This window comes from Lycorma delicatula, chromosome 9, assembly GCF_047948215.1.
Source record: "Lycorma delicatula isolate Av1 chromosome 9, ASM4794821v1, whole genome shotgun sequence".
NCBI lineage: Eukaryota > Metazoa > Arthropoda > Insecta > Hemiptera > Fulgoridae > Lycorma > Lycorma delicatula.
The window spans coordinates 68,637,615-68,925,972 of NC_134463.1; the positions used below are offsets into that span (position 1 = coordinate 68,637,615).

The 288,358-nt window shown below is 29.6% G+C and overlaps 1 protein-coding gene across 1 annotated transcript; it reads right to left on the reverse strand.

The window, feature by feature from the left end:
* Positions 1-1,237: 1,237 nt before the first annotated feature.
* Positions 1,238-179,842, reverse strand: LOC142329803 (acetylcholine receptor subunit alpha-like). Its single transcript, XM_075374621.1, has 8 exons — positions 179,742-179,842; positions 174,285-174,453; positions 118,393-118,529; positions 22,839-22,985; positions 21,580-21,629; positions 11,831-11,948; positions 10,550-10,784; positions 1,238-1,432 (listed from the first exon to the last, which is right to left on the reverse strand). Exons 1-8 carry the CDS (start codon positions 179,840-179,842, stop codon positions 1,238-1,240), a joined length of 1,152 nt encoding a protein of 383 aa, XP_075230736.1.
* Between the last annotated feature and the right edge of the window lie 108,516 nt (positions 179,843-288,358).

Consider the following 288,358-nt stretch of genomic DNA (forward strand, 5'->3'; position numbering starts at 1 on the left):
TAAAGAATTTCCTTTTTGTTTCACCTTCAATCAAATTATTTTGGTTATTTCTATATTTTGCAGTCATTTTTCAATGTTTAAAATTATTTATTAGTTACTTAATCAGATTAATAATTTTTGGTGTTAGCTCTATTTTTAGTTCTTTGTATATTTTTATCTTATATAATTTGTAAATCAATTGTGTTCACTTTGTTGCATCTATCTTATGAATATAGTTGATGCTCAAATGATTTTGTTGTACATTCAATTATTTTGTGTCTTGCATTTTGGTCAACCAAATTAACAAAATTATTCCTTAAATGAAAGTTTATATTAAACAGTTTTTTGGAATTTGTTTATAATTTATTTTATACGTATGTAATGTTTCTCAAAATGCTCTATTATATTGTTTCTTTTTTTACATCCATCTTGTCTTGTTAGGTGGGTGGGATTTAACTAATTTTTATGGCTGGATGTTCTTGATTATCAGCTTGTTAGATGAATATGGTTTGAAAATTTGCAGTAAATGAAAAATGTCACACCTGATGACAATTTCAAATTGGAGCCCCCTCAGAATGAAAAACAGGAATGGAATGGTAGTAAAATTGAAATATATGTTTCAATATTGTTTTCTATATTGCTATTTATACACAATTTTCAGTAGATGATCAGTAACATTAGAGATCATGAAATGTGTTTATCTGTAAATACTTTTACTCACAAAATGATGGGTAACCAGCTATCTCCTTTTTCTTTTTCTGTTTAGCCTACAGAACCACCATAAGGTATTATTTCAGAGGATGAATGAGGATGATATAAGTGAATGTAGATGAAGTGTAGCCTTGTACAGTCACAGGTTGACCATTTCTAAGACATGTGGTTAATTGAAACTTAACCGCCAAAGAACACCAAAGACTAAAGTTTTGAATCCTGATCTGACCGAATTGTTGTTCTGAAGAAATAAATAAAATTATAGAAATGATAATTTTATGAACTGAAAGAGCTTTAATTGTGATTAATCAATATTATTCTCACAAGAATGAGGGGATGTAGAGATCTAGGGGATTCCAACTGCTAGCAAGGTGGAAAAAAGAGAATATTTCTCATTCTTTTTTGAAAAACATAATTCTAAGTAGTTGTTTAACATTCTTTTTTGTTGAAACTAGCATTACTTTTGGAAGTAAAACAAATTATTTCCAAATTTTAGCATTTACTTATTATGTAAATAGATAAGGGTGTAATGAAAATTTATTGTTTGTTACTGAGGGGGAGGGCAACGAACGACGGTCGTGGTTGCAAATTCCGAAAATTTTTTGTCAATTGGTATCCGGTCGTCGTATAATGTAGGAGCTTGTAGTATGATACCAGCTGTTCCGACAAGAACTGCCAATGTAAATATCCATAGGAACAATCGGTCAAGAACCATCGCAACATATTTCCAATCTTCTTTAACCTGAAATAGAAAAGCATAATAAGTTACAAAATTCTTTATTAATATTTTAGTTTCATTTTATTAATTTATTTTTTAACTGAAGATCATTTATTATATAATTTGTTAATGTAAGCTATTGGTTATATTATTAGTTAATGTTATTTGTGTACATAGGGCCAGGGTCCTTCAAAAGAGAGATGTGTCTTCATCAAATTTATTTCATAATTAGTTAGTTAAAATTATACCAAGATTATAGTTTTCAACAAGTTTCATGAAAATCAGATAATCAGATATACCTTTCATCCATGAACTAAGTGTGAGAAGGACAAATAGACAAAATGACTGATAAAAAATGGGAAAAATATTTATTAGGTTCAAGATTGAATGAAACATAAACCATGCATTTATTAATTAACTAAATAACTTAAGTTTGGATTTTATATATATATATATATATATATATATATATATATATATATATATATATATATAAAATCATAATATTGTCTATAAATATATATATATATATATATATATATATACATATTGTCTGCCTTTGAGGTTGTTGGATAACTGCCACCTGTAACCCTAGGCAGGGACACTATTATTGGATGCTTACATCGTCGATCCATTGGGCCAGATGGACCCAGGTATCTTCACCAACTTTGAAGTACAACACTCTTTTTTTTACTTATACACTGTTATTCTCAATGAAACAAATAAAAACTAAAGAGTAATTAAATCAATTGATTAAAATCAACTACAAAACTAAAATTCCTAACTTGTAATGGAATTTAAATCTGTATGCAGAAGAAACTGACTACCCTCATATAGTTACATTTATTTATATTTTATTTTATTATAGATATAATTTTACACATAAAAAAATGATCTACCAGTCATATCTTTGACTTGATCAGGAAGTCTGTTATAAATATTTCCAATTATTAAATTGCTATCTAATTTCATCCGGTTGCTTGAATTCAAATTGTACTACTTGGAATAAGTTATTTTATAACTACATACTTCTGCATTTAATCTAAATTAATGAGTTCTTAATAAATATTTATGATGTTGCTTTGTATGTATGGAGTCGATGAAGAGTTAATAATTTGTGCATATGGTTAAATTAAAATATGGTTATACATGAATTGTGTAACGATAATATAATTCGGTTAAGAAGAATGTATTATCCAGTTTATTATTAGAAAGGGACATTTCCCTTTCAGATCACACTGAATCTGATTTGAAATCCTACACACCGCTGTAGGTGGATGGAATAAAGAATGCTTTGAAATCTTTTTGAGATAAGAATCAGAAGGTTAAAATATTGTAACAAGACCGGTATAACGAACCTGAGTAATGGATTCCTACCAATAAGACAAAAGTAGTAGAAAATATAATAATGGAAGAAATCCAGAAGTGGACTAAAAGGAATACTTTTTCTAAGGTTAACAGATCTGTTTATCAATCGTTCTTTGTAATACTGCCTGCTGACACACCTACAACAAATTTTGTTGTAGGTGACAAGTTTTGATTAATTATTAGACCACAGTAGGACTTCATGGGAAAATGTAAGGTCTTGGAGAATCTTTCTCACGCTTCAACTTGGACTAGCAAATCCTAAAAAATAAATCAACCAAACAAAATGCTTGCGCAACTCAGGTTTTACGCTTTTTCCTAAAGTGTCTACTATAGTATAGTTCTTGAATTAAGTTCTTCCAAAAATGAACTTTGCTCTTCTATAACAGTAAATAGACAATAGCAGTAAGGTTTACAATGTGCAGAAATTTCTGTATAAAAATGTTGATTACTTTGAAGGACATTGTATTAAAAAAATCTATATAAAGAAATGTAAACTAAAACTGTTGTTTAAGCTGATTACAAATTATCTTAATTTTTTAGATTGTTTTAGAATACAAATTTGAAGTAACTATAATCTAAAAATTTTAACAGTATTGTATATCGAAGTACCTCTATATTTTTCCATAAGATGGAGATAAAAATGCAATTTTTAATGGTACTAAGTAAAAATGTATTTAAAATATCACAATACCAAATATAGTTAAATTAATTTAATTAAGACTATTAATTTACGACTATTAATTTTAGAGTGTAAAACTATTAATTTTTGAATGTGAAAGTGAATTAAATTTTAATAACTTTTTGCAATACTTTCAGTTGTTTTTGTGGCTATTGGCATTGGTGATATATTTACTTTAGCATCATTTATCATGCTAAATAGCATAACTGATGCTAAGATATGGCAATAAACTGATACTGATGATTTTTTTTTTCTGAATTTTTACGGGCTTCGACTGCTAGGGTCATTAGCCCTCGTCACATTCTTTAAAAGAAATTAGTATCACCATCAGGATCGTCATATGTAAGGGTGTAAAGGGCCCTTACATTTTATTTAAAAACACAACCAACATAAAAAACATTAAGACACAACAACAAGACAAAGCAACACTTACGGGATGTAAAAGGGATATTAAAATTTGAGATGAGATTCTCAAAAAGACCATGAAATTAAGAATACAACTTATCATACCGTTTCTTTCTTCTACCTGTCTCGTTTATAGTTTGTTTAAGCACCCTCGGGGCGACAAGAACCGCTGTGAAGCAGTATATTAGTCGCGCCAGAATGCTGTGGCAGTTGACTCCTTATAAACAGGCTACAGGCATCCATTACGCTTACCCATAGCCTTGCGCCCTCAGTTTACCCTTGAGGGTCCCCCATGCCATCATTGGCCACACCCCGACTCACTGGATTTATCCTATACTAGTCCTAAAAATCTCACGTTGTCTTTATATTGTATTGGATCATTGCCAATTCTCAACATAGGACTTTGATGAGGAATTCTCTTGAATACAGACGAGCCAGGATGGCCTAGGCAAGAGGGCTACCTCCCATCACTACACGTGCCACGCTTCGAGACTCCCTATACATAAAGAATTCCACTTAGAGATTCTTTAACACACACAGCTTTAAAAATTTTTCAACTTTTACAGATGTCTAAGAAGTCCACTGGCGTGTAAAAATGCAACTATCTTTTCTTCATTTCCATTATCCAGATCAGCAGTAATGTCACTTCTCAGACGGAACCTCTTTCTGAGCTCCTCATATATTGTATACTTTTCTATTAGATGCTTAATTGTAAGTGTTTTATTGCAAACACTGTACATTGGTCTCTCTTCGCCGGTTAACAAATATGAATTTTTCAATTGCGTGTGACCGATTCTAAGTCTGGTCACAGATACTTGTTCACGACGAGTCAACTTAAAGTCGCTTTTCCATTTATATGGAGAAGTTTTTATGAGTTTAATTTTGTATTTAAACTCCTCCAATCAGTATTCCACTTGTTTCTTACTATGTTCGTTAGACAGTTTTTAACATCTACCACTCTTACAGGAAATGCATCCAAATCATCGCATACTTTTGCCTTTCTGGCAGCTTCGTCTGCGCTTTCATTACCTGTAATACCAGCATGCCCTGGAGTCCATATAAATACACATCGCTGTCCTCATTGCTTTAAAATGTATAAAATGGACAGGATGTTTGAAATTAGGAGATCCTTAATGTTTTTGTTCCTAATTGGAACAAGTGCACTTAGAGAATCGGAACATATTAGCACTCTCTCTTCGCAATAGTGTTCTGTGTACCAAAGAGCTTGCTGAATGGCAGTAAGTTCTGCCATATATACACTGGCCATATCTGGCAGTTTCCAATAGTGGGCCTCTCCATTTACATATATGAAGCATCCAACACCATGTTCGGTTTTAGAAACGTCAGTATAAATACTGATATGTTCTTCATAGTTACTGACGGTGGCAAAAAATTCCTTTTGGATGATCACTGCTGGCTTCTTTTTTATTTCTTCCTGAGAGAGATCCAACCTTGTATTTACCGCTGGCAAAAGCCATGGCGGTATTTCTTTTGTGGAAATTGCTAGTGTCTCAGGAATAGCAATTTCGTATTTTCTTCTTAATTCGTGGTACCTAATTCCGGCTGGTCTGGAATAGGTAGCACGACGTTCGTATACTGCAGCCATAGGATGATTCATGAAAAGTTTATTATTTCTATGGTCAGGAAAAGCCCATATATTTGCTACGTATCTTAGCAAAAGGATCTCTCTTCTATAATGTAGCGGCAGTATTCCGGCTTCAGACATTAGACTAGTCGCCGGACTTGTGCGGAAAGCGCCTGTTGCATATCTTATTCGGTTATTGTGAATAACGTCTAACTTTCTTAAATGGGACTTCCTAGCGGATGAATATACAATACATCCGTAGTCTAGTTTTGATTGAACCAATGCCTTATGCAATCTCAATAATGTCTCTTTGTCTGAGCCCCAATTTAAGTTCGATAAACATTTTATAATGTTTAGGGCTCTTTTGCCTCTATCACTCAAGTCCTGTATATGTAATCCCCACGTAAGGGATTTATCCAATACTAGTCCTAAAAATCTCACGTTGTCTTTATATTGTATTGGATCATTGTCAATTCTCAACATAGGACTTTGATGAGGAATTCTCTTCCTACAGAAGTGTACACAACACGTTTTTTCTGGTGAAAATTGGAATCCATTATTCCTCGCAACTTCATTTAGAGCGTTAATCGCCCGTTGCAATTTGTACTTCACCATAGCAGTCTTGTTGCTGGCATACACAATTGCCAAATCATCAACATAGACGCTTTTGCTGATTTCTACTGGAATGGCTAATATCAATTTATTAATGGCGATGGTAAACAAGGTATCGCTCAACGGCGAACCTTGTGGTACGCCATTTTCCAACATTCTTTCAGATGAATATTCATTGTTGACACGTACTTGGAAGGTACGGTCATTCATATAGTTGCTGAGCAATACTGGCAGATTGCCGCGAATGCCCCATTCATGTATCTGGAGCATTATACCATGTCGCCAGGTCACATCGAAAGCCTTCTGTAGATCGAAGAAGACTCCAACACAATGTTTCCTTATAATAAAGCTGTTATATATAATGTTCTCTAAGTTGATCATTTGTTTAGTGGTAGAATGGTATTGCCGAAAACCTGCTTGATATGGTGATATCAGGTTTTCTTTTTCCAAAACCCAGACGAGTCGATTATTAATCATTTTTTCGAGCATTTTTCCCATAGCGCACGTCAAGGAGATAGGACGATAGCTATTGGGATCTGTTAAATTTTTATTTTTCTTTGGTACTGGAATAACATGAGCTTTTTTCCACTGCTGTGGGTACATTCCATCCCGCCATATTTGATTATATAGTTCTAACAGTCTGCGTTTTGCAGTGGTATTCAGCTGCCTGATCATATTATAATGGATTTCATCCGGACCAGAAGCTGTGTTGCCTGCTTTCTCCAAAGCTTTCATGAATTCTTCTATTTTAAATGGTACATTATATGAGTAATTATATTCAGTACGGAAATTTAGTAGACCCTGAAGTTCTTCTTTTTTCGCTCAAAAATCTTCTTCGTAGTTAGCCGTTTTGCTGGCTTTCTCGAAGTGATTGGATAATAACTCTGCGATTTCGTTTGGAGTGTCCTTAATTTCGTCTTCATCTTGAAGGCTAGTTATGGGAGCAAAATTTTTCGCCCACAAATCGCCTTCACTTTCCTCCAAACATCTGATGCAGTAGTGGTTCTGTCGATGGATGACACGTATTGCTGCCAGGATCGTTTCTTCGAGTCTATCATGAGACGTTTTGCATACGCCGTATGCCGACGTATTTTTTAAAGGCAATAAGATTCTCTGTGGTAGGACGTTTCTTAAAGGTGTTATACGCCCTTTTCTTTCTTTTAATAGCTTCACTTATTTCATCGTTCCACCATGAAACGGGTCGTTTCGTAAGTTTCCCAGATGTTTTGGGAATGAATCTCGATGCCGACTCAAGTCGACATCGTCCCCGATAACTCCAGTTGTTTCAGGGAGTATCGTTCTAGCTGTGAAGCTCGTCCAATCTCCCTTTTCAAACAACCATCTTTTAGAGATGGGATATATTTTTCTTGTAACATCAGTTACAATTTGCACCGAGAAATGATCGCTTCCATGCAAATCGTCTAAAACATGGAAGCTGTACCTTGGTGCTATCGATCCGCTTATCAGTGCAAGATCTATACAGGACGTCGATCCATCTCTGGCATTGAAAAAGGTTCCTGACCCATCGTTTAAAAGCATAAGTTCAGAATTCATCAGGAACCTTTCCAATTCTCTTCCACGGGGATCTACTCGGTCCGATCCCCAAAGAGAATTATGAGCATTAAAATCACCCACCAGTAAAATAGGTGGGGGAAGCTCAGAAATTAGTCGCGCTATGTCATCCTCCTTCCAATCAAAATTCGGCAAGTACATGCTGCAAACAGTGACCTGAAGCGGACGCTTCATTCTAATGGCGACCGCTTGCAGGTTTCTATTTAGATCAACAGCTTCGGTGGTAGCTCTGGTCGATGTTAGTATGGCTACTCCACCTCTAACTCTTATATTTGGCGGTTGATCTCGCCGAAATGTATCATATTCTTTTAATTTAAAATTTTCATTTCGGCTGAGATGCGTTTCTTGCAGACATTTACAAATCGGGTCTACATCATGTACCAAGCGTTGGAGCTCATGGATGTTTGAAAAACATCCATTGATGTTCCATTGTACAATCGACTCGCTGATGTTAAATTAAATTATAGCCTAGGTTTCCCTTTCGGCCAGCCGTTTTTTCTTTTCTTCTCCATGCTGCGAACAGTCTCGTGTTCGCGGAGAGCGTCGTCGCCCGTATAGCTTCCAGTCTCCAAATCGGAGACCACCGAAGCCGCCGACGACGACGGACATGGATCGGCGCCGGCTTCAGGCGCCGATTGAGAGGCGGCAACCTGGCCGACCCCTGACACGGGAGCAGCACCGGTCACCGCCTGTGGAAGGGGGGGACACTCGCCTCCCTTGTGTGGATATTTGTGGCCTCTGTGGTTTAGAGGCCACCTCAGTTGCAGGAGGCTTGGCAGCCTCCATAACACACTCTTTCTTCTTATCCTGAAGAATCTCGCTGAGACGGACTTGACATTCTGGTTTGGCGTCCGTTTTCTTCTCTACAGGAGCAACTTTCATTTTTATAGATTTATCTTCAGCAGGCTGTACTACTATCTTTGGCTTAACAAATTCTTTGCTGCTGAAAGGCTTCATCTTGTTTTCGATGATCCTCTCAATCATGTTAGCCAAAGTAGGCGCAAGTTTGTTTATAATTTGTGTCTCATCTACAGCAATTGGAGCAGGAGCAGGAACAGTCGCAGCCTGAGCATAGGTTGTTGTCGCTCTAGGTCTGCGGGCATTTACAATCTTCTTTGCTTCGAAGTAGCTGACCTTTTGCACAGCTACCTTCCTGCAAGTAACTTCCTGCACAGCTACCTCGTCTTTGTAGACAGGACAGTTCCTGGATCTACAAGAATGTGTTCCTTTACAATTGATGCATGTGGGAGGCTCTTTACATGGCTCTCCCCCATGTAACTCATCGCCGCACACGCATATTTGCGGTCTCTCACATCTTACAGAGGTATGGCCAAAACGTTGGCACTTGTGGCATCTCAGTGGCTGCGGTACAAATGCCCGCACATCCAATCGATGTATTCCCGCTCTAACTTTCTCCGGCAAAGTAGGCCGGTTAAATGTGAGAACATGAGATGCCGAAGAAAGGACTTCGCCATTCCTTCTCATGTTCAATCGGCGACACTCTATTACTCCTTGTGCTGCTAGTTCTTCAACAATTTCTTGCTCTGAACAGTTTAATAGATCCCAACAGACCACAACACCCTTGAGGTGTTGAGTGTGCCATGGAGATCAACACGTACAACCAATTCTCCTTGCTCTTGAAAAAGGTTTTTGCAAGCTTTTTCTGGCCTCAACTTCTATTCTTCGAGATTCTGCACTCTTACGACGTTTCGCCTCGGGCGAAACAGCCGGTTCTAAACGAGGGTGTTTTTGTGAACCCTCTGCCACGTTTGATTGTTGTTCAAGATTACTTATGTTGTTTATCCCTTCAGTAGCAAGGTTAGCCGCCGGGGTAACCCCCACTCCAGGGCTACCAACCTTGGAGGTCCAATCCGGTACTCCGGTGGAACCGGCATATGTCCTGCCAGAGAGCGGATGCGCAATCTCTGCACTGACTCCAGGCTCCTACTCACCGAAGCTTTCAGAGCTCCCATGCACCGACATACATGGGCACCATTGCTACATGCTTGCCATCGCAAGGGGCATGTGGACAACGGAAGGATCTCTGTTACACCTGCAATAACATTGACCCCGGCCGCCAGATCGCCTGCTCTAAATATGGTGTGAGTCCATTTCCAAATCATTAGTAGTACATATCCTGCAGGTGGCCGTAAATTCCAATCCAGATGGTGACCTGAAGGTGGAAACAGGTCAAAAGAAAAGCATATCCAAGGAAATTACTTGGAGCTCCGTTAGCCAGCTATATGTATTGTACATAAGTACAGCTGTTGCCGCCCTGGACGTGGAACGTAGATGTTGTGTTCCGGACGTGGGGATTATCTACCTCAGGGCACTGATGATGATAATGTTATGTTTATAACATTAGCATCAGAGTTAATGTTATTGCTCTGATTTTTTTTTTTGAAAGAAAATATGTGTTTAGAAAGTGATAAAAAAGTGTGTTAGAATATCAACTTAGAAAAAATCTTGAAAATTCCTTTTTTTCAATTAATATATTTAATTATCGTCATTATGTAAATGCTTATATGAATGAGATATAAAAATGTTCCTATATTCAAACTTAAACCAGAATGTAACTGCTTTTCTTTTCCAGAGTGATGCTTCTTGGGTACATGAATAAATTTTATAAAAATGAGGTACTATCAAGAGTAATGTAGTTTATGTTTAACATGAATGTTAATAAAATATTTTAGTACTTGTAAAATTGAGTGCCATATTATTCAATTAAAATAGATCTTTAAGAAAAGCCAATGTGTTTTACATTTCTTGTTACTATACTTTCTTGTTAATAAACTCATAACTACTTCTATCAACATAAAAGCTATTAATAAGATTGGCCATGGGATATAAAATACAAGCATCTTTCTACTTAATCTACTTAAAATATTAATCGAACATTTAAATAATTATAATAACTTACTTTAGTAGAATCCTCTTGCATTTTGGTATGCTCTGCAATAAATCGAACACAGAAGCATGATTTGTGCATTACAGGTGGACAAGCGCTATGCGAAAAGGCAGGATTGTGAAGGACAGGGCTTTTGCTGTCCTCTGTTGTTAATGCAGATAATGTGATTTCTTCTGATTCACCTGAGAGTAGACTTACTGGTCCGTGTATCTGACAACTACCACCAAATGGTCCTCCATCTGTTAAACTTTAACACAGTATAACAGAATTAATAAAATATGTTATATCAAAAATTTTATGACAGTAAATTTTGTAATTCAATAAGTAAAATGCAACAAATGATGATTAAAATATCGGAATAAACGTTTAAAATATTAAAATTTTCTTTCAATTATATGGAAATTATTCTTCCAGTAGAGCTTTACATAGCTGCTAATCTAGCTCCTTCATTAGTGGGGTTAATGTTGCCCTGGTGGTGCCCATCTTAAAACGTCTTTTAACAGGTTTTATGAGTTTTGAATATATTCGTAAATCTTTTAAGTTTTTTTATAGCCAAATTTTCTATTTTGTATTCTGTTAAAAAAATATTCACACACTTACTCAGCTCATAAAACTACATTTCAATCGAATATAACGCACTGTCTTTCTCCTTCAGTAGTTTTAAAATAACAGAATGGTAATTTTTTTGTTTTATGCAAAATTATATGAGTAATTAGGCTTCACTTGGTTTTCCATATATACTTTAGTGTATGTTAGTAATGTTCATGAATTCCGCAGTTTATAATTTTCCCATTTCATCTATCACTCTGAAAGTAAAAAAAAAACTATGCAAGGATTCCACTATAATAAACAACTGGCTACTGTTTAAAAAAAAATCTTGAACAAAATCTAAATATAGATACTAACAGTTATTTATTTATTCATTAAATATAAGGCACTGCATTATATATAAAAAAGTATTTAATTCTTGGCATTATCAAGTAAACAGTTTTGAAAAATAAAATACAATTTAAAAAGATAACTTACTGTTGATAATGATATTGTAGCAATGTTTCCAAAGATGTTAAAAAAAAAATAGTAAATAAATAAATTTTATCAGTATTCAGTGAAAAATAATGGTGTTGATACGAATTTATTGAGGAGTGATCAGGATTTAAAAGAAAATGAATATTTAATTAATAAAAGTGCATGATGCTACCAAAATTTAATTATAAATAATCTACTAATAGTAATGTTTAAAAAAATACAAATATTAAACAAGTACTGAATTATTTAAATATTATAAAATATTACCTTCCAGGAGAAAGATCTTCTTTTGAAATAGTTCTAGAACGTGGTAAGTCATGTTTACTATGGACAAGCTCATCATCGCTTTGAGTTGTCTGAAATGGGTAGAAACAACTTTGTAGTTCTTTGCCACGTACAGATCGCATCATCATACCTCCAGAATTGAATCTGAAATTAAAAAATTTATATAACATTATTTATGCTATTTATTGTGATTGATTGACTATATTCTTAAGAAATTATTTTTAAAATGTATCATCAAATTTTTGAGAAATGTGTGATATTTTTAAATAAAATTTTACTGAGTATACCTACTGCATTTTACTGTTTACATACTGCATGTGAGCCACTAAAAGTAAAAGATAAAGTCGCCTGTTCAGCCATTACAGCTTCATTTATTTTCTGATTAATTGTAGACAATGAAGGAGAACCATAAGAGTAGACAGATAACTAAGATAAGAAAATAATAATGGATTATGGAAAAGAGTAACATAATTTTGATAAGAAAAGAGTTACGAAAAGGTAATAATATAGATGTCCAAGGTCACCTTTTGGCAGAACGTACTAAATTGCTTAAATAATAAAATATTCAAAAATGGTAGTTAACCAAGAAATTAGGTCGCCTAAATTACAAATCAGATCTTACAAATAAAATGAACATGGAAGATGAAATTGCCAATGTCTGTGATAGAGTAGTAGCATATTTTTCTTTCATCCAGAAGTTTGAATTCTGGTTAGGCTTGGCATATTTCTTACATTATAAATATTTCATATCATATTTCCTTGAACAAGCCTTAAGCCTATGTGATGAATTTACTAACCAAAAAAAAAAAAAATTGAAGCATCATCTTATTAAAATATGAAAGATGGAGTAAAACATTATGATATAAGATGGAGTTACGGAGTCTGTAAAAAAGGATAAAACAAAAGACTTAACTGGTTTGGACTTTTGAATAGAATGCAGGAATTTAAAGTGTTATATTGGAAGTGTTAAACTAATGACTAAGGAAAATATACACTGATTAGTGGAAGGATGTTGTAGTTAGGAATAGAGAAGGATGAAAGAAGGAGAAGGATGCCCATAAAAATAAATACCTCTGGAAATAGGTAACTGGAGAGTAGGGCACATGGATGTTTCAATCTCCAGTTAGGCAATTTTAGCAGCTCCATAAGTATATGGAATACTCATATAAAATTAATTTGATCTAAAACTTCACTTCTGATACACAAAAGTTATGCTAAATATAATAAAAAGGAGACTTGTTTTGGTAGTTGGTAAGTTCAAACAGTGGCTCTAACTGTAGCCAGATGGATATAATTTTATTTCTTGACAAAATTTATTTGAAAAATAAAAAAAGTTTATCAGATAATATAACTTCTAACAAAAAAATAAACAGTTGGCTAATAGGTAGGTAAAATTCTTTTATGCCTTACTAATAAGTAAGACATCTGACATTCATTTTATAACTTATTAGAGAGCCAAGATTCATTAGTTAATTTTTATTACTCTTTTTGAACAAACTATGTAAAAATAATTTGATAAATTTTGTTAGTTTAAATAAAAAAACAAAAATTGTTTGAAATATTTGTTCAGAAAGAGATTTTTTATAAAATAATTTGTTAAAGTTAGTGGCTAAAAGCAGATGGTTGCTAGGATCAATATATTTCTCTAAGTGTGTTTTATTCTAGAGTGAGAAATTGCATTGCATGTGTATGGCTAATCTTTGGATAATAGTAACGGTTTTTCTAAGTGAAATGTATTAAGGGAAATGAATAAAACTGCAATTAACAAGCTATTTTTCAGACAATAGTTGGCTGGTATGTTACTGATTCAGTTAATAAGAGACAGTGGGCTATATTTCCTTTAACAAAAGCAAAGCAATTATCACTAATGTATCCTGAACAATATCTTCTTGAACTTTAAGTATTATTACGGAATGTAAAATCTGTTTTGATTTATCTTAGCTGTTACATGCTCCTGAAAAACTAAATTGTATTCTATCTAGCAGAGGAAATTTTAATACAATTCAAAACAAAAGAAAAGTTTTATTAAACATTTTTTTAGGTGTTTCAGTATTCCAATTCATTTTAGTATATTAATATTTCATCTCTGTTTTCTTGTTTTTTTTGTTGAGAATACGAAATCTTAAATTTTCCTGACAACAGTTTTTTCTTTTGACTTTTCCAGCCAATAAATACAGTTAACTTTAGTAACACTACATTTAGTTTTTCTTTTTTCATTTCAATATTTTTACATTTCTTGTTTTATCTTCTTTTATGATTTATTTGAAAAGCAAACTTTGTTTTTAAATTTTCATTCAAAAAGTCCTCTTTATAGTTGTAACATTTTTAAAATACATAAAAACAAATTTCGAATATATTCTTTTGTTTTCCTTAACAATTTATTTTGCCAACAAGTAAATTATTATTTATTTTGTTTGTCTGTATGTTCATATTCAGTTATAATCATGTCAGTCATTTATTTTTTTATGATGGATAAAGTGAATATTTTAATATACCATATCTGACCAGGATTCACACAAGAAACTAACAAATGCTATAACATAAAAATGTTTAATCTTGAGAAAATTAGTGAAATTCTAGCAAATTTGAAAAATATTATAGAATTTTTCTCAAATATCCGAATAATTATAAAATTTAATTTGAGGTAGATTAAAAAATATCTCGCAAATTTGAGAAGAATTAAAGAATTTCTTGCAAATTTATAAAAAAAATAATGAATTTCTCGCAAATTTATAAAAAAAATAATGAATTTCTCGCAAATTTATAAAAAAAATAATGAATTTCTCGCAAATCTGAGAAAAAGTAAAAAATTTCTCGCAAATTAGATAAAAGTGAAAGAATTTCTTGCAAATTTTAGAAAAATTTAAGAATTTTTCGCACATTTGAGAAAAACAGTAAAAAATTTCTCGCAAATTAGATAAAAATGAAAGAATCTTGCAAATTTTAGAAAAATTAAGAATTTTTCGCACTTTTAAAAAAAAATGAAGAATTTCTCAGAAATGTGAGATTAATTAAAGAATTTCTCTCAAATCTGAGTAAAAGTAGAAAATTTCTCCCAAGTTAGAGAAGAATTAAAGAGTTTGTCGTAAATTTTATAAAAATTTAAGAATTTCTTGCACATTTGAGAAAAATTGAACAATTTCTTCAATGTGTACGTTCGAATGGCCGTCATTTTATGGACATTTTTTTAGAAATTAAAAGTTTTGCGTTGGGACACTTAATGGCATGTAATTTACTTTTTTTTTCAATAACAAAACTTGTAAATTCATTTTTTTTTTTACTTTTATAAGCGTTACTTCAAAATTTTTCGTTTCCTTGTGCCACAATGTATGTAAAGAAACGAGGTTGTGGCACGCTAGAAATGTATTTGTATGTTGGTTCCTATTTAGCACGATGCCCTTCTGAAATTTAGTAAACAGTTTGTTGTACCAACTTGTGACAGAAAGACACCGTAGAGATGCAGAATTCGGTTGCGCTCTACTCGTCATCTATGCCATTTGACACCAATTTATTTCTTATTTGTCAGTATCATGTATACTAGTGTGTTGTATACCGGTATTCTCTCTTTCTTTTTCTGTTTAGTTTTAGTAATTACCTTTCAGATAATACTTCAGAGGATGAATGAGGATGGCATGTATAAATGTAAATGAAGTGTACAGTTTCAGGTCGACCATTTCTGAGACGTGAGGTTAATTGAAACTCAACCACCAAAGAACACTGTTATCCACTATCTAGTATTCAAATCCTTATAAAAGTAATTACTGCCTTTACTAGGATTTGAACCTTAGAACTCTCAACTTCGAAATCAGTTGATTTGCGATGACGAGTTTAACCACTAGACCAACCCGGTGGGTTGTACACCGGTGTCCTATCTATTGTTAACTTCACAAGGTGACATGTCCTGGAGAAGGAAACCTTTTTACCATCGCCTTCCCTTTTTTTAAGTGATAAGAAATGAATTTTGTAAATGCGAAAAAAAATTCCAGAATTTTAATCTAGAACCTCCCGGATGAAAGGAAGAGATGGTGGTACTGCTCCACCACGGACATTGTAAGAGTATTTTGTAAAATTTAGTGAAATAACATACTTTATTTTCAACTCGATAAAAAAATTTCCAATTTCTTTCGTTGTATTTTCTTAAATTCCTACAATTTCTGTTCTTAAATAATTTTGTTTTTAAAGTAAATTTTATAATTGAATATATGGTGAAAAAAAGTTTTTCAAAGTGGAATATCGTTTTACGATTCCAAACTTTAGTGTGGCTAGCTAGCGTAGTCACACATAAATTATTAAATTTCATGCAGCGTTTGCCTGCTCCTTTGGAGGAGAAAAGAATATTCTGGAAAACAAATTCTAGTGGAATTTCCGTCACCGAACTCGATTTGAATGATATGTTTTCTCATATTATGTGACATTAAGAATTATAAATTTTATTGGATGGTAAAATTTTATCATATGCATCATTTTTCAAAAAAATACAAAAAACAAAGAGGCTTATGTTTCGTTGTTGAAAACGGATTGAAATAGTGATGATCAGTCTACGCGGCGGCATGTAATTTCGATGTAGTTAAGTAATACTTGTAGTTTCACTGAAAAAGTATAAAACAGATTTTGTGATTCTCTGAATTCAACAAATATTTGTACTAAATTACATTTTAGCACAATTTTCAAATTAAAATGTACAATAATATGGATATAGCTCCATTTGAGAAATACAGTATTGATTCTGACTCCCGATGACCGGTTAACGTAAATTCAAACTACGTGTGACATGTAAACATGATCTAGCGTAATGTATTATGTCATATTATAATGTAACAAGTAATGCTTAATTAATTTTATTATAAACTGACATATTATAATACCAATTTTATCAAGTAAATATTGCAAAATCTCTACGTCAACAGAAACTGTTTAATTTATCGGAATATAATGATATTCATATGCAGTAGAGGATTATGCAACATAATGTTTATATCAAAATAATCTTTTTTCTTTTAAAACAAAGGAAATTTGCAGATTTTTATAAAGTTATGTAAATTAACCATTTTTGTTTCAATATAATGACCGACAAAATTCAAATTGAGATACCTTGCTTTCAATTCCGAATTGGCTAGAAAGGGTTATCTCAACAACTTCATATTTAAGAAGAACTTCTTAAAATTCTATTGGTGGATAGGATCTTATTAAACATTTTTCATTTTATTTTCTAAAAAGTTTAAGAAAAATTTTATGTTGTTACTGAAAACGGGTATAGATATAAAAATGTGCTTTGTCGTCAATTGATCACAGTTTTATATGTACAGTAAATTCTTCTTAGTCCGAGTTAATGTATATCGCAAGCTTCTCGGATTACAAAAAAAAACTCAGATTACTGAAATTTAAACTGATATTTTTAATACGTTTGGTGGAAATAGAATATATTAAATTATTTAAATAAAATTTAAACTTAAGATTACCTAAGTTTCTTTTAAAATAGTCCACCTACATTTGTTTGTTTTTTTTGTTGAAGGAATAATATTTCCCTTGGTTGATCTTTGACCCATACCTGCACTTTTTTGACGAGAATAAGGAGCCAAAAATCCTTGAAGAGCATGTTTTTGAAAGTCTTGGGCCTTTTAGATTTCCGTATAATAACAAGAAACTGTAATTCGTTCTTTACTTAGTTAGAACCAGTGGCGGCTCGCGAATAGGTACTGTGGAATTGCAGCACCCCCTATTTCCACTTGATATTATCGATAACATTTAATATAATGAGTCCTTTTTTCTTTAATTCTTTCTTTATAATTGTACAATATATAATCCTTAAGCTTAATGTCAGTAGCCATCCTCCAATTTATGAAAAATATACAAAAATCTTTGTATGGAACTGTGGGCTTCACAGTTCCAGCGGCGTGGTATTTGGCTGTTGTGCGTATGCGCACTTAGGAAGCTGCAAGCGAGGCTGCGAGGGACAGAGAATGCAGTTGCTCTTGCAGTGTCGATCCTGGTGTGCTGGTGGAAGGTAGTTTTTTTACACTGCGTGTACCATATTCTTGAATGTGATAAAGTAAAGAATTATGTTATTATCCTGCTTCCAGCTATTCTATTTGATTCATTATTTCGGGTTCTTTTATTTTTACAGAAAACTTTAACCGTGGCCTTGAAAAGGCCCAGAAAAAAATTTTCTGGAGCAGCAACCCTACTAATTTTAACTACGAGCCGCCACTGCTCAGAACTCTAGTTTCTTTAGTGTGGGCTAAGCTTTTGTTGGAAGTATTCTAAAATTGTGATATGTCTCGTTAATATCGTAAATTTGGTCTAGAGATTACTTTTTCACCAACTAATTTTCTAAATTTTATTACAAACGAATCAGCACTTTTACAGCATAAGAAAGTTTTTTGCCAATAATAAGTAACTGCCTAATATCATATTTTTTGCCAGTTGTCTAATTAATTAATGCTGGAAGAAAAACTTCCATCTTCCAAGAGTGTTGAAAATATAACTGTAATGATAGTTCAAAATTCGCCAGCCATTTCCATTTTCGCTCTATTTTCAAACTCATTTCTTTCATATGTGATTGGATAAAACGATGCTTTTTAAAAACTGTTTCTTTAATTCCATTATTTTAATTTTCTTAGATTACGTCTCCAGTCCTCTCACAGTTACGTGATTTATTCAGAGATTTTGAGCAATAGTTTTAATATTTTGTCTTTTATATGCGTTTTGTGAGCGGTTAATTTTAGTAGCAACTAAACATGATTTCCTTTGAACTTATTTTATATTATAGAAAATTGCAACGTAGATAAAAAAAATGTTGACTTTAAATTTACTAAATTGTAATTTAATACAAAATACTCGCAAAATAAATTGAGTGTGCAACTAAACATATGTTCACGGAACGACAGTTCAGTTTTTATTAATTTTTACTAGCTATTTTAAAGTTGACAGTAAAATCAGAACTGTATTTACGACAAATTCGTATTTCTTTTATAATTATATTATTTTATATTATATTTATTTTTTTTGTACTTATTTTGTACATACTAAGTTATTGTAGACTAAATAAATTGCATCTGCAGGAATGTGTGCTGTGTCTCAATTTTCTTATCGAATCGATAACACGTGACACTTTATACATAGTGATTTACCAGGTTATGCATTTACTTTGGCAGCTCATTCCACATGTAAAAATAAAGAAAAAAATACATATAAACATAAGTCCAGAAACGCTTCGTTAACGAGTTACGGCTGGCGAAAAATTTCGCCCAGATTGAAGCCATACAGAAATTCTTGGGACGCAAAAATTTAAGTTAATTTGTTGGTTTCATATGAAATTCAATCTGACAAATTGAGAAAAATGAGTAACACGACAGAAATTCAAAATGACAAATTGAAAAAAACGAGAACTGTACCTTATGTATTTTTTTTAGAAAAGCGGTGAAACATACACGTTTTTACGTTTGACTTGTAGTAATAACTTTGTTAAATAGCCAATAAACAGAAAAAAAGTCTTTAATAAAATTCTAGGAGATTTAATTCTAAATAAAACTATATAAATAAAGAAAACATAAATTGAATAACAGCTGTTAAATAAAATGGACCTTTATTTAGAGCAATACAAAGCTAAATTTAACTGGAAAAAATTGATAAAATTTACAATAAATTTTCGAAACCACTTACTTTAATGCACTAGGCTGCACGTTTGTGATTTATTGCTGTTTTTAGTTCATCGGGGCTGTTCTTTAACAGCGCAAAAGCATCAGTAATATGAGCAAGTAACTCCTCTCATTTATTTACTTTCAATTTATAAACATTTCACTTCATCCAACCCCATATATAAAAATCCGTATATAAGATCTGGTGATCTGGGTGGCTAGGATTGTGAACCACCTTGACCAATCCATTTATCTGAAAATTGCTGATTTAAGTAGGCAGAAACAATATGAGAGAAATGTGGAGACATGCCATCATGCTGGAAATACATCCGGCGTCGTGTTGCAAGAGGAACATCTTCAAGTAATGGCTGTAATTGTTCTTGAAGGAACTGCATGCACGTCTCACCTGCATCTCACTTTAACAAAGTACTGATGTACTTTGGTGGTTGGGGTTCAATTAATCACACGTCTCAGGAATGGTTGGCCTGAGTCTATATAAGACAACATCTCATAAATATCCTCATCACATCGAGCCGTAGGGGGGGTTTATTGTTTGCTAGTTCACAACATTGCAATGTACACATAAGGGAAATAAAATAAATAAATAAAAGACTTAACATTTTATTTAATAAAAAATAATTAAATAAAATTATTAATTACAGAGCTATTAATGATTAAAAAATTTAAATCACTGCCATTTTTGAATTTTCAAATTTTAGTTTTTCAAAGTTTTTATTTTGTAAAAGATGTAGTTGTGTAGTACACTAACTTTCATTTAAATGGGTTAGTTTGTTCTTATGATATAAATTTCTATTGAAAAAACTTAAAATGAGGGCAGATAAAAGATGAAGCAAGGTAGCGTATATGTCCAGATGAACGTTTTTGTTTATTTGATGAAACAGACCATTAAGTTTGACCTCCCAAATATTCTATATGTATGATGGGGTAAATGGTTTGTTTTTTAAATTGGAAAAGGTGTGAATCTGATAGCTGCGCAGTAGTTTATTTCAAGAGATAATTTTTCATTTATCACCTAAATTAAAGAAATCAAAAACAGCCTTTTTGTAATTATTGTTATTTGTTAGAAAATAACATTTTCAAGCTGACTTTTCATTGAAATAAAAAATAAAGAAGAAAAATTCAGATATCATGAACGTTTTAATTCCTATTACCATTTTACTGGTTGGTGTAATACAAAGTACTCCATAAAGGAAATTTCATCTGAGGACCATTTTTTACGTATTCTGTGTATGTATGTATGGTATTCATATGAAGGTGAGGTTTTTATTGAACTTCCATAGACAAAAAGAGAAAAACATTCATTTGAAGTGAAGCTAAAACTTGAAAATTCACAGAAAATTAGACATTTATATTTGATAGAATATGGGAATTTGTATTTATTTGTTTTCTTCTATTTTTATTTTTTTTTAGGATTTTCTTACAATTTTATTTTTTTTTCTATTGTATTTATTCTACCTAATTTTAAATTGAAGATGCATACTGATTTGTGCCTTAGGTAGGCCTTCTGGACAACCATGGTACTGTATTACTCTACTAATTACTACATTTTAATGTCTGATAATGTCTTATGTTGAGATATATTCCTTTTGTTAGTTGTGGGCTAGTCCCATTTTTCTTATTCTTGTTTGATTAACTTCTTTGTCAAACCATTGATTTGGTTTCTTCTTGAAAATATTTAAAGTTACTGACTTTGTTGATTTTTTCACATTTTGTATTTAGGGATTTGGGGAAATCTTTGATGTTGGTTATGAAATACATCTTGCAATATGTTTTTTAAAGTATATTCTTTTGTATAAAATATATTGTATTAAAAATAATGATGCAGAAATTCTACTGGGAAAGAGTTATTGTTTTAAACATCTACACACAGTTATTTCAAAAAGAAATTACTTGAAAACTTTACCGTAATAATAGATATGGTGGAAAAATATTAAAAAAAGTTGTTATATTATCCAAAAACCATGAAAAGTTTAACAAAAAAGTAATGGGAGAGTATGAATATCATTGTATTTGAATATCTACAGGTTAATATTATGAGTTGTAAAATTTTTAAGTTAAAATTGTTAATAGCACTATGCTTTGATTTTTCTACCAAAATGAAATGATTTGTTGACAAATATTTGCTACAAATTAATTTAATTCTTTGCAAACAACTGGTTAGTTAACTAACCAGTTATGACTGATTTGATCTCATTGGTTGTTTAAGAAACACAACTATTTACAAAAAAATTATTAAGTATACTAATCAGTTTTTAAAGAACCAATACAAAAGAAAAATGATTTTTGCTCAGAGAAAAATTATATTTTTATATTCAGAGGCTGCATTCTTTCTGGTTTTATTTTAGGTATAATACTATATATATTGGATGGTTATGAAGTTTTGTGTAAAAGGAATGGAATGTATAGTTGTGGAATTACAAGTATGTAAAAAAGTAGGTCAGCTTTTATTAATGTACACAATATTCTAATAAAATCCACTACACAAAAAGGGATGAAGTAATTTTTTTTTTTTAAACAACTGTAGGATAATCTGCCTTTTTCCTTTGATCCTAAATATTATAAACTAATATAAAAATTAATTCCTTTTATTCACATGAAATAAACTTTTGATGACAACTAAATCTGTAAGAATGAGAATACTTTAACCTAGAAAAAGAACAGGTATCAATCATTTATCGTTGCAATCAAAACTAGCATTCGAGCATTTGTATTAATCGGTTAATTCTAAATAATTAAATTTTTTTTATTTAGATTTCATCCCACAACTAAGTAATTAATTTAACCAGTTGGAAAGGACGGAATGTTCTTATTATGATAAAAGTGCCATTTTATTATTTTTAATAGTGTTTATCCTATTTCTGTGAAAAGTTAACTTAGTACTCATACACATTTTCTTGCTATATTCAAGTTCTATTTCATAGGTTCTATTAGCATACATCAGTTGCAGTGCAACAACATTATAAAAGTATTTTTCCTGTATTATATTCTATTGTGGTTGGAAAGGTTCAAAAATATATTTTTTTAAATTATATGCTGTATGCTAGTTTGAGTTATACAGCATACAACTTTTCTCTTTTTTCTGGTTTCACTATAATTGGTTGTATTGTGTTTTCACATCTATATCTCTGTTCTCAGGACTAAGCTAATCTTAGTGGAATAAACGTATTATGTCTTTGGTGTTATATATTTAAATGTAATAAGAATTCCATTATTCTTATTGTACATATGCTATGTGTATTTTATGAAAGTTTAAAATAGTAATTAATAGTAAATAAAATAATTTACTGAAAATAAATACTAATCACAAAATTATTAACATTTGAATCATTTACCTTGTGGTTTCAAACTGGTACTGAGGCCTTCGCATGACCAGCAGGCGAGGCAAAATATGAATAAACACTCTTTTGACCCATGGTGCCATCCTATGAGTCTGAGGTGAACGGAAATGAACATTCAGCACGACAACTGTCACACATATACTGTAATAAAAATAAAAAAAATTAATTATAATACAGGATAAATAAATTTTTATTACCTCTGTTTTTAAATGAAATTGATTAGATGTAATTCTAACTTTACAATTGTGTTTACAATCAATTTGTTTTTCTTACCATTTTATTTTTAATTTCATGCAAAATTATGAAGAAAATTGTTCAGAAAATTTTATTTAAAAAAAAAATTAGTTAAGAAAAACTGAAGTATAGTAATAAAATACTACATTTGTAGAGTGGAAAGAAGTTTTTCAAAATTATTATTCTCTTTTGAGAAAACAAGAGTAACAATTTATTGCAATTCTTAAAAAAATCTATCAAAACCATGATTACTTTGAATGATTACATATAATATTATATATAAACAGACCTGGATTTACATGTTTTGCGCCCATAGGCTTAGGCAAAATTGCCACCACTACCACCCCATTCATCTCATCCCTCCCTCTTGGCTGTCCTCCTTTTTGATCCAATTTTTAACCATCATTATTCTAACTATCCTACTAAATTACCTTCATAAATTATCAAGGTTTGTAATAATTTTCTTTCAAATTTTGAAACAACATAGATAAGTTATATACCAATACATCCTACTGTATACTTACTACATTAACTTTTTATACTTTGCTACCATAATTACAAAGATAAAATCAACCGTTAAAAACATGGTGTAAAAGGTATAAGAGATAACAATTTTCTAGTACAATAAAGAGTTATATTACTAAAAAGCTAACTTGCTTGTGTGAAATTTGTAAAACAAGTGAAACTGTAGTACATCAAAACTGCTTATATCTTGTTTTGATATGAGCAAAATCATTAATAACATCATGTCAAGTTTCATAATCAGGTCTTTTTCGTTTGCTACAACAGTTAGATGAACCAATCTCTTCTGAGTAAGAGTAGATTTCAAATAATTTTTGATTTTTGACAGTGTGGAAAATGATCTTTCAGCTACGCAGTTTGTTGCTGGTGTACATAAATACACATTAAGGCAAATACTTATGATATAAGTCCTGAAGATTTCTTATTATTAGAATCTGTTAAGCTGTGATAGTAATTAGCACTGGCATTGTCTAATTTGTCTTGAGTTAAAAGTCCTTTTAAATGAAGACGCTCAACAATAAATGAAGATTCTTTAATGCCAGTTGCATAAATTTTCTGCAAAGAGGCTGTTGTGGTGATTTCCCCAGCATTCAAGCTGCATAAATTTGATAAGCAGGAGAATCTGCTGAGAAACTCCAGACGTGATTATCTTGCGCAAGTCATAAAAAAGCTTATTAATGATCATATCAACACGTTTTTGAATACTATGTTTGGTGTTTTCTTCCTCCTTCTCTCCTGGTTCATATGAGTCAGATTCATTAAAGAATTTCTTCATTTTTCTTGATCTTTTAGGCCTAAATTCTACACATTCACCATCAAATTCAGTTTCATGAATAGCTTGGACAGTCTTTAGTTTTTTTTTACCAGCCATCTTGTAGAATTTAAACAGACTTTCAGTTCATCCACAAATGCAATCAGAGAATTGTACATCATCACAACTGTAGCTACAATCATTTGGCACAATTGAGTCTTTTCATTAAAAGAGTTATTGTTGTGAATATCAGTCACTCCCATAAGGCTGCCAAAAATGAAGTATCAGTGCAAAGAAATCTTTTTAAAAGCCCTTTGGCTTTGTTCTTTGTTTTTTCATTTTCATCTTGGGTGTTAGTCAAACTTTTGAGAGCCTTTGCAATTGCCTCAAAATCTCTGTTAAGCCTTTTGCATGCTTCTTCCCTTTCCTACCATCTTGTTTTGCTCAGTGATTTTATGAAGAAGTTCTTATCATCAGGCTTGAAAAATTATTCTAGCATCGATTCCACTAATGGGTCAATCATAAAAAAAATAGTGGAGGCCTTGTAACATTTCAAAGAATAATCTAAAAATATTATAGCATTCTGCCACACCAGATTCCATCAAATTAAGGGAATGGGCAGAGTATGGCAGATAAAATATCAATGAATTTGTTTCTTTTAATCTAGTTTGTAATCCATAGTAGACTTCAGACATAATGAAGTTTTATTGAACGGTTGTCTGTGGTGATTCTGAATGTATAAGCCATGAGCCTTAAGGGATTCAAAATCTGAATCAACAAGTTCTTTTCCTGTATGGTCTTGGTTTTAAAAATCTACAAAATGTTCTTCAGAATATCCAGATTCATTCACATACCTTAGGATGAATTAAATCAAAGATTATTGAAAATTATTTTTAAGGTTTTCACTTCTTTTAAGGTACTCTATAACACTTCTACCCACTATCTCAATCCACTTGTCACATAATGTAAGTGAAAGGTAAGATGATGATTTACCTTGACCAGGGTTTCCATGCTTATCAATGTGGGCTTTTGAAAAAGTGTCAAACTCTACAATCAGTTCTAAGCACATCATGTAGTTTTCATTACTAGTGGAACCAAACAGTTCATTTTTTCTTCTAAAGGCAAGGTCATGTGATGGCTTGTCACTATCATTCTTTGAAGCACAGCCCTCCAGTATTTTACTTCTTTTTCAATTTGAATTTGTAACTAATTATAAATCTTCCCCATTTCAGCAACTATCTCTAGATTAAAACACTATCAAGGTGAGCATCTGAGTTCTCATGTTCTTTAACCCGCTGATAATCATGATTTCAATCACTAAATCCATTGTCACTGAATTGACTTCAAGTTAGGCAAAACAGTTAGCAGGGGCCCCAAAACAAAAATTCCCCTGACTGGGGGAATAAACTAGTAATTCCAATTCACTAAATCTCCATTAGCAAGTTTTCTGTTAAACACTTTGTTAAAAAAATCGGTTTCTGTCAGGACACACTCTTTTGGATTGTTTAAAGTCACCATCTTTAATTTGATTGAAAGCATTTTTAATAAAGCAGTCTCACGTAGTAGTAGTAGTAAATAATTGACAGATGGATCTCTGTTGCAACCTTGACTTTTGACCCCTGTTCAATGCAACTCTACAACTTCAAATACACAACTAATGGCTCCTTAGTGTAATAATAAATCATACCCATCTTTGGGGTGGACAATCTGAGGCAGATTTAACCTTTACCCCTGCAAAGGTGATAAAGTTTAATATACCAAATGCAACTAACAAGTCCATAGTGCACCTAAGAAAGGTGCAAGAAAACTAAACTTGTCCTACATCATGTTGTTCGATGCAAATTACTAACCTTGTCCTATGTCATGTTGTTTAGTGCAACTAAAACAAACCATGTTGTTTAGTGCAAGTCCAAGCTTGCCTCAGAACTGCAGTGCAATTGCCAAGTATACAAATTCCTAACTTGTTACAGAACCATAGTGCAACTAACAAAGGTACCTTGCTACGTCAACTGTTTAGAGCGACTAACAAAGGTATAAAATCCAAACTTGTTCTAGAATTGCTGTGCAACTGACAGAAGTACAAACATTTTTAAATAATGGCTGTAGGTTTTACAAAAAAAACAAAAACGAATATATATGTATTTTCTAATTCACTGTTTTCACATCTCTGATCAGCAGTGTGTATTTTACCACTGTCTTGTAAATAACCATGCAATATGCAATAGTGTTCTTGTTGGTCACAAAGTGCACTTTCAAGTCCACCGGGCTGGATTTCACTGACTCATTGTGATGCAAACAATCTATCACAAAAAGCAAAACTTCTGTCAAGAACTCAGAGAAAGTGTATGCTGGCTGTTGGTGATGTTTACCATAATAAGACTTTTAAAGTCCTTACACATTCTGTACATTTTGCTGCCGTTACCTCTCAACTCGTCATATAGTAATCGGAATTAAGGAACAGTTTGAGATTCTTCAAATTGCAGTGATCGGACGAACTTGGCTATAACCTGTGGCATAATTTTCATACCTGTATGGAACGCTAGTATCACCCACGCGGCTTTTTTTGTGATATTGTTTTTACGGTTCAAGTGTTATTATCTGTCTGCATCATGGCCATTCTGTTCGACCATTCGAACATGTCCCAGTTGCCGAAACCTATAGGAAATTTCATATTCGATTTAAATATATTGTTTAATTACACAGTTTCTCTAAGTGCCGAGCGTATGAATAGTACGTCTCAAGTGATTTATGGTCAATTTGGATCCATGATTTGCTTCATTCGCTACTATTGAGTTAGCATCGTTACTTGCCCTGATCAATACCAGTTCTTGTTTCTCACGTCCAATGACACTCTTGAAAGATTATGCAAATCCCATCAATATGTACTCAGGGGGACATCAATATAAGACCCTCAGTTTTCATTTTGCGGGATCGTATCTGTACCCTACCTGCATTTCCTACCGCAGTCTTTTCGCTAGCTTATAATGATAAGATGTTCTTTATTGTGCTCGTTAGGCCCAGGTTTTTCACTTGCGTGATCTGTTTTCCATTCATTTCATACCTGATCTCCTCAAACACGAATGCAAACAACGCAATAGCGTTGCTTACCAAACGGGCTTTTGTAGTCTTTTTATCCTTTACGATGCCTGGTGTATTTACCATCGAACCTTCTACATGAAGAAAACTCTCATACGATAAAATGTACATGTCCATTTGATTGATAGGTATCCTGATCTCTTCGCTATTTGTATAAGTAGCAGTTACGAATGGTGAATGACTGGTATTGTTTGTAATTCAACGACTCATCACGATGGTTTATTTGTTCAATCGAAAGCGGATCCTTAAGGTTAATTATTTAATTTTGTCTTTGGGTGGTTATGCCATATCATATTTCTCTAAATCATATATAGCCCTCTACCGACTTCATTTTATAACCCAAAGGTTGTAACACAGCTATTCTATCATCAGTCAGAAGCCAGTATCTTCTTTAAAATTTAAGCAGTGTTGGTTTTCATGCAATTTTGTAGTGATTGAATATCACATATCATACACTTTATTACGTATGAAAATATAAAAATAACAAAACTTTATTCATGACCGCAGTCTCCTAAACTCCACTCGCAGGCTCACGGGTTCGCTGCGTAGATTTAATAAGCGGTCCTTCTAGTCCGTCAGTTGTATTTCGATCTCATCAATCGAACCGCTCAATGACTGGCAGGTAGATTGGGTTCCAAGACATATCTTCAATCATATCGCCAGGATCTGCTGCCAGAAGAAATTCGTGGAGTATCCGAGCTTGTTGGCAATTAGGATAACTACCAGGTATTACACGTATTGCACTTAACACGAATTTCATTCACAGACGCTATACTCCAATGGTTTTCAGATGTGTGCGCTATGTTTGGGGTCATCAGTTTTGGACTGAAGCCCAGCAGAGATTCTATATTGTGTTTATCAGTTGTATCCACCCAATTGGTAGATTTTAGTTAGGACTGAATCGTGTTCTTGTTTGCTTTTAACCGAATGTGTTGGCTTTAACAGCCGAATTTTTATTGCCAATACTAGATAATAATGCTACTGTTTAATATTTGTGTTCTGTTTTTATATTTCATCTATTAACATCCCACACAAGAACTCCAAACTCAAGTGATCACATACCACATTGTCGTTGGCTTGATGTCGATTATAAGTGGATTTTATATCACTATTGGCACCAACTTATTGTATAAACTCGCTAAATGGAGGTATGTTTCCAATGCTATCAAAATAATCAACGTTATCATCACGTTTCTTATATCAGACCCATTGAGTACCGGATCCTTTTGAATAGACTAGGTTTATTATAGCCACTTCGTTTTTCACGACTTTTTCAACAATGCGTCTCGCATAAAAACGTGTCTCGGACGTGTTGGTATGGAATCTAATTTTTTTTTATTCGTGCAGCCGCTACCGCCTGTTTTTAGATGTAGTCGTCCACCTGTTTTCTTTGTAGTAGCTTTCTTCTTCTTTTTGATAACTCGACCTTCCAACTTTGACTTGAATTTCATCGCGTTAGATACCGCCTACGCAGCTGCTTTTACTATATTACCTTTGCGCTTTGAGTCTGAAGCAATAACACGCTTCCAAGCCCTTTCAGCTGATTCTTTATCTGCTTGAGATCTTGTTCTATTAACTTGTATTTTGTGTACACGATATCGTGTTGCTTACAGGTTTCATCTAACTTATTAATGCCGGGATCACCTCTTTTCAATCTTTGTTCAAGCTTCGTTCCGGGGCCGCAGTACTGGAAGTCGGGCAAATAGGCCTCGACCGGTAAGCAATCGATAGTCACGGTCGCGTTAGCCAATGAAGATACAATATCATGACCTGCTTTTCTATATTCACTTTTCCCATTTCTATTAATACACAACCGAACAAAAACATCCATAGTTTATACAGCCATTTAGTTCGTCTTCAATGTTAAAAGTTCGTTGAAGTTTTAACGCTCTAATTTCTGCCAACAGGTTTTTATCATATTCACGAATTATTTGTGATGTGTACATTTTATTCTCTTCCATGAAATCCTTTATTTTATTTTTTACGTATGTTGTAAGAGTAGCTTGCATGAGTTCTTGGGTGACGAAATTATCGCTTAGGCATTCAATATTTTCCCTATTTTCTTCAGTTACTCGTTTTCTTTCAGCCTTGTCTATGAAACTTTCGATTATTGGTAAATGGGTCTTATTCAGAAACTCGCTATATTCTTCCCTTATATAGTTAACGCTAGATTCATTCTTTACAAGTCGATCAAATCCGCGGATCGTACACTTACTGACTTCATATACTTGCTGGTAAATGACAGCATTGTCTTACAACTGATCTGCAGCAATTATCGTGTTTTAGAGTACTTTAAGAAGAACATGTTTTCCATATTTTATTTTGTTAGTAGTAAATATGGGTAAAATTTTTTTGTTGAAAAAATTCACTTTTTTATCCAAATTGACACCCCTTTCATAGGTTGTCAAATTTGGGTAAATTTGACACCCTGTGCCCAGGCCCATGTGGCTCATGTCTAAATCTGGCCATGAGTATAACAGTAATATATCAGGAATTGTAATAAATAACAGATATTAATAAATGGGATAAAATTCTGTTTTATATGTGCTGTATACTGTTACGTAATAGATGCAAGTGACTTCAAGTGAAACAAAAGTTGTTGAAAAAATTGAAACAGCCACCCCAAGAAAAATAAAATCCAATGCTAGGCTTTGAAAGAAGAGTGAAGAATAAAGCAGTTATCCATTACATTATTCACAGAGCAAAACTTTTCTGCAAATCAGCATATCAGCATGCCAAGCACTCTGAAGTCCACGTGAGATTCAACTCTATAAGTAACACATTCACTCTATTTACTACTGCAGCTACATTATAACCTTTATTACTCTTAGAGAAATGTATATTAAGTATTATCATTTTTACCACAGCATTATTACATACATCACAACCATAAGATGTTTACACTATACACATTATAGTGTAAACATGATGTGTTTAGTGTAATTAACCAGGAATGGTTAATTACACAAATGGAGGAACAATTGGTGTAAAATATTATAGTGGTCAGTTAAAAGTTTAAATTATGCCATTAGACATTTATTACTAAAGATGTAATCCATAATGGTTTAATCTAGGAAGACTTATTATAGTTATCTACAACAATAAGAACGAAACAAATTATTTATTATTATTTTTTTAAGTGATTAAGTTCCTCAAAATTCAAAGAGTGAGAGAGAAAGGAAGAGAGGAGAGATAACTTAACTTGGCCAACAAGAACTCGTAAAATACAACAGTGTATTTTTTATGCAGTATAAAAAGATATGAATGAAATGTGTGAAGAAACAAAGCTGTAAGAATAAAATAAAACAAACACAAAGCAGAATGAAGGATAATATAAGAGAATGAAATAGAAAAAATTAAACTGGTACGTAAACTTTTCTACCACACGATCAGGAAATATATATTTATATAATTTTATTGGAATATAAAAACTAGAAGTTGGGAGTAATCTCACAGTTTTATCAAAACTTTTTGTAATTTTGTTTATAAATATGATGAAACATAATACTATTTATTATACCCGTACAAAGTACAGAACAAGTTTATGCGAGTACTTGTGACAAAGAATCATTTTGTAAATCCTAGATAAAAACAAATGAAAAATATAAAGAAATGAAGAGGAATTTAAAAATACAAGTTTTAGAATTTTATTTTATTTTGATAGCAAACAGTAACATGATTTGTTATCTTTACTGAGAATTGTGTATATATTACTGAGTAAAAAATAACTTAGAAAAGATATGAAAAAAAGCTGTTAGTAGTATACATAAAGATATAAAAATGAAACACTTTTAAAACAGAAAATATGATTTTGTAAGATTCTAACATAGTAGTATTCAAAAATCTTACTGTTACAGTTAAATGGATGCTTTATCTGGTTATCATAATGGGAATGACTTATAAGAATGAAAGCAAAACAAGTTTCTTATGTGGAAAAGGAAAAGTTAACTGGGTGGTTCTTAGTAAAAGTTAGTATGTATATATATATAGACTTTTTTATACTGACTATATATATATATATACTATATATATATATAGTGTATGTGTGTGTTTTCATATGTGATATTATCACAAGGGGAAGATTAAACGAAAAACAGGGAGAAAAAAGTGTTTCTAACTGTCATAAAGAATGATCTATGACTTTAGATCACTTAACTTAAGTTGAAAATGTCATTTCTTGTGTATGGTTAGTTATAACATTTTGCTTTCTGTATTCTCTGTCTATGAATGATAGTGTCATAAAGAATCAAGAAGTCCTATGAGAATTTTCACCATTTACTTAAAACATTTATACTTGTGTACAATGATATATATATATATATATATATATATATATATGTATAAAAAACAAAATCCCCCCCCACAACACACACACACACTTCTTTCATCCTGGTAAGGGAACAGAAGATGCTATTTTATGAGTTCTAAGCATTATCAAGAATAGTAGTTCTGGGTATGTCTTGGGGATTTTCCTTGATATATCTGAGGCATTTAACAATCTGTGGGTGTACAGATGTGTACACCCACATCACAAGGTACACAAGGTGTAGAGATGTGGGTGTACCAAAAATGAAATGCAGGTAATGCATAGCTACTTTGGGCATTGAGACAGTGGCCTCGAAGTGAAGAAGACACTGTCTAAAGGTTGTCCCTAAGGCAGTGTGCTGGGGTCCTTATTGTGGGTTGTGAAGTTTGATTCCTTTAATGTGGCTGAGGTTGCCCAGCAGTTGTTGCATCATCGCTTATGCTGATGATGGCCTGCTGTTGGTTGAAGGATGTTCGCAGAATGAGGTTGAATTCGCGCCTCTTGAGCTTGCAGGATACTTGAGCTGTGGGGATGTCAACATAAGATGGCATTCAGCTCGGATTAAACCAAGATGATGCTGCTGAAGGGCTGTTTGGCTGTAACGTGGCAGGTCCGTGTTTTAATGTCAGGCTATCGAATTCTATATGTTCAGGTTCAGAAGTACCTTGGGGTGCTCCTTGATGAAAATTTTTGTTTTAAGGAGCATTTACAATATGTCGCAAAAAAGGCCAGTAGTGCCCTCTTTGGTATTTGATGTGTGGTTAATCTGGAGTGGAGTCTGAATTTTAAGGCTATGAGTATCCTCTAAAATTTAAAACTTATAGGGGCATTTTGTTGAGTGCCGAGCAACGTTTGTTGTTAACGGTGACAGGTGGTTACCGTATAATTTCTCATGAGGCTGTTCTGGTGATTGTTGGTGTAAAGCCTATTGAAGTTCTTGTGCTTGAGCGTCAACAACACTATTTTGAAAAGACATTGGATCAACTAACTTCTGCTAGAATTAGAGAGGTTGAGAATGATAGATTTCAATTGTGGCAGACTAAATAGGATGAGACAGCTGATGGGCGTTACACGCATGGTTTTTTACCTAATGCAAGGAGTCTGCGGGTCTCTTGGGTGTCTGTTAACAGGTATATTACTCAGTTTCTTTTGAGCCATGGTGCTTTTAAGGATAGGTTGGCTTGTTTCAGCTTGGCTGATTCGGGTCTGTGTCTACGGTCTATGGTGTGGCATATTAGATGATGCCTTTCATCTTTTATATGTCTGTCATTGGTGTGATGAAAGATCATTAGAGGTAGTGAGACAGCTCGAGGATATTGGGTCTACTTAAGAATTAAATTTTAACTGGAAAAGTGGGGCCAAATGGTCAGTTGGAGAACTTCATGAAATATTTGGTTCTTCAGCAAGTTGTGGAGGGCGTGTAGGATGGGAAGTTCGAGTTTCCTGGATGGTTAGGGACTGCTTGGGCATTCTCTTATTTCCAAGATAGGGGCTCTGTAGTTTTAATTTTGTTTTTGTCCGGTTATTTTTTGTTGTTGGTTCTATCTCGTTGGTAGGACTATAGTCAAAATTTAAATATATTATTTCTACTCAGTTCTGTTCATTTGAGTAGTTTATTTTTTGTTTTGTTTCGTGTTTATTGATAGTACGTTCTTACACCGATTGAAATGTCATTCATAGCATTTACATCAGTGGCGATCCTGATGGAGCAGAGGCCAAGCTGTTAACTGTTATTTCAGTCTGTGGGTTCAGAAGATGACCTTTGATGAAGTCCATCAGGGCTAGGTACAGAAGGGGTGGCGTGGTGACCAAAATCGTCACATGGCATGATCTTCCCCTATGGAATTTGGTTCTAATATATAAGCTTAACCAAAGTTACATTGGACATTAAGCTATAAGGCTGTCTGAAGATAGAACCCCATAATTAATTATTCTAATCAATCTGTACAATATTGTGACAACATTTATTGTTAACTGCCTATGATTAATCAAAGCGATTTATTATTGATAGTATAACAAAGTACTTATGGATGTTGACTAATAATTTGGGATCTTTCATTTTTAATATTAAATACAATTAAGAATCATTAGAAAGAATGAATAAATCCTATTCATGTTAATACCTGAATAGGATTTATTCAATTATTCATGTAATCCTTTGTGATTTAAATGAAATGATTTAAATAATTTTTGAAATGATGTGTTACTTAATCAGAGATGATCAAGTAGTAGTAATAGTGAGTTACTAATTGATCATACAGTAATTGATAAAATAAGCTCAAACATAGACTTACAGACAACACTATTAATTTGCCTGAAATGAGAGTGAGTGCCAGAGAGCAGGCAGAGATAGTGAGTCATTTCTGAAAGATGAGGTATATAATGAAATCTTGCAATTGCAATCTTATGAATTGAATATTACAGTTGATATGGCAAAGTCATGTGATACTTGTTCAATTATACTAAGTGATTTAATTATTTTAGTAATGTCATTGTTAGAAATTGAACTAAAATTTATGATATTTGTTATACAATCACCACAGGCTGAGCCTACAGATATATAATTATTTTTGTGCCATGTTGATTAATTATTTTGTAGTATCATGCATTATAGTTTTATATTAAATCTCAAAATAGATTAATGAATAAGACTACAAACTAAACATATGCATCAAAATAAAAAGCAATGGGTGAAAATTTTGGTTGTACATTTTTGGAGGATACCACTAAATTTATCTTTCATAATAAAGTAACCAAATTAATACTTATTTTATAGGGTTGAATCTCTTGTATTTACATTTTGGGAAATTTTATTAACTGATTGATAAATTAATTATAACTGATGTTTTCTGATATTTTTGATCAATGATTTACTATTATTATGCGTTACTTAATTCATATTTGGTCAAAATCTGACAATATATAATCTTTGTGTGTGTAAATTATTAGTTTACATAATAGGGTAAGTATTTTTGTTTATCAGTTTTTATATTTCCATAAGTTTTTTTAGTCTTTTTCATAAGTAGATGTCTTAACTATAATTTTTATAGATGTTCTGATATGAAACATGAAATCCTCTCTAGAAATCCTTTGCCAACTTGAGACAATGTATACTTTTGCTATGTTTTTGACTTTGATATTTATGATAATATTTTGAAATTTAACCTTTTTTATAACAATACTCAGAACTAAACTCTATAATAAAATATTTCTAAAGATTTAGATCAAAATATTTTTAGTTGTTGCTTCTGAAAATGTACGCTGGTATTCAGCTGATGTTACTGTGAAGAGTTTATTTGAATTAGATATATTTTAAGAATGTGGTCAAAGTTGTTGTGATTTGAATTGTGTATCATTGTGTTTTTGTATTTCATAATGCTCAAGAGTGGACCTTTTTTTTGTGTATGTGTAGAGTATCAAGTTGTGTCAATTTTTATTATTATGAGATAATTAGCAAATGTTAATTCTATGTTTCTGTGAATGGGTTTTATGTCTAAAATTGCATCCTATTTGTTCAGTTTAAAAAATTACGTTATTGAAAAAGTTTAGTTTATATAATTGAGGGGTATTGGGTCCGGTGGCTAATTTCTTTGTTTTTACTTTTGCTTTTTTGTGTTGGAATGTATAAATGTATAATTATTGCAATTGAGTATGTTGTTATATCCATTTCTGGGTGCTTGATGTTGTATAGTGATTTTATGATGTTTAGTTATTCTATAAATCTTCAAATGACAAGATTATGTTGAGCAGTCTGTGGATCACATTTCTAAAAGTAGATAATTTATGTGTTTGGGTGGTTTAAGGTAGTGAAAATAAAAGTAGTATTAAGTGTAATAGTAAAGATATTATAAAATTAAATTATGACAATGTATTTAATTTCATGTCACAGGGAAGCGTCTATTCGTTTTTTCATTTACACTACTGATCTCAGTCTTTATTTTTGTTGTGATGCACCTTTTTTGGGGTGAAACACCTAAGATACAAAATAGACAGACAGTCATAGCTACTTTCAACAAGAGTATGATGTACTATTTGAATTTTGTGCTTTTTGAAGGGCCTTGCGTGTTACTGCAATGGAATGCTGTCTATTATTGAAAATAGTGTGTCATTTTGAGAGTGATTTGTGATTCATGACAATGCTTACAACCATTACAGTTGTGGCTCTTAACAATACATAAAAATTACACAGATTAATTAACAAAGAAAAATATGCCCATTCAAAGTTTTAACTATGATATATACAGTGGGTTAAAAGTCAGTTTTTCTTGTATGCAGAGTATGATTTTGTGACAGGGGAAAATTTTGCTTTTGCTGTTGGTAATAATCAACTAATATAATTGGTACTTAATTGGTGCAGTTTATTTTTACTTCCTTGTACAAAGTAAACAAAGTATTGCGATTGTGAAAAATTTTAGTTTTCAGATTTCAACAGAAATATACATTTTGACTAGTTTCAGCATGATGTCTGTATATACGTACATATGTATATATGTACATAACTCAAAAATGATTAGCCGTAGGATGTTGAAATTTTGAATTTAGGACTGTTATAACATCTAGTTGCGCACCTCCCCTTTTGATTGCAATCGACTGAACCAAAAGGGTCCAAAGAAGCCTAATAACCAAAAAATCTGGATTTTGGACCTTTTCTTAGCTGCAGTAATAACCCCTGATTGAAAGCTTTTCAACGATATATCATAAGTGGTACTTATTGTCATTGGTTCCAGAGTTTAGCCAAATAAAATTTTAATTAATTAAATATTTGGATCTTACAAGGGGAAGGCACATTGGTTTCGAATCCGACTTCATATATATATTTTTTAACTTTTTTTGTTTTAATTTAAATATATTGATTTATTAATAATAATTAACTTGTGTAAAAAAAAAACATACAATAAATAATAATTCAATAATAACAATAAAACAAATCAGAAGTTATTAGTGAAATAAACTTTTATGTATTTTTCATTTTATTCAAAGATTTTTTCAGAGGTTAATAAATTATTAATAAATAAATCAGTGTATTTAAATTAAAAAAAAAAAAAAAAAGTTAAAAAAAATAAACGTATATGAAGTCGGATTTGAATCGATATGTCCATGTTTATGGATCCGCATGTTCTCACTTACACCACGTAAGTACTTGAGCAATGTGAAACAAAATTAATACATCAACTAATATAAAATGTTGATACAAACACCACAAAAAAATGTGATGCTATATGATGTCCATCACAATGCAATTGTGTAACTGTCCATTTTATTAAAGAACTGGAGGACTCACTTTCAAATGAAATAAGTTTAAATGAAGTGCAGCAAAAAATGTGTATATGTAATTTAATAGGCGTACAAGGAAGTCATGTGATGTTCACATCAGATTTTTGTATTTGTATTGAGAATAATGGTGTTTGAGAACTGAAAATGGAAGTGAGATTTTACACTTCAGTGTTGATGAAAAAGTAATAAATAAACTGCTACCATACATGCATCCATGAAGAATTCCATATGAAATTTCCTGATTCTCTACTACTGTTCCATCAACAATTGAGTAAAATGAATGTAAAGTTTGAAAATACTGGAAGCATTGGGCTGCACCATGCACAGGTAGCTCTAAAACTTATTGCATTTAAGAAAACAAACAACTTGTTGCATAGACATTAGTAAAGAGCCTTCAAATGTCAACCAGAAAGGATTCTATTGGACTGGAAATATCTAGAAAATATTTACATATGAGTTTAAGGGAATTTAAGTAATTTATTGGTCACATTGAATTATTTGTTCATGATTTTCATGAAAATGATTTTGAGAGAAGGATAACATTTTCTTTGAAATCTATTATTCATTATGAAGCAGATTTTAAATTATTTGGCTCAATGATATGATCTGTCTAAAGATATTTTAAGTCAAATGACTTAGTAAACTATCATAATTGTGTTTCTTGATCTGATGAGAATATCCTCTCATAATTATGGAGGCGTGTTCAGTTATTATGCTACAATGTACCTAGAGTTAATGTTTGGTTGGGGAAAACAAAAAAAAATTGCTGAGAGTACCTTATTTTGTAATAAGTGCCTATTATAAGATACTGTTGCGCCTGAGCTATTAAAAAATTCTGCCTTAGACACTGGGTTATCTCTATCCTTGGCAGCAAAAAGAGGTAGCTCCTAGAATCTCTTCAAGTTAGAGAATATCTATGTCAAACTTTACTTGAATAGATAAGGTTCTTAGAAACAACTGAACAGCCATTCATGTGATGACTGGTTAATGATTTTTCATTTAGGGGAATTGTCAAAGATTTGGTATTTTCATTGAATCCAAACCACCTGAACTATCCCAAGTTGCTGATTGAAAACTCACTGTTGATCTTATACATCAGGAAAAAATTTACTGGCAAAATGCCTTAATTCAGTTGGTAAACTGCAGCATGATTTCATACAGGCAGAAGCATACTTCACACCTTTCCATTGGTATATATTAAACATGTAATGAAAAGACTACTGTTTAATTTTTTTATTAACTCTTTTGTTGTCAGTAATTGGGGAATATGATGTTTAATCCCTCTGGTGTCTAAAATAATTAAATATATTATACTTTTTTATAATTTATGCATCTCCGATATAACATTTTCATATCATTTATGATAAAACAATTGAATTAATTATGTTACATCAGTTAAATCTGATAAGAAAACTTCATGTTAATTTAAATGAACAATATGAATTTCATAGTTTTTAAATGAGCAATTTGATTAAACATTTACAGAAATAAATTTCAAATAATTTGACTTTTTTTAATTAAAAATAGGTAAAATATAGTTACATTTAATAAAATTTTGTTAAAATATTAAGGACAGATGCTGTACATTTTTATTGAATAAACCTTAACTACCAGCTATCTAGGGAATACCTGGGTGCAGTCTAGTTAATCACTAAAATGATCATAATTATAATATAATCAAGTTATACATATCGCTATGTAGTAATAATTTGATAAAAAACACAATATAATGACATTTTATAAAGGTATGGATATTTAAAATAGAAGCTGTAAATTTGTTTCAAATAACCATTGCTACTGAGTACCTTTTAACTACCTGTGTGTAATGTTATTGTAACCATTGTTAGTATAATGTTATTACTATTGTTAGTATTATGTATTATTGTAAGCTATATACAACATAGCTTACAATAACTGTCACTTTATTTAATAAAATAGAAATTATGTTATATATTTTTATTGATTTATTCAAAATTACATAAAATCTGATTATATATTTAACCATAAATAGTAGATATTTAGAAAAATTAAAATGTAGATTAATCAACAACTGCCATGAAATCTGGAATGGATAACTTGAGCCTAGGTAACTACTACTGTATTTACGTCATTTTTATCATTAAAATTGAAATAAATGGTACATTATGATTATTAAGTAATTAAGATTAAATAAAAAGTAACAATAAATAATTATATTTTTTTAATTAGTATCCATATCAGAAGCTGTGTTTATGTTATGAACATTATGAACATATGTCTCAGAATAACCTGGATGCAATTTCATTTAACAGGTATATTGTTTTAATAATTAAAATCTAAACAAATGATATATTTATGATAATTTTAGTTACAAAAAGATAAAATTTAATTAATATATAGTGAAATTAATGTATATGCAGAGAACAAATCTTATATATCAGTCATTCTTATGATAACCTGATTGCAATGACAATTATGAATATTGTTTATTTAAATATAATTCTACATATTTTGGACTATTTAGTTAAAATTAAATAAATGTTATTTCATATTTTGTTGGAATATCTTAATCAGAAGCTACATATATAAAGTTCCTAATAAACCTCACCCAACATGTATCTCTTAATGACTTTACTGCAATATTTTACATTAGAATGAAAGCACGCTTTACAAATTAAAGTATGATGAAAATATAAAACTATCATTATTGAACATGAAATGCAACATTTTTTAAATTATTTTTAATACTACTTTAGTGTATCTTATCAACTTAACTAATTTATTTTTCAGTCAAAAAAAAAGTAGAATTAAAAATTCAAGTTTTTAAATAAAATACTAATAATCTTTTTAAAGACCTATTTGTGTTTTTAAAAATGAATATTCAAAGAACTGTAGAAATCTAGGAAGCTCATAGTAACTGATGGATATTATACTTAGCCTGTGCTTTATAGAATTTTTCATTCAACTGTTTGCAGTGTAATGTACGTTGAGATTACTTCAGCTGAATTAAATATTGACTTCCTGCTACCAAACTATCTTGAATCCTGTTTAGTGAAATCAGAGTTGACCGATTAAATCTGAGTTGAGTGATTAACACAACTTTACATTTAATTCAAGTGTATCTATACTTGATTCACTTTAAGAGCTGTCCTGTTGTAAACAAACTGTGTGGCATTGTAATAGAGTGTTTCAAAAGGTACATCTAAAAATAAGTAAGTAACAATAAATAATGTAAGAACCATTCATTTATTATTTGATGTTTTCATTTGACACTGACTAAATCAAGTTATTTACAAATTGATTACATTGAAGCTATATTTATAAAGTTATGTCACTCTTGATAAAAACACAATAGACGGATAAATACTTGTGACAACTATCAAATGAGTCACCCAGTACATTACTGTACACAGTCACACATGCTGCAGTAAAATCTGTCTATTATAAACAACAGCTAGGATAGCTCTTACGCTGAACACAGTATATTTAGGCAGTAAGTAGATAACTACTTGTTAAATGCAGACTCATTTATTTCTACAGTGGTTATAACAACTTAAACAACATTTTGACACATTTTGTACCTCATCTTACATGGAAAGACATATAAAGTTATCTAGTTCCAGAAACTGTAATGGATAGAGAAGCTTCTTATAATAGAAAGTGTAGTACAGGCAATTTGTCATCAAAATAGGCTGTATTTGAAAAACCTTACCTACTGATTGATCTTTTGTCCATGCGTTAGAGGCAATGAGGGTGATGAGGGTAGCTTATCTCCAGATTTGTAACATCCCCCTCCCATAGATTTTTGAAAAACTCAAAGTTTTTGAAATGCGTTTTTCTCTGAATCTCTGCAATTTAGAGAAAAGTTTTTCAAACAAAAAATGTAGAGGACATTCTCCTCTACAATTAATGTCTTTGAAGTTATGCCGTCTAATTTGAAATTGAAATACTAGGTGGCCCTGAATTTGTAAAAAACGTGTTTTTTTGGTTTTTTCACCGGAAAAAATTGTTTTTCGTCTGTATTGCATTTGAAAAAGTTTTTAATCTCAAAAAAACAGACAACTTTTATTTATACAATTTTCTTGTACGACTTAGCATTACAGAGTTATAGTGGTAGAATGCAAGTTATAGTGGTTATACTGGCAACGCAGCGGTCCTATTGTTACTGTAGCCGGGGAGATCGGATTGTTCAGCGACTAATCCGGTTTAGAACACGTGCCCAATTCACAGATCAATAATCTTAATAGTAACATTTTCACACTTTCACAAGCTACAGCTCCAAAACGGTTAGTCGTACAAGAAAATTGTTTAATTGATAAGGATTTTCAAATAAAAATACAAATTGACTGTATTAGTGTGAAGGAGAAGAAGGAGAGAGAAAATCTCAAATCCAGAAACAACAAAGAGGAACAGTTTAAATATTTTCTAGAGATATAGAAGTTTCAGATAATAAAAACCAATATAAATGAATAACCAAAGGATGGATGGCTCTTATAACAGGTGAGCCTTAGGCCAAGAGATATAAATATTTCTGAGGGCCAGTAAACATTTGGACAGTGAGTGATAAATGCAATAAATTCATTATGCATTATTGAGATGCATACTGGCCCTCAGTATGCATCTCAATAATGCACTGCAATAAATTCATGGACAGTGTGAGATAACATTTGAAATGAGTTGTGATAATGTGTAATAACAATACAAGTGAAGAGTGTATCTCAAGAATACTATGTTTTGGTAAAGTGTTTTTTTGTGTGGTTGGATGAGGGGTTGTTTTGTGAGTTCATTGTGAAAATGGCATTAGGCATGTTCACAATGAACTCAAACTATGAACTATGGCATTATTCATTTAAAAATTAATTATTAATTACTGTGTAAGGTGGTTTTGTAAATAATAATTTTATAAAGTTAATTATTGATTTAGTTGTTTTATCTCACTGTCGTAATCAATTTTTATTAGTTATTGTAAAGTTCAAAGCAAAATCAGAATTATATTGAAACACATAATTTATTTATTCTGTAAATAATAAGTTACTTATGAGTAAATAAATTGCATTTGTAAGAAATTTTAACAAGTCCAGTTTTTCAATATCATTTATTGAACCGATAATATGTGACAATATCTATGAAAGATCTAGTAATAATTTTATTTGCTAGAAATTAAAAGACTTTTATAGGATTTTTTGCATCTCAACCACTTTTGGCAAAGTTTGTCATAATATAAACCACAGTTGTGCAGATAAAACATTTCCTATGCACTTACTTACATTAATAACTAATGGGTGGAATTATATAATCACGATATGGTATTTGCCTGTTGGCAAGTCCCTGGCACCATTGTTTTCTCCATCTGTTTCTGTCCTGTGCTTTTCTCTTCATATCATCATAACCTCCACCACCCTTTATGTCATTTATTAACTTCAGCCTCTTCCTTCCTCTTCTTTTTTCACCTTTAACGGAGGTTTCAAGAACTGTATTTATTATTACTTTTCCCCTAATTACATGTCTGATCCAGTTTCCTTTCTGACTTCTGATAATTGCCAGTATCATTCGATCTTCATTTATTCTTCTTAATGTTTCTACATTACTTACTCTGTTCCTTTTTTTTACCTTCTCCATCCTCCTCCAGACCCACATATCAAAAGCCTCAAAACTGTTTTTTTTCTTTCACCCAGTGTCTATGCTTCACTACCATAAAAATATATTCTAAACATAGCATTTTACCAATCACTTTTTCAGGTACAGATCCATGTTGCTGCAGAGTAGACTTTTCTTTCTAAAAAAGGCTTCCTTTGCCACTGCAATTCTTGTTTTAATCTCTTTTTTACTCCTCAAGTGTTCAGTTAGTATTGTACCTACCAAGATTTGTATGCTTTTACTTTTTCCTTCTGCTATTACAAGATCCATATATTCCCTCTCATTCACCTTTATAACTTTTATTTTTCTCACATTTATTTTTTTCCCATATTCTTCAACTTTACTTTCAATGTTTTTATTTTTTCCTGCTTTAATATAAACATAGCTCCAAGAAAGAATCAGAGAATCAGGGAGAATTATTCACCTGTGCACTTCTTCTATCACCTTTGTACACATAATCTTTACCAACATTGCAAACATTATGTGGCAAGTTTGTTCAGTCCACAGCATAGTTCCCATGATGTTATTTGGGGAAAACATACCGAATTCACTTGAGCATGCTTTCCTGTTTCAGGAAGTGATTGCACATGAACACTGTCTGTTCTATGGTGTTCTCCTCCCTGCAATTTTGAATAGACTTGAAATAAAATTGGAAAAAAATGAAGAGAATTCATCATTGCACAATACAATTTGAGAAAATGAGATAAACATTATATATAGATATAGTCTATAGTTTTTTACAGTGTATGATATTTAATAAATTGAGTCTTTTGGAAACGTAATTAATGGATTTTGATATCAGGGCTTACTGCAGTTAAGAAAAAGTTCAAAATCCAGATGTTTTGGATTTTGGGCTTTTTTTGATACTTTCGGTCCAGTGGATTGCAATCAAACAAGTTGGTGCACGACTAGATATTATAACAGTCCTAAATCCAAAATTTTCAACATCCTACGGTTAATCGTTTTTTAATTATGCGAGATACATACGTACATACGAGTAACGCCGAAATTAGTCAAAATGGATTCAGGGATGGTCAAAATGGATAATTCCGTTGAAATCTGAAAATTTCTCGCAGTCACAATACTTCCTTTACTTCGTACAAGAAAGTAAAAAGATATAATGTTAACATTTTCATTAAAAATAAAATAAATGGTTTAAAGAACTACAAACAGTATATGATATATATTTTTTTGACTTATTTTATTGATGTCTAGTAAAAATTTCAGCCAAATCACCTCGTATAGACTAGTTACTGCCGATCAAAATCTCCGTGAAAGAAAAAAATAAATATATAGAGATGTAGACTACTTCTCTTTCTCTGTCTTATTTTCTCACTCCCTCTCTTCTCAATCTCTCTCTCACTCTCTCTCTGTGTATATGTATGTTTTGTGTGTGTGTGTGTGTGTGTGTATACTAGCTGGCCCGTCCGTGTGTATATACTAGCCGGAATCTGGACCATCAGGGTCCAGGTCGGCCCAGGCAAACCCGGGAGCCAACTCAGGGGCTCCTCGGGGCCTCATGGAGCCACAGGGTCTATTCCAGGGTCAGAGCTCGCTCGCTATTCCCGTATTGCAAGGGAATGACGCCTTGGACATCCGCAGTGCTCGCTTCGGTCGCCTACCCAGAGGGCTCCGTTCCCTGAACCACCTCATTGCTCGTTATCTTCATGATTTTGAGAATAATACTGATAAATAATAATTATTCAGACTTTATAGAAACCTGAAAAAGAAACTAAATTATAGAAGATAGAATAATAGTAACTATGGAACACCTTTGACGACGAAAAATTCATAACTTATTTCTTTGCTATGGTGACAGAAATATAATAATTAAGTAAAAGGATTAATCTTCTTTTCATTAATATATATCCTTAATTTACAAATACACCCTCATTTGGGAGTGAAGAAATAATGAATATTTTTAATATTTTAACCTTCAACGGAGCTAGAGCTTCAATCTTTGGCTTAAAACCTTTCATAGTACAATATGAATGTATTCTGCAAATTTGAAAGCAATCGATCGGTTGGTTCTTCGAGATTTTTTGAGATGAAATATACCTAAAAACCTTCTCAGTTATATCAAGAAACATGAGTAAAAATTTGGTTGCGATTGATGGAGAAATTTTTTTGTTTATTCCGAATAAACAAAAACCCTCTTCGGCTTTATATAATAGTAATCACACACACACACACACACACACACACACACACACACACACACACACGCGCGCGCGCGCGCGCGCGCACGGGTACGCGTACGTGCAAACGTATGTTTCCTTAAGCGCTTAATGAAATATTTTTACTAAATACCTAACAACAGTATAAGTGTAAATACCAAATAAATTTCGTAACAAAGAATTCATATAATATAAATTCTCGGAATATGAACGTACACAAACAAGTGAAAGACTAAGACAAGAGTATGTTATATATTTAAAATTTTTGTCTCACACAATGGATTATACATATTATTTGTAATTTTGAACGCAGCATATCTGCTTTTCTCCTTTATTCAGGTACATAGGTCGGTAGGTAGTTTGGTAAGGTAGCTTGCATTCTAGGCCAGTAATTAGAGGCATTTTTCCGCTTGTTTTAACACGTTTGCAATTACGTCGTGTAATTGTTTGAAAGGAATTTATATGAGAAATTTCTGTAGTCATCTTAACAACAACAGGACCTAAAAAGAGAAATATAGAGTGAGAGAGAAAGAGGGAGAGAGAGAGTAAAGGCAAAGCTAAACAGTTAACTGTACGTGTGGCTTTTAAATTTGCACGTTTGAGTAATAAACAATTAAACTAGCAACGTCCCCATTGTTTGCATACAGATACTGCTTAATGTTATTACTTCACGGCTTGTGTCGTATTACGTATAATAAAAAAAAGGATATGATTGTAAGTATTTATTACATTACAGAAAACAGCTATAGTATGCATCACAAAACATGATGATTGTATTTAAACAATAATACTTTTTACAAATAATTGTGACAAAAATGGAAGTATTATTAAAATCTGCAATTATTTATCCACAAGTGCACAAAAACTTTTTTTTTTTAAATTGCTACACTCATAAAAAGAGCTAAAGAAGCGGCGACTGACTAGCAATTTTTTTTTGTTGAGATTTTAAACATCTAACAAACAGGAATAATTGTTTTAACGCTTTTTATGAATTATCTTTAAAATTTTCCAAGTATTGATTTTTTTAAAGCAAACAGAGGGCATTTTACGACGAGACTGACGGATTTTTGTATATATAACAGAAAAAACTTATTTCTATATCAAACTTACGCATTAAAAAGATTTAGAATAATTGTTTTTTGTAAATCATTACAAAAACTGTTAGAGAGAATAAGAATTCTGCGTATTTTATATCCTCACTGATGCTTGGGTATTCACAATTATGTAATATATTAAGACAGGGTCTTCACAAAAGAATGGTGGGGTGTTGAACACGGATTAAATGAAAACAAGAAGTTCATGTTATTTAATTATTGAATTTGTCATCTCAAACAGTTTTTTTACATAACTAATAAATATATGTGCACCATTAGTGGCCGGCAAATGTCAAATCGATACTCAGTTTCTGCCTATACCAGAATTAATATATCTTCTATTATGGTTACAATTGTTTCATAATCCTTTACTTTAAGTGACATAGGTCGTGTATTTTTCAATCTTTTGTGTATAATTTTGTGAATTGTTGTTTTCGGAAATCTAACTCCAGGATTCGACGAGAGATGGATTTGTTAGATTGTCTAATTCATTCTACAGTTTCCTCTGATACTCGTGGTCTTCCGGTTGACTTTTCCTTGAGAACAGATCCAGTTTCTTCTAACTGTTTGAACCAACGTCGTGTATTATATTCATGCTGTGGCTCTTTTCCATATTCAAGTCGAAATGCACGTTGAACTAAAATTACTGACTTTAATTCAGCCTGCCATAAAACACACTGATTTTTTACTTCCTTGTACGAAATAAAGGAAGTATTGTGATCGCGAAAAATTTTAGTTTTCTGATTTCAACGGAAATATTCATTTTGACCAGTCCTGAATCCATTTTGACTAGTTTCGGCATAACGTCGCATTGCTCCCTCCGAACAATTAGTGCCCCATTGTAGCGTATTCCTGCTAGACTATGAAGCGTTAGCATCGAAAGGACTTCAGCGGACGGTCTGAAGGGGAATTATGTCGGGAGGACAGGTTTTAAAAGCCTAGCCTCCCGCGGTCGGACCCAGAGATGGGTTTTAGAACGCTGGTACAAACGGATATGGAATGCTAATAAATCCGTCCGTAAAATATAATAAAACCTTAAAACTTAGATCCGTCATTAAAAAATAAATCCTTAAATACGCCCGATTACAGAATCATACAGCAGCAAGGGACACTGTCCAGGCTCTGCGATTCGAAGGGAGAATTTGTGAAACTCCCGCCACCTTTGCATTCCATTCCATTCCATGTATCTTGCATAACTCAAAAACGATTAGCCGTAGGATGTTGAAATTTTGGATTTAGGACTGTTGTAACATTTAGTTGTGCACCTGCCTTTCTGATTGCAATCGACAACCAAAAGTGTCCAAAAAAGTCCAAAATCACAAAAAATTTGGATTTTGGTCTCTTTCTTAATTACAGTAAGAAGCCCTCATTGAGAGCTTTTAACGTATCATAATAGGTACTTGTTTTCATTGGTTCCAGAGTTACAGCCAAATAAGATTTTAATTTGATGAAATATTTGGATGTTAGGAGAAGGCACATCAGTTCGAATCAGACATCTTTGTTTTTAACTTTTTTTTTGAATTTAAATATATTAATTTTGTAACAAAAATTATGATAAATAAAAAAAAATTCTATTTATTTACCTATATTAGGTTTTGAACCTGAGGACTTCGACTTCGTAATCAGCTAATTTACGACGAGTTTACCACTAGACCCATCCAGTGGGTTGTTTATAGAAATTTGGTTTAGTTTGTCATTATAAAGTTTAAAATTAAATTATTATAATTAAAATACTGTAACAAACGAATGGATTTTAATAAAATCTTACACAGCCATATTTTATTAAAATTTGTAAAAAGTAGATAACGTTATGGGGTTGATAAATTATTCTCCGTAATTTTCTAAAAAGTCACCTTTTAAATATTGAACCAAATATTTAAACATCGGCGATTATTTTCTTGAGATTTTTATTTTGTTCTTACATCATTAATCTTGGAAAGCATGAAAATATTTTTTAAACTAATTTCATTCATTTTTCTTCCATTTTGTTTTTAAATGTGTAAATAATTTTGAGTTATTTTATACTAAAAGTGTTTGGAGAGTCCTTGTGGTTCTTTTTTAGGTACTACTTTTAAGTTAATAATACTCCATATAGTATACAACAGCTCTATTGGACCGATTTTTCTTCTGGAATAATCAAATCATAATTCTTTGAAGACAATGATGTGAATTCCGATACCGTCACATTAAAAGGATACGTCTGAATGATTGAAGAATTTTTGTCTCTTTAAATTGTGGAGATGTCTGAAATAAATCCAAAATGTTATTTTAACTGAATCGCGCAAATAGTCAATTAGTAAAAAGATGCAGTCAAATATTTTTTTTCATATCATTTTTTTCTTCAGATACAACGATGATGTTTTTTGTCCTATAAGATCACTAGAATTCACAGTATGCGAATTTTATTGTAAGGCTGTTAAAAAAAATAAGATGATCCATTCCAGAAAATAAATGAAAACTCAAAAAAAAACCTTTTTGTTAAGTTCTCGAAATTGTATAGATGTATTACATTGTATAGTAGAAAAATTCAACTTAATTGAAAAAATGTGTGATTAAAAAGGGTGGCTACATAAAGGACAAAGTGTTTATAACTTAGAATTCTTTAAGATACAGTTAAGCAATTTGTTTAAGCAATAATTTTTTTAAGCATTAATAATTTGTTTAAGCAGTTTAAGAAATTTGAATGCTATATTTGTAATAAAAGTTCTCTTTTAAATATATAAATAAAAGATAATTGCCTGTATTGTTGGCAGGTGATCCAACTATTTTTCCAGTACTTAAAGAAAACCCCACCGGGTTGGTCTAGTGGTGAACGCGTCACCCAAATCAGTTGATTTGTAAGTCGAGGAAGTCGAGAGTTCCAGCGTTCAAGTCCTAGTAAAGCCAGCTATTTTTACACGGACTTGAATACTAGATCGTGGATACCGGTGTTCTTTGGTGGTTGGGTTTCAATTAACCACACATCTCAGTATAGTCGAACTGAGAATGTACAAGACTACACTTCATTCACACTCATACATATCATCCTCATTCATCCTCTGAAGTATTATCTAAACGGTAGTTACCGGAGGCTAAACAGGAAAAAGAAAGAAAGTACTTAAAGAAAGGTGAACTGCTCATCAGAGTCTGAATTCTTGAAACAGTTAAAGAGCGTTAGAGGACAAATACCCAAAAAAATATTTTCGGGTTTGATATTATTACTATTAATTATTTTATGTACAATGCTAAGAAATATCTTGAAACAGCGTACATAATAAAATGGATTAGTAGTTAGCGGGAATATTTCATTAATAAGCAAAGCCGCTGAACTTCACTCTTATGAAATACTCATGGAACCATTTAAAAGGATTTCTATATAACGTAGAAATGTAATTATGTAAGCAATTACAATATGCCATTGTTGTATAAATATATTAGATAAACATTAAATCTACAGCAATTATCTAAAAAGAGGATCGATATTTTTTATTGCTCTATAATTATGCGTGAACAATTTTATATAGTTAAAAAAATAATAATTATATTGAAAGAAGAAAGTTACAAAACTAGCATTTATTAAAAAAAATCAAGATTACATAAACGCTTTTTTTATTTGATGTTATCTTTTATTACATTCATAATATGTAAATAGTTTCCCGGGTTGTTAAAACTTCAGAAAGTAAACAAAAAAGGAAAGTTTGTATACGAATAACTTTCTTGTCCTAGTTTCATTATCTGTGTTTAATTTTATGAGGATTTTTTCATAATAAAATTTCATTTGTAAGAAACATGCTCGGGATATGTTGATTATACGAGTATACAGTAAAAGTATTTACAAAAATTTTCTTCAAAAAAAAAAAGTTGACTACATCGTTATAATACTTTCCTGTCATTGGTTATTTATTCTTATGTAGTGGAAAAATAATGAATGATACATGAAAGAAGTTACCTAAGATTTCATTTTGGGACGGCGTAATTTATAATGAAGTTCTATTATTAAATGATCATTGTATGTTTAAATAAACCAAAAAAAGCTGATGTGGACACCACATGAATTCCTTGTATGCCTATTAAATTACATATACATATTTTTTAAAATGAAAAGTACATAAAATTTTATTTCATTAATAACTTCTGATATATTTTCATATGTTTTTTTATTGTTATTATTAAATTATTATTTATTGTAATTTTTTTTTACAATCAGGGTTATTAATAAATCAATATATTTAAATAAAAAAAAAAAAAAAGTTAAAAAAGAGATGACGTTGGATTCGACCGTCCCTTCCCCTTGTAAGATCCAAATATTTAATTAATTAAAATTTTATTTGGTTATAACTGTGGAACCAATGAAACTAAGTACCACTTATGATATATCGTTGAAAAGCCCTCAGTGAAGCTTTATTACTGCAGTTAAGAAAAAGTCCAAAATCAAAATGTTTTGGATTTTGGGCTTTTTTGGACACTTTTGGTCCAGTCGATTGCAATAAAAAGGGGAGGTGCACAACTAGTTGTTATAACAGTCCTAAATCCAAAATTTCAATATCCTACGGCTAATCGTTTTTGAATTATGCGAAATACATACGTACATACGAGTAACGCCGAAACTAGTCAAAATGGATTCAAGGATGGTAAAAATGGATATTTCCGTCGAAATCTGAAAACCGAAATTTTTCTCGATCACAATGCTTCCTTTTTACTTCGTACAAAGAAGTAAAAACAAACAAACACAGTTGTTTCTGATTTACGGCTTACAAACGCATACATACATACATACACAACTTAATTAAAAATATTTATCATTTTATTTAAATGTATTTTTTCGTTTATTTAATTCAACGATTCTAACTAAAACGCGCACGTATACCGTATTTAATTCCGCGGGTGTGACGATACTAGCGATGATGGTCGGCGCCAAACTAAACTAATGTAATTTCACAACTTACATAGAACAAATTTCGCTTGTACGGTCGGCAGACTGGTGTAGCAGGGGGCTTAAACACCAGGTACCGAGATAACCGGACAATCGAGTTTGGTATCCTGCCAGACCGAGCTAATTTTTTACACTTTAAATATTATACATTTCCTTTTAAATTTATCGCTCACCTGTAACGTCACAACATAGAAAACGACTACAACAGCTGTACGTCAGTGTAACCTACCTTTGAAATATTAACTAAATAAAACAAAATAGATAATATTTAAATTGTAAAAAATAATTTTCTTGGCAACCTTGTGAAATTTAAAATTCCCCGGTCAAAGAGGACGAGAAAAAGGAAATTTACCACAGGGAAAAAGGGAAATTCCAAGCTGGCGGACCGCGACACTAGCGCTCCTTGTTGTGACAAGAAGTACTGTTGACGCAGTATGCCCACTCAGCCACTAGTTAGAACATTTTTTGGAGTGGGAGTGCGATTTTACAAAAAATCTTTTTGAAAATATTGTTATTTTTTAATTGTTAACAAATGTGCGTAAGAAAAATATAACCTTTAGGCGAAATCTCGTGGTATTGCGGGTTACCTTGATCTACAACTTCACTCCCTTGATGTCTCATATACAAAAGTAATCTGATCAAGTTTGATCAAACTTGGAAGTATGTGATTTAGTTCTGGAGCATGTAAGGTGATTTAGAGGCCAACACCAAACACACGTATATACGTAAAATCTGGATAATTTCCATTTGGTTTTTTTGATTCCTTAGGTGTCGAAACGTCAAGATCCGGTGAAAACCGCATGTGCCCAAATTAGAATGATTACAGTACTTTACCTTATAGAGCTCTATACAACGCTATCTAGACGGGAAAGTATAAAAATATGATCAATGCTCCACAGAGATAGAAATATTTGAACCAAATTTGAAGAATATCGTTTTGGTCAATCCTAAGATATAAGGGACACATAAGATTGTGCATACGTATGCACATACATATATTTTTTTGGTATAGATGAACTAGTTGGATACTAAAACGTAAAAATTTGTAAAATCCCGATAACCCCATTTTTAACATGATACAGTGCTTTCCACTTTTAATATAGCTATACTAGCTGCATTCGGGTTTAAGGTAGGAGGAGGCTTTTAATGTGAATTATATAAATTTAAAAAAATATATTTTAATAGCCTTACTTTTCTTCACCACATAGACCGATGCGATAATTATTGGTTAATTATTATTTTTTTATTTATTTTAATATCATTCTGATAATACGAGGGTTATTTTTTTTCAAGGTCCGATCGGTCACGAAATTAAAACCACAGTGGAAATAAAAACTTTTTATTTGTAACAAGTACTTACACATTTACGCTATTTCTCTACATAGTCGCCACTCCGATTTAGACATTTGTCGTAGCGTGGTACCAACTTTCCAATACCCTCGTCATAGAACGGAGCCGCCTGTGTTTTCAGCCATGTTTCTACGTTGGTCTGCAACTCGATGTCTGTGCCAAAATGTTGTCCTCCTAGCCAGTATTTCAAAAAAAAAAAAAAATAATGTTTGTAATAAGCCAGTGAAACGCTGGCTAGGAGACAACTTTGTGAAAAAGCCTCAATTCAGAATAAGGGGAGAGGAATGTTGTCATCAGGAATTGTCTTTCTCCATGACAATCGTCTACCGCACACCGCAGCTGTAACAAAGAAGCTCCTGCAGCGTTTTCGTTGGGAAGTGTTTGATCACTCCCCATACAGCCCGGACTTGGTTCCATCCGATTTTTACCTCTTTGCTCACATGAAACGCTGGATAGAAGGACAACATTTCGGTACAGACATCGAGCTGCAGACCAGCGTAGAAACATGGCTGAAAACACAGGTGGCTCCGTTCTATGACGAGGGTATTGGAAAAATGGTACCACGCTATGACAAATGTCTAAATCGGAGTGGCGTCTATGTAGATAAATAGCGTAACTATGTAAGTACTTGTTACAAATAAAAAACATTTTATTTTCACTGTGGTTTTAACTTCGTCACCGATCGGACCTTAAAAAAAAATAACCCTCGTAATAATAGTTAAACGTCAAAATGTAAGAGAATCAGAAGGCCAAGTAAGTTTAAAAAATAATATATTTTTAACACTCCCGACAATCTTAGCTCAAGTTCGGTATAAACATTTTTTACATCGTTTTTCTGAATTCTTTTTCAAGTTCCTATAAAATAAGTTGGTTTATATTTTTTTGCTTCTTGGAAAATTCTTTATTTCATACAGATTAGTGTTAATTGTAGGTCTATCCAATATTAAATAAAAAAAAATAAAAATGTAAAATTATTAAAATAAAAATGAAAATACTGCAGTAAATAGTAAAAGATTCTTGCGGAGTTCTGCGCAAGGAGACCGACTTTTCGTTATTTTATTTTGTATAATTTTTTGAGCAAAAATATACAAAACCTAAATTAAAAGTAATGTAAATTTTTTTATTTATTTGATATTAAAATACGTATCTTTTATGTTTTTGTAAGAAAATTAAATTATTATAAACGAAAATTAATGAAATTATATAAAATAATTAAAAATAAAGAGTAGCGCTACAAATAAGCATCAAGTTTAAACTCATTCACCACTGCGACTCACCACATGTACGCGTATAAAAAATACACCAAAACAAAGTTAACGTTACCTCAAATTGAGATTATTCTATCTGTTGTCGACCTTAAATTGAGCGTAACTGAAGAACGAGTAAACCAATCTTCATTAAATATTTACATGCACAACTTCAGATACACTACTACAGCAAAACTAAATTTCAGTGAAATTGATTTAATAATTTCTGAGATTCTAAATTTCAATGAAATTAATTTAGTAATTTCTGAGATTCTCGAGTTACAAATTTTATACTTAAGCATGTACTTTATATATACAAAAGGAAATTATATTTTAAGTGAATAGTATTTTTGTATTCCTAATATCTCAAAAGGTAATTTCCCACCGTACCTTTCTTCGAAAAGTCATAAAAAAACAAATATCTCTTTCAGTGCTTTAAATTTCGAATTTTACAGTCGATCAGAAGTTAATGATACGTAAGCAGTCGGTTCTTTTAGGTTAGAAGAGATATAAAGAATTTAAAATTTATTAAAAATATTGAAAAATATTATTTTTTACATTTTAGTGAATTTTTTTTTAAATCTTGTTTTCTATTTGTATTATTACAGTTTTATGATTATTTCATTATCTAAAATTGATTACTATTATAAGTACCCCGATAATAATAAATATAAACACGTATAGTTAAATTATTTTTTAAATTTAAAGTATTTTAATGACCAACTCACGGTTAAATGTCAGGTGAAATAATGGAAAAGGAAGGTGAAAGTGATGAGTTTGCTGAATAGGGAAGAGAGGTAGTTTGTTGTAGAAACTCAAGATAAGCTTTACGACAAAGATAATACCAGTCATTCTCACTATCTCTCTTTCTCACTCATCTCTCTCCATCACTATCTTTTCCAAGGGTACGTAATTAATGAATAATTTTTCATTAGCTAAGTTCCCAGAAGATTACTTATAAAGGATTGTGTAATTACAAAGCGGTGTAATAAAGGGGAAATATAGTTTGTTTTACCAAAAATGGAGATAAAAATATATTTGTATCTAGACAATACAGCAAAATATTTAATTCGCAATTTGTAAATTATGAATCGATTTTGACACGATGAAAATATTTTATTTTATCCTACTCGTATTTTAAGATTATTTAAAAGGCCTCGTTTTATTTTTTCCCTCAAAATTTAAATTATTGAAAAATATTTGTTGATTTAATTTAGGATAGGTTTTATTTGCCGCAGTGTTTAATTTACAATCTGTTTCAATTTACTAGAGCCATAAGTAAATTTGAATATAAAACAAATGACATGCAGAGAGGGGTTTCCATTAAAATCCCTCAAAGAACTGTTTATGTATACATATCTTATGCAGTGTACACAAATACAGGGTGTCCCTATAAAACGCAACCCAACCTTATATTGGTAGGTGAAATAATAAAAAGGCATGTGTAAATGTAAATGTAATTTTTATTATTACCATCCATTACCTTAGATTTAGAGTAAATGTTGGAAGTGGCCGCCATCTTCTTGAATACAAGCTTCAATTCTTTTTACAGCGTTTCTTGCAACTTTTTTCAAAATTTGTGGCTGGATATTTAATACAGCTTGTTCAATATTGACTTTCAATAGTTGAAGTGTTCGTGGTTTGTTGCTGTAGGCTTTTTCTTTGAGGTAACCCCGTAGAAAAAAATCCGCCGCAGTCAAATCTGGAGATCTTGGTGGCCACAAGCCTCGATCGATAACACGATTACCAAAGAATTCCTCAACGAAATCAGAAGTTGAACCTGCGTAGTGCGATGTCGCACCGCCATGTTGTAGCCGGCAGTGTCTGTCTTCCTCTTCCAAGAGTGCAATGAACTGAAATAAAATATCCTGATATCGTTCTGCATTAATGGTGTACTCGAAAAAAATAGGACCGATTATTTTCTTCCGCGATATCGCGCACCACACGCCCAACTTCTGCTGGTGTAATTGTTTTTTGTGATAAACGTGGGGATTTTCAGCACTCCAAATTCTACTGTTTTGGCTGTTTACGTAGCCATCCAAATGAAACCGTGCTTCATCTGTGAAAAATAACGAATCCATAACATTAATTTCCTCGCGCAGAAATCGACGGAACCGTTGACAATATTGTAGCCGTTTTTCTTTGTCGGGCTCAAGAAGTCGATGAACCGTTTGAATACGATAAGGTCGTAATTGTAATTGTTCGGTCGATTAACAGTTGATTTAGAAAAATTAATTTCAGCAGACAAACGTCTGATCGATTTATTTCGCGAGGCGAGTAATCGGTCTTTGATTTCAGTGACTGTATCTGTATTCAACACTGACGCAGATCTTTTATGTTCCTTGTTATTAACAGAACCGGTCTCTCTAAATTTTGGAACTAACCTTAATACTGATGTTTTGTTAGGAGCTGGTTTACCTGGGTACTTATGGCGAAACAAATCTTGCACTGCAACCACTGATTCCGTACTGAAGTACGACTCAATAATGAAAACACGTTCATCTAGCGAAAACACCATCTTGTCTGTAGTAATACACTGAACGTTATGATTGCACTGTTGTTACTATCGGTAGTGTTCTACTGCATTGCCGCAGTGTTCAGATGTTGGACGAGTCCATTTCAGTAACGATTAAGGGAGTAAGCTTGACTTTTGAAATTTCATGGATGAGTGATTGATGGGTTGCGTTTTATATGGGACACTCTGTATATACTAACCATAAATAAGTACGTACAAAAATGAGTCCCAGGAATATTGATCAAAGTCCAAAGTTCAGAAAATAAAAAGCAAAGAAAACACGAAAAGATAGTCTTATCAATCACACAAAGGATAACTAATAAAAAAAAAAAAAAGTGTGAACAAAGATAAACAAAATAAGTGGCGAAACGAAACGAAAATTTTGACAATACAAAACACCCTAGAGTAGATGATTCACCTCAAATCTTGGAGAAATGTATTATCAAATATATGTAGTCGCTTTAGGCAGCTAACGTCCTCGCTGTTATTCTGGAGGTTAACCGTTGACCATTTCACATATTTGTTCAGTCTTGTTTGTAACTGAATCGCCGTATCTTCTCTCGAACGTTTGGCAATCCCAGATGATCGTGTATTCTAGTGTTTTTCGCAAACCACGGCGCTTCTGTTATATTTATCAATAGTTCGTTCCGGAATCGCTGTACGATTTCAATGCTACTCTCGCTTGTTGTATCCCACAGTTGGATCCCGTAGATCCAAATCGGTTTCAGGACCGCTGAGTACAGCAATTGCTTGTTAAATAATGATAATTGCGACCCTTGCTCAGCAACCAATCTCCCTGAACTTAATGTTAAGCTGCACCCTTTTATCCTTGACATGACTTCACATCTGACGGCAATCTAGATGCAGTTCTAGGTATGGTACGCTGTTAGCAAGCAGGAGAAAACATCATTAAATTTTTAGAATTAAAAAAAGGAAAAACTGGCAAAAAGTGGTATAACTTTCCTGGCGTTACTCTTAGTATAATATTATTTCATATACACCGGAGTATACTTAATTCTTATTTAATTCTCCTGTTCACCTATAACGTCAAAACACAGCAGACGACCACCACAGCATTTTTTTGGGGGTGGGGATGCGATTTTGCAAAAACATTTTTTTTTGCAAATATTGATAATTTTTAATTGTTAACAAATGTGCTTAAGAAAAATATTATCTTAATTAGGCGAAATCTCGAGATACTGAGGTGATATTGCTCTACAGTCTCACCCCGTTAATCTTTTAAGTTGAAAATTTAATGACATCGATGCCTCATATGTAGAAGTAATCTGACCAAGTTTTGTCAAAATTCATCCAGTAGTTCTGGAGATATAAGGTGATTTAGAGCCCAAAACCGAACACACATAACATCAGGAAAATTTCAATCCGGTTTTTGGTTCCTTAGGCGTCAAAACTCAACTGGTGAAAACCGCATACGCCCAAATTGGATGTATTATAATACTTTCCCTTCTTGGGCTATAGTTCTGCTATAGCGCTATCTAGACGGGAAAGTAAAGTATTTTATTGATACCAGTTAAAAATAAGTACTAAATATTCAATAACTTATAAAAAATATTCAGGATGTTAGTAGATATTTATTTAAAAATTTTTTTTAATACATTATTTCTTACCCCCTCCCCGAACCGGACACACAACTAAGTCTTAACACAGTTCCAGGGGATATCTCAGCCTCAAACTGTCTCGTCGAAAACTAATGTTCCCCCAGGCAGCCGGGACTAGTCTTTTACCTCTAATGAGGGGACCCTCATTAGAGCTACTGAGAGGATCCCAAGGGGGTCCCTCCACCGGGACTCCGGATTTTACGCCTTGTCTCTATGAGAAATCCACGGAGGGATCCCTCACCGGGACTACGGTCTTAGTTTACCCCCCCAAAATCCGAAGTCACGTGGGAGTCCCCGCCCAATCATCGAGGGTGGAACACCTAAGCGGCCCACCTCTTCTGAACGGGGTCGTCTTAACCCTAAAATATCCCAAGAGTGAAGAAAGGATTCATTTTCAGACGTCGGCTTGGAAACTTGTAAAATTAATAATATATAAACCATACATAACCGTATATTTATATTCACAACTGAAATATTTAGATGAAAATAAAAATATTAAGGGAAATATGTAATCTTTGTGATGTGGTGAACTGGGAAACTAAATTTTCTCAAATGAGGTATTCTATATCGTACAGTAATTTAAATAAGACAGATTAGATAATTAGCTATAACTTTGAGTCAAAAGATAAAAATGCAAGTTTTACCTTTAAATTTAGAAAAAAGAGTAGCTTAATAATATGAGATTAAAATATTGTACGTATTTCATACGTTATCATTTAAGGGATTAATCTGTATACAAATAAATCAGTTGACACAAAAATTCATTAGTAGTAATCTAAGCAGTATTAGTATTACAGAAAAATGAAGGAAAAATAGAGGGGAAAATACAAGTGAATGAGATATTACATGAGTTTTAGCTGATCTCATTCTGGCTGCTTTAATTAACAGAAGTAGGGAAAAATAATTACTGTATACTGATAGAAGGGAAAGTAAAGAGGGTTAGGTAAATGGTACGTTGAAATAGACGGAATGGAAGCGGAAATAAAGCCTGTTGGGGCGGCAACAGAGGTTTTGCGGGATTATGCGAGAAAGGCCGATAAATCACGAGACGAATAGGAATACAGAGCGAGCTGTCGACACTATTTCGATAATGTTACTTCTGCACGACACTCGGTAATTCATATATTCTTTCTCTGAATTTCTGAATTCATTCTTCAAATTAGGACGAATAAATACTAGAAATTTAATTATTAAACATTTACACAAAATAAATACTCGAGTTAGATTAAATTTACAAAAGAAAAACAAAATATAATGAAAAATTTAACCTATAAAAAAAATAACCTAAAAGATACTACTAAATAAATCTGTGAAAAAACAAGTAATTTATTTAAATGTACAAAAGAAGACGATCAAATTAACTAAAATTATAGTCATTAACATAAGTACAGGAATTTAACATAGATAAAGGCTATTGTACTAAATATAAATTAATTGTAATTAAAATTCAATCTTATTTTTATTCTTTAAAGACAAAAGAATATTTTAGAACAAATTTGTTTTTTCTGCTTTTTCTTAACGATTAATAAAAATTAAAGTGGTCTGTCTTAACTGAAATTTATGAAGTTATGAAACGTTTTACAGTCTTTCGAATAAATATAATTTTTATTGTCTACTAATCTATGAAAACACATTTATTGTAACTTATTTGAACTTGAAAATGAAACATCGTCTCCCTCTTCATCAGTTACTAACTGTTGATTTCTGTGAAAGAAACGTCGAAAAAGAATTACGAGTATTATCAAATTTCTTTGAAAAGAAGAAATCAAATGTTTTATAAATTTCAAGTAAAATTTGAAAAACAAATTTTATCCAAGGCTTTATTTCGGTAATTTTTTAGGAAAGCAAATAGCACATAGAAAATGAAGCATGCTGAAATGACCGATAATTCTGACTAACATAGAAAATTTACAGGGTTGTTAGGATTAATCGGCGAGTAACCGGATTACACAAGCATCATAGAAGTTAGGAATGAGAATTTTAAGTGGTACTGCACATTCTCGCACGCCTGAGCGAAAAAGACCGAGTCCCGGCGGGGATGCCCCACTCGGGGTGTCCCCGTTAGAGGTATTGGTATAAAGACCGAGTCCCGGATCCCGGAATAGGGACGCAGGGATGGCATAGCCGGGCCTGGTGTATCCTACTCTGGCGGTTTAAGGTGGGCGCAAAGTGATATCCGACCGGCGGACAGAGACGTGAGGTCCGTCAGAGTAAAGGACACTCCCCCGGGCTGTGCAATACTTAACTGCAGGATCCGGCCCGGGGGAGAAGAAAAAATAAGTGTTACTGCACATAAAAGAATGCTTTTATATAAAAAAAATCTAATGTGAACATCACATGACTTCCTTTACGCCTATTAAATTACATATACATATTTTTTTTAAATCGAAAAGTACATAAAATTTTCTTTCACTAATAACTTCTGATATTTTTTCATATTTTTTTTATTGTTATTATTGAATTATTATTTATTGTAAATATTTTTTTTGGAATCAGGGGTTAATAATTATTAATAAATCAATATATTTAAATTAAAAAAAGTTACAAAAAAGGAGTGAAGTCGGATTCCAACCAATTTGCCTTCCCCTTGTGAGATCGAAATATTTCATTAATTAAAGTGATAACTCTGTACCAATGAAAATAAGAACAACTGATGATATACCATTGAAAAGCTCTCAATGAAAGCTTACTGTAGTTAAGAAAAAGTCCAAAATCCAAATATGTTTGGATTTTGGGATTTTTTTTTATACTATAAAAAAAGCCCAACGATTAATATAAAACTTTAAACCGTTACTTTATATCATAATTTTAACCGTTATTTAATATTATATAACTCGATTGCAATCAAAAAGAGAGGTGCATAATTAGATTTTATAACATTCCTAAATCCAAAATTTCAACATCCTACGGCTAATTGTTTTTGAATTATGCGAGATACATACACACATACGTACATACATACATACGTACAGACGTCACGCCGAAACTAGTAAAAATGGATTCTGGAATGATCAAAATGGATATTTCCGTTGTAATCTGAAAACCTAAATTTTCGCGATCACAATACTTCCTTTACGGAACGGAACGCAAAAGTGGCGGGAGTTTCACAAATTTCTCCCTTCGAATCGCAGAGCCTGGACAGTGTCCCTTGCTGCTGTATGATTCTGTTAATCGGGCGTGTTTAAGGGTTTATTTTAATGCCGGGTATGAGTTTAAAGTTTTATTTTAGTTTTATGGACGGATTTTTGTATAGCATTCCGTAGCCGTTCGAATCCAGCCTTCTCAAACCCATTTCTGGGTCCGACCGCGGGAGACTAGGCTTTTATAACCCATGCTCCCGACGTAATTCCCCTTCAGACCGACCACTGAAGTCCCTTCGGTGCTAACGCTTCATAAGATAGCAGGAATACGCCACAACGGGGCACTAACTGTTTGGAGGGAGCAATGCGCCCGCTTCTCCGGAGGGAGTCGCAATTGCTGATTTAATTTACTTCTTTTACTTCGTACAAAAAAGTAAACACAGAACAATTTTTTTTTTACATATAAAATGCTATTACACGATTGCCCAAAAAGGGGTGTAATGTGTTTAGGGTGTATGTATGAATTTTGGCCACCAAAGCATCTCAACCTGAACCGATTTAGATGTGTCCCCCGCGTTGTAATCCTTATTTCACTCGAACGTTCTTTAATTGTCCTATATTAGTAATTATTACATATTAAAGAGCAATGTTTTTTTCTTTCTTGGGAGTTGTGTTTTTTAATATTTATCTCTTGTATTTGAATATCAATCTTGTACAAATCGTAAATACGAATTTTTTCTTTTAAGAATTAAGGAATTTTTTCCCCAAACAACGATACCATGGAAAGAAAATCTATTATTACTAAATGTGTAAACAATAAAGATTTCCAGTAATCCATTTTGGGTTATAGGTTTTTTCTTTAATTTTAGAATATTTAATTAGATCTAAGAAGTCATTTTTGCTACACTATAATTCCAAATCTAGTTATATCATTAAATTTAATTATTTCGATAAATTTTATAAATAAAAATCATCATTCGTTAAAAAATATCCACTCTTGTTCGTGCTGACACCGCTATGGAATATTATTAGATTTTGAACAACTTTACTAATTTAACCTAATATATGTATGGAGATGATTATACATGAACATCGCAAACACAGTATTGAACATAGATAGCTGCGGTATTAATCAGACTAATTTAATAACAATCATGTGTGGGTTTACATGAAGCATACAGAATACCATTGAAGAATTTGTTGGTTGCATTGTACAAGTAATCAAGCTTTGTTGTTGGTACATTTAGCGGCCTTTGGCAATTACTAGCAGAGTTTTCTGTGAAACGTGTATAATATAATACAAGCGATTGTAACATCTTATTAAGGATGACATAAAGTTTCAAGTAATAAGTTCCATTATCGTAAATTTATCTTAAAATTTTTAACGGTTTCACAACATTTAATCATTTTAGAATATAAATTAATTATATAAAAAACAATCATTATAAGATAAAGTTGTTTAGTTATGGAAACAATGTTTTAATGTTTTCAACAAGGATTATTCAACATATATACTTTGAGCAAATGGTGTAAACTTAAAAAAAAAACTAAATATAAAAAGGAATTCAAACTGTTTCTAAACTTTGTTGGAATTTATTTTCATACGGTTAAAAACTCTTAATTTTTTTGATTTTACTAATTTATTTGTGATTTTATTAATTAAAAAAAAAAAAAGAAGTAAAGAGAATTCATGAATGTTTTTTTTTTTTTGTTATGAAACATCGGGCATAAACAGCTATGATCATTAGGCCGATAAAGATTGGTAGAATATGAAAAGATGCCATGCCTTACACGGATTCGAACCTGGGACCTCCGCATAATATGCCGAGATGCTAACTACTCAGAGGTTGGCAATAAAAGAATTATTAAACCACCATATTGAGTAAATCTGTCATGTTAATCAAACTTAATATTTCATTAAAAAAAAAAAAAATAATAATAATAAATGAATATATCTGAGCTAATCGAAGAAGTGATTAATTTTTTAACAAATTTAAAGTTTATGTTTTATTTCTGTGAAAGATATAAATGTATCAGAAAGGTTAAAAACTATTTCCTCCCTGATAAAAAAAAAAATTCATAATTAAAATAATAAATCAGTTTTAAAAAAGAAAATAATTTTTTTAAAACTCTTTTACATTTCGAATTGTACAAATCGTCGCTGAATTATTGGCTATTACTAATAATTTACTAATTCTAAATTTGGTGCCAACTTCAACATAAAAATAAAAAATAAATAAAAATTACTAATTTCTAATATTGACTATTTACTTCTGTATTATGAAGAATATTTTATTATAAAGGAGGAAAAAAGTACATCTTTTACTTTTTTATTTTGTTTTTGATTTAAAATATAGATAGACCTAAAAACCAGTACCCGTATAAAAACAAAAAGTTGGTCACAAGTAAGTCAAAGAAAATAAATATATATATAGAAAAAATATACAAATGACATGAAAGACGTTTACCGAACGTGAGCTAAGGCTCTCTGGAATGCGAAAATGTGGACATTAGACTGTTTAACTATTTTCCTGAATTTTCATGTGAGAATACTTTTAATATCATAAATATATCAAGTTGTATATCATTACGGTATACAAATTTAATACTAAACAATACCGATGAAAAAAATTCCTTTTAGCACGCCGGAAGGTGGAGGTAGATTTCACCGTTGGGGATAAAAAAGATTTCCATCTTAAAGTTAGGAAAAAATTCAAATTTACTTCATACGACAATGGTTGCATGTGAAAAAAGTTTCACATGTTTAGCATACCGACAAGCTCCATTTTCTTTCAATTCCAGCAACATTTTGATCATCACCTGCCGTAAGGGTTGGTCGTATCAAAAATTGTTACAGACGAACGTTTTAGGTAATGTTTAGAAAACTAACGACCACTTTAAACTGGTTCGATACCGTGCCTATTAAAGGAGGTATGATTTTTTTGTCTTCGAAACTCCGTTTTTTCCACCCCCTGGGCCGATGGTTGATGATATCAAAAAACTTTACTTAGGTAAGTTTTAGGTTCTTATACAAAGAATAGTAGTAACCTTAAACGAATTCGATAAGAAGGATATAGCGATATTTCATTTTTTCAAAAAAGCCACCCCTTTTCCACTCCCATAGACCGATTTTGCCCATTAACGAACTCGACTGAGATTTTGGGTCATTATATTTTATGTATCAATTTAAAAGTGATTGGCTTAAAATTACGGCAGTTATCATGTTCATGTTCCCAAGAAAGTGAAATATATATATATATATATATATATATATATATATATATATAAACTTTGAATTCACGGTGGTTTTTGGGTCTGGGGGATGTGAAACGCGAAGATATTTCGAAATTTTCCGGAATTCGAATCATGGTACAGATTACAATAGGTAGCTTTCTTATGAAATCTACCTAAAAATGTAACGGATACACAGAATGCGGTAGTGAAATGTATCATTTTTCAATATGATTTCGTATTATATCAAAGAAAAAAAAACTGTAATATAAAATACAACAGTGTTTTGCAATTTATAAAATTTCCCTTTCTTTTTAAAAATTAAATTTTTTTTTAACGACCTTGACATCGTATAGATTCGTCTAGTGGTGTCCAAAAATTGTCCATGAATCTAAAACGAATAAGCAAATAAATATTTTTCTCCCTGATAAAGCATGATTTAGAAAAACAAAAATAAATTCATTATTAAAAACATGCTATGCATTACCCGGATTCGAACCCTGGTCCTACAAAAAAAAAAAAAACAGAATTTTTCTTTTACTTTTGATTTTACTTTTTTTTTGATTTTATTTGTCCGGGTTCGAATACTTACTTATTTTTAATTTTTTTTTTTTTTTTTTTTTTACTTCCTTAAACGAAGTAAAGGAAGTATTGTGATCGCAAAAAATTTCGGTTATCAGATTTCAACGGAAATATCCATTTTGATCATCCCTGAATCCATTTTGACTAGTTCCGGCGTGACGTCTGTACGTACGTACGTATCTCGCATTACTCAAAAATGATTAGCCGTAGTATATTGAAATTTTAGATTTAGAACTGATGTAATATCTAGCAGTAACTTTAGAATTGCACAATCTTGTGCACTTCCTTTGGATTTTCGTATATATTAACACTAAAATAAAACTGTTTGTTATTTGACACAATTAATCTACAGGACGTCCCACGAAGAAACGGAGTAACTTCCAGTAAAATTTCCTTCTACTGGTGAAAATGATGAAAAATGTTCATATACATATGTCTGGAAACGCTTTTTTACGAGTTGCGTCTACTGAATGATTTCGCTCTTCTAATACAAAAAAAGTCCTACTGTAATTTTTGGGACCCAAATTATGGAGTAAAGTTGGTGATTTTTTAAGTAATTTTAGTTAGGAAATAGGATAAAATAGGTCTCAGAACTGTAACTCCTGTAGTTTTTAAGATTTCCGACGTAAAACACAAAATTCGGTGTCCAAAAACAAGCTTTTTTTTAAGGTTTGTACTAAAATAGTTCTGTTAAATGACTAATAAATGCGGAAGGCAAAACTTGTAGAGAATTTAATTCTGAGAAAGTTAATCTAAATATAAAACTTATTAAGTAAATAAAAACTTTTAAAAATTGGGTTTTATTAAAGCAAAACCGACGAAAAATAGACAGTAAATCGTATTATTCTTTCTGGACCTAATAAACATTATTTTTAAATATTCGTATATATTAATCAAGTGGAATTAGGTCAGGTGATTGTTATGACCAATCGACTGGTCCACCACGTCCAATCCAGTTTAAGAAATTAACATTCAAGTGATTTTCTAGCTACTAAAGAAAAATGTGTTGTACCATCGTCTTGGAAAAATATTTGCAATCTAGTTTGTCAAGGAATATCCTTCAAAAGAGCCGGGTAATTATTTTTCAAGAAATGAACGTATGCATCTCCCTTAAGGTTTTCATTGAAAACAAGTGGTCCCAGAATTTTGTCATAAATAATGGCACATGAAATATTAATATGAAATCTATGTTGGAAACTATTTTCCACAGTTATCATTTGGATTGTCTTCTCTCCATAAATGACTGATTTTAGAACTAAAGATTCGTTTTCCGTAAAAGTGGCTTCACCAGTAAATAAAATTGAATCATCGTTGATTTGCTTATCAGCGTTGTGTATGACACAAGTCATAGAAAAATTTGCGGCTGGAGGTAATCTGTTGGCCGCAAATTTTAAACCTTCTGCAGGCGGAAGGATAACGATTTTTTCCGTAGGATGCGCCAAACTACACTGAATAAGCTGAACACGATATTTATCATTAACACGATGGTTTTTCTTGGCGTTCAACAAAAAAAGAACACGTTGAACATTACCCTTTCGTTCACAAATGCTGATATACCGACGTATATTTAAGAAGACTGCTTTAAAAAAAAATTTTATTAGGTACAGAAAGAACAATACAATTTTCTGTCAATATTTCATATGTTTTGCTTTAATAAAAACCAATTTTTAAAAGTTTTTATTAACTTAATAAGTTTTATATTTATATTAATTTTCTCAGAATTAAATTATCTACAAGTTTTGTTACTAAATCTTCCGTATTTATTAGGCATTTAACAAAGATATTTTACTACAAACCTAAAAAAGCTTGTATTTCGACACCGAATTTTGTTTTTAGGTTGTAAATCTTAAAAAATACTGGAGTTACAGTTCTGGGACCTATTTTATCCTATTTCGCAGGTCAAATTATATAAAAAAATTATATAATTTTTTATTATATTTTTAAATTATATTTAATTTTTATTTATATTATAATAAAATTATAAAAAAAACCATCAACTTTACTCTTTTGGGTCTCAAAAATTACAGTAAGGTTTCTTTATATTAGAAGGGCTGAGATCCAGGCAAGCCTTAACTTGAAAACAAAACGTTGCCAGACCTATTTTCATTATATATATGAACCTTTATCATTATTTTAACCAGTAGAACATGTCCTGAAAGTTTATCAGTTTCTTCATGGAAAACTCTGTATTTAAAATATCAGGATTTTGTATTCAAAATTTCATTAAACCACAAACAGAACTTGATCAGAATTCTTCATCAGTATTGATAAGTTTATGAATAAATAGAATTCTAAATGACAAAAATTTGAGGTCAATGTAGAATACAGCGAACATTTCTGTTCCGATATGTTTAAGAAACGGATTGACGCCTAAAACGAATTGGATTCTGATTAGGAGCTGCCTTTACTATTTCGATATACTCAAAGTGTACTACCAAAGAACATCAAGGTTCGCGTTTTTAACAAACTTCAAAATAGCATTTTTGTATAAATTCTTCCGTGCCTAATGCTGAAATCTTCTTCACACTTAGATTTCTGATTTGAATTTAGTAAATACAATCACTGCAAATACGAGTTCTCGTGACTAACTTATTGTCCATGTTCTTTATCGTACAGTACTGAGCACAGACTGTATGACTGGGAGGTTCCATCAAGAAACAGATTTATTCTATTACTTTTTACGGCTAACTCCTGTTTATCATTGAGAACTTTCATTGCTACGCCCGCTACTAATTATACAAGAACTGACAGGTCTGCAGTTTTAAATTTAAAAAACGAACAATTTAATTAAAAAATTTTTTTTTTTAAGAATATTAATTTAAACGCGAAGACCAAATTTTACTAAAATAATTTTTATCCGTTGTTGAGATGTATGAATTTCTATTGAAATATACCAAAATGCACAAAAAGACAAAACGAATTTCGGGTAAAAAGTTCCGAATGTTATGTTTGTTGGAAAATGTTTACTTATTTTTCCGTAAATATTTTTTTCAAAATATTTCCGTGTTATTAATACTTATTTTTGTGTTTTAGATAAAATGATTACAATTTAATAAAATTTCCTTTAAAATAACAATGAAAAAAGAAGAGATTGAATAATGTAACTTTTTTAATTATTAAAACAATATTGCACTGTATAATTTATTTATTATTAGAATGAAAAGAATGAAATCTTAGTGTACGTTAAATAAAAAAAATTAACTCCTTTAAAAAGTAATGCATTATTACTGTAAGAAAGACTACAGAAAAAAACAACAGAATGAATAAAAAACTTTATCTTCAAGAGCGGCAGGTACTGACAGTTATAATGTGCCATCATCTCACTTTTTCTTCTAATAACAAAAATAATGGTAGTAACGATAAAAGAATAAAAAACAGCGATAACTCAATAAAAAAAAAATAATAATAATAAAAAAGTAATAGCTTTTTTTTAAAAAAATTATGTACTAAGTACAGAGAAAATAAAAAAGTGAAAAATATTTCTACGTACCTATTATTTTTAATAGGAAGATATCTGTAAAGTTCAGTTTACAGAAAAATTACATCTTTAACGATAGTATTCCTTCACATTCATTGTAACTGAATCGTTTAAAAAAAATACAAAAGTACATAATATGCAAAAAAATAATTTCAATTAAAAAATAAAATCTAAAGTAGACACTAGATGATTTCCTTGTTCGCCTATTAAATTACATATACACATTTTATTTTTTTATTATTTTTATTTCATTAATAACTTCTGATTATATATATATATATATATATATATATATATATATATATATATATTTTTTATTGTTATTGAATTATTATTTATCGTAAAATTTTTTTAGAGGTTAATAATTATTAATAAGTCAATATATTTAAATTAAAAAGAAAAAAGTTAAATAAAACAAAGGAGATGAAATCGAATTTGAACCTACATGCCTTCCTCTTGTAAGACACAAATATTTCATTAATTACACATATATTTGGGTATAACTCTAGAACCAATGAAAATAAGTACCACTTATAAGATATTGTGACACCTATAAAGCTGTCAATGAGGGCTTATTACTGCAGTTAAGAAAAAGGCCAAAATCTAAATTTTTTTGATTTTTGATTTTTTGGATAATCGTTTTTGAATTATGCGAGGCAAATCGGTACGGACGTAAAGACGTCATGCCGAAACTAGTCAAAATAGATTCAGGTATGGTCAAAACGGATATTTCCGTTGAAATATGAAAACCGAAATTTTTCGAGATCATAATACTTCCTTTACTTAGTATAAGGAAGTAATTAAAGATGGCAGTATGAAATTCTGTGTATTATTAAAATATAGCTTATTTATTACATAAATCAGAATTTCCTTATATTAGTATCTATTTATATTTATAAAAGTATGATATTCATAATATTATTTATGTAAGATGATCGCTTAAAATTCAAAAATCACGGAACCGATTTGAATCATTCCATTATATTTACTGATCTTGAGGATGAGTTTAAGCGTAAAATATATCTAGTCATCATTTATGTGAACAGTAAAGTTAAAAAAAATGTTTATAGTTTTTTATAGAGTTGTTTTTCATATAGTATTATTTGGAGACACTAACTTAATCAGATACTATCATAAATAGCTATATAGTTCCAGGGAAAGATATTTAAAAAAAAATTCATTTTATTTTATCGTAATCGAAATATCAGTTATTTAAGAAAAATAAATACAAAAGCTAATTATCATCTACGTACTCTTTAATGTTATTATTGTTTTCTTTCTTTTCTCATGAAAAGATCACTGCTTTCAGAAGGTATGAAATTATATATATATATATATATATATATATATTAATTAATCACACGTCTCAGGAATGGTCGGCCTGAGTTTTTTCAAAATTCACCAATAAGTCGGTAATGACTTTAATTATTGATGCGCCTATAAATAAAATAGAAGTATTATTAATTATAAAGCAATTATTCCTGACTGATTCATCAACGTCCAGTAAAAACTACTGAAGATAAATTGATGAAAACTATTATACATGTTCTTCTTACGGGAGGAGGGAGTGGGTATTAAGAAAAGGTTTTTTTAAAATTCCGAGTTTAAAGGGTTAAAATGGATTTTGAATTTTTTTTTTTAATCCTTTTATTTTTTTTTAATTTCTAGGTAAAAAATGAAAATATCAACTTGATTTTTGATGTGTGTAATTTTCATGTAAATATCTAAAAAAACATTTCTAAATTTTTCGAAATTCGAACCTTAAAAGGGGTGAAGAAAAGTAAAAAAAAATTTGAACAATCATTGCAATTTTTCTCCATTTCCGTTTATTCCAAACGAGATATTCATTAGAGTGAGGCTTACAAGTACTCTTGATAGAAGTATCTAAAAACGATTCGGGTTTTTTGAGTTTCAATTTTCTAAGGGTTTTTTCAATTTTAACACTTTAACCTCGGAATTTAAAAAAAAATCCTTTCTTAGTGTGCACTTACATCGTAAAAAGAACGTGTGTACGAATCTTCATCAGTTTATCTTCAGATGTTTTTGCTGGGCATTGAATATGAATCACTCAAGACATATTTTTTATACCTTAAAAACTAGCATCCCCGTCGCGGCTTTGTCCCTGTTATACGGTTACTTGCATTTCTCGTCGCGGTCATGGCTCTCGCTTCGCTCGCCCTTTTCATCTACTCAGTTGGACTCCGCTGTGTTCATTAAACTCATGCTTCGGAGAATAATATTGATAAATAAAAATTAAAGCTTGTTCAATTTATAAAAAAATCAATGTAATTTCTTTATAGCAAGTTTGGTCAGTACAACCCCAAACTTTAACTGAACTAAGAATGTGGACTAAGAAAACAGTCTACCTCCATCTTAAAAATATTAGTTATAACTAGTTTTGCCTAGTTCTTAGCATTATCCAACAGACACCACTAGGAGGTGACCCTACTTTGTTTCTCATTTTTTTTTAATTTTCTAATTACTTTTATTTATGTTTTTTGGTCAAGTAACCGGAGACAGATGCAGTCTGCCGCGTCGCACAAACAGTAAAAATGTCTGTATTGGTTTAGCCGCCGCACCGTACACCTTCGCACCTCTTAGAAAATTGAAATTCAAAAAAACCCGAAAATGATTTTTAAATATTTATTTGAAGCGTTTTTGTAAGTCCCAGTCTAGTGAATATCTTTTGCAGTATAGTCGGAAATGGGGAAAATTCGCAATCATGGTTCAAATTTCTTTTTTACCTATCTCTACCCCTTTCGAGGTCGAATTTCGTAAAATCTAGAAATTTGTTTTTAGATATTGAAATGAAGATTAGACACACCAAAAATCAAATTGATATCTTCATTTTTTACTGAGAAATAAAAAAAAAAGTAAATTTCATTATTACTTCATTTCAATCCTTTAAATTAGAAATTTCAAAAAATCTTTTCTTAGTGTGCACATCGTAAGAGGAGCATTTGTACAAATTTTCATCAATTTATCTTAGCAGTTTTTGCGTTGTTGAACCGGTCAGTGAAGACAAGTTGCTTTATAGGCACAGTTATATATATATATATATATATATATATATATATATATATATATAAAATTTAAAATATGTTTTTAACCAGAAATATTTAATTTGACGTTCTGACAAACCATAAATCTTTGTAAAAGGGCTTAATCTGAACAATAGATAAAGTAATAAAAATATTAAGCAGTAAATAGGTAACGATTCGTTTCTGTAAATAATTACCATCCTGCTGCTAGGATACAGTTTACCAGATTATTTATTAATATTTAAAAAAAAATTATCAAGAATTTTCCTTTTACAAAAGTAGACAATTATTTATCATAATGAGTGCTTTTATGAGATGTGTCTTTGAATAATAGAAGTTTTTCCTTAAATAATTGTACAAATAATACGGGTTTTATTTTCATTTATCGTTAATTTTTATCTTAAACTAAAGTAAACAGGCTTTTGGTTCAATAGCCTTTACTTTGATTATTTCATAATTTATGTCAAATACCTGGATTTCTGTATATTTTACTGTTTATAAGAGATTAAGCATGAATGATACAACCTTTTCAATGTTATCTGAAAAATGAATTTTTTTTTATAGAGTAGTAATTAATAGGATTAACATTTTACCAATGTTGCTATTTCATTACCGTCTTTAAGTAATGAGTAATGTAAATTTGGTATAATATTTTTATTGATAATACGAACATTACAAAATAGAACTTATAAGGCAACTCTAAAAGCATTTAAAGGGAGGGTTCTCTTCTGTATTAAATACGATATGTTACTAGTATGAACACCGTTTAGTTTAACTTGTGCATATATAATTTGTTAAACCAACCTGAACTGATAAAAATTTTGGAATACAAGTAGGAAAAACTTTTAGTGATTATTTTTTTAGAATTTATCTAAAAAACCTGCTTAAAAATAAGTTATAGTTTTTTGACTTCTTTAAATTTAGAATTCAGCGCAAAGTTTAAAAAACCTGCACTAATTTATTTACTAACCTTTCTTTATGAATTTAAAAAAATCGATTTATAATGCTCAAATCCTCCTTCTAGACAAACAGTGTATGACATACGAGATAAATTTGAAAAACACGGATCTTTTATAGATATACCAAGATCTGGTCGTCCAATAACAGTCGCAACAGAAGAAAATGAATTGCGCCTATGTTTAGCAGCGATGCAAAGTCCACAAAAAAATAAATAAGACTAGTCTCTGAGCTAGAGTTATTACGAAGGTCCGTACAAAGAATGTTACACAAACATGAATTTAAAGTCTACATTCCACGTTTTATTTCATGGGCTACTTGAAGATAACCCAGATCGATGTCTCCAGCTTTGTGAATTAATGCTTAACGAACAGAAACAAGATCCGGAATTATTCATTAAAATTGTGTGGTCTGATGAGGCCAATTTTAAGTTGTGGATAAGTTAATAGACATAACTGCACTCACATACTGTGAGCATCTGAAAACCAACATCTTTTGTTAGAACAATAACTTAATCGACCAGGTGTGTGTTGGGGGCAATATCATCTTTTGGTATACTGAGACCGTACTTTTTTGAAGGAACAGTGATAGGAAATAAAAATAGTTGGACATGCTTAAAAATTACGTGGTACCAGGATTCATGATGTGTGCTGAAAACATGCAAGAAATTTACTTCCAACATGATGGCGCTCCTGCACATTACTCCACTGCAGTCAGTGATTACATGAATGAAAGGTTTGGCAGAAGAGTGATTAGACGACTAGCTACTGACATGCCTCCATGTTCACCAGATATTACGTCAATGTATTGTTTGATGGGTTGTCGTCAAATAGTTTGTTTATTCTAGAAAGCCTTATACTATTGAGGAACTGAAAGATTACATTTACGACACATTCAATGATTTGGACAGTGATAGAGAAGTTACACACTTTACGACAAAGTGTGTAACAGTGTTCCTAAAAGACTGCAAAAATGTATTAATGAAGATGAAAAACATTTTGAACATAAAATATAATTGTAAGTATTGTCTGTAATAAATAAAATTAACTTGTAGTACTTTTATTAACAAGTGTCAAGTGAGTTTTTCACCACCTTTTTAAAATAAATTGCATATAATTTTTTTGTGTTTGCTACAGAATTAAAACAACTTACTTGTTTAAATACTTATACAACTAAAAACAAAATTTAATTTAAAAAAAAATTCTACTCAAAAAAAAAATTCGTACTGAAACATAAAAATAATTCTATTTTCAAGAAAATTACTTTAAAAAAATTTCTAAAAAGAAAAGCTTGGGGTGCGCTCTCATATGCAATGAATTTATAATTAGAGCGCGCCACACGCTTTTCTTTTTAGTTATACATAAATAGAATTTTTTTTTTTTAAATAATTTTCTTGAAAACAAAATTATTTATACTTTTTAGTACGAATTATTTATTTCTTTTTTAATTAATTTATTCTAAGCATGTTTTTAAAAATTATAAAATATTTTTTATAAAAATAAAAAAGAACCGAGAAATGTCGTTAATAAAGTACTGCTACTACTACTATGCGTGATCTAAAAGCGTCTGGATTTTGTAAATGAATATTGAATTTTTATCGTAATTTGTACATCTCAATTTGTATCAAATAAAAAGTTATTAATTAATTTTTTTTTACATTTTTGATATTTGATATTTAAATAAAAATGTTTCACCATTTTTTTTATTTTAAACTAGCAGACCCGGCAATGCTAGTGCTATATATGAATATATATATATATAATGAACACAATTGAAAGTTTGATAACACATTAAAATAAATAATGAACATTACGGAACTTCACAAAATTTAACCTTTCCCTTTATAAAAGTCACAATGTAATAAACCTAACAAGCCCAGTCGGCAAAACAACAGCACTATCTATCGGATTTAATTCCTACTACTTTTTAAACACAGTAGTAGTGGTAAATAAATTTTTAACAAAAAGAGATATGGCTGCAAAATCATCATAATTAATACTGAACATTAAGAAACTTACAAAACATTACGGAATTTCTAAAAAAATTAACCTTTCATTTATGTGAAATTGTCAAAACAGTACTACCTATCGGATTTAATTTAAACTACTCTCTAAACGCAGTAGTCGGCTCAAATACCCCTAACTTTCTTTCTATTGGTCAGATCGATGGTTTCAATGGTTTTAAATCTTTTCCGGACAACGTGACCATTTAGCAACAACCCGCGCGTAAATCGGTGCAGTAGTTTTTTAGTCTATAGCGGACACACGTATGAACATTGCCTATATATATATATATATATATATATATATATATATAATAGAAGAAGAAAGTCTGTTTGTATATTTGTTTGTTTCGTAAATATCTCGACACGAGCGCCACGTAGCGGGTATAGTTTTTGCAAAAAATATTTCTTTTCACGTAACTAATATAATTGTATTTATATTATTATATTAAAATACAATTTTTCGAAATATTTCGACCCCGGCGGGTCCAAACTAATTCAGAAATCTTCGCGGTCGTGCGCACAACCCACCAAAGTTTCATCGCAATCGGATGAATGGTATAGGAACGCATACGGGACAAAGAAACACTAATTTTTTAATGTATATAGAAGATTTAAAATAAATACTTTGAGTAACAGAATGAGTAACTATGTATCACTCCAATAAAAAGAAAAAAAGTGATGGAAAAAGATTAAATTTGCACTTGTAGATCACGTACTGTTTCGTTAATAAAAGTCAATTTAAGCTTTGTAGTAGGTCTTACTATGAAACCATCTTGAAGCTTCCATAACAAAATTAAAAAAAAAAAATAATATAAATACATTTAGCAGACAATAGAGCTTGAATATATATACATATAAAACAGTTCGAATAGAAAATCTTTTTTTTGGAACAAGTTAAAAATAGGAAGGGAATGCGTCAAAGTAACAATCGATTTTTAAATTACAGCACACGTTTCAATCTGAACTCAATCACCAACAATTAGTTGTAATCGGCTGTATTCAACTTTTCCCGGACTCTATTCAGTATCCCAGTGGGACCTCCTGAGATAGATTCAGTAAATATCTCATGTGACAAAAATGTTACACTCAATTTTCAACTGAAAATACAGTTTTGATTATTGTAATGATTGAGAATTAAATTTTAAAACTATAGAATAAGATTTGAAAAAAAAAAGTTTCAAATTTTAACTGTTTTTATTATTATTTCCTAAACATTTTAAAATAAAATCCTTTTAAACAAAATTGAAGAAAATTATAATAAAGCTCTTTTGACAGGAAATGTAAAGACCAGATTTTAATATTAATAATAAAATAATTTTTTTAAAGTTGTAGAAAATACAAAATGTATAAAATTATATGGACTTGCATTATTTTTATTTTCTATTTTTAAAATGAAATCGTAATATTTTTATTTATTCATCATTATTAGGTAAAGATTATGAACCATACAGATTCCAAACAGAAGCTCAACCGTGTCTTGGTTAAGATGCGCTTTTACTTGAACTAAGTCGGTTGGAAATAGTAGTAGTCACGATTTAGACAAAATTAAATTAACAAGGAACAGAAAGTTACATTGTTTCTCTTAAACATTGTATAATACAAAAAATGTATCGGCTATTAAAATGAAAATAACAAATCTGAGGCGGGCAAATATTTTCCGGTCTCCGTGACGCGAGTGGTAGTGTCTCAGCCTTTCACTCCGAGGTCCTGGCTTCGAATCTCTATCAGGCAAGGAATTTTTCATACGCTACAAATTTTCATTCGGGTTAAATGATTATAGCAGTCGATGCCCGCGTATCTCATTGGAAAACAACAAAAAACATAAATGAGTGTGATCAGAAACGTTCACAAAAGAGTAACAGTATCATTCTTTGATCACGATTCTTGAATGAACTATGTTATCAGCTAGAGCGTGACGCTTTTTCGTGACGCTCGTTTTTTCCTAGTGAACGCTCCATCCCAAAGACTGTTTTAAAAAGCTGCGTTTCAAAAAACAAAAAAAAATCGCAAATAAATAAATGATCTATCGTGTTCCAAGGTGGAACTATTCGCAGAAAAAAATATGTTATTTTTCCATATTCTAAATCTGAAAATTTGTTTGTTAACCCAACCACATAAAAACTTCAGTTCCGATTTCAATTAATCTTTTTTTCTTTTATTTTTTTTCTTAGAAAAGCACATACGCTACAAAAACCCGATATCATGCATTACTTTTTCAAAAAATAAGAAGATAATGGAGTTTTGAAAAAATTTCCAATTTGTGAAACTTGTTAATTTATTCAATTCGCGAGTACTACTGCACCGATTTCGATAAATCCTGTTTTCTTTTTACAACTACATTATTACAAGTACGCGTCCGAATCCGCGGGATAAGCCGCTAATCCTGTGTAATTAAAGAAACGTCATATTGTTTGTCGATTTTTATCTTTTATATAGTATAGTACATTCGTTACTGAAAATACAACGCCATTGAATTATAATGGTAATAATTCTATTATTTTTTTCCACTTGCCAAAAAAAGTTTAATTTTATTATCGGAGAAGGAAGCCTTTTGCACAACCTATCGGAATTAGGTAAGTTTTATCTGCGATATTAGTTTTGAGTTTTATTTACCTTTTTTGACGTTTGTTTTAATAAATTTTTATTATATGCTTTATATTAATTTTAAACCATATACGTTTTATTATTTTAGATTTATTTTACCTTTTTATTAAATAAAATTCCGGGCGATAATAACGCACAGGCGTTTTTCGCCCCCAAACAAGAAAAAAAAAGAAGTTTAAATTTAAATTCATCAACAAACATAATTTCTAATTTTAATACAGATTTATTGTTTCTATTTTTTTGTTTTTAAAAAGTTTTCTAAAATTTGTTCTAAAACATTTATTTTAGGTATATTTCGAAATTATGTGCAGATTGTATTATTAAACTAACGATACATTACTTTTATAGGCTTAATTAGAGAAAATAAAACATAGAATTATATTTGTTTTATTTATTGATGCCTTATTCTAGTCAATTTTATTAATTAAACTTGTCTTTTGTTAATAATTATTAATTACTCATTTTAATTGGTCTAAACTAAATGTAAAAAAAAACAATAGTTTTTAGATTTGTGGATAGCACGGACAATTTAAATATTAATTAAATTTTTCCTTTATATAAAAAACAGTTCTATGAATATCATTATTTTCCATTGTACGAAATACAATATTTATTAGCATAATATATATAAATTTCTATGAAATAAGAGTAAATTTCTTACTTTTATGAAGGAAGTTAACGCATGAAAGAATTCAAGTAATTTATATCATGAATAAAACAAATTAGTTGAAAGAAGAAGAATAAGGAAGAAAGACAGTAAGACAAGAAAAGGAGTTTATGGTAACAAAAGATGGTACAAAACAGGGTCGTTAGAAGAGTAAAATGAGAGAAGAAGATTTGACTTGGGGTCAAAAGGGGTGAATAAGCAGGTTTAAAAGGAAGTCAGTAGACTACAATTTCCTGACTTAAAATGGCTAATGAAAACTTGGCTTCACTTAAAACTTACAAACCACAGTTAAGGCAGTGGCATTTATGGTTGAAGATTGAACGAGGGAGTGAAGTTATAACCGCTAGTCGAGTTCATCTCGGTATGTCTGGATTAATCATAAGGTAACCAGATTTTGAAGCTATAAAGAAGTGAGATACAAGGAAAAGAAAGCTTAGCTTGGGTTTATCCGAGATGAAGGATTTTTTATCTCCCACTTTATTTCTTTTCTTTATAGACAGACACTCGTACATAATTCGTAAACACACACACACACACACACACAACACACTTACATACATACACATTTAAAAGTATTTGTAAGTACACACATACGCATTTGTAAGTGTACAGATACACTTACAAATGCACATTGAAACTATCAAAATTCTTCTCTTATTTACACAACAGAAAAATTTCTTAATTGTACTACGATAACCTAGTAACTACGTTATATAATTACTTGTTCTAAATAAGATAAGTTTTCAAGAGCAATTTGTTTGAGATCAAAATAAAAGGTTTCATTTGCATTTAAAAGTCGTAGTATAAGGAGTAAAAACTTAATTAAATCTTGATTCTCTGAATCTAACCTATAAAACTATATGAAAAATTTCATATAATCGTACTATTAATTTTCTTAATATAAATAAATTTTTTAATTAAAAAATACTAAAAGTACAGAAATCTATATTTTATTTTAACATTATACTGCCTCAAATCATACTGTAAGTAGAATTACACTGATAACTATGGTCTTGTCCAGTTTCAGACGAAAAATTTCCGAATAATACCGTTAATTAAATCCTCCTCAAAAAAGCTGGAATTTAAATTCAAATCAAATTAAAAATTTTTCTTTTTTTTAACTGGATTTGAAAATAAAAAAACCTGAGTCCTGCGCTATCAGAATCCTAATTTAACACAATTAACATTAATCCAACTACAAAAATTTTAATCTAACATAAAAACCCAACGGTAAATTCTATCTATATATCTCTAATATATCCTTGATGTTTAGTGCATAAAGAAAAGTACAGGTCAACGTTGGCATGGAAGAGGTTGACAATGACGGCTCAATCTGCGGGTTGTCGTAGGGTACCGGACGATAGGTACAGAGGCGGCGTCAGTCATAGCTGGTATTGATCTGCAGCCCAGGATGAGATATTCTATTGCTTCGGGGAGTGAGAGAAAGCTGGTTGTCGACGAGATGTTCAGAGCTTGGAACGACAGGTGGAAAGCGGCGGAGACTGGACGGTGGACACACCGGCTCATCAGTGACGTTAGAGCTGGGTAGAGCGGAAGCACGGTGATAGAAATTATGAGCTCACCCAGTTTCTATCAGGACACGGATGCTTTCAAGATTATCTTACCCTATGAATAGGAGTGTCACGAGATGCTGCTATGATTATGGGGAGCAGGATACGGCGGAACACGTAGTGTTTTTTTGCCCGAGGTGCAGAAACTTGAGAACCACCATGATGATGATGCGCCGTAAATATGGGTAGTGTCATAAGCGTGATGTTGGGTGACAGAGATGCTCGGACGAGAGTAACGACTGCGGTGTCAGCCATAATTTGAAACAAAACAGCAGAGGAGAGGGCAGGCAGGCTGGAAGACTGGAGTTGACCAGAGGCGAAGCGACCGATGCCGGACGGCTGTGGGCGACCAGCCTTAGTGGATGGGTGGTGGGGACTCCTCGGTGTCGTCGTTCGCTGATGTTCCCCTGGAGACGTCGCTCTGGCTCTTCTAATTTGGTGACAAGAGCGCTCGGGTGATTGCGCAGGGGCTGTGTACATACCATGTGGATTAGGTCTGTCCCCTGCGTGACTAGACGGGGAGATTTTTAGCGGGTAAGAGCCTCGCACTTGCCGTCAGAGCGGGCCTGCCGCTTTTTCCTCCCCCTACGGATAACAAAAACAAAAAAGTCAACGTTGAAGTTCCACGAACTTCCATTTTGAATTCAAGGAAGCACTTACTGACAGCAGTTTTATATACTGATTTCACTGAAATAAATTTTAATAAGGAAATTACAAAAAAAATATTATTTTTAAATGCTGCACTTATTAAAAATAGAAATTTCACGAAATGTTTGTACAATACTAAAAATTAAATTAAACTCTTAAATGTTTATAAAACGAAGAAATTTAACAACATAGACGAAACACGACTTGTTTTAATAAATGTACCACAATAAAACTGAATTATTTTAATAAAGTTGTCAATTTCAGAAAGTAAGTAACAGTATTAAACAACACAGCAAAACTATGTTTTTTGGTACTCTTTTATTAAACGGATGTTTTTGTACAATGTTTGCTGTTGAAAGTGTTACACCATCTCATTGTTTTATCACATCTCCACTAAATTGCATCACGGACATAAAACACTAAATCAATTATCCGAAAAAAATCAATAAAATAAATATTAGATTTTTATAAACATATTTATCAATTTTAATCTTAGAATTTCAACGTACAAAAAATTTATTTAACTCTTTGATAATTTTTAAAAGCAATGAAAATAACGTCATGCATAAAATGCTACATTATCCTTTTTTGAGTGAAGTGAATCCTTGACTATATATAACTGTTTTAATTACGCAAGGTTGCTTAACTAGAATATAGTATTGCAGTCTAGCTGAAGTACAAAAGTCCCTCCTATTGCTGCCTAACAACTAATCTATTTGAACTGATCCAGCTGTTATTTCCAAATTTTTAACTTACAAAACACGCTGAACCTTGACTTTTTACGAGCCTTTCAAGGTTGGAAGATTTCCTTTACATTTTTCATGTTCTCTACGTATTTAAATATAATGATTTTTTATTAATCCGGCCCTATCTATAATGTATGTGGGCTTCTACTACGATCGTTTAATAATTAAAAAGATAAATAACATCAGCGGAAAATTTATTATATACTTATGTATATTAGATACCCACGTATAGAAAATATCAGCTGTTGTAAAAGAATTTCCATTATTTATAACCTTTGTTATTTATTTCAAAATGTCGGCTCCGTTGAAACGTGTACATTTCAACGATAACGATATCCTATAATAAAATTTTCGTAAGTTGTAAAATAGGTCGAAATTCGCTCGTGGATGTTAAAACAGTATTGTAAGAAGAATATTAACCGTTCGAAATTTTATAATTAGATCGAAGAGTTTAAATCGGGCAGAACAAGCGTCCACTACGGATATTCATCGTAGCAAAATCAGGTGGAAGTTTCGTCTGCTGTTTTGAAAAATTGTGTTAATGATCTTATTTGCAAGGAAAAACGCTGAAATTTGTATTGCAAGTATGAACACTGTTCATTCCATTATCCACGATAAGCTGAATTATCTCATAACGTATTAAAGGTTGGTTCCGAGAAATTCGATTCAAGATTACAAGAAGATTCGAATTCATATTTGTATAGAACTTATACAACAGCTTTTCTTAAAATTAATAGTAACTTGTAATGAAACTTGAATTCATCATTTTGAGCCGGAATTCAAACAGGTATGAAGTGGAAATATCCGGGTCGACCACCAGGAAAAAATTCAAAATGTACAAGTCTACAAGTAAAGTGGTGCAAATGGTATTTTGGGACCCAATTTATTGTGATTATTTGGAAGAAGAACGTACAATTAACGACGGGTATTTTTGTAATATGCTAGAAAATACAGTAAAACCAGCAATAAGGAGGAAAAATCTTTCTTAAAAGGCATTTTTCTTCCACTTGATAATGCAACCTAATAACGCTCAAAAGACGTGAAAGTCTTCAAAATTTGGGTCGGGGTTGCCTCATTTACCATACAGTCTCCAATCCCGCACCATCAGATTTTTATCTGTTTGATCCTTTCACAGAATTTTTACATGGTGGACTAAGTTTGGTAACAAGATTCTTTTTACTTCGTTGTACGAAGTAAAGGAAGTATTGCGAAAAATTTCGGTTTTCAGATTTCAACGGAAATATCCATTTTGACCATCCCTGAATCCATTTTGACTTGTTTCGGCGTGACGTCTGTACATACATACGTATCTCGCATAACTCAAAAAAGATTACCCGTAGTATGTTGAACTTTTTGATTTAGGACTGTTTTAATATCTAGTGTTGCACCTTTCCATTTGATTGCAATCGACTGGACCAAAAGTGCCCAAAATGAAAAATATTTGGATTTTGAACTTTTCTTAACTGCAGTAATAAGCCCTCGTTTAAAGCTTTTCAACGATATATCATAAGTGGTAGGCTACTTATTTTCATTGGTTCCAGATTTATAGCCAAATGTAATTTTAATTAATAAAATATTTGGATCGTACAAGTGGAAGGTACACTGGTTCGAATCCGATTTCATTTCCTTTTTTTTTAACTTTTTTTTAATTTAAATATATTGATTTATTAATAATTATTATTAACTTGTGATAAAAAAAAAATGTACATGTAATTTAACAGGCGTACAAGGAAGTCATGTGGTGTTCATATCAGATTTTTATCTTCCTATTCTTGTTTTTTTTTTTTTTTTTATTTAAGCGTTGGGCAACAATTTGTTTATCGCATCTTCTTTCGATATTTTTAGTAGAAATTTCTATTTACCTTTTTATCAGGATTTAAAGAAAATCTATAAACAATATTTTTTTATAAAATAAGTTTTATTTATAAATAAATAAGAATATTATGGGTAAAGCCGCATTGATATCGCGGGCGATAAATTTCACGAGTGCTTAGTAATACAAGTTTTTTTTTAGACGTTGACATTCTATGTTTAATGATCATGAAATTCAGTCGGGAATAAGGGTACCTTGGTTATTAATTATAAAGGTTTTAGGAAAGGATCATTAGAAAATTTTAGGCTTAGAGATCGGTTTTATATAAGAAATTAAAAAAAATTAAAACTTGATTATCTAAAAGCTTCCACAAGTTTGCATATATAAAATATACAGAAATCCAATGAAATTAAGATCAAATTTCCGCTTTAAATTATGCTTCAGCGACAATTTCCAAACACCTAATAATACAGATTATTCTTCTTGCTATTTATTAATTAATATTATTTTAGACAATTATCTAACATTCACACATTGCACTATATATGATATTCATATATGTGTAGAAGAAGATGAAGGATTCAGTATCGGAGAAAGGATAATAAATTGTACAAGGTTTCTAGAGGACATGTTTTTACTTCCTTATACGAAGTAAAGGAAATATTATGATCGCAAAAAATTTCGTTTTTTTTCAGATTTCAACGGAAATATCCATTTTGACCATCCCTGAATCCATTTTGACTAGTTTCGGCGTGAAGTCTGTACATACGTACGTATGTATCTCGCATAACTCAACAACGATAAGCCGTAAGATTTTGAAATTTTTGATTTAGGACTATTGTAACATCTGGTTATGCACTTCCCCTTTTGATTGCAATTGAACAAATTAAAAAAAAAATTGAATTTTTTAATTTTTCTTAACTGCAATAATAAGCCCTCATTGTGAGCTTTTCAACGATATTTCATAAGTAGTACTTATATTCATTAGTTCCAGAGTTGCAGCCCAATAAGATTTTAATTAATTAAATATTTGGATCTTACAACGGGAAGACACATCGGTTCGAATGCGATTTCATTTCTTTTTTTAAAAGTCTTTTCTTAATTTAAATATATTGATTTATTAATAATTATTAACCTCTGATTGTAAAAAAAAAAATACAATAAATAATCAAAAAAATATGAAAAAAATAATGTAATAAAAAATATATGTAAATTAATAGGCGTATAAGGAAGTCACGTGGTGTCCACATCAGATTTTTTGGAGAAATAAAACAGGATATTCATTAAATAATTTCAAAATTAGTAGAAATTATAACAGAGTGTGGAATGAGAATGAATATTAAGTAAACTTGGCTATTGAGGATAAAAGATAATCAACCAGTCAAAATGTTTGAGAAAAAGAAAAAAAAGAATGAACAAATAAAAATATATACTTCCTAAAAACGTTTGGATAAAAAAATTACACAAGTAACATCATAGTTAAGTTATATACATTGCATATGTAAAAAAAGTTACGTATTAACAAAAGACTACAAAAATGTAAACGATGTAAAAAAAGAATAAGTGGATAAGTAAGTTAAAAACTTCCTTATCCTGTACGGAATGTTTATCCATACCGGTAAAAAACCTGAATGGAATGTTTCTATATATGTGTGTTAAAGATGTATCTTATGAAAAAGAGGAAAAAAGACAAAACATTTGAAACATTGGCATGGAGAAGGCTGGAGAGGTTTAAATTGTTAAATGGGGTTAATGAGAATAGAAGCTTTATCAGAGCGATTCAGAATAGGAACGTTGACTGGCTGGGACATTTCATGGGAGAAGCAGGATTAGTTGAAACCGTGCCTAGAAGGTGTAAAAAAAGACATACTATAAATGAGAAAATTTATGTACGATCTAAAAGGAAGTGGGAAATATTAGGATCTAAAACGTTTAGTGGAAAATAAAGGAAAGCGAAATACTGTTAGGGACCTGCCGTGGCTGTTATAATTATAATATATATATATATATATATAAAAGGGAAAGTCAAACGTAAAGGGATATTTTACCCGATTTGGATTTCCCTGTTAATGTTGAACACTGAGTCAATGTATGGTGGAAGTGTTTATTAATTAGATTTGCCTTACTATATTATGATTTATGTACCAAGTCATTTATTATAACTGCTGCTACACTGTCTATTTTACGAAATGAAAAATGTAACAGCAATGATATGTTTTATTCATTCATCAGGTAAAATTAAGGACATCATTCATAAAATGATGGAACGGATAGTACAATCGACAACAAAAAAGTTTGAATCGAATTAATATATTTGAATAGATAGATATTTTAAATGATTGTTGGATTATTCTCTGCAATAAATAGCTTTCAGGTAAGCTTTGAGTTTCATAGATAAAATACGAGTACGTTGACTAAATATTTCATGCTGATCGGTGAAGTTGATTGAATTAAAAAAATCATTTCTATATGAGAAGAAGGCTTTACATTTTTAGTCATAGCAGTCGAATCCATGAGAACACCCACAAGTTGAATCTCTTGGAAATTTCAAAAAAGTATTGAAGAGTTATGAAAAAATATTATTTTTTTCTGATATGAATAATTCTCATAGAAAGGTATGACGTCATAACTTTTCAACAGTGAATAAGTGGCAATGTTTTTACAATGAAATAACCGTTACCTTTTTACAAAAATATTTATGATTTACATTTCTGCAGGAAAGTTGATGACAGTGTTCTGAGATACGGAAGATCCATTTCAACTTCTAGGATTGATATGTATATATACAGATTAATTCAGGAGGAAAGGAAAGTAGTCTGGGAACTGATTCTAGAAATTGAGATTGAAATAAGAAAAAAGGTTCACAAAAACGTATGTCCGAAAACGCTTTGTTATTGAGTTACGGCTAGCGAAAAATTTCGCCCGGATTTAAGTTACACCGGCTATAAAAAAATCATACTAAAAGTGTTAATATGTTATATAAGGAGTAAATTTGATAGTTTCTTATGGGTTTGACCTGAAAAATCGATTAAAACTGGCCCAGAACTGTATCTCCTGACGTTTTCATAATATCCAACGTAAAACAGAAAAATTCGGTGAGGAAGTTTTTTATAAGTTTGAAGTACAATTTCTTCGTTAAATGACTAAGAAATGCGTAAATTATTTTATAAAAATTTGTAGAGAATGTAATTCTGAGAAAACTGATGTAATAAAGTCTATGAAAAACCAAAAAGAAACCTTAACTTCTATTATTAAAAACAAAACAGAAAAACTTAACAAAAAAATCTTATGAATTTGAAAAAAATTCAGTTGTGTTGCCCTTTCTTACTACAGCAATGTATAACGGGAAATAAATTTAGAATTTAAAAAAAATGAATTTCTTACAGAGCTTGAGAATTTCTCATTGGCGGAATGAAGTGAAATGTATTATCAACTTGATGGAACACATATACATTTCACGTTGAAGAAAGACCATTCCTAGATGAAAAATTTACTGGTAAATGAAATGAACGTGGATGGCTGATAAATTGGTCACCTAAATCCCAGGAACTTATCTGATTAGATTACTGTTTATGGGGATGGATGAAATGCGAAGTAGACAAGCAAAACTTAGACACACGCAATGAAATTGATCGTTTGCATTGTTAATAATGCTGAATTTATCAAAGAACGCGAAGATATCATTAAATTGGTGATAGAAATTGTAAGGAAACGGGTTGTAAAGTGCATAGATATCAATGATGGAATTTTCGAACATTTATTGTAAATTAATACAGTATAAACTACAGTGAGTATTTTTTTTCAAGTAAACTGAAAGTATTTTAATATTTTCAAAGATCTAAATTTACTATACTAAAAACAGTTGTAAATAACATACAATTTACAACTTATTCGAAAATTCCACCGTTAATATCGATGAACTTTTCAACTCATTTTCTTACATTTCTTCCTGTATTTTACAGCTAAATATGAATCTTTAAATAGAAACAGTATATTACAAGAAACGAAGCTAAATATTAAATCCAGAAGACCCGATTTTCTTTAGGATAATGTCCAATTTTAAAAGAGCAAGCAAAGAATACTTTTGCTTCGGAGATTTTAGTTTCATATGGATCAACTATACAGTCTTGACCTGCTTCATGGGAATTTCCACCTTTTATTTGCGTTAAAAAGAAGTTTGACAGATTAAAGTGTAAATTAAATGAATAGTTCTTTAAAGCGGTAGATATGAGATCTAAAAGATTATTCGGGTCAACTTAAAAAGTTCATTAGGATGAGCTTATGGAGAAATTTCATAGATACAGAGTGATTATATACTAAAATAAATGCTTGTGAGTACGGGCAAAAGAATTGCTATCATCCAGAACCCCATATGGGAAGATGAACCCGGTCGCCACATCACCACCCTCCGTTCCTAGCCCTGATAGGCTTTCCGCAGGTCATCTTTTAGACTCTTTAAATCTGATTAAATATCACAATCATCAGTTTGGCTTTTGTCAGGATTCCACCGTTGCAAATGCCTCGGCAGACATTTTCATCAGTGTATTTACACAACCTACTATGGCTTTCGTCTGGCTTCTTCCAACCACGACCACCTACCATAAATTACAATCCTCAACTATCAAAATAACCGATTCACATAAACATGTTAGAGGAAGGCGCGCGCTTCCTCTAACACCGAAGGTTTCACAAAAAAAAATCTTCCTATATTTAACTGCAATTAGACTATGCACTCAGATCAATACTTGATTGAAGCTTTAAACACCAAAAATACTACCCTCATACCAACAAAACAAAGTGTTGATTGCAACAATGACAATTTTGTCCTGCAATTCAATTTACTCAAAGTCCTCTTGATTTGGTATCCTTAATGTCCCTTGTACATCATATGTAATAAAATTTATATAAAAACACGTGACTTTTTTATTATTTCTAAATGCCACAAAGGATTAGCCATTTAATCATTATCCTTAAATAAAAGGAAAAAATATGGAAGTAACGTACTCTAGATGTACTGTTATGGAATAAATAATATCTTCCCGTGAATAAAATAAAATATGTTACGCATGTTATAAAAAATTTATGTTTCATGCAAAAAGAAATAAATCATAGAATATATGTGTACTTTCCACTCTCTCACATATATATACATAACAACATACACACTCACACACATTTGCTTTTTCTACTAAATTGTAAATAAGTATAAAATTGAATGAATAGGGAAACAAGCAAATGTCAACGTAGTAAAAGGGTTTATATATATTCTACAGTAAAAATGTCCGAACCTAGAAAGCATAATGTGTGGAATGGGGTAAACGATATCTGGTCTGGTACGTATATTTATGATACTAAAGTAGTGTGTTGTTACTAAGGGAAGAAAAGTAGTGTCTTCTTCCATTTGACAAATGAATATCAGCGTTACTAACGGATGGGCCTTGGTGGTGCATGATGGGCTTTTTCCTTTAGTACTGTGTTACAGTTCATTTTTTATGCGTCACGTATAGGAAAAGACCACCAGTATATATATATATAAAGTTGAATATTGCAATTTAAAAGATCTAGGTCAAAGGCTATTGAGATGTCCATTTTTATAGTAAAATAATTGTTATAAATCACCTAAGTCTTTTCTTCAATGTAATTTTATGGATCTATTAGGGATATTAATCAAATCTATAGAAAAAAGTTACATTGATATATTACGTTTCCAAATTCAGAATAAAACGTGTAAAAAGAGTATGAAATTTAAAAAACGAGGAAAAAATATTTCAGTTTAATATTTTGAAAAATCATTTAATAAATTTTACTATGAAAAATGAGTTAGATAAAGAATCATTTGACTTTTGGTTACGTTAAAAGACAATCATCAAAACAGTAAGAAAAAAACTACCAAATTGTAACTAGCCTCATCCGATTTAAGTTTCTACATGATCAAAATAAAAGTAATGAAAAAATTAACATAATTTTTTTTTAATGTTTATATTTTCCGGAAGAAAACTTTTGAACAGCTTTAATATTTTCAATTAATTTTGGTTAAGTTGTCTTTTTAAGTTAAATAAGTTTGGAAAATAAACTTTTAATTTCATTAAAGAACCGTTATTTCACTTTAAAGTATATGATTCCTATAACCTCCCTTGTAGTGGAAAAGATATACAGGAATTACCAAAAAAAAAAAAAAAAAAAAGAATAGGTTTAATTATATTTTCAGTTTATTAATTTTTATTTTTTTAAAATTATTTTTGTGTTAGCTACTAACTTTTATTGTATTTTTGTCTAACTTCGAATAACCGTAATTTTTTTATCATTTTTAGTTTTTAGTAATTACGAATTTAATCATAATTTATAGCTAATTAGGAACTTTTTTGTATTTATTATATTTTAACAATTACGTATTTCTTAAGACTTTTTATCTTTATTTTTTAATTTTTTTAATCTATTAATAAATACGTAATACGTATTTAGTAATAAAAATATTGTTAATAATAAATATATATATATTTATAATTAATAATCTATATAATATATTATTTTATTAATTAAATATATATATTTTTTATAACAATATAATATATATTTTTTTATTTAATAATAATATTTTAATAATAATATATTTATTTTTTTAGGTAATTTCAGGATGTTGTTACATTTTATTATTCCTATATTTTTAGGCAGAAGAATATTTTTTTTATTCATAAGAAAGCTAGCTATATTTTCGCGTTTCACATCCCCTAAACCACAAAACCAACGTCAGTTCAAAAGTTTATATATACATATTTCACTTTCTTGTGGGAACGATAACTGCCGTAATTTAGCACTAATTACTTTCAAATTGTTCCTTTAAAATAACTCGTCCCAAAATCTCGGTCGAGTTCATTAATAGCCAAAATCGGACCACGATGATGGAAATGGGGGCTTTTTCGAAAAAAAATCGCTATAACTTTCTTATTAAGTAAAATATCGAGTTCGTTTACAGTTCTTACTATTCTTTGGATAAGGGCATAAAACTTATCTGAGTAAATTTTCTGATATCACCAACCATTGGTCCAGGGGTTGGAAAAATGGGGTTTCAAAGACGAAAAAGAATCATTCCCCTTAATAGGCACAGCATCGAATCGGTTTAAAGAGGTCGTTAGTCCTCTAAACATTACCTAAAACTTTTGTCTGAAATAATTTTTGATATGACCAACCCTTACGGCAAGAGATGATCAAAATGTTGCTGGAATTGTAAGAAGATGGGGTTTGTCGTATGCTAAACATTGGAAACTTTTTTCATATGCAACCATTGTCGTATTGAGTAAATTTGAAGTTTTTCTTAATTTTAAGGTAGAAATCTTTTTTACCCCCTATTTAGCATCGGTGAAATCTACCTCCTCCTTCCGGCGTGCCAAAAGGGATTTTTTTTTGTTAATTACAACTTTTTCTTTGTTTTTAACTGATATATATTTATTATTTTTGTATTTATTATTATATTTTTGCTAATTCCGAAGTTATTTAACTTTTTATCTTCTTTATTATTTTTTATTATTTACGAACTTACTGTTACTTTATTAATTATTATTTTTACCGACTTTTCGAAGAAAATTTCGAATTACTTTCGGTCTCACGATGAGATTGGGGGTGAAATCGAATTTTTTTTACATTTTAAGGTAATTTCGGTATTATTTTCAGTTGCACGATGGGATTGGGGGGGGGGGAGGATGAAATAAAATCTACACATAGACCTATGTATAAAATTTGTGGCTCGAAAATCTCCAAAACTATAAAATCAATTTCATTGAAATTTAGGTGTGTTGTAACAGTGTATCTGAAATTATGCATGTGAAAATTTGATGAAGATTGGTTGAGTTATTCTTCGTTACGTTCGATTTAAGGTCGATAATATTACTTCAATTTGAGGTTATGTTGACTGTATTGGTGTGTTTATTTGTATACGCGCTTATGCAGTGAGTTATCATGGCGAGTGAATATAAACTTTATGCTTGCTTAAACTTAATACTCGCTATTTTAATTGTATCATCAAATTACGGTTATAATAATTTAATTTTCTTACAAACAGGAAATATATTTAATATTAAATAAATTAAAAAAATTACACATCTTCTTCTCCTTATCATCTAGTTTTTGAGATGATGGTCATCGACTGCTTTGGTAATTTTTCCCTATGAGAATGGAAATTGTAGCGTATGGAATTGTAGTGTATGAGATGTCTGACCGAAATTCGAACCCGGGACATCCAGATTAAAGGATGAGACGCTACTACTCCGCCACGGAGATCAATGTTTTTTTAATATAATCTATGTTTGTTTATCTATTATATATATTTCTTGTGCAAAAAATTATAAAAAATAAAATACAACGAGCCGCTAAAATATAATTATATTAAATATATTAATATAATTTGTGCTTATTTATGCACAAAACTGCGCAAGAATTTTTTTATTAATTGTCAAGTTATTTTTATTTTTCTATCTCTTATGACTCCTTTTTTAATTACGGACTGATTATCTTTGTTTGTATTTCTTATTATTTTTTGTTAATTAAGAAAATATTGCAGGTCTACATCTTCTCTGACGGTTGTGATGTCAGGAGATATATAAATATATAATATATTTTTTTCTTTGTAAGTTATGCTGCAAATATTACGTTAGTAAAATGTATTATTATTATATTTTCTTATATATATAAAATAATAATAATATTCTTATTATTATTATATTAAGGAAATTATTTTGTCAGAAAATTAATTCGTTAAAATATCATGTTGATATTAATGACTACGCTAAACCATAATTTTACTTTGCAGTATTATTACTAATAGGAAAGGTACTCAAATTTAAGAAGGAAGGAGAATGAGCGAAAGAGGGAGAAGAATAAGAAGAAGGAGAAGAAGAAGTGAATAATCTTTTAAGCAGTTTTTGAAAATTTGTTTTTTTTTTTTAATAATTTTAAATATAAAAGAAGAATTAAAATTTTGATCTAGAGACGTATAACTTTAGTGTAATTTTGAACGTCATTCTCTTGGTACCTCGTAAAAAACTGATTGAAATTTATTCATTAATTTATCTTGTAGAATATACAAACTTTGTAAACAGATACAAATAGAGATTATCAATAAAAAAAAACTATTTTCAACTTCTAAATCTCAAACTGCCAATCCATATCAATATTAGAATAAAAAATTAATGGTGAAAACGAGAAATAAAAAAACATTTTTCCGTATTATATAAATCAGATAATATGATCAAAAAATATGTGTTGATAAACAATAATAATTATAAAAAAACATGTTAAAAGAAACCAAAAAAAAACCATTGTATTTTCAGAATCATATGTGGGAGTACAACAAAAAGTGAATTCATATAGGTCTACTTGTGAATATGAGACCTATATATAAATTTACGTACGTTTGTGTGGGATAGAACCCTTGAACTTTCTGTTCTCCAAATATCGATTTTGTTTTCACCCAGCTATCAGAACAGATTTCATACAAACTTTTCATTAAAGTGAACAAAGTTTTCTGCGATAACTCTCATTGTCATCATCATCGTCATCGGTTCCTCCCATTTCTATTAACACCCACTTTCATCTTTCAACAAATTTTATTTTCACTTTCTCTCTTGTTTATTAAATGAATTTCATTGAAATAGATAACTAAGGATATGATTAAGATTATTTTAATATATTATCTTATTTGAAAATTTGTATCTAATTATTTAGAAAATACAGCATTTATTATTTTTTACAAAAACAATCACGGAGAATTATTTAATTAAAAAATAAAAGTCCTTTTGAAAGAATTAAATATATACCCTATTTACAGAAATGAATTACTTCTAATTAGTTTTATAAAGGAATTACTTTACTTAGTTTTATAATCTGGGGTTCATAAAAAAAAAGTTATGAAAGTCTGATTACGAGAAAATTGTTTCTTATAAATACAATAAACTTTGAATCCAATTCCATAAGTACAGAACTAGGATTATTGTTCTATGCTATAAGGCTCTAAAAAGCTCTACTAAAAAATTAAAAATAATATTTTTCAATTTTCAAATCTCGAAGAAACTCAGAAGTGGTGACGAAAAAAAACTATTAATTTAGTTAACATTAATTTGGACTTTTATAACTTATTTATATACACCTAATTACGAAGGTAGGTAAAGATTGATTAGAAATAATTCATTTTTATAATTAGAGTGTTCGGAAATAAAAAAAAATTAAAAGAATTGAAAAAAGTTTCGGTTTATTTATTTTTTTAATGCAGTTTGTAATAGTTTATATTATTTCACCTATTTTGTTTGTTCTGTAGAGAAGCCTACAAAACTGTTATCTGTATTAAAAAAAAGTTAACATGACCAAGTGAAAATACGAGGCTGATAAATTTTGCACACTAGCGTGCTACACATAGACAAAAGGTACTATCGAGTAGCGTGGCAGCACATGATAACTAAAACTCTCCTCTACAAACCTGAGATAATGCTTTGATAATGTTTTCATTAACAGTTAAAATGGAACCCACCGGGTTGACCTAGTGGTGAACGCGTCTTCCCAAATCGGCTGATTTGGAAGTCGAGAGTTCCAGCGTTCATGTCGTAATGAAGACAGTTATTTTTTACACGGTTTTGAAAATTAGATCGTGGATACCGGTGTTCTTTGGTGGTTGGGTTTCAATTAACTATACATCTCAGGAATAGTCCAACTGAAACTGTACAAGACTACACTTCATTTACAATCGTAAATATCATCCTCATTCATCCTCCGTTCAATTATTATCTGAACGGTAATTACCGGAGGCTAAACAGGAAAAAAGCAGTTAAAATGGAGTTGAGTACGGCCAATACGAGGTGGGTGAGAAAAGTAATGAGACTGACTTTTTACTTACCAAAGTTTTTATTTTTTTCAAACAACAATATTATCAAAGTAGTTCAGTTGGGCAGCTATACACCGGCGGAGTCGTTGTTCCCACTCCTGGTAGCAGCGCTGGAAGGCTTCAACTGGTAGGGCTTTTAACTGGTCGGTCACAGTCTTTCGAATGTTCTCCAGAGTTCCAAAATGACGTTCTTTTAAGACATGTTTCAAATTCGGAAACGGAAAAAGTCACAAGGACTCAAATCAGGTGAATAAGGGGGTTGAGGAACCGTAGGAATGCGTTTTGAGGTCAAAAATTTCCTGACGGAAATGGCCGTGGGACACGGGGCATTGTCATGATGAAGCATCCAGTGTGCCACAGAAGTGTGCTACACTTCTCTTCTCCGCTTTGTTTCTGGATCGTACTCAAATATCCAGGAATCATCACCAGCGATCACACGATTGAAGAATTCTTGATCATTGTCAATCCTCTCAAGAAGATCAACGCACACGTTTCTTCGATTGTCCTTCTGTTCCGTTGTGAGGTTTTTCGGCACCAATTTCGCACAAAAACAATTTCGCATGGCCAAATCGTCTGTCAAAATTTGATGAACGGTGAAAGTGTTAAAATTTAACTGTTCACTCACCATTCTTATTGTTAAACGACGGTCTGATCTCACAAGAACCCTCACATGCTCAACGTTTTCGTCAGACTTTGAAGTTGAAGGTCTCCCTAAGCGAGGTTGATCTTCAACGTGTTCTCGGGCTTCCAAAAATGATTTGTGCCGGCGGAAAACTTGTGATCTTGATAAAGCAATGTTCAACTTTTAAAAGGTCATACTCGCGGATTCCCCAAGTTTAACACAAAACTTGGTTACAAAACGTTGCTCTAAATTCCGATGCTCCATTTTCGTAACACACAACAAAAACACAACTTCACTGATGGCGCTGTCAAAAATAATGTGTTGGCTGAATGGAGTAGAAACTCGTACTGAGCATGTAGAAGGGATGAACAAACCGGTCTAGCACAGACCGGTAGACACAGCGTTGCCAGATCGCTCGCAGTGTTACCAATCTCATTACTTTTCTCACACACCTCATATGTCAACACAGTTAAAACAGCGCGCAGTGATCGAATTTTTAACAACAGAAAATTGAATCCTACGAATATTTTTCATCCTTTAAGAGCGATTTATATTGAAACTGTTGACAGGAGTACTGTGAATAGGTGGGAGTTGAAATTTCGCAAATGTGAAGCTGGAAAGCGACAATTAAGGACGCACCTCGCAGCGAATGACCAGTTAATGTGACTGACGAGAAACATCGAAAGGAGGTGGACGATTTGATTCAAAGTCACCGGTGAATCACCCAGCAACGCATCGCTATTCAGTTAGGTATATCTAAAGAACGAGTAGACCATATAATCGAGCAGTTCGGTTACCGTAAAATCTGTGCACGATGGGTACCGCGCAAACTCTCTGATGGCTCTCCGCAAGCTGAAGTTTGAGACTACTCCGCATCCGCTATACTCACCGGATTTGGCTCCGTGCGACTTCCATTTCTTCCCTCATTACAAGACGGATCTCAAAGGTAATCATTACACAACCGACGATGAGGTGAGGGAAGCAGTGGCTACTTGGATTCGAGAAAGACCGCCAGAACCTTTTAGTGACGAAATGAAAAAACTTGTCACACGTTGGAAAAAGTGTATCAGTGTAGATGGGAATTATATTGCAAAATAAATACTGCATTTCGTAGTTAAGGTATTGTACTTTTATTCATTTTTTATTTCATTCCAATATCTCTTCTCATTCCCATGCTACGCATATATGTGCACAATTTGTCAGCCGAGCCTCGTAATTACATATTACATAAGCGAGAATTACAATATAAACATCAGCGGGAAATACAAATCAGGCTATAAATTTTCCACATCATATTTCCCACTAATAACATTGAACTAACGTGGTGAATTATTTATTTAAAAACATACATAAAAATTTCTTAAAATAATCTACGAAGTTTATCGAAGTCGATTTAATAAATGTTATGTATGAGCGATTTGAATATGATTTAATTTTGTTTTATTAAACGTTATAGGCTATGTAAAATTGTTACTAGCAGGGGTTTTTCTATTTGAGTTTGAAGCAATTCAAATTTAGTTTTTTTTTAATTAAAAAAAATCGGTATGAAAAAAAATTGATGAAATGAAACAATAATTTTTCCTAAATTATTTCTCTTTTCATTCCTGAATGTAATAAAAATTATTAAAATGTTTATTTTATATCTGTAAGTTATAATTTAAAAAAAACAAAAGCAAACTATGTATCAAATACCTTTTTCTTTTTCCTGTTTAGCCTCCGGTAACTACCGTTTAGATAATACTTCAGTGGATGAATGAGGATGATAGATATGAGTGTGAATGAAGTGTAGTCTTGTACATTCTCAGTTCGACCATACCTGAGATGTGTGGTTAATTGAAACCCAACCACCAAAGAACACCGGTATCCACGATCTAGTATTCAAGTCCATGTAAAAATAGCTGGCTTTACTAGGACTTGAACGCTGGAACTCTTGACTTCCAAATCAGCTGATTTGGGAAAACGCGTTCACCACTACACCAACCCGGTGGGTATGTATCAAATACCTCTAAGTTATCACTGATAAGAGTATTTTCTGAAGTAAAGCTTTATCTTTCGTTTTACGAAGTTTATTTTAAAATATTTCTTTATGTTTCTTTGTACAATATAATTATATATTTTTAAAGATGTGTAGTTTAAAATTTTATTTATTTTTCATCAGAATAAAAAAAAAGAAAAATAATACAAACTTTAAAAGTTTTATAGAGATTCGTTGAAACTGTAGTATGGTAATGTTTATGAATCTCATCTAAATATGTTTTTTCTTGAGATAAATTGTTACCCAACCGCTTAACCTAAAAAACTTTTAACTTACAAGTAAGGCCATTTAAGAACGAACAAGAGTAATATTTTGGTATGAAGAGTTTTACATTAAAAATACATGCTGATTTTTTTTGTCAGAGTTTTCATTTTTTCCCTAGTAAATAAAACAAAAACATTATATATTTATTTGCTGTTTCTAAGCTACAATGGTTAGAAATAACTAAACTCTGTATTCTCCATTTTATTCATCAACACTTAAATTTTCGAAAAAAATTCGCAAAACAAAATTGCTAAGTTAAATATTTATTTACTGATGAAAATTGGTAATTTTCATTCCTAATATTTTTTTTTGTATGAGTAAGTTATTCCATATATATGTTTAGAAGTATCCAAGAATTTACATTCAAAATTAAAAAAAATGACAATCGGTGCTGTCGATAATGATGATCCAACTCAAGTCTCGACTATGTTGCAATCTGAATTTCTTGTCGAATGGAAGAAGAAATTGAGAATAAAGGTCAATCAAGCGAAATCGATTCACATGACATTCGCGATGAGAAGAGGTGACTGCCCAGAAATACAGTTAGATGGAGGTTAGATCATGCGAGTTGAAAGTATACAGTATTTAGGTATTCATCTAGACCGTTCTCTAACATCGAAAGTTCACATTAAGAAAAAAAGGAAACAGCCAGATATCAAATTTAAGGAGCTACACTACTAGGCTTCTAACCGTCCCTATCTAACAAACTACTTTTGGAAAAGGTGATTCTAAATCCAGTTTGGACATACGGAATCCAACTCTGGGGTACGGAATGTACCAACAATGCAGAGATTATTTAGTGTTTCCAAGATAGATTTGTGAGACAACACAGGCCATGGTTCATATGGAACAACGAAATTCACGAGTACTTAGGGTTACTGTGTGATCGAGAGGAAGTTCATCGATTTGCAACTATGTACAAGATATGACTTAACGACCACGTAAATTATCTAGCTGTTAACCTCTTAGACAGTGAGGAAGATGTAAGACGATTAAAGGAGGTACATGTATTGGACCTAGGAACTTAATAGTGATACTCAGGACAAGGCCTCTCTTCTTAAGTTGTGTGTCATCAAAGTGTTTATGATCATTTATGTTTTTAATGTTATTTCTTCCTATGTTACTATTTTTTTCTTATTACGTTGCCATTTTATTCGTAGTACTGGACATTATTATGATTTATTACTGGGTGGACTTTAATAATGCTTAAATATTTAAATCCGTTCATTTACTGTTGATGTCTAGAATGTATTTAAAATTAAGATGTTTTGAGGGAAATTCCTTTATGACTTGATTATTATCATGAAATTGATTTATAGTTTCTAATCTACGAAACCAGTTGTAAATGCAATTTGAGATACAAAAAAAAAAAGAAAAAATAGATGTTTTATTATTATTATTGTTTAAATTATTTTCACTTTAAAAATACAATGTCCATAAAGTGTTTCCATGATTACAAAAAAAACTATTACAGTTACAGCTATGCGGTTTGTGGCAAAAGAAAGAAAAGATTATCAAGTTTTTTTATATTAGTTTGTTGCACGTAGAGGCAGAGTAGGGGGCACTGTAACCTATTTTTTTATGAAATGGCGTCAATCCAGGAGAAAGCGCAATCACCGATTACTTGCAGCGAAATTTTATAAGGGAATACGGACGACCAGCACTGATAGTAAGAGCATCGTTGCGTTATATGCAAAGTTTAAGAAAAGGAGGCGTAGTCGACATTCTGTGATCAGCGCGACCATCCGTTAGTGAAGAGAGAGTTGAGGTTGTGCAGCAAGCATTTCTACATAGATCTTCCAAATCTATATCGTGCATCTCGTGAACTAAGGATTACCCGGCCAACAGTTCGCAAACTTTTACACAAGAAACTAAGGTTGCACGCGTATAAAGTTCAGATATTACAACATTTAAAGACAGATGACGACCCTCGTCGTGGTGCCTTTGCGATCGAGATTTTGCAACAGATTGATAACAACAATAAAAGTACCTGCAGCGTGTGTGTTTTTCAGACGAAAGTAAACAGGCATAATGTGAGAATATGGAACTTAGAAAATCCGTACTTTACCAAGGAAAAAATGAGTGATTCCCCTAACGTGAATGTGCGGTACGGTTTTATACACAACAAAATCACTGGTCCTTTCTTTTTTACTGAGCAATCAGTGACAGTTACAGTTATCTGGATATGCTGAAACACTTTATTATACCTCAATTAAATGACTTACAACCTAGGGTGGTTTAATAGGAGGATGGCGGACCACCACAACGGAGATTACTGGGTAGAGATTTTCTGAATGAATCATTTCATGGCAGATGGATTGGGCGCGACAGTCCCACTCCCTGGCCACCATGATCGTCAGACATAACAACCTTAGACCTTTTCCTCTGGAGTTTGTTAAGAAAATGCAACACACTGAGACGTAGAATAACTGAAGCTGTTGCTAGTGTTACCGAAGAAATGTGTTGACCAACACATGACGTGAAATTGATTATCGATTTGACATTCTACGAGCGACAAAACATGCACATGTTGAAGTTTATTGACATGGTAAAAAAACTTGATAGTTTTTTCTTTCTTATGCCACAAACCGCACAGATGTAATTGTAATACGTAAATTTTTTTAATCATGGAAAGTGTTTACGGGCACCCTGTACTATTTCATTAAGAATTAAAACAAGTTATTATTTATTTAAATAAATACTTTCCATTTTTAAAAATTTCTATTGCATATTTAAACTCTGATTTTTTAAAGTATCTTATCTTAAAAGGTAAATTAAAAACTGAAATCAAAGATTGCTTATTAAATCTAAAACATATTACAATGTTATATGCCCCATCATAATTTTTTTTCAGTTTTCAACAATTTTTTTGGAACAGTATCTTATTTACCAATGAATTGTTAAAATAAACTAAAAAATTATCCAACATATGAAGAAATATTTGGATTGTGAAAAAGATTGATATTAATAGTTTAAAATTATTTTATATTTATTTTGAAGTTTTCAGTTTTTATTCTTTATTCAGCGTCATATCAGATCACAGAATACAAAATACGTTTTACCAATCAGTACCTTTTGGATAAATAACCTTTTAGTTTTTAGTTAAAAAAAAAATGTACATAAGTCAAATTTTATATTTCTAAATCTATACAGTACTTAACATAATTTATTTCAACGTCAAGAGGAAGTTTTTATAATGGAAAAATGTATATATGTCATCTGTTTCAGATGCATAAAATATCCATCTTTATTCTGATTGGGGATCTTATACATTTCACTGGATTAGAGTCCGTACGTTTCTAGATGATTCCTAATTAAATCTTATTTTATCCAACATTAACATTAAATCAATTTTAATCAACATTAGGCATTACACTATCAGGAAAACTGTTTTAAACTAAAAGGAAAACATTTTAAAATACTAAGTTACGAGTATAATAAAATTCAATTAAGGCCGATTTTTTTTCTTTGTTTCACTTAAGTATCGTTAAAGTAATGATTCTGAAGAAACTTTCGTTACGCTCATCAATTTAATAGCCAATAAATGATGGGCTCTAACCGTCAGTAATACGAGCTAATATTTTATCAACTGGAGTAACTAATCCTTTGGAGCGTCTAATACGGTTGGTTATTTCTCTACAGTTATTTATAAAAATAATATTTTCTCGGTTAAATTCAATAAATTATATACAAAATAATATGCATAATTATAATATAATAATAAAAAAAAAACTTAAATCATATGAAAGTATTAAAATAATAATTTAAATACATAAAATATATCCAACTAAGTAAAAAATAAATAATCAAAAACATGATGTGTTTTTTTTATAATTCCTCATAGATATCTTTTTCTGTGAAGTAGAACAAGTAAACAAATAAGATCAGTAGAGAAGAATATAAGAATTCTGGGGTTTCTTAAGTAAACTATTCTGCTGTTGATTCATTTTGTCTGTTTTCTTAACTTGACTTCTAAGGTCTACTATTTCTTACTGATTTTTCTAAGCAAATACATCTACTATAAGAAAAAAACAAGAAATGTTCTTACCCAAGGAAATATTTATCAAACATTATTACATAATTCTTTACCCATTTCATATTAGAAATGCTTTTATTAAACGACTTCAAAATAGGAGGTTATGTATTCGACTCGTATACAGGTTTTTTTATGTTTGTTCGGGCATATCGTTTTTCCTATTAATCCGATTGAAATAATTCTTGTTGCAATCGATGCAGCTGCTTTTCGCGGTCGTATCATGATGAACAATTTTTTAGGCATAAAACGTCGATCTGAAAATTGCCAAAAATGTTTTTTCGCCGTCTGGCAGGTAGGCAGGGTTCAGTAGAAATCCTGATATTCTATATGTATTTATCACTTAGATGGTTTACATCATATAGATTTTTTAGGGCAGGTAATTTGAATTTCTGTAAAAGATATGTAGCACCGTTAATAAAATCATCAAAACTCGAGATATCTCATCTTAAACCTTTCAGACCTAGTATATATTATATATAATATACAGCACCGGTTGGGGCAGTGGGAATCTTATAAATCTGTATAAGTGAATCATATTACACGGTCTTGATGTCGGTTCCCTTTTTTGTTTTTAAATATTTTTTCACTTAGAATTTTTCGAAACGTAATTTAATTTCTTTTTCTCTGAAAATTAAAGCGATAAAAAAATTAATTCTTCACGAGTTAGTATCCAAAATTAAACATTAATTAAAAAAAAAAAAATTAATTATTCCAAAAACCGTAAATATTTTGTAAGACTTTATTAAATTGTAGGCTGTAGGTAGCTTCCTTGTTACTTTCCCTTAGAACCCCTATCTGGTAGCTAGATACACCTACTGATATTATAATGGCTGCCAGGAAACACTTTGAAAAATTTTAAGTTACTGTTCAAGGATTTTTTCCTTTAAAAGATGGTATTGAAACTATAAACACGCATATTGGTTGGTTTTCTTGAATTAGACGTCATATTAAATTCATCAGTGTAATCGACAACTTAAACTGTTAATTAAGCTTTTTATTATTACGGAGGTGGCCTTTTAAGTATTTACAAACGACCACTAAATAGAACTATTGAGTTGTGAAATTATTGTTGTAAAATGTGTTTTTTTTTATTGTTACAACAGTGACAGTAAGCGTTAAAAAAAAACAGTTTTGTGAAAAAATGGAAATTTCTCGTGAAGGTTTTCGTTGGATAATTTTTTACGATTTTAGTAAGGACCTAACTCAACAACAATGCTTCGAATCGCTTCGTTCAACTTTTAATAATAATAATGAATAACTATCAGAAAAGACTATTTAAAATTAATACGCAGAATTTCGTCGCGGTCGTGTTTCTGTCAGCGATAAATTTCATAAAGGTCGACCAAAATCAGTTGTTTACCAAAAAACATGGATGCTGTGCGCAATATGATCGAGGAGGATCATATGTAAATTACCATGAGATAGTAATATCCTTAGGCATACAGTACATTTGATTTTACATGAACATTTAGCTGTGAAAAAAGATCTGCTCTCGATGGATTCCGTATATTTTGACTGACGCTCAAAAACAGGTTCTTGTCAATCGGTGTAAGGAAATGTTCAAAATATTCGAATGAGACATTCAAAACCCGTATACAACATCGTAAAAGGAGTTGAAACTTGAATATAATCGTAAGAGCAGGAAACTAAGCAACAATAAACTTTTTGGGTGTTCCAAGATGAACCAAATCCAATAAAATTGATTCGTTTGGGAAGCACTTCTAAGAAAATGATCGCTTGTTTCTTCAGTTACACTAGATATGTAGCAAATATTGATTTAAAGGTTGAAGAAAAGTTAATGTTGGATGGTATACAACAATTTATTTACAAGAAATAATCAGTGAAATCAGGAAAAACAATCGAAAACGTCGCATCATTCTTAATCATGACAGAATTATATGACGAATATTTGACGGAGAATATCATTGAATTAATGTCACATTGCCCGTACTCATCTAATCTATCGCCTAACAACTTATTTTTGTTTCCGAATGTCAAACAAAAAAAAATGTATGGACGGCGTTTTTCATCACATCAAAATATGTTTAATCCTTCCAAAAACCATGTTTTTGAGCTATTAACTTTAGAGTGATGAAGATGTTTCAAGAATTGGTTATCACGCATGAAAAAGTGTATAAATCTTAAAGGCGATTATTTTGAAAAATAATAAAACAATTTGTCTCAAAACATTTCTTCTTCCATTGTTTTTGTAAAAACTTAAAAGGTGGCCCTCGTATTATTACTATTATTTTTTAGTTTACTAGTAGATAGTGCACTATAAGTCTTAGACAATTTTTTAATTTTCATTAATTTTAATTTTGTTAACATTAACGTTTTATATCTATTTTTATATTTTTCTTTTAATAGTTATAATTTAATGATTAATTATATAAATATTTTTGTAAGCATAAATCCTAGAATAAAGGGTGTTATTTTGTAGAAAATAACTTTTCAAAAGATCAGCATTATTGTATCATTTTCTCTACATTAATTCAACCCGGTAGAAATCAATCATTTGTTGACATGTTCTCCATTGCACTGTACTATATACGATTTTATTAAAAAGTTTGACTGATGAGTATGAATAAAGATTAAATGAATTTACAATAGAGTGGGTGTGGAAATTTAAGAGGTAACTTGCACTGGTAATTATGTGGTCGATAAGACGAGTTTGATAACTTTTTATGCAGTTTTAAAAATTCTATTAGTTATTAATGATAAGATTCCTTACCAAATTGGATGTCCTTTATAAAGTTGTACGATCTTTCAGGTTCTTTAAGTTTTTTAAATAATTTAGTTACAATTGAAACGTTTTAAGAAGGTTATGATGTTAATTTTATGGTTGTGGAGGGAGATTGTAATCTAGTGATTGTTTTTAGAAAATTTTAAACCGTTCTAGCGGATAAAAATTAGAATTGCGAAAATTAAGCTGATATTTTAATAGTAATTAATATAAAATAATATTTCTTTATTAATTATTACAAAATTCAATTTTAAATAATTAGACCGGATTTGCAGATAGGAATTAGTATAAAAACGTCTATAGATAGGTGGAATAATAAAAAATATTCGTTAGAATTTATGTTTTTATAATTGTTAAATTTTTGGGGACAAGACTTTTTTTGGAGATGGTTAAAAAAATATCGCATGCTTATATTATTTATACTTAATTTTCTATGCATTTGGCACCGTTGGTATTAATACAATTGTATAAATTAAAGTTCCGCATACCAACAACTTTAAAATATTTTTCCAAGTACTTTCGGAGTTGCTACTACATCATCAAGGATTTTTTTTATAATATATTAATTCAAAATTCATATGTCACATGGATAATTATAATCAAATTAAAATTGTTACGTTCATAACAGTCGGTCGTCAAGAAATAAAAAATAATTTATACGTCAATAAGACTGTAATGTTATGTCTGGACATGACGTTACAGTTTTTCTGACGTAAAATTACGCATACATAGCGTAGTTCGGACCGAAGAGTGTTGAGAATCTGAAATAAAATACTTTACAGGTCAAATACTTTCCCATAATTGATATATACAAATATCTTCGTCGAAGATATTTGAATATATATGATTTTGACTTGCCACGTAAGACGTGTCGACGCTAAACAGAATACGGACTCAGCAAGGTAGGTGGGCCTATTTCCTGTATAAATGGGGTAAAACACCGACACCACATTGTGAATGTGGTGAAAATCAAACTATCAGACACATCACAGAAGTTTGCCCTAGGACAGCTTATGAAGGGAATCCTGAAGATTTCCTGATGGCGACTCCAGAATCGATAGCATTGTTAAATATTTGTTTATAATTTTGACTATAATTGGTATTATGTTTTAGTGCCATACGGTAAGTAAATAAATAAATCTTCGTCGAACAGTTAATTATAGATATTGGTCTATAATTAAAGATATTATTGAAGAAAAAAATGACTTGAACTTATCGTCACCTGAACTTATGTATTTATTATTTACAATTATGGAATTTTATACAAACACATTTTATATTGTTCTCGTTTTTACAGTGAAAAAAAATGAGGGAAAATTTTTTATACTGACATATTAAATTTATAATATTATTTATACAATGCTTCTTGAGTTTTAGAAAGATAAAAAGAAGATACGGCAAAGATATAAACAAAAATTATTGGAAAATTTTTCAGTCATATCAAAAACAAGTGACACCTAATAAATTTTAAGTATATGTATATTCAGGTGTAGAATACAGCAGTTTTCACTTACAACAGTGACGATGTGGCAAAGAAGAAAATTGTACTTTACGACAATATCCCGGGGAGACCAAAAGTATAGTAATCGTGGTGGCAGTAGAAACAGTACTGGTAGTAAGCGTAGCGTGTGGGCAAGGATGAAGGAGTCCAGGATACAGGAAAGGTGTTATTTATGATTGCGGCACCTGCTACCTTGGCAACAATTCTCTCTATTTGTGGTGATGTTTATGTGTGCAAGTGTGTGTATGTGCGTCTGCGTCGTACGTGTACATATGATGTCTATGGATGCACATTGTCTGAAATCCTTTGTTATTACTTATATAACTCTAGTGATACTCCTATTATTATCTTACTATTGTCTTCGTTATAGATAACTATAAAATAGTACGACGAAGTTGCATTATTCATATTACTAAAACTTCTTTACGGTATTAAAAAATTAGCTAAAATAAATAGGCTGTAAAATTCTTTTATAATCCAGTTTTTCCATTAATTTTAGTTAAACAGAACTATGTTATATGTAGTCTTAAAAAATCAATAAATTTCATTATTGAGCTTCTTCCAGTCGTCGCTCTTCAACATGAAAAGAAACCATTTCTCACGAGCGAGGACAAATTTTATTGAAAAAAAAAACAAAGTATAAATAAATAAAAATTAAATAAGTTATAAAATCTGGGTGTATAAGATTTATCGAAAATTGGTATTCCTATACTTGGAATAAGGAAGTTCTAATTAAAATAAAAATTTAGTAAGTTTTAGATATATGACAGTAATAAAAAAAATCCAAGTGTGTTTTTGTGTGCATGCGCGCGTAGCTATTGGTAACTGGAAAAGTAAAAATAACTATTTAAATATTTTTTATCTATGACCATGATGGTAAATATAGTTTACTTAAGTTATAATGTCAGTACATGGTCATGTTGAGCGGTAAATATTACGAGCTCACGAAAAAAGTTAAGAGATTGAAAACATTTTTTCATTTTTCCATTTGAAAAGAACTTTTAATACCTAATAAAGAGATGGATTTATTAAAAAAACTTATTTAATCTCTAAGCAACAACAGACTTATGCTGAATTAGGATCATTTCATGATAGATGAATTTTTTCGCACATTTGTTTGGAATTCAAAATGTTCCATTATTTCCAAAAAAACTATACTTTGAATGCTTACCGTGTAAAAAAACACAAAATAAATAATATACAAGATGAGAAATGACTGACAGAAATATTAATGCAAAATTTTATTCTATTTAAAATATTAGTTTTTTTAAACCATGTCCCTCTGTTATAGTTAAACACTGATGAGATTCGTGGTTATATGGGAATATCAAGCGTTCTAGAGGAGTTACAAGAACCAGTGTCAAATACAAAATGAAATTGAAAAGTCACGTGAGCTAGCTCGAAATTAATCTTGAATAGCGAGAAGGTACGGCGGTTATAACGGCTGCAGTATTGGATTTATAAAGTTCTTCTAGATTTGAATGTATCAATCACATTGGGACACTATGCTTCGAAAAAATATCACGTTTGGTTTTTTCATTTTTTTATTTTTTTTAAGACTATTTTTTTGCTTTCTGATATTTTTTCGTTTGGTTAATTTTTGTGTAAATGTGAGATATTTCTCGGTGAATTCTTTTTATATTATGGACTTGTTCAATATTATTTGGATTCAGTAGTGTATTTAATAGTAGTTTATATAATTGAGTATTATATATTCAATTTAATTATTTATTATATATTCATTCATATTCATACATATGTATGCATTTATAATTCTTGAGAAGTTTCAAGGAAGACATCTCTTTGCATGTCATTTGTTTATTATAGTCAAATTTACATACGGTTTCAGTTAATTGAGACTGATTGTAGAGAAAAATAATTTTACTGGCAAAAAAAAAAAATAATGATATTTAAGTAAAATTAACATCTTTTTTTTTTAATGAGCTTTGGTCAGTCAATAACAGGAATAAAATTTGCCAAAACCGAATGATTTTTGAGTGATCTCTGCTTGCAGATCTGACAAATGTAAAATTTTTAAGTTTTAGCCTAAGAAAAATTAGCTTAAATTTTGGCTAAATTGAAATTTCTTCGATGTTTTTTATTTTTGAAAGAGTGGTTTGATTTAATTAGTAATGAATAATAGTTTCTTTGCTACGGCTACCAGAATTTTTATCCACGAACTGGTTTAAAAATTAAGAAAAGCAAATTAAAATAGCATAATTTTTGAAAATGCAGGTTACTAATTGTACTTTTGGTTTTTTTAACTTAATATATAGGCAAATTATTTTAAGAGTCATAACTTGATAAGAAAGGGTGTTTAAAACTAGCTTAATAAAAATTGTTATTAGATTTAATTGTAAAATATTTTTAGTATTGTTTCATTTAAAAATAATTTATTTAAATTTGTTTTTATTACAAAAATAAATTTCTGTCAAAATAGTGTATAAATATTAATTAATTTATTCTTCAGAAATTATTGTGATTTCTTTTTTCAAACCTATGTTTCATAATTCAGTAAAACTAATTATTTTCTGTATTTAATAACCAAGTTATAAGTAATGTTTCCAGCTAATGGAAATTACAAAATGTTAGTACATTGTTCAACTTATACATTGTACTTTATTATAATTGAGTTTAAAATTAACTGGCCAAGTAATTTATATCAACGGGGGATTGGACCCACCGCTGATCAAACAAGTTACACCATCAATTGACCGCAAATTTGGTCGACTCAATTTCTGGTTAACCCAGTTCTTAACGGGGAAAGGGGTCTACAGGTCATATCTTTTTTGGAAGGAGGGGAGGGCTATCATTTACGAGTGCGTATATTGCATTGCGTAGACTATGACTCCTCTGAACATGTGTTCAGGTGCCGACGGTGGATGGTTGAAAGAGGCATCTGCGAACTAACTAGACCCCTCGGTGTAGATACGATTCTACCACAGCGCAAAGGTAGGGATGACGAGGTAGCGAGGGGGTGATGGACAGCCTCCTGTGGAGTCGTCGTTCGTCCGGGCTTAAGGATGGGCGGCGGACTCCGTTGCCCTCCAACTGTTAAGACCGAGACCCGGCTGGGGGCCCCTCGGGGGACTCGGTTAGAGGCAGGCAGCTGTTAAAAGACCGAGACCCGGTGTGGGCCCCCTTTGTGGGATACTCACATTGAAGGCAAGGCATCAAAAGATTTAGTCCCGGCCTCTAGGGTAAGATTCAGGAAGGACATAGTCGGGCCTGGATACCTTCCCTAGGGGTTAGAAGCAGGCACTGAAGCGATCCTTTAGAGTGGTCAATCCTGTGGGCTGTAAGGCTTCACGGTGAATTCAGCCAAGGGGGTAGGGAAACAAGATAATAAAAAAAAGTAATTTATATTGTTATTATAAGATTGTAACCGTTTAATTTTAATTGCGTGAAGTAGGCTATATTAATATATATTTTACTAAAATAAGTTTTCAATTCATACATGTGATTTTATTAGGATTTTAAAATAATAAGTTAATATTCTAATAAACAGATTAATAACTTTTTTATTTTTTGTTGCTTGATGATATCAGCATATAAGCTTGAAATTTGTGCGTGGAATATGGCAGTGGAATTTTGTAGCGTATAAAACATACCAAGCCTGACCGGGATTCGAATCCGGGACCTTCAGATGAAAGGCCGAGACGCTACCACTTCGCCACAAAAATCAGCGGATAAATTTCAATCCACTTTATAAATGCAAAACACAAGCCTGAATGCAATTTAAATAGTAACTAAAGAATTATTTACATATTAGTTTGAGACTTTTTTTTCTACTTCTAATTTCCAAGAACGCGGAAGAAGTTATATGTATTTCATAAAATGATGTAGAACTAGAACGCACAAAATTAAAATTAATTTATATTCATACACACGCGCGCGCGCAGATTATTATCATAAAATTGGAATAGAGTAATACTATATTATACTGGTCAAATGAAAATGATTGAATTCCAAATTAGTTTAAAAAGGAGTAACAGGCTAAGCTACTAGCCTGTTACTCCTGTTACTAGGTATAGCTATACCTAGTGGGAGTAATTTTCTTTTTCTCTTTTAGAAAGGAGTAAGATACATGAAATTCTCATGAAGTAGAAGGAATTTCAGAAGGGAAGATGATGCGATGGTTTCAGTTAAATGAATGAATATATTTATTTATTTGATAAGTCAACCGCTTTCAGAAACCATAAAAAACTGAACTCATCACAATGTATGAGCTTATATATATATATATATATATATATAATATTTTTAGAACTGCATCTTGAAAACTTTTATGAGTAACAAAATACAAATTTGTACCGAAATTATTTAGAACACGTAAAATGAGTAAGCATGCCAAAAAAATAATAAAAACTTCTTTATAAATATAATATTAAAAAAAATTACATAGCTTCGATAAAGAAATTTTATGTTTATGAAAATAAAATAAAAAGAACAAAAAAAAGTTAAATGTACAGCCTAGATTCTTGGGAGGGATAGTTATTGTATATTGATGTCTGTTATGAATTTCATAATTGCTGTTTCGAAGTTTTAATTATACGACTCAATACATTATCAATTAAACGAGTGTACATACTGTTCTACGTTATTTAATACTATGTACACATTTAAGTTTCTTAAATGCTATGATTCGTCAATGAACTTTATCGTCTCAAAGTCCTCAGTATTGTTTTAAATATTTAAGTAAGTAGCAGCAATATGTAAACAGTATAGTTTTTAGCGCAGGAACAAAATTAAAAATTAATATTAATTTTCAACGATTACTTTGTTTGAAATGTTATGTTTTAAACGTTTAGTTTAAGATGAAAATTACGAAATTGTTTATGTATATGAGAATAACTGTAAGAGAGAGGGCGTGCCATAACCATCTGTGTAATACATATACGGTGGTATATGTATCATATGTACACATGCTACATTCATATACGTGAGTACAATATATATTGTGCGCTCATGAATGTCCATGTATTTGTTTATAAATATTACTATGACCTAAAGACAATAATTTATACACCCATACACTACAAGGTACAAGTATATACGCTTATGAACGTTAAAACATTATCAAAATGTAATATTATTATTTTTTTTTTCAAAAAATGTATAAATTTTTAGAGAATGTCACAAAGGGATAAAGATCACATAATGAACAATAATCTCTTTCTGTTGAAAAAAAAAAAATATTAAATTTCTCACAACTGTTAAATTTAATATATTTTTGGCAAAATTATCCTTACATTTTTAAGTAACTTTTGTAATTGAATACTCTAAATATAATTTGAGAAATTATATTCTTTTTTATCGACTTTACGAAGGAAAATGTGATAAAAAATTTCTTTCGGTCGCACAGTGGCATTGGGGAAGGGTGAAATTGCATTTTCTTTACGTTTTGAGGTATGAGGAGTACGAAAATACCATTAACGTAAAATGTAATTCCCTTAATATATTTTATATATATATATATATATATATATATGAAGCCTAAGTACAAAATTTGTGGCTCGAAAATCTCCAAAATTACAAGATCAATTTCATTGAAATTTAGATAAGTTGTAGTAGTGTATCTGAAGTTGTGCGTGGAAAAATTTGATGAAGATTGGTTGAGTCGTTCTTCAGTTATGCTCAATTTAAGGTCAACAACAGAGAACATAACCTCAAATTTGAGGTTACGTTGACTTTGAATTTGTGTATTTTTCATATGCGCTTATACAGTAAGTGGCAATGGTGAGTGAGTTTAAAATTCTTGTGTGTGTGTGTGTGTTATTATACTGATTTGTTTTATCAGCAAATTTCTACTCGTTGAATTATTTTGTAACATATTACTGTATCTGGCTTTTTATTACCGTTTACTTATGTTCTGAGTGTCTTTTGAAATTACTGTAATACATTACAGTAATATTTTACATTTTCGTATTTTTTTAAGTATGATCCCCCTTATACATTAGAATGATATGTCCAGTATGTATGTAAACTTTTTTTCATTCTCAATTATACGGATAATTTCTGATTGTCATTCGATCTTGCAGAGGTTAATCCGGAAAAATCAGCTTTCCACTGTAATAACTTTTATTTGTATTCCATAGTACCTTATTTTCACTATTATTTTTTAATATATTTTTTTAGTGTCCGTAGAGTACCCGTATATCAATAAAAGCTATTACACTTATCAATAACATACTTCAGTGAATGATTTTTTATATAATATACATTTTCCGAACTTTATAATCAAATGGGAGTTTTTTTTGTGTGACAAATTTTGCATTTACAAATCACGACTAATCAACCACTAAACTTAGCAGTAAACTCACTAAAAAAAGCACATGGAGTGGGGGTTTCCAGCGAACATCCTCAATAAAGCGTAAATAGATAAATAAACATAACAAGCATAAACATAATAAATAAGCATAACAAGTTCACGAAAATATATAAAAGGGCGCTAGGTTCCTCAGTAAGGCTTAGTAAACACGTTAATCAAACGTCTGAAACCAAACCAGTTTAAGTGTCACTCAGATATTCCAAGTCCAGCATGTGTTGGCATTTCAGTCGCCGGACATCTTCAAAGTTCACATTACTATCTAATTGCTGTCTGTAAACCAAACCGTTTGAGCTCGTCGCCAGTACAAGGCAATCCAAGATAGGCGAGAATTTCCTCATTCCGAGCGAACCACTGAGCTTCTGCAATGGATCTCGCCAACTTGTTATGAAAACGTTGTATAATCTCAAACATTACTTTTGCCCGTTATGTTACATAGCTGTATGCCATACGTCCAAACCGGTTTTAGTATCATGTTTGTATCAAAAGTTTATTGGACAACGGCAGGTTAAGTTCCTACCTAACAACCAATAAAGACTTATATAGTTGGTGTTAAATTGAAGTTGGCAATAATATTCCTGTTTTTATTTTCTTATAAAAAAAAAATCAGTTAAAAATACTTTAAAAGTAAATAAAACGGAATATGCGTTCAGTTCTTTTAAATTTAAATACAAAAAATATGGTGAAATTAATTTAAATAAGTGATTCTTAACCTTAAGAATCACTTAAAAATCGAGAACTACCTAGTTCTCGATTTTCTTGTGAATTAACCTCATAGTATAACATGGCAACGAACCATACAATTAATATAAACTATTCAAAATATAACAACTAAAAAAATCGTTTTACAAGAAGGGCATTTTTATACATAGTATTTAACATATCATCCAGCTGGTGAGTGGTTAGTAGTCAATTACAGGAACATGTTTATAGATAGAAGTAGGCGATTACTTCCGTAAGGAAAATCAAAGGAAGTACGGTGGAGACCCAGTACGAACACAGATAATTTTAATAATGCTGAGAAGACATATGGTAGTGTAATAGTGGTGAAGTATCATCTATAAAAATCTTTTCACTGACCGAAAAAAAAATGTGGGTGGTATTTGAGAGATACATATAATTCTGTAACAACTGAAATTAAAAATTTTAACCAAAATCTTATGCGTTTTATTGTGTAATATCATATTTTAGTGTGGATGGTTACTTTAAGAACAAGTAAACAGAATTTTAATAATGCAATTTTTATATTATATACATATATTAAAAGTTAGAAAAATTATAGTCAAATATATTCGTAAGCACTTTATTTATACACAAGAATTATATAATAGATTGCACGCGATTTAAAGTATTTATTGTGTATAAAATGATTTATGACATGATGACATAATACTGTGATTTCAGTACACGTTGAAATTCAAGCGTATACGCACACGTGCGTGTATGTAAGAGAGATACAGAGAATGAGAAATGGGTACGACATAAGTTTGATTGCTGTCACGTACAAAGTGACTGAACGATTCCCTTAAGGGATGAGGGAATATCTGTAATGGCGAAAACACTAGGATTAAGATAGTAGGAGGGAATTTAAGAAGGGTTGGTTAAAGAAAGAGAGAGATTGTGTGTGCAGGGATGAAGACACTTTTGAGGAGTGAAGTATAAGTAGTATGAAGTAAGGGACGGAAAGGAAAGTCATGGCAATTAGTAGAGAATTGGATCTTCTTCTCTCTGATGTAAGAGTATATTCCCTTTACACATCATCTCTAATGTTGTGTACATACAATCTTCATCGGTAGGTTATGAACTGTCATATTGAGTGATTTTCTGGGTATGTGTGTGTTTATTGTGTTGCGTGCTTGCGTGCTTGCGTGCTTGCGTGGGTGCATGAATTAGAACGCTCAAGTTTATCCAGGTTTCATATTATTTAAAGTGCTTTCTTTGTCTACTAAAAAAAAATCAATCTCTTTCGGTTGTTAAAAGAATAATTAAATTATCAGCAAATAAAAAAAAAAAAACAGTATTATGAAATTATTAAACTTATTAAACATTAAATTATATAAAATAGAAGAGAGAGATACTGTTTACAAAAAAATAATTTCACATATATCAATTATATACTAATGATGACTGTTTAATAATCGAAACGTGCATCCAATTCTAAATTTTTATTTATTTCATAAATGTCTCATCAGCGTTCCACTTTGATATTTTTTTTACACTTTAGCGTAAATCGTTCTTTGTATTGAAAAGATTAATTTATTAATCTTATTACTTATCTTTATTAATTTATTACAATATATATAGTAACAAGACCGTTATAATGGACCTGAGTAACGGATTCCTACCAATTAAGAAGATAGTAGTAAAAAATATAATAATGGGAGGAATCCAAAAAGGAGCTAAAAGAAACCCTTTTACTAAAGGTAACAGGCCCGTTTAACAATCGTCTTTTGTAATACTGCCCACTGACACATCTAAACAGATGTTGTTCCATGAGAAGAACCGGCGGACGATCATTCTCACGCTTCGAATAGGGTCCGGTTGTTGTGATTACTACGATTATCATTTTTTTATTATTATTATTGTTTGCTGTTGCCATTATTGTCATTATTCTAATTATTATTGTGACTTATTATTGTCGCTTATTATAATTGTCATTATTTTTATTATTGATTTGTCTTGTTTTACTTATGTTCTTTAACTAATAAATTGTAATTACACGAAAACATTTCTAATTGTTAATCTCTCAATATCATGATCTAGCCGCGAACACGCGACAATTTTTTATACATATTTATTTATTTATTTACACAGACTGATATTAAAGTATGGAAACGACTTTATATTTCAAAGCTGAGGGAAACTAGGTGATGGAAATAAGTACGGATCTACATGGTTACAAATTACTGTTTTATGATGTGTTTGAAATTTTTCTTCACCATCTTGGATCCACATATTGAACAAAACTTTATATTTTTTCAAATAGGAAGATGAACATGTGATACATGGTTTATAATGTACATGGTTCATAATGTAAAACATTATGAGAAAAACCATAGCGAAAACCATTTCTTTATAAATGCCTTCGTTTTTTAGTTATAGGCAATCAAATTTAGAAAAACGAAAAATCGCGATTGTAATAACATGATAAAATGCCTCGTAGTTACTTGTTTTTCATATTACTTACAGAATTAGCTTCAGTAACAGTATTTAAACAGGTAATATTGGAATTAATTGCCAAACACTGATAATAACAGCCTTCACAATAAGAAATAACACTATTATTAATAATACAAAACTAGTAATATCTGCATTACTACTATAAAGGAAATCATAAAAAAGTAAAAACTCACTTATACTGGTTAAAAATGTTAATTTCGATCTATCGGTATAAAATATTCAGTTTTTATTATTGAATTATTTGGTGAATAATAAAAATAAAAAATAAACAATCATAGAGGAAAAAGAAAGATAACGTAAAGAAATATATCTCAAGAAAACGACAAGAAGATGAATACGAAGGGGAAGAAAATGTTAAAAACAAGGAAATAATAAAAAAGTTAAGAGATGATAAATATAAAGAGGAACAAAATGTTAAAATCGAAGAAAGAATAAAAAGATTAAGAGAAAATGATAAATGTAAAGAGGAAAAAAACGTTAAGTACAAGGAAAGAATAAAAAGATTAAGAGAGGATGGTGAATATAAAGAATGAGAAAGTTTGAAAACTGGAGAACTTGTACGCTAGTTAAGATCAAAAGAATTATATCAAACCAAAGAGCGATTAAATGATTGGCAACGAAAAACAAATAAAAGAAATGATGATCAACTCCAACTTAGGGAGATTATTGTCCTACAATATCAGAGGAGTAATGTAATAAAAGATAAGAATATTTTGCAATCTATTAAAGATCGAGCATCTATGCCATGTTCTCGTGAGGGTCTATTTTTCAGTCAGTCTGTAGTTAACTTTAATGTAGATAAATTTAAACAAAAATTCCAGAATAATTAAATAAAATTAAACAGAAATTAAACTAGAAAATTCAAAAATAATACGATTCTAAATTATAATTTTCAATTGATATTAAATAATCAGATGTGTATATGTATATTACATATACACATTTTTAAAAGTAAATAAAATTTTACTTCACTAATAATTGCTAATTTTTTTTGTCATTATTGAATTATTATTTATTGTAAATTTTTTTTACAATCACGGATTAATAATTAAATCAATATATTTAAATTTAAAAAAAGTTTAAAAATAAATAAAAAAAAAAAAAAAGAGATAAAGTCTGATTCGAAACGATGTACCTTCCCTTGTAAGATCCAAATATTTTATTAAATAAAATTTTATTTGGCTATAACTCTGGAATCAATGAAAATAATTACCACTTATGATATATCGTTGAAAAGCTCTCAATGAAGTTCTTATTGTTGCAATTAAGAAAAAATTCAAAATCCAAATTTTGATTTTGGAAACTTTTGGTTCAGTCCATTGCAATAAAACGGGGAGATGTACAACTAGATGTTATAACAGTTCTAAATCCAAAATTTCAACATCCTACAGCAATTCGTTTTTGAGTTATGCGAGATAGATACGTACGTACGTACGGACATCACGTCGAAACTATTCAAAATGGATTCAGGGATGGTCAAAATGGATATTTCCGTTGAAATCTGAAAACCGAAATTTTTCGCGATCACAATATTTCCTTTACATCGTACAGGGAAGAAAAATAAACAATACTTCTTTTCTAATAATGTCAAAAAGGACAGACATGAGGAAAACGCACTTAAATTGTATGAAGTCTGACTCTGACTTATCAACCACAGCTCAAACTACTTAAACTAGATAGGTTTATTTTCGACAGTACATTGTTTTTATAATGTAGGAATTCACTAAATAAGGATTTTGGATAACTATTAGGACGGAAAACGATGCAAATTATTAAAATGAAAATTGTATATCTCACGAATCAAACTTGTTACTGTCGTGAGTATTGATATTTTGACTCATTTTAAAAAGAAACTGAGATGCGTTTTACAGTTTTTCAAAAATCTAATTTGGGGAGGGGCAAAGGATTAGTAAAGCCTTTCATGAAAATTTTATATCTCAGGAACCGAAGATGTTAAGTCATGAAGAATATTATTTAAACACTCTGAAAACTAAAAGGCTCTTATTACACCATTTTTCAAAAAGTCTAATTTGGAAGGTAAGGAAGGGGTGTCAAAATTTTGTAAGAAAATTCTAATTTGAAAAATCTTTCTATGAAAATTTTTATTGTATTCTTGGAGACAATTCTAGCACTTTATCCATCGTTTTTCGTTCAATTCGATGTTAGATATTACTTTCTCACTCAACTTATTTTTGCTTGCACCGAAAAGTTTATTTTATTACATGCTCGTTGTTTTCTCTTTGGTAATGTTTTCAGTGACTGTTTAGTTTAACGATGAAATTCAAAATCGTAAATGTATACATAAGCGAATGAAAATAAATTATATTAGATATATCACATGCTGTACCATCTATTGATGAATTAAAAAACTACGAAATCGTACGATAAAAGATAACTTGTAGTAAATTTAATTTTGTATATACATGATGAATTTTTTTTTAAATTTATTAAATCGAAAATATAATGCTAACCGATTGTGACCAAGGGGATTTGGTGTTTATTCCGAATATAACTCTTGTACCATCAGAATATAATTTTCAGTTTAAACGACTTCAGTTTTCCCTTCAGCTGTATTTCCTCATGACCATCAACAAATCCCTGGAAAGAGTCTAAAGGTGGTGGGCACCTAGAGCAAAAGGTAGCAGGAAAAGGTACAAGAAAAGTCTGTAAGTGGTGGTTGACCTACAGGAAGATTGTTTCTTTCATATACACTTTTACGTGGCCTGTTCCAGGGAAAGCTCATCTAACACTCTGGTCAATCTCATCGATGAAAGTAAAACTGCTAATTTTATAAAGTTGTAAACTGTTATATTATATATATATATATATATATATATATATATATAATATATATAATTATGCTTATATAATATATATATATTATATAATAGTTTATAAAGAAGTGGTTAAATAATTTTTTTTAAAATATTTTCTACTAGCCTAAAAGAAAACATTGCTCGCAAAGGTGATCAACAAAGTTCGCAGTGTATGAATACTCCCAGGAAGACCAAAATTTCCGCCAGAGTAAAAACAAATCAATTTTCCAACATGCCCACTAAACTTCTTTATTTTCTGTTTAGCTTCCGGAACTACCGTAAGGTATTACTTCAGAGGATGAATGAAGATGATATGTATGAATGTAAATGAGGTGTAATCTTGTACAATCTCAGGTCGACCATTCCTAAGACATACGGTTAAGTGAAATTCTACCATCAAAGAATACAGGTATCCACGACTAGACCAGCCCGCCGAGCTGGTCTAGTAGTTAACTCGTCATCGCAAATCAGCAGATTTCAAAGTCGAGAATTCTTCCTAGTGAAGGCAATTACTTTTATACGGATTTGGATACTAGAACGTGGATACCGGTGTTCTTTGGTGGTTGGGTTTCAATTGACCACACATCTCAGGAATGGTCGAACTGAGAATATACAAGCCTACACTTAATTTACATTCATACTACATACCATCCTCTGAAGTAATATAACTTATGGTGGTTCTGGAGGCTAAAACAGAAAAAGAGAGATAGAGGATTACAGTAGATGTACTTCAGTGACACACTAGCGCTCCTTGTGGCGAATGTAAATTAAGTGTAGGCTTGTATATTCTCAGTTCGACCATTCCTGAGATGTGTGGTCAATTGAAACCCAACCGCTAAAGATCATCGGTATCCACGATCTAGTATTCAAATCCGTATAAAAGTACAAAAGCTGATTTGCAATGATGAGTTAACCACCACTAGACCAGCTCGGTGAGCTGTAGTCGTCTACTATGTTTTAACGTCACAGGTAAGCGGGAAAATTAAATAAATAAATAATATGTAAAGTATAAAAAAGTTAAAGTGGGGCTAGTACATAACACCCTCGCGAATGCAATAAGGTATGCGCGCGCGCTCTAGTTAGAATCATTGAATTAAATAAACAAAAAATATTACAGTTAAATAATATATATATATATATATATATATATATATATATAAATTAAGTTGTGTGCGTATGTGTGTATAAGCTGTGCATCAGAAAAAAACCGCGTGACCGGTGTGTTGTTAGTTTCTTTACTGCCAACTTACGTGAATATAAATTTTCTTTGTACTATACTCATTCACGTTAAGGAAGTTTTGAAATTAATTAACAGTCTAATTATGTAATAATATGAAATAAAAAAAAAAAAAAAAGTAGAAAATTGGTTGTTAAGCATGAACTTCTGATGTCACAGTTATTAATGTGTTATGTTAAAAACTTGCTTCCACCTTGCTTGCAACATTTGTAACTTTCTCTAACATAGAGCTTGGTGAATTTATTAATATACATTGTGCTGTCAAAAAACGCAACATATCGAAGATTGTGAAAGTTAAAATTTTTAAATAAATAAAAAGTATACTGAATAAAGTTAAAAGAAATAAATTAACTGCATGAAATATTAATAAATAAATTATGACATGAACCAAATGATAATAATACAGGAAGATGGGAGATCTTTTACCGTAAAATTTTCTTTTACGCGGTTTTACTGAATATTCCATCAACTGATGCAAGTAAAAATAGATTTTTACATTACCCCGGTTATTTCATACAATTCTTTCATTTCTAATCAAAGTGCACAATTGAAATGAAATTTCAGTGTATGAAGAAAGGAAAATCTTGATTAAACTGTAAAAACATTGAAAGAAGCTAGAAAAAATAATCTAAATCAAAACTGAGCTGGACATAGGAGTATTTAAAAATATAAATAACATATATTATTGAGCCTATAAATAACCTAATATATATATATACATATACGTATGTAAAAAATGAATTTTTAAACACTTTGTTTTATAATAATGAAATATTTACATACCTTATTGATACTAGTATCATAGCGAATATGAGATATTTTCCTAACAATGGAACGACTAATGATGTTGGAGGTATAATCTCCACAACTAATAGGAAGAACACATGGAGACTGATAAGAATTGAGATGGACAGCGTGACCTGTAAAAAAAAGACCAGTTAAAATTAAAGATCAGTTAAAAATTATTATTATTATTATTTTTTTAATAATGTTTTACAATATAAGTATATTATATTACTCGTAATGCACAGTTCGATAATTGTTCTTCTGAAGAGAAGATTAAAACTTCTGTCTGGCTGACAATACGTAAATTGGTGATGTTAGCTGGACTAACCGATAAAATTGCGCCAAAATATGGGTATTAATATCCGATTTTAAATTGCCTTCAAGCCTCTAATTAATTTTAATCCTGTAGTAGCACAGCAAAACTAATAAGTAATTAACGAAAATGATAATTACTTGTTCAACAGACTGGTTAAAATTTATTAACCAACTTTTAAAAATTAGTGCATTTTTATTAATGCACATGTACTGGAACTTTAGAATAATGTAAAAATACTGTTTTTAATTTTTTGGTAGAGTTATCATCTAATAACGATCTCAAATTATCTATCTAATAATCTGTTTTCCTCGTTATCGGACTTCCGTTTAGATTTTAAAAACGTTTTTGAAAATATTAATAGTTTTATTATGATTCTAACATATTTTGTAATTCTGAATCATGGAGTTTTAAAAATTTTAACAAAATGTAAAAAATATACAGTAAAATTTGGTTATAACGAGATTCAAGGAGCTGATCAAATATGCTCATAACAGACGAGTGCTCGGTACTTCCGAGTTGCCATCTTGTTACCGTAAAGTTTTACGTGTTCATTATCTATTATAATACAAAAATATACTGCATACCTAACAAGAAGCTGTTTTAAAATAAAATATCGATGTGTTTCTTGTTGTAGACTAACAAAAAAATTTAGATGTAATACAATTTTTAGACGCTAATACGTTTTGTATTACCAAAACCAAAAGTGTTAGCGTTTAACGAATTAACAAAAAAAAAAAAAAAATACAAAAAAAAACATGGTAATAAGTCAGTTGTAAAACTTACTAAAATCATCAAGGAAAGTAACAAATGAACATCACACAAAAATATCTATGTCAAACGTTTTTACGTACAAACTACATTTATTACATCTAAAAAATCATTCTATATTTTCTTCATTCTAACAGAAAACGTCGCATAAAAAAGAATTAGCCTTAAAATAATCGTTTATTTCTGTTTTTTTAATAATCTTATACCTGTAATCATCAAAACAGTTTTATAGTTTATTCAAATACTCCGTAAATTCATCATTTACATTATTAGTCTCGCTAAACTCCGTTAATTTCTTAAAACATTCTTTGGCGTCAATTATTAATACGACTGGGAAAGCAGTAGATCGATCTGCGTTTTCAGTTTCAGCTTCGCTATCACCTAAACGACTATGAGTTACCTCAGTAATAATGTCTTCATCAGTCAGAATGTATGTAGTATGTATGTCGCCATCGGCTGTTGCGTAGTCATCTATTGAGTATTCTTTAAAGGCTGATTTTTTTTTGTCGAGTTAAAGAGTTTGAATCCATTCTGAGAGTGGTATATCGTCTTCATCATGGTAATCTTCCGTCGAAATATGGCAATAAACACTAAAATGAAAACGCATTCAGTGACGTACATGCAATATTACTGTACTGTATTTGGCTACTGGTATCCGATCGATCACTTTATTATTTTTATAACACAATATTTTTTGTTTAACTGATTCCACGGTTCATACTGTATTTTTAAACTGAAATTAATAATTTATCATATTTTCAATGTTAATCATAATTTTCAGTTTAAAAATACATTAAAAAGTTAAAAAAAGGTGATGAAGTCGGATTTGAATCAATGTGCCTTCCCCTTGTAAGATTCAAGTATTTCATTAATTAAAGTCTTACTGGGCTATAACTCTGGAACCAATGAAAATAAGTACCACTTACGATATATCGTTGAAAAACTCTCAATGAGGGCTTATTACAGCAGTTAAGAAAAAGTCTTTTTTTTTTTTTTAGTAAGACTTTTTTGATTTTGGGGAGGTGCACAACTAGATGTTACAACAGTCCTAAATCCAGAATTTCAACATCTTATGCTAATCGTTTTTGAGTTATACGAGATATATACGTACATACACGTACGCACATACGTACTTACGTATAGACGTCACGCCCAAAATAATAAAAATGTATTCAGGGATGGTCAAAATTTATATTTACGTTGAAATCTGAAAACCGAAATTTTTTGCGATAACAATACTACCTTTTTTACTTCGTACAAGGAAGTAAAAAATTAAATTTTATAAATTTAAAAAAAAGCATTAATTACAAAAATATGAACAAAACTAAAAAAAAATCATCCTATCAGTAAGGAAATTAATCAAACAGTACAGTAATAAAATTAGTACACGTTGTTGGAGTGGATTGAGAACAACACATTTTGAGTATTCTAAAAAAAAACTATAGGAAAGTTTTGTTTTTATAGTGTTTTCTCGTGAGAAAAAGCTATCTAAGGTCTGGTAAGGCGTAAAGTCTTGGAACTTGGATGGTCTATAAAACGTAATGAGGGGATCAAACAACCTAGACGCATTATAAAATCCAATTGTCCTTTCTTACATACACTGTCTATCTCTCTCTTTCTCTCTCTCACTCTCTTACTATACTCCTCACTTTAGTTTTGAATGGATTTTTTAAAAAGAAGTAAATAAACGAAAAAAATAATTCAGTATGTAGAGCTTATTCATTTATATTTTTCTTCATAATTAAAAAATGAACATACCTTTTTTGTCTCAAATCCTTGTTACTTTCTTGGCCGATACAGCCAGAACAGTTATTTTAAACGGGAAATTATGGTGATCCAAGTCAAAAATTGGATTCAGGTTTTTGTAAATCATTACTTTTTAAGGTACAAATAACTCATCTAGATTAAATAACAAACTAAACTAAAAACCGTATCTGTGCATGATTAAAGAAATGTAGTATAAAATTAAATAGAATAAATGGAAGCCGTCAGATTCGTCATGAGAACAAGTGACTGTCCCAAGTGTGAACTTGGACGATGTTTTGATCCCACAATCAGAACGTTTACGAAACCTTGGATTGCAACTAGATCGGTATTTGATCTGGAAATATCACGTGAGGGAGAAAAAACAACTGAACGCGAAATATAGGGAAATTCATTGGCTACTGAGGAGAAATTCACACCTCACATTATTTAATAAAATTCTATTATAAAAAGTTGTCCTACGACCAATCGGGACATATGTTGTGGAATTGTGGGGATAAGTAAAAGTAACGTCGATGTCATTCAATGTTTCCAAAACAAGGTCATGAGGATAATTGCGGAGGTACCATGGTTCGTGAGATAATGAAACAGTTCAGTTTTAAACACCAATGGCGTTTAGAAAATCATTTCAACCACTTAGCAATCAATCTTTTTGATAAAAGTGAGGACTTCCGAAGGTAGAAATGTCTGCACGTGCTATAGTTGGGGAATACTGGATTGCAATTATTATCACTGATACATTTATTATTATTTTTGTTTACTTCTTTATTATTTACTTATTTTTTTAAGTTTTTGGGGCATCGACTGCTATGGTTTATTAGCCCCTTCCACATCAAAAAAGGAAAAAGAAAAAACATATTTTTCCCTCCCGGTAAAACACACGAGCGACATAGTCTTGTCAACAGAATCATCTAAAAAACAGATTTATCATGGGATTAGAACCCTAAAAGAAACACGAAATGGCAAGGTAATAAATGGTTCTTACCACTTATAAACAAAACCATTTCTTACGAAAGTTCGTCAAACCACATTTACATCAAGTAAACACTGTCCAAATCACCGTATACAATATTTTAAAAAAGAAACGCTAATATAAAACAAAAGTGTTAAACACGTAATGAAAAGGATGTAAGGGTCCTTACAACTTAATATCTCACATCAATTGTAATAGAAAATGTTCAATGAACGTCAAAAACACATCTTAAAATTCTTAAGTTAAAAAAAAACCTATATTAAAATAAATTCTTAACAGAAACAAAATCAAACTCTTCTAAAGTTCTTTCACTTCGGTTTCCCTTTCGGCCATCCTTTTTTGCTTCTTTTTTTCATCTTCCTAACGGCCTTGATGTCGATATCCATGGAATCTGAGGTCTCGGAGATGGAGTCTTCAGTTTCTCCGCCGTAAGTCTCGGAGGATCTCCTGCTGTAGGCATCGGATGACGCCGGCTCCGATGGCGCTCTCAGAGAAGTACATCGCAGTACAGACTTGATGTACTCACCGCTAAAACATGTGGGGTGGCTGAGTGTCTTGCCCTCTCAGTTAATCGCCTCCGTGCTTTCGGAGGCTCCATTGTTGGTTGTTTAAAATTTTCCTTAAAGAAAGTGTGGAATGAAGTGGTTTCTAATTGATTTCATTATTGAGCTAAAAATGTATTGTAGATAAATTTTTGGTTCGGTTTGCTCTGGTTTATAGACAGATTTGGTTCGGTAATTTTGATGTTTAATTTTTTTTTTTTTTTAAATTTAAGCTTTAAATTTCCCAAATTTCAAATAAAAAGTTTTTTGATTTTAGGAAATTTTCTTTACTCTTTGGGAAATATTTAAGAAGAATTTATTTATAAAAACGTAATCCCTTTTGCAAAAAAAGTAATTTAAAAGAGAACTGTTAAAAAATAATTAAAAAATAAAGTATAAAAATTTCATGAAACTAATGAAAAAGATTGCTTTTCATTTTTGGTTCGGTACATAATATAGATGCCAAAGCTAATTTAATTTTAATAGACCGTTAAGTAATTAAGAAAAATACAACAGAAAAATGCTAACCGAAATATAGAAAACATTCGGTTTTTCAAGTAATACTCACTATTTTTACCGTAGGGGTTCATTGAATATAAACATTATTAATCTCAGTGAAAGCAACTCTGATTGCTACTTATAACACTTCGGATAGTTTACATATGACAAAGTCATTAGAAATACAAAAACACATTATGTAAAGCAAAAAATTAATACATATCTTCTATTGACAAATAAATTACATTATACACATAGTCACCATACACGATAGGGGAAGGTCCAAAATATATTTTATATAATTTATATATAGTGCTTATAAAAAAAAAAAAAACAACAAACACGTAAAAATTAATTAAATTAGAAATTATAAAATTATATTGAAAGACATCATGAAAAAATTTGGTAGTCTATTTATTATAAGGAGATATTGTATTAATGACGTCATACTAATAAAATCAAGTTTACTTCTCCAAATAGTGGGTTCGTCAGTTGGTTTTGTCATGTAGTTTATAACTTAAACTATTGACTCTACACAACAACTACAGTGAACTTAATTAGTAACTTGCTGAACGTTAAGTTACCATCTATAAAGTAGACAGTTACACAAAAAAAATTACAAATTAATTTAGAAGGCATATTTTAAAATTTTGTATAGGTTTATTTGTAAATTTTAACAAAATAATTTAGGAAAATAGATTTATTGATAGGAAACCAAAGAGATCTTTTCATAACATTAAAAATTAATAAGGAAAAAACTGTGATTGATGGCTGTACTTTTAGTTTTGTAAACTCGGTTTTTTCAGTACAGTTTAAAGAAAATAGTAATAAATTTCGTAACCTAAGGTGTGAAAAGAATTAGAAAGGGAAAGTAAAAATATTAGGAATATTTACGTCGTTTTTCTTTAATTTGTTTTTAGTTGAATTTTCAAAAATATCTCCAAATGTCATTAACAGATCTCCATTCTTTTATTTCCGTTATTTATTTATTTTTTCAATTATTTTATTTGGATTATTATCATACTTCATTTAAATTAAATTATTTAACAGAATTTATTGATTACAAGTCATATCACATAGTAATAACAACACGCTTTTACCGTTGTTAAAAAAGTTTATACAAGTCCATTGGTTGCCTCATAAAAAATACTAACTAAAAGCAATTCATCCAAATTTTGTTAAGTATACGAATGTATACTTAAAATACTATATGTATACTTAAAATACTTCTACGAATGTATCCATTAGAAGATACGGACGTGTGAACGGATCTCTTAATGGAAAAAATTTCTGCGGATCGTTACATTGAACACTAACATCCTACTTTCTAGGCAAGAAGAACTAGGAATTATGGAAATTTCCAATTCTCTGGATAATATTGATATGGGAAACTCACTTTACAGACCGGAATTACCTCAAGCTTCAAGGTTTCTTTATGTATGTAACGAATCACCCAGATGGGAGTACCCATGGAGGAACCGCGATTCTGGTTAGGAATTCTCTGAGGCATCACCAGCTTTCGGGCTTCTGCGCTTATCAGATTCAGGCAACTACAATTGAAGTTACAGACTGGTTGGGACCTACCAGACTGTGCACGATGTACTGTCCTCCTCGCCATACTGTAACTGAAGTTGTTTTCCGAATACTTTGAAACTCTAGGTTTATCGCTGGAGGAGACTGGAACGCGAAAGAACCGTTGTGGGGTTTGCGGCTGACAACCAGCAGGAGAAAAATGCTAAGGAGGTGTGTTCAGAATCTATGCCTGAGCGTAGTTTTGGGATTCCAGCCGACATTCTGGCCTACGGACCTAACGAAGATCCCGGATTTACTTTAGGTATATTATCTGCATACACTCTGGTAGAAAATAGCTATGATTCAACGTCGGTCCATTCGCCCGTCTTAAATTAGCACGACGGTGCTGAGGAGGAAAAGGAGGAATATATTGCACGAACGAACAGATTGGGTTTCTTATCGGGACTGGATCGAAGAGAAACTGACTGACCCATTTCCGCTCGATACCCCTCAGGATATTGATTACGCGACATACCTTCTAACGTCAACCATGCAGGAAGATGTGTGGCGGTCTACACCTGAAGATGTTCATTCGGCCAAAGACAATACCTATACGAGGGATGTGGTAGATCTAATTGTCTCAAAGCGGCGTCTTGGGTGAAATTGGCAGCGAATTAGTAGGCCTAAAGACAGGACTCTTCTTAATAGAGCGGCGAGGAGGGTGAGGAGGTTGTTGAAGACTATCAGAGACGAAAGGAGTATATCGGAAATTTTTTTCACTTGAATGGAGACGGATGTACCTTATGGAAAATCTACGAAGGGACCTTTCAGCCCTGGAGGATTGCATCGTCGCCTTATTTGCCGATGACACTGCTATCCTGTTCGTTAATGAAGATCCTGGGCTAGCATCACGGGAGCTACAAATGGTATTAGACCGTGTCAGCGCGTACCAGAAAAAATGGAGGATTAAAGGTAATCAAGATAAATCGAAGCATGTCACATTCGCCATGCGGATGGGTGACTTTTCGAGAGGAGTTTTGATCACACAAACGGAGACTGTGCGGTATCTAGGAATTCAACTGGATCGGAGTTTGACCTGGAAGTGTCACGTGAGGATGAAGAGAAAGTAACGAAACGCAAGGTATAAAGAGCTAACTTGGCTGCTACGTACAAACTCAGGCCTCAAGTTATCCAACAAGATATTAATTTACCAGAATATCCTGCGAACCAATCTGGACGTACGGTGTGGAATTGTGGGAAACAGATAGTACTAGTAACATGGAAATTATACAACGCTTCCAAAAGGAAGTAATGAGGGTAATTGCTGAAACACCATGATTCACACGGAATGATGAAATTCACAGTTATCTAGAGCATCCATCGGTTCGTGAGGTTGCACGTCAGCGCAGTGTTAAATACCAACAGAGCCTTGAAAATCACGTCAACCACTTTGCAGTTAATCTACTCGATAACAGCAGGGACGTCCGACGGTTGAAACATCTCCATGTACTCGACTTAGGGCATGACTGTCTGAAATTTGACAACGCCAAATCTAGTAGTATTGCTTTTATTTTTCTTTGTTTTTTATTTTTATACTTTATTAGTAACGTTTGGTTTCTGTGGACTATGAGATGTTGAAATATATATATTTTTTTTAAGATTTAAGACTGGACTTGGAATTCCGTATTGAACTTTAAGATTATTTGTAACTATTTTTGTGAACTACTTATTATGGAAAACCCCCTTATCACGTGCTACTTGTCAAGAGACTTATTTATGGCTCCTCTTGGGAAGCCGATTATAATTATACTAGTTGTAGAACGAAAAAAAAATTGTTATAAGTGGTTTATGGTCATGTAAACTTATTATTATTTAACATATAAATGTCCTGTACAGCTATATAGACATACAACCTTACAATAAAAAAAACAACAATTTTCCGTTTTTTTTTGTAAATTTAAATTTATGCTCAGTAAGTTGTACTCAGTAGATTAATTTATATTAATTCCTATTTTAAATTTTTTATAATAACTTTAAAACAACACAAAAAGTTAAAAAAAGGAGAGTAATATTTAGTCATTATAGGCTATCTATAACCCACCGGGTTGGTCTAGCGATGAACGCGTCTTCCCAAATCAGCTGATTTGGAAATCAAGAGTTCCATCGTTCAAGTCCTAGTACAGTGAGTCAGTTATTTTTACACGGATATGAATACTAGATCGTGGAACCAGTGTTCTTTGGTGGTTGTATCTCAACTAACCACACATCTCAGGAATAGTCGAAGTTAGATTGTACATGACTACACTTCATTTAGACTCCTACATATCATCCTCTGAAGTATTATCTGAAAGGTAATTACCGGAGGTTAAACAGGGAAAAGAAAGAAGGATAATTTCTATAATGGTTATTTGTATAGAGGATTATAAAGTTTGCACTGCAAAGGGAAAGCAATAAAACTAGTATTTGTAACTAAAAATTATTAATGCTTTACTTTAAAATCCCTTGAACACTTTTTCTCAGAAAAAATTCAGGAAATTTACTGAATGGACATGCAATCCCTTTCATAATTTCGAAACGGTGGCTACATATTGAACGCTGCTATTAAATATTATTTGTGGTGGCTGGCATGATAAATGTAGTAGTCAGAATCCTCTTTTATAAAAACAATTTCTATGTAACACTGTAAGCTTTTTAAAAAATAAATGTAAATAACTTTTTTTATGAATTAAAAGTAAAAATAAATCTATTTACCAATACAAAAAAAAAAAAAATTAAACTGTTTTAAATTACATGAAATAAACTAATTATAAAAATAAATTAATAATGTTAAATATAAAGTAACCAATTAGAATATATATAAAAAAAAAAAAACGATGAAAATTTGTTATAGGCAATACTTTTCTTTTTAAAGGTGTTACATTTCAAATAGGCTTTTCATGAAATGATTTTATCATAAAGTGAACTCATTTTATCATTTTACCAAGCAATAAAATCCACTCTGTTTGTGAAATAGCCCTGCAGTGAAATAAGCACAGTTCATAGTATTTTAAATTACGTTGCTCTCTGTTCGACCAGTTCCATTTCAAACACAAAGTAGAAAAAAAGAGAGCAAAAACACAGCTTTTGTCTTTGTTATTACAATCTTTTTTGAATTCATGTCTGCATAATGAAATCATTAAAATTTATATAAATGCATCAGAAAAAAAAAATAATATAGGTATTTCTAAAATAAATTTTTTAGAAAATTTAACACCTGTTCTTTTGTATATTTATCACAAATGTGACGAATGTTAAACTGCATTGTGTTTTATATAATAAAGCTGGTCTTTTTTGTGTTAAAGGAAATTTTTTCTTTGTTTTTTTTGTTAAAGGAAATTGTTTCGAAGATAATAGTATCATTGTATTTGCAGAAATAATAATATTATTTTTGTATTTAGTAATAATTTATCTTTCTGTTATTCTAATTGTATTACTCTTTGTAGCGTTCTTGTTTCAATGATAATATTATTTATCTTATCTTAATACTCCAAATTTACAGTTGATGATTTTTAAATTAATCTGTAGAATGTGTGCTTATTGTATGATGAGGATTATAAATTGTAAATAATGAATTTTAAAACGAAATATTAACAGAAAAGCGTTATTATTATTAATCATTTTAACAATTATATAGGCACATACATATCGGTAATTCGAATAAACAACCGAATTATATAATTCATCATTGGAAGAAAGTGAACATTTATTATGCAAATACATTTAGATTATGTTATAAATAGCAAACAGATAAGTATTTCAGAATTGGCGAGCGTAAAACACCACAGCTACCTTGTTTAACAAATATTAATTCATTCATCGATTAGATTGACAAGTGAATTTTCAAGATAAATATTAAAATTTCAAATGCCCCTAATAAATTTATGAATTAGGATTAATTATACTGATAATATTTTATGAATTCCAGTTACATATCAAGCAAGAGAATTATGTTGCAGATATTACGTACAGTATTTAAAAACAAGTAACGTCGAAGTGTAATTAATAAGAAATTAATTAATACTACCATATATAATAATATACTTATCTACATGTATATAATTTATGACTATGTCGTAATTAAATGATAAACTTCGCCTTTCTATTTCATATACAAGAATAAACTATGTTAAACAATTATTTTAATAAAATATATAAGGTCCCTTTTTAGGATGAACTGTAGCAGCATTTTTTATAATCTTAATTTTTTTTTGTGTGAAATAGAAGCTGGTGTATCTAGTTTTACTTTCTGGATTTTGTAAGGAAACTATACTATTTCTAAGATTTTAAATGTATATACATTTTTATTTTTTTAATCAATGGATTAGCTGGACTAATCAGTAGGCTAGTACATTGTAAATATGGATCAGCTGCTAACTGGCACGAACGACGCGGGACGGCATCTCCTGGACCTTGTATCACAAGTAGATAATGCGGACCGCTAGTGTATTTAGACAGGGACTCAAGAAAATCATCACGCTAAAAGTTAATTAATGACATAAGAAAGAAGATAAGAACTTTCTCATACCTGAGAAATTGGAATGATAGACACAGAGTCTTCCGTAGGAGACATCCCAGAATTTTGGAATCAACGTGCACCACAATCTCCAAAAAGTCCCCCTGATGAACTGCCGTTATCGAATCGTTTCAATAACCTTCCAATGAGGATATGAACGTTGAGGTAACTCAGAAGAACGCTGTTAAACCTCCACCGATAGTGCTGTGTAGTATCATGGATGTCATGCGATTATATGAGCTTCTTGAAACAGCTGTATGAAAAATTTTTTTTTTTTTTTTTTTTATAGTAATGATCCCTTACGAAGTCAGGTAAACCTCCTCATGATATTATTTCCTACTGACCTATATGTCTTCTACCGATACTATCCAAGTTGTTTCTCCAGAGGCTGTGGCCTATCTTGGAGCGAAAGAAGATTATACCAGATCATCAATTTGGCTTCAGGAGTGAGCATGCTACCATTGAACAGATCCATAGAGTTGTTACCGTCATAACCAGATGCTTGAAGGAGAAGAAATACTGCTTAGCAGCGTTTTTGGATGTTCAGCAGGACTTTGATAAGATCTGGCTGCCTGGTCTACTGTATAAGCTAAAACAGAGCCTCCCTCAGTATTTTACGTAGGGCTGCGGAGTTACTTTGATGGGTGCTTTTCTCAGGTTAAGTTCAATCAGGAATTATCTTGGTTCTTCGATACGAAGTCGGGAATTCCTCTGGATTCTCTTCTATGTTCGATTTTCACATTAGACCTTCCTGGTCCGGATTACGTCGCAGTCACATCGTTTGCAGACGACACGGCAATCCTAGCTGATGATTAAGATCCGAATCAAGTCTCTGCTAAACTACAATCAGAGATAGACGAGATCGGCCCATGGCTGACGAAATGGAAAATGAGGGTGAATCAGAACAAATCCAGCCATGTGAAATTTATGATGAAAAGAGGTGATTGTTCACAGATTCACCTGAATGACATCTATATCTCTCAGCTTAAGGAGTGGTGGTTTCATACCGAAAAACAAACTGCTTTGAAGTAGGAAAGATCTTTTTTTTTAATGTTTTACTTTGAGCAGTTGTTAAAAAAGGTAATGGAGACCACTTTTGAAAATAACTGTGAAAAGCATTAAAGTACCGTTTATTATTTCTTAAAAAAAAAAATTAGGTACAAATGTTCACTCTCTTTCTAGAAAAATACAAAATTCTTTATTTAGAATTATCAATGTATCTTTTATTTGTTAAACAATTTTAAAAAGTCCTTTGTTAATTTATTACCAACATTTAGGGATTATTTTCTTAAAAAATAATTTTACTGGACTGTTTTCCATGAGTATGGAAGCCCCTAAAATGAAAAAAAACTTTTTCTCATGTTTTTAAAACTCAAAACACAAAACAATAGTCCCACTATTACACATTCATTAAGTCCTCCACATGTATAAAAATAATCAATATTTCTTTTTGTATTTATTTAACTATGAATTATAAAATTAGAAAAAAAAAATTTTTACATAAAAATGTGAAAAAAAAGAATTCATAATTTTGTTAATTGTTTTTTAACAAAATATAATTATTTTATTATAAAGATATAAATAACGCTTAAAATGATTAAAAACTTAATTGTATAACTTAATCGGCGTATCTGGGAAATCTACGCAATTCACTGCCGGCTTTTATTATATTTACATTAAGTATGCAAAAGGTTGTTTTTCTGTATAATAATTCAGAAAGAAAGATTTACGCTAAAAGAATACAATTTTTACTGAATCTTATAAGGTCTATTAAGCAGAATTATAGCTAAGAACCTTTTTAAACTGCCTATTAAGAATAAATCTACCTAATTTAATGTATATACCTAACAAATAATTTATTAAACAGAAACTGCGAGTTTTAACTTATTTATTTCGTTATAGGTCATTAAGCAAATATTTTTACTACATAGTTTCTTTAAGAATCCTAAAGAGAAAATATAAAAAATCTCTCGAACACCTTTCTTTCAGCTTGTGAGAAAAATACATTAGTGAGTCAATCTAATTTAGGAAACGATTCGCTTTTTTTATTATACAGATGAATAAGTGTATATAAATTTGTAGCATATTTGTACTCATATTTATTAAAGCGTCAGTTATTGGAGGTTCAGTCATTAGATTGTTAGTGAATTTGTTTCGTTACTAAAAATAAAAAATTGTAAAACCGTTATATAGAATTTTTTAAAGTTATTTAAATAATTCAGCATTTTAAAAATTATTTCCTTTTTCTGATAGTTTAATAGTTGTACAATGACATGAATTTTTTTAATTAAAGCACAGTAAAGGTTCAAAAGAGAACTGTTACCTCTTGATGTATAATTAATATATGATAACGCTTTTCCATGTAAACTTTAATTCTTGATAGTGGGACGATGTGTATTTTCTTGAATATTATGCAAGTTTTAATTTTTAAGATCGTTTATTTCAAAACTCCGTTACGAAATGTGTTAGAATAGAAATGGAATTATTTAAAAAAACCATAATTAAAAAAATCTGATGTGGACATAAGATTTTCTTCGGCAGTTTTTCTCCCACCTCCCATCCTCTGCGAATACATATTATACTATACACTCATATATGCGTATATATATTCTCTCTCTATGCCTTTTTCTCTTTCATTTCTCGTATATATATGCTTAGTATCTTGCGTTACGTTACAGATTTTGATTACGAGTCAGCGATTTTTTTTTTGTCATGTAATTCGTATGTACAAAAAATTCTTATGCGCCTAAAGAAGTTTTCACTTCAAAAATACATTTTAAATATATGTAATAGATAATAGATATACAATAATAGACAAACAATGTTTAAGCTTTCAATATAATAAGCAAAAAAAAATTTAATTTGTTACAAAAATCTTACCGTCCTGACTTCATTTATTAAACTTCTTTTATTAAAAAAAAGAAAAAACAAACCCAATCATCATAAGAATTGTATTATTTCTGTAAATGTGATATGCATTACATATAAATGAAATCGGGCCGGTAAGAGTTTTGTAATTGTATTTCAAATTGAATTTTTTGTTGATAGTCATATCATTCACTTCATACCATATTTTTTCTTCTTTAATAAAACTATTATAATGACATTTACGAATCAAAAATCCGTGATGTAATATTGGGCTTATTACTTTGTAAGTGTAACTCTCGATTTTTATCGTTACGCGCCTAAAGAAGTTTTCACTTCAAAACGTTAAAAGAAGATGATAAATATGAAGCGGAAGAAAACGTTAAGACCAAGGAAAGAATAAAAAATTAAGAGAGGATGAAGAATATAAAGAGAGAGAAAATTTGAAAACTTGAGAACGTGTCCACTAATTAAGATCAGAAGAATTATATCAAACCAAAGAGAGATTAAATGATTGGCAACAAAAAAAAAAAATAAACAACTATGATGATGATCAACTCCGACTTGGAAAAATATTGTCCGACAATAGCAGAGGAATAATGAACTAAAAGATAAGAATTTTTTGCAATTTATTAAAGATCGGGCATTTAAGCCTCAGTGTATATGTTGTTCTTGTGAGGATCTACTTTTCATTCACCTTATAGTTAACTTTAATGTAGATAAAATTAAACAGAATTTCGAGAATAATTATTAAGTTAAACAGAGATTGAACTAAAAATCCAAAAATAATACGATCTAAATTATAATTTTCAATTAATATTAAATAATCAGATGTTTCACCAAATCTATTAGATATACAGATATATAATAATGTCAATTAAATTACATATACACATTTTTAAAAGTACATAAAAGTTTATTTCACTAATAACTTCTGATTTTTTCCTATTTTATTTTATTGTTATTATTGAATAATTATACATTGTAAATATTATTAACAATCAGAGGTTAATAATTTATTAATAAATCAATATATTTAAATTTAAAAAAAAACAAAAAAATTAAAAAAAAAGGAGATGAAGTCTGATTCGAACCGATGATGTGCCTTCCCTTGTAAGAACTAATTATTTCATTAATTAAAATGTTATTTGACTATAACTCTGGAACCAATGAAAATAGGTACCACTTATGATATATCGTTGAAAAGTTCTCAATGAGGGCTTATTACCGCAGTTAAGAAAATATAAATAAATCCAAATATTTTTGGATTTTGGCCTTTTTTGGACACCGTTGGTTCAGTCGATTGCAATCAAAAGGTAAAGTGCACAACCGAATGTTACAACAGTCCTAAATCCAAAATTTCAACATCCTACGGCTAATCGCTTTTGAGTTATGAAAGATATTAACAAATACGTACGTACAGACGTCACGCCGAAACTAGTCAAAATGGATTGAGGATGGTCAAAATTTCCGTTGAAACCTGAAAACCGAAAGTTTTCGCGATCACAATACTTCCTTTACTTCGTACAAGGAAGTAAAAAAAATACAAATAAAGTATGAATTATTATTTTTTTAAATTGAGTAATTTATTTATATTCAAATTGTTTTTATCTACTGAATTTTTTACTCCATGTTTTACGTAAAATAAAAATAAAACACTTTATTACTTTAAATAGTGAAAACAATACCCTGATAATTCTTTCTTTTCTATTAAATATGCAAAAATGTAATATGTGTTTTATTTGGATATTAGTTTTTAAGTACAAAAAAAATAAGCTTAACTAAAATTCATCGACAGTTAGTTGAAAGTATTTGGAGGAGGGTGATGAACGAGGCAAATATATAGAAATGGTGTTAGTTACTCAGTGAAGGAAAAACAAACTTTAATAATGAAACAAAATCTAGGCACCCATTTATCAATACTAAAATTTTTTATGACTAGAAAAGCATTCTTCTGATTAATTACCTACGTCAAGGAGAAACTATAATCGCAGAAAAACACTATTTTTTAAAAGTATTTTAATGTTTTTATACTTAACGGCACGCTGTATAACTGTCGTCATGGTATGTTTCATGATACCGTGCTGCGTCGTTACATCGTTTAAAACATCTCAGAACACAGAAAAAGGTGTCAGTAGGAGGAACGCAGCCATGCTCAATCTCATTTTTGTCTTTTTATTTTAAATTAAAAGAATTTTTGAGCGGAATACATATACATAAGCTGTTGATATGATTCACTAAACTTCCAAGACTCATCCAAGGGATAGACTGCAAAGTTCTTTAATAAGGGGATCGTCAAGGTCGTCGATCTTAAAAATTCTTGAATTTAAACAGGAAGGTTATATTGAAAAATAGTTAAAACGAATATTTAATATTAATAAACATTTTTATAATAAAACTAAGGATTCTAAGTTCCAATAAATTTTCATCAAGGATTGCTATTTAAAATATGATTCTTACTTATTCAAATATATATATATATATATATATATATATATATATACTAGCCGGCCGGTATAGCGAGAAGTTGAACCCTCGGGGCTCAGATCAGCCCAGGCGAATCCCGGAGCTAACTCAGGGGTTCCACGGGGCCTCCCGCGGTCAAGGAGTCTGGCCGCAGAACTCGCTTCTCTCGCCATTCCCATCTACCCAGAGGGCTCCACCCACTAGATTCCCGCACTGTACTTTATCCTCATAGTTGTGAGAATAATACTGATAAATAATAATTACAGTATTCAGGCTTTATAGAAACCTGAAGAAAAAAATTACTAAAGATAGAATAATACTAACTATGGTAACTAGAGTACGCACACCTTTGACGATAAAAATTCATAACTTATTTCTTTGTTACGGTTGCAGAAATATAATAACGAAGTAAAAGGATTATTTTATTTTTTCCTTAATGAATATCTTTAATTCACAACTTCACCCTCCCTGGTGCGAAAAAATAATGAATACTTCTAATATCTTAACCTTCAAGGGAGCTACGGCCTCGGTCGGTAGCTTAAAACCTTCCTTGGTATAACACGAATGCATCCTGAAAATTTGAAAGTAATCGGTCGTTTGGCTCTCGCGTGATGCGATAACAATCAAACAAACTTTATCAATATTTTCATTTCCGAATAAACATGATCTGTTGGATCAAGAGTGTATCTGATGCATGGAAAACTTAATCTTCAACCTATTAACAAATACCCAGTTTCAATTTTGAAAATCCGACGATTTTTGGAGAAGCATTATAAGAGCACCCCCATTTTATCTCCCAAAACAGCGTCCCAGGGGCACCTCATTTGATACCAGTTGATAATGAAGATTATCTACTAGTCTCCCACGAGGTGCTCGCATACCTCACCTCTCTAGCCTCACACGCAGTCCTAACAAAAACCCATAATTGTTAAACAGAAATTTTTTAATTTTATGTAATATTATTTTATATAAAGTAAATTTAATTCTATTAATTTTTGAAATATTATTCATTCGATTGATTCTAATCATTTAGTTCAAACCCAGCTCACACAGTGATAGAGATTCGCAGTTCACAGTTCATTAATTTAATTCATTAAAGTTTGTGCTTCAACCGGCAAATCTCCAACTTTTTTTTCGAGATGAAATGTATTCTAAAAACCTTATCAGTTATGCCAAGAAACAACGGTAAAAATTTGATTGCGATTGACGAATAGTTTTTTCTCCAAACAAACAAAAACCCTCTTCCTTTAATAGACATATATATATATATATATATATATATATATATATATATATACACACACACACACACACACACACATATATATATATATATATATATATATATATATATCAACATTAACTATTCGCGATTAACGATTAAAGAGTTTTATCAAGTTTTACCAAGTTTTATCAGCACACTTTCGAATGATCTCCAACATTATGGAAATAAGTTTTTAATTCAATATACGCTTACTACACGTTGTATCAGATAAATTAAATGTTATATCTCAATAAATCTTCAATATTACTTATAATTTTCCTTTATAGGTAATAGTTTCTGCTAACTATAATAAGTAGTTAATACTAATAACAGACAAAAAACGATTTCAAACTTATATGTCCACTTAGGCTGTCCAAAACCGATATGGCTTTATTTTATACAACCTTAGAATAGGTTAATGTTACTATTTAAGGCAAGAGATTCTAGGTGATGTAATAAAATAGTTAGCAATACTGATAAAGCTAACAAAACCAATTTATGAATCAGACTCTAAAATACTTTGAAAAACAATTGAAATATCTTGATAAATTTTTATTAATTTCTTTTTTAATCACTTGAATTCCGTTTTCATTATTACGCTCATATAGTAATATAATGTTTTGTAGAAATCTTCTTTTCAGTAGTATCTATTACTAACAAATCGGTTTTTTAGTTTCAAACCTGTATGAACCGTTTCTTAGCTTTTATCAATTTAAATTAACTATTTCCAGGAAATTTGTTCATTTTAATTAAAAATAATTATGCATCCTATGGAAATCAAATAAAATTATATTTCCTTTAATTTTTATTTACTTGAATTCTTGGTAATCCAGTGAGTAAAATTCATAGATATTTTCATCAGAATGAATATATAAAGATCTTTAATGAAATAAAAAAAAATATATTCTTATAAAATTCTTTTTCTTACTGTATTTATCTCATGGAGATTTTTAAGGCTTTTTTTAGTAAATTAAAAATATTCTATGGACTTTAAAAGAAAAAGATAGATAGATAGAAAAAATAACATAAGAGCTGAAAAAGATAATATTATAGTAAAAAAAAAATTCTTTCCGGATTCCTCTTATAATTTTCATATAAAATAAATTCTGCTCTTTAAGATGTTAGATTAATTGATTCAGTTTTAAATTAAATGAAAATATCACGAAAAAAACAATAACAAAAACGTATTCTGAGAAATTTAAATAAAAGATCTTCAATTTACATATTATATAGATGGAAGGACAGAATGGTATGGAGTGTTATGGGCGTATGACACAAGCGTTCGGTGCCGAATTATGAATGTTGTCCAGTTTGTCCTTAATCTCTATTGGATATGAGAATAGGGACTAAAGGGTGATGACTACAACCCATTAAAATGTAACCCGCTGTTCAACAGAATTGTTATTACACTTTGAAATCTGTTATTTTATTATAAAGATAGAATTGCTAATTCAATTTAGATGGGTTTGGTAGTTATCTAGTTACAGACATAGATTTATTAAAAAGGACGTATGTTCATATGTCCTATTTTATTATTTAATGTAATAATCAATTAAAAAATGAAAAAAAAAACTTGTATATTGATAAAACGCGATTAAAAAACTTTTAAAATAAATAAATATAGATCTAAACTCGGTGGATTTTTATTGTGCAAGGATTCGATAATCTACAAAAATTCTTTGGAGATATAAGCGAATCATGAAAAAAAAATTAAATAAATAGGAAAATAAATAATACACTGATTAAATATTTTACATTTAGGTTCATTTTTATTATCTAGCTACCCAAAATAACAAAAATACAATTTATTATATTTTATCACAATCTTTAAAAGAGAACGATCTGTCCGGAGTAAGAATCTTATGCACTGTGGGAGTGTACTGACAGATGATCTGACGAAATTGAGTGACTACTTCCATAAATGGAGACTTCAGCCAACCCCAAATAAGACTGAGGTTACTGCATTCCATCTAAATAATAAAGAAGCCCTAAGGACATGTGACTTTCCACGAAATCGAAGTTCCCCATAATTACAATCCAATATATCTGGGAATCATTCTGGATCGGTCCTTGACATTCCAACAATAGTGCATCAGGTTATCTAAGAAATTTGGTTCAAGAGTGAATCTACTTCACAATGTTGCCGGAAGCAGTTGGGGTGCAGACGCCAATACTCTACGCTGTGCGGCACTCGCTCTTGTGTATTCGGCTGATGAATATTGCGCCCCCTGTGTGGGAAAACAGCATCCACATAACAAAGATTGATGTGCAGCTCAATGAAGGCATGAAGAATTTCACTGGTACTGTTAGATCTACTCCCATTCAGTGGTTGCCTGTCCTGGCTAATAATCCTCCGCAAGATCTAAGGAGAAAGCAGCTAGGGTAAACTAGCTCAAGAGGATTACTTCTCATAAGAACTATCCCTTGTACGATGCCCTACAAGATCTACCAACAACTCGGCTGAAGTCATGCAAACCGCCCTGGGCTGATTTAGAAAATACCAATTTTGTTGAAGTGGCCTTTAAGTGGCGAAAACGCTGGAATGAATGCCCACCCAACAATGTTCACCTGGTTTAAGATCCAACAAAGAAGGTTGAGAGGTTCCGCGCCAAACCTGGTCGAGGATTAACCGCATTAGGACGGATCAAGAGAGGTGTGGTTACACTTTGAAGCGTGTGGGGTTTCCGTCCATCTGTTGACTGCTATTGTGGAGCGAAAGAGCTGGCAGTAGAACATATTGTTATGGCGTGCTCATTTTGGGCGTTTGACGGTGATCTGGGAAATTTACATCAAGTGACTCCGGGTGCTCTGGACTGGTTTTCAAATTTGGCCATTTTCATCTTATATTTAAAACCATACGATATATATATATATATATATATATATATATATATATATAATCTTTTAGATATACCTACTTAAGTTTTGATAAAATAGACGTTATTATTTTTTAAGAAATTAAAATAAATAAAAAAATTACTAATTTTTTTATCCCTTTACTCCATTTTTAAGCGGACTGCAGCTTAAAAACATAACTCTTCAGATTATTAAAGGGCGTAAAGTCTTTAAAAAAATTTCTAAAAATATACATGTTAATCTCATTTTTTTCTTTATATACTTTTACTAAACTAAATAAAAATTACGCAAGATTATATAAAATTAATAAAATCCAAAAAGTTCATAAAACTTAAAAAAAGAGATATGATTAATAAATTAGATTATTCTGCTAAGAGAAGATAAAAAAAAATATTAATATTGTTTCTAAATGGTATCATAAATCAATAATTATTATAACGTAATTAATGGAAGACAATAAAAATTAGATTTAAAAATATACAGATATTTCTAAAATGGTGAGCTGTATATACTTTTTCGGATTTTACTTGTAAAACTAAACAAAAAATATCCTTAGGAAAATTGGCAATTTCTCCTTCGTTCTCCCCCGCTCCGTCCGCCATTTTGTTATTTTTATATAATAATTTATATCTCAAGTATGGATAGACGAATCAGATTAATATTTGGCAAGCGTTTTGGATTCAATCCGTTATATCTCCATAAATATTAGTTTTATCAAAATTTATATTATTGACTAAAATATAATCCTTTTATTTTGAACAAAATGACATTTTATTTTTTTAAATAGGTTAACAAATAGTCGAGTTATGGGAGAAAATTGATGTAATTTTGTGTCATAATTATTAGGTCTATTATTGTAAGAAAATTATTACTTACTTTGATACTAATTTACAGTACTAGAATTAACAATAAATAGAAACAATATTTCATGGAATTGAATGTAAAGTGGTAGACATGAAAACAGACATATAATTATATCAATTTTCTGTCGTAATTCCGCTATTTGTTAACCGATTTAAAAAAATAAAATGTCATTTTGTTCAAAATAAAAGGCTTATTATTTTAGTAAATAATATAAATTTTGATAAAAATAATATATACGGAGATATAACAGATTGAAAAATAAACATGGCCGCTATTTTTTAATTTGCAAAGGTATTTAAGTCCTGATTTTTTGCTAATTTTAAAACATTATTACCAAGATGCTTACCAAATATTAATGTGATTCATCTCTCCAAACTTGAGATATAAATTATTATATAAAAATAACAAAATGGCGGAATAAAGGAGAACGAAGGAGAAATTGCCATTTTTCCGAAGGGTATTTTTTATTTAGTTTTACAAGTAGAATCTGAAAAAGTATAGTTAGCCCAGCATTTTAGAAACATTCTGTATGTATTTATGAAGTACAAATAGATAGAAATCATAATTTAATTTTAAAACGTACGTTGTAGTAAAATAAAAATATATCATCGCTCTTATTAACGAATAAATCTGTATATATTTTTAAAAATTTAAATGATATAGCTTATAAAATATACAAAAGTATTAATAGTAATTATAATACTACCAAGGTTTATTAACCTGGGAGATAAAAATTTACTAAAACCTGAAACAACATAAGCTTTAGTCATGGGTGTATATTTCAATTGTCTACACAACTCAAATAACAATTACAACAGCTTGTAATTGTTTTTGATAATTGTTTGAGTTTGTGCAAAGTCACGTAGGTTTAGAAAGAGATATTTAAGAGAGAGAAAGATAGTGAAAGAGAAAAAAAGGGAGAGGTAAATTTTAAGTGAAGTGTAGAAAGAGAGTATTCTTGTTTTAAAGAACTACGTTATACGTATACCTAGCGCGTCGTCTTCTTCTCCACCTCCAAGATTTTTATCTGGCAACCCTTGTTGCCCTGTGACGAGCCCGGAAACGTCTACTCCTAGCCCGGAGAAGAGAAAGCGCTTAGTCGAGCTACCCACCCTCTTTACTTCTCATCTATCCTTTTCATGGATCCCCTTTTCCTTTTTCTTTAACCAGGACAGGATGGGCAGAATCAAAAGAGAACTTTTTAGCGAGACGAGGGTTCATCTCTGACCTAGTTGTAACCCCATGAGTAGTAACCCGTTTATGCCACATCTTTCTGTTTTGTTACTTTTTTCTATGCAACTTTAATTTTTGAAGTTGGGGTTTAACAGTGAGTTCTTTTTTTTAATATAGAATTAATTCATTATTTCAATTCCAACGAATTAAATATTAATTTATGAATAAATAAAATAATATTTAGCATCGTTGCTAACTGTTCTATTATTAATGTAAATAAATGTGGTACGGTGAATAAAATTCTCATTTAGTAATATTTATTTCGTTCCTAAACTCAAACATAAATAAATGATTTAATGGATTACCGTTCAAAATATTTCTGATTTGAGAGTTCAGTTGAAAAGTCCAACATATTTTTGTACATTTATTTAAATATACAGTTCACTTTAAAACAATGGAAAAAAGTTAAAGATTTTGAAATTTGAAGTTATAGGAGAATATTGAATATTATTAAATGGGTTAATAATGTTTGACATTTTTTTTTTGTATCAAATTATATTTACAATCGGTTTCGTAGATTAGAAACCATAAGTAAATTTTATGAAAATAATCAAGTAATAAAGGAATTTCCCTTAAAACAACTTAATTACACTCTAGACATCATCATCATCAAATCAAAGGTAATCAAAGCATTGCTAATATCCAACCAGTAATGAACTAAAAATCATAATAATGTCCAGTACTACGAATAAAAACACAACATAAAAAGAATAATAGTAACATAGTAACAAATAACATTAAAAAGTTATTATTAATGTCATTAATAACATTAAAAAGCCCGAACAGGAGTGACCACTGCTTTATCTGTGGAGAGGTCGGTTACTAGCGGAAGGACTGCAAGCGGGAAGCTCGCTGTCCCTTTGCAAGGTGCATGGACATGTGCCCGGGGGTTGAAGTTGTAAGGCTTCACCTGTGTCATTAGTCGGCGGTGCCTGTCCTGGCGTGTTTGCGGGGGACAGCCTCGTCGGGAGGAATATGGGAGGCTCCGGCGTCCCATCATCAATGATTGGATGGGGACCCCCTTGAAGCATCTTTGGGGGAAAGGTAAGATCGTAGTCCCGGTGGGGGATGCCTTTGGGGGTTCCACATTAGAGACGAGGCATAAAGACCGGAGTCCCGGTGGGGGGACCCCTCTGGGAACCCCCCACCGGGGGGTTAAAGTGTCAAGATTGGCGGTCATGCTAATGTCTTTTGTCAATGGGACTGAATTCTGGTTTTCAATATTTAACTACCTATAGTTAAATCCTAAAGTACATCTATAGTAATTCTAGCCGAGTAATTCTTCTACCTCCATAATCTTTTCTTCTCCTATTTTCACATTCAGTGGTCCATCTTTGTTATTTCTACTACATTTCATTACTTTTGTTTTGTTCTTGTTTATTTTCATGCGATAGTTCTTGCGTAGGACTTCATCTATGCCGTTCATTTTTTCTTCTTAATCCTTTTTACTCTCGGCTAGAATTACTATATCATCAGCAAATCGTAGCATCTTTATCTATTCACCTTGTACTGTTACTCCGAATCTAAATTGTTCTTTAACATCATTAACTGCTAGTTCCATGTAAAGATTAAAAAGTAACGGAGATAGGGAACATCCCTGTCGGACTCCCTTTCTTATTACGGCTTCTTTCTTATGTTCTTCAATTGTTACTGTTGCTGTTTGGTTCGTGTACATGTTAGCAATTGTTCTTCTATCTCTATATTTGAACCCTAATTTTTTAAAAATGCTGAACATTTTATTCCAGTCCACATTATCGAATGCCTTTTCTAGGTCTATAAACGCCAAGTAAGTTGGTTTGTTTTTCTTTAATCTTCCTTCTACTATTAGTCTGAGGCCTAAAATTGCTTCCCTTGTCCCTATACTTTTCCTGAAACCAAATTGGTCTTCTCCTAACACTTCCTCCACTCTCCTCTCAATTCTTCTGTATAGAATTATAGTTAAGATTTTTGATGCATGACTAGTTAAACTAATTGTTCTGTATTCTTCACATTTATCTGTCCCTGCTTTCTTTGGTATCATTACTATAACACTTTTTTTGAAGTCTGACGGAAATTCCCCTTTTTCATAAATATTACACACCAGTTTGTATAATCTATCAATCGCTTCCTCACCTTCACTGCGCAGTAATTCTACAGGTATTCATAAATTTTTTTAATTTTCGTTTTTTTTACCCCGGCAATGAAAATAGCAGAAAATTTTACATTGGAGTATGTAGTCACACATATGATCTTGGACCTTTTTTGAAGGTCATGCGGCTAACCATCAGAGATAGTGTTATATGACCTTCAAAAACGTGTAACTCATTTAACACTATCACTCGTATAACACTACCTCTGATGATTAGCCAATGATCTTCAAAAAAAAAGGTCCAAGGTCATATGTGTGACTACATACGCCAATGTAAAATTTTCCGCTCTTTTCATTAGTGAGGTAAAAAATAGGTCATTCCATTTGAAGGAATCATGTTAACCTTGACATAACGGTGAAGGTCAAGTTCAAGGTCAAATCCGAGGTTGCTATGAGGTGTCCCCCCAACCTGAGTAAATTTTGTTTGTCTTTTTTTTTTATTGTCCGTAATTTACGAGAAAATCCCCCGGGCTGATTAAAATGAAACACCCTATTTATGTTGTTGTTATACATAAAGCCAAAAGCATAGCTCAGTGGGTTAGAAAAAATTTAATCTACAACATTAAAATTGTGCTTGTGTATTTTTCAGTATATTAAGGAAATAGAATGCATTTTTAAAAATTCAAAAATAACAAAAAGGTTGAGTTGGAGATTCTATATGTGAAAAGAGGTTAGATAAGGAAAATTTTACTACTGTTTTAGTTTAATAAATAATAATAGAAAAATTTTTTGGCAGACCTACAAGTATCCTTTACCAAGACGAATCATGACGTATCATGATGAAGATCAAATCACTCACGCAAAAGACAATAAGGACTATACACGGGAAGATAAATGTCACATACCATTTTAAGTACCTAAGAGAGATTATAAGAAGAACAGGAATCAGCATCAATTGAAATAGAATATTAAAACTGTAGAAACTTATATTTATTATTTATTACCAAACACAACTACAATGAGAAGAACCTCCCCAAGATTCCAAAATTAAGACATTTTACAGCTGTAGTAAGACGCAATCTTATATGGCACGGTAACATTACACCTTAACCGACCTCAAAAATTTCTCAAGGTGATATGAAATGAAGATTAAATTTCTCTGGGCATTAAACATACATTATTTTATATAGCAGTGTTCAACTGATAAAACTAACATTTGGACAATGAATACTGATTGTTATAGTGTATAATATTTCATTTTTGTAATATTTAATATACGTCTCGTAAAATTCAAAGTATTATGTATCTTCAGTATGTACTATATAGAAATTTATTATCCTTAACTATACTATTAATGGATGAAGGAATTAAAACAACAATCTTATGTTTTTCTTGTATTAAAAATATTACTAATGATTTATTTACCTCTGTGGAATTACGAACAAGAATTGTGTTGTTTCTTTTTTTGGAAATGCAAATTTTTTTTTTCATGACTGCTAAGCAATATTGGGATGCATGATTAGGATGGACCCAAAAAAATTAAATAAACAATGGAATATGAAAAGTAAGTCAAATTGCATGAAACAGTTGAAAGAGGATCTCCAAAGGATAGGCTTGAAAGAAAATTACTGTTAGGATAGAGATTACTTCTGAAGGATAATTAATTACAATATAAACGTTTTGGTGACAGAAAGAAGGACAGGAATAAAATGAGCAGATGAGCAAATACGAAGCCATGCCGAAAAAATGGAGAAATGTATGAAAAAAGAAGCTAGAATGAATAATAATAATAACAATAATAATAATTACCGTTCTGTTAGTACCAGTAAACATCCTTTGAATAAAAATTAACCTTATCTCTAAAAATTAACTTTAAAAAAGTTTCTTACTATGACTTTTAACCGGGAGCAGTTTTAAACGATTTCAGACGTATAAGGGATAATAAATCCCACAACTAAAAAAACGCAGTTGGAGAAGAACCACTTCATTTCTCACATTTGTTAGCAAGTCATTTTTCTTAATAATTAAATGCTTATTATTCTTGAGAATGGTTATGCCAATATTTTGCTTCAGATTTACTACAACCATGACGGTTTTATACCTAATATAAAAACAATCTAAAGGCCTACGTTATTATAGATTTTTCAATATTCGGACAGACGAATCTAATTTTAATTATATTAATAGGTTGAATTTTTGCTAAATATTTGTTATTCTCTTTAACTTAAAGTGTGGACCGTGGAAAGCTGGGTTAACAGTTTATAGTTCAATTGGATATGTCCACCACACTACATAATTTCGGAGGTGGATAAATTCTTTAAGAACATTGTACCTAATTTCAGGCGGCTCTTTAATTTCTAATGGAAAATGAATTTTATTAAGTATATATTTAAGGTGATCAACGCAGAATTTTTCATTAATATAATACGTTGTTTCCATTCTGGATAAAGTACCTCGATATCCCGAGGGATTGGGGGCGGGATAGTTGCCTCCAATCTGGAGATAATCTTGACATATCCTATAGGTGAGTTTGTATTGTACTGCATTTTTTCCGTTAGAAGAAAGTTTTTTTAACCCAATCATCTCTTTTTTACTTGTCTTTAATATCTGCTTTCGAACTATATTAATTTTATATTGGCTATCTGCAGTGACGATTCTTCCTTGATGTAATCTGGTATGGTAGTTTTTATGGATCGATTGGACCGAAAATCAAGAGTTATCAACATAGTTTTATCCGAAAATCAAAAATAATATTTGTTAACTAGTCAAAATCAATTGTATTCACAATTATTAACCGATTACTTTTCATTGTCTGAATAGTAAGCCCATATACTACGTTTCTAATCGGTTATAACCCAGCCTACTAATTCCTACAGGAATTCTTCAGCGGTATTCAACAAGTAATGCTTGATAAAATTTTACTATAACATTAAACCGAAGCTAAACGATAAATTAATTAAAATGATACAATGACATAATTAGACTTCTCTCTGTATATTATTAATATATACATAAAGTGATGAACTACAATATTTTAGTAGATATGTTTTACGAAGAGAACACCATGAATCTTTACTAGTTATTTATTTTTGTAGTTACACAAAATTGAGTGCATAAATTCACACATAATAAACTCTTACTTGTTCACTAACTCTGAAATACAGTACAGTACGTTAAGAACGTCATATAGAATGTACGTGTTTATTGTAAATTTGTAGTGTTTATAGAAGAACATCAACAAACAGCCGCCCCACGCCCCTTTTTCTTTTTGTTAAAGTATTTCCCGTTACCCTCTGCCTGTTTTTCCTTACAATCCTTTAGGATGATTTTCTTATCTTTCTTGTTGATTCTCTTAACATACTCCTTTTCTTATCACAACATATACGCTTCACTGGTTTACCTCCTTCATTTTTCCCATCTTAACATCCTCATTCACTAAAAGCATTTTATTTTGAACTATTCTTTCCATTCTGTAAAGCGTACTCACTTTAAATATATATATATATATATATATTTTCTTAAAATGTATTATATTAATGTATGTCCCTTTCATGCGCGTACGAACACACACACACACATACACACACACACACACACACACACACACACACACACAACTTAATTATAGCTTAGCTATAGTTAAAAAATCAATTATTATTACAGTCGCTTAATTTTTTTTGCCAATAAATTTGAAGCTTATTAACGATTATAACGTTCAACCGTTAAATTAATAATAATAGTTAATAATAAGTTAAAACCCTTAACCTCCCGCTTTATTTCGCGTGCAAATCGAGATTTCGGTAAACGTTTGTTTATCTCGCTATTACTGAATTGTTTTTCATCCAAAAAATCTGAAAAAATTAGGGTATGTTAACAATGCGTTATTAATTTATATTGTTCAACAAAAATTAATTTTTGTTAATATTTGATTATGTTGCGCGCGCAGAAATATGATATAAAAAAACTACAATTTTTTTTTAGATTTTGATTTTTTTTTTTTAATGATCAGTGACCTTGTGTTTTTTTATATTTAAATAAGCTTTAATAGACTTTTCTGATTAATTTGACGTAAAATTTACTTACATCCAATAATAACTGATTATACAAATAAAAAAAAACTACATTACAGAAAATTGTAACTCTAAAAAAAATTGAGATTTCGGTAAAGGTAAAGGAGTAAACGTGCGTACGTTTGAAGCAGTATAAAATCTAACTTTGATATATATATATATATAAATATTTTTTGCTTTTGATACATGTATAAAAATATTTTGAATAAAGAACAAGTATGGTTTAAAAAAAAAATAATTTAAAATTATTGCTTCCTTTCATAAAAGTCACGTTCACTCGTTATTCTGTTGAATTTACGTTTGCATAGAAATTATATAAAAGATAAAAAACCGCTAATGTATATAAGAACCAAATAAAAAAAAAAAAAAAAAAAAATACCAAAATACTACGACTTAAACAATGACGTCAGTGAAAAAAAAGTACTGTGTCTTTGATCTCTTGTGAAATATCTACACTACATACGACTGTTATGGTTATTGCATTTTCTCATAATTCAAGGCGTTGTGATTAAATCCATATAAAAATCTTTTTTCTATGTTAAATGGTTCATGAGAAATTTGAATTTGAAAAACTGATTACCAGTGGTTAATATAGTGACCAGCGGGAAACAAGGGGTTTGGGATTAAATGATTATAATAACTTATTTTTAATTTAATAATTTCAGGTAATTAGGGAATATATGGAAATTAATTAATTTATATAATGCGCCATTAAAAACTGTACATCTTATCAGACAGAAAGACTTACAACCATCCCGTCAAGAATACGTTTTGATGAAACACAAGAGAGAAAGAGAGTTATCAACATAGCTTTATCCGAAAATCAAAAATAATATTTGTTAACCAGTCAAAATTCATATAATATTGAATATTTATACACCGCGTTCTATACATATATACTGCAAGATTTCAATTTAATTTGTAAAAACGTATTGTTATAGATTTATAATTTTGAAAAGTCCGTAAGGGATCCTTCTTTGTACGCAAAACAACGTATTAGATGTTTTTGTTATGTATTGCCCAACGTAACAATACATAACTCTGGAATTCTAGAGATTAGGATATGAATTTTCTCGGAACTGAAAATTAAATTTACATGTTTTCATTTTACTATTTTAATTTACGAGTTGAGAAAAGCTAAAGGACTATAGCGGGTTTTAATTAGTATTGTTCAACGGAGAGAAATGTTGATCGATACACGATGTCAAGTAACAAAAAATTAAATATTGCAGATTTTACACAATTGTATGAAGGAGTACTTATATGTTACTAAAGAATCACGCGAGGGACGACAAAGAAACTGGAAATTTGGCATTAAGGCCCCTAAAATGGCCCGAGTTACTGATCATTAGTCTCCGTAAATATACAACGCAGGACCAAAACAATGGAGATGTATAGTCTTCCTTGTTGATAGCACGTTAAAAACTCTAATTTATTTAAAAAAAAATAATTATCTTACTAGAAAGGTTTTTTTTTTAATATTTTGAAAATAGTTTCGGGATTTCGTTTTCCCAGAATACGTAATTTTACTGAATGAAACCGAATAGAAATATAATTTTGATAATTGGTATTAGAATAACAATTAAGGTATTTTTACTGGCTAATAAAAACTGATAATTAATTTTGGTTGGTAAACTGACGAAATTATAGTAAATAAATGTTTAATTGTTATAATTTCTCTATTTTATCACGGTACAAAATTTGCATTAAATATAAATTTCTATATTTTTCGATTTCATTATTTCCTTCTTTTGAATTGCATTACCTCTTTTTTTTATTCCGGTAATTACAAGTTATTATATACCATTTATTCTTTTTTTAATGATCTCCTGAATCTTAATTACATAAGACATTTGAAATATCTGATAGCTAATCGCATCAAAAACGTTTTCTTTGTGGTGATTTACTAGTTATATTCATGCAACAGAAGAATTAAGGGAAGTTTTCGGGATGTATTTTAAAGACAAGAGAATTCATTTTCATAATACGTTATTACTGATTAATATTACCGTTTTACTAATTAACACATACGGACATCATTGTAAATACTGTAACACTGCATCAAATGTTTCTATGTGAAACCGCGATTACCTTTGCAAATGTTATCGTTTTTAAATTCATAACAAATGATGTAACTAATTGGATGCTAAGGTTAAGAGTAATAATGAGAAATATATTCCATAAAAAATTTACAATTGTATGAAATCCCACAGTAATATTTCTATCCTCTTAAAATTTCGAAAAGGTAACGTTTTCAGAGACGTTTTTGCATTTTACTTTTCAAATACATTTATATTTTAACGGGTAATCGTAAAAAATACATACGTAAAACGTTTATAAATTTTCAATAAAATATTTAAGGGCAGAGGATTAAGTGGGAATCAATAAACGAAAAGGGTACCGGTATTCATTGGTTTTCAGTAATAGTAACATTTTTTGAAAATTTATTCATCATTAGTTCCTTACGAAACAATCATTTTATGCGCGTAAAAACAATGTTATGTGACACAAATCCCAATATAATCCTCCTATACAATGCTGATAAACATAAACCAATGAAAATACACATTCATCCTCGCGTATCGCAGATAGTACAGTTAAGTTTCACCGCCCCCAAAGATTGCTGCAGTGACTAACCAATCAGAATACCTTTTTTTTCTCACCAATCAAAATTGCGAACACGATTGACCAATCAAAAAGTTACAAATTCCTACCGATCAGAACTGTAAAAGAGAATACCCAATGTTAGGCAATAAATTACAACCAATCGTAATCGCTGTTCCTTAACCAGTAATAAGATGAGAATCAAACAACCAATTGGAACATAACAAATTTTGACCGATAATATAAGTACCGATCCTTAACGTTGATAACACTCTATACTATATAACTGTCTTTACTACGAGTTGAAGCTTACAACTCTCGATTTCGAAATCAGCTGATTTACGATGTCGAGTTTGTCATAGACTAGCCCGGTGGGTGCTACGTGAATGCTAAGAAACATTTTTATTTTAAATTATCATTATTTCTGTACTAAACTAATCAAATAAAACTTTTGATTCAATGGTATTTAAATATTTGGCGATTTTCTGGATTTGTCCGTTTCACTGTTTTTATATGATTACACGTGAGCTATAAACCATTTTATGAAAATGTTAAGAATTACCCTATTTCAAGTAGAAGTAGTAATATAAACAATTGAAATAACAGAAGTGCTAGCATTTTTCCATTTGAAATTAAACGTTGTTCTTCTTGATGAAAGTATTTTTTGACATTTACTTTCGTTTAAATAATAAAATAATATTGATGATAAAATAGTTCAATGTTATCCTTACACTAATTATTTCGTAATCAGTTCCGATACACAGTATAACCAATAAATAATGATAATGATTTTACTTATTATTTCTACGAGTAACGTAAATGAAAATAAAACTCTGAAAAACTTGTTTCATATTCTTTTGTTCCAATGAATGCGGATTTTTATATGGTATTTAATGATATCATTTACAAAGCAATAGACAGTTTATCAATGCATTGCGAAATCTATCGGTCTCCAATAATAACGAGAATTAGAATTCAAAATTCCCCTCGGGAAAATGTATAAACATAATTTTTCTCCTTGACTTGCTAAAGGGATGGAAAAAACCCTTCCGATTCATTTGGGCAGAACGAATTTAAAGATTTGATAAACAGTTTTTTTTTATTTTTAGAAAGTAACGAAAAAATGAACAGATTTCATTTTTTGATAATCGCACATTACTGTAAATAATATTCATAATTTAACCATTAATATTAATATAATTCAAACTCATTGCAGTGGAATGAAGGTAAAATATGCAAATAAAAATCAAATGTTTCATGATTAATACAAAAATGTATTTTTTTCTTTTTAATAGACCATTGCTTCCCAAAGTGGTCCAGGTGGACCCCCAGGCGTCAGCGGGAGATTCGACGGGGGTCTACGTTGGTGTGACAAAAAAATGGGGTTCACAATTCGTAAGTGGGGGTCCACGAAAATTCCACCGACAACACCTAGTAGCGAAAAATCTGAGTGATAGATTGCACCAATCACTTCAACTTGTATTTAATGCTGTTAACAAGATACGAAGCAATGCATTGAATACGCGTTTATTTGCCCAATTGTGCGATGAAAATGATGAAGACTTCCAACGATTGCTCTTACATACTGAAGTACGCTGCTGGTTGTCGAAAGGTGCATGTTTAACAAGATTTTACTCACTTTTTGAATCAGTTTTAGAGTTTCTGGAAGGTAAAAATTCAGATTTAAAAGAAAACCTGATCACTTTGAAAGCTGACATCGCGTATTTGACAGATTTGTTCAAAAAATTTAATGACATTAACTTACAATTATAAGGGGACAGTCTCAATTTAATAAAAACAAAGGGTGTAATTTCAGCTTGTCTTGGAAAATTGAAATTTATGAAGCAAAATATTAGTCGACGCGTATTTTCCCAGTTTTCAAACTTGTCACACGTAGAATGCCTTGCTGAGGATATTCAGACATACGTTCAACATTTAATTGCCCTGCATGATGACTTCAAAATCAGATTTGAAGATATTCTGACGATGGAAATACCACCATGGATCATAAATCCATTTGATGAAACGGAAGTGGAGGATGTGATATTACAAGAGGAGCTACTCGGGCTTAGCACTAATGAGGAGCTGAAGGTGAAATTTAAAAGAGGGTATCAAACATTTTGGCTCCAGGCAGAAATACCAGAAAAATATTCTGGAATGTGGGGAATTGCAAGAAAGCTTTTGATAGCGTTTCCCTCGTCATATCTTGTCGAAAAAAGTTTTAGTGTCGTTACAAACCTTTTATAAAAAAAAGGAGCAGATTCAATATCACAGAACGGGGAGATTTGCGCTTATTCCTTACAAAACTGAAGCCAAATATTGATAACTTGCTGTCAATCCATCAAGTACATCCCTCCCATTAAAATTGTAACTATTTTGTGATTTTCATTGTAGAAGTTACATTACATTATTAATGTTTAATTTTAATTATATTACGACAATTTTATTATATTACGTTGCAATATGATAACAATAATAATTTATAGTGTAATGATTACATATTTGAATAAATGCAACACAAAAAATATACTATTTTTCTTTTGCTTTTTACCACTATGAATGGGAAGTTTTCTAAATAAAATAAGTGAGAATTGATTGCTTTCTTGTGCTGTGAGTAGATGTCAAAAATGTAAAGTTGGATGGAAGCATTTTTTTTGATTGGCCAACTTTACTTTTTTTGACATCGACTCACAGTACAGTCAATCAAAAATTAACCAATCAATTCTCACTTTTTTTTCGGAAGCTGTTAGTTCGTGGAACTCAGCCGTAACGCAAATTTTCATAGTTAGATCTAATCTTCACATTTTCCGTCGACTGGAAATATGGTAGAAATGTAGCTGCAGGGGGTTCACCGCAACCAGCAAAATTTTGAAAGTGGTCTATGAGAAAAATAAGTTTGGGAACCTCTGTAATAGACCGATCGAAATAATTCATTTAAGTGGGAAAAAAGTTGTTACCTGGACTTTTATAAGTGGAAATGGTAAAGGGGCTTATAAACGAAAAAAAAATGCGTGAGCGGAGGTGGTAGAGGGGTGATTTTTGGGGGTTGAAAAGGGGTGAAAAATGGTATTATTGCGACTTCCAGCGAAAGTTGACGTCAAAAAAATTTGTGGTAATTTAAGACAGAAAGGAATACTTTCACCAATTTTCGTCAAAATTAAATTATTTTTGCGGAAATTAAAAAAAAAAAAAAAAAAAAAAATGAAAGATTTTTGCATTTTTCTCGAAAATTCTGAGGTAATGTTAAAAAAGTGACCTGTACAAAAGTTGTATATTTTTGCATGATCTACAACTTTTTTTATTGGAAATTTTTTTTTTAAATCCTTAACTCCCCAAAAATCACCCCTCTACCACCTCCGCACAGGCATTTCTTTTTGTTACGTTTATAAGCCCCTTTACCATTTCCACTTATAAAAGTCCAGGTAACAATTTGTTTTTTAAGTGTATTTGGTTGGACTATAATATATTATGAAAAAAATAATAATATTAACGATTAACTTACAACTTAACTTTATACTGTAGTATATGCAACAATTTAAAATTTAAAAAAATCAATATTTGTTTACGTAAAACTATCGTGGATTCATATTACTGTAGATGATAGCACTTGCATTTTGTATCTTAAATTCCATTCTGGATAAATGATACTTTATACCTGTTATCCAATAATTTGAATGAATAATTCATTTATTTTAAACAAATAGAAGCTGTAAGATTACAAAGACCAGTTGTTTATTACCACATTCGTATCAAATCATTAGAGTAAAGAGACAAACTATTTTTATTTGCAGCGGCTGAGTTAGGCATCGTTATCCAAGTTTTACGTAAATTATAAATTCACATTTTACTAGTTTCACTATAAAAAAGGAGAAAACTAAAGAACTCTCATATAACACAAAATATAGAGGATTAATAATTCGATCAAAAATCAAAAGTAATTCCCACATGGGTATATACAATTTAAAGCAATCGACACAACCTTTAATTATAAATTACCAAATTTTGAAAAAAAAACTATAAGTATAAAATAAATATGTGATTCATTCTCGAAACCGATAAATATACATAATTCTTAAACGTTCTCAATTTGCTTAACAATATATCTTGTGTAGAAACCTTATTTGTCGTTTGACTCTTTTATTATTAACAAACAGCTGAAAATTAGAACAATTTACTTGAAAGTTTTGTAAATGTTGGATCAGTATGTAGAATTTAAATAACTTTTAATAATTTTGTCCGTCGTGTGTATGTGAGGGCGCACATGTATTTTTTTTATAGCTGCTTGTTAAATCTAAAATACTTTACGCATCAGAACTATGAGATCGGAAATAACTGTTGCATTCTTCGGTCGGACCACACAAATTTAGCGTATATATATATTTTTTAAAGTGCTAGAGGATTCCAAAAGCGGGTGGGTTCTGCATTCATAAATATTGGTTTTTCATGTATGTATCGCCGCTTTGTTTTTATACACAAATTTTTTTTCAAATATTCATACAACTGACTTAATAAAGGAGTTGTACGATCTGGTTGGTTTGTTTATTTTTCTGTTATATACATCAGTTCATGCTTAATGCAATTGAGAGTAACTGTATAATAAGAGGCAACTGAGTAACTGGCAATTGAGAGTAATGCTGCAGTCAATAGTAGTTAGTATAGTGATAGTGAAGTATGGTTGCTCAATACCGGATGATCTGTAATCTGATTCCTGGAAAGAGTCTTGCATTATTTATCGATTCAGCCATCTACCCTACCATCGTAAAATTTCAGTGGGTAACTTTTCAGTATATAAAATGTAAATGTAATTGAAATAACATTAAAAAAATAAAAAAAATACCGCAATTGTAGAAATAAAATATCTTGTTTTAAGTTATTTAAATGAGTATTGCAACAACACAGAACTGAATAATACCTTAAAGCCAATCACGCTTACATCCAGTCAGTCATAGGAATGGTTCGTTTTCATTCCTCTTTCAAACATGACAAGAAAAATATATACTCCATCAATTAATTTATTTGTTTAATTACTAGACCATTTTACTTTATTTATATCATTAAATATTTTTCTAGTTTTACCGTATTCCGTATTTTACCGTTCATGCTAACTAAAACCTTTCGTGCACATTGAGATAATTCTCCAAAAAAAATAACACATTAATTTGTTAATTTACATAAACTGTTCCACCTTTTCTTATAGCTATGACATTTGAAAAGGATCTGAGCAACAGAAGGCCTCAATCAATGTTGCTTTTTCTGAAAGTGGTCGTTAAATAAACTCTATAAATACAATAATTCGTTAAAAAGATCACGTAAGAAACAATATTTCTTTGTATACTATTGGAAAAAAAATTGACTTTTTTAGACTTTATGATTTCGCCACAAAAGCTTGAACCTTGTGCGTGGGAAATGGAAATGGAATATTTGTAGCGTATGAAAAATGACATGCCTGACCGGGATTCGAACTCAGGACCTCCGGATGAAAGGCCGAGACGCTACCACTCCACCACGAAGATCGGTGGAAGTTTTCACTTATATTTTCTTTAGCTCATTTTTTTTTAAAAAGAAAAATGGAATATTTGTAGCGAATGAAAAATGGTTTATATGGAAGTATGAAAAATGAAATGGTACGTATGGAAGTATGTTTGTAGCATATGAAAAATTGTATGTACGGTATGTATGGAAGTTTACACTTATAATAAGGTTTTGTTTGGCGCATTTGTTTGGGGGGGGGGGAAATGGAAATGGAATATTTTAGTGTATGAAAAATGGTGTGCCCGGAATTCGAACCCGGGACCTCTGGATGAAAGGCCGAAACGTTAACACTCCACCACAGAGATCGGCGGAAGTTTTCACTTATAATGAGGTTTTCTTTGGCCCATTTTCACTTGGTCCCATCTACTGCTTGGACTGCTGTTCGGTCTCTGGGATGTAAAGGTAAGTTCATGTTTCATCTACTGTTATAAAATGTCGAAGAAACTAAGCGGAATTACGTTTAAATAAGACTAAGGACCCTTGAGAAATGTTCAATCGAATGCGTTTTTGGTAGACTGTTAACAAACATGACATCGAGCGGGAAAACAAGTTTTGGTTTTCATATCCAAAACATAAGATTAGAAGCTTTTGAAATGTGGTGGTATAGGAGAATGTTAAAAATCAGATGGATGGATAAAGTGACAAATGAAGAGGTATTGCGGCAAATAGATGAAGAAAGAAGCATTTGGAAAAATATAGTAAAAAGAAGAGACAGACTTATAGGCCACATACTAAGGCATCCTGGAATAGTCGCTTTAATATATAGGAAGGACAGGTAGAAGGGAAAAATTGTGTAGGCAGGCCACGTTTGGAATATGTAAAACAAATTGTTAGCGATGTAGGATGTAGAGGGTATACTGAAATGAAACGACTAGCACTAGATAGGGAATCTTGGAGAGCTGCATCAAACCAGTCACATGACTGAAGACAAAAAAAAATCCAAAACATCTTGTAAAATATAATGAAGTCGATCTATCGAGATGTTTGCTATGTCATCAAGCAAGCTCGGGTACCTTCAATCAGGGATTATTTAAAAAAAGCCTTCAGGATTTTTGTGGCGATTTCGTCGTATTTGTTTTTGGAGAGTCAAGCGTAGCGTTTACAATCTTGAATGGATGTATGATCACTTAAATTCTGCAGCTTTTTGTTTTTACCGTCGAAACCTAAGGGGAAGAATCCATTAAAGTAAAATATAATTCTTTTTATACGTTCGTCGTGATAAATCTTATAAAACAAAGTACTTTATAAGAGCTGGAACATCAATTTTATCCGCTTTTCAGAAAATGCCAAACTTGTTTACTTTTCACGATCGCCATAAACAAGCAAATAAACGCAGGCGTCTGAAACTTTCGAATCACCTTAAGGATCATAATTAACGAACATCATTTGGTCATACTTGTTCCATCTCTGTGTCAGATCGAGAAATTTCCGGACGATCCTAGTATGTAAGACGAAATAATTATGTACTGCCTTATTTTTTAACGATTTAACTGAATTAGAAGACGGATTATCTTATTGAAAACTGATTTATTATTCACCAATTGCATTATAAATCAGACATTTTTAACATTTTCTTGATATCAGGATGTAATATAACCCCAGTGGATAAGTTTGCCAGCAGAAAACACGATAAGTAGCTCGTAACCAGCAAGAGAAAACCTATCATGAACTGAACATAAACATTTCAATCCGGTGCTGTGCATCAATTGAGTGACGCGCTCTACCCGATGTTTTCGAATCTCCCTTAAAAACATTTGAACCACCTAAACTCTCAATTCAGTTGTTCAATCACGAGTTGATGCGCCCATCTTATTTCGGTTGGGTAGGTAAAAATTGTTTCAAGAAAGAAAAAGAAAGCACGACACAGAACAATCAAGGAAATATCCTCGCTCATGTACAAAATTTATGGGAGGAAATAATTGCTTATATTTTCACAACTCAAAATTTTCACAAAACAATTTTTAATCCAAACACGCTGTTAGAGATTGGTCCCGCAATGTTGTTCAATGATGAATTTTTGCATCACTTCTAATAAAGTAAGTTATCCAACCATCTAATTCTTATATACTCGTATTAAGTAAATATTTTTTTAACCAGTTCAGTAACAGTGATACGAGAGTTGCTTCGTCCTTGTGTTTCCTCGATGGCTGGTGCAACCTTTCCGTCCACTACCTGCACGACTTTACTATCCCCATCAATCGAATTCTTATTCTTTTGCTCTCAAATTTAGGTATACACCATTCAACGCCCTTTTAATATGATCGAATTATCTTGAGTAAAACTACGCATTTACTTTATTTTTACACGTCATTTTTTTAGGTACTGTTTTTTACTTCCTTGTATGAAGTAAAGGAAGTATTGTGATCGCGAATAATTTCGGTTTTCAGATTTCAACAGAAATATCCTTTTTACCAGCCCTGAATCTATTTTGACTAGTTTCGGCGTGTACGTATATATGTATGTATCTCGCATAACTCAAAAACGATTAGCCGTAGGATGTTGAAATTTTGGATTTAGTACTGTTGTGACTTCAATTTCCGTTTGATTTCAATCGACTGGACTAAAATTATCCAAAAAAGCCCTAAATCAAAAAAAAAACCAAAAATATTTTACTTTTTCTTAACTGCAGTAATAATCTCTTATGGAGAGCTTTTCAACGATATATCATAAGTGGTTATTTTCATTGGTTCCAGAGTTATAGCCAAATAAAATTTTAATTAATGAAATATTTAGATCTTACATAGTGAAGACACATCGGTTCAAATCCGACTTCATCTCCATTTTTTTTTTAACTTTTCTTTTTTTAATTTAAATATATTGATTTATTAATAATTATTAACCTCCGATTGTAAAAACGTTTAAAATAAATAATAAATCAATAATTTATTAATGAAATAAAATTTTATGTACTTTTCATTACAAAAAAAAAAAAAAAGTGTATATATAATTTAATTGGCGTACAAGGAAGTCTGTAAGTGGTTTCTACATCAAATTCTTTTCAAAACGATTTTTTTTATTTTCATTTTTCTATCAATCTACGTTATTCACGTAAATTTAAGAAAATAGGAACAATATATTACATTATTATTACATAAATATTGTAAAAATTATTAAATTTAACCTAAATTGTAAAAATTCCGTCAGTTCGATAAAATCAAAAATGTAAGTAACAGATTTTATTTTACTGCGTTATATCTATATACATATGTACATAGTTATGTATATTACTGCAAAATAGCAACATTATTTTATCAATAAAAATAATTTTTTTTATTTTATTCCCTTTACTATTACTTTCCACTGAAAATTTCAGGGAACTTCTTTTTACCTTCTGTTTTCAAAATAATTGTTTGATCACAAACGGTTTAATAACTGTAATTCTATGATAATACATCCCATAATAAGTGGTTATTCACTTACACTTTTCTTTGGTACTGTAAATAATGATACTAAGGATTATTAACTCCTTTTGTCAAGTGTAGTGTGTAGCTGTTGTAAGGGTGAGTATCCTTCCCATTTTCTTTTCCGAGATTAAAGGAATTTATAAAAAAATTTGTTGATTACATATTTATTAGTACGAAAAAAGAACAAAGTATAGAACTGTATATAGGGAAAAGGAGAACCATTCATATTTTTCAGGACCGTTGCGTCAATGGCCATAGAGAAATAATTATTCTCCTATGCTCGCTGACACAAATGTTGCGGCACAAAAAAAATGGCAGAAATTTTTTTTCTAAACCGATTTATACTAGAAATTATGATTTATTTTTTACACATTAATTTCAAATTCGGCCACACAGGGTAGACATGATAAAATGCTTGTTACTAAATGGCTTTTAAACATCGTTTTTAATAAACTAATTTTGCCAACAGATTCGAAATATTTCCTTTATTGCATTCTCAATATTTCTTTCGTTTCCTCTAAATATTCCAAATTGCAATTATTATCTTTAAAAAATAAATATATTAATTCCCGCTCTTTTTACTGGTTTAATTTTATCTTTAGCGTTTCCAAGGATAGAGGCTAATTACGTAAAAATAACATTAAAACTGTGTTTAAAAAATTTATTACTTTGTTTCTATACTAAGGACAATATGTATTTTGGTATATTACATATAACTTACCGTTTTGGAGCTGTAGCTAGTGAAAGTGTGAAAATGTTACTATTAAGATTATTGACCTGTGAATTGGGCACTTATTCAAAACCGGTCTAGTCGCTGAACAATGCCGATCTTCCCGGCTACAGTAACAATAGGACCGCTGCGTTGCCATTGTAACGCTATAACTCTGGAATTCTAAGTCGTACAAGAAAATTGTTTGAATAAAAGTTGGCTGTTTTTTTTTGATTAACAACTTTTCCAAATGAAATACAGACGAAAAACAATTTTTTCCGGTGAAAAACCGAAAAACACGTTTTTTACAACTTCAGCGCCACCTAGTATTTCAATTTCATATTATAGGGCATAACTTCAAACACATTAATTGTAGAGGAGAATGTTCTCTACATTTTTTGTTTGAAAAACTTTTCTCTAAAATGCATAGATTCAGAGAAGAAAAACGCATTTTAAACTTTTTGTGTTTTTCAAAAATCTGTGGGAGGGGGATGTTACAAATCTGGAGTTAAGCTTCCCTCATCGCCCCTAACGCATGGACAAAAGATCAATCGGTAGGTAAAGATTTTCAAATACAGCCTATTTTGATGACAAATTGCCTGTACTATATTGCCTTCTATTGCTATATTGTCACATTACATATATATATTATCCATAGAATTAACTGATAATGATGTTTAAAAATCGAAATAATTATCTATGTAGGATTAGATTTTAATTAAAATAATTGTAAACGGCTTTTGTGCTAATCTTGTTTTCCAAAATTCTTTTTGTTGCATTTCTTTGTTCTTCTTAGCTACTGATTTATATAACCAATTCTAACGAATTGTTTTCTAACTTAAATCCCTCTCTGAAAAAAAAGTGTGCGTCAAGTTTCCCATCTTGCCTTTTTTATTTTCCTTCTATAATGAATCTAAGAAAAAAAAAACTGGAATAAATGATCACGGTATACAGCATTTATTTTTCTACTGGTAGCTATTAATTTTGGATCCGTATTAAGATTTATCTTTTTTATTTAATTTTAAGAAACAATATTACTTCCCTTTGTAGCTTTAATTTATTTCATTTTCTCTTCTCTATATTCAAGTTCCCTTTAAAATGAAGAATAGAATAAATAAAAGTAAAAAATTTAAAAAAAATTAATATCTTTTATAATTTAAATTTATTACATTGTATCTAAAATATTATAAAGTTTAAGAAAACAATTATTATATTATTAGCAGAAAAAAGTTATATCCTTTAAAAAAAAAATATGACAATGCTTAAGAAAAAAACAGTAAAAAAATTTGTTTGACCCTTTTCAACGAAACTTAAAAAAAAATGAATGAATAAAAAAAAGCAACCAGCGTTCTCTTACATCAGCCACCAGCACATGGACGTCTAAGTTATAACATTAAAGGGTAGAAACTTAGTTCTTAAGTTTAAAGAACCATACCGTGCTGTTAATCCTGTTTTGAACTATTTACAGTTTAAGTTTCACTATATATTTGCTGTGTGTGGGTATATATATATATATATGCGCTCCTAAAGTTTTGTTTATACATAGTAATAGTCTTACAATATGGTGATACTCTAATTTGTACAATACTACATGTATTAAAATCTAGAATCTTATCGGCAAGAAAATAACCTCCTTCCTATTTAAAACTAACTCTTTCCATTGCATCGTCGGTTTAGAGATCATTGCTTCATTTCCTGCTAGGACCCTGTAATTACAAAGCGTTTAACACGGATTATTCTAAATCCTTCACACTTACTTAAGTTTCTAAACTCCATGAAATTCTAAATTACAACATTATTATTCAGAATATCTGCACTTTAAACATACATAGAGTTCCAAACACGGGCGTTCACCGCACATACGAAGATAATTATATACGTAAGGCAAAATTAAGAAATTAAATCAAAATCCTTAATGATTCTCACTAATTCTAAATCCCACTTGTCAATGCAGTATTATATTATTATTAACTTAATTGAATGTAAGTAGAATGCCGTTTAATATTAATTTTAATAACTATTCAGCACAGAATGATAATAACTGAAAGTGATAAGTCATGAATACTTCATACGCCTAGGTATTATTTGTCGAATTAATTAAAACTAGAGCTGAACTCGCTTATATTGTAATAACACTATAGTATAGTAACATATCAAAATGTGATTTTTCATTCTTTTTTCTTGTTTAAATTTTTATTTTTTTATTTTTCTAAAGGACTTAATTTTTTTGTTTTTTAATATTTAAAAATTTGTTTCGTTTAATACTAGTTAAAATCTGCTATATTTTAATATGTTATGTTTTTAATAAACTTTGAAATTCTTATATTTTTATTTAATTTCTGTAGTCTTTGTCATACCATATTATTCAAAATAAAATCCTCCGCAAGTTTTGTTTTTTAAACTTTTATGATTTTATTATTCATTTCACCCTTCGTAAGAAACACTGTCCTCCGTTTCATTTTATTTAGTTGTACCACTCATTTAGTGGCGTTAGTTTATGCTTCAAATTTGACCAATTCCAGTACATGGGATCCCTTATCCAGTTATATAGAGATTATATAGTGAATTTCTTAGATCAAACTTCATAAGGAAACACCAAATTTACCCCTCGATTTATACCCCAAGAATTTTAGTACAGTTTAATTTCACAGAGAGAGAGCAGAAAGTAGAGCTAAATATTTCGCGAGCGAAACTCGCTGACGAACCGTTTTCTCTGACCTATGTTTACGTGAACCTTTTTGTTTATTTTTCGGTTATAGAATCGTGTCCCGAGAGATTTCTCTGCAATATAAAAGCACTCTGTATGTTAATGGAAAGATTAGCTGCTTAAATCAAATAAGTTTTCCTACTCTTCCTTGCCAACCATTTAAACCTGATTCCTACGCGTGTTCTTTATTCTTGTTAGTTATAAATAGTATTACCGGGGCGGTTGACCTGCCGTTCCGGGTGTAAAACCGGTGGGCGGGAAGACCGCCTTAGAGTCTAAAGACACGTCTCTGGGCCGAGTATACTTAATTGGATGTCCGGCCCAGGGATGTAGGGAAAAGAAAAAAGGAAAAAAAGTTATAAATAGTATATTTATTATTAAATTAAATCAAAGGAGTAATATTGTTCAGTATTCTTATAATAATGTACAATTAAAATAAATTATATCCTAATTTTTTTTCTGTCGCAGTGAAAATGTTTTTTTTTTTTTTTTTACTAGGAATGGATTGAAACGATTTATAAGAACGACCAAATATTTTCAACATTTTCGATACTAGAATATTTTCGACTCAATACTACATTTTTACTTTCCCGTAAAGCACTATAGCATAGCTATAGCTTTAGAAGAGAAAGTATTGTAATCGGTTCAGTTTGGCCATATGCGATTTTCACCGGATCTTTACGTTTTGACACCTAAGGAACCCAAAAAACCGCGTGGAAATTTTCAGGATGTTCGTAAATACGCGTGTGTGTTTGGTGTCGTATTCTAAATCACCTTTATCTCCAGAACTACTCAACCGATTTTGACGAAACTTGGTCAGATTACTTCTATATATGGAGCATTGATGCCATTAAATTTTCAGCTTAAAATGTCAAGGGGGTGAGGCTGTAGAGCAAGGTCACTCTGAGTATCTCGATATTTCGCCTAATTAAGGTTTTATTTTTCTTAGGTACATTTGTTAACAGTTAAAAAATAATATTTCCAAAAATAGTTCCAAACTGTTGCGTTAGTATTCCCTCTCACCACAACGAGCACTAATGTAGCATTGACGTACAGCTGTTGTAGTCGGCCGCTATGTTGTGACGTCACAGATGACCAGTAGAATTAAATAGATGAATAATATTTTTTTTATACTCTATTTAATTTTTTTTCATCCTCTGAAGAATTATCTAAACGGTAGTTACCGGAGGCTAAACAGGAAAAAGATGAATAATATTTCAAGTTTAAAAAAATTATTTAAAACGGCCGCTAGTACAGCCACACCCGCACAAATGAAATACAGTATGCGCGCATACAGTATGAAGTAAATACAGTATGAAGTGTACCTTTAAAATTAAATCATGAATCAGTTTTTTGTGTAAGAATTTTAAAGAAGGGAAATTTTTTGACTAATAAAAATAGACCTGATTATTTGAATCACTAATTTAGTTAATTTGAAATTAAAATTTATAATTTCTTTGTGTGTCATCTATAAAAAATAGGGATATGTGTATAAATAACTTAAATTAAAATTCAAAACTTCCTAACCAGCAGGATTCTAAAAGGACTGTTGCCCGAGGTACCGCGCACGATTTTCCTTTATTTATCCTTGAACGTACGATAGAAAATTATTATTGATATTACATTGACAAATACTGATAAATCTATGTTTAACGTCTGTTAGAGATTTGAGTGATGACTAGTGATTTAATTATTAACTTCAACAATAGGTAATTCAGCTTACACCTCCGGCAAAGAGGCAAACGGGTAGTATAGAAGAGGAGAAATAGAGAGGGGTTATGTCAGACGTTGAACAAATAAACTTTGACTGATGATGTCATGCTTAAATTACAGCGTTGTACAATAAACAGATGACCGTGACAAGTCAGCCACATGGAGCCTCACCATGATTACCAAATCGATCCCTTCTGAGAGGCGAACGTGAGGGTTCAAACATAATTTATATGGAAATTTAAGGTGGACAAATTAACCGTCACTGTATATGTTTCTATTTCAAATGACATTCGTGTGTTTAAGCGTACATGTATTTGCGTGTAGGAAGGTAGTTAGTTACGTGTCTTGTATTTTTAATAATTAGCTTTCTAAATAATAAAAATTTACTTTCGACCGACTACAAAAAAAAAATAAAAAAATGGTTTTCAATTTTATATACATTTTTTCTTATGTATAAGTCATTCAACGATCAAACTAATCGATTTTGACAATGTGTTTTCTTACAAAATCTGTTGTTTTTTTTGGCGGCCCTGCTGTAAATATTTTTTTGCACAGCCCAAGTGGAGGTATTTTTAAGTGAAAAATGTTTCGTTATAAGAATTTTTTGACAAATTAGAAATATATTTAGATATATTTTTGATTTGTTTGTCGTAATAACAGAGTACTGAAATGTTTCAGAATAATAATTATTAAAATATAATTTGATATTCAAAGTAGTTTCACGTAAAACATTAAGACAATTAACTGGAAAACTTAAAATTAGAAAGAATATACGATTAATTTTTTTCATTCTAAATGTCTTAATGTTACTCTGGATAATAATTCCCTTCACTATTATAATTCTTTTTTTCTATCTATCTTTGGTCTAAAAAAATTTTTTTTTGTATTTTATACACCATATGTAGAGTCATAAAAAAGTCTACAATTTTCCAAAATTTTCAACCGCGAACTTTAATCACAAAAAAGATCTTTTGATAATTTTTATGTATTTCTTTTAGGTTTTATTGGAGAGGGTGTTAGATTTAAAGAAAACTTTACCTAAGCAAATTCGTTAAGCTTAACGTACGTATGAATAATTTTAGGTAACGTTTTTAAAATTTATTCCCTACCTCTGAAAAATATGATTTGTTTTATCGTCTCTAATTCTTTTAATTTAACTATTAAAAAAAAATAAATACAATTAATTTTTCTTAGTCGCTTTAAGGTCAATTAAAATTAAAGTTTCGGCCCCTTTAATATAATCAAAATTAAAAGCAATTTATTCATTATAAAAGTTGTACTCTATTTTTTTAGTATTTTTAAACAATTCTTTTTTTTCTTTGTTTTTTTTTTTTTCTAAGGACACTTCTTTATAAAAAGAGGTTTTACTTTATCGTCCCCAAAGAATAAGGGAGCCTCAAATCAAAAATCTTTTTATTTGAAATTTTGAAGATTAAATTTTATTTTGGTAATTATTATAATCAATAAAAAAGCCCCATTACTAAAAATTCGGAAAATCTTTTTCTTTGTTACTACATTTAAACTTTTATTATAGAAATAAAAATAAGGCTTTTAATGATTAAATTGCAAATAAGGTATTGTTTGATTTGATCGGCATAGCCGCAAAAATCATGCAATATTTTGCCAGCTTTTTAATAAAAATTATTATTAAACCTTAAAGATTTAACACCCTTTTTTAAATACCCTTCCCATTTATTTATTTTTTCAAAAAACTGAATAAAATCAATCTCCTTAATATAAAATACAAGGTATCATTACATAAAATTTAATTTTAAACTATTTGAGATTTTAAGGAAAAATAGAAACCAAAGTTATACGTATTGATACATACAAACGACTATAATTACAGAATTTTTCATTTTTATAGCTTTACGGAACTTTCAGTACGTTAAGAAGTATAATAAATCGTTGAGAATTTTATTTTATCAATACCAAAGAAAATAGAATAGTTGCATATATATAACTAAAAAAAAAATAATAACTCTGCAACGTAGTTTTAACAATTATTCTTCTAGGATTACTGTATTGTTCTCTAGTCTGTTTATTCTATATGAAACAAAGAAAAGTTTATGGAAACAAAAAAAAAAAAATGAAAAAGCACGTATATTGTATGGATTACAATTTGTTTATTCAGTTATGTTAGCATATGATTCAATCCTTATTATTCTTTCTCTAAGTCTGCTCTTTCTCCAGTCTTTCTCATCCGAAATAATCTCTCTGTTAAAGAAATCTTTTCAGTAATAGAGTTTTGATCCTTCTTACATTTTTTCAAATTTTCATTTGGATTATACTACGTATGTTTCATGGAAATATATATTTTTATAATGGACTGAGCGAGGTCATTATTGGAGCTAAATCTGTAGTGATATAATCATAACCATTAGCCTCATGATTTTTTAACCCCTGTGTTATTAGAGTTTTTACTTTATATTATTGCTAGGGATATGTTTATCTTAGGTTTTCACTTCATCTTTAATGTAAATTTTGCATATAATCTGGGAAAATATGATATATAATTGTAAAATAGTTTGGAGTTCCAAAAAAAAAAAATAATAATTAGTTTTTTTCACGACTGTTCAAAAGAAGTGTAATGTATTTCGAGTGTATGTATGTAGGTGCATTGGCGGTTGAACCGATTTAGTTGTATGATATACAACTAACGATACTATACGTAACGATTCCGTGTTGGAATCGTTACGTTAATAGGAGTGACTTAGGCTATATAAATATGTACGTATAAATCATGTAGAGAAAATTTTTCGGTTAAAACACAAATTTTAATGAATTGAATTAATGAATCTCTATTCTTATTATTAATGAGCCTCTATTACTGTGTGAGCTGGGTTTGAACTAAATGATTCCAATCAATCGATTAAATAATATTGTAAAAATAATAGGATTAAATTTACGTTAAATGAAATAAAAAAAACTTCCTGTTTAATAATAATGGGCTTCCCGTGGGGACTTCGCGTGAGGCTAGAGTAGCGAGGTGATACGACGAGCACCTACTGCGAGGCTAGACCACTTATCATCATCAACTGATAACAAACAGGGTATCCCTCGGGCGCTGTTTTGGGTGGAGCAACGGGGTGCTGATATAATATCTCTGCAAAAAATCGTCCGATTTTCAAAATTCAAACGAGCTACTTGTTAACAGATTGAAGGCTAACGTTTAAATGCATCAGGCACATTCTTGATCTTAACAGATTACGGTTATTCGGAAATAATAATAATTATTTCAGTTTTATTAGAAATGAAATGAAAATTAATTTAGATGAAATTTCTTTATTATCGTTATCAAATTTTAAATATTTGTTGACTATTATTATTAGCATCTATAAATTAAATAACTTTTCAAGTACTTAACGTACGATTTACATTATACATTTATTAAATTGTCACAACTTTTACTTATGAAAAGGTGCCATTAATATCTGTATATTTTTATTTATGGTAATGACATTAATAAAGCCGCATATGTTCTGGAAATATTTTTAACTTAAAAAGGAGTGTGTTGTATTCAGGATACAGTGGGTTGTATTCACCGTAGCAGCTCAAGTAATAAATACAAAATTGTCACTCGCACGTTCTTTAATTATCTTATTTAGTAATTATTCTATACTAAAGAGCAATGTTTTTTTTTAAATTTTTAATATATATTTTAAAAATTGTTTAATATAACGTAATAAACGATTATTTCTCAAAGGTTTTTGATTAACTAAAGTTGATTTAAATGACAGTTACAGCTGTCATTAAATTAGCTGATTTACAGTTAAAGACGAATTGTTACCGTATGAATTTCTTTGTTTTTTGTTTTTTGTCTAACCTCCGGGACCACTGTCAGGTATTGCTTCAGAGGATGAGATGAATGATTTGTAGCGTGTGTGAAAATGCCATGCCTGACAGGGATTCGAACCCGGGACTTCCGGATGAAAGGCCGAGACGCTACCACTTGCGCCACGAAAGACGGAATTATATATTTTTTTAAAATTAAAATTCTATAATTTTTCTAAAAAAAAACTGATAGGAAAACAATGAACAAGAATGAATTAAAACCAGCCAATAAAATTTGGTAAATATCTCATCATTGCATACGTCTGTCTTTCATTAAACATCGGTTTTTGTAATCGGAAGATATGATCTTGAAGAAATAAAAATAAGATAAATATTTAGTAATATAAAAGAAGATAAAGTTAGTTAAAAGGCATAGTACTAAGAAAAAAGTGGAAACCAAAGACGTTTTTTAATATTTGTAAATCAACACAGAAAAAACTTACTGACTATTACCACTGAAAACAAGCTGTTGCTACATTAAATGCAGCAGAAAATATAAGAGAAGTAAAAATAGAGAAACAGAAGGAGAAAAAAACGTCTTTTCCTTTTTTTACTTTCCTGTACGAAGTAAAGGAAGTACTGAGATAGCTTAAATTTCGGTTTTCAGATTTCAATGGAAATATCCATTTTGACCATCCCTGAATCTATTTTGACTAGTTTCGGCGTGATGTCTGTACGTACGTATAGCTTGTCGAAGCCGAATTGGCACAGATCTGATGAACAGCATAGCTATATATCTTGCTGCCTAACGACCACAATACTAATACAATACTATTTTACAATACTATTCGATTAAAGACAGTATGTATACAATACGACTATTGTTTATTCCAAAGGATGAACAAATTCATTGTTTAGAATTTGTTCTTATATTTATTAGTTACTTATTTAATTCTGAGTTTATATATTATTAAATTAATAATTTATTTCTTTATTAGATACTGAAATAGAAATGTTATGCAATATTATACAGACTAATCGGTTGTTATGATTAGTGTTTAGGCCTAAATGTATTTATTTAAAATTGTATAAAATATCTAATCCAATCACGCACAAGATTGATGTCTACTGTTTATATTACGCTCTTTGTCCTTTGTTCTAGGAGTGGCAAACAACAGTATGCTAGCCTCGGCTAGCGTACGTAGGAAAAACGCCTTTATTCAGGTGCTTTTTTTCCTGTTTTAGCCTCGGAATTACCGTTCAAGTATTACTTCAGAAGATGAATGAGGATGATATGTATGAATATAAATGAAGTGCTTGTAAAGTCTCAGTTCGACCATTCCTGAGATGTGTGGTTAATTGAAATCCAACCACCAAAGAACACCGGTATCCACGATCTAGTATCCAAATCCGTATATCCTTTACTATGACTTGAATGCTGGAATTCTCGACTTCCAAATCAGCTGGTTTGGAAAGACGCGTTCACCACTAGACCAACCCGGTAGGTTGCTTTTTTCAGGTTTGGTAAATACGAACGATGTGTCATTCTAATCATTCGAATGAAACATTAAATCTGTATTTATACAAACCGTTCCTGATTTATTCAGAGACTGACTTGTTTTTGTAAATGATTCCATTCCAATTTATACTGCATTTGAAGTTAAAACTTGTCCAGTTCAGTGTGTGTATCCAAAGAGTATAAGGTTACCGTCCGATTATAGCGTTCTTTGAGTTTCAATTCTTGAAAGTAGTTGAAGTCAAAGTAAAATTTTAAAAGTAATTTATTTGCGTTAAATTACTAAATTTTTGTCGGCTCTATTCTTATGGTAGTGAATTGATTTTATTATTTTCTATATTATGTCTAATTTACATGGAATAGGCATTCACCGTCAAGGGAATGAATATATACACAACGATTTCTAATTGCATGACAGAAGCTGTAGTTGAAATGTTTGTTAGTGACTCCAAAAAAGTTGTAGAACATATTGCGTCTGCCACAGGAATCTCAGAAAGAACAGTTTAACGAATTACTGGTGAAATAGCTTCGAAAAAAAATTCATTTCTATTTGCAAAGGAATGGCGTGCTCATGATTGCACCACACTCTTTAGACCATTCATCAAGCATATGAAAAAATTGGCAAAAACATCAAATTTTTAATTTTAAGCTATAACTTTCACTTAATCTTACATACACCATCAAATCTTGTAAAATCATTCTGAGATACCGTTCTAAAATTATTTTTTACCTTTTAGTGCATTTAATTTAAGAGTGGTGTTTTAAACATTTTTTAAGATACTTTTTAGTCTTTAAAAGTTTATAATTACAGCTGCGCTAGCGCACAGGTTTGAGCGTATTTAGCGAAAGATCGGATCGTTACGTTTTAAGGTGGATGAGGGCTAAACGATTTAATTTACGGATAACCAAGAATCGGTCGATCAACTTCTACTTGATGCATTAAAAACTTAGCGCTCGACCTGATGATACATACGCTGTTTGAATCGTGAAAATCGGACGAGCGGTTGCAGAGATATTACGGTGGCACCCAATCGCACCCTCTCACCAATTTTCGAACGGCGCCCCGGGTGGCACTTGAAAATATTGTCATCTGACGGGTACCACTGAGAGTAGATGAGGTATCGTCGAGGCAGGTCGAAAAAATTTTTCAGAGCGTTAGGACTGACCGTTTTCGAGATTTTGCGATTTTCGTCCGAAGAGTCGGATACGGTTAAAAAGTACTAAATTTTCCCAAAACTTCGGTTGCTACTGTATAGAATTTCTAGTAGCAACTGTGTTCTCTAATATATATCGCACTTAAAATTTCTTTCACTAAGAAAATCTACATGTAAACGAGGTTGCATAAGTTCAAGGGACATTTTTTTCACTTAACAAAGGGGGCATCTTAGTGAGTTAAAAGTGCTGCTAAAATGTGTTGTCATCAAGAGAAAACCGTATGCAAAATTTCAGAGCGAATGGATAAGCGGAAGTACTCCAAAATTCGATTGAAAGGTTCCGTATCATAAATTTCATATACGTAGTCCAAGAGCGAGTTAATATTAGAGTGGTCAAAAAAATAAATTAGCTAAATAGTTGTGTATTTTTATTCAGTTACAAATTTGTTTATTTCTTTACATAAATATAAAACTAAAAATAATTAAAAAATTTATGATGTGAATTAGTTTATTGATGGAATAATTATTAGTATAAAAAATACCTAACAAAAAGATTTATACCGTAAATTACTATAAAAAAATTACGTTAAATTAAAAAAGGTGCTATAAAATAAAAAAAAACTATACCGTAAAATTTATTATACCGTATGTATACTGTCTTCCACGGTATCATATTAAAGCCTCGCGCTAGCTAGGCAACCACCTCCTAAATAAGATCTGTGCCAGTTCGGCTTGGACAAGCTATCTGTATGTATCTCGCACAACTCAAAAACGATTAGCCTAGGATGTTGAAATTTTGGATGTAGGACTGTTGTTACATCTAGTTGTGCACCTCCCCTTTTGATTGCAATCGACTGGACCAAAATTTTCCAAATAATCCAAAATTAAAAAAATTTGGATTTTTGATTTTTTCTTAACTGCAGTAATAAGCTCTCGTTGAGAGCTTTTTAACGATATGTCATAAGTGGTACATATTTTCATTAGTTCCAGAGTTATAGCCAAATAAATTTTTATTAATGAAATATTTGGAACTTACAAGGGGAAGGCACATCGGTTCGAATCCAACTTCATTTCCTTTTTTCTTTAATTTTTTTTAAAATTAAATATATTGATTTATAATAATTATTAACGTCTCATTATAAAAAAAAATTACGATGAATAATAATTCAATAACAGAAAAAAAAAATATGAAAAATTACCAGAAGTTTTTAGTGAAATAAAATTTTACGTACTTTTCATTATAAAAAAAATTGTGTAAATAAAATTTAATAGCGTACAAGGAAGTCTGTATTGTTCACATCAGATTTTTTAATATTTTTAAATCAACACAGGAAAGACTTTCTGGCTATTACCACTGAAAACAAGCTGTTGCTTAATTAAATGCAGCAGAAGACATAAGAGAAGATAAAGTAGAGAAACAGAAGGAGAAAAAGCATTTTTCCTTCTTTTTTAAAATTCCAGTTATAGATACCATATCTCTTACAGAACACGTTCTTAATAAAGTGAAAATATTTCATTTCAGGAATAAAAAATGACTGAATCGAGTACAGTACAAAAAAATAAATAAATAAAAAAATAATAATAATTTGAGTTGTTATAATATACTAATGATAAATATATTTTTAAAATCTATTATCTATTCCTAATATATACTTTGCAACTTGTTTAACTTCTAAATATGGCCCAATAAGGTAAGGATGATATGTTATGACATGAATGAGGTTTAGGAATATAGGTTCAAGTTGACCATTTCTGAGATGTGTGGTTAATTGAATCCCAATCACCATCGTACATCGGTATCCACTGTCTAGTGTTCAAATCCTTATAAAAGTAACTTTCGTTTATTTGGATTTAAAATTCAAAACCTTCGAATTCGAAAATCAGTTATTAAACAGCTCATGATGATTTTACCACTAGATCAAATCGGTGTTTCAACTAAAGATATAAATAATGTATTTTTCATAAGGCTTAGAAACAACGTATTTTGTGTTTTGAAAAGGATATGGATTCAAACACTATATTTTGGTTCTGGAGGCTAATTATATTTGCTTCTATTGCAATTTAAAATTAGTGGAGTTTATATAGAACAGAAAAAAACGGATATTGGTAAAAATGAAATTTTACTAAAATATAAAAAAAGATATTGCATCCCAAAAAAACAGTAGTAGCAATCAAAGCGAGGCAATGTTAACTGAACCAGTTTTTTATTAGAATACAATTAACTTAATTTTGACAGGCATCTATTAGAATTTAATTTTTGTTTCAAACTGGTAAATATCTTATATATTAGAAAAGTTGGCCTGAAAACCTATTTCCAGTCCATCCGGGTGTTCTACTGGACGGATCGGAGTGATGTTTTATTCATTCTGAACGGAATGAACTACAGATATATAAAAAAACATCATCGGACCCCAAAATTAAATCTCCTCTAAAATATTTTCAAAAAATTCTCATTTATTTCTTAATTGAGGAACGTTCTGAGTTTATTACTAGCAAGAAAATCACTTTGAAGGTCCATTTGATGCTTGATGACACACCTGCGGATCAATCCAAGTAGAATAAAAAATTCAGCCCATTCCGACCAGTAGAACATCTGGACGGACTGGAAATAGGTTCTGAGCACGCATTTTAAACGTGGTAAGAAAAGAGGTTCTACCGGGCTGTTCTAGTGGTGAACTCATCATCGCAAATCAGCTAATTTCAAAGTCGAGAGTTCTAAAGTACAAATCCTAGTAAAGGCAGTTACTTTTACACGGATTTGAATACTAGATCGTGGATACCGGTGTTCTTTGGTGGTTGGGTTTCAATGAACTAACATCTCAGGAACGGTCAACCTGAGACTGTACAAGACTACACTTCATTTACATTCAAACATATCATCCTCATGTTTCCTCTGAAGTAATACCTTACGATGGTTCCAGAGACTAAACAGAAAAATAAAGTACAGGTAACGAAAGAGAAAAACAAGTGGGTTTGGGGATAGACGAGTTGTAATGAAATAGGTTTTTAGTCAACTTATTTAAATATATAATATAACTTTGTTATAATAATTCTGTGGAGGAGCGAGGGACCCGCTAGTAATAGTTAAAAAAAAAAAATACTAAAGGTTTAGTAACACTAAAAAATAGTTTACTGAAAACTAAATTTTTCTGCGATTTTATTTTATTAGCTTAAATCGAAAGGTTTTGTATTTAAAAGATATTACAAGAAGTCATACGTTTTGTCTGTTATGGACAATACTGTAGTATACTTCAATAGTATACTACAGTATTGTCTCTTAAAAATAATTTTTTTCTGTTAGAAAAGTTTTCAATAGAACATTTTTTTATTAGAAAGGCGTTTCTTTTTAATGTAGTTTACATTAAACCTGTCCGATATTTTTCTTTGTTAGGTTTATACTATAATCTTAAGCCCTCCTAAATTAGCCTTTTTGCTTTAGAATTCCATTTTCAATAAGAATACCTATTTAAGTACCATCGATGAGAGAAAAACTTATTTTATTTTAGTAATGAGTTCTTTGATTCTGATAGGTCCTTCGATTTATGAACTTCGGGATTTTCTATTGGGCTTTGCATATTTTTATTTGTTAAAAAAAAAAGAACTGAATAAAATGTGTAGTAAGAATTCTTTCAATATTTCGAAAAGCAATTCTACAAAACTTTCTGATTAAAACATACATCTTCTTACTTACATTATGAAGAGTATTTTCAGGGTTTACGAAGTTTACTTTGTATTAATCTTTGTAATTCATTCAGAGAATTTTGAAACTCTTAAGCGAAATTGTAAAAAGTTTTTACTTTTCAGAATAACTAAAAAAAAATGTAGATTAACAAACGCTGAAAAAAAAATCTTAAAATTAATTATTATAACACGATTTATTGTATAGTTAAAGAAAACGTTTTATTAGTTAAACAAAAAGATATCCCTTATAGTGCTTAAACTGTATCATCTTGTATAGATAATAAAGTATCTTACCAGTGGATCAAAATGTAAAATAAGACTTTAAAAATTAATGAAATAGAAATGAAGGCGTAACATTTACAGTACTGCTAAACTTTTATTCAGTGATAAAAGAAGTCGTAAACTTTTCTTTAGATTTACAGTCATTGAAAATACACCTATTTTATGAATAAAAATAAAAGTATTTTGTATTTTAATTCGTTACCTTTTCACCGCTGTCTGAAGGAAGATAAAAAGTTAGGACGGTTAAAAATGATATACCCATACATGGTATGATAATGTTAACTGTGTAAAATAACGTCTTTCTTCTCATTGTAATATTAAATGTAATATCCAAATAAGGCTCATCACAGCACGTGTAGAAACGCTCGTTTCTGAAAAAAAAGAAGCAGCCCTATTAATTATTCAGTCCAAAATTAAAAATAAAGTTCTATTAAAAAATACGAAAATTATTCCTTAATTTCTAAGTATTAAGGGTAATAAATATGTAACATCTTTCAGAATAAGTACTTTCAGTTAACAGTTCTGGAGGAAGGAATGAAAAATTATGGAATGAGGATAAATACAGGAAAAACTAAAGCAATGGAAGTAAAAGTAGGAAGATTTAGAAATAAAGAAAAGTGAAAGAATAAAGAATAAAAAATTACGGATATTTGGGTCTATGGTGACTGAGGAAGAGCGTCATGGGAATAAAAGGGAAAGATAATAATGGCAAAGGAAGCCTCTTCAATGGAAGAGGAGGGAATTACTATGTGGTAAAAGTCTGGACATAAAGTTAAAGTAAAAAGGTTAGCCAAATGGTATCAATGTCTTGTTGTAGGGAAGTGACGACGTATGGACGACACAAAAGAGGGGGAGAGATAGGATTGAGGTTTTTGAGACGGGGATATGAAGAAAGAGAGAAAAATAAGATGGAAGGGTAAAGTAAGGAATGAGGAAGTAGCGAAGAACTATTATAGGGGAAAAACACAAAAGAAAAGGAAACCGGCTAAGACATGTGGTTAGAGGGAGTAGAATATTGACAATTGCACTGGAAGGGTCAGTAGAAGGAGAAAGGAAGCGAGGAAAAAGAAGGATGAAGTTAACAAATGAGGATTGGAAACTAAGAAGAGACGAAGGAGAAGGCTTGGGATATAAATGGATGGAGATAGAGGTGGGTGGAGTAATGAATGTACTGCCAGGAAGAACAACGATGTATTTCAGTTTTCAAGGAACAAATGAAGGGATTTTTTATAACAGCCCTTATTATTTTATGTTATTACAAAAAATCTGACAGCACAGTTTTAAGACTTTACCGTCGCGCGAATAAAATCGCGACGGTCGTCACTAACTAAACTAATGTAATTTCACAACTTACAAAGAATAAATTTCGCTTGTATGGTCGGCAGACTAGTATAGCCGCAAGGCTTAACGCACCAAGTACCGAGTCAACCTGGCGATCGAGTTCGAGATCCAGCCAGAGTTTTTACACTTAGAATATTTAATTCTACTTTCTTCAAAATTCTAATTTCTTCTTCAACTTTCTTCTAATTCTTCATGTATTTAATTCTACTCCTCACCTGTGACGTCACAACATATCAGACGACTAAAAAAGAATTTTTGGAACGGAAGTCCGATTTTACAAAAAAATTTTTTTTCAAATATTGTCATTTTTAATTGTTAACAAATGTGCCTAAGAATAATATGATCTTAATTAGGTGAAATCTGGATATACTGAGGGTGACCTTGCTCTAAAGCTTTACACACTTGACCTTTTAAGTTGAAAGTTTAATAGCGTCAATGCCCCATATATAGAACTAATCTGACCAAGTTTGGTCAAAATCGGTCCAATAGTTTCGGAGATATAAGGTGATTTACAGGCCAACACCGAACACGCGCTCACACGAACAATAACATACGGAAAATTTCTATCCGGTTTTAGAGTTCCTTAGGTGTCAAAAAGTCAAGATCCGGTCAAAACCGCATATGCCCAAACTGGACCGATTACAATACTTTCCCTTCTAAGCTATAGCACTATCTAGACGGGAAAGTAAAATTATATAATTTATTTTTATTATTTGTTATATTTATTTATTATAGATTATTCATTATTTTATATAGTACATATTTAAAAATGTTAACAGTCTACCACATGGATCCATCTGAGGTATTTTTTTAAAATTATTTTTTAATTCAGATTATTTGTACAGTTTATAAATTTAATATATTTTATCATTTATAGTGTACGGATAATGTAATAATTACTTTTGTATTAAACGGAATTGAAGCTATATTTCTTGAAAGGTAGACTGATTCATATAAGGGGCTATAATACCATTGGTTGTAATCATTGTACCGAGCCACGCCTACCGTTTTTCCAGTACCAGTATTGGTGATGGTTACATTTTAATAGAAGATTTCTGCATATCAGTAATATCACTAAACTACTCTGTTTTCTGAATCATATACAGTAAATATGAAAAACAATAAATTTTTATAAATGATTTTACTACTACTGTTATACGAGTAGTTACAGAAATTTCAACAAATTCTTTATTAGAAAATATAATTATTACTTCTACGAACTTGTCCAGTATGAAGTTTTTGTTTATTACTTCTCCTTGGGGCCGGACTTGCTTCGAATACGAACACACCCTAAGGAAAAATCATGGGGAGTTCACTCTTTACATCTTCCGTCATCTTTATACGGATGATACTCACAATCATATTCAACACTGCGTTCGGTCTGCAGCGGTCTGGAGTGAAGATGAATTCAATGGCCAGACTAAGCATAATGCCACTGACGATCTGTACCTAGGATCACTTGGATGTAGGATTTCTTTTAAAAGTGTTCGTGAGATTACATTGAAGTGTGTTCAATGGCCAAGCGTGATGACAATGAATATAAAAGTGTAATAGTAATGTCACGGGAACTTAGCCACATGTCTTGATGAATAAATCGTCTAGATGCATAATGAACACAACCTACTTGTATTTGTATGCGTGATATGTTTGTGTATGTACATTTTGGACGTGTAAATATGTATTGTTTGCGTATGTGTCTGTGTGTAGTATGCATGTACCTGTAGTAATAATGTAACCTTGTATAATGTTACTCTGATGGGGAGGGGGGGGGGTAAGCATGCTGAATTCTCTCAGGCATGCTTCCCTTTGTTGTGAGAACCGGACGCACTTGAACGCATTGTTCTGCAGTGTTCTCCCTTCTCCAGTAATCCCACGTAGCTGAGAATTTCAATCCCGCACGCACAGGGTATACTTTAAATTTTTAAAGCAACCCGTAAGGACTAGGGTCAACTCGTTCTCCAATTACTCGTGTTTGCGGTTCAGCTTCTTCTGGAGATTCGAAATCAATTCAATTATAATTACATTGATTTCTAATTCTAACTGCTACGACTATTATAATTCTAATTATAGGTCCACTTCGTCAACTGACCGTATGCTCATTTTTATTACACGACTGCCAAAAAAGGAGTGTAATGTATTTAGAGTATATGTATGTATGTTCCAATGTAGCAGCTCAACGGGTGAACCGATTTAAATCTATGACACCGCGTTGGAATCCTTAGGTTATTGGGAATGTCATAGACTATATAAATAAATACATACATACATGAATGTTTAAATAAATTAAAAAATATATACTGAATAAAACACTGTATAGAAAACTATCCCCCGTAAGCTCTTTAATTATCCTGCACTAGAAATTATCAATTATCCCATATTAAAGAGCAACAAATGTTGCTCTTTAATATGGGATAAAGAGCAACAAATGTTGCTCTTTAATATGGGATAAAGAGCAACAAATGTTGCTCTTTAATATGGAATAATATGCTGACAAATGTCAGCAGTGTTTTTGTTAGGTAGATTTCATAAGAAAGCTACCAATTATAATGGGTACCATAATTAGACTTCCAGAAAATTTCGACATATCTTTGCGTTTCACATCCCCCAGAACACCAAAACCACCGTCAGTTCAAAAGTTATATATACATTCATATCAGTATATATATATATACTGATATATATATATATATATATATATATGTGTGTGTGTGTGTGTGTGTGTGTGTGTGTGTGTGTGTATCTCACTTTCTTGTGGACACGATAACTCCCATAATTTTGCGCCAATCACTTTCAAATTGATACATAAAATATAACGACCCAAAATCTCGGTCGACTTCGCCAATGGGCAAAATTGTACAATGGGCTGAAAATAGGGGGGGGGGGGTGCTTTTCGTAAAAGTAAAATATAGCTATAACTTTCTTATTAAGTAAAATATCGAATTCATTTAAAGTTCCTACTTTCTTCTTCTTTAGCTAAGGGTCTAAAACTTAACTAAGTAAAGTTTTTTTATATTACCAACCTATCTCGAAATATTACCTAAAACCTCTGTCTGAAACAATTTTTTATATGACCAATCTACGGCAAGGGGTGACCAAAATGTTGCTGGAATTATAAGAATATCGGGCTTGTAGTATTCTAATCATGTGGAACTTTTTTTTACATGCAACCATTGTCGTATTGAGTAAATTTGAAGTTTTTCTTAATTTTAAGGTTGAAATCTTTTTTATCCCCTATTTAGCATCGGTGAAATCTACCTGCTCCTTCCGGCGTGTCAAAAGGGATTTTTTTTTGCAGTTCGTGTTATTTTAATTTTTATCTCTTGTATTAACAAACAGTCTTAATATTCTTACAGGTAACGCAAAACGATTTTTATGAATCTCACAGCCCAACACACAATAAATCCTTACTCTCAAATAAACAAAAAGCAGATAAATTTTTTTTTAAGAAAATGATATTTCTTCAGGTCATATAAAAATTAAAATTATATAATCCTCCACAAAAAAAATTTTTAAATTCTACTTAAAGAATATAATTTAAGAACAAAGCGGATTTGTTCGATCTGTATGGACGATACAGCCATTGCTAAAAGTAATCTTACTTTGTTCTAGATGGCGTAAATATTGTTTCCAAGGATATCGGTCGGAATACTTATTCTAACGATTAATTGATTATTATTGAGAAGTTCTCCGTTCGAGCACTAAAATTTGCCACACTGCTCCACGAGGGATAAGATCACGGAGGTGGCACCAGATGTTCAAATATCAAGAACTGTGGCTTGGTAACCAAAACTTTCCTCTCCATCGCTCATCTTTTTCCACCACCTTGAAAAAAAGTTAGTAGCCAAAAGACTGTTCCAGTACAGTTTTTAAGATTATACTTACTCTTTGAAATTCTGTAACAGTTACTTGTTTTTCATAGAAAATCAATAATCGTTAAAAATACATAATTATTATTTAAAAATTTTTGTAGAAAATTAAATTCTTTATAAAATAGCTTATCTTCAAAATTTGATCAGATTACTTTTTAAACTGTGCTTAAAAAATTATAGGAGACTCAAAACATTCACCACCGTTCAGTGAAAGTAATTTGAAACGGAAAATTTTGAGAAAAATCATTACTCATACGTCATTCTGCCTACTAGCAAGAAATATTACAACAAAATATAAAAATAATTGAAAAACTAGTTTGGCTGTAACAATCATAAACGTATAAAAAGAGAAAATGCCAAAGATAAAGTTGAAAACATTACCTTTTTTCTGTCAGTTATATTCTAATAATAATTATTTTCGTAAAAACAAATAATTCTCGATAGCTTACCTTACTGCTGGAACTTCCAGTATATCCCATTCAACGGACATATAAAATTCTGACAGATCAACACCGACCTCAACGACATTTGATCCTTGCTTTTCGTCCATATGTCTGAGATCAACCTAAAGTAAAATAATAAAATAAAACAATAAAATTTAATATTAATTTGAATAATTTAATAAAAAGTAAACAATAAAAATTTAATTAACAGCACCTTCCTCAGTCGAAATATTGATATTATTTGTCTCAAGTAACCTGTAAATAAATTAAATATTATTACTGAAAAAAAAGAAAAAACATATTCTAATAATAATAATGTATGATTAGTGAATGATAATGAATGGTAATTTTTTTAAGTGCGTTATTATCAATAAATTGTAATGAAGGACAAAAGAAATTGAGATAAGAAAACGGAGAGTATATTATTTTATTATTTAATTTTATATTTATATATTGCCCATATATGGCTGGCTGCTACCTTACATAATCTAATATTAATCACTGAAGGCAGTTGAAATGTAACCTAATATCATGTTAGATATGAAACTGAATGTTTCCTGTTATTATATATTTTATCTTATATATATTTATTATTTATATTTTAATAATTACTTTATTTAAGAAAATAATTGTACAAAAAATATTCACACAATTTATAATAGTAATAAAAATGTATGTATTTATAACAATAAATTTATCATAATAAATGTTTATAAAATTACTTTTTATGATTTAATTTATTATGAGTTAATTTAACAATAAAATTATGTTTATTATCGTAGTAATATTACAGTTGTATATTGTAAAAAAATTCTGTGAATAAATTTCTAGTTGATAATTAATAGCTAATAAATAAATATGTCAAAAGATATAATAGTAATCAAACCATGTTAAATATTTTTTATTTTTTAATTATATTTATGAACCTATAATTATTTTGAATAATAATTTTTATTTTGAGAGAAGGAAAATAACTACATATGTCATAATTCATAAATTTCTGTAGTGTTGTTAAGACTCTTAAATATTAATGGTGATATTTAGACCAGATTATTGGTAAGTTATTTATAAAAAGAATCTAATTTAGAAAAAAAAAACACTAATTCTTACCGAAGCAAATGTTAAAAAAAAGTAAAAGTAAAATGGAATATTTTAGAAAGAAAAACTAGATTTGTATTTTAACATTTCTGATATTACAACACGAGAAAGTTAGAAAAAACTAAGAAATATCATTAGAAAAATTATTTAATTCACATAATTTATTAAATAAATCTGAAATTTATTTATTGTACTAATAATTTAGGTATTGCAAATTTATAGCAGCACAGTGTATTTTATATCTTCATACAAATTTTCTACGAAGGAGGTAATTTATTTAGTAATGAACTAGTACTACTGATAATTATGAATATACTCGTACAAGTGAAAATAAACGAGTTTTGAATTTATTACCTCGATTCTAATATGATGTAACTTGTAATCTCTTTTTCCTGTTTAACCTCCGGGAATTACCGTTCAGGTATTACTTAGAAGATGAATGAGGATGATATGTATGAATGTAAATGAAGTGTAGCCTTGTACAGTTTCAGGTCGCCTATTCCTGAGATGTGTGGTTAATTGAATCCCAACCACTAAAAAACACTAGTAACCACGATCTAGTATTGAAATCTCTATACAAGTAAATTCCTTTACTGGGATTTGAGCCTTCGAACTCACGACTTCAAAATCAGCTGATTTGCGACGACTAAGTAACTTGTACTAAAATTGACTATATATTTAAAATTTGTTTTAGTTAATTAATTAATTAATTTTTTTTTGATTTTTTTAATAATTATATTATTAATCATACAATAACTAATAGTTTTACAAATTAAAATTGTTTAAAAATTATATAAAAAAATTAACAAGATGTAAATTTTATTAGTTATAATTAATTACCATATTTTTTTCTATAAATTATTTTATTTACTGTTTACACTTTTGTATTATTTTAACTTTGTGCAAATGAAAAATAAATTTTATTTAACATTCTAGAAATAATTAAATTAAGTAATTAAGTAAATAACATTTAATGAAATATTTAAAAAAATATATCACCTTCTTAAAGACTTTTAAATATATAGAACGCAGCCTATTAAAGTTAAATTGTTATTTTTAATGCTCTTTAACTGTCTAGTTAAATTTTTATTAAACTAAATCAATAAACTGAATGAAAACCACTGGAGACAAGAATACTTTTAAAAGTAAGGCAATGTAACCAATGGATGGAACTTTAACAAAGTTAACGCTGGGTGAGAACGAGAAGTGGAAGTAGTGTGAAGGACTCCAACCAATCATAAATCTATTTTCATTTACAAAATACAGTATGAATAATTTTGCGTGTAAGTGTACTGTATAATAAGCGTCACTTATAGGCTGCGTAAAACAGTATTTATTTTTTCACATACTTTTTTTTTCTTTTCGCATACTTAGAAAGGATTTTTTGAAATTCCGAGTTTAAAGGATTAAAATGAAGTAAGATGAAATTTACTATTTTTTTTTTTTTTTTTGATTTCTCGGTAATTAATTAAAATATTAACTTGATTTTTAGTATATGTAATTTCTATGTTCTATGTAAATATCTAAAAACAATTTTCTAGGTTTTTCAAAATTTTACCTTGAAAAGGGTTAAGAAAGAAAAAAAAATTTGAACAATGATTGAAAATTTACCCCATTTCCGATTATACTAAACGAAATATTTACTAGATTGGGGCTTGCAAATACTCTTCACATAAATATTTAAAATTCATTATTGGGTTTTTTTTAATTTTGATTTTTTAAGGGGTGCGACGGTCCAACCAATACGCCACTATTACTGTATGTGCGACGCGATTGGCTGTACCTGCCTTTGGTTGGTTACTTGACTAAAAATCATAAAATAAAAATAACTAACAAAACAACCAAAAAAAAACCATAAGAAACGAAGTACGGTCACCTCCTACCGGTGTTTGTCGGGGGCAACGCTAAGAACCGGGAAAAATACACCTTTACCCTTACGAGATGTACGGGTACCAGTTATAACTAATACTTTTAAGATTGAGGCCGACTGTTTTGAAACCCAGATTCCAAGATCACTCAAAGTTTTGGGTCCTGTACTGACCAAAATCTTGCTCTGAAGAAATTACTATACAATTGAACAGATCTCTTTGTTAGACGGGAAGGGCAAACGAAGCGAGCCATGACCGGCTAAATATCGCCTGATTTCAAAGGATATTTTTCATAGAAATATAAAAAATAATTATTAATCAAATTATTTTAATTAAGGAATCAATCCAAGGAGTGTAATCAGGATTGAATCAGAATTAAACATAGAATTCGTTTTCTACGTGACTGATTTTGTGTGTCAGAAATCACACTTATTTTTGTAAGAGAAGCACCCAATAATTATTAAAATAAAATTTTGGATATCGTAATAAGACCACAATAGATTTCAATTCCCAATAATATACCGATCTAAAGTTTTATCCTCTAAAAAAAATAAAACAGGCACAACTTAAGACAAAAAATCGTAGGAAAAGGGACTAGAAAAATTTTTGAATACATATTTCTTACAACAGCATAAAAACTTAAGTAAAAGTTATTTAATCCTTAGTGCTTATAAATCTTAAGAGATAAATATGTTTCATCTACAATTTCCCTAATATGTTCTAATCCTTCACATAATATTTAAAGTATAACATTTTCTTTCGACAAAATCCTAGTAAAAAATATTTTTGACTTAATAATTAAATTTATTAGATTAGTGTAGAATTAAATACTTCTTTTTATTACTTTAACTGGAAAAAAAATTAAAATGTATTTCGAAGTAAAAATACAGAACAGTATTAAAGAAATTACAATTTTAATATTGCTATTCAACTCGTAAACATCCTCATAGAAACAAGAAACTCCCCATAGTACAATAAGATGATATGACATGCAAATGAGATGTAGTCTTGTACAAACTCAGGCCGACCATTCCTGAGATATGTGATTAATTGAACCCCAACCATTTAATGACAACGGTATCTACTATCTTGTATTCAAATCCGTATAAAATTAACTAACTTTTACTAGTATTTGAACTTCAACACCTTAGACTTCGAAAATAAAAAAATTAAAACTAATAAACTCATTTACTTGTATAATTAAATTACAATAGATTTAAAATCTATAGGATAGTAAGGGCATTTTGCTAGTTATTACTAGAAGAAGGGTGAATATTAATAAAGGAATAAAAATAATGAATTAAAAATCAAACAATAATTAGATTTATAAATCATACTAAAGAAATTTTTAATATAAAAGACACTTTGATTACGCTTCATAACGAACCAAATATAAAAGATTCATTTAAACCATAAACTAAGGAAACAAGAAAAAATTAAGTCAAAAAATCTTTTACAAGTAAGCGAGGCATTTAAATCAAAGCGATTGAAAGAATGATATATATATATATATAAATCCTAAATTTAAAAGTTTTGACTGTTGTAAAATACAGAGGTTAAATATCCTTTTGATTAAAAAGGACCATTAAATTTAACCGCTAAACCATGAAAAAAAAATTCAGTTACAAATAAAATGTTTTTAGATTTTGTGAGGTTTGTAAATGGGTTGTTTTTTTTTCTGAGATTGGTGTTTATTTTTTTTCCCTCTCCTGCGCCCAAGCTTTGTAAATGAGTTGTTTTTTTCTGTGTTGTTTAGGGTTTTGTGTTTATTTCTCCTTCCGTTGCTTCCTGCCTCCAACCTTTTTAAAGTTTACTACCTCTTGAGGATATATATTTACGAATTTAACAAACAATTTTGTTCAATACCAATTAAACCGGAAAAAAATCTAAAAATGTAGGTTTCTAATCTCACTAAATTAAATAGAATACAAAAATTTCTACGGTAAAATAATGTTCCTTTAAAAGATATCACACGTCAATAAACCAAACTGGTAAGTTAAATCAACTAAATTTAATAATCTATTATAATTATACTGAGTATATCAGATTAGGGTATTTAATTGAACTAATATTATAAGTTGTAAAAATTATAAAAGTTAGTAAATTAACAATTTTTTATAGAAATTTTATAAAAAATTATCACGTTACATAAGTAAAATATCAAAATGATCCGCTGAAATACAAATTTTTAACAGATTGGTTATAATTTCTATGGATATCAATTTGTTCATGTGATATTAAATATATATAGTCATCTTCCCGAATAAAAAATTCCTTTCGGCACGCCGGAAGGCGGAAGTAGATTTCACCGGTGCTAAGTAGGGCATAAGAAAGATTTCCATCTTAAAGTTAAGAAAACCTTCAAATTTACTCAATACGACAATTGTTACATGTGAAAAAAGTTTTACATGTTTAGCATACGACAACCCCCATCTTCTTACAATTCCAGCAACATTTTGGTCATACCTTGCCGTAAGTGTTGGTCATATCAAAAATTGTCTCAGACAATTTAGGTAATGTTTAGAGGACTAACGACCACTTTAAACCGATTCGATACTGTACATTTTAAGGGAGGTATAAATTTTTGTTTTCGAAACACCATTTTTTCAATCCCCTGGGTCAATGGTTGGTGATATCAAAAAACTTTACTTAAATAGGTTTTAGGCCCTTATCCGAAGAATAGTAGGAACTAAACGAATTCAATACTTTACTTATTAAGAAGGTTATAGCGATTTTTTTTCGAAAAAGTCATCCCATTTCCACCCCCATGGTCCGATATTAGCCGTTAACGAACATGACCGAGATTTTGGGTCGAGTTAATTTTCGGAAACAATTTGAAATTGATTGGCACAAAATTACGTCAGTTATCGTGTCCACAAGAAAGTTAAATATATAAAGAGTGACGGGCGAAATATACATAATTAAGAGCAAAATTCAAAAAAATAATTTAAAAAAATTACTATTAAATCCAAAATTCAAATTTAATAAAATTAAAAAATCAAAAACCGAAAATTAAAGTAACCCATAATAACCTTTTTATAACTGCATCTTGACTTAACATAAATCTTTTGAAAAGAAAAAGAAAATAAATTTTCATTACACTCATAAATATAAATTTATGGACTGACGGTGGTTTTGGTATCTGGGGGATGTGAAACGCGAAGATATGTAGAAATTTTCTTGAAGTCGAATCATGATACCTATTACAATAGATAGCTTTATTATGAAATCTAGCTAAACGTGTTGTCAATGACCGCCTCCAACATCAATAAAACACTGCGCATGTTTCAATTTGTCTTCAAACACTTTAATCAGCTGATGTACTGGAATGTCTCGTACGATTCTGTAATTGCGGTTTTTAGTTGTGTTTTATGTTTGCGATTATATTTAGTTGTATTTGTGGTTTGGTCTGTTGCAATACAATGTTTCTTTTGGTGTCTCCCGTAGAAAGTAATCTGAGGGAATCAGATCGGGCGATCGTGTAAACTACAAACCCCTCGAAACGATTCGTTCACTAAAGACATTTCTTACAAAAAGTCATTGACCAATCGGTTAGACTTTGTAAGCTTTGTGAGCCGTGGCGTCATCTTGTAGGAACCAACCGTGAATTAGTTCCATTTATGTTAACTGACTGTAACAATGTCACAAACTATACTAACGAAGTATGTTAAAACAGCACAATAACGATTACTATTTACTATATTTTCAAAAACGATTGGACCAACAACGCGCGTTTTAGTAACACCGTCTCAAACTCAAATTTTCGTATCGTGTAGTAATTCATGGAATTTAGTTGTCGACCACAGTCGTGTATTTTGTGAATTAATAAATCCTCCCAGATAAAACTAATTCATGTGTAAAAAAATGTAATTTCGAGATACCTACGGAATTTTGGTCAATAAAACGTTTAAACTATTGAAAATAATTTAATCTTTTGGTAAGATTTTTCTTAGTTTATGTGCTAGTCCGATATATCGCTACTGTGCTAACTTACGCATTGATAAGACTTTGATGAACTTTCGGCCGTAGCATTCGAAAAATCAAGCAGCTTCTCTTCGTTTAGTTTACTTGGTCTTCCACTTCGATCAGCGTCGTCAACAGTCCAGCTACCCGAAATTTTTCAATAAGAGTTCGAACTGTATTGCGATGAGGAACAGCAGTATTTCGAAACTTTTCAGAAAACTTGTACTTCACTAAATCAGTATACCTTCACGAAAGTCGTTTTCAACGAGAAAAATGTGTTCCTCTACTGAAAGAACATTGTGTTTCTCACAACTATTGATTCCGATAAACGAAACGAAGTACGTTTCAATCAGAATTCAACAAGTGACTTCGTCTATTACTGAACAACGCTCAACGAACTCACAAGGCAACCTACCACCGAAATAAGAGAATGCACCACATAATTCTAAAGCATCGTTGTCTTTCGGAATGCACTGTATTAATGCAATTATCACTATAATTTACCTACAAAGAAAGAATTTTGTTGCGCTTTATGATGTTTAGTGTAATTAATTTTGCTTTTAAAAGTTATACATTTAATCTTTCATTAAATGAGCCTTGTATTTTTTAGTGAAATTCATTTACACATGTTCGAATTATCCGACGATTATTTATATGCTATTTATCAGTGTGTATTTCCAACATGTCTGGTAAACTTCCGCTATTATATCTTACCAAACGTTTACTTTCTTTAAAGGAAACTAAAAAACCAATCATCTAAAACTTAAAAAAAAAATTTGAACATTTATTTTCTTGAATGAATCCATATTTGATTGAGTATTATGTTAAATCTACACTCCCTAATTTATACGTAAAGTTTGACTTGTCAAACCAATATATTTACGACAAACGTTTCCTCATATTTATGGTCTTACACTATATTACGAATAAATACTATTCTTATATGTTTTAATTCGATAAATACTTATAAATACAATTATAAACAGTACATTACTTTACTTTATATATATATATATATATATATACACAAAAATGAATGTTCGTTTGTCCTGTATGCGTTCCTATACCATTCATCCGATCGCGATGAAACTTTCGTGAGTTATGCGCACGCCCGCGAGAGTTTTTAAATTAGTTTGACCCACTAGGTGGCCCTGGGGTCGAGATATTTAAAAAAAAATTATTTATGGTTCGATTTGGTTCATATTCAGAATATATGTTACGTGGAAAGAAATACCTCTGTAAAAAAATGGACCCGATAGATGGCGCTGGGGTCGAGATATTTGAAAACAAAATGCATTTATCGTCCGATTTGGGTAATATTCAGAATATAGATTAGTTACGTGAAAAAAAAAAAAATTTGCGAAAAATGAACCCGGTAGGTGGCGCAGGGGTTGAGGTATTTAGAAAAATTGTATTTGTGAACAGATTTGGCTCATATTCGGAATATACATTAGTTACGGAAAAAGAAAAATTTTTGCAAAAACTATACCCGTTAGTTGGCGCCGGGATTGAGATATTTACGAAACATACAAACAAATATACGAACAGACTTTCTTCTTCTATATGTATAAAAGGCAAAGTGCATATGTTTGTCCGCTATAAACTAAAAAAAAACTACTGGACCAATTTACGCGCGGGAAAAAGTGAAAGTAGGGAAGGGAAAAATGGAAAATCGGAAGTAGGGAAAAGAGGAAAAGGGAAATGGGGAGAAAGATAAAAGGGGAAAAGGTTAATAGGGTAAAAAGAAAAGACGGAAAAAGGGATAAAGTGAAAGTTTAAATTTTGTGAAGTTCTGTATTATTTATTTTTTTAAATATTTTATTAAACTTTCAATTGTGTTCATAAATCTATATATATATATATATATATATACACTCAAATGTAGCAATAGCGAAACATTACCGGGTCTACTAGTATATCCATAAATGTTGTATTTACACGTAAATGTCTCTGTTTACAACTTCCGCAATTCACATAAGAATTTCTTCTAGGTACCTAGCTGTGAAGAATAGCTTTCAGAGGATGAATAAGACGCGTTTTGCCATTGTGAAAGGAAAGACTTTCCACTTATTGATTTTCGTGATGCACGTCATCCAGGGTGATTATTTTTACTTTCTAAAAATATGGTTGAAGATGTATACCAGAATATATGGTTGGCTACTGCTAAATATAAGCTAACGTATATAAAAGTTATAGTTTCATTATAAAAAGCGTCAATGGGAGATATTTCCCATTTGAAATTTATATTTTGATGATTGCTTTAAGAGTAAGCTATGTTTACACAAAGTTTTCTCTTTTATCTTGGTGGTGATACAATTCAACGCTTTATGTAATTACTGTTCTTCATAGTCTTCTTGACTGTAAATTTTGCGATGAAAACTTAAATAAGGATGCAAGATTAGCAGAATATTTGGTGATTGTATCGACGAGATAATATTAAGATTTATCAGTGCTGTAAATTTAGTATTAATTTTATTCTTTAGGATGTAATTCTTTCGCATCTATCTTCAATTTCAGATTATATATCCTTTTTTTTTAATCGTAGTATATTTTTGTATTTAATTCTGGATTTCTTTTGTTTTACTTCCATTATTTTCTTTTTCATTCCCTTGATGTTTTTACTTTTGCTTTTGTATGCCGTCATTGCAAAATTTTTGTTGTGTACTTAATATTGTTTCTTTTTTTGCGTTTTGCTCTTATTTTTGTATTTTTTTTTCTAGATCAGTACTTCTTTTTGTTTTTTTCTGTTTTTCAAAAAGTATATATATATATACTTTTTATACACACATATATATATATATATATATATATATATATATATATATATGTGTGTGTGTGTGTATTTTTAAATTTATAGAAAAAACTTTTAAACTACAAAAACGAGTCATTAAGAGAGACAGTGTTCTTCAAAATATATTTTATTTAAATAAAACCCAAATCGGATTAAAATATAAATTTTTAAAATATTTGTTACAGTCGGTTTCACCATTTTGAAGCCAATTATGTAAATAATAAGACAGATGGGTGGACATTCTGAGGAAAGAATGAAACCTGATAAAAGAAGATTCCAAACGACAGTTTAATTATTATTTATATATATTTCGTCCATAAAATTCAAGATACCGGAAAATATACCAAAACTATGTTTTTTTTTAATGAAAAATAGATACATAAAATTTTAAATAAGTTATATCAGAAAAAAAAAATTACTTAATTTTTTTTCTAAAATATTTTATATATATATATATATACATATATATAATTATTTATAAAAAAATGTTTTATTTAATATCAGAAAAGATGTGCAAATAATAGACTCAATACTAATATAAATGACTGGGTATAATACAGAATGATAAGTCACGTGAAACTAAGAGTACAATAAATTTATAGTGGAAACCCTTTTCTTAGAAGGAACAAACGGGGAAACCGTCGGATTCCAATTAGAAATCTCTCACTGCACTCTTGCTCCTATTCTCTCTCCCTCTCTGTTGGCCAGATGTTGTAATCTGTCACCCCTTTCCATTTACTCGAATCTGTCCAACTAACCGACCGACTGTTCTTAGTTGAGTCTCTTTTCTTAGCTACTTATTCTTCTCATACTCTTTTCTTTTTCCATCTGTCTCAAACCTACAATTCACCCTTGTCCTTTTCAATCATACCGACGCATTTTCTGTAAGAGATACTTGGTCTTACATTTTAGTTACTTAAACTTTACAGCTTTCTTTGTCATTTTTTCCCTTCTTTTGTTTGTGACTAATATAGACTTGGAAATTTCTTATTAGATTTTATCGTACATATATATATCATACTATTAAAAAATATGAAATAGGACATGAGAAAGCAAAGTAAATATGACTCAAAAGTAAATTCGTTCATAAGTTTAAGTTGAGCTTAGATTTTTAAATCCTACGGAGTACAAATTAAAACCTTTGTATTAGTAAAAGGTGTACGTATATAAAATAAAGTGTATTTTTATTCCTCTTTTTTTAATTTTAAGAATTATTAATTTATTGTAACTAATCATAACAATTATTTATTTTTTATCGTTTTATTTGGTTTTCATTTTTTTCTTTCCTTACTCATAATGTTTATTCATTAATTATTTATAAAAAACTATGGGAATCCCAATTTAGATATTAATTAATTACTAATAAAATGTTATTTTTAATTAATTTTGTTAAGAGGATTCAATAATCTTTTTTGGCAGTAGGGAATAAAGTTATTAATAATATAATTATTTCAATACAATTTTTTGAAATAAAAATTTTACATATATCTTAAATAATACAAAAATAGCATTATTTTTGCAATTGATCATCAATCATAGGTTGGAATTTTTTTGTCGCAGTGTTTAATTTAAAATTAGTTCCAATTTACCGGAATCATAAGTAAATTTTTATAAAAAAAAATGAAAAGCAGAGAGAGGTTTCCATTGAAATCCCTCAAAGAACTTTGTATGCATACATAACTTACACATTATACATAAACATATAAAAAACATAAATAAGTATATAGAAAGATGAGTTCAAAGAACATTAATCAAGTTCAGAATAGAAAAAGCAAAGAAAAAACCAAAAAATATTCTTAAAGAATCGCTAATCAAACAAATAAACGGTGAAATAAATCAAAGAACTAACAAAAACTAGTAGCGAAACGAAATGAAAACTTTTGACGATACACAACACCCTAGTTAATTTAGCCAAATGCGAAACAACCTCACAGATCCAATATGTGCAGTCGCTTTAGGTGCCTAACGTACTCGCTGATATCCAGAAGGTTAATCGCGAGTTAGTTCTCATATTTATTCAGTCTCATTTTGTATTTTGTACCGCATCACCATATCTCCTCTCGAACGGTTGGCAATCCCAAATAATCATCGTTTATTACAGTGTTTTTCTCAAACCACGGCGCTCCTGTTATATTTCTCAACTGTTTGTTCTGGAACCGCTGTACAACTTCGATATTACTCTCGCTTGTAGTGCCCCATAGTTTGATTCCGTAAATCGAAATCGGTTTTAGGACCGCTCAGCAATTGCTTGTTAGGTAATAGTAGTTGCTATCCCCTGCCAAGCAATCAGTACATTTCCCTGAACTTAATGTTAAGCTGCGCCCTTTTCTCCCTGACATGAATCCTCCCCGTTAGATGGTGACCCAAATGCCACCCAAGTATCGCGACTGTTAGCATGTGGGATGAAGACACCATTAAGTTCAACTCGTGAGAAATTACCCTTCCTCATCACAAACGTAACATGTGTAGACTTAGCCGGATTAACCTTCATCTACCATCTAGCTAGCCACTCGTTTATTAGATCCAATACATGTTATTGTTTAGCAGAAGCTACGATAGAGTCATCATCTGCAGCCAGGATTGCCGTGTCATCCGCAAACGATGCAAATATAATGCTTTTAGAGCGAGGAAAGTAAGAAGTATAAACAAATTAAAATAATATCTAACACAATAAAAAATAAGTAATTAAAGAAGAGACGAATAAAAATGTTAAATTCCTTTAGTTTATTCTTATTGATATAAAGATTTTAAAATAGAATTAAATTTATACTTTACGTAATTTAAATGTTAAAAACACAACTAAGATTAATGTACTAAATATTAATTTGAAGCAGACTTCAAACAGACGAAATTTAAATTTAAAAAAAATTATCTTTTTTATTTTTTACTGTAAACTTTTTGGAAATCAATTATTATTATTTGAAGTTTATTTCATCTTCATTTTTTTGGTTTTATTTAACAATGAACAGTGTCCGTATGAAAAAACCACTCACTAAAAATACTTACGCTAGAAGGGTTTCCGTCATGCAAGTAAAATTCAATACTGCTTTAAACTGCGTCTTGATAAAAATTAGTAAAACGTGAAGAGAAACTAATAGAATTACTACCGAGCGATATACGTATCTAGTATGGAAATTAGTATAATTTTCCAAGTTTTTGAATTCTTTTCTAGTGAAAAATAGTTTAATTTGAATATCAGAATATGCCGAATTTAATCAGAATATCAGAAAATTTTATTCATTGTAAAAAATTAATACAAATAAACAATAATAAAAATATCTGAAAATTATTTATGTAGATAATTACATTTTTTTATTAAAATGTATTCCACTACAGCTATTTAAAAAAAAACTAATAACGGGACCACAGAAGGATGTTCTTGTAAAAAGACAATGTAGAAATGAAGAAAAAAAACAGTACCAATAATAACAAATTAATATATGGGAAAAATGATTTAAAAAACATTAAATGAGATACAAAAATAAAGTTTCATTTGGTTGCAGAAAAATATTAATAAAATCTAATTAGATAATATTTCCATACTGTACTGAAGTTAAATAACTTGAATGAAGTTTCTTTTCAGGAAGGATAAGAGTATTCTGTTAGCATTTACAACTAAGAAAACTTAATGATATTCTACAAAACAAAGAAAAAATAATAACTAGTAAATATTTAGTAGAAATAACTTGTTATTTCCATAAGAGATTAAAATTTAACTGTAATGAAGTCATCCACTATGGATTTGAAAATATTTCACTTGCATATTAGGCCAAAAATAAACAGTTTTAATAATAATAATTAATGAGGAATTTCTTGTTTTTTGTTTTTGAGTCAGATTCTTTTTTTTAATTATATCATTATCGCAAAACGTTTTCAACAATATTTCTACTTTCGATCATTTTTCTTTACTCCAGACGTCAACGATATCAGAAATACCAATATCCGTTAAGTTGTAACGTCTCGGAATTTCATCTTGAAATCAAGCATCTGGTTCAACTACGGAATCATTTTTACATTCTATAAAATACTTATAATATATTCTCACACCCAATCTTAAAGATTATAAAATAAATAATAAAAAATCTCTTTCAGCACGCCGGAAGACGGAGGTAGATTTCACTGGTGTTAAGTAGGGGATAAAAAAGATTTCCACCTTAAAATTAAGAAAAACTTCGAATTTACTCAATACGAAAATGGTTGCATGTGAAAAAAGTTTCACATGTTTACCGTACAACAAGCCCATCTTCTTACAATTCGAGAAAAACTTTGATCATCATGTCAACGGATGGTCATATCAAAAATTATTTCAGATCAAGGTTTTAGGTAATGTTTAGAGGACTAACGACTACTTAAAACCGATTCGATTCTGTGTCAATGAAGGGAGGTATGATATTTTTTGTCTTCAAAATCAAATTTTTTCAACCCCCCTGGGCCCTGGGTTGGTGATATCAAAAACTTTACTTAGATAAGTTTTAGGCCCTTACCAACAAAACAGTAGGAACTTTAAACGAATTCGTTATTTTACATAATAAAAAGGTTATAACAATATTTTGTTTTTTCCAAAAAGGCCCCCCATTTTCATTTCCATGGTCCGATTTTTGCCGTTTATGAACTCGAACGAGATTTTGGGATGAGTTAGTTTTAACGAACAATTTGAAAGTAATGGGTGCAAAATTACGGCAGTTATCGTGTCCACAAGAAAGTTAAATATATATATAAACTTTTGAGCTGGCGGTGATTTTGGGGTCTGGGAGATATGAAACGCGAAGATATATCGAAATTTTATCGAAATCGAATCATGGCATCCCTTACAATAAGTAGCTTTCTTATGAAATCTACCTAAAACATTAGTTGTCCAAAAATATAATGAAATAAACCATTTTATAATTTGGGGGGTTTTACCCATTTAAAACCCCTTAAAATTGGATAATTCATTCGGTTTGAAAAATAATATTTTACATAAAAATAAAAATAATAATTTATTTTTAATTATTAAAGATCTTTTACTGATTTTCAATAAATGTCCATTTAAACCATGACCTCGTTTATATTAAACATCGGACCTTTAATTATTAAATATCCTGTCATTATTTTCAAATCATTTAAATATAAAGTTATCCATTGATATTAAAGTGTAAGCTGCCCTATCTTATTCGTATGGTATTATAACATAATATAATATTAAATTTAAACCTGTTTTTCATTTTATAATTTATTATAAGCTTGTCATTACACGTATATTATTCGTATTTTTTTATAAATTTTGTTTTTATAAGACAGGTATATTTAATATTATTACGTTCTATTAAATGGAATTTTTATCTCTTTAATTTTTAAATAGCTAATGTAAGAATATTTTTTATTACTTTAGACTGGAACACTCGTTTATAATTCTATTTTGTAATATGTCGACATTAGAATATGAACAAAAACAAATATATATATATGTAACGTTTTACTTCAGTTTTATTATCTTTTATTTCTGTTTAGTCAACGGAACTACCGTAAGGTATTACTTCAGAGGATGAATGAGAATATGTATGAATGTAAATGAAGTGTAGTCTTGTACAGTCTCAAGTCGACCATTGCTGAGATGTGTGGTTAATTGAATCCCAACCACCAAAGAACACTGGTATCCACTATCTAGTATTCAAATTTGTAAAATATTTATTCTTGCCTTTGCTACGATTTGAACCTTAGAACTCTCGACTTCGAAGCTGATTTGCGATGATGAGTTAACCGCTAGACCAACCAGGTGGGTTTAACAATTAAGACTACTCTTCAAGAACTGCGAAATCGAATTGTTGCAGCAGTGAATTCAATAACTAGGGACCAGTTACCAATGAAAATAATTTAGGATCAATTAAAATAATTAACTGTTATTTATAAATCTCGATTTTTACACCTATGTATGAAGTAAAGGAAGTATTGTGATGGCGAAAGTTTTCGGTTTTCAGATTTCAACGGAAATATCCATTTTGACCATCCCTGAATCCATTTTGACTATTTCCGGTGTGACGTCTGTACGTACGTATGTATCTCGCATAAATCAAGAAAGATTAGCAGTAGGATGTTGAAATTTTCGATTTAGGACTGTTGTAACATCTAATTGTGCATCTCTCCTTTTGATTGCTATCGAACTATGTGCAAAGCTTTCTTTGAGTTGTTCCATAGCAGCTTCAGTAACGCGTGGGCTTTCTGGTGATTTTGTATGTTTATCAGAACAACCTATATCAACGAAAGTTTGGTGCCAAGAGTAAAGTGTATGTCTACTAGGAGACTCCGTATCGTTCTCTCTACGAGAATTACGTTGAACTGCAGTTGCAAATCGTGAAACCAAAACACACAGCGAGCACACATTCCACACCAGTAAATTTATACACCTTTAACAACATTAGGAACAGCGCTGGTAGCCAAATTTATTACTAATGTACTATGTGACTCAAAACTTGATATGTTTTGCTTTGAAATAAGCCCTCAACCAAATCTGTAAGTTATTTAAATGCTTATATTCTTTTAAAGTTGTGAAGTTTTTTTGAATCACCCGTATTAATTGGACCAACAATTTTCAAAAATTATTTAAAATTGTTAAAAAGATTATAGAAGTTTAATAAAAAAATCAAAACTTAAATAAGTTTCAGATAAAAAAAAAATAAAAATCCATCTCACTGTAGAAATTTATTATAAAAAATGAAAAAAAAGAAGCCATTAATTTAAAAACAAAAAAAAAATTTCTTTATTATCACGACTGAATTATTATTGAAACTAAGTTAGACAAAAATATTTTTGTTCGTTTGAATAACTTTAGAATATTTCAGTATTACTGTTGAACGATGAATTCTATTGTTAAGAAAACAGAAAAATATTAATGGTATGCGAGGGCGGATGGAAAAAACAAACCTTATATATAGTGGAGCAAAGTAAAGCAAAAATATGAAAGTGGTAAAAATATTCGTTGGACTTAAACTTATATCTATAACATTTTCTGAATTCGTTGACAAATGTGAATGAAAATCAGTCCTAGATATCTTTTCGACCGTAGCAAAAGAAAAGGTCGATCGAAGTTGGGAAGTCAGCAAACATCAAAATCTATTATTATATATATAATTCACAGCAACCACCAGTTCATTAATTTTATCTTCTATTTGTAGTTTTACTTTTATTATATCAGAAAAAAATATAGTATATACGGTAGATTTTATTCGTTGATTTATAAGTGGGTTTTTTAAATTTATTTATTTATTTTTAAATTTATCTATTACTATATAAAAGTAGAAAATAATTCTTAATCGCTGAAATAATAATTTTTATTACTTTCTCATGCTTCTTGTTTACACGCCCAGGCCAAACAATCTAGCAAATAACCGAATTTTTTTCTTTAAAAAATAAAACTTTTAAAAAAGGGATCAATATTTAATCGGTTCAGAAATTATAAAATTAAATTAATCTATCCTAGTAATTGAAGAAAAAAAATAGGTTATTGAATTTCGTTATTTACTTCCATACTATATTCTGATATACGTTTTCATTTCAAGAACTACTTTAATACTATTAAGGTTGTTCGTGCGAATAGTGAAACGGGAAAGGAGAAAATTGATGTTATATATTGATAGTATTCAATGCAGGCAACACCAAACACGAAAAGAAAATAAGATTTATTCAAAATCGCGATTTAACAGAAAATATAATTAATAAAATTTAAATATATCGTTGCTATAATATTAATTTAAAATTGTTAATGGTATTTTATAATAAAAGGAATTTATGTGTTATTCTTTCATGAAACTAAATTCGGTATTGATACGTGGTTACATCGAACTAGCTTTGTTAATTCAAATACTGGTAGCGTGAAACCTATACTTAATTTTCTTCGAACTGTTAACTCCCATGGGTAGGGTTAGAATATAAAATAGTTTAGAATATAACTTTCGTTTAGAATATAACTAGCTGTATGAAATTATTTGTCAGTAGATTTTCCTTTCTTTGAATTTATTTACTTTTTACTTTGTACTTTTACTACTTTGTACGAAGTAAACAAAGTATTGTGATGGCAAAGGTTTTCGGTTTCTATATTTCAACGGAAATATCCATTTTGACCATCCCTGAATCCATTTTGACTAGTTTCAACGTGAAATCTGTACGTACGTATTTCACATAACTCAAAAACGATTATCCGTAGGATGTTGAAATTTTGGATTTAGGACTGTTCTAATGTCTAGTTATGTACCTCCTCTTTTGATTGCAATAGACTGAACCAAAAGTGTCCCAAAATGCCCAAAATAAAAAGAAAATTTGGATTTTGGACTTTTTTTTAAATGTAGTAATAAGCTCTCATTAACAGCTTTTCAACGATATATCATAACTGGTACTTATTTTCATTGGTTCCAGAGTTATAACCAAATAAAATTATCATTATTATTATGAAATATTTCGATCTTACAAGGGAAGGCTTAAATATATTGATTTGTTAATAATTATTAACCTTCCATTGTAAACATTGTACGATGAATAATAATTCAATAATAACAAAAAAAGGAAAAAAGAAAAGATATCAGTTTTTAATCGAATAAAATATTTATGTACTTTTTTATACCGAGTTTTGTAACAAAATGATAAAACTGCAATAAAATATTTATATTTTACAAATTTACAATTTTCATTGACATGAAATTTATAATTCTAGATTAAATTTAATTCAATTTTTATTTTAAATTTTGATTTGAAATAACCACTATCATTTGAAATAAGTTAAATATTTCTCTTTAACGAAGATATTTCTGTGAATTCTGAGTAGAAAACAGATAAATATAACAAAGTAAATGCTTACAGATGAACTATATTTATTCAGAAGGATAAAAGTGATTAAGGAATGTAATTGGGGTAATAAGAACTATTAGTAAGAGCTAAATTAAAAGATGTAGAGGGATAAGCGTATACTTTATAGATATGGCAAAAAGATTTGACCGTTTTAAATGGGATAAACTAATGAAATATCAAGAAACTATACATTAAATTGAAAAGAGAAAATTGATTAAAAAATTTTACTTGAATCAGGAAACTCCCAAACAATGTATAAAGTGATAGATTGATCTCAAAGGAGAGTAACGCAAAACTGTAGACTATTACTAATCTTTTTTAATATATATCCACAAAGTATGATACAAATTTTCAAGAAATAAAAGGATTAGAATGAAGGAAGAGTATAAAATTTACAGAAGATATAATGATTGAAGATGATATATTATTTTACAGATTTTGAGGAGATGCCGGCCTACGTAGCGCGAGTGGAAGCGTCTTGGCCTTTAATTCGGAGTTCCCGGGTTTGAATCCTGGTCAAGCATGCCATTTTCACACACGTTACAGAATGCTCATTTCATCTCATCCTCTGAAGCAAGACCTAACACTGGTTCCGGAGTCACAAAGTAGTTCGTTAATGATATCAAAATTAAAAGAAAACTCAAGGACAGAAAATCTGTGTGCGAAAATGAATGTAAGGAAAACAAATAAGAATAGAAGACAATAAGAAAATGAATATCTGATGTAAATAAAGAAGAATTTGAACAAGCAAAACAGTAAAAACACTTAGTAATATGTATAACCGAACTAGCGGTTAACTCGTCGTTGAAAATTAGTTGTTGCAACCGATTTTGAAATTCGAAGTTCGTATCCTAGTAAACGCTAGTTACTTCGGTTGTTGTAGTTCAATTAGCCACATGTCTCAGGAATAGTCGGTCTGAGTCTGTACAAGACTACACCTCATCTCATGCTATTCATGTCATTCTCATCTCATTGGACCATGGGGAAGGGGTTTGCTAATTATTCATTAGTTGAACAGATTACAAGGTACACAATAGGAAAAAAATATTTATAAAAAAATTAAAATTAAATAAAAACAATACCAATATATAAAGAAGGTTGTTTAATAGAAATAAACATTACTCTATAGAGTTGAAGAAGCGTCTTGTAATATACTTCTATATGGATAAGACACATATACACTAACTAAAGAAGAAAAAAAAGGATTTGATTTATGGGCATGAAAGAAATAGGAGCAATTATAACAGATATGTGAAAAAATATGACGAATATTACAAGAGTAGAATCATAATCAGAACAATTAAAAATCTGATGTGGACATCACATAACTTCCTTTTACACCTATTAAATTACAAATACATATATTTTTAAAATGAAAAGAACATAACATTTTTTTTTCATTATAACTTCTGATATTTTTTTATAAATAAATTTTTTTATTGTTTATTATTTACTTATATTTATTGTAAATTTTTTTTTACAACCAATACATTAAAATTAAAAAAAAAAAGTTAAAAAAAAGGAGATGAAGTCGGATTCGAACCGATGCGACACTTTGTAAAATCCAAATATTTAATTAATTAAAATTTTATTTATCTATAACTCTGGAACCAATGAAAATAAGTACCATTTATGATATATCGTTGAAAAGCTGTCAACGAGGGCTTATTACTGCAGTTATGCAGTTAAAAAAAAATCCAAAATCAAAATGATTTATTTTTTGGTCCAGTTGATTGCAATCAAAAGGGGAGGTGCACAACTAGATGTTACAACAGTCCTAAATCCAAAATTTTAACATCCTACAGCTAATCGTTTTTGAGTTATGTGAGATACACACGTACGAACGTAGACGTTACCCCAAAACTAGTCAACATGGATTAAAGGATGGTCAAAATGGATATTTCCGTTGAAATCTGGAAACCGAAAATTTTCGCGATCACAATATTTCCTTAACTTCGTAAAAAGGAAGTAAAAATAGGAAAGCAACTGTCTGGGATGTATAAGATGTGATGGACTGATTAAAACAGTACTAGACGGATTAAAAGAAAGTGGAAAACGGAGAGGCGAAAAGAGTAGAAATTATAGACGGTTAAATGGAATAAATGCTTTTAGATTTCTGAAGTTAAGCGAGAGGAAGATGACTACGATAAAAGGGACTTATTTCAAGGTAGAACCCGTAAGGTAGATGATACAATGAAACATAAAGTTAAAACTAGTTTGGATTATGGATGATTAGTTGAAAATTGATTGTTTAATTGATATGGGATTACGAATATCTTTGGCTATCCATTGAAGCTTTGTTACAGCGGTACCTGTGTCTCTTACTTGGATAGTGGTGAGAACAGTTCTAGTCAGTTACATCTCTCGAAATCTAAGTCAAGATGTGATGTTTATTAGAATCCGACAACACAACAGTATTCAGAAGAAAATTGAGGATCCGACAGTTTTAAAATGGAACTAGTTCTTCCAGGCTTCGAAATGTCCCAAAAGAGAAGAAAAGATGAAATTTTTTTTCGTACCCCATTAAATTTCCAAGAGAAAATTGTCCTTTAATGCATAAACTTTTATTATGAATATTAAATTTAAAACTTAAAAAAAAAAACATTTAACCATGTCATGTATTGTTAATAGACTTATGTACAATAAACTTACAAAAGAATAATTTAATATTTATAAAGATAGAAAAAAAATAGGGTGGCAACCGGGAAGTAAAACAAATCTAGAAAAACTAAATAAAAATTGGAAAAAATAATAACAGATAGAATAGAGGAGTTTCAAAAAACAAGTGATGATTTCAAAATACATGAAAGGAAAAACCAAAGAACAGCTTCAAGAGGAAATTTATAGAAGATTAAAAGCAAGCACTATCGGAAATAATGAGAAAGTATTGGAAACAACAAAAAAAAGACGAGAAAACGAATTGTAACGAAATCTAAAAAGGTCTAATCGCAGGAGGAAGAAGAATAATGTATGCATTGCTAATAAAAAAGATATTAATTTTATATGACATTTGCAAAAATGTTGTGTTTTCCATTAATTTTCTTCCTGTTTTCCAATGCAGTTTTAGAATTTTCTTTTTAGACAAAGTAAAATCTTCGACTAGATAAATTGTACTGTTTTTAGATACATTGGGATAAAATTCATCTCTTGTATTTCATTTACTGCCTTTTCTTTGCATCGATTGGGTCACCAATAATAAATTTCGATTTTATATTTATTTTAATATACATAATAACGAAGAATATGGTTTGGCAATAAGCTAATATATCAGTTTTCAAATATATTTAAATTTATTAAATCTTTAGTTTATTTTAATTTCATCTTGCTTATTAAAGCCTACTTTAAAATATATATATTAACGAAGAATTCATTTTCAATTCTATCCACCTATTTATAAAATCATTCATTCAGATATCCTCTATAAAACACTGGTATTTTATTTAATTATTTTCAAATATAATTATTAAAATTTTATTTTTATTCGAATAAAAATGTAGAATTTTAAACATTTCATCTATCTAACTAAAAAAAAATATCAAATTTTAACGACCAGTATTTTATTAAACTTTGTTAAAGCGTTTCACATCCAAAAATTTTAATGCATTTTTTTCATATGCAAATTAAATTCAGAGAAATTTTAAGTACAATTTAACCCCGAATTTTAAAAAAAAGATAAAAAAAAGACTTCTGTAGGATGAAATTCTCTTATAGTGTTATCTTTTATCTCGGTTATATGAAAAAAATCCTAAAGATTTGTGTGTACAAAGTTATACAGAAGGGTAACATACAATATTGTACGTTTATTACAACAATTGAATAAGGTAATTTAAAAGAAATATGTAAATCCGAATCTATATAAATTGTATTTTCTTTATTTATAATTGTGGTGACGAGAAAGAAAATGTGAATATCAAAGTTTTAAATAAGCATAATCCAACTGGTTTGCCTCCTCATATTTTGAAGAAACAAGAATTCGATTGTCATATGTTTAAGAAATTTGAGCATAAAAGATGATTTATGCAGTGGAACGAGACATTGTTAGAAGAATGGAGAATAATATTTTAAAGTGCAAAATTTTAACTGGAGATAAGCAAGGAGAAACAGTTTGTATTCCAAGAATAAATATCCACTGAAACTGATTGATATCTTCCATTTGCAAAAGAGTCACTTCCAGCACATCTTTAACGATGTATTTTAAACTCACTCAATATTTTCATCAAGATCCATAATATCCATACCCAAATTCACTCACTACGAGAGCTGGAAGCTTAAATATAAGTTAAATTAATTTATTTATGCATTATGTTCAATTTACGAAACAAATTATCGTAATACGAAATTAACCTTCCGAAAAAATATAAATGGATTCTAAGTGTATAATCGGGCAGTATATTCAATCATGTAAGCATGTTATTTCTTTTTGCTCTTATTTGTTGGTGTTGTTTCTTCTTACGTATTGTTTATAAAGATTTAAGAAAAAAATCATAATTTTTTGACGGGCAGTATGTTCGATCATGCAAACATGTTTTCAGCTAAAGGGTATGCACACAGACAGACACACTTACAAATGCCCTTTAGTAGGGTAGGATTTCCAATTATAAATTCGAAGACTCAATTTTCAAACTGTATTTGTGTGTGTGTGTGTGTGTGTGTGTGTGTGTGTGTGTGTGTGTGTGTGTGTGTGTGCGTGTGTGTGTGTGTGTGTGTGTAAAACTGTAAGTTAACTCTTGCTAGTATAAAAAATTACTATTTAGATAACTGGTAGTATAATTTAACCGCACCATTATTTTATGATAACCCTGTATTTAAAGATATAAACACGAAAATAAATAATATAATCTAACCAGACTTAACCTATGCTCGCTTCGTTCGCTAACTTTGACTAATCAACAGTAATGTTTTGATTATTTAAGTAATAAATAATTCAGCTCTTGATGATTGCGGTTGTGTTTTTCTTGCTCCGAGTATTCATGGTTATTAGTTTTCGTTAATAGTTCTGTTATTTTTTCGTTTTGTTGTTCGTTCTTAGTTGTTTACTGATATTTTTAGTAGTTCTGTTGCGTTTTTGTTGAGTTTTCGTTTTTTTTTTATTTGTATAATTATGTAAATTTTTACTAATTTTCTATTTTCCGACACCTAAAATACTTCATTAAATGAATAAATATTAATTTTAAATGAATTTGATATGTTTTTTTTTGTGATTTCGGGATGAGGAATCTCAACTAAATAATTACCGAGTTAAAATCCTAAGTATGTTAAATTATATCTCAATAAAAAAATCGACATTTTTCACAAAATTTCTTTTTTTTTTCACAAAAGTTACTAAGTTATATTAATATTATAAGTCTGTGATAAATAAATATTTATTCGAGAAAAACGAGAAAATACGAATATTATATTCTCTGAGTAATTGTAGTATTTATAAAACAACAAAAGACAATGTCATCAATTTTTCATAGTCATCAACAAATTACATCCCGACATACACATCACTTTAATAGAAAAATCACTTAACTTTCTTGACCTTTACGTATCTAAAATAGACAAGAACATTTTTAAAATATATAAAAACATCACATCTGACATACTTATCCTACAACAAATCAATCTTTCTCAAACAAATACAGCTTTCTCCTTACATGCCAGCATATTTAATACATTGATTAATTTAATCATTTAATGGAAGATAATAGATTACAATTCTATCAAAAAAAAAAAAAAAAAAAAATATGCACGTTATTTACAAACATTAATATCTTTTTTAATTGTTTTTATTTTTTTATTTTTTATGAAAGAGCGAGTATTAACAGTTATGGTTATTAGCCCGGCGGAAATTGATAGTGTATATAAAGATGACATACCTGACCGGCACTCGAACCCGGTACATCCATGAAATGCCGAGTTACTCAGCCACGGAGGGGGTTGGCAATTACATATTTTATTTAGATAAAAAAAAACATAAAATAATATTAACTTAAACGAAAGTTATTTAATCTTAAAATTTCCGTTCGATTGCGTAGTTTTTTCAATAAAAAGTAGCAGTAATATAAATGGAATGAACAAATTTAAGGGGTTAAATGGGGTTGTAGAAAAAGACAAATAAAGTACAAAAGAAAATTATAGAGAGAGACAACACATTCGTAAAGTAAAATATTACTAAGAGAAGAAAATGGAAAAAAAATCACTGAAATAAGTCCTGTTTCAAGAGTACACACCCTAAGTTAAATATAGAAAAAGGGAAGAACTATTGAGAAATGGAAATGGTCGAAATACTTTTAAAAGTTAATAAGATTGTGAAATTATATAATTTTTTTTCAGGTACAGTCTTTTTCATAAGTTAAAAAGAACTTTTGATTCCAATATACAAGTTATAACTTTTGTTGAAAAAAATGATTTATTAATCGTTTTAAAAGGACAGAAAGTAATGCAAAACTTTTATTTGAACTATAAATATTGTTCTTTATACATTACAAATTTATTTAAATTTAAGCAGATTATAATATAAGATTGTTGTTATTCTCATAATTAACTTTACATAAAATCAATTTTCTTTTTAAATTAATAATTCTAAACAAAATTTATATTGGTTTTAAACAAAAGTTTTCTTTTTGAGTTTCATAATAGATTTTTTGGTAAGATATCTCAACATAATATTAAAAAAAAAATGTATCAATTTATCTGATTCTGGATTTGTTATCTACTTCAGTATCATATAGGAATAGAAAAATCACTTTAATCAAACTCTTATGATATAATTTAGTTCTTGATATGGTAACTTTGATATAAATTTAAAAATAATATTAAAAGACAGCGTTCAAGGTCTTGATGAAAGATTATCTTTCATTTAAAAGATTATTTTCTACTTCACGAAGGAATTTTTGTAAATATTTTTTTTTTAAATCTTAACATTTGGAATATTTATATACACATTTTGAAAGAAAATTTTGCATCCAAAGTCCAGACAATGAAATAAAATTATTTTTAGTTTTAAAAATATTTTATTTTAAACCAGAAAAGAATAGAGAGGTCAATAGTGACCACTGGACTGATACCGTTGGCTGCACGTTTATTGCTAATGACCAAACCTGTATGTTTTGTCTACCTGGTATTACGAGTATCCTTTCTGCTGAACTATACACTATAAATAAGGCTTTGAATATCATTAACCCTAAGTACTATCGTATCCTTATTTGTAGCTAGTGCTCTCCGAGCCTTAGAAAAGTTTTATTCCAGGCATCCTACCGTCACCAAAATCTATAATGCAATCGCTGAGTTGAACCATCGCAACAAACAAGTGAGTTTTTGCTGGATCCCTAGCCGCGTAGGGATTCCGGGTAATGAACGTGCAGATTCTGCTGCTAAAGACGCATGTAGTCAACCACCTTTCACTTCCGGTGTTACTGCATCCGACTTTATTAGATATGTGAAACTCACTCTCTAGGACGGCTACAGCAGATAACAAACTTGTTATCTGCCACCGGAGTCCCATCATGGGACTCCTCAAACAAGAAAATTCATCGTGAGGAAGTGGTCCTCTGCAGATTGCGGATAGGACATATGAGAGCTACTCACGGGTATATGATGTCAACAATAAACGTACCAGTATGCATGCGATGCAACTGCCGGTTGACAGTGCGACGTGTGACATTCTTGTAGAATGCATACGTTATGCGGTATTGCGTCGTAAATTTAAATTTCTCAGAACTTTTCGTCAAATCCTGGGTGATAATAAAGAAGTTTTAGACCAGGTGTTTTTGTTCTCCAAGGTGCTAATCTACATACCTTTTAATACTGTCTTTCGATTTTTTGTAGTAGTTTTATGTTTTTGAGTTTTAATATCTAAAGTTTTCCTCTATTTTTAATATTTTTGTTTGTTTTCATTTTGTTTTAGTTTTTTTAATTCTATTGTGTTTTTTTATTTTTATTTATATTTCATGTTTTTTTTTCCGGGCGTTTATATTTAATTTTTAATCGTGAATTTCTGAAATTTAGTTTTTTACAACACATACCACGAGTTCGGGCGATGATAACCCTGAAGCGTGTTTCGCCTAGAAAAAAAAATTGGATTGATGGTATTAAATTAAGTTTAATGAAGAATTCATGAAAATTTTCGGTTAAAACTCTTTCTGAAGTTCACTCTTACAAAATGCATTTTATGAAAAATAAATTGAGAAAAGAATCAATAGGCAACTTATCAAAAGTTGAGAGATTTTCCCCTCTTGAAAATAAATAATAGTAACATGAGAAAGTCTGTAAAAGGGAATCCAGCCAATTTGCTTTAATAATTACTAAATAAATAAATAAACATGTAAAATTGATAAAATAGAATAATTAAGAAGAAATAAAATAAACAGGAGCAAACCAATCTAATAAAAATTGAGGAAGAGTTTGAATTAGTTAAACTTTTTTCAAAAGTAGATAAGAATGGAATAATATTAACGAATTAAAAAATTTAAGGACATCTTTCACAGTAATTTTATTAGCTTATTACTATTTCAATTATTTGACTTATCAGGTGAACTTAAAATTGAAGGTTGGAGACTTCAACAAATTTCAGAACATCTACTAAGAGAAAATGAAAGAGATTTGGAATAAAAATGTTCAAAAAGTTAAAGGTTTTATTTTGTCTCTAATTTACTGTTTTTCAGGACTGTAACTTTTTAACGGAACATTGATACTGATTTGAACTATCAACAAACTTCTCTTTTTTTATTTTATGTTTTTCTTTTTTGAAATATTTCTTGAAATTCTAGAAAATACAGTTTGTAAATTACATATTACTTTTCATAGATTAGTTTTATCACTATTAATTGCGATTTTATTTCTTTTATTCGCTGATCTTATCTCCATTGAACGGTTACGTAAAAAATGAAAATCAGGTGATAAATTCAAATACCAGATGGAGTAATTCTATTTTTCCCTAAGGTTTACAGTGAGCCTCGGTGGCGCAAATGGCAGCGTCTCGGTCTTTCATTCGGAAGTCTCGGGTTCAAATCCCGGTGAGGGTATGGCATTTTTACACTCTACAAAAATTGTCATTCATCTCACCCTCTGAAGTAATACATAACGGTGGTCCCGGAGATTAATAAAAAAAGATTTACAGTGAATATCAGTTCACTAAAAATAACCTTTTTCACGTTTTGGGATCATAGATAATTAAATTTAATTTCTTGATACGTTGCACATTTAATTTAGATTTAACTTTAGTTTTTATTACATCTCAAACTAGGATTATTAATTTCAATTAAAGCATGTTATTAGAGCTTCACTGATCGTACACAGGCAGAAGTCTTTCCTTACTTTTAGCTTTTTTTTAGTCTCCGGGATCACCGTTAGGTATTGCTTAGATGAAATAACAATTTTGTACGTCTGAAAATGCACAATCGATATGATATGAATATTCTAAGTAAAGTTGTCACTCAAGAATGGTTGTTAAAAATTAAAAAAATAAGTTTGTATTTGTACAATATTTATATTAAAAATAATATTTAACGTTATTTTTAAAAAAGCCGTTTGGTTTCAAACTGAAATTACTAAAATACATAATATTATGAAAAATTCGTTAAATTATATTAAAAACAAACAAAATCGTTGATGTTTTACACTGTGATTGTTAATTAAGCATAAATGTTTTACTTATATATATACATAGTATATACATATAAGTACTACTTTATAAGTATAAAATTATAAAATAATTTATATATATATATAAATTTATCGCTATTAATTACGAATATTTTTACCTCAAAAACAACTTCAAAATATAAAATAAATAAAATAAATTTGTTTTTTCAAGGAGAAATCTCAGATTCATTACAGCTTATTTTTATTTACACAGAAATAACAGACATTCATTTAAAATTCTAGACCGATAAATTCGTTAATAAAAAGGATAAAACACCAGTTAAATATGTTCAAGTGTAGTGTTGACTTAATAAAAGCAATGTTTATTAGAGTTAAACCTCTTCCGTTTCATTGATTCACCGCAAATATGCTGATTTGTTATTGTTTAAGAGTTAGAAAAAAGAAAGAAAAAAACAGTAGAGACTAAAAATAACATTATGTATATAAATTGTAAATTACTATGTTGATATACATTTTATCAATACGTATTTATCTTGTAATAATTAATTTAAATATAAAAGTTATACAAAGATTTACTAATACGAATCGTGTGAAATAATATATTGGCCATTTTTTTAAAGTGATATTTTTGCCAGTAAATGATACCTTAAAAACGGCTTAAATTTTTATATTTTAATATTAGGTGTATATTTTATCGTTTATATAATATATGAAATTTGAAAAGACACAAAACGAAATTATACATAAAAAAAATAACGTATCTAGTTGAGTGAGAAAAATCTATATTTTTGAGAATTGTCTAGATGGTTGATACCGTTCAATGAGAATTAAACAATTGGATAGCTCAAGAGATGGATTTTTGGGCTTGTCTAAATTGTAGTTACCGGATTGCATGTGTTTCATTCCTCACTCACTCATATAGCGGTAAGAGCAATTAGAGAGAAGTTTGGGATTGTGGCAAGTAACAAGTCAGCAATATTACGATCAGTTTAGTGGTAATAATGACTTATAACTTCAACCAATACCTAATTGGAAGCTAGATTCCCTCCCGATAAAATTTAGCGTTCAACACTGAAAAATACAGAAAAAATGTATATTTAAGATATATTACTTGAAAAATTACTCTCCATTTTCTGTTACGCTGGCTTATTGAATGGAAGAATTGGATTAAACGTATTTATAATAACATACTAGCCGGTCGAGGCTCGCTTCGCTTGCCTACCGTGTAGCCGGAGGACTCCGCCCCCTGGATCCTCGACGCGTTCGTATCCTCTTTACTTAATGATATTTATGTTGCTATGGTGACAAAATAAAAATGTGAGCATATACAACAAACAAACCAACGCACCATGCTTTTTTATTGGAGAGAAATTGTATATAAATAAATTTATTAGAAACGTTTTGTAATAAAATCTTATAAAGCTGAAAGTTCATTTGTTTGTTTGTTCTGGCATTACGCGAGAACCAACCGAATGAATATAGTCTTGTTATCCCAGGGAAGGTTTAAAACTATAGACCGAGGTCCTAGCCTCCTTGAGGGTGAAGTTGTGAATTGAAGATAGATATTCATTAAAGAAAAATAGATTAATTCTTTTACTTCATTATTATATTTCTATCACCATGGTAACAGAAATAAACTATAAATTTAACGTCGTCAGAAATGTGTGTAATTTAATTACTATAGGTAGTACTATTCTGTTTTTTGTAATTAAGTTTCTTTTTCAGGTTATACTTTAATTGTTATTTATTAGTATTATTCTTATAGCCATAAAAGTAACGAACATTACAGAGATCCAGGGGGCGGAGCCCTCTGGCTAGACGGGAATAGCGATCTAAGCAAGCTCTGAACATCTGAATATGAGTATACTGAACAACTGTTCCGTATACTCATATTCGTTTAAAAGTAAATATACTCTTCCGTATATAAAATAACTGTGATAATGTGTCTGTGAAAGTTATAACAATAAATTATTGTAAACGACATTATTTTAATATTTATGATGTATGACAATGTAACAGTAATGATAATTTTATGACTATATTATCATTATTATGTAATTTTTATAAAATATTGACACCTAGCGGTAGAATATTAACAAGAAAGAAGATGGATCATAAATACCACATGAAATAAGGAATTTATTGGTAACTTTATTTACTATTAACTAAGGAGTTATTACTCGTATAACTTTTTTTTATTATGCAACTTAATATGAATTATCCTTTGTGTGTTATATCTTAAGCTATAAATTTAATGGCTAATAATTCTCTAAATAATAAAGGTATAAAATTGAGTTGATTTTCGTCTAATTCGTTTTGTAAATCAATGCAATTTTCCTTCAATAATACAACTTTTAAAAAAAAAAAAACTATAAAATAGTTTCTGATTAATTTTTAATTATTCTGCGTAATTTTACTACAAGGGAAACGCCCAAAAAAATTTAATTCTATATAAAAATAGACCTTATTGACCTCACCCAACCTGGAAGTATTTGGATTTACTATTTTTTCCAGTCATCAAAACTGATATTCCAATTAGAATTTTTTATTAAAAAAAATAAATACAAACTTTTAGTACTTTATGATAAGCTGAATACAAAAATATCTAGATTAATATGAGAAGTAATCATTATTTGAAGGGGGACCCACAAAATGGTATTTTAGTAAAAAAAAAAAAAAAAAAAAATTGCAATAGGTGTAAAGATTAAACTTTTATATCAAATCCATTATAAAGTATTTTTTATAACAATTAATTATCGGTGCTTAGAATGAAAAAAAAAATGTTCATAATCTTCAAGAGTACAGTATATCGGTCGTTTTAACATGCAATAATATTTTTTATAAAATTAATATTTATAAATGTTAATTGACCGATGCCATGATACATATTTTTTTTAAAGAAATAAATTCTAATTATTAAAAATTGAAACTGACCGAAATTGCTATTTTATGGAGATAAACAATTACTGGTAATCATTTGTTTCAACAACTAAACTAGATAAAATATAATGAAAAAATGTCTGTATAACGTGATTGGTAAAGCAAATTTAAAAAAAAAATGCGATTCGATGGGTCAAAATTTAAGTTAGGTTTATAAAAAAGATGAAAAAAGAGCATTATTATTTAGATTAAAATTAAATTTAAAAAAAATAAATATATATATATATATAAATAATGAAATGAAATTTCATAGAATTATAGAAAATTAATAAGGCATAAAATAAATTATATTCTAGATTTTTATCGTTATTACGAAATGATCTTCAAAGTCATCGAAAAACATAAACTGGGACAAAATTAATAATGAAGTGTTAATTCATTATTATAAAATTTAGGTTACTTTCATAAACTAATAATAGTTTTCGTCCTTTTTGATTAATAATTGTTTATTTTTATTTTTACTAATGTGTACATTGCAATCTGTTCAACTAGTGAACAACAACCAATCTCCCTTACGCCCAATGAGATGATGATGCACGTATACATATAAATGAGGTGTAGCTCTTTTTGTTAGACTCAGGCCGACCATTCCTGAGATGTATAGTTAATTGAAACCCAACCACCAAAGTATACCGGTATCTACTACCTAGTATTAAAATTCATATAAAAGAAACTAACTTTTATATGGATTTTAACACTACATCGTGGATACCGGTGTTCTTTGGTGGTTGGGATTCAATTAACCACACATCTCAGGAATGGTCGAACTGAGACTGTACAAGACTATACTTCATTTACAATCATACATATGGTCCTCTGAAATAATACCTCATGTTGGTTCCGGAGGCTTAACAGAAAAAAGAAAGAATTTGAACCTCAGAAACTTCGACTTCGAAAATCAGCTGTTAAACAATTAATTTGCGACGACGAGTAAATACTAGACCAGCTCGGTGGACTAACGATATTTTACACTTTTATTTTTAAATAATTTAATTCAAAACGATTTTAAAGAAAAATATTTAATTACACGCACACACACACACACACACACACACACACACACACACACACACACACACACACATATATATATATATATATATATATATATATATATATACACACACACACACACACACATATATACATATTTTTGCACGCTTGTTTAATATTTAGTAATACTATAACAATAGAAGTATAATAAAAAAAGGTATATATTCTATTATTAAGTCACGTAAATTTAAAAATGTATAAAGTATGTAGGAATTAAGCGTTGCCGATTAAATTATATTTTATTCATTGAAAGCTACTTTTATTTTATTAAAAAAAAATCCTAACATTAAATAAAATATATATATATTTTTTTTTTTTTCATTAAAAATTAAAGGAAATATATAATTTTTCAGTTACTGAAGAGTTGTAAATTTAGACTGGTAGAACACTAATATTACGCATCAATAAAAATTGATTTCATTTTAAGTTTATAAATATTAGTTCTGATTTTAAATATTTGTCTCTTAATCTACATAATTTTTAAATAAGATTAGAATGAAGATATTTATTTATTTCTTTTTTAATATATATCTAAATAATTTTTAGGTATTAAAGGGAAAAAAAGTAAAGGTATTAAATGTAATTTTTAGGTAAAGTAATTATTGGTAAGTAACCAATAATTTTTAATTTGTTTAAAAAAAATTAGTTATTATTTTATTATTTCATCCGAGTTAAAATTAATAATTAAAAATTATAATTTAATCACAACGATGATTAATTAAAATTTAATTCCTATTAAACAGGTTACGTTAATATTATAAATGTAGTTATAAATATTATCTTGTAAAAAATATTTATAAAAAAAAATAATAATATGTAATTTGTATACAATTTATCTAAACTTAAATCTACTTACCTTTTTTCTACAAGAAAAAAACTGTAAGACTTATTGGTACATACACAAATAATTATCACAACAATAACTGTTTTTATACACTGTAAAATTAATATACAAGTGGGTAAAGTGGAAAAATATTTACAGTTTTGTGAAAAAAATAAATAAAAAAAAGATTTATGCAAAATTTATGCAGTAATTATTATCATATCATATAGAATCTCTACGTAATTATTATTTTATGAATAAAAAAAAAGGTGCGCTGTGGAGTTAATAGTATAGCTATTTATTAAACTATAAATTGCAGTTGTAAATTCTTCAAAAAATTAAGATTACATATAGCGTATATACTTTTATTTGTACCTGATATCAAATAAATATTAAAAAACAAAAAAAAATCCGACTACTAATTGTACACATTTATCTAGAATAAATGTGAAAAACGAACAAAAAAACACGTTTTTCATTCTTTTCTTACGAAATTTTTTCAGGATACAGTAAGCTAGTAAATAATGTGAAATTTAATATTACTTACACATTTTATGATGTTGTCAGATGCCGGTATAAGCTATATGAGATTGTGACTTTAATCACCTCCTGTTTGTTAATACTTAACAGGCACCCGAATGCAACATATAATGTAGAAATAATATTAATTATTTAATTAATTAATGTTAGGTTTCAATTTATTTCAGGTGGACTGAATCACCCGATGGACATTATATTTTACTTAATGTGAGAAGCATGCAGGTATTTAGAAGGATTTACCCCAATGGGGATATTAAACAGTTTCTTTCTGGACATGGTGCTTTGCGAGATAGGTTGGCCAGATTAGGTTTGGTTAATTCAGACTTGTATCCGGAGTCTAGAGGCAATTGATGATGTGCGCCGTACCTTATATGTCTGCTGCAGGTACGAAGCTGAACGTATCAAAGAAGCTGCAGAGCTTGCGAGGATCAACTGTAGTTTTGATCTATAAGTTAACTGGAAATCCGAAAGAGATTGGAACATAGTTGCTGTTTTCGTTTGGTTCTGAGCTCGGGAATGGCTAAGCGAGTCTGACGATTTTATAGATATATAAATAGAACAGCAACCCGGGTGGCTAGGGACCTACTTGGGTGCTTACGTCCCAAAATAGACGTTTTGGCATCGAGCCCCGGTTAGCTGAGATATTAGCTATTAGAAATATATGGATGCGTGGAAAACTAGATTGAGCTGCGGTGTGGGAGGATGTAAGCTTTGACCTCACTCCCGAAAGCGAACCAGAGCAGAGAGAGATGGGATATGATTTGATAAGGATCTAATTAAATCTGTGAATCTGTTTCTTGATTTTTAAGTAAATCAAGAAGACTCTGAGTAAATTGAATTGCAGGACAAAATTGTCGTTAAGATCAATACTTGTTTTGTTGGTATGAGAATAGTATTTCTGGTGTTTAAAGGCTCAATTAAGTAATGATCTGAGTGCATTATCTAATTGTGAAGTAAGGTATAGGAAGACGTTTTGTATGAAAACGTTTGTGTTAGAGGAAGGCGCATGGATCGCGCTTCCGCGAATCGATTTATTTGATAGCTGAGGGTTATAACTTATGGTTGGAAGAGGCCATACGAAGGCGGTAGTAGGTTGTGTAAATACACTGATGGAAATGTCTGTCGGGATATTTGCATCACTGGTATCCTGGTAGAAGCCAAATTGATGACTGAACATCATCGGAGCCCCGATGTTGCGGAGCCCCAATAGTTTTGACACCATTGCAGGGCTCGTGGCGTTGGTTCTTGAGGAGAAGGATCGGGGGGGTCGTGGATGAGGGACAGCCCTCTGGGGAGCTGTCGTTTGCACAAGTGGGCGGTATCGATGAGGCACGGGGACTCACGCACTCCTGAGCGAAAAAGACCGAGTCTCGGCGGGGATGCTCACTCGGGGTGTCCCCGTTAGAGGCATTGGCATAAGAAATTGGCATTGCACGGAAATTTCTTGGGAGATGATTCTGTAGCCAAAAATAAGAAAAAAATTCATATGAATATAGGTCAGAATGTTCGTTTATCGGTAAATTAGCAAAGCTATTTTATTCCAAACCTAAAAAAAGTGTATTTTTCGACAAAATTGTTTCGTATTTTAACCCGTTTTTGTTAAAATATAAACTAGTTAACAGTCTGGGATCACTTTTATTCAATTTCTTAGATCAAAAACAATAAGAAAACACCAAATTTATCACTCCATTTGTACTCCTAAAATTTTAGTACTGTTTAAATTCACAGAGGGAGCAGAAAACAGGGCTAAATGTTTTATGAGCCAAAATTCGCTAACGAACCGTTTTTTGACTTATGCTCATATGAACTTTTTTTTATTTTGCCTATAGAATCATTCCCGAGAGATTTTCGTGCAATTTAGAATCACTCTATATATGTTTAAATAAGTCTGTCTGTTAGAATAGTTTAGTTTATTGCCATTAAAGGGCTACATTGTCACTGGAGGTTTTTTTACCGTAACAAATATATACATTATATTTGTTCATACGTTTCATTTTCTCTTCTTATTCCTACATAAAGAGAATATCTTTTTCGTTTGTTCCCGATAGCTGCGAAAACTACTGAAGCAATCATTACGAAGTTTTAACTGTAGATTTCTTATGATCCCCGGAATGTTTACCACAGTTCAAACCTCACCAATCTCACTACTATATAAATAATAATAATTTTCACTTAGAAAAGTAAGTGAAAAATACGTAAGAAAATTGAATCGTATTTGAAAATGAGGGTATAACTATGATTTAAAATATTTATTATTAAATAACTTATACATAATATAAGCATTTTATTAATATAATTGTTTGAAATCTAAATACGAGAGGTTATCTCTTAAGTAAAGAACGTTTCATTGTAAAAATATTTTTTCTGAAACTATATAAATATTTTTATTTATCATAAACTACATATTTTATACTACTTCTCTATATAATCGCCACATGAATTATAAAATATTTATCGTAGCGATACACCAGCTTCAATATATTCGCGTCGTATCCTTCTGCTGCCAGTCCATTTAGCCATTGATTAACAGCATTTTTAAGTTCATATTCACACGCAAATCGCTTACCACTCAAAAATTCTTTCAATTTTCCAAAGAAATGGTAAATCAGAAAGCGCTAAGTGCGGACTATATATTGATCGTAGTGATCGTAAATTTTCCATCTAAATTTTCTCAGTAAATCACGTGTCGGACCCGCAACATGTGGACGTGCATTATCACGCAGCAGGTTGACGCTATCGGTCAGCCGCCCATGTCGCCGATTTTGAATGGCGCGCTGTAACCTATGTAGTTTTTCAGTAGGCCTCTGCATTTATAGTCGTTCCACCTGGAATGAAATCAATCAGCAGCGTGTCAAACCGATCCCAAAAGATGGTCATCAATTTGCGTCCAAATTGCTGTGGCTTGACCCTGGTCGGTGTTTGAGGATGACGCTATTCACTTGACTGTGGTTTCCTCCCCGGCGTGTAATACGAAATCCATGTTTCATTGCCGGTAACAATAGAATTAAGAAACTTATCACCTTTTTCTGTGTAGTGTATCAAAAATTCCAAAGCAGATCCAGTTCGGATTTTTTTGTGACGTTCCGTTAAGCCGTGCGTCAACCAACGTGCTCAGATCTTTCTGAAGCCTAAATCGTTCTGAATAATGTGACCGGCTTTTGAAACAGCAGGAAAAAGAAGGGCCAGGTCGGAAATCGTTGAGCGACGATCTTTTCTGATTTCATCATCGACGCGTTTCAACAAGTCCTCGGTTATCATCGAGGGCCTCCCCGAATGTTCTTCTTCGTTCACATTAATTCTGTTATTTCTAAATGTTTTACACCATTTTTGGATGTTTCTTTTATTCATTACACTATCACTGTACTCAGCAATCAACTACCTATGAATATTTGCCGGCTTAACGATTTCAGGGTTTAAAGAACGTATGACTCCACGTATTTCACAGTCGGTGGCAACATCAATTTTCCTATTCATTTTATAACGTAACAACACATGTAATCAAAGCTACTACAACGCGACAACTTACAGACAACAATGCAGTGTGTACATTACTAGCGTGGCCGTGAACGATACAGTTTCGCTAACCTTAAGGAGAGAAATTGTTCAGCGGTCTTTACTTTAGAAATATCCCTTGTATAATTTTCTTATCCTCTTTATTTATAGAACTACTACGGTGAAGCATTAAAGTAGTTATAAAATCCAAAACAATTTAAAAATAAAAAAATTATTGGAGACGAAAATTTATTTAAATAATTTACGTAAAAAAAGATTTTATTTAATAATTACGTTTATAATTTTATTACTTCTTGTTTATAGAAAATTAATATGGTATTTTTCAAATGTTTTAAAAATAATTATTGCTTCTGTTAATCGTAAAACATGCAAAAAATCAAATACAATGTATACGAATAAATTACCAAAAAAATAAGTTACCAAAAAATAACATTATTCCGACTCGACTATCTCACGATTAATAAATATTAAATGAAATGAAAATTTTTTATTTATTTTCAGTATTAAAATAAATTAGTATATTAATTTGTTTTCTAAAAAAAAATATCGTAATGATACTATTAAAATAATTTGAAATTTAGCAATAAATTTCAACAACAATGTGAAACGGATTCATTATCTTATAATAATATATAATTAAATAAATACTAGAATCGATAATAATCGTTACCGTAATATGAAACCATTTAAATAAATTAATAAAATTTACTACGGTAATTCATTCATTCAGTCTCATAGCAGATCTTAAAACACAACTATTTTCGGTACAAATAAATCGATACTGAAAATATTATCAATTATCGATCTACAATCGTATATATATTTTTTCCTTATATTTACATACAATATATATAGCCTACGACACTCCCGGTAACGTAAGTGTTCGAAAGCATGGTCAAACATCTAAATCGGTTGAGTCGTTGAGCAGCTACGGCGAAACAAATATACGCGCATCCTAAATACATTACACTTCTTTTTAGGCAGTAGTGTAAAAAAAAAAAAAAAAACAATGTTTTTTAACATGAAATCATTACATTAACAATAATAAAGTACATTTTTTTTTACAAAAAGGAACAAGTTATAATTAAACAGTATCTCAATTAAAATTAATAAATTAAATTTTTATCGACATATATTATCACCGATAAACGTATATTAACAAAAAAATAAATTAAAATAAATTTTAAAATTTATATAACTCCACAGCGCTTAATAACAATGATCAGAATTAAAAAAAGGATGAATGAAAAACAAATTAAAGCTAAACTAAGCGAAAAAGCATATATGATTAAAAAATAATAATAAAAGTGAATATTAAAATGTAATACAAAGTTATTAAATGCTTAAATCAATGAAAATGAATAGACAGAAAGAAAGATTATATACATCAGTCTTATCAATACAATAATAACAATATATAGTATAGTAATAATAATAAAAGTAATACTTTGGTGCAGATTCTAAACTGAAGTTGATTTGAGATGACCAGAAGAGTACATATTAGGCTGAAATTAGCAAAAAACGTAATAAATAAATATTAAAGAAAATAATGCATTAGTTAATTTAAAAATACACAATTGCAATAGTCTTTTAAAGTTATTTGTAGATTATTAAAAAAATAAATAGATAGAAAATAATATAATAAAAAAATTACCAGAATTTTGATAACTCAATTTGAAATGCTTATGTAAAATAAAATATATGTAAAGGTATTCAAGATATATGTATAGTAACTTTTATGTACAAAAGATTAGAAGAAGAAAAAATAGTACAATATATCTTTTAAAGAGCTGATACAATATGAAACATAAGTTAATTGTGTATCAGTAATAGATACATAAATAAAATAATAAAAATAACTTGTGATCACATAGTCGTTCGATAGTTTTCATTGGTAAGATAGTACGTAAAATCTTTATATAAAAACAAACGAATACTATATTATCCAAATAGTAAGACGATACCCTCATTTTATCCCCTGGAGGTACTGATCGATAATGTAAGTTATATATGTTTTCCAATATCCGTTTTGGATTTTTTGAATCTCGATCAGATATGGTATTTTTATATATTAAAAAAGTCTTAATATCATATTTCTACGCAAAAAATTCAAACTTATATTTTGAATCGATTATATAAAAATTATAATGAACAAAGAAAATCGTGGCGTTCAATAATTTTAGTTTCCTAATACAATTAATAATCTAGAGTAGGAGGATTGTTGTCATATTATTAGTATTAAACAATAGTGATGTAAAAATGAAATAAATCTGATATTTTATAATATAATCTCTTTATTTTTTTTTTAACAAAATACTATTTTATAAAGAAGTTATATGTACGTATGAATTTCTAAACTTTTTATTTTGTTATTTGTTCCTTGGATTTTCATTAAAAAGGTTACGAGTTTGAATCATAATGAACCTTGTCAACCTCGGATGGTTGAAAACCATGATCGGCAACTTTCTAGAATTATCTTTAGGATGAGGGGCATTTTCAAATGAAGGGTATATAAAAAAAAACAAAACAAAAAGGGTACAGATAACTCTCAATTTATTTACGAGAAGCTTTTATAACTAGATATGTTTTGTATACGTTTTGGATAGGTAGATATCATTGACGATTGAGCCAAGCTTTTTCGAAAATGAGGCAGTAACAATGAACGTTAAATGCTGAATAAAATTCAGAAATGATAAATATTACCTCAATAACAAAAATCTTTGTTAACTGCCCGATAGAAAACTAAAAGACTTTTGGTTTCAAGAGGTAGGCGTAACCTATCAGCGCCGGGAACGTTTTATTTGTCGCAAAAAAATTTTCTATATATCTCAATCACACAACGGAATTCAGAACTGACTTCCAAGATCTTATCATTTTATACAATGCGACTTCTTCTTTTGGAAATTGGTGAAATCTCGACAAATTACAAAATAAATTCCTAAGCTCAAAGAGGAGATTTAAATAGTTATTGAGAAAACTGAGCCCCAATTATGCAGAAAGATTATTTTATCAAAAGAGGAAGAATTTACCAGTAATGTCACGGGGGATATTTGTCTAATAATATTTTTCAGAATTAATCTCATTAAGTGCAATTTGTATTGAAAATTAAAATATCTTTATTTTTCAATAAATAATGGTTTTCTTCAAATTTAAATATCGTTATAGAACAATCTTCATTTTTATAAATCCATATACGTTTTATAATAACAATAGTAAACATAATAATGATAACAATGGATTCAATTTTAAACTTATAATTGAAATTTTATCAGAGTTTAAAAGTATATAACGTAGTTGAGGTTACTGCTGTTGAATCTAAAAATAAATGAAATGTTGTACCACGTGTGATATTGAACACTGAATCAAGGTCATGCACGGAAAAATATCATTCATACAGTATCACACCGTTCATAGTACTTTTAAATTTTTAATTTATTGCACGTGATATTACCATTATAAATCATTAATAATAAAAGTTGAATAATTTGATTAAATTATTTTTAACCGTAGCATTAAAATTATTGTGACCTTATCTGTAATATAAACATTTCTAATATTTAATTTATATTATAAATTATTTAAGATTTAAATTTAAATGTTGTTTTTAAAATGTAAATTTAATATGATTATATTTTAAACAACATAAACATCATATAACCATGTTTTTATTATTTACCCCAAATTATCTTACAGAGTATCTATAACAATAAGAAAATGAAGAGAAAAATAGACCTAAAATATTCTACTTAAAAAAAAAATTAAAACAAAAAAATCGTTGTGGGTGTAAAAGGATAGCAATTAAACAAAAAAAAGATAAAATTAATAAGATCTTAATAAAGATTAAATTTATACAAGAAATAATATCAATCTGACAGTAATTTAAATATATACAATTCTCTTTAAATTTATCTCTTTAAAAAATTATTTTTAAGTTCTCTTTAATTAAAAAAATCTCTTAAAAAATATTATATACAAACTATAAATTATTTAATTAAAAGTATGTTTATAATGAAATAAGTACAATGTGATCACAGGTTGTTTTTAACAAGGAACAAGTTAGATGTGTATAGTTAGAGAATTTTTTAAAAAGTTAATAATTTAAATAAAATATATAGAAATAAATAAATGTTGTACAAATTATGCATAAAAACTAAAATTATTAATAATAATATCTATATTACACTATGCACAAAAACACACACAATAATATTCCATAAATTGATAAATAAATACATGATAAATGATAAGCAAAATATTTGTTTACTAATAAAATTTTACTATTAAGCAACTACATGTGTCACTAATCTCTAATAAATTAATGTTGAATAATTTATATTTTCGCATACACTAATAATAATATATGCAGCTAGCTTAAACTACTTTAACTATTCCATAAACTATTTATTTACATTTTTACATTAAAAATAAATATAGAATTGTATTAATAAAGCAGAACATTCATATTAAGCATAATTAATAACAATAAGTACAGAATATATACACAAAAACATGCAAGAGACTTCACAAAACTACAGTCTAAATTTTATTTCAATTACAAAACTACAGAATTTCATATAACTATATGTTTGTGTATGTGTTCCATGTGATATCATTTACATTTTTTTTTTTTAAATTTAAATTCATGTTTATTATTTTACAAATAATTATAATTATATACATTATATTATACATACACCTTTCCTTACTTATTATACATATAAATTTATGAGTATTTATTTATTTTTTTTTTAATTAAAATTTATCAGGTTTATCATTTTTATTTTAATATTATACATTTTTTTAATGATATAATTAAAATAAAATTTAAATATCTATATATTTTTATATAAAAAAAAATTTTCATAGAATAAAATAAGGATTTTATGATGAAAAAAAATATTTATAAAAAACATTTTATGTATATATACATATTTAAAAAAATATATTTTGTTAAGTAATAAAATAATTATATTTAAAAAAAAAAATTTAAATCAGCTCATTCATTAAAAGAAAATTCACTCATCTATTTAAAAAATTATTGCTAATTTAAAAACAAAATATTAAATATGATATATAATTAAAAAAGGTACATAAAAAATAAAATATATATTTTTTCATAATTTAAGTCACTAATTAAAAAAAAAAAATTATGTTTACAAAAAATAAATAAAATATCAAATGTTTACAAAAAAATTAATTTCATTGTAGAATTTTTTTTTATTTCAAATAAAAATGGAAGGGCAGTTTTATTTTAACCAAAGTTACGAAGCTTATATAGAGAAGCATTTTGAATTTACATGAAATATCTGCAGGTTACATGCAAAAAAGATAATTAATAGAAGATTTTTATTTTTATTTATAAATAGTATAATTTATATAAATATATACAAAAAATAAATGTATTATATATAAATTATATAATTATTAATACAAATTGTTTATTAATAAATATATACAAATAATTACAACAAAAAAAAATGTTGAATAACCTAAAATCATACAAGGTAATTTAGTAAATATGCAAATTTGTCTGCAAAACAGAATAACAATCATAATTTATTGCATACTAATTTCTAATAATTATTCTTTGAGCATACTGATATGAATAATAATTAAAATAAGGTTTTTTTATTTCTTTTTATTTATATGTCTTTTTTAAAGTAAACTATTTAATAAACTCATAATTACTCAGATAAAATAATTCCTCAGAATGTTTGTATAACGATTGAAGACTCCTACTTATTTATAATATGAAAAAACTGAATTTGAAATCAATTCATAATTAATTATATTGTAAAGAAAATCTTTTCGATTTATAAGAAAAAAATTATAATCTCAGTAAATTTAAAATAAAAAAAAAATAAAATAAAATATTCGCTGAGTCTATTAAGTTATAAAGTCTATAATCATTAAAAAATGCAATCTAAAAAAAATTAAAAAAAAATTGTATATAATCAATATCATTGAAATTTGAGATGAGGTTATTTTTCAAAATTTCATAGTTTTTAAGAATTAATAATTTATTATATTTTTATCATTCTTTATTTAATTTAATAACAAAATTTTCTTCCTTTTTGAACCCAGTTCATAATTAGTTATTTTAGGTAAAAATATATAGGCTTAATTAAATAGAATTTTAGAAGTGTTTTAACATTTTTTTTTAAACTTGTATCTTAATTTAAAACTGCACAGTCAAACATAAATATTCATTTTTACTTCCTTGTACGAAGTAAAAATAAATATTGTAATCACGAAAGATTTCGGTTTTCAGATATCAAAGGAAATATCCATTTTAACTCATCTCTGAATCCAAGTTGACTAGTTTCGGTGTGAAGTTTGTATGTACGTATGTATCTCGCATAAAAAATTTGGGTTTTTTTTTTAACTGCAGTAATAAGCTCTCATTGAGATCTTTTCAATGATGTATCATAAATTGTACTTATTTTCATTGGTTCCAGAGTTATGAATTTTAATGAATGATATATTTGGATCTTACAAGGGCACATCGGTTCGAATCCGACTTCATCTCTTTTTTTTAACTTTTTTTTAATTTAAATATTTTGATTTATTAACCACTGATTGTAAAAAAAAAATTTACAATAAATAATAATTTAATAACAACGAAAAAAAATTGAAAGAGTATCAGAAGTTATTAATGAAATAGAATTTTATGTACTTTTCATTAAAAAAAAAATGTGTATATGCAGTTTAATAGGCGTACAAGGAAGTCTTATGGCGTCCACATCAGATTTTTTATAATTGTGTAGGAGAAAAGAAATTGAAATGAACTATATTTATATAAGAGCAAAGGTTTGTGAAATATTATGGTACTAGTTTTTCTCCACATAAATATATATATATATATATATATATATATATATATGCAGTACATCAAGCACACACTTCAGTGTGATGTAAACCATAAATCTGTCTCTTTTTTAACACTTTTTCTTCTCTTGTTAAGTTTTTCCTTATCTGAGAGCAATTTCGTTCTTGCCGGATATCGAAAAAAAAGATAATATCAAAACATATTTACCGATATAAGATCGTAAAATAAAAATAAAAACAGGCTCAATTTTTTTCTTGTGGTTACACAAAAAGCAGTTGAAAAAATATCTAGCGGATGTAACACAATCTTTCGAAAAACTGATTAAGTATTAAATAAAAATTTAAAAAAAACATTATAGAGAAAATTTAACTAGTTTTCGAATTCTACAAATCAGAGTATTTTATATTAAAGTCACTGAAAGGAAATTAATATCTATATAGTACCTTTAAGTAGTCATACTTTCCCAGTGAATATAGCTAGAATAGTATTAAAGGGGAAATATGATCGACATAAAAATAGAGTATCGGGTTTTTTCAAATGTGTACGTTATAGGGTCCAGCTAGTTCATCAAGTTAAAAAAAACATACATTTCTTTGCACCGATTATAGCCTTATATCTCAGGATTGACCAAGCTGATTTTCTTCAAATTCGGCTCAAATATTTCTTTATATGGGGTATTAATCATATTAATTTTTTTTTCAAAATTCGTTCAGGGAGTAGGTATCGCTAAATACCGATTTTAATTTTCTTCAAGGGTTTTTTACAGAGAAGTTTATTAAAACAAATTTATTTCCTACAATTAATATATAAATAGTAAAAAAAGATTTCAAAAACTTAATCCCCCCTCTTATAATTGAAATATAAGTTTAAATATCTGGTTTTAATATTAAAAAAATATATTTTGGTATTTTATTCATCATTTATACATAAAAATGTCTAAAAATGGCTGTATAAAAATGTCTACAATTTTCTTTTTAATTATAACCCACAGACAAACACAAAAACGTTTTTTGAAAATTTTTACGTTGTTGTGTAAGCCTTTATTGAAGAGGGTGTTAGATTTATAGAAAATTTTATTTATTCAAATTTGTTATGCTTAACCTATATATTAATATTTTAGAAAAAATTTTAAAAAATTTTTTATTTATTTATTTATTCCCTAGCTCTAAAAATATATATTCAATTTTTTTGCTCTTAACTCTTTTAATTTTTATTATTCATTTTTTTTTTGTATTTTTTTTTTAATAACTTAAAGGGGTATTAAAATTAAATTAGCTTTCGCACCTGTATTTTATTCTGAATTCAAAATGAGAAGTAATTTTTTCCACTTCTTTCAATAAAGGTATACTTTATTTTTCCAATATTTTTAAACAATTTTTTTTTAAATAAGATGAATAAAAATCAAATCCTTAATATTTGTTTGTTTTATTTGGAAAAAATTGCCATGAGAAACCTATTCAAGGTATTGTATTACTTGACTGGTATAACCAGGAAAATCATGTATGCCAATCCTACCATTCATGGTAGGACTGGTATAGCACGATATCCTTTGCCAGTTTTTTTAAAAATTTATCCAAAGAAAAATTGAAAGAAATGTAAGTTAATGAGGGATAAAGTTTAATTATCCAAGTTATTTGTTACAGACAAATTTCACAGACATATAAATAAGGTTGAGTTCTTGTTGTAGTGATTCTAGGAAATGCAAATAATGCAAAACTTATTTTTAGAAAATATGAAAACTTAAGAAAAAAATTTAAAAATGGATACTAATCAGACGACACAAAGTAAACCGGGAAATTTTTAAATACGTTGTGGCAGCCATGTACAGATGGCAGCACTGTTTTATGCAAAGGTAACCTTTCCACTCAGTCATCATGGAGCAGTGAAACGATTAACAGCGTGCTTTCGCCTTAAAAATGTTTTACAAAAACAACTATAGTATGAAAGATGCACAGAGAGCACCTTCTAGTAAAACTTATATATTCTACTTAAACCAATAGTAAACTGATGTACAAAAAAGTATTTCTCTAACTTTGGTAATGAATGTGAAGTTATATCCCCACTAACAGTCAACATTTTTTTAAACTTATAACACGGTTATTACCTACTCGTGAAATAACTAACTCTATACGTAAAATATAGGTCAATGTGACAACTGCCAAAATACAGTTTGTTTCTTTATGAAACATGTTATTTGTCAAATATTACAACAACGAGGCAGTAGCCGGAAGTTTGAGAGCTGGAGGCTCTCCACCACCACCTCACCAAACCAAGTGAAGTTCGATCACTGTCGAAGCAAATAATATCTCTTGTACCAAAGCAAAAGTAATAGTGGAAGAACCTGCGAAACTTTTACCCCCATCACACACAAGATTCTTCAATTATATTAGTATTATAAACAATTATAATTTCAGTATTTTATTTTAAATAGCAATTACAATATAGTTATACAATCATTAAAGAATGGGATTCGCTATTCCATAAAATAACTAAAACAATTTGCTTAAGACTATTTTAAGTTCTTTGAACGTTTAATTAAATTTCATTATTCTAGACTATCTCGCCAATCGAATTAAATCTATTTGTTTTTTTGATTATATTTCTTCCAATAACTTAAGCCAGTGTAAATAGACTTGAGAGAAATCTATTTAATATAATTTAATTATAAATAAATATAATATAATTTAATACGTTGATAACTTGAGTATTATCTGTTACCAGCGCAGCTTAAACCGTTGATAATATCTCAATACTTCTCCTGTACTCAAAAAATATAAAAAAAATTCTCTTATATACTCAAAAACATGTATTAATGCATTATTACACAAAATAAAGAATTTATTTTATATTTTAACGGATACGATATATATTTTCATAAAATTATGTATCTTTTAATTTTTAATAAATTTTTTTTAAAATGAGTTGCAATTAATGTTAGATATATTATCTTTATAAAATATGAATAGATATAAAATACAAAAATAATAGAATTAGAACTTTTTTTAAGCGTAATCTATTTAGTAAGTTCAAATCACATAAATAGTCATGAGTTTATTAAGCGTCTTACTTTAACTATAGTTTATATATCATCAAAAAATTATTACGTTTTTATCATGATTTTACTTCAAAAGATATTTTTATAATTTTTTTTTATAAAATTCTATGTAAAATATAGGAAGTATAATTTTATACAAATTATTTTAATGTATAGTGTATTATGTGGTGATTAATTTATTAATGTAATGCAGATAAATATGAGATTAACATAAAATAAATAAATTATTATTTTCAACGTAAATAATTACTATTAAAAAAAAAATTAACAGCACTGCTGTTATTAATATTTTTTGATTTTTTATAATTATGATTTATTTAAACTATTTATAATTTTTTTTTCTCGGTAAAGATATATTTAAAAAAATTTATATTAGAATATAAAAAATATTTTCTGAATTTATAAATAAATAATAAATAAAATATTGAAATATAAAAATTCTTTATTATGTAGTTTGATAATATCTTTTATTAATGAATTATTCACGAAGCGAAAAAATACAGTATCAAGCTTAATTAATTATTTACAATTAAAAAACGGTATTTTATAATTTTTTTAAAGTATGAGTTTTAATTAAAAAAAAAATAAAAAAAAAAAATAAGAAGTCTGCTAAATACCATTTATAAGTTATTATTTCGTAACAATAATAAATAACTTATTAGTTCTATTTAAATGATCATTACATGGTGTATTATTATAGTAAATAATGGTTAAAATTCGAATATTAATATTTCCTGAATTTATAAAAAATAAGTAAGCACACAACTGCGACAACTCTTACGCTGATCCGTATGTCTGTGATTATACACGATATAAAATCAAAATAGTTTCAACAACAAAAAAGAACAAAGAGTAATATCTCCATCTTCTTTAAAAACTTTAAGTGGATGCGCAGAATTTTAGCAGTAGTAGGAGTTTAAAATAAGAGTTGTTAATTTTAAAATAAGTATCGGGTATAGGATAAATCATAAGTTGAATTTAAACCTGCTATTATTTAGAGGGGGAAAAATCCTGTCAGTACTGATTTTACTTTCGTTATACGGAATCATCGAAAAAAGTTGCAGTAATAAAAATCATCATATCTCCCTATGTAATTGAAATAAAGAATTGATTGGAACTGCAAAATAATCGAGATACCATCGATTTTTTTTTAGATGTGATTGGCCGATGCGCCAAACATTTTTTTAGTTGAGCCGATGCGCTCAACTCAAAACGCCTCTGCACCACTGACAGTCAGTGCAATGGTGACAATTCAGCAGAAAGCACAGTGCGTTTTTTGATTAGCGGAATATAAATCAGTTCAACGGATTTTCCGGCGTGTTTATGAGAATGATCCCTCACATGCAAACAACATTAGATGGTAATTAGAGCAGTTTAAGGAATCTGGCAACGTGGAAGTGAAACAGTCCCTCAGATGACCCAAAACGAGTGACGAAGCAGTTGAGCGTATACGCTAAAATTGTTTAAGAAACCCTAAAAAATCAATTTCTAGGCGAAATTTACAGTTAGGAATTCCAAAGACAACTAATTAAAATCTGTTGCGTAAGCGGTTACGTCTTCACGCTTACAAAATTCAGGTTAAACATCAAATTAATCTTACGGATCGTCCTAAACATGTTGAATTCGCAAGTAAAATTCTTAATAACATTGACGATGATGATACATTTTTAAAACGTGTATTATTTACGGATGAAGGGAATTTCCAACAACCACTGGTTATTTAATTATTTTTAGTTAACATGCCGGTTATTTACGTAGCTACTTAAATGAAACCATTCCTTATCACTAAAGAAAATTTTATCTAAAATTAGAATATTGCAGTGAACAAAATGTATAAAACCTTTGCAATATTCGAGTCTTATTCCGTGATCGGGTCTTTACGATGCACGTCGTGAATATGACACGGTCTTAATTTTTATTTCTTTGCAATTTTGAAAACACTCCCGTATGACATTCCAACCTACTGACATATTCTTTTTATTTTTTAATTAAATAATTAAAAATAGAAACATGAAAGATACATTCATTTGACTTCTAATTATAAAAAAATATAATCAACAGAACAGAGAAGTATTGTAAAAAGTATTCTTTTCAATGAAACATCATAAGAAATACATTACATAACATCACATTCTATTTAACTACTGATTTGAAAATACCTTCAGATTATAATAATTATTATTAAAAAAATATACTATACTAATAAATAACTGTGAGAAAAGAAACATTAACGTAAAAAAATAATAATATTTCAATTCTTTATTATATCTTAATCTAAAAGAGGCTTATCTTTATTATGAATATTTAGGTTTTTTATAAAACCTGAAAAAAGGAAAAATAAATAAAATTAAAAGATTAAAGTAAAAGTATACTTTTAATGAGATGTAAAGGTAGAATAGAAGATTTAGAAGAAAAAAATTCTGGAGAAATCTAAGGAAAATATTGAGTTTAATCATTGAAAAAGATGGAAATTATGGGATAAGATCAAATTCTAAGCTGTACAACTATTTGTCCAAAAATAAAAGATGAAATTAGGAAAAGAGGAGTTACGTTTTATGGCCATTTTTAGAAAATGGATGAAGAAGAGATTAATTAAAATAATAAATAAATTGTATTAAAAATAGGAAAACTGGCCGAGATAAAGGTTAAGGAGGGGATACTAGAAAATATATAGAAAAAGTAGGATTTAAAAAAGTCTTAATATTTCATAAAAACAACTTCAAAAAGAAAATTAAGGAATTTGAAGATTTCCAAAACTCCTCAAGAAATTTTTTTAATTTCCAAAGAATATCGAATGGTCAGAAGAAAGGAAACGTTCTCTGAACTTATGAGAGAACACTGGTGAAAAATTAACGAGAACAATAAAGAAGAAATAGTCTTTTACTTATCCATAGCTGTGGCTCGGCAACGAAAAAAAAAATGTTATTTGTTTTTCTTTTGAAATATTTTTTATCTTGTGGTTTTGCTTATTCATATAACATATTGTAGGACATTAAATATCATAACAATAGCTGCAAATAAAAAAATTAAAATATTTCCATTATTTAATAAAAAAAGAATCGGATAATGGACAATCAAAATAATGAATATTTTATATATATATATATATATATATATATATATATATATATATATATATATATATAAAGATTTTTATAAAAAAAAAAAAAAAAATTAAATAAGAATAAAAAGTAAATAAAAACTACATTAAATGAATTTATTCAGGGTGATTCCAAACTGCACGAGACTCTCGGGAGATGATTATATAGCCAAAAATAAGAAAAAAGTACATTCAAACATAGATCAGAAAATAATTCTTTAGCGAATTCGGCTCGCGAAACATTTAGCCCTGTTTTCTGCTTCCTCTGTCAAATTAAACCGTACTAATATTCTTGGGGTATAAATCGAGGGGTAAATTTGATGCCTCCTTATGGTTTTTGATCTACGAATTGAATAAAATTGGTCCTAGACCTCTATTTCATTTAAGCTTTTAAGAAAAACGGGGTAAAACACGAAAACGTTTTTTCGGAAAATACACTTTTTTTAGGTTAGGTTTAGGTTTGTTAGGTTTTTTACGTTAAGAATAAAATAACTTTGTTACTTTGACAATAAACAAATAAAGATTTCTAATTAATTTTGTAGAGAATTTAATTCTGAGAAAATTGTTGTCAATATCGTCTTTTAAAATTAAACACAAATTTGAGAAGTTCAACTTTAATTAGAAACAAAAAAGACAAACTGGATCGGAAAAGTGATGCGATTTTAAACAGAATAATTTACAGCCTTTTTACTAAAAAGTCTGCTCCACATTATGATATACCCTGTAGGAAATCCCTTGTAACCTGACTATATCCTCTACATTCTCTTCTTTCCCGCAGCTAAACTTCAGAAATCCCGATAATTTTTATTTACTTTTAGATCAACTATAATTCTTATACTTTTCTTGTCTAATCCTTTTTTTGTACCTTCTATTAATTCTTCAATCACTATTTTAATAATTTTTCTCCTCTGATGTTACGTCCTAGTCAGTTAGCTATATATTCACGATTTGTTCTAATTAAGTTTCTACACTTTTTCATTCGTTTCATTATTACTTTTTTACTTTTATAATGCAATCTTCTCTAAACGCACATTTCAAAGACTCCATTCTTTTTCTCAAGAATCCTTTGGTTTTACATGCGTAAAAAAATTAACTATAAACATAATATTTCAAAGACGGTTCATTTAACCTAACTCAATCTAACGAGATAACTATATATTTCTATTAAACATTGCTTTTATTTTACATTGATTTTAACTTTTGAGATTTTCTGTGTGGTCCAGTATAGTAACATGATACTTTAGTCGATTAAAGCTATTTTACGATAAAATATTCATCTATTTACGATTAAGCTATTTTATGATTTATTTAGATATTCAGAGATTTTACTGATTCTTAAAAAAAAAAAGAACGTATTTCTTCGGACTTAATTTTTAACAACATTGTTTTAAGTTAAAAGTAATCTACATACATGAACTAAAATACAAATAAAACTTATTTTTATTAATGAAAAAAATATTGTCATCATTTAAGTAAAATTTTAAATAAAAAGATATGACAAACCATTTTAACCTTCAAAAGCTCACGCCAAACATTTATCACGACTACTCCCGCGTTGTATTTCATACAACAGTGACAATTTATAATAAATTTTGGGTGCATTTTAGTATAAATCAAATAAAAGAGATTAACTGGTAAAATTTTATTGCTTAATGAAAACTTTTAGGTCCTATTTGATTAAATGATATTTCTATCGACAAAATTATACTGCATCTAACGTATAACTACTAAAATAATAAAATTTTTAAATAAATATTTGGATTAGTTCACAAAAAATTTTGACTTAATTGAATATTCCAACATGACATCGCTATTCGCGCGTTGTATTTTATACAACATTCTGACATGCTCCCGATTAAATTCCAGAATTTAATACTCGGAAAATATGAATTTTTCCTGAAATCTGGTAACAATATATTACGCACATCGAACAAATTAAGGAATACAAAAAAGGTTTAAAAAAAATCACTTTTGTACTGGTTTTGTAAAAAATCGCTTGTATATCAAACCTGTTGTACAAAATACAACAGCGCGAGTTGCTGAGGTTAATATATATAAATTAAACTGTTCTGAATAGATATGAGATTAACCCGATCCTGATCAGTTTATTTAGAAAATATTTTGTTAAAATATTATTTAATATTCTTAGTTTAAAAAATTAACATGATTTATTTAAATATTTCGTTATATTTTGATTTTTTTTTTATGTATTTAAAAATTAAAACTGTAAATGTTAATAAATATTACGCTATAAGAATTTATGATTGGCTTAGCAGTATCGGATTTAATTTCGTAATCGATTAATTTAATATTTAAACGTTATAATAATAAAAAAAAAGTTTTAAAAAAAAACGCTACTGGTTTGAATAATCAAAATTTATACCTCTTTTCAATCTAGAAAATCGGTCAGAAATGTATTTTCCTTTGTCTCTGATTTTATAATAAAAATAATTTTTTCAATAGATGTGTTAACATCATTTAAATAAAGACCAACTGCAACACTTTGTTATTCTGTGGATGCATTTTTTAATTTTATTAATTTTTAGATTTTACTCTTTAAGGCTTTTCTATTTTCATATACTAGGTGATTCCAAACTACACGGCAATCTCTTAGGAGATGATTCTACAGACAATTTAAGAAACATTCATATAAGGTAGAAAACGGTACTTAGCGTGTTTCAGCTCGTGAAACATTTATCCTTGCTTTCTTTTCTCTCTGTGAAATTAAACCGTACCAACATTTTTGGAGTGAAAATTGAGGGGTAAATTTGGTGTTTATTTACAGGTATTGATCTAAGAAATTGAATAAAAGTATTCCCAGATGTCCATCTCGTTTAAGTTTTAAGCAAAATGGGATAAAACACGAAAAAGTTTTTTTCGAAAAATACACTTATTTAGGTTTGGAATAAAATAAATTTGATAATTTACCAATAAACGAATAGAAATTTGAAGGTGACTTTATAAAGAATTTAATTTCTAAAAAAAATTATTGTAAATAACGTCTATAATACATAAATTTGAGAAGTTCAACTTTAAAATTAGAAACAAAACACACAAACTGGATTTGAAAGGTCTGGGACCACTTGTACTCAATTTCGTAGATCAAAAACCATAAGGAAGCACCAAATTTACCTCTCGATTTGAACCCTAAGGATTCTAGTAAGATCTAATTTCAAAGAGGGAGCAGAAGGCTAAATGTTTCACGAGCCGAAACTCGCTAACGAATCATGTTGTATGAATATTTTTTCCTATTTCTGACTATAGAATCATCTCCCGAGAAATTGCCGTGCAATTTAATATCACACTGTATTACAAAATTTAATTTATTTCTGGTCCAACGGTTTATTCTACCTGTATATAATCTAAAAATATATTCGTATGTTACAAGACAGGGTATCAATTTTTATTAATTTTCCAGTTCCTTTAAAATGTCTGAAAGAAATATAATAAAACACAAACGCTGTAATAAACACATCAAACCTTTTCAATCATATTAATTTTCTTTGTCCATAGTTTTTATCCAGTCGTCTTTCTTTTTCATCATAAAGGAAAAGCAAAATAATAAATTATTATTTCTTTTTATTTTATTCAGATATTCATATATCTTTTTCATACTAAAAATACTACAGTTAAATAATACTCGTAGGAAAAGAAAAACAAAACATGTTGGCATATTAAAAAAAAAAATTATTTTTTTAATACTTCTTTTAAGTACGTGTAAATTATATCTTGAATATAATGGTTTATGAGTATGGAAACAGTAACATATGAAAAGAAATTTCCCAGAATGTTGAATTTATATTAGGGAACTTCACTTGCTTTTTTTTTTTTTTATTCGTTTACCCATGATTTAACTTTCTCTTAGTATTGGTTGGTACATAGACATTTTGTATTCTAAAAGAGATTGCTATAGCTGATATTTTCTTCTACACAACTCTTACTAAAATAATGTGTATACTCTTTCATCATTTCTTTCTTTATTCTTTCTTCTTTTTCATTATTTATTTCAAACTAGGCGGTACTTTTTTTTTAGGAAAATTTTAATAGTAATGCAGAAATTTATGATCCATAAAAAACTTTTGAAATATATATGTATATATATATATATATATATATATATATATATATATATAAGGTGTAGTAGAGAAATCCATGATAAATAAATCGTAAATCACTGGATTTATAATTCTAAAGTTATAGGTTCGAATCAGGTTAAATTCGTTTAAAATTATGACTGTTATAACTGACTTATTATTGTTAGAATCATGTGAGTTCAAAAGAAGGAATAAATGTAGTTATGAAGACACAAAAAATTAATAATAAGAAGATGAAGAGAATGAAAGAAAAAAGATGAGGGAAATATATTGTCGAAGTTACATACAAAACAAGTTACGTAAAACAATAATGATTTTCAATGATGATTCGTCGTATTAATTTCTCAGATAATAAGCCTCAATTTTCTTTTACCGTGCAAGGAGGGTGTTAGTGCTTCTTGAATAAATGGGCAATGTCATCTATTGCAACATGAGACTGTAGTGAATATCTCCCTTTGCTGGAATATATTATACCGATTATTTACTGCCCACAAAGAGCTTACGTGAATTTACCATGAGTCAAACAAATAAATAATAAGTAGGAATTTTCTATTGAGAAAGATCAAGAAAAGGAAAAATAAGGGAAAAGGGATAAAATTTGGAATGTTAAAAAGAAATGTGTTACAAAATAACATTGGAAGATACATAAGATCGTGAAAAATAGTGGACATCAAATTATTAAAGGATAAATTTACAAAAAATGCTCACAACAAAGTTATAGTACATATCTGGCATTGGCTATGTATTCTTAAACAGTGAAAAAATAATGATCTATGAAAAACGTTACCTAGGATTTTTTTTGAGGTGAGGGTTATTTATTTATATATATTTTTTTTTATTACAACGACTTTACAATCTGTTCATAGAACAATAAGTAAATAGGACGTATTTGAATTAATATTGAGTTGGCACAGACCCAGCGGTTTGTGATTTGATAGTGGAACAGATAAGAACTCCGTTCGGCCAGACCATAAAGTCACCTAACTGAAACGTTAAGAAAAACCAAGAATATTGTTCCTCAGCAATCTTGAAAAATTACTGATCCTGTTGTCTAATAAATTGATCGCCAGATAACTCGGGTGCCGATCCAAACGATTTTGATACCATAGGCTGACCAGAGAGATTTCCTGCCGAACGGTACGCAACTTAAGGTCATTATATATAAGGCTATTAATTATGTACACGGTATATTGAGCATTTTCTGCAGTGTTTTTTTGGAAGCGTTCAAATATGTCAATACTGGAATTGCACGCTGTACCCCACAATTTAAGTCCGTAAGTCCAAACAGGCTTCAAAAAGGATTTGTAAATCAATAATTTACTTTCTGCTGAAAGCCAAAATCTATGTCCTACCACACAGTTATGATGAAGTTTTATTGTAATATTATCACTACATGTTTAAATAAAACAAAAATGGTTTTAAAATTTAAAAAAAAAAATCGGTATTTTATAATTTTTTCTGCTCCCCACCACACAAGAAAATTCTTTAATTTTTTGCGTTTACTATGTTAAATAGAAGTAAATAAAAAAAATCCAATTAAAAATATACAACCAGTTAAAAGTTACGTAAGATTTCCTTTTTCAGGGTGGGGATAAATTATGAAGACATTTTATTATAATATTATTATTAAAAGTTTATCATAAAAATGTTTATTAAAGTTTAATATTTTTAAACTTTGATCGGCTTTTCAACCCCAAAATTGTCAGCAAAGAATTTTTTTTGGGTTGCTTGCAATACTACTATGCTTAAGAAGACATTAAAAAATTCAGTTAAAAAATATACAATAAATAAAAGAACTTTTTTCAATTTTTTGGGAAGGGAAAATTTTGGGACAAATATTAAAAAAAAAATGGTAAGATAAGCATGCACGCATGTACTGAAGTTAAATAAAGTGTGGTTATTTTTATATAATTTTGAGAAGATTGACTCAAAAATTCCCTTACTTCCTGGAGATATTGGTCGCAAAATTTTACCCCGCTATACACCAGTTCTGTTCAAAATTTCATCAAAATCGGTTTACCCAATCAAAAGTTATTAAGTTTAAAACACAACAACACACGTACGTACACGCGAACATTATTCCCTTTTTTTGTTTATTGGAGTTCCTGGATCATAAAACTTCGAGAAATGCCAAAAACCCTACACCCCATTTTTTATTCATTTCCTTATAAACGGGAAAAAATTTTGAAAATATTTACAGGTCTTTCAGAAATTTTTAGGATCTCTCTTCCCTATGTTATAGTAAAAAAATATTTTTACTGTAACTTCTCTTAAGACTGTTAAATTCTGTTGTAACAATTAATTATTATTTCCTATATCAACATCGAAAATGAAATCGGAAAACAAATAATTTCTGTGTATTTTTTTCATTGTTTTTTGCTTGATGAATTAATTCGCCACAGACGATTTTGAAGCTTGTTTTAAGTAGGTATACGGAATATGAATTTTGTAATGTATGAAAAATGCCATACGTGATCGGGATTCGAACCCGGGTCACCCGGAAATAAAGGTAAATTACCTCTTGGTCACGTAGATCGTAGATCGACAGTGATTAAATTTTTTTTAATCATTTATTTAAATAAATGTATATTGATTAAATTAACTAATCAGAGATTTTTTATTTTATTCAGGTTAAATTACCTTCAAGTTTGAAATATATTGGTATATTTTAAATAATTTATTAAATTGAATTTTCTGTATTAAAAAAAATCGCTTTTAAAATAAATATATAGATAATTTATTTATAAATGAATTTTCTAGTTTAAAATTACCAGCTGACGCAGCTTATTAAATAAAAAAAATTACGATTTTTTACGTTGAAAAAATTACTAATTTATTCTTTAAAAAAAAACCCATTTAATTATGAAATATATATTCAGAGTTATTACCAATGATCTTTCGGATTACAAACTCGAATAATTCACTTTAAATAACAATTGCACAAATGGAAAGGAAAACTCAAAACTTTCCAGTGGTTGGTAGAATATCGTGTAGTTATTGATTTCGTCGCTAGGACGATAGGAGAGAAACTAGCAGCCAACGAAGACAGGAAGACTTTGCCAGCCTGTTGTCACTGTGCAACGTAATTTTAGAAGGACGTTTTGTGAAGCTGCGCCTAGTGGATCAATATACGTAAGTGGTAATGTGACTTTAAAGCAAGGAGATGCATCTGTAAGCGAAAATCAACCTTCCGTCCACCAGTAAGCGAGTCAACTATGGAGCATATGAAGTGAATTTCGTACGAAGTCCACAGAAATCCAAAACTGGAATAGGTTTAATCTTTCGACAGGGTGGGGTACCACCCTATTCAGATATCAGACGTGTACTGAATAGGCAAATACCAAACAGATGGATTGGGTGTGCAGGCCGTGACGACAGTGAACGTTTGCGTAAGTCTCCACGTTTCCCCAACATAACACCCTACGACTTTTATCTCTGCAGTTTTGTCAAACAACACTTGTATCGACCACCTTTACAATCTACTATTCGGGATCTTCGTGTTCACAACATCATAAAGGCCACATTACATTAGAGGATCGTCCAATGTTACAACTCGTATGGGAGAAATTGAACTACAGGCTCGATGGTACAGGGAGCTCATATTAAGCATATGTGGTGTGATGGAATCAAATCTAATACAAAACGTTTTGAGTTTCTATTTTATTGATGCTATTTTCAGGCAGAGTAAGTATCGTTTACAGTGACATCGGATATAATGACCAAAAACTTGTCTCTCGGTTGGTTTGGTATGCTTTTAATACATAAGTACAGTATATATATATATATATATATATATATATATATATATATATATATATATATATATATATATATATTGTTTATAATTACATCGGTTATAGTGACATATCGGTTATTATAACTTATTTTTTCTACTGCAATGCAACATTTTGTCGCTTATAATGACGGACGGAAGTGACTCGTCAGTAACGTAATATATCTACATTGTAGCTACAGAAATATTTTGACGGTTAAAATGAGTCAACTTTTCTTTTTTACCTGCATATAGTATTTCAGTGTTATTAAACTTGAGTTATTCAAGTATGCAATCGGATAAATCATATGTAATAATTCTGTATACATTTTTTAAACTTTTTACGTACATATTTATTTACTTTCGTTTCTTTATATAATTTTGTTATTTTAATGTCAACTGAAGAGGAATACGATTGTAATCGAAGAGATGGCTATTAGAACTAGCTCTTCCTTTAGAAAAAAAATTGAGTGAAGAGCGTATTATTGTTTTGAAAACAATAAAAATAATTTAACGATAATGTTTTCGAGATAGATTTTTAATTTCCTTAACTGGATTACTTGTATTGTTATTTTAATACAAAAAAATTGTTTTTGTGAATTTGACAGCATATACATTAATGTTTTCAAAAAGGTTTTTTAGCCTTTAAAAAAAAAAATACTAAATAAAAAATAAAACATATATATATATATATTTGATTTATTTACTTTATATAAGTGAAAATATACACGCACTGGCATGGGTAACAGCGAGGATGCATACATACAGAATAATTATGAATATTTTGATTTTCAGAAGAGATGAAAAGAAAATTATTTTATAAAACGTAAAAAAAAGTAAAATGAATAAATAAAAAAAAAAAATTAGAATATGATTGACTTATTAAAACGTGAATTAAACAACAAAATCACAATTAGAAAAAAAAGGGGAGACAAACGACCTTTCTATAAATGAAATATGAACAAGAGTTTGCCTATGACAACAAAGATATATATCTAAATTCAAACGTTCCTACATAAATACATATATAATATAGATATGCATACATACCTACGTATACACACAAACAAATCATTCAAATATGAGTGTGTGTGTGAGTGTGTATATATATATATGTAGAAGGATACGTAAACACAATAGTAGAGTCAGAACAATACTCTGCTTTAGGGAGGTAGAGAAAGATAAAATGATCGAAAAAGAGAGAGAGTAAAACAACCGACAGAGAAAGATTATACACAACGAGAGGATGAAGGTGCTGCGTTGATTCTGTGAATTTTACTCACAAGTAAATCTCCAATTATTGTGCACTGAAAACCAAACTCACACACTCTACGTATTCCTAGTTCCATGCATACAGAGTGTTTGTATACTCAGCACTATTCCTTTCATTTATTCTGAAAACCCACATTCCATTACATTCACCTCAATTTCCGTCGATTTAAATTCGAAATATCTTGAATTAAATTGAACTGTAATTCGTTTAATATTAATTAATTGCTTCTTTAGCTTAACAAATTGTTAAATACTATTTTAAATTACATTTTCTTAACATCTGGCACCGTTGGTATTATCCAATATATATAAAAGTAAGGTATCCACTTACCAACAATTGTGAATATTGACTATCCATGCGCTTTCGGATTCATACAAATTTATATGCACAACTATAAAATTCATAATTAATCAGTAATTCAGATGATGAAGGAATAATCCGAAACCGCTTATTTTACATAAATACTATTTGTTATTAATAATTTGAAAAAAAACAAACAAATCTATTAAGTAATTTTTGATATTTATAAATTAAAAATCTAATTTATTAAATGCTATTTTAGATATATTTATAACTGGGAGAAAAAAATAGACAACACAGTTGTGGGATTTTCCCGTCATGCGACTAAAACCGCATTTTGGGAAATTCCTACAACTGTGGTTTGTTTCTGATGCACGGCTTACACACACAACTTAATTAAAAATATTTATCATTTTATTTAAATATAATATTTTTTCGTTTATTAATTCAATGATTCTAACTAAAGCGCGTGCGCATACCGTATTTAATTTGCGCAGATGTGGAGGGACCAGCGGTGACGGTCGGCACTAACTAAACTAACTTCCACCCATGCGAATTAAATACGATATGCGCACGGGTTCTAGCTAGAATCATTAAATTAAATAAACAATAAAATTGTAAATATTTTAAACTAAGTTGTGTGTATATGTGTCTGTAATCCGTGTATCAGAAATAACCCACAGTTGTAGGATTTATCCGGAAAGCGACTTTAGCCGCGTGATGGGAAAGTCCCACAACTGTGTTGTCAGCTTTTTTTTAATAATTTTTTCCTTTCTTTTTTTTCAAGATTTTCTAGTAAAGTTTTGTTAAGAAAGGTTTTCTGCGGCATGGAGTGCTTCCAGCTTTATCACAGTTTTATAGTGCTGAAAATTTGAGTTTCATTACAAAGGCTGTTTGTTATATGTGTTTTTCAATAGTTATAAGGCTAATTCCATTATATTAGCTGTAACTAATATAAATTTTATTTATGCAGATTTTGTTTTTATTTGTATAAAAAGTTTATTATTATTTTAATAATAACAAATTTAAGGCTACAAAGTCCATTGCAGACTGTACTTGGATGTGTTATTTTATATATAATTTGCAGAATAAATTTATAAATTTAAAGATGTAATTAATTTTTTTTTTAACGATACAGAAACAGGACAGTCATCCGTCATGTTATATGGAGCTTAGTATAATCGTGTTTATCTATTAATAAATTTTGATATTTATATATCTTTTTTATACCTCAAATTCATTTTTTTCTTTCTTTATAAATTGAAAACCTGCATACTGAATGCAGGATAGTGAAATCACTTTCATTAACTATAGCGGTTATTGGAAGTTTATGTTTGTTCTACATATCACAGAAAATTGAATTTAGAAGGTCCGAATTGGTTATTTAAAATATCTTTTACTTAACTCTATAAAATAATTTTTTTATTTACTCATAACACCTGATTCTCTTTTAACCACGGTTTAATATTTTATGGCACCGCTAAAAAATGAGAATAATCATTTAAATGCTATTGGTTAAATTTTTACATTTTTTATCGTTTAAGGACAAAAAAAGATTGATTTTATTCAGTAATTTGATGCGGCAGCATACAATTTTATAACTAAATAATTTTATTGTATGGCTTTTGAAAGCGATTAATTAATCATTAAATGAAATATCAATTATTTCGTTTAACAAAGTTTAAATTACATGTGAAAAGTCGTTGAGGGGCTTGATAAGGCATAAGGTAAAAAAAAGAGGTAATAGTAATGTAATGTAAGAATATATACAAAGATTTGGGCTTTTATAGTCATTCATTTTGGTGATTTATCGCTCTTAATTTTTTCTATTGTTTTTAAAGAATAGAAATAATTACTTCATATAGAATTTCCTCTTTATTGAATATTTAAAGAAACGTAACAAAAAAAAAAGGAGTAAAAAAATGGAATTTTCGTTTCCGATGTCCTACCTATTTTGAAGTCAGAAATGCATTACATATGCTCGATTAACAAATAAACCCTACACATAAGCATTCCAACTACTCACCACTGTGATTTACTGCAAAAGCACGTATGAAAAATACACCAATACACAGTCAAACCTAACTGTCTAACCTCAAAATGAGGTTATGTTGTCTGTTGCCGACCTTAAATTCAGCGTAACTGAAGAACGACTCAATCAACCTTCATAAAATTTTCACTTGCACAACTTCGGATACACTGCTATAGTATATCTAAATTTCCATAAAATTGATAAAGTAGTTTTGGAAATTTTCGAGCCACAAATTTTTACATAGACATATATAGATAAGCAAATTACATTTTAAGTGAATGATATTTTATACTCCTTATACCTAAAAAACTAAAGAAAATTCAATTTTATCCCCCAATCCCACCGTGCAACCGAAAGCAATACCGTAATTTTCTTCAGAAAGTCAGTAAAAAACAAAATTTTTGTAAATTACTAAGTTATGTTTTAGGAAATGAAAGGTTATCAATGAATTTATAACAAATTAATAACAACATATTTTAATTTATGAATTTTAAATGTGGAGAGATCACTTGATAAATTTAAAAATACACAGGAATGAAATTGCCACCAAATGTTTGCAGGATGAATCAAGAAAAAAGAACATAAAAGGAAAAATTAAATTAAATTAAATTAAAATTACATTAGGTAGAGTTCAATATCTACTTTCTTTAGTTTGTTCAAGTGAATAAATCGCGAAAAGTGAAATATTACAATAGAACAGAAAAAAAATCATTATGTTAACACAGCCGGGAAAATGACTAGTTAATTAAAACCATTATTTATTATTTCATATAACAGAGCAGATTTGTTTCTAATCGTTTTAGGACTGGTTAATAACATTGTCAATAGTAATTACTAGTAAGAACAAAAATCAAAATAATTGGATACAACGCATCTTAAAGACGTGTGGTAATATATATTCTATAAAAATGTTAAATGTTTATTAGAGATGACGCCAGTATATTTTAAATGAGGTTACCCACTTATTTATTTCAAATTACCAGTATCAATTTGAAACGCTATAACAGAACACACAATATAAAAGTAATACTGTTAAGAATGTTGGTCACGAGTTCACTGCAGTCCGTGTGCTGAAAGTCCAAAGGTGAACGAGGAAAATTAAATAAAAATAAAAATCGAAATAAACTTCTAAATGCAATCTACAGTTAAGAAAATACAGTACACTAAAAGTGAGTCAAAGACGATCATGTAACTTCCGGAAGTCTGATTTCTTGGGTTTTTTGTTTAGAAAAAAGTTATTTCTAAACGTTAAAAACCAAACATTTAAAAATAATGATAACAATTTTAAATACTACTTAAAATTAAAAAAAAAGGTTTATCTGTTTTATATGTGAAGTTTATAATGAATCACAGGAATCATTTACATTTTATTAATCATTCAATTTATGTATCGGCTCTGAACGTACCCAATAAATACCAAACATTAAAAAACAAAAAATGATGAAAATCTCTTACTATTGCTCAATGTTTAGTAAAAGAACCTAAATATGTAGGTAGATAATATACATTAATGTAATGAAAGGTATTCTTTAGGAATTTATCTTCAACTACTTTTTATTCTTTAAAAATTAATATTACGTTAGACTATCATTCATTATTCATTTAAACGTACCACTTTTATATTGGGTGGAAAGATTTACCGCTCTTCACCTATATATGTAATTGCATATTTCCGATATAAAGATTTACAGAGCGATCATTAATTACTAAACATATTTTATTGTTGAAAAAGACATTTCAAACAGTTTTTTTTTTACTAAACATATTAACTTCAAGGGAGATTCACTTGAGCATCTTTTGTGGCGCTTAAAATATCAAGACAAAATTCCATCTCACGCCACAAATTACGAAGAATATCTAGAATTCTTCTTACAATTTCGAGTCTTCTTTTTAGTTCATTGATGTTGATAACCTTCTCTTGCATACACCATGTCTTTGGGAAACTCCAAAGAAAAAATTAATTAGCGTAACGACAATCAACGGGATCAAGGTGGCCGGTAATTGGTCCATCACGGCCAATCCAAGATTAAGGAAATTGATCATGTAGATAATCTCTAATATGTAAACCTTAGTATGGTAAAGCGCCATCTGCTGGAAGAATACACCGGATTGCCGATTTTCAATTTATGGTAATTGATTACGCCATTGGCGTAAAGTCGTTTTATTCCAATGAATTCAAGGTTATGGTCGAGTCTTGTAGTTTACAGGCTTGGTAATTTATCTTGCTTTTTTGTAAGGCTTATCTACGTGTATTCTTAAATTGGTTATTTGGATTTATTTTCGATATCAATTTCTCTCAGGCTCCAGCTTGTCTGACTATTGCATCATCGTATTGGTGTTAGCTTATTTATATCACGCATTATTTCATTGCTGTTTAGTCTTAATGTATATATTAGGCTTAGTGTTTTTTTTATTCCCAGTGTTTATTCTTTATTCTTAGTGTTCTTAATTCAGAAAAGGCCAGTGCCAGTTAAGATTTATTGTAATTCATTTTTCTAAGTTAATGACATTTGTTCATTCCTAATTTTCAATATTACTGCATTTGTCAGCAATGCAATAGTTTTTCAGACATACTATGTTTATTGATGTTATGTTTTTCTAAATTTACAATTAAAATTAAGGTGTTTCATGTTCTCTTGTTTTTCAGGCTTTGTCAAAAATGTATACTGTCAAAATCTGTATTTAAAGCGTATATTCATATATTTTTTCATTTAACTATCATTGTTCAGACGCTGATTTTAGTTGATATTCTCATGTATCATCAAATTATGTTATTTTCGTAATTTTCTTTTTAGTTTTAAGGTTATGATTTTTAACATAAGTTCATTTGTTTCTTTCTCATTAAAGTCCATTTCTTTTGGCAAATACGAGCTGTGTTTTTTTAGTTAACTTTACCCAACAGTACTCCTGCAACATGTTTACGTAATCCTGATCATAAAGTATGAACTACAGGACATCAATGATATTAGTATAATATGTAAAGATAACAAGCGCTAGTAACCGTTGGTTCAACCCAGGTTGGTCTAGTGGTCAGTGGTGAACGCGTATTCTCAAATCAGCTCATTTGGAAGTCGAGAGTTCCAGCGTTCAAGTCCTAATAAAGTCAGTTACTTTTATACAGATTTGAATACCAGATCGTGGATACCGGTGTTCTTTGGTGGTTGGGTTTAAATTAACCACACATCTTATGACAATGCACCGGCTCACTGCGCACTATCCGTGAAACAGTTTTTAGCATAAAAACAGATCTGTGTGCTCGAACACTCACCCTATTTGCCTGATTTGGCAGCTGCAGTTTTTTTTTATTTCCGAAAATTAAGTGGTACACATTAACCACACACTTATTTGGTACAAATTAACCACACATCTCAGGAATGGTCGAACTGAGACTGTCGAACAAAACTACACTTCATTTACACTCATACATATCATCCTCAATTCATTCTCTGAAGTAATATTTGAACGGTAATTCCCGGAGGCTAAACAGGAAAGAGAAAGGAACACTTTCAAGAACGCGCCATATGTGGTAATCATTTCACCCGCTAGATTGTGCTGAACACGCAGAAGCTTCGATCGTGTCGATAACTCAGCCAGTGCATGCACAGCAGCCGTAAAAGTAACGTTGGGCAAGTAGCGGCGGTCAAACGTATCATCATGGATCAAAGACTGTGATAAAATTTTACTGTAAATTAGGAAAAACGGAATCAGAAGTTTACAAAGTCATGCATCGTGTTTACGGGGATGATTGTCTTAGTCGTGCACAAATGTTCCGCTGGTTTTTAGCATTTAAGAATGGAAGAGAGAATGTAGAAGATGAACCGCGTGTCGGATGTCCTGTGTCTGCTTGGGCGGATGAAAATGTGAAAAAATCCTAGGAAATTGTTACCAGTGATAAACGAATTACCATCAGAAAGCTTGCAGTGAAACTTGGTGTCAGTAAGGAACGTCTTTTTGCTCGTATGCGTCGTGTCAGGACGCATCTGTTTCAAAGCAAGAGTTGGGTTCTTTTGCATGACAATGCACCGGCTCACTGCGCACTATCCGTGAAACAATTTTTAGCATAAAAACAGATCTGTGTGCTCGAACACCCACCCTATTTGCCTGATTTGGCAGCTGCAGTTTTTTTTTATTTCCGAAAATTAAGTGCGTTTAAAAAGAGAATGTTTCAGTGACATTGAAGATATCTAACGTGCTGTGACTGACCGACAGAAGGAGATACAGAATCAGGATTTTCAGAGTTCTTTGAACAACTTGTATGATCGATGTAAATGTTATGTGAAGGTGCGAGGGGATTGTTTTGAATCTATGTAACTACAATATTAAAATAAAAGTTCTTAGTTTCGATGTAATGTTAGTTGTATCATTACTTATTTGGCACACTGTATATTACACTTCTTTTTGGGCAGTCGTGTAAAATTAAATCCGATTTATATATATAAATTCATATTTTATTAATAATATAACTTCATTTTTTTCTTTCGAAATTATTAAGTTATCAAATGTAACGAGGTAAAAAAAAATTAAACGTGAATAAAACAATGTTAAATTGTTAAAAAAAAGTAGAAAAGGAAGAAGAGAAGAATGAGCGTGGAAGTATGGTGGAGAGGTAATATTCCACCAGAAAATATATTAATATCTCAACCATACGTCTGACAGCGTTTCTTAATCGTTGAAAATTATAATTGTCCTTCCTTTCTTGTTAGTTATCTACCTCTAACCAACAATAATTCTTGGAAATATAGCTAAAATTCTGTCTTTCTCTCTTATTATTACGTATTTCCTGACATAACCTTCTCCTACAAACATTTCTTTACCTAAAATTCTCTCTTTCGTGCAAAGTCAATTAAAATGAAGCCTCAAACTCTACACCCACGCATATATATAAAATCCTTTTATGTTCAACGCTTAACCGATGTCTCTAACGTCGTTTCTTTTAGTTTAGTCATCCTGTTACTGACGCAAGCGAATATTATTTGTGAAAAGACTGAAGCGTTTTGATAAGTACTTAACCAAGCTGAGTTGTTAATGCTTCTGTGCATCCATATTGTATTTTATAATGTAATGTAATACTCTTATATTAATATATTATATGACGTATAATATTCGTTTCTTATCTTTATTATAATAAATGTATTATAAATTCTATCTTTCAACAAATATATTTTATATTTCATTATAAAATAATCTAACATTTTTTTTTTCACTTGCGTAAATAAAAAACCTAATTAAAAAAAATAATATTTGCTGAAAATAGTAGAGAAAAATACATCAATCTTTAATAATTTGAACTTTGTTAATATGAAAGAAGATTAATTATATAGTCTTATAATATATATATATATATATATATATATATATATATATAATTTCACTTGAATTTATATTCTGTACAAATAACATGAATTAATCTTCTTTCATATTAACAAAGTTCGAATTATTAAATATTGATATATTTTTCTCTATTATTTTTAGGAAATATTCTTTTTTAATTAGGTTTTTTTTTACGTACGTGAAAAAAATTGTTAGATTATTTTATAATTAAATATAAAATATATTTGTTGAAAGATAGAATTTATAATACATTTATTATAATAAAGATAAGAAACGAATATTATTCAATATTATATATTATATTATATAATCGAAAAAAATCAAATATATTTTAATTATTCATAAGTTAACTAGATGTAGACATGGAAGACTTTAAGCATTTTAATGGAGATTTATCGCGTTTAATACAAATACACTGTTATGAACCAAAAACAAATACTATTACAAAATATTTTAAATAAGAAATCAATTCGAAATTATTGTAATTAACCCTCTAAGTAGAAAATATTGACTTTTCGGCAGTTGGGTTCGGTATACGAAGAGGTCTTGTTAATCTTTTGATGGTGAACGGTAGCTTAGAAATTCTTTTCTGATCACATTTTTTTATTTTTTTTATTTTTATTTTTTATTTAACCTTCGGAATTACCGTTAGACATTGCTTCGGAGAATGAGATGAGTGATCTGTAGCGTGCGTAAAAATTCCATGCCAACCGGTATTCGAACCCGGGACCTTCAGATGAAAGGCCGAGACGCTACCAATCGCGCCACGGAGGCCGGCAATTGTTTTTAAGTATTACCACTTAAGTATTAAGTAGTAAGTAAGTATTAACTTGCTCTTGGACAATGCATGTGAGATTCATGATACGGAACCTTTCAGTCGAATTTTGAAGCGCTTATCCATTCGCTCTGAAATTTTGCATACAGGTTTGCTCTTGATGACAACACATTTTAGCAAAATTTTCAAGATGCCCATAAGTTGTTAAGTGAAAAATGGTCTTTAACTTATGCAACCTCTTTTACATGCATATTTTCTTAGTGAAAGATAACGTAAAGCTTGGAACTAAATTTCGCACAGGTCTGAAATATATAATTTTACCATAACATAGAGCTTTACCTACTATAATAACGGATTTAGTACTTTAACTGGATCCGAATTTTCGGACGAAAATCGCAAGTATCTCGAAAACGGTCGATCCTAGAGCTGTGAAAAATTTTTTCGACCTCTCTCAAAGATTCCCCATCCGCTCCCGGTGGGGAATATTGGGTAATAATATTTTCAACTGCCCCCGGGGCGCCGTTCGGAAATTGTGGGGGGGGGGGGGTGATCGGGTGCTACCGTAATATCTTAATGTCTCGGCAACCGCTCGTCGGATTTTCACGATTCAAACAGCGTATATCAGTAGATCAAGCACTTACTTCGGATACACTCTTGATCAACCGGATCTCTGTTACCCGGAAATTAAATTGTTTAGCCCTATGTTTTGATTGCACTGGACCCACCGTAAAACGTACCGATCTGATCTTTCGCTAAGTACGTTCAAACTTGTGCGCTAGCGCAACTGTAAAGTATTAACTTATGAAGACTAAAGAGTAGAAAATAAAACATGTATAAAACAATTTTAAAAACAACACTTAATGTACTAAAAAGTAGAAAATAAAAAAAAAATGTTTAAAATAGCACTCTTAAATTAAACACATGATAAGATAAAAAATAATTTTAGGACGGTATCTCAGAATGGATTTGACAACCAGTTTTGATGGTGATATGTAAGATTATGTGAACGTCATAGCTTCAAATTAAAAATTTGATGTTTTTGCCAATTTTTTCTTATACGTGATGAATGGCTTAAAGAGTGGGGGTTAAAGTACAAATCTTTGCATCCCACACTTTAGGCCATTCATCACTATTCCGGCCTAAAATTACTTTTTACCTTTTAGTGCAATCAATATTTTATTAAAAGGTTTTTTTTATATACTTTTACTTTATTTTTTTATTAACTGATTGATATTTCTTAAAATATTTTTATTTGAATGCAATGTATTTTTATTGAATTTCTTATCAATTTTATTTTTATTTACAAATAATTAAATCGATAATTTCCGTACATTCGGTATTTTACATTTTCGTTTATATCCATTCAATTTTCCATTAAATCAGGTCTAAATAGAATATTTAAATTACAATATAAAATTAATTATAATTATACTTAGATAAATTGAAATTATACCCGTACAAAGTATAAATGATCTGGGGAAAAAATAAACAGATTTTCTACGTTTTACATAGAGAAAGGAAAAACTAATAACCGTAAAATAAATATTCTTAGAATTTCATCTAGTAACCCACCGGGTTGGTCTAGTGGTTAACGCGTCTTCCCAAATCAGCTGATTTGGAAGTCGATAGTTACAGCGTTCAAGTCCTAGTAAAGCCAGATATTTTTACATGGATTTGAATACTAGATCGTGGATACCGGTGTTCTTTGGTGGTTGGGTTTCAATTAACCACACATCTCAGGAATGGTCGAACTGAGAATGTACAAGACTACACACTTCATTTACACTCATACATATGATTCTCATTCATCCTCTGAAGAATTATCTAAACGGTAGTTACCGGAGGCTAAACAGGAAAAAAGAAGAAGAAAGAATTTCATCTAGTACTGGTTTTATCTAGTGTTGGTTCTTTGATTTTTTTCACAGTCTCTTTGTTTGATTAGTTATTCTTTGTATGATTAATAAACTATTTTTTGGTGTTTTCTTTGCTTTTTATTTTCTGAACTTTGGCCTCTTAACAAAGTTCTTTTTTCTTAACATCTGGCATCGTTGGTATTATACAATTTATATAAAAATAAAGTATCCACTTACCAACAATTTTGAGTATTGACTATCCAAGCGCTTTCGGATTATTCGTTCATCATCAGGAATTTCTGATTAATTATTAATTTTATAGTTGTGCATATAAATTTTTATAAATGGGAATTATAATGAAAATAAAATTGAAAATTATTATGTTCATAACAGTTGATTGTCAATAGTTAAAATAAGTGAACGTAAAAAGAAAAACGTCTTGTCAGTAATATGTTTACAACTGTTATGCAATATAAACTGAATCAGTTAGCCAACCTAATAATTAATAATTATTGTATAATTTGCTTGAATAAAATATCATTATTAAATCTGATTTTTTCATTTATAAATTTATTATTATTCATATATATATATATATATATATATATATATATATGAAATTTCTCCAATATACTAGTTTTATGAATGTTATTAGTATATTCCAATATTTTTAAAAACGCGGGGTTTAGATTGTAATTAAGTCCATTCTCTAAAAAGTGTTTAGCAAAGTTAGGTTGATCTTTATTATTTTTATTTAAGCAATTGATGTGTTCTTTAAATCTAATTGAGAATAAACGATTTGTCATAACAATATATTTCAAATCACAATGTTCTTTGTATGTTTAGACTATATTTTTATATACTGTATATAAAAATTATACTGTATATTTTTATATACTGTACATATACCATTTCTTTGAGCAATTTCAATGGTAACCCCTTTCGTAATATCATTTTTTTTTGTATTCAAATTTTCTGGTGAGTACGAATCAATTCTAGTACGAAACTAATTCTAGTGGGTACGAATTAAAAATTGATAAAAAATTTCGTAGTTTTTTTGTGAATAGATTTTAGGACGATAGAGAAATCTTGTAGATAGAAAAAGGAAACATTACTGAAGTTAAGAAAATATTATATTTCAGACTATCATAAATGGTTAAATCTATCGAAAATTTTGTTTATGTTTTATGTAGGAGAAAAGAAATCTCAACAAAAAATAGGGTAAAAAATGAAATAGAAAGGATTCTTTTTTCTGTAACAAAGAAATTTCAGAATTAAAAGAATAATTTCTTTAAAATGAGGGAGTACAGTATATAAATGTACGTCATGAACAGTGACCATTGTTAATATAAAAAATCTTTTATTTGATTTTATTTATTTTAATTTTTTTTTTTATAAATTCATTCTTTTCCATTTTAAAAACGTTCTTATTCTGTTGTTTCTTCTTTATTTATTTCATTCAGTATTTTATAACATGAAAAGGATACATTAAAAATCGTTTTTATTGTTAATGATTTTAACCCGTATAAACAATTCAACTGTACCTTAATATTTTAACTCCATTGTATAACAATGGAGTTAAAATATTTTTATTTTTGTTGTTAAACATAAAATAGGATTTATATTAAATTTCAGCCATTATTATATCAATTTTACGTTAATAATGCTCTTATTTTTAGTAAAAGAACGTTCTTTTGTATTATATCATAAAAAGGACATTCATTTTTACAAAATGAATGTCCATTCAAAGAAAAAAGTGGATATTTTTTTTTTTAAATTATCCGATAGGTAAAAAGTAGATATAAATTTTCCCATTAGCAACTTAATACAAGTAATCACTTAACGTTTTAAACGATTGGCATAAGAATTGCCACAATACCGAATAAGGTTAAAATTATTTTACTTTTAAGCCATTTTTTAAATTAGTAGGTAATTTTCAAAAAGACGGGAAAAGTTTATATGATTATTACTGGAGTAATGCTTTTTAATTGTTTTATTTTACAGAATGCTGAAATTTATTGATAAAGTAAAGTTAGATTTTGAACTTTAAAAATACAGACATGAATCACTGATGGTACACAAAGTTCTATTAGAATGGTTTTATTTCAGAAGCACCACTTAAAACAACAGGAAAAAACGTAACATAGATCATAATCAAGCGTAGTTAAGCTTGTTTTTAAAATAAAACTTCTTTTTTTTATAACGTAAAAATTTCTTCGAATTATAACAGCAGATTTCATTCAATCAGGATATATCTATATGCTATCCCCTAAATTTAACGATTAAAATCATTACTGAGAAAATCATAGGCTGATAACTAGGTCGGAATACAAAACGTTATATTAATACCAGACCTAATCGCCGATAGTATAACATTTAAAAAAAATTTGACTGTAATATCGATGCTATATGATATAGAATATGTATTATCAATTACTCTCACATTTCACGGGGTTAAGAAACAACACGTAAACTCGTTTCTTTCATTCAACTAATAATAAAAGTTTTTGCATTTTCATACTCATTTTAATGAATACCAATAAATTTTACACTAAAATATAAGGAAACGTGTGTGTAATTTATAATTTCATATCATCAGAGGTCATTTCAATAATGAATTATAATATGGCTTATAAGATTAAAGATACTTGAAATAAAGGATTATATCTCTTTTTTTAAAAAAAAAGGAATTTTTTTTTAAAATCTTAACTAGAATTCTGTACTGAAAAATTGAGAGTAGAGTGGAAGAAGGGCTAGGAGAAGACCAATTGGTTTCAGGAAAAGTTTAGGGACAAGGGAACCAATTTTAGCACTCAGATTAATAGTAGAGGAAAGATTAAAGAAAACAAACCGACATACTTGGCATTTATAAACTGTGAAAAGGCATTTGATAACGTACACTAGAATAAAATGGTCACCATTTTAAAAAATTTAGGGTTGAAGTATAGAGATAAAACAATTGCTAACCTTTACAGGAACCAAACGGCAACAGTAATAATCAAAGGGCATAAGAAAAAAGGCGTAATAAAAAGGGAGTCCGACAAGGATGTTCCTATCCCCGTAATTTTTTAATCTTTACATAAAACTAGCAGTTAATTATCTTAAAGAACAATTTAGATCTGGAACAATTTAGAACTGTGCAAGGTGAAAAGATAAAGATGCTACGATTTGCTGATGATATAGTAATTTTTGCCGAGAGCAAAAACAATTTAGAAGAAACAACTAATGGCATAGACGAGTCCTACGCAAGAACAACCGCGTAAAAATAAAAAAGAACAGAACAAAAGTAATGAAATGTAGTAGAAATAATGTAGTTGGACCACTGAATACAAAAATAGGAAGCGAAAAGATTACGGAGGTAGAAGAATTTTGTTGTTGGGAGGTAAAATTACTAAAGATAAACGAAGCAGAGCGATTTAAAATGTCGAATAGCACAGGCAAAACGAGCTTTCAATCAAAAATATAATTTGGTTACATCAAAAATTAATTTAAAGGTCAGGAAAATATTTTTGAAAGTATATGCTTAGAGAGTAGCTTTATATAGAAGTGAAACTTAGATGATCCGAGTACCCGAGAAGAAAAGATTAGAAGCTTTTTGAAGAAGCTTGCTATAGAAGAATGTTAAATATCAGATGGGTGGATAAAGTGACAAATAAAGAGGTATTGCGGCAAATTGATGAAGAAAGAAGCATTTGGATAAATATAGTTAAAAGAAGAGGCAGGCCACATATTAAGGCATCCTGGAATAGTCGCTTTAATATTGAAGGTACATGCAGACGAAAAAAATTGTGCAGGTAGACAACGTTACGAATATGCAAAATAAATTATTAGGGATGTAGGATGTATGAGGTATATCGAAATGAAACGACTGGCACTAGATAGGAAATTTTGGAGAGCTGTATCATATCAATAAAATGACTGAAGACAAAACAATTTCCTCTTTTGTATTAATTTATAACTATGCTTCTATGATAAAATAAAAAATAAAACTTCAACCAAGAAAATAAGGTAATCATTATAATAATTCCTTAAAGGGATAAAATTATCAATGTTATATTTGATACAGCCAAAAATAAGTTAGCGTAAAAAAAGTTATCTTTCATACTATTTCGGAAACAGCTTAACATAAAGTTTCGGGAATTAAACTGTTTACTGGGTAGTAACTAAAAGTTATTTTTATCTAATAAACTATTGATCTATAGTTATCATTAAACCTATCTGGATTTATGGGATACAGTTATATAACAACAATATTAAGATAATTCAAAAATCCCAAAATAAATTGTTGACCATAATAGAGGCGTCGTGGTTTGTTAGGGGTAGAGAAATCCATGATAATCTAGAATTATCTTCTATTTACGAAGAGATCCAAAAAATTGGCTCGCGGTATAAACAGAGGCTAGACACACATGTAAATTATCTAATAGTAAACCTATTGAACAGCAGCGATGACATCTAGCAACTGAAATATTTCCATATGCTGGACTTGGGAGATGTAACCAAAGGAGTGATCTATCTGGATACGGAACCTTGGAATGGGAACACAGGATAATCTTTTTACTGTGTACTGAATGTCACTTTGATAAACTACGAATTCTTTTTTTCCTGTTTAGCCTCCGGGAATCACCGTATACGTATTACTTCAGAGGATGATGTTATGTATGAGTGTAAATGAAGTGTAGTCTTGTATAGTCTCAGTTCGACCATTCTTGAGATGCGTAGTTAATTGAAACCCAACCATCAAATAACACCGGTATCTACGATCTAGTATTCAAATCCGTATAAAAGTAACCTTTACTAGCCTTTACTAGGACTTGAAAGCTGGAACACGCGACTCTCGAATCAGCTGATTTGGGACGACGCGTTCACCACTAGACCAACCCGGTGGGTTAGCTATTTTTATTTACCGACGTTTTAGCTACGGTGTTATTTTCATATATTAGTAATGATAATTTTTTAAAAATGTTTTTCTTTCCTATGATCGGCGATTTATTTCTAGTGTTATATTAAGTGTTGAACTTTACTTTGAACACCTGTATTAACGAGGGGTTTTGTCAATGACCTTTCTTCACGTTATTATCATGACTCAAATTTTCTTATGGTCCCCTATGAGGTACCGGCTGTACATAATAACAGACCAAAAAAAAAAAAAAACAATTATTTCGATCAGTAATTTTTAAAATCTTTAATTTTATACCTTTTACAATACCTTTAATGAATAAAAAGATAAAAGGAAACTGAATTAAATAAAATATGACTTTTTAGAAGGAATTTAAGATGGTAGATTTTCCAATAAAAATATCTTTAAAACAGAGAATAAAAAGAAAGTCTATTGCAATTTCGGAAGCGTGAAAGGAAAATATCTTTTTGTGTTCTTGTTTATTGAGGTAAAAGGATTGAAGAGTAGATTGTGGTATAAAAACTAATAGGAAGGCTAACGTTTCAGCATTTTAGTTAGAAAAAAAATCCTAAAGTGAGTAAAGGAAGAATAAGAGGTACAAAAATAAGAATAAGAACAAGAACAAGAAGCAGTAAAGAAAAAAGTAAAAAAAAAAAAGATAAAGAGTAAAATATAAAGGAAAAGTAGATGAAAGAAAGAGCTTTACTGATCCAATCACATACCTGAATGAGCTTAAAGATGGTTAATGAACGTTTCAAGACAATAGTTTAACGTATTTTTGATATAATGGTGTATTATTACATTACATGAAAATGCAATTAATAATAATTCATTATAAATTAATTGACTGAGTAATTAAAAATACATTAAAACAATTACAAATTATAAATAATATAATTAACATAATTAAAAAACAAAAAAACACTCATTTTATTTTATATATTTCCCTAAATGATGTTATCATGAAGGTAAAACATCAAGTGAAATATTTAATACGTTATTTAGCATGACAAAACGTTTTTATCGTTGTAAGGGAATATAAAATCAGGTAGGATTTTCTTTCTAAAAAAAAAAAAAAAATCCTTTTGTAATCTCTATCTCTACGCAAACAACAATATATGGTGGTGGGATATATTTTTTTATATAGGTATTAACGTTGTTTAGAACCTACAGGATTTTCCGTAAAAAAAGTAAAACATTCAACTTATTTTGTTTCAGTTTTTAAAATTTTTTTTAAGCAGTCAGTAAGTAATTTAACCAGGATAATATGATAAATTAAATTACGGCAAAATTAAAAACACAAACACTAGAGTATATAGAAGTAAATAAACGTGAACAAATTATTTCTTTGTAAATATTTACTTTAATATTATTTCCAAATAACCTGACGGATTTATTATTACGTCTGATTAAAAATATCTAAAGTAAAGACCGCTGAGAAATTCCTCTCCTTAAGGTTGGCCACGTTAGTCGTTCATGGCCACGCTAGTAATGTACAGATTGCACTGTTGTATGTAACTTGTCGCGTTGTAGTATCTTTGATTACGTGTTATTATTACGTTATAAAATAAATAGGAAAATCGATGTTGCCGACGACTGTGAAATAGTGCAGTTACGTATTTTAAACCATCAAAAAGTTAAACCGGCTGAAATTCATAGGCAGTTGGTTGCTGTGTACGGTGATAATGAAATAAACGAAAGAAACGTCCGAAAATGGTGTGAAAGGTGTAAAAATAACAGAATTAATGTGCATGATGAAGAACATTCGGGGAGTCCTCGATACTCACCGAGGACATTTTGAAACGCGTCTATAATGAAATCAGAAAAGATCGTTGCTTAACAATTTCCGACCTGGTTCTTCTTTTTCCTGATGTTGTTATCGGTCTCACTGTTCACGACCGTTTAGGATTCAGAAAGGTTTGTGCACGTCGGGATTTTTGATGCGCTACACAGAAAAAGGTGATGAGTTCCTTAATTCAGTTGTTACCAGTGATGAAACATGGATTACGTATTACACGCCAAAGAGAAAACGGCAATCAAGTGATTAGCGTCATCCACAATCACCAACCACGTCAATAATGGTCAAGCCACAACCATTTGGACGCAAACTGATGGTCACGGTATTATGGAATCGGTTTGGCATAATGCTGATTGATTTCATGCACGTGGAACGACTATAAATGCAGAGGCCTACTGCGAAACGTTACGTAAGTTTCGGCGCGCTATTCAAAATCGGCGACATGACCGGCTGACCGAAAGCGTCGTCCTGCTGCACGGTAATGCATGTCCACGTGTTGCGGGTCCGACACGTGATTTACTGAGAACCTTTGGATGGGAAATCACCCACCATATAGTCCGGAGTTAGCTCCTTCTAATTACCAATTGTTTGGGAAATTGAAAGAATTGTTGAGTTGTAAGCAATTCGTGGGTGATGATGAACTTAAAAATACTGTTAATCATTGGCTAAATGGACTGGAGGCCGAAGAATACGACGAGGGTATATTGAAGCTGGTGTATAGCTACGGTAAATGTCTTAATTCATGTGACGATTATATAGTTAAGTAGTATAAAGTATGTAGTTTAAGAGAAAATAAAAAAATTTATAAAGTTTTCAGAATTATTCTTTTTACAATGAAACGGTCTTTACTTTAGAGATAACCTCTCGTACATTAAAATGTATTTAAAAATTATAAGAAGTCTTTCTACAACTTCAAACTCGCAAATGAAGAATTGCAGCATAACAGTAATATTAAACTTTGCTGTTTGATACTCAACATGATGAAGGGAAACTGTGTACCTGTGTATGTTGTATAACTGTATTGAAGTACTCATTTTTAAAAAATACTGATTACCCATTTGCACCGGAAGGAAAAAAAATTAACTTCAGGCAAAAGAATAAATGAAAAATTAAAATTTATGTAATAAATAAAAGAAAAATTATGTAATGTTTTTTTTTACTCTTCTTGTGGAATATTCAGAAATTACAACAATCAATTACATAAGAGTTCTTAGAACTGGGGTCCGCAACGCGGCGCTCTCGATGAGATTTTTATACGCTCTCACTATATTACACACCTACTAAGTCCAATAACCGTATCGGCGTCGCGCGTATATAAAACAATATAATTGCGTAAGCTCAGTGTCAGCAAATAGCAACCATGGTCATACACTGACACACTTGCTACTTAGCACGTAGGAATATTTTCGCTTCTGATAAATTTGATAGTACGTAACCGTATTCCGAGAGCTACGTATTTTTAGTGTTATTATTAATATTGACTTTATTACATTATTTACGTATTATTAGTAACAATATCACGAAAGATAGTCGCGATTTTCACTATGACTTACGTATCGCAGTGGTTAAACGGATTTAATAAATAACCCATCAAGAATAATTGTAAAAGAAAAATAATTTATTGTTTAATGTTGACTGGGAAGAACATTATATTGTTAATTACTCTGAGGAAGGTGCCTTGAAAGTTACCATGTCCGTCTCCGTTCTCTCCTGTTTTTGGCTAAAGTTTTTTGTTTTTGAATTATTTATATTAAAATTCACATTTAAAATTAAATAGTTTATAAATTTTAGTATTTTTCAGCTTTCTTTAAATGCTTTATATATTTTTTTGTTTGTGAGGTAAAAAAAAATCGTGTAAAATAATTTAAATTACTTTCCTAATTATATTAATTTTTTAAAAGAAAATTTTAAAATACGAATAGTTTAAAAATTATACTATAACTAAAATATTTTACTGTAGATTATCATTAAAAATAAAATTTTTATAAAAAATAAATTCAGAATTTAAAAAAAAGTTAAAACTTCTTCAGACAAAGAAAATTGTATTTCTTAAATTACATCTTTAAAATAAATAACAGAAGGATACTGAAAAATTTTAAAACTCTGTTAGAAGAAAAAAAAATTGTATTGAAGCAATTAAGAAGGATCTCCAATTACAGAAAAAAATATTTTAAACAGAGTTCTCTTAAGAAAAATAATTTATAATCATGAATTTAAAAAAAAAAACAAAAAAAACTGAACTGAAGAAAGGAGTGATTCAAATTATGACTTAAAACATGAAAAAAAAATCTCTTCAGGTACGCCGGAAGGCGGAGGTAGATTTCACCGGTGTTAAGTAGGGGATAAAAAAGATTTCCACCTTAAAGTTAAGAAAAACTTCAAATTTACTCAATACGACAATGGTTGCATGTGAAAAATGTTTCATATGTTTAGCATACGACAAGCCCCATCTTCTTACAATTCCAGCAACATTTTGGTCATCCCTTGCTGTAAGGGTTGATCATATCAAAAAATTGTTTCAGTCAAACGATTTAGGTAATGTTTAGAGGACTAACGACCACTTAAAACCGATTCGATACTGTGCTTATAAAGGGAATTATGATTTTTTTGTCTACAAAACCCCATTTTTTCTACCCCCTGGAACAATGGTTGGTGAATATCAAAAAACTTTACTTAAATAAATTTTAGGGCCTTACCCAAACAACAGTAGGAACTTTAAACGAATTCGATATTTTACTTAATATGAAAATTATAGTGATATTTTTTTTTCGAAAAAACCCTCCAATTTTCAACCTCCATGGTTCGATTTTTTCCATTAATGAACTCGACCGAGATTTTGGGTCGTTATACATTATGCACAAGTTTAAAAGTGATTGGCGGAACATTACGGCAGTTATCGTGTCAACAAGAAAGTGAAATTAATAAGAAAGTTAAAACGATATTTTGGTGTTTTGAAAAAGTCTCCCATTTCCACCCCCATGGTCCGATTTTGGCCGTTAACGAAAGCGACCGAGATTTTGGGACGAGTTGTTTTTAAGCAACAATTTGAAAGTAATTGGTGTAAAATTACGGCAGTTATTGTGTCCACTATATATATAAACTTTTAAACTGACGGTGGTATGGGGTCTGGGCGATGTGAAACGCAAAGATACGTCGAAATTTTCCGAAAGTCGAATCATGGTACCCATTACAATAGGTAGCTTTCTTATGAAATCTACCTAAAATTTCTAGCGAAATTATCTAACCCAACGGATTGGTCTAGTGGTAAAACTCGTCATCGTAAATCAACTGACTTCGAAGTCGAGAATTCTTAAGATTCAAATCCTAGTAAAGGTAGTAGTTTTCATTCGGATTTGAATAATAGATCGTAGATACCTGGGTTATTTGGTGGTTGGGGAACAATTAACTACATGTTTCAGGAAGGGTCGGCCTGAGTCTGTTCAAGACCACACGTTTATCGGTACATTTACAGTTTTCACTCCAGTCGCTAATGACTTTAATTGTTGATGCGATTATAAATTTAAAAAAAAAAAAAATCTTAACGCGGTCCATAAATGGACTCCCAATCCCGTAGGGGAAAGACACCCACCTTGAGACGTTACCGGTAGCCACACCATCCCCTCCGTTCTCCATAAATGGACTAAAAGAAATAAATTATCTTCCGTAAATTTACAGCAGGTTTCGCTAAAATCAAATCAGACAATACTATTGTTGGTTTGATACTATAACAACACCCAACTTATTCATTTATCCTACGTATAATTTTTCATATTTCCTAGTAGTTATATCTAAATAATAAACGTTTACGTAGTATTTGAATATTTCAAACTAATTTAATATAAAATATTTTCCATTATTATATTATATAATAAAAACAATTTTCTGCAAGCATTTTCTTTTGCATATTTTTTTTAAAATGAATATAACCAAGCCCGATAACGATCATAATATAAAAATATATTGTAATTTTTAATTTTGTTATCTGTAGAGATGTTTTTGATATTACTAATTTAAAAAAAAAAAACGTGTTTAGTAATTAATTAGTAAATATGATACATGTATATTTATATATGTTGTAAATATTATTACATAATATGTTTTAAAATACATAAAAAAAATAAAAATTATATACAATTATATACATTGTTAAGTGTTTAAAATTATAAAAATAATATATATACATGTACAAAGAAATTATATGTACATTAAACAGCAGTGATCGTGTTTATTACAACTTGATGTATAATACATAAATATACAAAATCATAATTATGTACAAGAAACAGCAATGAATAAATTATTTATTTAAAAACTAAATGAATAATGAAAAAATATTAAAAATAAAAATAAATAAAATGAAAAAAATTATTAAAAAACAAAACAAAAAATAAATGGTGCTGCTCTACCGTTTGACTTGCGTGAAAAGGCAAATATTCTATTTTTATATATCAAGTAAAACACCATGCAATAATAATTTAAAAAAATAATAATTAAAAAAAATAAAATGGATGTACAGAACTAAACATCCGATATTAGCTATTCATTAAAAAAAAATCAAATTAAAAAACCCATCATCATAGCAAAAAATTAAAATAAAGATTAAATAAAAAAAACATGAGAAAAGTATTAACATAAAATAACTGGGCTTTATTCGTGCTGGACATATATTTACAAATATCAATTAAATATATTTATTAAAATTTAAAACTAATATATATATTATAATAATAATAGTAATAATATTTACAAGGTTATATCATAACAAATTAAAAAAAAAAGAAAAAAAAGAAATTATATAATGATTATTTCTTACCGTTTAAATCCCGTTTAATTTCTTCATTTCCAGCATCCAGTTAGTTTAGTTTAATTTTAACTTAATATTAAAACCTTATTTAAATAATAATTTCATATTTAATTAAATAAAATAAATAAAAATAAACAAATAAATGGATAGATTTATTATGAATCATAATTTATTTATATATATATATGAAAATAATATATAAATATATTTTTTTAACGTTAGTTAATTTATTACGTAGTTAAATAAGTTTATTATTTAATGTTTTTGTTTGTTTTTTATTAATTAAAAGCAATTATTTTAATTTAAAATTAATTAATAGAAAAAAATTATGTAAAAAAAGATTCTGAACTCTAATTTGTATTACATTAAAAAAAAATTAATTATACAAAAAAAAAACATATTTTTTATATTATTTAAATATACATTATTTAGTTTATTAGATTTTTTCTGAAGGAATTTCGATTATAAAACAGTATTGTAAAGTATATACCTCATATTTGATAATGAAATCGAAAACATTATTTTATAGTACCAACTTTAAGTTATTTTTATTTTAAGTATTTTAATATTGATAAAGTAATAAAAATAATTATTAAAAAAAGTGTTTGTCTTATTAAAGATATTTAATTAATTTATTGAATAGCGAAGAGCTTGTTTGACGTAAAAAATTATTAACTAAAAAAATTAATTTCGTAGAATATTAATTAAAAACATTTAAAAAACTGATTTTTATTTTTACACATAAAAACATAAATAAAAATATGATGTTATGTTTTACTGAATTAAAATAAATCAAAAATAATGAAGTAATATAAAGAAAATAATAATAATAATAAACATTAAGTAAAACCGTTTATTTGATAGTTAAAAATATTAATTTCCTTTCAATAAAATTAAAATAAATGAGTAAAAATGAAAAAAAAAATTATACAAACACATCTTGTCGCTACATAATACCCTTTTCATAACTAGTATTCAATTTTTGCAGAAGAGTGGTTATCTATTCATGCTGAATAAACTTCATGAATATTTCAGAATATTTATCCAATCGTATATACACACATCATCTACGGTAGATTATATTTTAAGCACTTCGCTATTTTCTATTTATATTTGTATGTATGCTACTTTTTACTGAAGTAAAGTATATAATTAAACGCAAATATTTTGTTAATTGAATAACTTATTAAAAAAGTATTAACTTAAATTGTATTTTAAATTATTGGTTATGTAAATTCTACATATATATATATATATATATATATATATATATATACAGGCATCAAAATTATAATTCTTATTCTTTGTAAAACAAGTTTCGAATAATATTAAATAATAATTTAAAAAAGAAAAAAAAATAGAAACACATTTTCTATAATTGCATAAATTAAAATTCTTTTTATTTATTTAAATAAATAAGAATATTCAATTCAATATAATTATAATAGTAAATAATTCATCAGAAATCTTTAAAATAATGAAATTTATTGGAACAAAATTCTTTAACTTTTTTTTAACTTTATTATAATTTTTGTTTTCAAGATTAAACTTATTTCATAATTTATGTGGAAGAAAGTTTTAGGATATTAAAGTAAAAATTTGAATTAAATTTTTATTTAGTTCAAATTTTATTTTAATGTATGATTTTTATTTTTTTTAAAATTAGTAAAAATTACCGAGTAAATAATCGAAAAAAAATCGTATGACGTACCTTTTTGTAAAGAGAGATAATAATGTATAAAATATATCTAATATAAAGTAAAATATCTAATTTCACCGATTTTTTTTTTAATATTATTTAGAAAGAAAAAAAATAGTAAAGAAAAAATATAGCTTCTATGGTGAGTACTGCTTACCTTTCTTTGCTTGATTCTATCACATGTTGAGGCATTTCGGAACCACTCCATTGTCAAAATTTATTGTACTGGTACTTTTAAATTTCTGTTAATGTTTATATGGCGTTTAGTCATCGCCCTTCCCTATATTTGACGTCATATTTTATCTAGCCTTCTTCTTGTTTAATTGTTATTAACGGTTATAATTACCTTTTAATTTTATTTATCTATTTTCTATTTTCAGTAAATTCAGTTTCTTGAAAAGGACAATTAAACAATTCTTTAATAAATAAAATATAAAAATAGCTATTAATATAAATAATACACAAAAAAGATTTTTAATAGTAAAATGTAAAAAAAATACAACAGTAATGGAATATACTAAATAAAATGTAAATGCAATTCAACATACATTAAACAAAAGGAAAGAAAATTAAAATTAAGATATCACTAACACATGAGATCTTTTAATAAGATTCTAATTATGCAACGTATTTAATAAAAGGACATACCTCAAAGAAAATGGAAGAATCAACGAAATTAATATACAAATGTGTTAAAGGAAGAAGAATGAACATTTTAGAAAATCTAGAAATCGTTAAAATAAAAAGTAAAATAAATAACCCGATCAACAATCAAACGGATGTCCTTTACAAGACCTCAATTTATTGAAAACAGAAAATAGATAAATAAAAATAAAATATAAGTATATCCATTAATAACAATTATAAAAAAGAAGGTCAGATAAGGCATGACGTCAAATATAAGGAGGGGCGTTAACTAAACGATATATAAAGATTAACAGAAATTTAAAAGTTTCAGTACAATAAGTTTTGATAACGGAGTGGTTCCGAAAAGCGTCAACATATAATAAAAGAATGAACCTAAGAAAGGTAAGCAGTATTTAACATAGAAACTATAGTCACGTAAAAGATAACTATAGTCGCAGAAAAGATAACGGTAATTATTATCTTTAACAATTTTAAAGAAAATAAAATTAGAATAAAAAAACAATCAAAAAACTTATTTCAGTTTAAAAATTACAAAGATAAATGAATAAAACTTACAAAAAAAAAAATATAATTTTAATTTTTAAATAATTAGTAATAACGTTCATTATGAATACGTACCATTCCTAAAATCATAAGGGTAAAACTAAATAAATAAAACCAAAGTTTATAATAAACTTAATTAAAATTTAATGTTAAAAACAGCATTAATATTATACACAAAAAAAAAGTTATTGATGCATAAGTGGTTCTACCAGGGCTCGAATGAAAAATTTTATCATTCAAGTGATACGACGCTTATTTAATATTTAAACACATTATATTTCAATCCACCTGCCGTACTAGTTCCAAGATTATTCTGTGAATATATTAATGTTTAATAGTAAATATTAATAATGTTTATCGTTCAAAAATATTTTTATTTAAATGATTTTATTTTATTTGCATTATTACATATTGTTAATGATAAATGAATTTATTTATTTGAATTTATATTTATTAAGATTTTTTAAGTATATTTTTTTATGTAATGTTAATAGTATTATGTTATTGTAAAAGTGTAAATGTAAAGTAAGAAAAAAAATAGATATATGTTATGTGCTTGCGTGCTAACGTGCGTGTATTTGTTAAAAAAATAAATATACATCTATCACTCACTACACACTATGTAAAAAAGTACATACATACAATAATATACATTTAAAAAATGTATTATAAATTATATACATTTTTTTTGTATATTAATTTATGTATTTAATATATGTATTATGTAAAAATGTATGATCGATTTCTGGGTCACACTGACAATTAATGGCTGCAATTACAAATAACAAATAAGGCTTATCGGGTTAAGGATGGGTTAATTATTTCTAAAATTTTCTTTTATTTATTTTCAAATAACATAAAATTCTATCGCTGGAATTATACTAAGAAATAAAACTCAAATTAACCTTAAGGGTGTCCTAAATCCCGTTAATATTAAGGTTGTATTAAGTAAGGTATAAAGGATATAAATCCACTTTCCATTTTTAAATCGTATATTTTTATTCAGTTCATAAAAAGAATAAAATAAATAGGACAAGTTTTCACTTCATTTGCGTACTGAAAAAAAATTCCAAAAGAAATCTGAATTTACCTTAAGAATGTACTAGTTTTAACTTGATTTTATGATCAACAAAATTATCTTTAAATTTTATCCCAAAAAGCTAACAAAAAATGTCTTTTGACATTTTAATTTATACATTTATCAATTTCCAAACTTTATTAGAATAAAAATTTTAATTTATCCCATAAACCTTTATTCAAATAATACTAAAATGTTTATTATTTTTTATTTCACGTTACATAAATAAAACTAGTTAAAGTGATAAAAAATACAATTACTATTCGGTCAGTTTTGTTACAAAGAGCATAATTTTTCTACGGCTGAATTATAACGTTTGAATTATGCGGCAGGAACCTGTATCATAATAAGAGTCATAATAATACCACTATTATGATGTTCTCTTTTCTGTTTTAGCCTCCGGAACCACCGTAAGGTATTATTTCAAAGGATGGTATGTATGAAAGGAAGTGTTAGGTCTACCATTCCTATGATGTGTGTTTAATTGAAACCTAACCACCAAAGAACACTGGTATCCACGAAAAAGTATTCAATTTCCTATAAGAGTAAACTAACTTTACTAGGAATTGAACCTTAGAACTCTCGACTTCGAAATCAGCTGATTTGCGATGACGAGTTCACCACAACCCAGTGGGTTACTATTATGTTACTACTCTTTTCAACCACTGACCAATCAGAAACGGGTATTGTTTAATGAATTATCTGGTTTTTTTTTATTCTGACTTTGAATACGATTTACTAATCAGCTACTAAAATCGGATAATAAATCGTGAATATCGGTATTTGGTCGTTGGATTTCAATTAAACACATATTTCAGACTACACTTCCTTTATACACATACGTATTATCCTCTGAAGTTTTAAAACAGTTTAAAACAGAAAAAGGAGAGAGTAGTTAGCAGGAAGAAGTCAGTAATTTTAAAGTACATCAATAGGTAATTAAGTTTGTATATTACACTGTTTATCCTCTTGTCGGATTCTGAAGAATCCGTCTTTAAGAAGACGGAAGAAATATCTTTAACACCAATCGATATTAAAGAACAGGTAAAACTTCTGACTAATTAACTATTTCCACAGAAATGTATTGTTTAATTTATTTTTTGAAAAATTAAAAAAAATTATTCCGTAAACAATATATTCTCAACCGTAGAAAAAAATACGGTATGCAACTTTTTATAATGGTCATTAATGCACTTTTGCGAAGTGTACAACAGACGTCAAGACTTGTGTCATAACTTCGCACTCGGGTATTAATGGCTATCATTATAGGCTCGTTGAATAATGTAATATATGAGACTCTACCAATTAAAGTATTAAGATAACAAGGCCATAGATAAATATTATTTTAACAAAGTAACCATTATTAATACTTATAAAAAAATCTACATGTACCTCTTTTTAAATAAAAATAACATAAACCTTCTTAATTTTTTCTTTTTCTAAAATAAAAAAAAATTAATAAAAATTTTTTTAAGTCTGAATGACATATTGATATTTATAAAATTTGATAATGAAATAATTATTAAAAAACACATAAAGAATTTAGATATTAAAAGATGAGAATAAGAGAGGAAAGAAAATTAAAAAAATATATATAGTACTTATTGAAAATATATATAAATAGAAAAATTAGGTGCTAAAAAAACCGATAAAGAAAGTAGATCACTAAATTTATGAAAAAATGCAAAAAAAGGAGAATAATAAAAAACAAAAGATGAAACGGAAGGCGAGTTACAAGAGAAAGAAATTGAGTATGAAAGAAAAAGAATATGAGTGTAGAAAAAAAATATATAAAAAGAAAATGAAGAGAGAAAATAAATATAATAATAGAATAAGAGCAAGGCCAAAGGTTAAAAGAAAATTTTACACTTAGATGAAAGAATCTTTTCGTTAAATATTGTGTATTTCATTTTATGAACTTTTCGTCGGGTAAGATACAGGTCAATATTAAATTTTCCTTTTTAGATTAAAAAATTACTGTTTTTAAGATACAAAATCTAATAAAATATAATAGTTATTGTAAAGCATTCTGTTACGGAATTAATTATTGGAACACATTTTCTGAACAGATAATCAAAGAATTACAAAAAAAATAAAAAGAATAAATAAAAAGAAGTACATGAATAAAATAAAAAAAACTTTCAACTAAGGAAATTCTCGTATGAAGGTATGATTTTCTAAACAAAAGTAGACATTTATTATTAATCAAAAATCTATTGTATAATTCATAATTATATTATTTTTGGCTCAGCTGTTTTAAAGATTATTTTATATTAAATATTTGTTTCCTTTTGAAATATAATTTTTTTAAAATCATGTAATGGAAATTGATATAAATTAATAAAAACAGATATCTTAATTTTTCTATATATCGATTATTTAAATTTCTTATAATTTTTAACAAAAATATCTGTAAAAATTATGTCAACGGAAAGTGAATTTATGAGGTATCAGGAAATAAAATAAGTACTGAATCAATAATTATTTTCGATACAACTGGTTTCATATAACAAATAAATTACATAAAAAAATGAAGTAAAAATAGCAAAATATCCAAATTACAACGTAATACAAAAGTAATTTCAATTTTTTTTAAAATACATGATATATGGAATAAAGTAAATTTATCTTAATTTCAGATTTGCTACATAACTGATATACCAAATAATTTTTTTTTTTTTTTTTTTTTTTGGACGACTCCTTTTTGTCATATAGCTCTATGAGATTGGACATTTTTCCATACGCTACAAATTTCCATTCTCACAAGGCAAAATGAGCAAAACCAGTCGATGCCGTCATCTCAAAAAAAAAAAAAAACAAAGAGAAAAATTATTAAAAAATCACTTCAAAGAAAAAAAAGTCTAATTAAAATTAAAAATAAAACTACTTAAAATTTTTATATCTCAACTACTATAAGTACTACAGTTGGGAACCTCTAAGTATAATGTAAATTTTTAGATCTTAGCCAAGAATGGAACCCGGGATTTTTGATATAGCTGAAAAAAACGTTTTCTGTATTACCAAAACATCTATATTCATTTTAATCAATTGAATTAATATAAGCGAAATGATATGAGTCGTAAGTCACTTCTGAAAATGTTATAACATTCATCAATAAACAAGTCATCCAACTGCTTCAGACTTTCTAGTTAAAAATAAGAGTGAAATAACCATTTTTTCTATTAAAATATGATATAATTTTTTATGCAGTGAAAATCTCTCCAATTAAAAAGCATGGTGCGTTGGTTTGTTTGCTCTATGTGCACACATTTTTATTTTTTGTTTTGAATGAAGCTCACGAACGATTCAATCGTTCGAACGATGTATACTTCTTGATAAGAATGGTTTATGTAAAATTATATTTATGTTTCGGGGATAACTTAAGAAAACTATGGAGTTAGAACTGTGTTAAAAAATCACAACACAAGAAACAGCTAAAAATGTTCAGGATTTTGAAGGTTTTCGTTGTAAAATTTTTTGTTGTTAGTACGCCAAATTCACGAACGTTATTTAGTTAAAACCGGCAAAAATATTTAAGAGAATCATGTGTAATGAAACATAAACCAGGTATAATTTTCACGCCGCCGTAGGCCCGCCTTTTCTCTAGTAATTATAAAAAATGAATGTCAGATTCATCAATTTTTAATCATTGTTTTTCAAACTAATGAAGACTTTACCGAAAAACAACCCTCGAACTAGCAAGGATCAAAGTGTTTAAGGTAACTTGCACTTAATTTAATAATTGTATATAATCAAAATCTATTTAAAAAAAAAGTAATAGGCAGAAAAAAATTGAATCTCTGACCTCTCAACTGCAAAACCTAAATTTTAATTACTTTATTATTAACCTTGATAAAATAATAAAAAAGTATTTAACTTAAGAAAAAATGTAATAAATATAAATTTCCAGCTATATAGGAATTTTATTTGACATTAAAGTAACTGGATCGTTATAACGTTGTAAATTCTTTGACCGTGAAATCAAATCTCTAAGCATGAGCGTAGTAACCAACCGATTTCCTCTTTCCACTACACCACAACACATCGTTCTCAACCCTTTCATTTTGCCAGAGGTGGATGATTTCAGGCATGACTGATATTTTACTGGCCAAAATGACATAATCATTACACACCATATAAAATATAACTTTTATATTAAAAAAATAAATTAATATTCAATTGTTTTTAAAGAAAATTTATTTTTATGATTTATTCCAAAAATGTTACATTGGATTTCTAATTTAAAGAGATAATTTTTTTATTTATTTATTATTAAACAATTAAAAATAAAATCACTCGTAACTAAAATACAGATATTTAAAAAAAAATTAGTTTATTTTGTTAAATATAAGAGCCAAGTATTCTAGAAAAAAAAACCGTTTAGGAATCGAACCCTAAAATATTATCGTAAAATTTTATTACAACTTAAATCTATTGCATGAAATAAAATAAAAGTCTGTTTTAAATAAAGTCAGTCGGTATAGCTGTATATTTAAAATTTAAATATAAATGCTATAAACACAGACATTAGAGAGAAAATTACTTATTTATTCCAAGACAGTAGTACAAAACAACCAACGTTCCAAGAAGTAGTTCCCGGTCGAAACTGAACTGAAATATGGAAATTTGGATAAGAATATTGACAAAATAAAGTTAAAATCAAAACTGTTTAGAAACCACTGGCCTACTATGTACGAATTCTTACACTTCATTTGGCTGAATAAAAAAAGACTATTTCGTAACCGTAATCTAATCTATTAACCGTGAGACAATGAATCGAAATTCGGTACTTATGTATTATTCAGAATTCCATGTTTTTTCTCTCATATTTTTATTAATAATAACAGCAGCATTTTCTTTATTTAAATGGAATTTCACTAATTTAACAATGTGTTTCTGATTTAATATCATTACATTTTGACTATTAGTTTCACTAACACTGTTCCAATATTCTAATTCTGTATTAATCTGTAAAATTCATAAAAGATTTTTACTTTCCCATCTAGTTAGCGCTATAGTTCTACAAGGAAAAGTATTGTAACCGGTCCAATTAGGGTATATGCGGTTACCACCAGATCTTGACGATTTGACACCTAAGGAAGCCAAAAAACCACATGGAAATTTTCCGTATATTCATAAGTACGTGTGTGAGTTTGGAGCTATACTGTAAATCACCTTATATCTCCACAACTACTAGACCACCCCCCGATTTTAGAGGGGTGGTAGGAGGGAAGTCGTCCACATTCAGAACATAGAACAAGACTGCTTCGAGCAGGAAATACAACGTGCAGTGAAGCAAGTCGTTGGGAACTCCGAGGACTCCAAGATAACTTCGGTGAGGCTGGGGTAAAGACATACCAAAAACGCGACGGTTATAATTAGCCAGGAGGCGGCGAAGAAGCTGACAGATGAACGGATTAAAATCGGCAGGGTCCACTGCCGTGCATCCATCCGAGAAGTTGTGGACAGGTATTTTCAGTGTTCGGGCGTAGAACATGTCGCGTCGCACTGCTCGGGCCCGAATAGGACTGGTTTATGCTTTAACCGGGTCATAGGCGGGAGCGATGCATGGAGACGACACGTTGTGCACTGTGTGGCACAGAAAGCCAACGTGTCAGAGAATGTCCGACAGCGAAATGAAGTTTGTGAATGGCAGGGGATTTGCAGGAGAAGGATTGGGATGCATGGGGATGAGGAACAGCCCCCTGCATAGTTGCTGTTTGTCCGTGCTTGCACGGGTGGGCGATAGTGATGAGGCACGGGGACTCCTGAACTTCCGCGCTAAGAAGACGGAGTCCTGGCGGGGATGCTCCCGTTCGGGGTGCCCCCGTTTGAGGCAATGGCGTAGACTAGTCCCGGTTTCCGGGTTGGGGGTCTAGGAGCGACATAGTCGGACCTGGTTACCTCGCCGTGGAGGTTAGAGTCAGGACACGAAGAAACAGATCCTGTCGGCTCGCATGACAGCGAGTCGAGCTGTCATGCTTGGAGGCACCTCCCGGGACTGTATTATGCTTAATTGCGGGTCCGATCCCGAGAGGGGAGTTAGTGAGGTGGAGGTTTAGGTGAAAGGGCGCAGGTATACATAAGCACATTAATAAAATCTTGCGGACCTTTTTGGCGAGTCCAACACTCTGTCCGTAAATGGGATTCCTCTCCTCACCAGGGAAAAGTATTTAAAATTCTAATATTTTAAGTCCATCAAATTTAGAAGAGGAGGTGTATTCAAAAGTGTTTCTAAACGGTTATTGTTTTGTCTTGAAAATCTTTGACCAGAAAAGTTGAAATTGGGTACAAAAATTAGGCAATATATATATATATATCAACTTTGGTCTGATTTTCGACTCCGTCGGACAGAGGGGATGACGGTACATATATTTTTTTTATTAGACAAACTATAATTTTTTTAGCCTTGTTGAATAACATTGCACGAAATGGTATCAAGTTATTGAACAAATAATTCTTCCCAGTTAACAAACTTTTAACTTTGCTTATTGGAAGTTAAAACTTTTAACACCTAAAAAAAATATTAAAAGAGGCTTCTGTGGTACCCGAGTTAAGAATTGATTAATGTGTTTGAATTTTTTACAAATTCTGATACTCTATCTTTTTTTTCAAGTTGTGCATGTTATTAAAGATGTTATATAAGGTAGCAATCGAGCAATTTTAATTTTTTTTTACTATCACATTCTCTAAAATCAATATAATTTTAATGGTAAAAACGTCATTTATTCAAGGAGGAATTTACACTGAGAGACAGAATATTTTACTAAGAATTTTGATTTTTTTTATCATTTATACTTTTAATACTGCATAAGTTTTAATTTATATTAATCATTTGGTCAATGGACTCAATTTTTTTAACTGAGCATTTTGGTATTTTTCGCAGTTTATAAAATCTATTTCCTTCACTCGGTCTGCCAAATCGATAAAAACGTCATTTTCAATATTAATTATTAATAATTTATATTTTAAACTAATATTCACAATTTTATGTTCATTTAATTTGTTCAATCTAAGAGAATTAAACTTCTTATTTCTAAATATTATTTGATTTTGGGATTCGAGTGTATATATATTTTATAAATTTTACTTTAAATTTAATTTTAAGAATTATTATTTAACAACGTTTTTAAGTTTTTTTTTTTTTTGAGATGACAGGTATCGACTGAATTGATACTTCTGCCCGATGAGAATTGAAATTTATAGACTATAACAAATGACATGCTGATCCCGGGTTCGAATCTCAATTCGAACCCGGGTTCGAATTGAGATTCGAACCCGGGATCTCTGGATGAAAGGCTGCAACACTACTACTCTATCATGGAAATCGGTGCAGTGGCGAATTAACATTCTAATTTTATTACATTATTTATATTTTAAAGAACATAAGGGATAGCGTCGCGAAAGTGTTGCAATTCGTTGGCGGCTTTTTTTTTTGAATAGTTCATAATATACTACTTCTTTGAGATATTTTTAATTTTATTTAAGATTGATGAGGGCAGAGTAACTTTTAACTGACTTTAATTAATTCTAGTTTTTTAACATTTTTATTTTTTAACAAATAATTTTAGAAAGAGTAATAGTAACAATAATGATGATGATAATATTCATTTTTATCACTAAGGGAGAGGTTAAAATTTCTTAACAATAATTCCGATATAGTTCGGAAATATTTTAAGCTAATTATTTACTCCATAATCAATTAAAACTATCAAAATTAGAAAACTTGTATTTTATTTATTTATTTATTTTTAAACCTCCGGATCTACCGTTAGGTATTCTTCAGAGGAAGACGATGAATGATTTGTGGCGTGTGTGAAAATGCTATGCCTGACCGGGATTCAAACCCGGGACCTCCGGATGAAAGGCCGAGACCCTACCACTCGCAAAACGGAGGCCGGCAGAAATTTGTATTAAAATCCCATAATTTCACGTGTAAATAATATAATCCTCATAAATCTGTGTAATTAAAATATTTTTCAAGAAAAAAATATAAGGAAGAATTACTCTGACATTGTAAGAAAAGTTATTGTGAAAAATATTAAAGTTGATAAACAAAAATATGTGAATAACTGAAGTTAGCTTATTTAAGAGAAAGAAAAACATATTTCAACCTGCTAGTTTTCTATAGAAATCTACACAATAAATTTCTAAAGCAGTTTTCAATAGGTACAATCAACTATCTACAAAGATGAAAAATCATAGAAGACTTCTGTGATTGTAAATCTATACCGCCGGTCGAAAAGTGATTTGAGGCCATAAAATATCTTATAAAAACTGACTTTTAAGCAAGATAGTTTGTTACATTTAAGGAAAGTTTGAAAGTATTGTTAAGAAATTATTTATTGTTCCTATAATTAAATATTGTATTTATAAATGCAATCTATATAATAAATTGTATTTATTTTTCTGTTTGTTTACAAAAAAATAATTTTATCTATTCTCGTTTTCATTTTTATAGTAATGAACAAATTTTTTAAATATTTTAAGTTCCTCTAAGCCAAAAAATTTCCTGTATCTGTAGTTGTGATTAATAATTATTAAATTAAATTGATATGAAATAGATTTTAAGAAAATTTAAAAAAATTATAAATAATCGAAATCTAAAACTTTTGAAGGTAAGAAAAAAATACGTACACGTAAAAAATTATTTTTATAATCAGTTTTTCGCTTATAAAAGTATTTTAAAGTATCCAAGGATTATTACTTTATTTTAAATTTCTATACATTATTTAAAATTTTCCAAATTATTAATTCGAGGCATAGAATAATAAATTTTGGGAGAAATATTATTTAAAATAATAAAAATTACTTAATTAAAATTTTAAAATAAAATTTCTATTAAAAAAAAAACAACAACAAATTTACAAGTGTTGTAAAGAGATAATAGTTTGAGATTTACTAAAAGCATTCTTTAACGATGTAAATAAATAGATGCATGGCTACCTAAAACTTTATATGATAAATTTAAGCATAATTGACATTCTGTCAAGTAGCATATTCCTGTTTATTTTTTAAGGGTTTTTTTTATAAAACGTTTTATATATAAATATAACTTAATGTGTAGTAACAGTTTTAGAAATAATTTTACTACTTAGTTATTTATACTAATCCAGTGTTAATTACGAAAATTAATCGTGAGATGTAAATTTACTTTTTAGATTAAAAATAAACCAAGCACTTTTATAAAGAAGAAAAAGGAATATTTTTTATATCAGTACGATTAAAAATTTTCGTTAAGTTTTTTATAAGGGATAGTCTAAATTAAGTTTATTTTCTCCTCTTTTAACTCTTTTTTTATAAATTTTACTAATTTTAAAGTAATAAAAGAAATTATTATTGTCCTATATTTTATTTTTTAATTTAGATAATTTAGTTATCCTTACAAATTTTCAATTTAAGATGTAAAAAGCTGTTTATTAAATAAAATAAAAGCAGGGAAAAGTATGAAATAGAAAAAAAGGAGTATAAAAAAAAATTAATTATCAAAAGTTCTGATTTAAGTGCCTGTCAATGTTAAATGACACCATCCCGTTTAATAATGTAAATATCACTTCATAACTCAAATAAATTAATAAAAATAGTATTAATTTTTATGTAAATATTAATTTGACGCTACCAGCAAATCTAAATCAGTAAATTTTATATATTACGTACATGTAATAACATAAAATATCATTTAAAAATAATTGCCTGTGCTAAAATCCTTCAGCGTTAAGATGAGTGTAATATATTTACATAAAATTGTTTTGCAATGATGTTTTATATATGTATGTTTATGTATAAATATATGTAATACATAACTATGCATATATATTATGTATGTCTATATATTAATTACAAACACTACTCACGAACGTAAAATTATTAATTGAAACTTTATTTCACGAATTATATTTCTTCAGTCGACTAGATTTGTTCCATTCCCCTGGAATATCATACCCTGAGCTGACTTACGAAAAATAACTTTCTTTTCTGTATTTAAATTTTTTTATATTTGTAAAAATATTTGTATTTTAAATTCTTTTTATATTTGTGAGATTGGTAATTAAACCTTAATTTTGCTATTTGTATTTAGCCTTATTTTGAATGTGGCCTGGGTTTTGTGTGCATGGAATAACGTATAATTATATATTGTATATTTAAAATATTATTTTAAATAATACTATTTTTCTTATAGAATATGATTTTTGAATGTATTATTATCTATAATTTTTTATATTTTTGTTTCATAAACCATGTTAGATATAACTATGGGGCTGCACCCCCTAGCCGCTTTGCGGCCAACATTTCAGAATTTTTCTTATTATGTTATCATATAAGGAAAACTGCTTGTTCATATTTCGACTCGAGTTGAGGAAAAATTTCTGATAAGGTCTGACATTTGATTCTGGGAGAGGTTTAAGCTACTGTCCGTCCAAGTAGATCAATTAGATCTCGAGTTATTGCAATTTTCGTGTTTTCAACATTTTCTCACCATTTTAAAATGTAAAGAGGATTAACAATGAGATATTTTGGAAGATTATATAATTAAAAATAAACAGTAATTAACAAATAAAAGAACGTAAGTCAGCTCAATTGATGGTAATTCAGAGGAAAGAACGAAACTAGTCTGCCGAAATAACATAATTTATACATTTCAGTTAATATCATTTTAAGTAAACCATCCTCCTATTTACGTATTTATATCTTTCTCTTTTTTTGGCTCCTCAGACCATTGTGACCTTTGGCCTTTTCTACAACAGCTCTCCAGGTTCCTCTTAATCATCATCATCATTGTGTTCTGCGTGGTGGCAACTACCTTACGCTATCGTTGTCTCCCTCTATTTCTATGTAGTTTCCAATTTTCATCTCATCTGTTACTTCACCCTTCTTCTTCCTCTTTTTTTGTCTCCTTCTTATGACCCTTCCAATGCAGTTGTTATGATTCCACTTTCTCCAACCACACGTCCTATATAGTTTACTTTTCTTTTGTGTTCGTCCCATATAAGTGCTCTTTCATCATGTTGATTACACTTTCATCCTCATTAATCGTCCATCTTACTTTATCCTTCTCCATACCCATAAGTTCCTCTAATATCAACAGATTTCAGTTTTCTATATTTCATCGATACCAGATCGTTATTCATCTCTTCTTCATTCTGCCTCTTTTTTTCCAAGGCTTAAGCTTTCTTGTAATACTGACCTTGGCATACTCGTATTGTCCATTTTATATGTTAAATTTCTGAATTTTTTTATTTTATTAATGAAATATAATATTATAAATACATCACTAATTTCTTGGTGGATCGATTTTCCAGTAATTCTTCTTTGTGACTAAATATTTTATCCTCTTTATTTTAAAGTGTAAATTCTAAATAAGCGGGTTTTACCAAACCAAATGTTTTCATGATCTGACTTTCTTTGGTATGTTTAGATATGTTACTTATGATATGTTAATTAAATCAACATTTTAATTTTTATCGTGGTAGTAATTTACGTTGTAATTTATAAATTGCACGCATAATATTCAGTAAAAATACCATCTATTTTAATTCTATAACGGCTTTTATCTCCCATTTTTTTGTGTAGCTTTCAAATATTTTCTGTAAATCCAAATCTTATTTATTATTACCTTTTCATAACTTCATTACACTTTCGTAAAAATATTTTATGTTTTCTTTGCTAAGCAAAACTTACCTATTACCATTTTCGATTTTTTTTTTATGTAAGCGAGTACTACAAATAAAGAGTGAGAAAATGCCATTTAAGTTTATGATTTTACTATAGGTAATATATTTTTTGTTTTTTCATTGCTTGAAAGATGGCGAAATAATACAAAAAAATTATATAATACTTAATACTACTGTAGTGAGCGATTAATGTTGCCATCATGATCACAGTCGTCATATTTATTATCATTCATTTATCTCCTGTTTACGCAATTAACCATTGTATCAAGTAAATTATAATTACAAAGATTATAATAGACGATAAAAATCAATTTTTCCCATTAATAACTGTTTTATTGTGTTTATTTTTTCTTCTATGTTTAAAGCTTTCGCAAACATTTCTGCTTCGTCAGAACGTATTTTTGGAAATTTAGATTATAAACAACACACTTAAAATATTTTAAATATAGAGAAGTATTTTTAACATTGTGATCATAAAAAAACGTCTGTATTCAAAACGTTTTAAATATATTGTCCTAATTCTAAATTTCCACCTATACGTCCTGACGAAGCAGAAATTTCTGCGAGTGTACTAACTGTAGAGGAAAAGAAAAATTAAACAAAACTAAAAATTTAATTTTTATAAATAGTTATATTCTGCTGGTAGGATGTTTTTGTTACTGCTACAATCTACTTGTTTACTAATAAATGTTAACAGTACAATACATTTTTTCTTTAATATGAACTAACTAATAAAAAATGATTTTGTTCACAATTGTTATATTTTTAAACAATTTTGAATAATTAATGGTTTGTCGTACAAGGGATACAAAAAAATAATACTGTGATTTTAAAGTTATTATCTCTTAATTTTGACTTTAGTAATGAATCACAAATAAAATGAAAGAGTATCCCTTACACCTTTTCTCTACAAGCGTTCAAAGTGAGTAACGATTTGTTAGGCGGCACACATCTAACCGGTAAGAGAATTCATCCCATATTTTAACCAGCATATCTAAAATAATGGAAGCGACCTGCCATTTCAATCATATGCCTCAAATCGGGTAAATCAGTAGGTAATCGAGCATATAAAAAATTCTTTATAAAATTCAAGGGAAACAATCACATGGGGTTAGATCGAGTGATCTTGGAGATCTCCACAAATAAGTTCTTTTTTCGGGTCCATACAGAACGATCCAGTGATTGAAAAAATGTTATTCAACCGATCCCGTACTTAGTTATGCCACTGAGAAGGCCAAATGAAATTCTCTATTCCATCCTGCAGTTGTGGAATGGGTCGTGTAGACATCATGTTAAAACAAACAATTCCTGTTACGCCTGCTTTAGCATAAAAGAACGTCCCGTAAAATTATTGCCATCGGGATATCGCAAAGAACACATTCAGTTCTGGGAAGTCCCTTTAGAATTGTAAGAATTCATGGGGATTTTCTGACCCCCCCTCCAAATACGAAACATTACGTGTGTTAACTTTTCCACTAAGATCAAATTTTGAATCAGCAATAAACACAACACGACGAAGAAAGTCGTCATCTTCATGCTCCAACATTTCGATTGTGAAGTCGGTACGCACATCGTAGTTGATAGGTATTAGCTGTAAACGGTATCGTTTCCTTAAAACATTACCCCAGCAAACATCTGCATTCCTAATTCGCGGCTGGCCTTGCTTATAGATGATTTAGGTCTAGAGCAGGAAAAATTTCCTGACTTGTTCAACATTTTCTTTAGATACCGTCTATAATCCCGTACTCTTCTTTTTGCATAAATATCCGGTAGTTACAAACTGATTATGCCTTGAAAATTAAACTTTCAACGGAACCCACTTTGAACTATAACTACAGATTCAAATTTAGCAAACTGTAGAAGGATTCTTGTTTATAAGTCGCCATCTTTGCTAGTGGCACTGTCTACCTGAAAGAAAGGAACTCAATCTATGTCATGTACGCAACTAAAACTGTTATTTTTGTTGTTTGAATTTAGCCTTATATCAACATTGTAGACTTCATCCAAGAGATATAATGTATTCAAACCTCAATAGCCTTTCATTATACACCTGTTATATAAAATATAAGCGCGCCGGTGCATGTATACAAATATTAGATGTATTGGTTTAATTACCAACAAATATCTGGAATTTTCCACTAATTATTTCTTTAATTTTTCTCTCTAAAACATGGAAATAAACTATTCCCGAGTTGATAACTGGAAAATAAAGTATCTTGTCTAAATAGAAATAATCTAATTTTATAATTTAGCCTTCTCGGATTCACATTCAAAGTGATAAACATTTATGAATATTTAGATAAATATTTAGCTTAATGAAATGAAGTTAACTTATAGTCGAGAGGTAAGTGATCCAAATTTAATCTGAACAGTTAAAAGAGATGACTTTCTAGTTAATAAAAATGAAACAACCAAGAAAAAAGCGACTGGAAATGAAAAGGGATAATTAGATTTTTTTAAATTCATTTCATCTTTTTCTATCCATACCTTTGGCATTAAAAATTTGTACTTCGATTATACATCTTCAAAAATGTCCTTATTATAATTAATTATTAGAAATAGGACATTTGGTTCAGGGGCAAAAAATTAGCAGAATACATTACAATATTTTTTGTTTTGCTATACGGCTAATAATTGAACGTACCCTACAATTTTAAAGATTAATGAAAGTATTTTATATCAAGTTTATCGTTGCAAGTTATCTTATTAACATATCTTTTTAGTTTGCATGTGGTTCGATTCCTAAATTACCGAAAAACCGTGCATGGAAATTGATCCAATTAAAATTGTACAAGAACGTTGTTGTTCCAATCTTATTATATAAGTATGAAACTTGGATAAAGAAGAAATAAAAAGATGAAAAAATAGTAGAAACAAATAAAATTACATTATTTCGGTTGGTGAAAGGTTGAAGTAGACTTTACCGTTTAAATAGTGAAGAAATAACAACTTTAATATCTTTTTCTCTGAGTTACAAAATAACTGAGTAACGAAGGGGAGTAATCGAATAGGTAGAATATTAAGTTACAAGTTTACATGTGGAAATATCAACCAATGTGATATAGGAGTCTTGTAAGAACGTGAATGAGATGGTGCAGGAACAAATAGGAGCATATAATCTTTGAAGAGAAGAAAAAAAATGTTTCTTTTTATCGAAAAATTGCATCTCTCATCAAAACATAATACCTTACGATTTTTTTATTTAAGAAATTTAATTAATTGTTAAAATTATTCTGAAAAAATTGTTAAGTTTGTTTTCGATGGAGATAATCAATATATTCACTTACTTTACAAATATAATTTTTTTTTTTTTAATATTCCGCCTATAATTGCATTTTATGAATCACTAATTATAAGACAAATTGTACATTAATGTTTCATAATACATGGATAAAACTTTAATTTTTTTTTTTTAGGTAGTCTAACTTGAAAAAAGTATTTATAAAAAAAGTACAACTTTTATCGTGGATATTTGTCACTGATATCGTATATAAAGTAATATTCACATGATTTTAACAATTACTACTTCTTTTAATTACAGAGATGTGTTATTGCTATTAGCGTCGATTTTTTGGGGAAAAATACTGTTTTTTTTTTTTTTAAATAATAAATTTAATAAATTTTTTTACTAAAATTTCAAAAGTATAGTGACATCAAAATATGACTCTGCATATTTCATGTCGTGTTAATTATATTTTTTAAATTAAAATAATAATGAAACCAGTTGTATCTTGAGATATAAGGAAGTGATGTAAGGAAGAAGAAATATTTGATAATGATAACATCATGATGATGATGAAAATGTAGGTCATCATGAAAATGAAACGAACATGAAAATGAGTACGAATATGACATGAAAATGATAATAATGATAAAAATAGTAATAATAATATTGTAATAATAAATAATAACAGAACAATACAGCACACTGGCCACAGTAGGTGTGGTCATATTATATCACCTTGAACCCATCATAGGTCCAGCTGCCTAGTTTCAAAACACAGGTCTGCACATCGTAGGGGAAATACTCGACATCGATAGCACAACTGGATTTATACACGGCTGGAGGTTGCCAGACAACTAGACCAGTGTAGTAGACAGTGGCTTTTGTCATCAGGGTGACCTCGTAGTTGCCATCAGCGCTGCGAACACAAATATTACTAACTGACACACACTCTGACCACTTCACACCAATTAATCGCCAGGTCCTCCCACACCATACAACAACTGACCAATCCGCGATCTTCCCGCTTATCCGCATGTAACTCGCGCTAAAATTAGCCACGCCTAATTCATCGATTAAAAGATCTTTCTATTTTTTTATCCAATATTAATAAATATATATGACATTAAAACAAAAAGCATAGAAAGTAATAACTAGAAGCAAAAATATTTACAAATTTAAAAGTATATGTTTAATGAAAAACTATATACCAGTATACTATCAATCACAAAACGATATATTTTTGTAGGGGAAGTTATAAAGATATATTGAAAACAACTAAACTAATATAATTACATGCATGAGTCAACTCAAGATAAATTAAAGAAAAAGATATTATAAGTGTTGAATTATAAATCACATTACAAACAATAGGGAAAAAAATTAATATTTAAAAATATAGATATTTAAAATATTACTTATAAAAGTTTAAATTATTTAAAAAATAATATTAAATCTTTTTTTTGTTAAGATAAAAATAAATAAATGAATATCTATGCAATATAAGTATTTTACAACTAAAATAATTTGAGTTAGACAACAAAAATATCACTGGGTTGCACGAGAATTGGTCAGTGTTAAAAGGGGAATAAAAATAAACATCAACAAAGTCCAAGTGAATTTTTTGACAAATATATAATTTAGAAATATATTTAACTATAAAACAGAATAAAGCCATATATATCACATGGCTATTAAATTTCATGATACTAATTTATTCAATGTACTAAAAAAATAATACATAAAAATACAGATTACAAAATTTCTGTTCTTAAATTTCAAACGTTTTTTTAAATTTGCAAAAAATATTAGTTTTTAAAAAATAAATAAATTTTTTAAATTATAAATCTGTACAATGAATAAAATAATTAAAAATTAATTATAAATTAAAAAAATATTAGTAACAATCACTGTTAGGCCAGTATTTATGTATTCTGATAAAACAAAAAGATGAATATATAATATTTTGTAATAATGTAATTTAATAAAAAATAAATGCATTAATGTTGAAAGTCAAAAATGTATCATTTTCAGTTTCGATACATATATGAAAATACTAAAATATTATATAATTATCGAAAATGAAAAATAAAATTTTACGCGAATAAAAAAAAAATAAAAGTATTGGGAAAAGTAAATCTTAAGAAATGTAATTTTTAAATTAAGAAAGTAAAACAATAATGATAATATGTCTTTGCAAACAATATAAATTACATTAGATTAAAATAGGAATAAATAAGTTGTTTCATAAAGTAAAATATTTATAATTCTTAACAGAATATTATTATAAGGTACTTCTTTCTTTTTCCTGTGTAGCCTCCGGAAATTACCTTTCAGCTAATACTTCAGAGGATGATATGTATGAGTGTAAATGAAGCGTAGTCTTGTACAGTCTCAGTTCGACCATTCCTGAGATGTGTGGTTAATTGAAACCCAACCACCAAAGAACACCGGTATCCACGATATAGTATTCAAATCCGTGTAAAAATAACTGACTTTACTAGGACTTGTACGCTGGAACTCTCGACTTCCAAATCAACTGATTTGGGAAGACGCGTTCACCACTAGACCAACTCGGTGGGTTATTATAAGGTATAATTATTATATAAGGTATAATTATAAGGTATATATTATAAGGTATAATTATTATAAGGTATAATTATAACGACACACTTAATGATTAGTGGTAAAATCATTATACAATAGCTTAATGTGTATCACAAGTAAATAATCCATCTGATGGATGTCACAGAGCTGATCAGAATGTAATAGGGATTCATCTAAACTGATGAAAAAATTGAAGTACTTTCTGACAGCCATTGCGCACAACCGGATAAGAAATATAATGATTACACGTTCATTGAATTATAATAGGGTTAAGCCCTATGTCCAGGAGATAATTTACAATTACCGTAACAAAATCATACAACAAAAAATGGCAGGAAGGAGATGGTGAAAAAAAAGACAATGATCATAGGAAAAGAGCATATTGTTTAACAACTGAAGTAGCTAACTTTGTACTCTGTTGAAAACAGATCCACAAGTAGTTATCTATCTGTAATTCTACTATGATTTCACTGAATTTCACAGCTCTACAAATGTTAATAGTATTAAATGTTGTACCGTGATAAGAAATGCACATTTATTCTTTATTTCAATATAATAAAAAAAAAAAATCATTCGGTTACCTTAACGGCATTTTTATCATTCACTGACTGTGCGTGTAGAACTTCGAGATGAATTTACAATTGTGACTGATAAAGGATAAAAAAATGTTTATATATATTAGTCTCACGTAATCTATACTCGATGCTACACAATTCTACATCATTTTACAATTAACAAAATGTCATATTATGCAATTAACATACGTATCAATTTTTACCTTAGGATTTGTACATAAAAAACGGATTTAATTAAAAGGTACAAGGAATAATATAAAAAAGAAAGATATCCACGAAAGGGATATGAATATGTAAAATGAAGCGACAAAGAAAGAAAAATCATATAATAATTGATTATAAAATGTAAATGAAGTTTGAAAAGATTGGGAATAAAATTTGCAAATTACTTTTTTTGCAAAAAAAGTAAAAAAAAACAAGATTTATAATATTTCCATTAATTATTAGAACACATGGTATTTTTTTTTTTAAATTAAAAAAGACCAATAAAATTAGTCAATGAATTTGAATTCTTTTGAAAGTAGTCAATTTAAAAATTACAAATTTAAGTGTTAAATTTTTTTTTATTAATACTGATCATTTTTAATTTAATAAAGGTTAAATATATCTACATTAAATTTCTCGCATCAAAATTTCTTCCAAAAATGACACTCAATAGTATAAGCATTATAGACTATAAATATTTAGTTACTTTCAGTTTCAAAAAAAAAAAAAAAAAAATGATTACAGATAATAAAAAATACACGAAAAACTCAATGTTCCACACAAAACTAAAAATAAAAAAAACATTTTATTAAAATCATATTTATTTTCGAGAAATTTAATTTTAGCACTTTTAAAAATAATGATTCTTCTACAACCAAAAGCAGAAAATTTAATTTTTTTAAGAAAAATGTACACGCAATTAAAATGAACCCCATTAAATTAAGAATTATACGTATCAATTATGTACATTATTCTACAGTAAAAAGACATTTTTAAAAATATTCTATCATTACAGTACAAATTTTTTGTGTTTAACTTTTATAACTTTCTTTTTTCATTGATTTATATGATATAGAGAAAACTTTCATAAACCATTCAAGATAGTAAATAGTTTATAAAAATATGTTTTAATGTAAAATCATTTTGTTTACAATTAAAATGATTTATTGAGAGTATTTTTTATTTTGTAAATTTTAACAATGAATATAACAACACTCTAGTATTCTTTCTTTCTATTATAAATTCAACTTATATATAGGAATTAAAAAGAAAAATTGTCTAAGAAACTTTATTATAAGTAAAAGTTAATGAATAAAACTTAACAAAAACGAGTAAGTTTTTGTGTTACTATTACATTAATGAATGGAATTATGTAAATATTAATTTAAAAAAGATAAAAATCGAAAGTTAAAATGTAAAACAGATTACAAATTAATAATATACGTGTATGAATAGCTATGGATAAGCTTTGGTACTCAAAACCTTTGTACGAAGCAATATTCTTTATAAGCACTTCCTGCGTTTTATATATGTGTTTAAATAGGAAATAAAAAGTGCCCTGGTTTTACTCGTTACGTTTATTGTGCAGTTACCGAGGAATGGAAGAGGTTTTCCGGAAAGGTATATAAACTAATAACACACAATAGGTAATATAGACCCTGTAAAGAAGGTTTATCTATGTAAAGAAACCAAAATGGGGAAGAGGAAGGAATAAAGAATAAAAAAAGAGGAGTGAATGATGAGATAAAACTATGTACACATAGAAAAACTACAGAACGACGAAATTACTCTCTTCAATGGACAAAGCTCCTTTTAGGTAGCAGACACTACTACAGCTTCACGAAAAATAGAAAACCTTTTACCCAGAATACCCGCATCACTTTATTTATCGACGATTTTCCGTCGCCAAGATTAAAAATATGTTAGCAAACAGCCAATTAAAATCAGTTTGAGGATTTTCAGGGTTCCTAAATGATCAATCCTATCCACTAACAGTACTCTCGCGGGAGATAATTGTGTATTCATCTGACTATAAACATTTTCAGCTAAATTTCACTGGAAAGTGACGGCATAATACTAAACTGAAGCGTAAAATTTTATTGGTTATAATCCTGTATAACAGATATCGAGTAATATCTCGTTTTCAGTTTATTAAAATATCCCATAATAAAAAGTACATTTAAATTTAGAACTTATATATTAAGAAATATTATTGCTCAGGATATTTTTGCTCAGAATAAAACATTTTTTGCTCAAAAAACTAAAGAAAAACGTATAATAAATTAATCCGTGCGTAATATGATTTAAAAATTTATTAATTCGATTTTTTTGTTTACACTTTTTCTACTAATTCTCAAACTTATTCATTTCTATAAGAAACTAATTCTTTAATATATTAGTAAGTAAATTTCAAGAACATATTTGAATATATTAGCTGATTTGATATATATATCAAATGATGGTAAAACTTTACTCAGTTGTCTATATTAGGGTAAGTGTTTTTCATTGGTTGAGTTATACTGGTTACGTCATTCTGTTCCACCTCTCATCTTGTTTCATAGGAGGCGGATACTTGTGGGCGTTACCAATCAAGAAATTGAAGAGAAAACATTTCGCAAAAATAAATAACCATTAATTAAAGCTTTGTCAAAAATACAATATAGTAGTTTTAATAAGAAAAATTGTTTTTAGTTTAAATTAAACAACGTTAAACTAAAAAAAAAAGAAAAAAATTCTTGTCTAATACATGTTGTAGTAATGTGCTAAATTAGTAACTAGGGAAACATCAATTCCAATTAAGTGCAATAATTATTTATCCGCTGTAAGTAGTTAAGTTTTAGTTAAATGTACAGATAGTCCGATTAGTACAGATGAGGCAGGAGCGGTGCACTAGTGGTATACTGAATATATAGCACTAATATAGCTACTATCGATTCCCCAATCCAATTTGTACTAACACCTGACGCTAGTTTATCTTGTTCACTACAATTAATTATATCCAGAATAAACTATAGCATCGACAAATTTAATAATTCACAAACAAATTAATTACAGTGTCATACGTAAAATGATACATTTCAAACAGAACAGATGTCTATGAAGAAATAAGTAAATAATGAAAACTTTTATCCCATAAAAGTATAACAAAATATTATTCTAATAAATTAACAATTTAATATTACTTAAAAGGAAATAATTAAATATATAAAAAAGTGAGAATTCATTAAAGTGGTGTTATAAATGAAAATTTTGGATTGGAGAAAGAGGTGAGTTTCTTTTGGAATTAAAGTAAAATTTTTAATTTCGAAAACGAAATAATAAAACAAACCCAAATTTTTTAAATAGAGTTAAAAATTATTATTTCCATTTATGTAAGGGAAGGAGCTTATTAACTAAATAAATATAGCTATTAAAATTATTAATAACAGAAGAAATAAGATTTTTCTAAAACAGCATTCTTGTTTAAAAAGGTAAAGACCCGTTTCATTCTGGTGCTAATTATTGTAAATATTCTCCGGTTTATTTTTTCTTAAAACAATAAAACTGCGAGGATCTCCAGTTTTTAACTCTGTTTAGCAAAATTCTTGAATATAAATTTTAAAATGGGAAATATTAATCTGGTCTTAGATCTAATATTAAAACTTATGTACTGTAAACCTACGTACTGTTAGAAAAGTATAAACTGAAATTTTTAAAATAACGATTAAATAAAATAATTTAGATTATTTAAATAAATGTATTTCAGTACAGATATAATAATACAATTATTCTTCAATAGAAGAATTATTTTGTTTAAAATTTCAATTTTCTAAACGTTGAATTTAAAGAGAGAGAGAGAGAGAGAGAGAGAGAGAGAGTGATTAAAAGGATTTTTATGATAACTTTTATATTTGTTAATATTATTTTGTAACTGATATTATCTATGCATATAAATGTTTAATCAAAGGAAAAAAGAACTAAAAATTCTTCTTCCAAAGAGGAAAATGCTGTTTCATGTTTTTTTTAATGAATATTAGATAAATAAAACTTAGAAACAAAATTTTATTTTAAGTTTACATTTATCTACTGATTACTTCTTTTAACTTTAATTAACTTGGATCTGATTTTATAATAAAATTAAAGCAGAAGTAGCGAATAAAAGGGGAAAAAAAGAAAAGTATATTTTTATTTTATTATTTCTTTATTTTATATATATTTCTACTCAGAATTCTGCATTAAATAAATTGTACAATGCAAATTCGTATAATCCAACTAAAACGTCTATTCTGAAATGTGGCTGGAATAATAATAATAATAATAATCTTATTTTTAATTATTTAAATCCAACTAATACAGTATAAACGCGGCAAGTGTATCCGCGGTTCTAAATTAGTAATAATTAAAAAAAAAAAACAAAATAAATGTATAAAAAAATATGTCTTTCAAAAAAATGTTTTTTAAGAAATTATAATCTAGTAGAAACATAATTATTTTCACGCTTATTGTTAATAAAGACAATAAAACCTCACGGTTATTTTTATTACATGAGTATATATTGAAATTTATTATAAAATAAAAATGCATAATATAGTTATATAATTATTTTACTTGCAATTTATTTTAAAAAGAAAAATAGTAACAATATAATTTTATTTTTGGTAAAAGTGTTATTATTCTATGCAAACTAATCCCACGAAATTAAGTCACTGCAATACATTGAAGTATTACTATTACTGTTATTTAAAACAACAAAAAGATTCATTACGTTAAAATTAGGTAGAATATATTAAAAACAAAGAATCCAATAAAAAATTATATAATAAAAAATCCAAAGAGATCAAAAACTTTTATTTTAAATATGATAATAAACTTTGAATTTCTACAGGAAAAATTTAATAATGACGGGAACAGTGTTCTTGTTTTGTTATAATGTAGAGAACGGTAAAGTGTATTATACAGATGAAGCAGAGGGAAAATGCTTTCAACCAGTCAAACACCGTGACAAGTTAAGTCAGTAACAAGTCACAGTATGTCAAGTAATGTCGGAAAAATACGTCAGGTAATGACAGCGTCAGATAAGATCAAAATTCTATCTCTACGAACGAATAAAATAATCTTTAACTACATTTAGTCTTTTAAGTAATAATATTTCACTAATACTGTGTAATTCTTAGTATACGCGAAACATTTCTTTTATTATATTTATTGTGATCTTTTCGTAAAAATACTATATAAAAAAAAAACAAAAAGGTAATAACGGAAGGTAAAAGAAAAAGGAATTAATCTGATTGGAAGCCAAGTTGATTTGACGTCACATTTTGCTACAATATCTAGGAAACCTTTGTGCCTGATTGGCTGAAATTTTTTTTTTTTAGTACCATAATTTTTGGCTATTCCAATCCTGTTTAAGTATACAATTATAAAAATGTTTTAATTAAATTTTATTATTATTTATTAATAAATAATTTCCTTGCTTCAAATAGCGATGCATTAAAAAATTCATGAAAATATATAAATCCGTTAAAATTTTTATTCTTAATAATTTGTTATAATTTTATAATATTGTAATTCAATAAGTTAAAAAAATTGGCCAACAGTTACGTACACAAAAATATTTTCTTTAAAATAAATTAAAAATACAGATTTATAAATGAATAAATAAAAAAATCAGAAAATATACATTCGTACTTTTCGCTTATTTTTG

Coding starts and splice junctions, on each gene's coding strand:
- LOC142329803 (XM_075374621.1), bottom strand. CDS start 179,842: ATGGACGAAAAGCAAGGATCAAATGTCGTTGAGGTCGGTGTTGATCTG. Junction 118,530..174,284: donor CTTCAGACAGCGGTGAAAAG/GTAACGAATTAA, acceptor TTTTTTTTACAG/GTCACGCTGTCCATCTCAAT. Junction 21,630..22,838: donor TACCAGTTTGAAACCACAAG/GTAAATGATTCA, acceptor ATTAATTTGTAG/CAAATATTTGTCAACAAATC.